General features: G+C 45.8%; 2 protein-coding genes across 2 annotated transcripts; both read right to left on the bottom strand.

Annotated features, from left to right (window-relative positions):
- Positions 1-75391: 75391 nt before the first annotated feature.
- LOC115098166 (extracellular matrix protein 2-like) lies at positions 75392-203133 on the bottom strand. The gene is made up of 10 exons (XM_029614552.1): positions 202741-203133; positions 183752-183943; positions 179811-181343; positions 172494-172832; positions 171507-171622; positions 170626-170758; positions 129941-130101; positions 119011-119150; positions 77306-77632; positions 75392-76855 (listed from the first exon to the last, which is right to left on the bottom strand). The coding sequence occupies exons 1-10, from the start codon at positions 202937-202939 to the stop codon at positions 76675-76677; spliced, it is 3321 nt and encodes a 1106-aa protein (XP_029470412.1). The 5' UTR covers positions 202940-203133; the 3' UTR covers positions 75392-76674.
- Positions 203134-233414: 30281 nt separating this feature from the next.
- Positions 233415-278936, bottom strand: LOC115098158 (deoxyribonuclease-1-like). Its single transcript, XM_029614538.1, has 11 exons — positions 278728-278936; positions 278225-278294; positions 276837-276989; positions 263285-263373; positions 262094-262177; positions 261502-261617; positions 260985-261097; positions 260753-260910; positions 244059-244155; positions 241675-241726; positions 233415-233669 (listed from the first exon to the last, which is right to left on the bottom strand). The coding sequence occupies exons 1-11, from the start codon at positions 278934-278936 to the stop codon at positions 233461-233463; spliced, it is 1350 nt and encodes a 449-aa protein (XP_029470398.1). The 3' UTR covers positions 233415-233460.
- Positions 278937-288358: the final 9422 nt, after the last annotated feature.

The raw sequence follows: 288358 nt of genomic DNA, 5'->3' as shown, positions 1-288358 counted from the left end.
ATTCCCCGCAGGTTGAGTCTTTGGGTTTCAGGGGCCAGCAGAATTTAGGCAACAGTCCCAAAGGGTGATCAGGAAGAGAGAGTCCAGGGCCAGGATGAGGTCAGGGCAGGAAGCATCCAAACAGTTACCAGGTTCAGGCTGAGGGTCAGGGCAGGCAGCAAGCAAGACATAGATGGGATCCAGGGCAGAGGTCAGTGGCAAGCAGCAGGCAAGAGAGTAATCCAGGTCCATAGCAGACATCAATACTGGGTAGGCAAGAGAAGAACCAGGACAAGATAAGGCTGGAGACGGGGTAAGGCAAGGCAGACTGGAAGAGACAAGACAGGCTGGACTAGGCAAGGCAGGCTGGACCAAGGCAGGAGCAGGAACTCAAGATCAGGAACACAGGATCAGGAACATGGCAACACCCACTACAGAAGATGCAAGAGGACCTGTTGCTGAGACGTCGGCTGGAAGTGTGCCTGGGGTTTAAATCTCCAGCCAGCGCTGATGTCATCTTTTGGTGCCTTGGCTGATTTCCTGCTGTGGGGCCTTTATCTTCTGGTATGCACTGTGCATGCTGCCTAAAGGGAAGCCAAGAAGGAGACAGGATGGCAATATCTATGCCACGAAGAGGTAGCCTGGCATCAGGGCAGGCCGGCGGTGTTCTGGGGTGAGTGCCGCCAGTTGCGGGACAAACGTTGTTCAAATGTTACACTACCAATGCCCTTAACTGGGAGGAAGAGGGAGGGAGGACAGAATAAGATAAGACTGGTAGATGGTGGACTGGGTGAATCACAGGACTGAAATGGGAAACAAATTTGGGAGACAGAGGACTCAGTGGACTAGTGAGAAATAGAGGTAGGGGAAGAGTTAAACATGGGTAGGGTAGAGGTGTAAGATATAAAAGACATGGGAAAATATGGAGAGGAGATATACAAGAAGAGATAGAGATCAAGAGTTAAAACTTAAAAATCTTAAAAAAGAAAACTTTTATTTTTTTGTTCATACACCAGTGCAAGTATCTGCTACTGTCTCTTTAAGAAGAGTTTTGAGCTGTAAGAAAAAGCCTGTGACTGTGTACAATGTCATGAAAGAATAAGAACAGAGAAGGAGCATGAGGCAAGCAACCTGGCTGGGTGTGACAAACAGAGACAGAAGAGGTCTTCTGGCAATGACTCAGTGGTAAGCAGATGTCTCTGGTGTGGCTCTGTGTGAGCCAGTGGTATTAATGTTAATTTATGGGGGAAAAGTCTCCTTTGAACTTTATTTTTGCATATAGCAAAGGTGATTTTCTGTGCACAATTTTATTATTTGGAGAAACTGTGAGATGTTGTTTAAACTGAAAAGATTTGTGAGTGAAAAACTGACAATGGAAGAAGACAAAATTGCATCAGAACCTAACACTAGAGTTGAAGGAATTTCTGAAAATCTACTCTGTGAACTAACAAAAGCCATCCCAGAAGGCTGTAAATGATAAACTGCAAAAACTTCAATTATCACTTGACAAACCTAATGAAAAAATGGAGACAAACAATGCCACAATCAATGGAACAGAGGATGTCACAAAAAGAGGATTGAGTGGAGATCTTGATTGTGAATGTGATCGATCTACAAAGAAAAAAACAATTGAAAGACCAAATAGAAGATACTGAGAATCGTAGTATGAGGAATAACATCTGTATAATAGCCCTTCCTGAAAGTGTGAAAGAGGTAGAGTTGGTGTGATATCGTGAAAAATGGTTACCAGAGGTCCTTGTAATGTTTGAGAATGGTGTGAAACTTACAATCAAAGGGACTTTATGCACTGATAATGAAAGGCCAAGGCAAGTCATTGCCAAAGTACTTTATTTTGTGGACAAAGTCAAACTGTTAACAGCTTTTCAAAAGAAGAAGATTTGCAATATGAATATGTGTTCTATTGTGGCTTGGTAACTGAATAAAAAAACAGGAAACAGAGGGTAGGACTAAATTTTTGGTTTTCCAAATGGAGAAAGGTCAATAGTGGAGTGCCCAGAGTTTTGTATTGGGACCTGTGGCTATTTAGCATATTCATAAATGATCTGGAGAAAGGAATGACGAGTGAAGTAACTAAATTCACAGATGACACGAAATTGTTTTGAGTCATTAAAACAGCAGTGGATTGTGAGGAACTGCAGAAGGACCATCTGAGACTAAGAAACTTCTAAATGGCAGATGCAATTTAATGTCAAAAGTGCAAAGTAATGCACATAGAGAAAAATAATCCCAACCTCAGATACAAGATGCTGGGTTCCATGTTAGGAGTCACCATCCAGAAAAAGGAACTCAAGAGTTCTTGTGGACAATACCTTGAAATCTTCAGCTCAGTGTGTGGCTGAAGTCAAAAAGGCAAATAGGCTGTTAGGAATTATTTGGAAAGGAGCAGAGAACAAAACTGAGAACATCATAATGCCTTTGTATATAGATCTATTGTGTGACTGACCTGTTATGATTACTGCCCTCATCTTGACTCATCAGCCCCAACCGCTAAGCCCTTACAGAGGGCAAGGAACATGTTCACGACAATTATGACCCAATGGAGTCTAGTGGACATATGGTGACAATGACACCTGAGATCGTGAGTATACGCCTTTTATTCTATACCTCATAATACCTACTTCTGAATAGACTACTTTTTAGTAGACTCATTAATGCAGAACAGGGTACGTAATGCGGATATAGGGAGTAACACCTGGTCAGACTACTTCCCAGTCTGGATTGATATTTTATATCATGAGGCTGACCCCGGTAATAAGTTTACATGATTGAATGAGGCATTACTGAAAGATGAATCTTTCCGTGTGCATCTCCAAGAACAGATGTTAGAATTCTTTCATCTTAATCCAATAGGACGTACTATGACTGATACGGTTTGGGAGTGCTCTAAAGCGGTGATAAGAGATGCTTTGATCTCACACACTGCTTTTTGCAAACGCGAGAAGGAGAAAAAGCGATTCCTCTTAACGGATAAAATCATGGAGCTGTCCCGCAAACATATGCTGTCGCAGTCCCCATCTCTGTATAAGCAACTTCAATTGGCGAGATCCGAGCTCCAAGCCCTGGAGGATGACTTTATTGCCCATCAGCTGGAAATTAGTAATCAGGTTTATTTTCAGGGTAGCAATAAGGCTGGTTGGTATCCTGCCAGAAGATTAAGAGTCACATAGGGGCAATGCACCATAGCCAAAATTAAAAACATTCAGCAGGAAATTGTTATCTTGTCTAGAGAAATCAGGGAATGTTTCACCCAATTCTATGCATCTCTGCACAAAACTGATCTAAGTATAGAAGATGAGGCTATAGATGAGTATTTAGTGCAAATTTCACTACCCACTATTTCTGATAAACAAAGCCTTCTTCTAGACCAACTGATTAGCACCCCCAGAAGTCTTGCAGATGTTAAAAACTTTGAAACCTGGAAAATCTCCTGGCCTAGATGGCTACTCAAGCGTGTACCATAAGAAATTCTCCCACATCTTGGTAACACCTTTGACTGAATACTTCAGCTACATATGGAAAGGGGGCTTTATCTCGGAGGCTGTCAACGTGGCGGGAATATCAGTTATTGCGAAACTGGGACGGGACCCTACTATTTGTGGGTCATACTGCCCGATTTCGCTGATTAACTTAGACCTCAAGATACTAGCCAGGGTCTTAGCGGAATGACTAAATCAGATTATACTGGGGCTAGTGCATACCGATCAAGTTGGCTTTATACCCGGCCGCATGGCGGTGGACAATGTTCGCAAGATCATTGACCTGCTATGGTGGGTTCAGAGAGAGCTTGTCCCTTTCTTGCTGCTTTCCCTAGACGCTGAAAAAGCGTTTGATAGGGTACTGTTGCGTCCGTCGGTCGCAGACGGCTGCGACCGCTCTGCCTCACCTCTCTTCTACCGCTTTTCCTCCTCCATTGGAAGAATGGCTGCCTCCGCTGCTGTTTGCCGAAACCCTCGGCGTCTCCAAGTCAGCATGGGCGTCCCCATCCGCCATGCTTCTTCCTGAGGCCTCCTAGGGCACGCGTGCGCATGCTGCCTACGTTTTTGAATAAGTCATGGCAGGAACCTCGGGGGCGGCCCCTCCGCATGACGTCAGTACCTCCGGGTATTTAAACCTCCGCTCTGCTCCAATTGAACAATTTAGCAAGGACTTCGGTTTTGCTACTCTGACCGCTTCTAAGCTGCTCACTTGGAATCCTCCCTACCCTCCGGGGTATCTTGCTACTATGGAAGCTCTGGGTACCCGCTCTCCAGGGGCTTCTCGCTTCTACTCTGGGGTTAATCTGCCTAACCTTAAGGACACCCACCCCTCGGGGGGTCCTGTCTGCTTTCTTTCAGGAACCCTCAGCGCTCCTAGGTACTCACTCCTCGACGGCCTATTCTGCTCAAGGTATCCTGCACCTCGGACCTCGGGTCCCTCTCTTCATTCAACTACCGAAGGAAGTTATCAGCACTGCTACTCTGTGAGTATCACTATGCTCCAGCTCTCCTCATTCCACCCTCCAGGTTCATGGCCTATCCCGCACTGCGGAACACTACCGGGCCTTTGCTACACCTGGGTGAGACCATCATCTACAGAGACTGTCTGAGCTTATTGTGATATCGCTGGACTATAGCACTGTCCGCTCCTTGGGCAAGATTCAACTCTTCAACAGCAGTATAATAAATCTTTCTCTCCTCAGTGTCTGCTTACTAAGAGTCTAGCCAATCGTTGTGGTTCCCCATGGGGCCCCTCCCCGTGGGAGGAGTCATCGCCACTTCGACCAAGAGTCCACATAATGCCACAAACCCTACAGGTACATTGGCCCTTTTTATTTAAACTCCTTGAGAAAATTGGTTTTGGTCCCTTCTTTATTCACTGGATAAAAAGCTTGTATCACTCACCCCAGGCTTGTGTAAAAGTGAATGTGGGTTATGGGGATTGCTTTATGGTGGGTAAGAGAACGAGACAGGGGTGTCCAATGTCCCCTTGCTCTTCTTATTTCTTGAACCCCTCGCCTCCAGAATACGCTCTTCAGATCAAATCATAGGGATCGTAATAGGTGGTGAACAATATAAATTATCATTATTTGCGGACGATATAATGACCACACTTACCAACCCAGACCTATCATTACCTAGCTGAGCTCAACCCATTCAGCGCGGTATCAGGTTTTAAGGTAAATTATGATAAGTCAGAAATTGTAAATGTTAACCTGTTCATATCCCATACAATGCACTTAAAGCGAAATTCCCTTTGAAGTGGGCCATGTCCTCCCTTACATATCTGGAAATCCGTATTGAGCCCTTAATTTCCAATTTGTTTAGTATTAATTATACTCCATTAGTTAAACAAATAGAAAAGGATTTGGGCCAATGGCATAGAGATAGGTTCTCGTGGCTAGGACGAATTGCCATCATCAAAGATGAATATTCTCCCACGTTAACTATGTATTTTTTCTACACTACCAGTTTTTATTTCAGCCACTATCCTCCAGGCCTGGCAGAAAAGAATTCATGATTTTATCTGGAATCGCAGGCCCCCAAGAGTATCAAGGGGGGTACTTTACCAACCGAACTCCCGAGGTGGACTGGGGGTGCCTAACATTCACTGGTATTTCGCAGTATCTCAATTACAGTCTCTAATGGACATCTTCAGGAAGAACTCCCCCAAGCAATGGGTAGTAATTGAACAGCAGCTGATTGGGGCCATGCTCCTCTCAGCTCTCCCCTGGCAACCGAGAGCTATTTGGAGACTGTTAAATTGTCTCCCAATTACACTACCTACTACTCTGCGAGTGTGGACACTGTGGAAATTTAAACTTGTGGGGGCTGGGCAATATTTTCTTTCTTCCCAGTTATTTCACAATACCCTGTTTCCCGCTGGCATATCTGGCGGCATGTTCGATGCTTGGAAGAGTAGGGATATTACTCATTTTGAACATATTCTCCCTCAAGGCAGGATCCTTTCCCAAAGCTCCTTTGTTGACAGATATAATTTTAGTGCCGTAAATTTCTTGGCTTTTGCTCCGTCATTTTGTACTCTCTCAGTTACCTAATTTTACTCACAGCGGGGCTAAAAGCATTTTTGAGCATTTTTGTGATCACATTGATAAGTTACAAGGTGCGATATCGCACAAACACATTCGGGCCTGGGAGTCCAATTTGAGGGAATCTCTGAGCATGGAAGACTGGGACCTCGCCTTTTTGCATGCATGAAAATGCTCTATTTCTGCTGTTCAACAAGAGAACTGTTACAAATTATTATATTGATGGTATTTGAATCCAGTAAATCTCCATATCATATACCCTAGGTTAGAAGATAAATGTTGGAGACAGTGTAGACAAGTGGGTTCTCTCTCTACCACATTTGGTGGACATGTCCTCTTATCGTCGACTTTTGGCAACAAATCACAGCCTGGCTCTCACAAACTTTGATGGCACGAATAGGCTCTGACACTCGCCGTGTCCTACTTAATCTTCCTCATGAGGCCCCGGATAAATATCAACATAGATTTTGCTTACAGGTTGCCATAACAGCTCAGCGCGCAGTGGCAGCCCATTGGAAGCAAGTAAAACTACCTTTGCTTTCTGACGGTCTTCTTAGGCTCCACACGCACTACCGGCTGGCTTTTATTACAGCGAGCCTGCATAATCAAATGCCCTCTTTTCAGAAAGTTTGGAAATCTTACATAGGCTGGTGAGCGTCTCAGTCTTAAGCTTTTCAGTCTTAAGTTTAACTAGCTCTGTCTGTGTTGGGAATATTCAACTACCCTATTAAGTTACTGCTCAGGTGGGCTTCACTTACTTGGAGTATACGTTTTACTTATGTGTAATTCTCATCGCCATTGTTCACTGCCCTTTGGCACGCTCATGTTCTCATCCCAGCTTTAAACTGTTAATGCTTTACATAGCTTTAATCAGACTCGATGTGACCACTTACTATGATGTATGAGCCGGGTTATATAATGTTGTGTATAATTGGGAAGCTTTGTGGTGATGGGGGAGGGTGGGAGGAGGGTATTGTTCTATGTTAAATAACTGAAAATCCACAATTGAATGTATTCACTGTTTTATTGTTCATTTGTTTATTGGCATTATTCAATAAATCTTAAATTGAATAAAAAAGAAAGAAAAGGTACAGAGGAGGTTAACAAAAATGATAAAGGGTATGGAAAACATCTCTTATGGAGCATGGCTAAAACAGATTAATGCTTTTTAGCTTAGAAAAGAGTTGACTGAGAGGAGATATGATTGAGATTTATAAAATCATGATTGGGAAGGAATGGGTAAACAGAGAACGGTTATTTACCTTTTCAAACAATGCTAGGACCAGGGGACACTCCATGAAACTAGCAACTGGCAGATTTAAAACAAATCATAGGAAGTATTTTTTCATTCAGCACACAATCCAGTTATGGAATCTGTTGCCGGAGAATGTGATCAAGGCAACTAACATGTTGGGGGTCAAAAGAGGGTTAGATAAGTTCCCGCAAGAAAAGTCCATATTCAGTTATTAGCCAAATAGACTTGGGAAACCAGCGCCTGTCCCTGGGAGTGAGATACAAGAAATAGATCAACTATTGAGGATCCGCTGGGGACTTGAAACTCTGACTGGCCACTGTCAGAGACAGGATGCTGGACTCAATGAACCTTGGTCTGTCTCAGCATGGCACTTCTTATGTTCTTATGAAAATCACAAGTTATTGCTCTTCCCAGATTTTTCGACAAAGGTTCTGTCAAGTTGTAGAGAGATGAGGCCATATTGCAGGCAGCTGTATCACAAAGGTATTATATTTTCCTTATAATTCCCTGCCAAGTTAAAGATTTTCCATGTTGGAGAAGCAAAGATTTTTGTCAACAAAGACAAAGTCAGGAAATAGTGGAGACTCTAGTAAAGAATGATCATAGAGCTGAATGAATACACAGTTTTTCTACCTTTTTCTTTTTGGACTGGTGTGATTATGAGAAAAAAAATGTGAACTAGTGTCTCTGTTATTCTTTTATCATTGTAAAACTGAAAATAAAAGATGGACAAGGCTATATAAAGCAAATGAGGCAACAAATTTTATCTCACTGAACCATAGATCTGTGTCACAGAAAGAAAATCACAGGATGACAAATTGTTTTAAGAAAGCTGAAGTAAAACGTCTCTCTGAATAGTATAGGCATATATAGGGGGGGGGGGGGAATATTGCATATCAGGCCTATCAATACAAATTAAGAAATAGCAAAATAGTGGATTTGCATAAGAATGTGAAACGTATTCATGTACAATGTTTAGAAATGACAAAGATTTAGCATGACTTGAACGCTTTATTAGATCTTAAAGCAATAAGTAATTTACATTTTCTAAGATTCAAGATATATCATTGGGTAGTAAAGCAGGGACTTTACTGGTTAGATTAGTGAAAAATGAAAGAAAAAGTTTAATAAATTGAATATTTCATCAAGGCCAGCACTTGAATACTGCCCCAGAGGTAGCCAGGGCATTTGAATAGTATTATAAGTCTCTATTGTGTTAAGTCGTGTGAAGAGGTTTTCAAGGGACATTTTCCTCAACTGATGGAAGATCAGCATATGGTGATGGATGCCCCCATAAGAGAACTGGAAATAAAAATAGTCATTACTCAGCTACAGTCGACAAAATCACTGGGGCCAGATGGATTTGGCCCAGAGTTTTACAAAATTTTAGGAAACGTTAAATTACCTTCGGGCCGATACAGTACAGTGCGCTCCAACGGAGCGCACTGTTAACCTGCCACTGGACGCGCGTTTTTGATGCGCTAGCGTTACCCCTTATTCAGTAAGGGGCCGAAAACGCGTGTCCAACCCCCCGAACCTAATAGCACCCACAACATGCAAATGCATGTTGATGGCCATATTAGGTATTCCTGTGCGATTCAGAACACAAAATGTGCAGCCAAGCCGAAATTAGCGCCTACCCAAAGGTAGGCGCTAATTTCTTTGGGCACCGGGAAAGTGCACAGAAAAGCAGTAAAAACTGCTTTTCTGTGCATCCTCCGACTTAATATCATGGCGATATTAAGTCCCGAAAGTTTCCGAAAGTAAAAAAAAAAAAATTGAAGTCAGCCCGCGGCTGTCAGGTCGAAAACCGGACGCTCAATTTTACCGGCGTCCGGTTTCCGAGCCCGTGGCTGTCAGCGGGCTCGAGAACCGACGCCGGCAAAATTGAGCGTCGGCTGTCAAACCCGCTGACAGCAGCCGCTCTGGTCCAAAAGGAGGCGCTAGTGTCCCTAGCGCCTCCTTTTGCCTGTTTTTACCGCCAGGCCTCATTTGAATAGAGAATCGCGCGCACAGGAGAGCCCGCTCTTCCGCGGACTTTACTGTATCGGCCCGCTTGTTTGAAGGACATGTTTCAGGAGGCAAAGATATAGGTGATTTTACAGAAGACCATCATTTAGCAATTGTTGTTTGAATACCTAAACCCGGGATAGACCAGAAATACCCCGAATCATATAAACCTAGCTCTTAATTAAAGCAAAATATGAAGATACTTTCTGATGCCTTGGCAAATAGAATAATTATTACATATCTAGCTCAGAATGGCTTTGTGCAGGGAAGATATTCAATGACTAACATATTAAAAGTTTTCGCTGCTATACAAGTGCCTAAACCAGGGGTGCTTAAACCGGTCCTTGGGTTGTCGTCCCCCCCCCCTCCCCCCACCAGTTAGGTTTTCAGGATATCCCTAATGAATATACATGAGAAATATTTGCATACTTAGGAGGTAGTGTATGCAAATAAATCTCATGCATATTCATTTTAGATATCTTGAAAATCTGACTGGCTGGGGCAGAGCCCAAGGACTGGTTTAAGCACCTCTGATTTAGATACTTGTCTAGCAGTGAAAACCTTTAATGTTAGTCACTGAATTTCTGTTTAGACCATGAGTCCAAAGAATCCTCAAATTAACATCCAGTTCTGTCTTCCAAAATATGTTCCATTATTAGGAAACGTTGGTCGGTTTTGCAGGGTCATCCTGAATTAGGGGAAGGACAATTGTTTTCGTTTTCAAGAGGACACTATTGAAGATCGTATTATCCGTTCTAGTTTGCCATCTTCAGCACATATGGAGCAAGAACTACAAACATCACGTCAAGGAAATTGTCAGTTGTATCTTAAAAAATGGACTATGAAATATGTGTCATCATCTACCGGACAAAATGTTTGAGGTCCTGCATGAATTTTCTTGTCAAGCCACCTTTGTGGCTTATTGGCTTGTGTGTACTTGCAATCTGTAATATGTGGGCAACTCAAAAAGAAAGTTAAAGACCAGACTTATCGAACATAGGAGTTGTTTAAATAAGGTACAGTTGACTGCCCCTATAGTTCCTCATTGCTTGAAGAGACATTGGTGCCGATGTAATAAGGTGCGGTGAAGCTGCTGCGGGTTTGTGCATGCTAGTACGCACATTTGTATGTGCGTTTTCCCGTGCAAAGCCCTATACAGGGATGTAATAAGGGTTTTCTGCGCGTGAAAAAAGCGCATACGAACGCGCTCAGGGACCTGCGTTTTTTCCTGTGCGAATGATTGCTAATTGCATGCAAAGGAGGTGATTAGCTAATCATAGGCAATGCAAGGAGCCGCGCTAGTGCTAGTGCGGGTTTTTAATGCGTTTTTTTTACCGCCATGGTCAGGGCACGAGTTAAATGTCAGTGCCAACTCGTGGGGGCCTATGTCAGCGTCCGAGCGTCCTGAAAACCACCTAGCTGAGCGCCTATCTTGACATCCGAGTGGTCAGCTTAGCTAGGTGCTTTGCTGGGCGTCAGAATGTATAGATTCGCAACCAAGAAAGTGTCGTGAATCGACTGAGTTAGATACTTACTTGGTTGCGCCCGAGCGGCAATGGTAGCTAGGCGCCTTTCTGGGCACCCAGAAAGATGTTTCTGCCACAAACAGAGCACGAGTGACTTGATAAGCGCCTGGCTAAATGCTTATCTCGGCTTCCCAGTGGCCAGCTTTTCACGGAGTCCGAGGTAGGCGCTTCCCTGGGTAGACAGATACACGGCCGGAAGAGCAGCAAGATTGTTGTGAATTAGCATCCATGAAAATATTTGCCCTGTCTTCTGCCGCACAGTTAATTGAAATATTAAAAATACTTTCCAGGGTCATACTTTCACTTAATAGGGAGACCCGTTCACTCGCTTTTATGGGCGGATTATCGGCGAGGGTTCTGAGCACAGATGCGGCCGCTTATTACATAGGCCCTGTACCGCGCTTAGATACATGCATTTTTCCATACATGCGCAGATTTCTGTGTGCAAGTCATTTGCATTATTCATTTTTTTTACATCCCGCAGAAGCTTCAGCCCCGTGCGGGGATCACAACCCGCGCACATAATGAGCGCCTGTTTTGCTGCGGGTCTTATTACATCGGCACTATGTTTTTGAAGAGTTGAAGTGGACTATACTAGATCATATATGTGCAGACTGGTGGGTAGGCTGAGGATTTTTAGTTAAAGGGAACAGCTTTGGATCTTTCGGCTTAGCATGATTCACCCAGGAGGGCTTAATTCTAATATAGAATTGCACTGGTTTCAATGAAGGGGGTTGTTCTTAATGGCAAATAGAATGTTGCTGATACTGAGAACAATAAGAGTCATGTGACAATCTCTTATGCCATCTGTAATACATCATAGTGATGTCTAGTAATAGCGTACAAAAAACATCGGGTGAGGGAACGCTGTCAGCCATTAACAAAGCTGCCGGCAGTCTCCCGCGGATGAGTGTTCTGGGTTACATAGAGATGGTACCTCAATAAAGGTAAAAGCAGTAAAAATAACTGCCTAAAACATTTGGTGTTTTTCCCATACAAACAGATTTGTGCCTTTTTTATTTTTAGTGAACATTGGAAAGAGTGGTAGTTTCTAAGCAGACACCCCCGAAGCAGCAACCAGGGCTTTCAAACTTCTGCTCATTTGAAAACTGTACATCATTTAATGAACATAGAGAGGGAAGTTTACCCCCTTTTTTCATGATATTTTAAAGAACAAATAGCACAAAAGTGTTTTAAGTGCAAGCCAAGAATTTAAAAAAAAAAAAAAAAGTAGGGTGGGTTATTTTGTGCAAGACATATGATTAAATATGACCCATGACATCTTGAAAATGGAAGAGTATTCCAAAGAGATATATGGGTGTTATGATTTGTCTTGCTAAATAACTCTCATATTCTTTAGAAGCTACATTTTTGTCGTGTTCCAAATGAAGCAAGCAAATTTATAAAAAAAAAAAGAGACAGAAGAAAGTTATGCAGAAATTAGAAGCTAACTGCACAAGAGGAAACCACAGCTGGAATTCAGGAAGAAAATAGTGAAAAGCAGAGAAGCTGCTGACAATTGTCTAGAGGCAAGGTAAAACAGTACATTTATTGCTTGGGATCAGAGAAGCTGGGGGATCTGAATCCCAACACAGATCCTGAGAAATATATGTCAAAAGAAAGATTTATTAAGCTTTTTTCCTGTTGGATTCCAAGTTGTGTGAGGAAGCCTGAGTATGTTACCCAGTCCAAATCTAAGAGTTTAAAACCAGAAGGCCTGAAGGCAGCACTTTGGAGACAGAGACTGTGCCCTACTGCAGGATAGATACTGACACAGAATTTGTGAAAGAGAAGCTTGCTGAAAATATGATGCAGACCTTTAAATACAGGGGAGAAATAATACAGACTTTCAAATACTTGAAGATACATAATGCACAAAAATAAAAACTTTTCCAATGGAAAAGAAGCTGTAGAACTAGGGGTCATAATGTAAAGCTCCAACAGGGTAGACTCAGGAACAACATCAGGAAATATTTCTTCACAGAAAGGGTGGTGGATGCATGGAATGCCCTCCTGGAAGAGGTAGAGAAGACAAGAATGGTAATGGAGTTCAAAAGGGGGTGGGATAAACTCAGAGGATCCGTAATAGCTAAAGAATGAAAATGAAGCAAAGGGGTAACTTGTATGAACTGGGGTAACCTGCATGGAGCAGTTGTTAGTTACTACACTAGGCAACTTGCTGGGCAAACTGGATGGACCTCTTAGATCTTTTTCTGCCATCAATTACTAAGTTACTGGAACAGGACCTACAGAAAATAGTTTGTTATGTGAGAATAACTGCATCGGGATGAAGAAACCATTTAGGGACATTAAGAATATTTCCTCATATAGTAAGAATTATTTATGTGTATACTAAAAACTACTGTGATCAAAAAGAATAGGGATACATGTGATTTCTAAATTTTTTTTAAATTTTACCTAGAGACCAGTAATCACAGGCATCCTGCAAAATGAGGGAGAACCTTACATCAGTCTTTGGAAGATTTAGGGTGAAAGTATTAGGAGGATTTGTTTAAAGTTAGGGAGACAAGTATTGTCTGGAGAACAGAGTAATGGGCTCAACAGGAGCTCAGAGCACCTGCACTGAAGCAATAGCTTCTCTGTATTTGGATCTGATTGCAGGACAGGATGGCGGCAGCTCTGGAGACCACCTTCAACTGGGCCCCATCCAAGCATAATCATGAGCTCACAACTGTTGCACACCCACCCAATGAGTCTAGAAATGCTGATCAGAATTTCTATTTAAATAATTCATACAACATTTTAACATAAGCTCCATTATAAAGGTCCAATTGGATATATCACACTAACACGCCTAACTGAAGCTGACTGTCTATAAGAATGTTTTCAAGACCACAGTATTTATCCGATGGTGTCCATATAAAATAAAGAGAAACAAGGATAAAAGTTGTCACAGTTTTGCCTGCTATGCAACTATCCTTCCACCAGGGGTCATCAGAGAGTCTGGTTGCTAGCTCTGTCAGTTACCTCCTCACTGGTCACACTGCTCCTCCGCCTCAGCCCTAGTTAACCCAATCTGCTCAATTCCTCAGTGCCTCTTCATTGAGTCATCTTGGCTCACTGACTTGGCCACTCTTAGTTGGTTATCCTGCCTTGCCTTGTGGCCTCTCTTGGCCTCTTGTCTTGCTCTGTGGCTTCTCAGGCCTCCTTCCTTGCTCTGTGGCCCCAGGGCCTCTCTGCCTTACCTTATGGCATCTGGGCCTGCTAGGTTCTCCTAGCCAGCTTTGTGCCCTGTTGGGATTCCCTGTTTATTGTTGCTTTTCCTATCTAGTCCAGTCCTTGTCTAAGCCCTGTCCTTGTCTAGTCTTTGTTCTGTCTTGTAACACCCAGTTCAGTCCTTGTCTGTTTCTCAGTCCTTGCCCTTGTCCCTGGTTCAGCCTTGTCTGTATCCAGCCTGTCTGCCCTCAGTGCTTGGTTCTAGCTCTCAGCCAGTCCCTGGTTCCAGTCCCCAGCCTGTGCTCTGTATTCAGCTACCAGCCTGTGCTCTGTGCCCAGCCCCAGTCTATGCCCTGTACCCAGCTCCCAGTCAGTACCTGTATCTAGCCTCAGCCAGTACCTGTATCCAGCTCCCAGCCAGTGCCTGTGTCCAGCCTGTGCCTGCCCTCAGCTTCCAGCCTGTGCCTGACCCCAGCTCCCAGAGTGCACAGAAGCTCCCAGTCCATGTCTGCACCATGATGTTCTTCTGGAGACAAGTCCTACCAGCCTCCAGAACCCAAAGGCTCAACCTGCAGAGGAGGGGATTGGTTAGGCAGAAGACCAGCCCTAGTCCAGCCATGCAGTCCTGCACTGCTTCTGCAGAGGTGCTCCCTGACTCCAGCTCGCTGCCCTGTGGCAAAAAGGGAGAAGGTGAAAGACAGTTGTCAGTGTTGATTGTTAGAGGTTGGTTGCCACTTACTTGGGCATGTGTGGAAACCTGTGCAACAGAAAGAAGAAGTTATTAATGAGAGAGTTAAGTCTGAGATAAAAGACAGGAAGAGATAAATGAACACCTAAAAGGAACTCTCCTGCCTTAAGTTGTATTTGCAAGGAAACTGAAGAGTACTGATTAACAAAGAGAGAACTGTTGTAGCGTGTATTTAAAAACTGTTATATTTATATCTGAAAATTTCAGTGACTCACCTTTTACTGGTCAGATTTCATTCTTCTGCCAATAGCCACTCTTCTTTTTTAGCAGAAGAGAACAAATAAAAGTTGTTGTTGCATAGATCAAAAGTCTGGTTCTTAGGACAGTGTTATGGTTTTTGTGTACCTGCCAACCTACCTGGAGTGGAATTAGGGCTTAATTCATAGAGGATCGGTCTTCTTGAAGGAAAAATCCAAAACCATTATTAGTCATGTAAACTTGGGAAAGTACAGCTTATCCCTGGTTGTGAGCAAGAAGGATTGGACCTATTCTTTGGGATCCTGCCAGGTATTTTTGGCCTGGATTGACCTCAGGATACTGGGTTTAAGAGACATGTTGTCTGACCCAGTATGCATTTCTTATGTTCTTATATTCCTAAAATACATTTCAGATCAACCATACTCGGGGATCCAAGAGTCTGGAAAATACAGAGCATATTGTTAATAAATAATGAATAAGGAAAGCAAGAGGTTCTAAGATATGGTGGGGTAGATATTTAAATGCTACTTAGCCGGATAAATTGGACTTATCTGTCTAACTATTTGGCTCTACAACTTAGCTGGATAAGTCCCTTATCTTGCTAAATAGCTGAATAATCGGTGGGTGGGCAGTGGCTATAACTGGGCAGGGCTACCTATCTGGTTAACTTAGCTGGATAAGAAGCGATATTGAGCCTTGTCTGGTTAAGTTAATTGATAAGTTAGACGTAGCTCATAGCAGGTCTAAAGTTAACTGGATAAATTTAGCCAGCTAACTTTAATAATTATCCAGGTATATTCAGCGGCATTTCGTATCGCTGAATATCCCATGTAAGTTAGCCAGTTAAGTCTTATTTGGCTAACTTACATAGCTGGATATATTTTAATATTGGCCCAATTCTATCTTAGTCATAATTAACTCAGGTCTCCTAATGATTGTTAATCAGCTCCTTCTTCAACCAGCATCAGTTCTGATTGCTGTTACCTGTGGACTAGCCCTGCAGTTCCGTAGTGAATTGGGTCATAAAATAGATACTTATTATCTTGATATTTAATCACACATATTTCTAGCCAAGATCTTTTCATTTGTTAAAAGAGGTATTTTATATGCTTAATTAATTGAGAAAACTCCTAATTTAATGAGCTGGAGGACCCAAATGTTAGACTTGGTTTATATAAAGTTCCGAATGGCTACTATGAATACTTCTAAGGCATATGTTACTTCTTGCCAAATTTGAAAGCTGTATATTATTGCCTGGCCTGATGATTATAGGAAGCTGATGATTAAATAATTTCCTTTCTTCCCATGCTCCCCCCAATTTTCTTTTTGGGAGGATTCCTATGACTGGCTAAACCAAGTAATGTTTGTCACTTGTGGTTGTTGCGCTGGAGGTGGACCCTTGGCCTGCTGCAGGATTGGTACGGCCCTCAGGGAGGCCCCAGAGGGTGCCTGCCGCCAGAAGGCGGAGCACACGAGGAGACAGAGGCTAGCTGGAGCTCACCAATAACAGTCCAGGGGTTCCGCAGGTTGAGCCCTTGGGTACCTGGACCACCTGGGCTTAGGTGGGCCTCAGAGGGTATCCCAGAGAGATAGCGGAGAGGTGTGCCCATCAAGAGCAAGGGTGCATGGCTAGTGGAGAACAGCTGAGCTAGACCAGAACAGAGTGTACCGGAGACCACAGGAAGGGAACAGGAACTGAAGGTCCTCCGGACATGATAGGCAGCACCTAGTGGTCTAGCTTGTAGAAGGCTGTGGGCAGTGTCAGAACAGGCAGACCTGGTGGTCACAGGAGAAGCGAAGAGAGTATCTGAGTGAAGTGCAAGGGTCAAAGCCAGGGAATCCATCCGAGGGTTGTCAGCCAAAGCAAGGGTCAGTTCCAGGTATCAGTCCAAGCGTGGGCAGTGGCGAGCAGAGGTCAGTTCCGGGTATCAGTCCAAGTGTGGTCAATGGCAAGCAGAGGTCAGTTCCAGGCAGCAGTCCAAACGTGGTCAGTGGCGAGCAGAGGTCAATACCGGGTATCAGTCCAAATGTGGTCAGTGGCGAGCAGAAGTCAATATCGGGTATCAGTCCAGACGTGTTCAGAGGCAGGCTGAGGTCAGTACCATGAGTCAGTCCGAGAAGGTACAACCTGGGAATCAGAGCAGGAATCAGGAACAGATGCTGGCACACAGGAAGGACCACAGGAACACAGACGCAGGAACACTGGAGCACACTGGAACACAGGAATGCAGGAACACTGGAACACACTGGAACGCAGGAACACTGGAACAAGGACAGGAACACAGGAATGCAGGAACACTGGAACACACTGGAACGCAGGAACACTGGAACAAGGACAGGAACACAGGAATGCAGGAACAGTGCAACAAGCACAGGATCAAAGAAACAGGAACACAGGACGGCAACTAGCTTCTCACGAATTAGACGACCTATTTGCCAAGGCAAGGAACTGGAGCCTGAGCCCAGCCTTTATGCAGGGCTCAGGTGATGTCATCGCCGTGCACTGCAGAGGAGTTTCCCGCTCTTGGTCCTTTAAAGGGCAGGGTGATCCGTGCAAGCGCGCCTAGTGGCGGACCCAACGCCGATGAGGATGCCGAGCCCCGCCGTGAGAAGCGTTGCGAGGTCAAAGGCCACGAGGGGCCTGGAGACGTTGTGGGATGCTGCAGACGCCGCGGCTGCGGCTGCGAGGAAGGACAGACCAGGCCTTGCGGAGGGGAGCCCAAGGTAGCCGTGGCACCAGCGCGGCCGGGACATGCAAACGTACCCCCCCTTCTAGGCCTCCCCCTTACCGGTCTAGGCTTCTCCCCTTCTAGGCCTCCCCCTTACCGGTCTAGGGTCATTTTCAAAGGAGTTACGCATGTAAATGTGACATACTATCGTAGCAATTTTCAAAAGCTATTTACTCGAGAAAAGTGCACTTACTTGAGTAAATCCTATGGACAATTCAATGGCATATATTGTAGCAATTTTGAAAAGCCCACTTACTTGAGTAAAGTGTATTTACTCGAGCAAAAACCAGTTTTGCTCGAGTAAATGCTTTTTAAAATCTACCCCTTAGAGAATAGCCACTGCCATTAGCAATGGTTACATGGAATAGACTTAGTTTTTGGTTACTTGCCAGGTTCTTATGGCCTGGATTGGCCACTGTTGGAAACAGGATGCTGGGCTTGATGGACCCTTAGTCTGACCCAGTATGGCATTTTCTTATGTTCTTATGTTCTTATGGATGCTGATGATGAAAGGTGCGAAGGAGATCTTTATCAAGGATATGGTGGGAGGGCTCCCATGAGTTCTCCTCCGGACCAAAGCCCTCCCATGCCAGGAGGTACTCCCAGTGCCCTCTGCAGCGACAAACATCTAATACCTCCTGCACTTGGAGGGTGGCTTCTGGTTCTGCAGCAAGCTGAGTGGGTTGCGGAGGTCTTCGCAAAGGCCAGGATAGGACCAGTGGCTTGAGTAAGGATACATGGAATGTATTGTGAATCCCGAGGTTCGGAGGCAGTTTCAGCTGGTAGGTTACTGCTCCCACTCGACGAAGAACAGGGAACGGCCCCATGTACTTAGGGGCCAGTCATTGCGAGGGGAGCCGGAGGCGGATGTGTCGCGTGCTGAGCCAGACTTTTTGTCCTGGAAGGAATACTGGGGCGGCCCAATGGTGAGCGTCCGTCACCCGCTTAGCACACTTGACTGCTTGACACAGGCGTACCTTGACCTGATCCCATAGGTGGCAGATGGTTTGTGCTGTGGCTTGCGCTGCAGGAGATGGAACATTGAGAGGAACTGGTAGAGGCAGACGGGGCTGCCGACCAAAAACTACTGCAAATGGAGATGTCCCAGTGGTGGATGGAATGTGGGTATTATGTGACAGTTCAGCCCACTGGAGAAGGTCGACACAGTTATCTTGCTGGTCATTAGCGTAGGACCGGAGGAAGGCCTTCAGAGAGCAGTTAGTCCTCTTAGCCTGGTCATTGGCCTGCGGATCGTAGGCAGAGGTCAGGTTTAGGGTGATGTGAAATTTATTGCAGAGTGATTTCCAATACTTTGCAGCAACTGAGGGCCATGATCCGAGACAATCTCCTGCGGCAATCCGTGGAGACAGAAAACATGTTTCAGGAATAGTCGTGCAAGTTCAAGAGCCAATGGAAGGCCAGGTAAAGGCACAAAATGGGCCATTTTAGAGAAGCGATCTATTATGACCCAGATTACGGTGTGCCCCTTGGAAGGGGGCAATTCTACGATGAAGTCTGTAGAAAGACTAGTCCAGGGTTCAGTGGGTGCTGGGAGAGGCTGAAGAAGCCCTCACGGTCATCCAGTGGGGGGCTTTTGTTACGCACAGACAGGGCAGGAGCCTACGTAGTCTCAGAAGTCTTTTACCATACTGGCCCACCAGTAGTGTCTGCGGAGCATCTCAAGGGTTCGGGCCCGACCAGGATGGCCAGCGAGTCGGGAGTCGTGAGCCCAACGTAAAACTTGCTCTAGGAGTCGACGAGGCACCACTGTCTTACCAGCTGGTATGGTGGGGGTATCCTCTGGCTCTACCAAACATGACAAGGTATCAGCGCGGAGATTCTTCTCAGCTGGGCGATAGCGCAGTTCAAAATTGAACCGCGTGAAGGAGAGAGCCCAGCGGGCCTGTCGTGCGTTCAAAAGCTGAGCCTCTTTCAAATATACTAAGTTTTTGTGATCCGTGTAAATAGTGAATTTGTGCTGTGCTCCCTCTAGCCAGGGGCACCACTCCTGGAGAGCAAGCTTCATGGCTAGAAGTTCGCAGACCCCGATGGTATAATTTTGTTCTGTGGGAGAGAACTTATGGGAATAGAACGAGCACGGGACAAGGACTCCCTTCGTAGAGTATTGGCTGAGAACTGCTCCGGCGCCAATGGCAGATGCATCAACCTCTACGATGAATGGATGATTTGGGTCCGGATTGTGGAGACATGGACCGATACGGAAGGCCTCCTTAAGGGCCTGGAACGCAGACTGGGCTTTGGGACTCCACTCCCGGAGGTCACAACCCTTCTTAGTCATGGCGGTGAGTGGAGCAGCTAGTGAAGAGTAGTCTGCAATAAAGTGATGGTAATAGTTCATGAATCCCAAGAACCTTTGCAGAGCCTGTAGGCCAACCAGCTGGGACCAGTCACAAATATAACCCCAATCCTCAAAGATCTTCATTGGTTACCTATTCAACAGCGCATACACTACAAAACACTCACAATAATTCACAAATCCTTACACAACCCAGATATGAAATGGCTACATAACACCTTCTCCTTCCGCAGTGCAAACAGACCTACTCGATCACACCATCTAGCAACCATAAACATTCCCACACCCAGACTCACTCATTACAATACCACCAGAGAACGCACCCTATCAATTGCCGGCCCCACAATATGGAATTCCATGCCCTCTGACATTCGCCAAGAACACTGCCTACACAAATTTAAAAAAAGACTCAAACAGGTCGATACTGTAACGTGCGGTTGAAGATTTCCCGTCTGTAACGTGCTGGGAGCGCACAATTCGGACGCGTAAGGCGATCCAGCGATACAGTCTCCAGTTTCACGCATCCTTAGCGCTTCTTAAAACAGACGCATAACCCTTTCCGCACGCAGCATGTATATGATATGTAAATGAACGAATTAGCTGTATAATGAAGGAATTAGCTATTCCCTCCGATACTGTGACGCACGCTCAGATTATCTCCTTTGTAACCCGCTATTTTGCCACGTCCTTAACCTGTTAGTTTACCGCCTACCCTCTACTTGGTGTTAGTGTGGTGTTAGTGTGGTGTTCGAAAATTAAAACGGGAATAAAGTGTAAAAAATGGGGGTAAAACCAAAGGGAGTAAAGTGTAAAAAACATTGCAGCGTAAGTTGTTTATATATATGTATAAATACCTGTCACTTTCCTGTCACTTTCCGAATCCCCCAGGCGTGCAGTCATCGCGGCAGCGGCGGGAGCCGGGCGGATGGGCACCCGTTCATCCAGGCGGCGGCGGCGGCGGGAGCCAGCGAGCGGGTGGGCGCGCGTTGGATCCAGGCGGCGGTGGGAGCCGGCGGGCGGGTGGGCGCGTGTTCGATCCAGGCCGCGGCCGGGTGGGCGTGCATTCATCCAGGCAGAGGGAGCCGGCGGCGAAAGCGGCCACCAGCTCCCTCTGCCTGGATGAATGCACGGCCCCCGCCGGCAGTGAATGAATGCCCGTGCGATTTCGGCGCTCAAGGCGGCCGGGTGGGCGTGCATTCATCCAGGCAGAGGGAGCCGGCGGCGAAAGCGGCCTCCGGAGGCCGCTTTCGCCGCCGGCTCCCTCTGCCTAGATGAATGCACAGCCCCCGCCGGCAGTGAATGAATGCCCATGCGATTTCGGCGCTCAAGGCAGTCACATGCCGTGACGTCAAGCGTCGTGACGTCACGCCTTGAGCGCCGAAATCGCACGGGCATTCATTCACTGCCGGCGGGGGCCGTGCATTCATCCAGGCAGAGGGAGCCGGCGGCGAAAGCGGCCGCCGGCTCCCTCTGCCTGGATGAATGCACGCCCACCCGGCCGCCTTGAGCGCCGAAATCGGGAGGAGAGGAGAAGGGAGAAGGGACTACCGTAGCAGGCCCGAGCCTTGCTACTTTTTCGGTTTTTTTTTTTTTTTGCTTCGGGAGGAGGGGACAGGACTGGGGCTGCACCGGAGACCAGACGGGGCCAGGGCAGGTGAGCGGGGGCTGGGGGAAAGTTTGCCGAGCATCGGGGAACATAACTGTCCACTTCCTGGTACCTGTCATTTCAAATGTCATTTGAAATGACATTTGAAATGACAGATACCAGTGCGGCCGTGAAGCGTTAGGCCCGCGAACCCAGGATACTGCATAGGCGCTCTATACAGTAAAATGGGTTGCGCGGGCCTAACGCTTGCCTAAGGCTTCGCAGCTGCGGCATGCATTTGCATGCAATTTGAAGAGAGTATCGAGCGGTAGGTGAAGAGAACTGTGCGTGCGGGGAACGAGGGTGCGCCTGACACTGCCGCACTGTTTCTACTGCGGCCTTAGAGTATCGATCTGAAAACTTGGCTTTTCACACAAGCATACTCATAATCCCAAGAATCCTAACTAAACTGATAATGTTAAATTCCACTCTAAACTGATAATCTTAAACTGTCAAACTGTCATTATAGTTATATTGCAAGAATCTTAAACTGTCAAACTGTCATTATAGTTATACTGTGAGAACTTGAATTTGTTAGACTGATTACGCTGCAAAGCATGGTTGCTAAATCAATGTTGCTTTAAACTGTTAAAACGTTATTATAGTTACTATGTATAAATAGTTATTTGTTACACTGTAAAGCACTGTTGCTGACACTATGTTGCCTGTAAACCAATTTGATGTCCAACAATGAAGGCCGGTATAGAAAAACCCTAAATAAATAAATAAATAAATAAATAAATAAATACCTTGGAGCTTATCTGAGCCCATAGTGAATCCTTGGTTGGAGATGATGTAGCCCAGAAATGGGAGGCTAGACTGCTCAAAGAGACATTTTTCAAGATTGGCGAAGAGGTGATGGTCTCTAAGACGCTGGAGGACAGTCTAGACATGAGAGCAATGGGATTCCAAGACTCTGGAAAAAATCAAGATGTCGTCCAGATACACTACGACGAAGGAATAGAGGAGATCGCGAAAGATCTCGTTCATCGTCCTCTGGAAGATTGCCGGAGCGTTGCATAACCCGAAGGGCATGACTACATATTCGTAGTGTCCATCCCGTGTATTGAACACGGTTTCCCATATATCGTCTGGTTGAATGTGGACCAAGTTGTAGGCCCCGCGTAGGTCCAACTTAGTAAAAATTCAGGCCCCCAGGAGCCGATCGAAAAGCTCACTAATGAACGGCAGTGGGTACTAGTCCTTGTGGGTAACGGCATTCAGGCCTTGGTAGTCAATACATGGCCTTAAAGTACTGTTCTTCTTCTTTACAAAAAAGAAACCAGCGCCCGCAGGGGAGGTTGAGGGCCGTATGAAGCCTTTGGCTAGGTTTTACTTAATGTAGGTGGACATAGCCTGGGTCTCTGGAAGTGAGAGAGGATAACTTCTGCCCTTGGGAGGAGTGGTACCAGGCAACAGTTCGATTGGGCAGTTGAACTTCCAGAGAGGGGGTAAGATGTCGGCTTGCTGTTTGGAAAAGATATCTTGGTAGTCAGCGTAGGGTGTAGGTAACCCAGGAAGGGTAGTGGATGTTAGCACCGGTACGGACAGGGATACCCACCGTAAACAACATTCCTGGAACTGAGGGCCCCACTAGGTAAGCTGGAGCAACTCCCAGTTGAAAAGTGGGGCGTGCAATTGTAGCCAGGGTAGACCGAGAACAATGGGATGTACTGACCGCTTCAGGATCATGAGAGGAATCTCTTCTTCATGCAGAGTCCCTATGGTCAGTCGGATGACTAGGGTACGATGGGTGATGCAATCAGGTAAGGGTTCTCCATGGATGGAGGCAATACGCAATGGTACTTCCAGAGGTTGAATAGGGATTTGAAGTAGAGTCACTAATTCTTCAAGAATGAAGTTCCCACCGGCCCCAGTATCCACAAGGATGGTGGTCGAGAAGGAATGTGTCCCTTTGGAGAGGGAGACAGGCAGCAGAAGTTGAGGGCCAGTAACTGTAGTGCCCAAGCTCGGGACCCCTGCTGGGCTTAGGCTTTGGAGTTTCCCGGACGCACCGGACAGGTCTGGATAAGATGGCCAGGACCTCCACAGTAAAGGCAGAGACCGGACTTCTGCCTTCGGAGGCGTTCTTTGGGAGTAAGGCGATCACGGTTTATTTGCATGGCGGGGTGATCACCGGAAATGCCCTTAATCTGGGGCTGATGGACCGAGGTGGTTCCGAGACCGGTCGTCGGACAGCCTTTACTTCCCGGTGCAGTTCCTGGAGGCAGTGGTCAATCCGCCCAACCAACGAGATGAGGTCTTCCAACGATGTAGGGATCTCTCGGACTGCCAATTTGTCCTTCAGAGCAGATGACAATCCCTCGAGATAGAGTACCTGCCATCCCAATTCCGTTGCCAGGGTTCGGAACTCCACGGTGTATTCTGAAAGGGAGCGGGACCCCTGGCGGAGGTGGAGGAGATGGTGTCTAGCAACTGCCTGTTAGCCTGGATCATTGAAGGTACATTGGATCGTGGAAATGAATTGAGGGAGCTGCTGTAGTAAGGAATCAGAATGCTCCCAGAATGGGGAGGCCATGCCAGGGCTTTCCCCTCCAATCGCAATAAGATGAAGGTGATCTTCGTCACTTCATCTGGGAATAAGGAAGGTTGCAGCGCAAACAGCATGTAACACTGGTTGATAAAGCCTCGGCAGAGATGAGGATCCCCATTAAAACGGGGAAGAGCTGGGAGGGCCAGCAATGCCCGTGAGGGCGGTGAAGGGTGGAAGCACTGTTGGCGAGAGTCCCTGGGTTGGCCATGGTGGACTCTTCCAATTGAGAGCGTAGTCTCTCTACCAAGATGGCCAATGCTTCGAGAAATTGTTGCTGCTCCCGGACACATGCAGCCAGGCCTGATGTAGCCTGCAAGGCAGAGGACTCTGCCAAGTCCATGGCCTTGGCAACCTGTTGCGCTGGAGGTGAACCCTTGGTTGTCGCAGGATTGGTACGGCCCTCAGGGAAATCCCAGAGGGCGCCTGCCGCCAGGAGGTGGAGCACATGAAGAGACAGAGGCAAGCTGGAGCATCACCAATAACAGTCCGGGGGTTCTTCAGGTTGAGCCCTTGGGTACCCAGACCACCTGGGCTTAGGTGGACCTCAGAGGGTCTCCCAGAGAGGAAGTGGAGAGGTGTGCCCACCAAGAGCAAGGGTGCGCGGTTAGTGGAGAACAGCTGAGCTAGACCGGATCAGAGTGTACTGGGGACCACAGGAAGGGAACAGGAACTGAAGGTCATCTGGACAGGATAGGCAGCACCTAGTGGTCTAGCTTGTAGAAGGCCGTGGGCAGCGTCAGAGCAGGCAGACCTGGTGGTTACAAGAGAAGTGAAGAGATTGTCCGAGTGAAACTCAAGGGTCAAAGCCAGGGTATCCATCTGAGGGTGGTCAGTCAAAGAAAGGGTCAGCTCCAGGTACCAGTCCGAGCGTGGTCAGTGGCAAGCAGAGTTCAGTTCCAGGTATCAGTCCGAGCGTGGTCAGTGGCGAGCAGAGGTCAGTTCCAGGTAGCGGTCCAAACATGGTCAGTGGTGAGCAGAGGTCAATACTGGGTATCAGTCCAAACGTGGTCAGTGGCGAGCAGAGGTCAATACTGGGTATCAGTCCGGACGTGGTCAGAGGGAGGCCGAGGTCAGTACCGTGAGTTAGTCCGAGAAGGTACAACCTGGGAAGCAGAGCAGGAAACAGGAACAGACACTGGCACACAGGAAGGACCACGGGAACACAGACGCAGGAACACTGGAACACACACTGGAACGCAAGAACACTGGAACACACACTGGAACACAGGAACGCAGGAACACTGGAACAAGGACAGGAACACAGGAACACTGGAACAAGCACAGGATCAAGGAAACAGGAACACAGGATGGCAACTAGCTTCTCACGAATGAGACGACCCGTTTGCCAAGGCAAGGAACTAGAGCCTGAGTCCTGTCTTTATGCAGGGCTCAGGTGACTTCATTGTCGCGCGCCACGGGGGAGTTTCCCGCGCTTGGCCCTTTAAAGGGCCGGGTGATCCGTGCGCGCGCACCTAGGGGCGGACCCAACGCCGACAAGGACGCTGAGCCCCTCTGTGAGAAGCATTGCGAGGTCGAAGGTTCCGAGGGGCCTGGAGATGCCGTGGGCCGTCGCGGATGCCGGGGGCTGACTGCGGCTGCAAGGAACGATGGACCAGGCTTTGCGGAGGGGAGCCCGAGGTGAACAGACCCAGCCGTGGCACCAGTGCAGTCAGGATGCACAATAGTGGTCTCCTACTTTGTAGTTAAATTATTTGATTGTTGGAAGATAAAAGGGAATAATTCATTGGTATATATGTTAAAACTGTAATCTGTGGTTACCTTTGTATATATGCCTGTGATTAATAAATATGTTGAACCACGATCACATATAAACAGGGAAAACACAACATAAAAATTGCCCCCAAAGACAGTAGTACCTACTGCTTAGACAAAATATGTATTATGCCTCTGTTTGATCACTCTACTTGTTAGGATTTAGTTAGTGTGTGGGCCCTTGGCCGAGGTGAGAGATGGTACTGCCCCCAGGGAGGAGCCTCGTGAGCCTCACCTTTGGGAGGCAAGGTCTCAGTGAATTGAGACACAGTATCAGTCTAGAGTCTTTATTAAAGAGAAAGGTGACACAACCCGCGGAGTGGGGGTGCAAGAGAAGAGGTCTTACAGACCTAGAATCACAGGGTCCGTGGATAGGAGAATACCCCCAAGTGGATACCTCCGTAGAGTAGATGATGATCCGCAGAGCGAGGTACACTGGTGATGTCTTCAGTAGAGATGGTAGTAGCCCGCGGAGTGGGGTACACAGAAGAGGGTCCTGAGCTGAGTCGGTAGTGGTCCGCAGAGCAGGGCACACTGATGAGGTCCTTTAATAGAGATGGTAATGGCCCGCGGAGCGAGGTACTCACGGTGAAGGTCCTCAGTAGAGATGATAGTGATCCGCAGAGCAGGGAGCACTGGTGAGGTCCTCAGTAAAGATGGTAGTGGTCCACGAATCGGGGTACACCAGAGGAATCCTCGGTAGAACAGGTACTCACAGAAAGAGTAGCGAAGGTTCCAAGGAAGCCCCGGGGAATGGGGCAGGTAGAAGTCCCAAGTGACAGGCCCTCCGAGGAGTGGATAGTCAAGACGAGGAGAGGGTCCCCGAGGAGCGGATACCCAAGACGTCTATGCCTTGAAGCAGGAACTGGAACGCAGGTCCTCTGAGAGCGAGGTGGATTTAGCAAGAAGGGTTCTCTTTTCCAAGTCGTCGGTAGGCAGGGCCAGCTGGCTTAAATGTCCTGGAGGGTCTACGTCATCCGGAGGGGACGCCCCCAAGGTTCCCGCTATGATGGATTTAAGACTGGCCAATGCGACTGCGCACCTAAGGACTTCCAAAAACAAGATGGCGGTTGGCAGCATCTGTGCCGCCCCGGGAGGCCTGAGAGTGATAAGCAGGCCGTTGGCAGCTGGTGGAGGCTGCCAGTCTACTCCACAGAGTCAGGGAAGTAAAGAAAGAGGTAAGCAAGAGTGGTCGCAGCCGTCTGTGACCGAGGGGCGTAACACTACTTATATCTGGAAAACCAGACACTTTGAGGTCACTATTCAAAGGGCTTGTCTGGTTAATTTTTGAAGTTAGCCGGACAAACCTTGACATTTTAAAATCCCACCCTGTTCACTGGCTACATTTTGTCTGAGCCGATTGTTGCCCAGACAAAATTTACCCAGACAAAAAAGGTAGCACTGCAGTCATACCTGGGGTACGGTATTACTTTGTCCAGCCAGCAATGATACTAGGTGCTGACCGGTCAGAGTTATCCGGGTGACTTTGTATGGACCAACAGCTGTCCAAACGTTACCCAAATAACTTTGTCTGAATATTCAGCTGGCTCAGATTTGGGCTGAGTATCCAAATAAAGTTAACCAAAGTTGTCCAGTTAACTTTATCCTGCAACTGCTGGGTGCATATGGACCTCTTTCTGTCCCAGGAAGCTCACATATATAAATCTGAAATACATTTTCATAGTCCAGTTACAATCTGACTCCAGTGTAAAAATAGCCAAAACAATGCATCTGGTAGTGATCTCTGACAACGAGTTTTCCAAGAGACCAGTCACATTGAGACTATCAACAGAGGTCTCATTATTCCCGGAGCCACCACTCTGAATCCCTTTTGGTCTCCTAGACAGGATGTAAGAAATCTCTGGTGGCTGGAAGTATGGTTTCTTTATAATATTTCCTAAGCATGTTTCCATGTGATAACAATGGGGACTTCAGAAAGTTGAGAAAGTTGAAAAAACGTAAGTTTAACCTTCTCCTTTAGTTTTCCTATAAATTCAGTTTACAGTGTACCATTTATTTAATCTTTTACCAAAATGGCATCACAGTTTTTCAACTCAGTGGCTTGCTGTTCCAGTTTAATCAGCTTAGTCCTGTAATCTTGCAGACTTTGCTCATGGTTTCCCATCTGAGCTTGTATCCCTGAGGTCAACCCCCCAAAAAAAGCAATCAATTCAGGCTGATTCTGTTCCACTGAGGAAACAGAAAACAAAAGCAACACTAAAGCCACCATAAAAAGCTTGTTATGAGTCACCCATTGATAGGTTGGGGCTTGACTAGCTAACCGTCTGATGTCAGGCCTGCCAACACGCCCACATCCTTCCTGGCTGCAATGCCAACAACCTAAGCCACTCACTGGCTTCTTCCTGCTGTCCAGGGCTCCTGCAGATCCTCCCATGGGCTGCAGCAGGGACAGAACAGTGGAGGAGGAATCCTTTCCTCTCTCGTCAGAGGCCTGCGTATCTTCCAGCACACCAGGGGCCCTAGCCACGATGTCAGCTCCCGAACTTGGAGGCAGGGTATATGGTAACTCTGCAAATTTAGCAAGGTCTCCGCCCTGTCAAGGGCAACTGCTCTGTTGCTTAATTCCTCTGCATCAGATACAGTAGCTTGCAAGGAAAAGACAATGAACCACTCGATTTTTATTTGTACCAGCTGAGGCACTGGTAAGGGTTCCAAAGGCCTCACTGGCCCCTTACATTTTACTATGCAAGGTGTTAGTCTGCTAACAGCATTCTTGATTCTGAACTCAAATCCTCTTCGGTGGCCATCTTGGACCTACCTCATCCCATGGACAGAGAAAGGGATACTAGTAATGCTTTGTCCGCAAAGCATAGATAACTTAGGGTACATATGGAGTTAGGTAATTTTTTAAATAAGAAGGATCCAGATAATTTAAAAGTCAATACCAGAATTTTAAATTTAGCACAGAATTAAATTGGAAGTCACGTAAGACTGGAGAAATATGAGCTCAAAATGTAACTCCAGCAAGTAGCTGAGAAGCTACACATTGGACCAGCTGTAATTTAGGTAAGGATTTTACAGAAGGCCCATTATTACAGTGCTATAGTAGTTGAGTCAAGAAGTGATAATGGCATGAACAATAATAGTTAGAGCATGGTTTTCCAATAAAGGGACAAGTTTCTAGACCTTTCTCAATTGGAAAAAGGCACTCTTTGACACTGCAATTTGTGCTTCCTTTGTCAAAGCAGAATCAGTCAGAACACCAAGACTATGTACTTGGTTATTGAAAGGTAATGTATTCCCATCAAGCATTAAGTACACATCTGGCCTTTTCATCCGAGGTTTGCTCACCTATAGTATTTCTTTTTTCATTTGTCTGCATTTCAATTTACTCACATTTATCCAAGTAGAACTGCATCCAAGCAAAGATTCATAGTAGCAACAACTTCATCAGGATATAAACTAGAAGCTGAATTCTGATTCAGCCCAAGCATAGTTAGCAATGATGGTTGTAACATTTGTTTTGGAACCGGACAGAGACTGGGTATTGAAATTGTTTTTCAGATATCGGTCAGAGTCCTTTTTGCATCTTCAAATTAGGGTTTTTCCAGATGTTTCCAAGCAGACCCAGAAGAAGAGGAAACAGTTTTTGCTACTCAGGCCTAGGGAGTTACACATTGGAGCTTTGTCCCTGGTAAAAAATTCCACTGCAAATGTTATATTTAATGTAATGATGTATCTTATATTTTCCTTTTACCCTCTCAGTTAACACATTTTTTGAGTGACAAGGATGAACCCTTAGAGAAGCCTTAATTATAGCTTTTTCCTGCCTCCTAGTAAGGCTGTGACATTTCTGTTTGTTATTTAATCCTCGCTTGAATTGTGCTGTTATTTTCTTCTTTGTGATTTTTCTGGAATTGTGTAATTGGATCCATCATTATTGTGGACTTTAGAGTATGAAGATAATGTTTTTTCTTTTGTTTCTTTTCTTTGATTTATTATACTGGGCTATAATTTGTTAAGGAAAGACAGAGAGGACAGAAAAGGGGGAGGAGTAGATTTTTTTGTCAAAAAACAAAACTGAACTGCAAGGAAAGCAGGGTAGAGAAGAAGCATTATGGGCCAACCTAAAAAAAAGATAATGTTCATCCATTTTTACTGGAGTGGTTTACAGGCCTCCGACTCAGACAGAAGAACTAGACAAAGATCTGGTTGAAGACATCCAAAAGGTGGGAAAGAAGAGAGAAGTGGCACTTAGAGAAGATAAGGCCATCGCGGAAAGATTAAATGATTTCTTTGCTTCGGTGTTTACTGAAGAGGATGTTGGGGAGGTACCCGTAATGGAGAAGGTTTTCATGGGTAATGATTCAGATGGACTGAATCAAATCACGGTGAACCTAGAAGATGTGGTAGGCCTGATTGACAAACTGAAGAGTAGTAAATCACCTGGACCGGATGGTATACACCCCAGAGTTCTGAAGGAACTAAAAAATGAAATTTCAGACCTATTAGTAAAAATTTGTAACTTATCATTAAAATCATCCATTGTACCTGAAGACTGGAGGATAGCAAATGTAACTCCAATATTTAAAAAGGGCTCCAGGGGCAATCCGGGAAACTACAGACCGGTTAGCCTGACTTCAGTGCCAGGAAAAATAGTGGAAAGTGTTCTAAACATCAAAATCACAGAACATATAGAAAGACATGGTTTAATGGAACAAAGTCAGCATGGCTTTACCCAGGGCAAGTCTTGCCTCACAAATCTGCTTCACTTTTTTGAAGGAGTTAATAAACATGTGGATAAAGGTGAACCGGTAGATATAGTATACTTGGATTTTCAGAAGGCGTTTGACAAAGTTCCTCATGAGAGGCTTCTAGGAAAAGTAAAAAGTCATGGGATAGGTGGCGATGTCCTTTCGTGGATTGCAAACTGGCTAAAAGACAGGAAACAGAGAGTAGGATTAAATGGGCAATTTTCTCAGTGGAAGGGAGTGGACAGTGGAGTGCCTCAGGGATCTGTATTGGGACCCTTACTGTTCAATATATTTATAAATGATCTGGAAAGAAATACGACGAGTGAGATAATCAAATTTGCAGATGACACAAAATTGTTCAGAGTAGTTAAATCACAAGCAGATTGTGATAAATTGCAGGAAGACCTTGTGAGACTGGAAAATTGGGCATCCAAATGGCAGATGAAATTTAATGTGGATAAGTGCAAGGTGATGCATATAGGGAAAAATAACCCATGCTATAATTACACGATGTTGGGTTCCATATTAGGTGCTACAACCCAAGAAAGAGATCTAGGTGTCATAGTGGATAACACATTGAAATCGTCGGTTCAGTGTGCTGCGGCAGTCAAAAAAGCAAACAGAATGTTGGGAATTATTAGAAAAGGAATGATGACTAAAACGGAAAATATCATAATGCCTCTGTATCGCTCCATGGTGAGACCGCACCTTGAATACTGTGTACAATTCTGGTCGCCGCATCTCAAAAAAGATATAATTGCGATGGAGAAGGTACAGAGAAGGGCTACCAAAATGATAAGGGGAATGGAACAACTCCCCTATGAGGAAAGACTAAAGAGGTTAGGACTTTTCAGCTTGGAGAAGAGACGACTGAGGGGGGATATGATAGAGGTGTTTAAAATCATGAGAGGTCTAGAACGGGTAGATGTGAATCGGTTATTTACTCTTTCGGATAGTAGAAAGACTAGGGGACACTCCATGAAGTTAGCATGGGGCACATTTAAAACTAATCAGAGAAAGTTCTTTTTTACTCAACGCACAATTAAACTCTGGAATTTGTTGCCAGAGAATGTGGTTAGTGCAGTTAGTATAGCTGTGTTTAAAAAAGGATTGGATAAGTTCTTGGAGGAGAAGTCCATTACCTGCTATTAAGTTCACTTAGAGAATAGCCACTGCCATTAGCAATGGTTACATGGAATAGACTTAGTGTTTGGGTACTTGCCAGGTTCTTATGGCCTGGATTGGCCACTGTTGGAAACAGGATGCTGGGCTTGATGGACCCTTGGTCTGACCCAGTATGGCATTTTCTTATGTTCTTATGTTCTTATGATTGTTAGAGATTTTAATCTACCGGATGTAGACTGGAGAATCCCTTCTGTGGAATCTACCAGAAGTAGAGAAATAGTGGATGCCCTTCAAGGGGCTCTGTTCAAACAAATGGTAAAGGAACTCACAAGGGAGGGAGTTATACTCAACCTAGTACTCTCTAACAGGGATAATGTTTCTAATGTCCAGGTGGGTGCCCACCTGAGCACCAGTAATCATCAAACGGTATGGTTTGATATCACAAATAGGATACAGAGAGGTCACACGAAGACCCAAGTTTTGAATTTAAAAAATATCGACTTTGTCGAAATGGGGACATACTTGGAGGTAGAACTAGAAGACTGGGAGAAAATGAGAGAGGTGGAACAACAGTGGGCCAAACTAAAAGGAGCAATTACAAAGGCAACAAGTCTGTATGTTAGAAAAGTAAACAAAAGTAAAAGAAATAAGAAACTGATCTGGTTCTCAAACGATGTGGCTGATAAAATAAAGGCAAAAAAAGCAGCATTCAAGAAATAAAAAGGATCCCAAAAAAAGGAACACAGGAAAGAATATCTGGTGAAACTGAGGGAGATGAAGAAAGAAATCAAGAAAGCAAAAAGTCAGGCAGAAGAAAGGACTGCCAGAAATGTAAAGCCAGGAGACAAACATTTTTCAGATATATCAGAGAAAGGAGAAAGGTCCGAAGTGATATAGTGAAATTGAAAGGTGACAAAGATCAATGTGTGGAGAGAGACGAAGAAATGGCCGAAATATTAAACAAATACTTTAGTTCGGTGTTCACTAAAGAAGACCCTGGAGAAGGACTGTTGCTAGTTGACAAGACTGTGCATGGGGGTGGAGTAAAGGATACTCCACCCCAATGAGAGAATTTATGGGAAGAGCTAGGAAAACTGAAAGTGGACAAGGCCATGGAACCAGATGAGCTACATCCCAGGATACTGAGGGAGCTCAAAGATGTGTTGGCGAGTCCGCTGAAGGACCTGTTCTATAGATCCCTGGTAATGGGAGTAGTGCCGCAAAATTGCAGAATAGCGGTGGTGGTCCCACTGCACAAGAGTGGGAGGAGAGAGGAGGCTGGAAACTACAGGCTGGTTAGCCTCACCTCAGTGGTGGGAAAATTAATGGAGACTCTACTGAAGGAAAGGATAGTGAACTATCTATAATACAGTAGGTTGCTCAACCTGAGACAGCATGGATTCAAAAGGGCAAGATCCTCTCAGACAAATCTGATTGATTTTTTTTTATTGGGCGACCAGAGAATTGTATCAGGGAAGAATGCTGGATGTTATTTACTTGGATTTAAGTAAAGCTTTTGATATGGTCTCACATAGGAGACACATGAAGATAATGAGAAGCTTGGGAATGGGTGCCAAGGTAGCAACATGGATTGCAAACTGGTTGACTGATAGAAGACAGCATGTAATGGTAAATAGAACTTACTCTGAAGAAAGAAGGAGTTAAGTGGAGTGCCACAAAGATCGGTTTTGGGACCGTATCTATTCAATATCTTTGTGAGCGATCTGGAGGAAGGGATAGAAGGTAAAGTTTGTCTATTGGTGGATGATACTAAGATCTGCAACAGAGTGGACACGCCTGAAGGAGTAAAGAGAATGAAAAGTGTTTTAAGAAAGCTTGAAGAGTGGTTGAAGATTTGGCAGCTGGGATTCAAAGCCAAGAAATGCAGAGTCATGCATCTGGGGTACGGCAATCCAAAAGAGCTGTATGTGATGGGCGGTGAAAGACTAATGTGCACAAACTGGGATAGGGACCTTGGTGTGATAATGTCTGATGATCTACTTCACCCCCATACAAAGTCTTGTCAACAGTGTGACAAGGCGATAGCTAAAGCCAGAAGAATGCTGGGTTGCATTGAGAGAGTAATAACCAGTAAGATAAAAGAGGTGATAATGCCCTTGTACTGAGGCATCACCTGGAGTACTGCATTCAGTACTGGTGCCCATATATAAAAAAGTATAAAGACAGGATTGAGGCGGTCCAAAGAAGAACGACCAAATTGGTTAGGGGGTCAGCACTGGAAGTCTTATGAGGAGAGGCTGAAGGACCTGAACATGTATACCCTGGAAGAGAGAAGGTGCAGATGTTATGGCTGCTGGCTGCAGTAGGCCGCGACCGGGGCCGACTGTCATGGCCGCCGGCTGCGGAGTTCCGCAGCCGGGATCAAATACTCACCCATGGCGTCAGGTTGGTCCCGAGGCTCCTGCAGGAACAGGCAGCCTCCTTTGGCGCTCTCCTTGCGGCCATGGCCGCTGCTGAGGCCGGTCACAGGGCCCTGCATGGCTGGGATGACTCCACCCCCTTCTGGCCGACTTAGAGCCGCATGCGCAGCTGAAGATAAGATTTAAAGGGGTCATGATAGGAAGTTGTCATGGCTCCTTCCCAGAATTCCTCCCTCGTTTTGGATATTTAAGGCAAGGTCTTCTCAGACCTTGCCTTGGTATTGAGGCTCTGTGCTTGGTTTCCGGTGCCCGTGTTCCTGGACTTGCTCTGTTCTTCGTCCCGCTTCTGCTCCTCCCCTTCGTTGGATTGATTCTTTGGCTTCTGACCTTCGGACCGGCTGTGGTGAGGCTCTGTGCTTGGTTTCCGGTGCCCGTGTTCCTGGACTTGCTCTGTTCTTTGTCCCACTTCTGCTCCTCCCCTTCGTTGGATTGATTCTTTGGCTTCTGACCTTCAGACCGGCTGTGGTGAGTCTCTGGCGTTGACTTCAGATCGGCTTTGGACTCTTCTCCTGTGTTGTTCCTGGACTGGCTTCGGACCACTCTCCCATCTGTCCCTGGACTGGCTCTCATCCTCTCTCTGGAATTCGACCCTTGGACCGGCTTTGGACTATCCTTCGTCTTCTACTATCTACGACCAGCTGGAGGCGCCAGCCGTCTGGAATCCATGACCTGCCGGAGGGGCCTGCATCCAGACCTTCAATAGTCTTCAGGGAGTTTCTTAAGTCCCAGTGGCCAGATCCCTACAGGCTCCACCCGGGGGGATCTCGAGCTTCCAGAGTGAAATCTTCATATTACGCTCATCTCATCAAGCCTTGCCCTCCGACGGTAGAGACCTAGGGGTTACCTGTCCATTTGAGTAGCGCCTACTCTACCTCGGAACAGGGGTCCACCTTCTGATACGCAACAGAATACCAAGGCCATGGCCCCGGCAGAGGCTTTAGCTCGTCAGGCCATTCCTGGACTAGCCCAGAAAGTCATGGAGCAGCAATGTATACTAGAATCTATGGCGTCTTCCCTGGAATGACTCAATGCCCATCTGGATTCTATGGCTGCAGCTCAGGCTGCTTCTCCACCTATGCCAGTATTATCAGGAATACAGAGCAACACCCGGGACATGATTCCAATACCTATTCCTCCATGTTATGCGGGAGAACCTAGTTTATGTCAAGGATTCCTCGATCAATGCAGTATGCACTTCCACCTTCAAGCTTCCCTGTTTCTGGATGACCTTACAAAACCCACTTATATCCTGTCTCTTTTAGAAGGGAAAGCCCTAGCCTGGGCTTCTCCTTTCTGGCGACAGTCAGACCCTGTCCTACAAGACCTTCCTAAGTTTTTGGAATTATTTCAAGCAGTATTTGATGATCCAGGGAGATAAGTGGTCGCTGGCTCCAAGCTTCTACAACTTAGACAAGGAAATCGACCGCTGGCTGACTACACTATTGAATTTAGAACCCTTGCATCCGAACTCCATTGGGAGGAGAATTGTCTCCGGTCTATATATTTGGAGGGGCTGTCACCCCGAATAAAGGATTAAATGGCAGCCCAGGAGTTACCACAATCATTGGACTCTCTCGTGGACTTAGTAACTCGTATTGACCGCTGGCTGCAGGAAAGAGCTTGGGAGGGATCAAGCTCAAGAAGGCACATGGCGGTTACTACTTCCTCTCGCTCTTCTGCTCCTATCTCTCGAACTGCTAAATACCACAGAAGGGACTATGGAAGAACCCATGCAATTGGGCCATGGGCCCCTCTCTCCAGAGGAGAGGCAAAGACGTCACAAGGCAGGTCTCTGCCTATATTGTGGAGGAGCAGGCCATCTCATCGCTCGTTGCCCAACTTGTCTGGGAAACTCCCAAGCCTAGGCTCCATTGGGGGAGTAACCCTAGGCATCACTTCCCCAGCTCCCCCACTAACTCTGCATGTCACCCTGTGTTCCGGAGATCACCAATTCTCTACGCTGGCTTTAGTTGATTCTGGAGCCGGAGGAAATTTCATCCTGCAAGATGTAGTGGAATGACTGCACATTCCCACTCGCCTGTGTCCTAAGCCATTAATCATATCTTCCATTCATGGAGATCCCCTGCCGGGGAGAATAACCCATCATACAGTTCCTATGGAATTCCACAAAGCACCAGACTACCCCGAAACTATCTCCTTCTATGTTATCCAAAGAGCCATTCATCCTATAGTTCTTGGTATTCCATGGTTGCAACAGCACAATCCCCAGTTTGACTGGACATATTTAAAACTTCTCCACTGGGGTCCAGCATGCCCTGAGACCTGCATTAAAGGATCCAATTCTTCCTGTAGTTTCATTTGCACCTCTCACCTTGAGAGACTATCATCACAATACAGTCAGTTTGCGGATGTGTTTTCAAAAAAGGCTGCTGACACTTTACCTCCACACCAAGAATTTGATTGCAGCATCAATCTAATCCCTGGAGCAATTCCGCCTCGTGGTAGGGTCTATCCTCTATCTGCCTTGGAGACCCGTGCTATGTCTGAATATGTCCAAGACAATTTACAGAAGGGATTCATTAGGCACTCTACATCTCCAGCTGGGGCCGGCTTCTTCTTTGTCGGGAAGAAAGATGGGACCCTGCGCCCGTGTATTGACTTCTGCAGACTGAACGCCCTTACTATCAAAGACCGATACCCATTACCATTAATAGCTGAACTTTTTGACCGTTTACAGGGGGCCAAGGTATTCTCGAAGTTGGATCTGCGTGGAGCATATAATCTCATCAGAATTCGGAAAGGGATGAGTGGAAGACGGCTTTCAACACCAGAGATGGACATTACGAGTATCTTGTTATGCCTTTTGGTTGACTAACGCTCCAGCAGTGTTTCAGCACTTCATTAATGAGATATTCTGAGACTTGCTTTATGTTTGCGTGATAGTCTACCTGGATGACATTTTGATTTTCTCTGCTGATCTACAAGCACATCGACAACACGTTATTCTAGTTTTACAATGTCTAAGAGAGAATCATCTCTATGCTAAGATTGAAAAATGTATCTTCGAACAAGAGTCTCTTCCATTTCTGGGATATATCATCTCCAAACATGGTTTTCAGATGGATCCCTCCAAATTAAAATGCATTCAAGAATGGCCTCAACCTAATGGATTACGTGCTCTTCAGTGATTCCTGGGTTTTGCCAACTACTACATAGATTTATCCAGAATTTCTCGAAGTTAGCTGCACCTCTCACGGCTCTTACTCGAAAAGGGGCAAACATTAAGTCCTGACCTGTAGAAGCTGAAGAGGTGTTCTGAGCGCTAAAGGACTCGTTCCTTAAAAAATCTTGCTTTCGGCATCCGGATCCCAGACGCCCGTTTGTAGTCGAGGTGGACACATCAGCTGAAGGAGCAGGAACTGTCTTAAGCCAGAATGATGCCACAGGAACTGCCCATCCTTGTTCTTATTTTTCCAGAAAGTTTTCATCGGCAGAACGTAATTACGCTATCGGCGACAAAGAGCTACTTGCTATAAAATTAGCATTTGAAGAATGGCGTCAATGGCTGGAGAGCGCCCAACATCGTATTACAGTCTACAGGGACCATAATAATCTGGTGTACCTCCAGCAAGCCCAACGCTTGAACCCACGACAAGCTCGGTGGGCGCTGTTTTTTACGCGCTTCAACTTTGAATTGCAATATTGATCAGCTAATAAGAATATTAAGGCACATGCCTTATCCAGGTCCTTTTCTACAGAGGATATTGATGAGCCTATTCAACACATTATAGATCCAGCATGTATCACCTTCTGCAACATTTACCGTTCCATCTGGTAAAACCGTTGTACCTAAAAGACTGTGTAATAAGGTACTGGCTTGGGGGCACGATTCACAGTTTGCCGGATACCCAGGAAGAGCTCGGACGCAAACACTCCTTCAGCAATACTATTGGTGGCCTGAGATGCGCAAGGATATTTGAGCATATGTGGACTCTTGCCCAATTTGTGCACAACACAAGATCCCTGTTGGGAAAACCTGGGGACTTTTACAACCATTACCCATACCCAAGAAACCATGGACACACATTTCCACTGATTTTATTATGGATCTTCCGCCTTCAGAGGGTAATACCGTGATATGGGTAGTAGTGGATCGTTTTTCGAAAATGGCCCACTTTGTTCCGCCACCCTCCCTCCCATCTGCTCTTCGCTTAGCTCAACTATTCATGTTCCATATCTTTCATCTCCATGGTCTTCCTCAACACATTGCATCAGATCATGGACCTCAGTTTACGGCTCGTTACTGGCTTAATCTTTGTAAAAAGTTTAGCATTTCTCTGGACTCCACTACTGCGTTTCATCCACAAGCAAACAATCAGGCAGAACGTACTAACCGTACCTTGAAACAATTTCTTCGGCTGTATGTGAGCTTTCGTCAAGATGATTGGGCGACACTACTCTCGTGGGCTGAGTTCTCTCATAATTCTCATACTTGTACCTCCACGGGGGCATCCCCATTCCAGATTGGGTTTGGACGACAACCCTGGCCGCCATTGCCAGTGCCCTTGGCAGTGCCTTCACCAGCAGCTCAACTCACAGCGGTACAGTTGTGGCAGCTCTGGATGCAGACCCAACACAAGCTCCGAAAAGCGGCCCATGCTGCCAAGACGTTTGCTGACAAGCATCGGTGACCTGCTGCACAGTTCCGTCCAGGAGAGAAGGTGTGGCTTAGTACCAGACATATCCAGTTGAGAGTTCCTCCCATACGCCTGGCACCATGTTACTTCGGACTGTTTCCGGTGCTGTGACAGCTTGGTCCTGTGATTTACCAACTTCGGTTCGGGCATATCCATAACTCTTTCCACATGTCCCTTTTGAAGCCTCTGGTTCTCTCTTGGCCTCCTCGGAAGGTTCCCGACGTTCCTTAGCCCAGGGCAGAACAGGAGACTATATATCAAGTGCATGAATTACTAGTTGTCCGGAGACGAGGCAACATATGGGAATACCTCCTAGTGTGGGAAGGATTCGGACCTGAGGAGAATTCTTGGGAGTCTGCTAAGAACATCCTGGATAAGACTCTTCTCAAGAACTTTCACAATGAACATCCAGGTAAACCCAAGCCTTCTAGAGAGAGGCCTAAAGGAGGGGGTAATGTTATGGCCGCCGGCCGTGGCAGGCCGCGACCGGGGCCGACTGTCATGGCCGCCGGCCGCGGCGGTCCGCGGCCAGGACCAAATACTCACCCGCGGTGTTGGGTTGGTCCCGAGGCTCCTGCAGGAGCAGGCAGCCTCCTTTGGCGCTCTTCTCGCGGCCATGGCCGCTGCTGAGGCTGGTCGCAGGGCCCTGCATGGCCGGGATGACTCCGCCCCCTTCTGGCCGACTTAGAGCTGCTGAAGATAAGATTTAAAGGGGCCACGACAGGAAGTTGTTGTGGCTCCTTCCCAGGACTCCTCCCTCATTTTGGATATTTAAGGCAAGGTCTGCTTCTCAAACCTTGCCTTGGTATTGAGGCTCTGTGCTTAGTTTCTGGTGCCCGTGTTCCTGGACTTGCTCTGTTCTTCATCCAGCTTCTGCCCCTCCCCTTCGTTTGATTGATTCTTTGGCTTCTGACCTTCAGACCGGCTGTGGTGAGGCTCTGTGCTTGGTTTCCAGTGCCCGTGTTCCTGGACTTGCTCTGTTCTTTGTCCCACTTCTGCTCCTCCCCTTCGTTGGATTGATTCTTTGGCTTCTGACCTTCGGACCGGCTGTGGTGAGTCTCTGGCGTTGACTTCGGATCTGCTTTGGACCCTTCTCCTGTGTTGCTCCTGGACTGGCTTCAGACCATTCTCCCGTCTATTCCTAGACTGGCTATCGACCTCTCTCTGGAATTTGACCCTTGGACCGGCTTTGGACTATCCTTTGACTTCTACTATCTACGACCAGCTGGAGACACCAGCCGTCTGGAATCCACAACCTGCAGGAGGTGCCTGCATCCAGACCTTCATTAGTCTTCAGGGAGTTTCTTAAGTCCCAGCGGCCGGAGCCCTACGGGCTCCTCCCAGGGGGATCTTGAGCTTCCAGGGTGAAGTCTTCATACTACGCTCATCTCATCAAGCCTTGCCCTCTGATGGTAGAGACCTAGGGTTTACCCGTCCGTTTGAGTAGCGCCTACTCTACCTCAGAACAGGGGTCCACCTTCTGATACGCAACAGCAGGGAAGATAAGATACAGACCTTCAGATACCTGAAAGGTTTTAATGATGCACAATCATCAAACCTTTTCCACGGGAAATAAATCAATAGAACTAGAGGTCATGAAATGAAACTCCAGGGAGGATTACTCAGAACCAATGTCAGGAAATATTTCTTCACGGAGAGGGTGGTGAATGCCTGGAATGCCCTTCCGGAGGAAGTGGTGAAGATGAAAATATGGGAAGCAATTCAAAGGGACATGGGATAAACTCTGTGGATCCCTAAAGGCTAGAGGGTAGAAATAAAGAAAAGAGTGCATGGGGGTAACTAGGGGTAACTTGCCGGCGTGGCAGTTGCTAACCTTAACAAATAACAGTATCAAGGTTTAATGCAACTCCATCATTGCTCTCTGCTTTCATGGCAGGGGTTAAGGAAAATTGGATTTGGACAGCATCCGAGGGCCCTGACTTTTATGGTCTGGAAAACTGATAAGCATGAGGGTAACCTGCACAGTGCAGCAGTTATTGGAATAAGCATAAGCCTGCTGGGCAGACTGAGTGGATCATTTGGTCCCTTTCTGCCGTCATTTCTATGTTTCTATATATTATGTATTTATCTGGGAACTTCATATGTTGTTTTCTATATCAAGTGATTCTTGATTTGTAATTAAAATTGCATAAATAAAAAATAAAATAAAAAACCAGATGAAATAACAGCTGAATGTCAGCTGTGTAAATGCAGTAACTTATCACAAATAACATCAATCAGAGGAGGCAGAAAATATTTAAAAAGCAATGGAGAAAGTACAGATCACAAGATGGAGGCCAGCAAAATTTCCCAAGATTACAGATTGATTTCTTCCTTTTTACCTCCAATACTTAAACTGGTGAGCCGTCTCGCTAAAATATCATGATTAACAGTATCAACTGCTGCAGTAAAGTCTACAAGTATAATCAAAGAGATCTTGCCTTATTTTCTAAGCCATGGTATAAATCAAGGAGACATGCCACTAAGGTCAGAATCCTGACTAAAAGGGATCAAGACAATTACTGAGATTTAAGAATGGTTGCAACACACTATTCTTTCTATTACATTCCACCAAAAAAGGCAAATTGGAGACTGGTCTGTAATTCACTAGGGCACTGACATCCAGAGTTGTCTTTTTCAACAAAGGACAAAGTACGGTTTATTTAAAGGCTGTGCATGGGGACATATTGGCTAGCTGGGCAATTTTTTTTCAAAAGACATTCACAGGCAGATTTAAAAAATCAAGAGGAGCAAAGATCCAAGCAGCATGGCGTCAATCTCATTACCTTAAAAAGCTCATCTACTTCCTGGCAGGTTACTAGATATAAATCAATAAAGTGAACTAGGGGATAGTGGTGGGCAGCAAATTACAGTTAAATTGAAGTATTGTAGTACTGTCTGACCTAAATCATTGCAGGTATTGGCAATCCTTTCTGTCAAATATTGAGCAAATTGTAAGAAAATGGTCATATCTGGTTGAGGTAGGCAAGGCAAAAGTCAATCAGTGATACAGAATAATTCCCTTGTGGAACATTTAGCCAATGTCATCTGAGAGGAGAAATACATCTTCTTTGCTAACTCATTTGCTATCTTATACATGTAACCCCCTATTGGGCACAAAAAATAAGAGAGGTGTTTAATGCCTGTTTGTGTGCTGAGCACTAGTCTTTCTGTGGGTTTGACAAAACACAATGGTTGAGCAGATGGTATAGTGGACCTTGCACAGAGTCAAGGGCTTTATCTCCTATGCTGGACAGGGAGAACACCAAAAAACATTTCTTTCCCCTCTGTGACTCTTATAACTGCACCCCAATTTCTTCCACAAGATGACAGAAACATCTTTCGAAATCATAGCTACTCCAGATATCTCCTATGCTTGTCCCATGCCTTCTTGAATTCAGATACTGTCCTTGTCTCCACCACTTCCACTGTGGTGTTTCATTCATCCACCATCCTTTCTGTAAAGAAATACTTCCTTGGGTTACTCCTCAATTTATCCCTTTTGTCCTCTTCACATGAACTCTCATTCCAAAGTCTCCTTTCCATTGAAAGTGATGGTACCTCCTGTGCATTGATACCTCTGAGGTATTTAAATGTCTCTATCGTATCTCCTCTATTTTGCCTTTCCTCTAGGTTATACATGTTTAGATCTTTAAGCCTGTCCCCATATGCTTTACAATGACTATCACTAGTTAATTTTAGCAGCCACCTTCTGGACTGACTCCATCCTGCTTATATCCTTTTGAAGTGTGGTCTCCAGAACTACTATCAGTATTTCAAATGAGGGCTCACCAGGGACTTAGACAAGGGCAATATCATATCATCTCCTTTTTTCTGCTGACCATTTCTGTCCCTATGCCTCCAAGCATCTTTCTGACTTTTGCCATCTCCTTATCTACCTGCTTGGCCACCTGGAGATCATCAGATATGATCATCCCCAGATCCCACTCTTGTTTTGTGATTAGAGATAGGCAACCTGTGGCACACAAAGCCATTTTTACTGGCACGGTAGCAGCAGCACGCCATGGGATGGCACAGCACTAAATAGCAGCTGAATAGCAGAGAGAATTTGATTGCGTGTGGGAGGGAGGAAGAGAGATTGTTATTGCAAGTGAGAAAGAAAGAGTGAGAAAGAGAGAGTGTGTGATTGCATGTGGGAGGGAGAGAGATTGTGATTGCATGTGAGAAAGAGAGAGTGAGAGAGAGAGAGTGTGTGATTGCATGTGGGAGGGAGAGAGAGTGTGTGTGTGTTGAAGAGTGCGTGTATATGAGACAGAGAGAAGAGGAAGTTTGTGTGCACCCTCCCCCACCCCAACTAATTTATAATAATCTAAGGATAACTGGAAATCAAAACTTCCCAGGTATGGAGAACTTTTTTTTTTTTAATTCTTATATGTTTTAATTATTCAGTGTTAATAGATGTTTGCTGTTTAGATATATTGTATTGGTGTTTGGAAAATGTAAAAAAAATATGTTTATCAGTTTTTAATTATTGGGTATTATTCTGTCAGCTGTTTTGAAATATTTATTCCATTTATTAATATGGATTTACTATTATAATTGATGTTTTATATTTCTTAATTTTTTTATTTGATGTTTTATGAGGTATGGTAGTGTTCCTGATTTTCCATTGTTGTACTGCTACAGAGTTTGACTTGTTGCAGTTTCCAGTTCAGTTTTTGCATGTTTCTATTTATACTTATTTATGGCCACTTTATTCTGTATTTGTTGAGATTCTGTGTGTCTGACTGAGGTGAGATATTCATGTAGCTAGCATGTAGTTTCTGTGTAGGGATTTATAGCAGGCTGGCCTGTTCTGTTTTCCTAATAGGTGGTATATTGGCAAGGAGGGGGAGGGAGTTACGAGACATTTTTCTCTTCTCCTTTTTATAATTTTACTTGAGGAAAACATATCAATTTCAATCATATTTTTAGATAACTCCTGAATATTTTAACTGAAAAGTAATGTCAATTAAAATTAATATTCAAGAGTTGTATGAATCAGGGTGCTGACCAGCTTGTGGCACTGGAGGACCCCTGATTTAAATCTTGTCACACCACTTCAATAATGTTGCCTGCCCCTGATGTAGCCTGTACCTCTCCCTTGAATTTTTGCAGCCCAAATGCATGACTCTGCATGTTTTAGAATTAAATCTCAGCTGCCAGTCTCTAGACTATTCTTAAAACTTTGCTACAATCCTCCTCATGTGTTCCACACTTTGCTAGGTGTCTATCCTGTTGCAGATTTTGGTATAATCTGTAAAAAGACAAACTTTTCCAGACAGTCCTTCTGCAATATCAGAAAAATGTTGAAAAGAACTGTTACAAGGCCCAATCCCTGTGGCACAGCTCCAGTCACATCGCTTTCCTCGGAATGAGCTCCATTTACCACTACCCTTTGCTGCCTCCCATGCAACCAATTTCTCATCCAGTCAGTTACTTTAGGGCCCACGGTTTATAAATTACATATGCGGAACTGTGCCAAAGGCCTTACTGAAATCCAAGTACATTACATCTAACACTCTCCCCGATCCAATTTTCTGGTCACTCAGTCAAAGAAATTGATTAGATTTGTCTGAGAACACATCTAGTTAAACCATGCTGTTTCAGATCTTGTAATACATTTGATTACAGAAACTGCACTATCCTCTGTTTTAGCAGTGATTCCATACCGGCCTATAGTTCCTAGCTTCTTTCTTACTGCCACTTTTGTAAAGAAGTGGAACAGTATCTGCCTGTCTCCAGTCCTCCAGAACTAATCCTGATTCTCAAGAAATATTGAAAATGCCAGCCAGCATTCCCTTAAAACCCTCAGATGCATCCCATCTGGCCCCAGTGCTTTATCTAATTTCAGTTTAGCTAGTTCCTCACGAACACAATCTTTTGAAATTGTTTGAGTTTTACCTCACTTCCAATCCTATTTGTGTCCATTTTCTGTGGTCCTACTCCTAGTCCTTCCTCAATGAACATGGAACAGAAATTTAATTAAAGAATTCTGCTTTTTCCTCATTAGCTTCTACATATTCCTTCCCTTCACCTCTTGAGTCTCACTATGTAACCTTTGCACTTCCTCCTATCACTAACATAGCTATGAAAAGTCTTGTCCCCTCATTTTACTGTGCTTACTATTTTTCCTTTTATTTACATGTTCATGTTCCTGACCGCTTTACCAGTTTCTCTTAGCTTTTCCAGATATTATTGCCCATCTTCCTCTTTCTGCCATCTCTTGTAGTTTAAGAACACTAAGGGGCAGATTTTAAAAGCCCTACGCGTGTAAATCCAACTGCATTTATGCGCGTAGGGGGGTTACGCGCGCCAAGCCTATTTTGCATAGGCCTGGCGATGTGCGCAAGCCCCGGGACACACGTATGTCCTGGGGCTTTGTGAAAGGGGTAGGGCAGGGGGTGCGCCGGGCCGGGGGATCACACGCTGGCACTCGATCAGCAGGCGCAACTTATGGAATAAAGGTTAGGGGGGGGTTTAGGTAGGGCTGGGGGGCGGGGTTAGGTAGGAGAAGGGAGGGGAAGATGTGGGGGGCGGAAGGAAAGTTCCCTCCAAGGCCGATCCAATTTCGGAGCGGCCTCGGAGGGAACAGGGAAAGCCATCGGGGCTCCCCTAGGGCTCGGCGCACGCAAGGTGCACAAGTGTGCACCCCCTTGTGCGTGCCGACCCTGGATTTTATAACATGCGCACAGCTGCGTGTGCATGTTATAAAATCGGGCATAGATTTGTGCGCGCCGGGTTGCGCGCACAAATATATGCCCGCGCGTAGGTATTAAAATCCGGCCCTAAGCCTTTTCCCTTACCTTTTCAGCTACTGCTTTAGAAATCATAGTAGTCTCTTTTTCCTCTTTCATTTATTTACTTTCCTAAACAATACATAGAGACTTGTGGTTTGAGTGATCTTTGGAGATAATATGCATTTAAAAGAAAGGGAATATACTTTTTATTCGGCCCTCCTTAAATTCATATTCCAGAACAGACACACTATTTAAATGTAGGCAATGGCTGTCTGCTCTAAGAGATGCTAAGACAGGAGACATAGTTTGGTCTGACAACTCTCCAGTTAGTGTTAGGTGTGAATTGAAGAATCGTGTAAAGCTTCAAAAAAATTGTTTTTTAGATCCATATCTCCTAAAGAATCTGCAGAGTAATGAAGCCATAGGACAAGTCCTATTGGATTATTGCAACTGAAATAAGACTCCTGGTATGGCCAAATATGTTGTTTAAGATGCGGCAAAAGCTAATGAGACCGCTGCTTTAGACACAGAATAAGATAAGTATTATTGTAGCAATATCTAAAAAAAACCTGTTTTGAAAAAAATGGTCGACTCATTTATTCAAATTAGCATATGAATCACATGATTACGATCCTCTTACTGGCCCCTATGTCTTTTTATTTTATTTTGTCATTTGTCTTTTAATGTTTTGTTTTTATTGATTATGTACATTTAATCTGTACCCCGCTTTGAACTGTGGAAGGGCAGATAATAAAAATGTATAATAAATAAATTAACAGTCAGCAGAAGTTATTTGCTCCATCTCCATCTGTTATGATGGCAACTTAAATTGAGGGTCAGTATTGACTATTAAGGAAGGTTTGATTGATATTTAGACATTTAGGCTAATGGCCTTTTTATGTGGTATTGTACTGTTAGCTCTTCCTATTAATTGGACTCTCTTGATATTGATATTGTTCCTCGGGTGATACATAGAGATCAGATCAGTTTTGTAACTGAAAGACAGTGGGGAGGATATTATTGTGAGGTGTTGTGTAGGCTTAACACAACTGGACAACGGAGAGTTTTCTGACACTCTCTTATTGATAGATACTGAAAAGGCTTTCAAGCAGGTAGAGTGGGGGGGGTCCCTGTTTCATACTTTCAAACTTTAGAAAAGTTAGGTTTTGGAAAAAAAATGTTGAATTGGATTAAGTGTATGTATCAAGAGCCTAAAGCCAAGTTAAAATGAATGGATGCACCTCAAAAATGTTCTCATTGGGCAGGAAATCTTATAGAGATGCCCTTTATCGCCTTCACTCTTTGCATTGGCAATAGAACCGCAGACAGCTAAAATTAGGCCTGATAAGACTATCAAGAAGAGGATACGGGTGGCAAAGCAGAACAAACAGAAAATTGCCCATTTTGCAAATTATGTTCTATTTTATGAAAGGGAACCTGTTAGTTCATTGAGTGAAATAATGAAGGTAAATGATACCTTTGGCAAAGTATCATGTTCTTAGCTTAATGCAGACAAAATGGAAATTCTGGAGATAAAAGTTAGAAAAGACGTGAAAATGGAAATTCAAGCTAAATATCTAAGTGGGCTCACACATCAATAAAATAATAACGAGTTAATATTTCTCAGAATCTGGATAGTTTGTATTCATTAAACTACCTGCCACTTCTGCAGAGGCTTAGACAAGACTTATTAATATGGGCAGTATACTCAATCTCGTGGTTGGGTAGGATCGCAACCATTAAAACAAATATTCTTCCTAGAATCTTGTTTCTACTTGTTATATTGCCAATTAAAGCACCTGACTCATTTTTTTGCATCACTGCATACATCCTTATCCAAATTTATATGGTTAGGTAAGAAACCCAGGATCTCTTGGAAAGGTTTAACTTGTCACAAAGATATGGGGTGTTTATGTGTCAAAGTCTAACTGACATCAAGCTTTATCAGACAGCGATTAATTTAAAGAGTATTATTAGTTGGCACCGTAATTCTGGAGAAGCACTGGGTAGATTTAGAGATAATTTAGGCTGGAGAGAAGGAGTTAGTTCTGTCACCATGGATTCCAATAAAAAAGCAAACTGATATTTGGAATAAACACCCATTTATAAGTGTAATTCTATATACTTTAAACAGGATTCTAGAGACCCAAAAATGTCATCAATTCCCACACCACTTACTCCTTTATGGGGGAATCTGGATTTTCCAGATCATTGTAAAAGACTGAATTTCTCATCTTGGTATGATAATGGGTATTTTGAAATAGGGCAGATGTTAAAAAAAGGGCAATTCTTATTTTTCCAGCAACTAAGTCAGAGAGAGAGGATATGCCCAGATAGTCTATATTTCAGTTTTTACAACTGAAAGTTTTATTTACTAATCATCACTCTCTCAAAAATGTGTGTGGGAGAGAATTCACAGATTATGAACTCTTGGCAAAAGAAGAGCAGGCTGGAAAGAGGGCAGTCTCCAAAATGTATCACCGATTACGATTACACCTAGAGGATCCCCTTAAATCAATAAAATATCATTGGAAAAAGGATGTAGGAAGAGATATTTCAGGAGCTATCTGGAAACAAATTTTATGAAGGACTAAGAAGGGAAATTCCATGTGTGTTACTTCACAGGATAAGTGATAAGCATATATATCACTGGTACTATACTCTGGATAAATTAAAAAAAAAAAAATGAGGCTCAGGGACTAAGTCTTGTGCTGAAGGGAACGTGGGGAGAAAGGAATTTTTATTCCTATTTGGTGGGATTGTTCCAAAATCAAAATCTACTGGGCTGCAACTCCTTCGCGGGTCCATCACTTTGCTGGAATTCTTTTGCCATATGACCCTTTTGTGGTTCTTTTAAGTCTGCCAGCTGGTTCCACTTTTCCTGTTAAGTGGCGAGGGATAAGTCTAGTAGTACACATGCTGGTGGCAGCTAGACAAAATAGAGCCTGTCATTAGAGGGAAGCTTCTGCCCCCTCAGAATCTGCCTGGTAAAAGTTCCTCTCACAGGGATACACTATGGAATATGTGACTTAATTAATTAGATATTTTTATAATGATGTTCCAAAGGCATGGGAATCCTTTCACACCAATGTTGGTTTTTCATTTCACTCTAAGGAATGGCATGTTGTTTGATAAAAGGGTTTAGGCGGGTATAACACCAATAGAATTTTCATGGGGAGGGGTCTTCTTTTAGAAAAGAGGTAGTGCAAGGAATATGAGGATTAGAATGTTTTGCATTGTGAGTTGTAATTGTTACCTGCTATTCTTTAGTTTGTCCGGGGGAAATCTGACAAAGCCTAGGCCAAGCCCAAAACCTCGGCCTTGCATAGGCCTAGGCTTCAGTAGGTAACTGTGATCTCAGTTTGTATGCAAATTATCTCATGCATATTCATTGTGAATATTCTTTAAACCTGGCCTGTTTGTGGCACTCGAGGACTGGAGTTCGCCATCACTGGCCTAGGCCCTACACAAGGCCCAGGCTTGGAAGCCTAGTCCTGATTCTGGGGCCTAGGCCGGACATTGGGACCTCAGCCTCAGCACACGCTCAGGCCTAATGCCAGTGCCTGGCCCAGAGGCCAGATGCCTGGAGGCCAGGTCCCGACGACTGGGCCAGAGCCCAAACTCAGGCCCAATGCAAGGGTCCAGCCTGGAGGATGAATCCCGAGGCCTGGCCCTGGCCTAGGCCAGAGCCTGGGCCCAGGCCCAATGTTAGGGCCCGGTCCAAAGACAGGTCCCAACTCCTGGGCCTCAACCTAAGCCAAAGCCTAGACCTAAGCCAAAGCACATGCCAGAGCACAGTCTGGAGGGTGGGTCCCAACACCTGGGCCTTGGCCTAGGCCAGAACTCAGGTCCAGGTCCGATGCTGGAGCCCAGTGTGGAGCTTGTGTCCCTGCACCTGGGCCTTAGACCAGGCCAGAGCCCAGACCCAGGCATGATGCTGGGCCCATCCCAGAGACCAGATCCCAACACCTGGGCCTTGGTTCAAACCCAGGACTGACCCCAGGGCCTGGCCCAGAGGCAGAGTCCTGCCGCCTGGGCCTGGGCCTCAGCCAGAGCCCCAACCCAGGCCAGAGCCTGAACCCAGGCCTGACAAATCAGGTCAGCAGGGATTGTGAAATTTCTGACCCTGGCAAAATGTTTTGGGGGGTGAAGGCCTTTGCTTGGCTCTCGGCTGAGGCCCCAGCATTGTGCTTGGGTGCAAGCCATGGCCCCTGCATCAGGTCACAGCCTATACCTAGGTGAAGCCCAAGCCTAGGCCGAGGCACCGGTATTGCACTCGAGCATAGGCCATGGCCCCTGCTTTGAGCCTCGGCATATTCCATTGGTGAGGCCCCGGCCTTGGGCCTTGGGCCTAGGCCTAGGCCCAATGGGAGATTTTGTTTTTTCGTTAGTTTAATTCAGGGACCTCTCAATGTGTTTTGGATCCCCATGAAAGAAATGAATTGGCCCTATTCATTTTCATTTTTCGCATTCAGGTAATACAAATGCATATCCCTATCTCCCATTAACCCAGCAAAAATTACATGCATTGTGGAACCTGCACATACTTCCAGCCAGGCGAAGGATGGGCAATTTTCACATAGCCCCTTTTACCAGCTATTTTACCAAGGTCAATGGCTTTTAAAAATTGTCCTTCCCATGTCACAGTCTGGCAGCTGGACTCAGAGAGCACCCCTGCAAAAGTGGCACAGGGCTGCAAGGCAGGACTAGGGATGGTCTTCTGCCTAACCAGTCTCCTCACCCACAGGTTGAGCCCCTGGGTTCTGGGGGCTGGTAGGACTTTTCTCCTGGCAAACATTATGGCTGGGAGCTGGGTACAGGAGCAGGTTGGGAGCTGGATACAGGCACAGGTGGGGAGCTAGAGTCAAGTACTGGCTGGGCACTGGATATAGGTACTAGCTGGGAGCTGGATACAAGTATTGGCTAGGGGTTGGCACAGGTAGTGGCTGGGAACTAGATACATGTACTGGCTTGGCTCAAACCAAATTTCAAGGGCAAGGCCTGGAAAACAGACATGATACTGAACTGGACAGGGCAGGGGAAGGGCCGGACAAGGAAGGACTGAATAAGGACAGGATTGGACAATGTTGGGTTCCATATTAGGTGCTACAACCCAAGAAAGAGATCTAGGCATCATAGTGGATAACACATTGAAATCGTCGGTTCAGTGTGCTGCGGCAGTCAAAAAAGCAAACAGAATGTTGGGAATTATTAGAAAAGGAATGATGAATAAAACAGAAAATGTCATAATGCCTCTACATCGCTCCATGGTGAGACCGCACCTTGAATACTGTGTACAATTCTGGTCGCCGCATCTCAAAAAAGATATAATTGCGATGGAGAAGTTACAGAGAAGGGCTACCAAAATGATAAGGGGAATGGAACAACTCCCCTATGAGGAAAGACTAAAGAGGTTAGGACTTTTCAGCTTGGAGAAGAGACGACTGAGGGGGGATATGATAGAGGTGTTTAAAATCATGAGAGGTCTAGAACGGGTAGATGTGAATCAGCTATTTACTCTTTCGGATAGTAGAAAGACTAGAGGGCACTCCATGAAGTTAGCATGGGGCACATTTAAAACTAATCGGAGAAAGTTCTTTTTTACTCAACGCACAATTAAACTCTGGAATTTGTTGCCAGAGAATGTGGTTAGTGCAGTTAGTATAGCTGTGTTTAAAAAAGGTTTGGATAAGTTCTTGGAGGAGAAGTCCAATACCTGCTATTAAATTCACTTAGAGAATAGCCACTGCCATTAGCAATGGTAACATGGAATAGACTTAGTTTTTGGGTACTTGCCAGGTTCTTATGGCCTGGATTGGCCACTGTTGGAAACAGGATGCTGGGCTTGATGGACCCTTGGTCTGACCCAGTATGGCATTTTCTTATGGACAAGGACTGAACAAGAACTAAACAAGGACAAGACTGAACAAGGACTGGACAAGGACAGAACTAGACAAGCAATTGGAAACAAAAAGGCCAAACAGGGTATGAGACAGGGCAAGGTAATTCTATTGGGCCCAGAGTCCTCAAGGTAGGATAGGTAGGCTCAGAATACTACTGAGCAAGGCAGGAGGTTACAGAACAAGGCAAGGAAGCCTGGAAGGCTATAAAGCAAGATAGGGAGCCAACGTAGGCTACAGAGCACAGCAGAAGGCCACAGACAAGGCAGGAAGCCAAGGTAGGCTATAGGGCAAGGCAGGAGGCCCAGATAGGCCACAAGGCAACAGAGGAGGCCTGGGTAGGCCACTAGACAAGGCAGAAGTCCTGGGTTGGCCACAAGGCAAGACAGGAGACCTGGATAGGCCACAAGGTGAGGCAGAAGTCCTGAGGCTAGGTATAGCAAGACAAGGCTGGCTAGGTCAAAGAGCCGAGGTGACTCCATGAAGAGGCACTGAGGGACTGGATAGGCTTGGCTAAGTAGGGCTGGGGCTAAGGCATCAGGTAATCAGCGAGGAGGTAACTTGTGCTACTGGAAGCGGGGCTCGCTGAGGACTCCTGGTGGAGGGGAGGCTGCATAGCAGACGGAACCTTGGCATAGGGAGGCTATCTAGCAGTCAAAACCATGACACCCCATAACTACCTTCAAGTCGTCTGAGATTATTCCTAGATCCCTTTTTTTTCTTGGTCTTCTGAATGATACAGTATGTAGCTAGTAGGTGTAGCCCCCATCCCAATTATGCACTGGGGGCTTCCTGGAAGCATCATGGACCAGGCGCTGCCCCCATAATCTTCTGGGGTTCCCATACAAGTTGAGAAAAGATAACTCTCTTCAAGACCCTTACGGATTCTTTCTCTTTCTCAGCTCTTCTGCACACCAGTTCATTCACTTCAAAAATCCCTACACTGACTTCCAAGCTGCTGTTCAAAATAAAGTCTTATACTGCACTGATGGCAGGTAATGTTAATGATCTCACAGCACTCATATACTACTAATCATTCACCTAAATCAGATACTGAATCTCCAATGAAGACATCTTGTCTAAATTCCAAAAGTGTTTTATTCCAAAAGGTAATCAAAACATGTAACTTATTAGTTGCAGTCTTGAGGGGGAGGGAAGAGAAGAGGTTGATCTCAGATTCAGAGCACAGACTCTAGAGTTCAAATAGCTGTTGTAGGAATTGTACTGGAGATTTAAGTACACTTATTGTCTGTATATATTTATATATATGGTAAAAAGGAAATGCTTTTTCAAGGAACAGGAGAGATGAGAGGCAGCTTGCTTCTTTCTTCTTTCTCTCAGATGCACACACACATACTGAAAGCCTCCCAGCAAGCATGAACCAGAATCTGAGCCAATAGGAAGGGTCCAGAATCAGTAGGAGCCAGAAACGTGACCATAAAGAGCCAAAAACAACAAAACTACAGGATTCTAGGGTCTTGTAGTCCTTCAATGAGATCACACTAGCTTACAGGTAAGAACAGAAAAACTTTATATATAAACAAAAAACAACAAATCTGCTCACAGTTTATGGGGGCAGAACAGGTAAAAACAACGTTCACAACTCTGGCACACTAACTAATAATGCATCATTGCGAAACACATCCAAAACTCTCCCAAAAATATAACTCAGTCTTTCTTTCTTTTATCAATGAACACATTTCTTTTCCAGTAAGCTCTTGTGGTCAGGGACCCTCCTTCTTTGGACTCTCCCCAATACCTATTTGGTAACTATTTGCTAAGGGTCAGTATCTGTTTCTCAGCTTCTCCTCCATTACCACTTAGAAAGTCTTGCTAACCTCTTTATCAGGGAAGTGTAACTCCAGAACTCAGTCCTCTGTGGAACGACTTCTTCTTTCAGCTTAAAACTTCTTCACGGACAAAATCCTCTCTAGTTCTCTTTTCTGAAATTCTTCTTTCACTTGGTCAGCCTCTTAGGATTTCTATCTGTTGAAACTCCAAGAGTTCTCTCCAAAGAATCCTGGACACCCCAAAGTTGGGGTGTCCAGGATTCTTCTCCTCAGGTTTCTGTCCTTTCCCCCTACTCCCCCGAGATCTCGTCGTTTCCCCCACTCCCCAGTGGGAGGTGCTGTAGTTTAATCAAACTAGTGCCAATTTTGAGAACATCAAAGGTTTCTAACATAGTAACATAGTATATGACAGCAGAAAAAGACCACCATGACCCATCCAGTCTGCCTAGCAAGGTGTTAATGGTTGTAAATAGCACTCTGTGCAAGTTACCCCTGTGTCTTCTATTTACTGGTGCTACTACCACAGTGCCATCTGTTTAGGTTTGAATCCAGGGGCAGCAGAACACCTTTTTGATGGGGGGGGGGGGGGGGGTGCGGATTCCAACCAAGCTCTACCCCTACTCCACTCCTAGTTCTGTCCATAGCTCTGCCTCACTCCCACTACCAAGTTATTACTTTATGATTACAGGTAGTCATTCCAAGCAACTATATCATGTATGGAGAGAGAAAAGATCATTACGTACCAAGAGATGTAATGAGAGACCAAGAAATGTGGCCTGAAGATAAAGAAACCATTCTAATTGTTTGGGCACCAAGCACAGTTCAAAATGCAGCCCACTGAGGGCCCCTGCAGGCAGGAGGACTGCACAGCATCCAGGGTAGTTACAGTTAGCCTGCCATGATTCTTCTTCCAACTGAAAATTTCTGCAGGTATTCCTTGGGTCAAGGGACCAATAGGAAGACAAGAAAGGCAAAGAGAGAGAGGGAGAGAGAGAGAGACAGAGCAAAACAGGAATAGATCAAATTAGGGAGCTCAGAAACATTCAAACAATAACTAGTCAGGATAAAGAGCTCTATAATATGCAGAGACTCTAAGCTAAACAATTTCACAAGATAACACTGGGTGGCAGCATATTAGAAAACAACATGCATACTTTGCAGATGTAGAACAATAAATCTATATCCAGAATGGGACTAAATATCCTCCCCTACCCAGAATCCTCTCCAAGTGCATCTCTGTCATGGAAAAAAAGTGTTACGCCCCTCACCTCTGATCCGAAGCGACTCTGGCATAGCCTCCGGCAGCATGCTGTTCTAAGGAGGCTTCCTCCAACTCTGGACTGCCTTTATAGGTCTCCTAGCCGGGGCCTTTGTTAGTGTCATTAGTAGCACAGCCATGCATGTGGACGAATGGACTCTCGCTGACCACGCTGTCGGCCCCTGGAACCCAAAGGCTCCACCCACGGGGAACAGGGCTGGTGCAGGTGAAGCTCCAGCTCCAGTCCCAGTAAGAGCGTGTCCACCAGCTGTCGGAGTGGGCTTAGTAAGTTCGCTTACTAGGCTGCGTCAACCACACCACAGCCCAAGGGCTCACAACCATGACACTGGGGATGTTCAGAGTGTGGAGTTTTTTTTTTGTCAAGTTCAAAAGTTTATCCTATTTCTTGAACTGGAAAATTTCCAGATAGTGTTCTAGGACAGCCCCAGTGGAGGTGTGTGCTGTGTGAGAGTGGCAAGCATGAAAGTGGACCAATGGTTTAAGTTATGCCTGGTAAAAAAAAATGAGTTTTTGACCTGCGAAAGGGGCCGGACACTGAGGAAGTTGCTGGTGGGGTAAGAGAGTCTCTGAAGGGTTCCAGGCCACAAGCGTAAGGAAAAAGAAACAACTGGTGCTTCACCCAGAAGCACTACCGTAAGTGTGATAGAGGAATAAAAGTGAGAGAGGGAACATGGGTGGTACTATCATTAGGCAGGGTGAGGTGGCAACTTCAGGCGGCAAAGTTCTGAGGCGGCAAAAAGTGCCCCCCCCCCTCAAAATACCTCTGTGGCAGCCGCCGCATCCTTAACGCAGAAGCAAACATCCACGGGAAGGAAGAAGAAGACAGCGGAGGCTTGAAATTGTAACCTGCCCATGGGGATCCCAGGCCCCCACAGGCAGGAAGAAGACAGCAGCAGCAGCGTGAAACTGTGACGTCCGGCAGGCAGGAAGCAGACGGCAGTGGCACAAAATTATGACATAACCACGGGGAGCCCGGGCCCCGCGAACAGAAAGAGAAACCTCGAGCCGGGACAGAATTATGATGGGAACTACATAGGCAGGAAGAAGAAGAGACCCAGTAGGTGGAGTGTGAGGGAAGAGAAGAGATGGGGGGGGGGGGGTGAGTGAGCGAGAATGGCATGGCAGGAGAGTGGGTGAGAGGGCAAGGGAAGGGGTAAGTGAGTGGATGAGAGGGAAGGGAAGCAAAGGGGGCTGAGTGAGTGAGGTGGATGAAAGAGAAAGTGGAGTGATTGAGAAAGGAGATGGAAAGGAGGGGTAAGAGAGAGCCTGTGCATGAGTGTGGGTGCACACGTGTGAGCAACTGTGTGTGTGTGAGATAGAAAGTATATGTATGTGAGACAAAATTTATGTGTAGCCCCTTTCCCCCACTACTCCAGGACAATGTCAGGGTAACTGGAAATTTAAAGATCCCATGTATGGAATTTGTTAAAATCCTTATTAGTTTTAATTATTGGATGTTATTTGATGTCTCTGATGTTTTTTTTAAATATTTTATTGGCTTTGGGAACATTTTTATATGAATTTCTGAAGGAACTAAAAAATGAAATTTCAGACCTATTAGTAAAAATTTGTAGCCTATCATTAAAATCATCCATTGTATCTGAAGACTGGAGGATAGCTAATGTAACCCCAATATTTAAAAAGGGCTCCAAGGGCAATCCGAGAAGCTACAGACCAGTGAGCCTGACTTCAGTGGAAGGAAAAATAGTTAAAACTATTCTAAAGATCAAAATCACAGAACATATAGAAAGACATGGTTTAATGGAACAAAGTCAGCATGGCTTTACCGAAGGCACACAAATCTGCTTCATTTTTTTGAAGGGGTTAATAAACATGTAGTAAAAGGTGAACCGGTAGATGTAGTATATTTGGATTTTCAGAAGGCATTTGACAAAGTTCCTCATGAGAGGCTTCTAGGAAAAGTAAAAAGTCATGGGATAGGTAGCAATGTCCTTTCATGGATTACAAATTGGCTAAAAGACAGGAAACAGAGAGTAGGATTAAATGGACAATTTTCTCAGTGGAAGGGAGTGGGCAGTAGAGTGCCTCAGGGATCTGTATTGGGACCCATGCTTTTCAATATATTTATAAATGATCTGGAAAGAAATACGACGAGTGAGGTAATCAAATTTTCAGATGATACAAAATTATTCAGAGTAGTTAAATCACAAGCGGATTGGGTTAAATTGCAGGAAGACCTTGTGAGACTGGAAAATTGGGCATCCAAATGGCAGATGAAATTTAATGTGAATAAGTGCAAGGTGATGCATATAGGGAAAAATAACCCATGCTATAGTTACACAATGTTAGGTTCCATATTAGGAGCTACCATCCAAGAAAGAGATCTAGGTGTCATAGTGGATAACACATTGAAATCATCAGTTCAGTGTGCTGCAGCGGTCAAAATAGCAAACAGAATGTTGGGAATTATTAGAAAGGGAATGGTGAATAAAACGGAAAATGTCATAATGCCTCTGTATCGCTCCATGGTGAGACCGCACCTTGAATACTGTGTACAATTCTGGTCACTGCATCTCAAGAAAGATATAGTTGCAATGGAGAAGGTACAGAGAAGAGTGACCAAAATGATAAAGGGGATGGATAGCTCCCTTATGAGGAAGGACTAAAGAGGTTAGGACTTTTCAGCTTGGAGAAGAGATGGCTGAGGGGGGATATGATAGAGGCAGGGCCGCCATCAGGAATTTTGAGGCCCCATACAGTAAGCAGACAGCGACGGCCCGCGCGCTTTGCCGGCGCATACTGTCTGACGCGGCGGTGACGTCACAGCCGCGTCAGACAGTGAACGCTGGCAGGACAGAGCGCGCGGACGAGTCTCTGTCTGCGGTGCTCTGTAAATCAATGCTATGTGTGTCTAAAAGACACGCATAGCATTGATTCTCTCCCTTCTCTGGGGCCCGCACCCAGGGCCGGCTCCAGGTTTCAGTAGGCCCCTGGGCAACAGACTGTCGGAGAGAGCCTCAGTGGGCCTCTTTGCCATGAACTAATACATCCCCCAAGCGCACCTGCCGCCTGGCGGCTGCGGCGGGCCCCCATATGTGGCAGTAGATCCTGGGGCCCCATACTGCAGGCCCAAGAATACTGCCCTGATGGCGGCCCTGGATAGAGGTGTTTAAAATCATGAGAGGTCTAGAACGGGTAGATGTGAATCGGTTATTTACTCTTTCAGATAATAGAAAGACCCAGGGGGCACTCCATGAAGTTAGCATGTGGCACATTTAAAACTAATCAGAGAAAGTTCTTTTTCACTCAAGGCACAAATAAACTCTGGAATTTGTTGCTAGGGGATGTGGTTAGTGCAGTCAGTGTAGCTGGATTTAAAAAAGGTGTGGATAAGTTCTTAGAGGAGAAGTCCATTAACTGCTATTAATCAAGATGACTTGGGGAATGGCCTCTGCTATTACTGGCATCAGTGGCATGGGATAGACTTAGTTTTTGGAAACAGGATGCTGTGCTTGATGGACCCTTGGTCTGACCCAGTATGGCAATTTCTTATGTTCTTATGAATGTTATTCTATTCATTGTCTGTCTTGAAATATCTATTTATATTAGTATGGTTTTACTGTTATGATTGATATTTCCTGATTTTATTGTTTTATGAAGAATGCTGGTTTCTGTTTTTTCTATTATTGCATTGCATGCAAAGTCTTGCTTTTTGTTATTTCCAGTTCAGTTTTTGTCTGCACATTTCTGTTTGTGCTTTATGGTCATTTTATTCTGTATTTGGTGAGAATCTGTCTGTGTTCTGATGTGAGAAGTAGATGAGGTATTCTGCACCTGTACATTTTCTGTGTAGGGATTTATAGCAGTCTGTCTTGTTCTGCTTTCTTAATAGGAAATGTATTGATGTTTTAGGGCCTGGTGTAATGTTTGCATTTTCCTAAAATGCAAGTTAATATAACATCCATGTTGTTGTAAGTGATATATTTATATCAGAAGACTGTACTTTGAATGTCCTTTTGCATGTAAAATCTGTTATTTTTAATGCATAATTTTTAATTGCATGTGTGGTGACAGCGGGGGTGGGCACAAGGCTGTAGAGATTGTTGAGCACCTAATACCCTTGCATCAGCCCTGAGAAAACGTACTGTGCACAGATCCTCTCCTTTCACCCATCTCCCACTTCCCCAGGGTGCAAAGGCTGAGGAAGGTTGGGAAGCAGATGGTAGGGTTCCCAGGCGTGTGACAGCGTTGCCATTTTTCCTAGAAATATTATCACCAACAGGCTTATCTGCCACATTTTCTGGGAACTCTGACTCCTGCCTGCTCACTTCTCCAACATTTCAAATCATTGATAGGGCAAGACTCCAAAGGGTGATTTGACCTGCGCCGTGCCTCCTCGTGTGTGTGTGTGTGGGGGGGGGGGGGGGGGGGGGGAGAGCACCGTCTCATCCCTTACTTCAGGCAGCAAATTGCCTTGAGCCGCCCCCGAGAGGGAAGGATCTTCAGAAAGTTACCATCAGCTCTCCTGGTCTTGAGGAGTGCTGTAGAGGTCAAGAATTACTGGATGAAAGAGAAGAGATTTTGTGCTTAGAGATTTTTCTGAGGAAGTGCATTGTGGGGGTTGGCTGGGCCTAGGGGAGAGGCATCAGGCTGGCTATTTCATCAGGGAGCTCGAGACTAGCACTGGCTCCAAAGAACTTGGGGGGTGCACTGTCTCTGGAGCAGCTCCGGAAGGGAGGTGTCTGAAATCCAAACAGCTTCTAAAGAGTGAGTAAACAGTTGGGACTTCTATGGAGAAGGAATCATCTATCCAGGACCTCCCTTGGGTCCTCAAATTTAGGCAGAGAAACTGTGAGCAAGAAAGTGAGGAGAGTGGTGTGAATTTGAATGCCCCCCCCCCGTGAAGAAGTGAGAACATCTAAAGATTGTATGAAGGTGATTGAACCAGGCCCTGGGTGTTGGGAGTAACCTCTACACCAGTTTGATCAAAGGGAAGGTGAACTGGAGATTCCCTAAGACTCAGGGAGTAACCTTGCAGCCCAAGGAGTACCTTATGAGAGTTAGGAATTTTGAATTGTGTTTTCTTGTGATCTGACCAGGATGGCAAGGAAAGTGGATATGGGAATGGACTTATGATTTAAACATGATGATTTGGCTATCGTTACTTCTGTGTTTTTTAAAATCAATTTTGACTTTTTTTTGGAGCACATGTACTGCTCGAACAGTGGAGTTTATGGACTGTGTGTGGAAGTGTCTTCAGCCAGTTTGGCCTTACAGGAGATTCTGTCCTCATCCTACACGCCCTGTGAAAGACTGTTCCAGCCAAATGCTCCCCTCGGTCTTGGAAGGTGGCCCCTTGGTACAGGGGTTACAGACATATATTTAAATTATGTGAATAAGGTGAAAATGAGTTCATTCGCTCATGTCATCTTATTTTTATTAACCTGCAATACATGATGGGCATTTCTGAAGACACAATTTAGCACTCAAAAAATGTCCCACCATGTAGACAGGTGGCAAAAAGTGGAAGTACGCAGTACCCTGATCCATTCTTACATCCCCCTTCTAGCAAATTGATCCACGCCCTCTACAGACTCCTAGTTCATGTTTAAACTACTCCCCCCCCTCCCCTCCTGCCGATCCCAGAATTATTTTACCCCTCCTGCCCAAGTCACCCCAGACTCCTGATCCAGATCATAGTGCACAGCACTGCCAATCAGCAAAATTTTAGACTTGATATTGAGGCTGATAAGTGGGAAAGCTGTAATCTTCTGCCAGCAGGAGGCCTGAAGATGGTTCCATAGGTTGGTAGGGGAAACAGTATGGATTTGAGGGTTCCAGGGTGAATTAAAAAAAATGGGTGCTAGGAAGAAGAAGGGAATCTAAGATTCCCTCATCCCCTCCTGTGCTAACTTAGGGCTGGCAAGCTCAGAGGACCAAAGATTTATTGTAGTGCTAGGGGCCGGACCACTGTTACTATGGAAATCTTTTCACAAGCACTCATTTCCATACCCCAGCTTTAGTGAATCCAGCAATATGCAAACGTTTGCTATGCATATTAACCCTGAAAGGTTTGCCTTTCAAACATAACACACTTCGGTGAATCAGCCCCTTTCTATCTGTGCTTTTTGCACTAGTCTTTAAAGGAATAGAACATGCATTCTTTAAATTTGAAAACAGCCCCGAGGAAAAGTACTCACTGAAAACATAACACACTTCGGTGAATCAGCCCCTTTCTATCTGTGCTTTTTGCACTAGTCTTTAAAGGAACAGAACATGCATTCTTTAACTTTGAAAACAGCCCAGGGGAAAAGTACTCACTGAAATTTGCAACTGCTTTTTCTGTGGATACTTTTTCCCCAACCAAAAGTATGCACATACTTGTCTCCCCCAGTCTAACCCCACCCATTGGAGCACCCTCCACCACAATGTGGGTAAGAGTATATGTAGGGATCTTATCAATCCCCTACTAAAGGTTAGTTAAAGGAATATACCATTGGTGTGGGGAGAGACATGATATTAACCTTGTGGGTTTGCAGCTCCCCCATGTGGAAGCTTATAATGGAATGTCCCTTTGATTCATAATGCCTGATCACCATTTTGTTTGGTGGATTTCCTTTACTTTGTTTTTTTTTTCATTTATCTTTATTGAGGCAGAATAATAGTACAAATATTTTGGGTTTTTTTAAGAGGTGGCATGTCTTGGCTGTGCTCTGCCTTTTCTATTAATTGAATTACAGCCTCCATGGAGACCTTATGTTTGGATGGCAGTTTCTTTCTACTCTTTAAATTAATTTTATTTAAGTTTGCAGTGCCCAATCTCTTGGAACTCAATTAAACTAATTTAAGTTTGCTCTTCACTCTAATGGGAGAGGTTCCCGTCATGCACGAAAGACCTGAGATCATCAAGATCCAAGGAGAGGATGACTTCCAGCCATCCTGAAAGGAAGAAGGAGCAAGTGGAGAGAGGAGAGGAGATGGACCCCCATCCAGGGCCCATGTATATCTACTGAAGATTGGGAGAAGAGAAGTAGGAGGTATCAAACTGATACTGCATGAAGAGAGAGAGAGAGGAGAAGGATACATAGAGGAAGTAGGAGATAAAAGACAATATAACTTAAATTGCAAACTAATCGGAGAAAATTCTTTTTCACTCAACGCACAATTAAGCTCTGGAATTTGTTGCCAGGGGATGCGGTTAGTGCAGTTAGTGTAGCTGTGTTTAAAAAAGGTTTGGATAAGTTCTTGGAGAAGAAGTCCATTAACTGTTATTAATCAAGTTGACTTAGGGAATAGCCACTACTATTACTGGCATCAGTAGCATGGGATCTACTTGGTGTTTGGGAACTTGCCAGGTACTTGTAGCCTGGATTGGCCATTGTTGGAAACAGGATGCTGGGTTTCATGGACTCTTGGTCTGACCCAGTATGGCAATTTCTTATGCTCTTATGTTCTTAACTGCCACTCTGTGCAGGTTACCCCATGCCTTCTGTTTAGGGTTATAACTGCCGCTCTGTGCAGGTTCCTCAATGCCTTCCGTTTAGGTTTAAACCGCCGCTGTATGCAGGTTACCCCCATGCCTTCTGTTTAGGATTGTAACTGTCACTCTATGCAAGTTGCTCCCATGCCTTCTGTTTAGGGTTTTAACTGCTGCTCTGTGCAGGTTACCCCATGCCTTCTGTTTAGGGTTATAACTGCCGCTCTGTGCAGGTTACCCCATGCCTTCTGTTTAGGATTATAACTGCCACTCTGTGCAGGTTACCCCACGCCTTCTGTTTAGGGTTATAACTGCCACTCTGTGCAGGTTACCCCCATGCCTTCCTTTTAGGGTTAAAACTGCCGCTCTGTGCATGTTACCCCCATGCCTTCCTTTTAGGGTTAAAACTGCTGCTCTGTGCAGGTTACCCCCATGCCTTCCTTTTAGGGTTATAACTGCCGCTCTGTGCAGGTTATCCCATGCCTTCTGTTTAGGGTTATAACTGCCACTCTGTGCAGGTTACCCCCATGCCTTCCTTTTAGGGTTAAAACTGCCGCTCTGTGCATGTTACCCCCATGCCTTCCTTTTAGGGTTAAAACTGCCGCTCTGTGCATGTTACCCCCATGCCTTCCTTTTAGGGTTATAACTGCCGCTCTGTGCAGGTTATCCCATGCCTTCTGTTTAGGGTTATAACTGCCGCTCTGTGCAGGTTACCCCCATGCCTTCCTTTTAGGGTTGTAACTGCGGCTCTGTGCAGGTTACCCTCATGCAGAAATGTTACACCAGAAGTTACCAGAGGTTACCAGGTCGAGGTGACAGCATTCTTTGACCAGAGCAAATACTGAACATCCACAGAATCCTGGAATAGACCTCATTATTGTCCTTTCTGTACTTTGCAGTTTTATTTGACCATAATCTTTACTATTATATTTTTGGCTCTTATTGTTTAACCACTTTCTATATTACTTTGGCAATGCACGTGTACAAATGATCATGCCCACAGTTTCCTGAATCTGCTATTTTATATATATATATATATATATATATATATATATATATATATATATATATATAAACTTGGTTTGTGTACACACACTGCCTGATAGTGGGGCTGCCACCTCACCCAGTCAACTCGAACAGGCTGGTCCACGCCTGGTTCTGTGAGATGGTAACTCCGGCTTTTCTCAGGGATCTCAGAACCACAAAGCCATGGATATGATGAGGCTAAACCAGGACTGGATCAGCCTATTCAGCTTAACCTGGGTGAGGTGGGCAACCTCGCTGACAGCCTGGCATATAGAGTCAAACAGAACACACGCACAAGTACACACAAAAGCCATTCCCTCCAGGGAAGGAAAGGGGGGGGGGGGGGGGGAGGAGGAGGGAATCCTAATTTGGGTTGTATGCCATTTTGCTGCCTGTAATTTGTGTAATGAGGCTGTGAAGGAGGCCAAGAGCTGCTCTGCTAACAGCCACTAATTTGTCTGTGGGACTGCAGCGGGAGAGAGAGAGGGACCCAAGAAAATGACAGAGAGAAAAAACAGAGAGAGAGAGAGAGAGAGCGAGCAGTCCTTCTAGCTATATTGGCAGGGCCAGCTTTTGAAGTGTGCCACTCCTGTGCGGCCGTAGAAGGCGCCGTGCTCTGGGGGGGTGCTGCTCCCCCTGCCTCCCGTATTCTTCCATATGATGCCTGGGGGGGGGGGGGGAAGCGAGCAGGGTACTGATGCTGTGCAGAGGGTGAGGGAAGTGTGGAGGGTGGGGTGAAGGAGGGGGGAAGATGGTTATACTCTGCTGGAGCTACTGCCACTGCCAAAAGAGGGAATACTGTACCACAGCTGCTCTCATGGGATGGGGGGTGGGGGGGGGGGGGGGTGGGCACCAATTTCAGTTTTCATACAGGGCATGTTAGCCTAGGGCTAGCCCTGCTTATTGGTCTTGTAGAAAACTGGAGTCACAGTATGGTTGCGATAGCTTTCAAAGGACCAACAAAAAGATGTTCTACATGAGTTTTCTGGACTACACAGGTCCCTTTATTAAAAAGGAGGAGCTGGACTGCTAGAGAACCTCCATGCTAGCAGTTTACCCAGGACCGGATTTAGGTGTTTTGGAATCACTAGACACAAGGGGCCTGATTTTCAAAAGCATTTACTCGAGTAAAACTGGATTTTACTCGAATAAATACACTTTACTGGAGTAAGTGGGCTTTTGAAAATTGCTAAAATACATACCATTGAATTGTCCATAGGATTTACTCAAGTAAGTGCATTTTACTCAAGTAAATGGTTTTTGAAAGTTGCTATGAGAATACGTTACATTTACGCATGTAACTCCTTTGAAAATTACCTCCAAGGTGCGGGGAGTGCCCTCCTTCAAGGAGGGGGGGGGGTGTCTATCCAAAGATGCCACATAGTGAAAGAGGTGCTTTCTCCTCTCTCTCTCAAGTGCCACTCAGCCTGAGCAGCAGCATCCTATCGGATCTATCCCTTAAAGGCGCCGGGGAGGGACGGCAGCAATTCTACAGTACTCTAAATGCTACCTGTCTGCCCCTGCGCCTTGACAGGACGGTGCCACTCCTCCCCAGTGGCACTTAGAAGAAAGTGCAGCCAGGAGAGAGAAGGAAGCACTCCTATGCAGCTGACTACACCGCCGAATGGGAAGTTTGGGTCTGAGAATACATGCAAAACACAGGCAGACCCTCACCAAGTGACCCCAAATTTGAAATAGAAATGAGCATATAAAAACTGAACTGGAAACCCCAAGAAGCCAGACTGTGTCTGCAGTGCAACACTGGCGAAACAGAACAGAAATGCATTTCCTCCTGTACTGTTCAAAATACAAAAGATGACTAGACTGTGAGCTCTAAGTAGTAGGGACTGTCTATTATATATATATTATGTCTGTATAGCGCCACATAGTGCAGGAGTAACCTAGTGGTTAGAGCAGTGGGTTATTAAACGAGGGAAACCAAGGTTCAGATCTCACTGCTGCTCCTTGTGATCTTGGGTGAGTTGCTTTACCCTCTATTGCCTCAGGTACAAACTTACAGGGTAATTTTAAAAGAAATAAGCATCTACCCATAAACGTCTGTATCGGTATATGAGAAAAATGGCAATTTTAAATCACTGCGCATGTATCGTTTAAAATACCCCTCCTGTGTGTGTGATCTTAAGAGGTGGCTCCAGACAATGTTCCATACGTATTTCTGCTAGGGCTTTAGTGACTTTTACATGTGTATGCAGGTGGTTTTAAAAACATGCTCGAGCAAGGGAAAAACCAGTTTTTCAAAGTAGTCCACCAGTTTGCCCAGTAGTCCACCAGTTCATAATCGAGGTCTACAAGACCCTCCGGTTCTTCACCCTGCAAGCACCTCACTTGAACCTGAATCCCCATGCTATGCTAAACGCCCTAAAACCCGAGATCTCCAGACTTGCTCCTCATCAGGCCCTGCAGTAAAGTTACGCAGATATAACCAGCCGACGCGAGCACCTTGGTCAGCTTTTTTAAAAAGAGGACTTATGCGCACAAGTCTTGACCCCCACCCTGGAATGCCTATGCCACAAGCTTTCTGCCCCCTTATTCTTGACGCATGCGCGGGAATGAATGCGTGTACTTTGCGGCTTATTAAAATGAGTGTTGCTCGTGTGTATGTGGTCGTTTTTGTGCAAGCAATGCTTTTATAATCGACCCCCTTAGATTGTAAGCCCTCTGGGGATAGGGAAATACCTACAGTACCTGAATGTAATGTCTGTGTTGAAAAGTGGAATATAAATAAATAAAAAATCTGGTATACACTAAACTGACAGAGAAAATCCTGCATATGAATAAGCAGGAAAAATAAATCTCTCTATAATCCTTTGGGGAAAGAGAAGAAACAGCAGCAAAATCTGTGATACCTGCCACCAGGCAGAGAAATAATCTGACAAGGGGAGGATACTGAGCAACACCAAAACCTGGGAATTGTCTCCGTTTCTTCTCCTCTGTATTGTGTCACTTGGATGGAACATTTTTTAAAAGCTATTTACTGGGGTAAAATAACTTGGCTGAAAATTTCCCTCCTCTGTCCAGCTGACAGGGTGCACGGCTTCCACAGCACAGGTACTTTTAGGGCTGTTCCTGGGGGCGTGTAGAGTCGGGTGAGTAAAACGGCACATGTGCATTTTATTTTCAAATGTATGCCTGCTATTTTACCCCGAACGGCCCCAAAACAGGAGATGCAAAGTACAATACATGTAGCGATTTTTAGCATGCATGCTTGGCAGATGCAAATTATCAAGAGAATGACAAGCAAGTAGTTTTCCTTTGAAAACTGGCTGCAATATGAGTTAAAAATGCAAACTCTGTGGGACATTCAAAATTGCCCCCTTAACCTATTACTTTGGCCACATTAGAGATGATCGTGCCAATAAAGTTTATTGAATTAAAAGACAGAGGACAAAGGTGAAGAGCATTTCAGGGGAATGTAACACCTTTGATTGGAGTTGACAACTCTCCCTACATTGGGTGGGAGTTTCCTGGAAATGCACTTTCCCTCAGGAGCTGCGCCCCCCTCCCCCCTCCCCTGGATTGAGCTGATCCAGCCAAAAAGAGGTAGGATGGGAGAGAACTGCGGGGCACAGGGCAATCCAAGCAGGACAGCCTGATGCAGGGCTGCAGCAGCAGGACAAACAAAGTGAGTTGCTGGGGGGGGGGTCATAGTTCTCTCCACCCCACTTCATTTCCTGAGGAGAGATTAGCTCGGACGAGCCCACTTTGTAATTTGTTTTCCCTTCTTTTCCTACCCTTTTATTGTAATCATTCTGTATATTACTTTGGCAACACTTGTGCCAGTAAAACTTATCTGAATCTAGTGAGGCTGGCCTCCACCAGCCATTCCCAAATGCCACCCCATCCCTCCTGCTGTAAGAGTGTTGGTGACAGGGGGTGCAGCTGTATGAGGACAGAGGGAGGAGGATAGGGTATGCTCCCTTGCTGTCAGAGCCAGCGTTTAACAGTATTAGGAGCCCTAGGCAAACGCTCAGTCTTGCATTCTTCCCCTTACATACAGGGGCAATTCTGGCAAAGCACCCCTCTCACTATCCACCCCATTCAGTATCCACCTCTCATTCTCTCCTCATCCTCTGCCAAATCCTGCATCCCCCTCCCCCCCCCCCAATCCCATCCACAGTGCCCAGTGTATCTTTTTCTATCCCCATGTAGCATCTCTCCTCTCTTCTTCTCCTCCCTCCCCGCATCTCCTCTTTCTCCCCTTTACTCCCTGCTCAGCACAGCAGCATCACCCCAACCTCGTTGCCTCCATTTTCATTGCCCAGTAGCATCTCTCTCTCTCTCTCCCCCCATCCCACCCTCACCTGTTTACCATCCCCTTCTCTCTCTACTCATCCACCCTCTGTCCACAACTCCCCCCAGCTTCCTGTCTCCATCCCCTACCTCTAGCCATCATCCCTTCTCTCTTGTAATACCGTGCCTTAAAAGTGAGTAGTCGGCAAGTTGAGGATTTTGATGGCCCCCCCCCCCCCCCCCCCATCTCACCCAAAAATGTTGGCACCCTAAATGACTACCTAATTCTTCTTAGTGGAAGAACGGGTCCTGCTTGCTGTTCCTCTCCCTCCTGAGCTTTTTGTTTAAAAAAGAAGCCCAGGCTGTGAGAGGGAAGTGGATGGAGAACAGGGAGGGGAACAGGAGTGCAGGCCTTCCCTGTCCTCCTTCTGCTGCAGCCACTGATCAGCTTCCCATAGAACCCCACAAAAGAGGAAGAGTAAAGATACTAGGGAGGTGGAAGCAAAGAACCAGCAGGGAGGGGAAGAGGAAGAAAAGAACCTGCAGGCAGGCAGAGGGACGTGAGAAACCTGAATGGAAAGTAGGGTCAGGAAACTAAAAGGGGGGGGGGGGGGGAGATGAGGCTGAGGAACCTGAAGGTTAGGGAAGTGGAGCCTGAAAACAGAAAAGGGAGACTAATCTGGAGGTTAAGGAAGTGCAAGAGAACCTGAAAAGGGAGCAATGGGACCCGACTGAAGAAGAAAAAAAAGGGCGAGGAGCACCTAGATGTTGAAGAAAGAGGAACCTGAAAAGGTGGGGGAGGTGACTAAAGAGAGGAACCTGGATGTGGTGGGGGGAGTAGCACAGGAAATGATGACAAATACAGACCAATTGGCACATCTAGGGCCGCCAACTAACTGCCTAGTTTTTATTGGGTCAGGCCAGCTGCTGGAACAAGTTTAAAAAGCCAGCAATGCAAAAGTTGGATTAGCCCCTCTCACTGCTCACAAACTGTGTCGAAGGATACACAGCCGGCGGGCGGCAGGACTGCTGCAAATCCGATGGGAAGAGTATTCCTGGGGAACTCTGCGCAACTGCACAGCGCAGAATTCACCTCTTGCACAGAATTCTGCATTTGCTTTGCAGAATTTGGCACAGGGACCAGGAACCAGCTGTGTGAGCTGGAAGGAGCATGTGTCAGCGTTGGCTCACTCAACAGGAGGAGGAGGAAGCAGATCAGTCAATGTCAGTCCACTCAAGCTGGAAAACAAAGGAGGCTGCACAGGACCGAAGACAGGAGGCTGAGCGGTCCTGGTCTTCCCACTCAGCTGACACAGAGGGGCAAGGGGGCAGGGTCTAAGAGAGGAGCTTGGGGAGGCAGGGTTAGGAGAAAGATCTGGGCAGGGGGTTATTTGGGGGAGGACGAAGCAGAGAGAGTGCTGGGGGTGAGGAAGAAAGGAAGCAGGGGGTGGGGAAAGTGAAAGAACTGAGAGGGAGAAGTTTTGAGACAGATAGAAAAGAAAATTAGTGCTTACCTGATAATTTTCTTTCCTGTAGTACCAAGGATCAGTCCAGACTGCTGGGTTTTGCCTCCCTTCCAGCAGATGGAGACAGAGAAAAACTTGTAAGGCACCCCCTCATAAACTGGTGTGCTTCCTGCCTCTCCTCAGTATAATCAATATCAAAGTAGAATAAAAATAACATGGAGGATATAGGCACAGCAAAGAGTTCAGAAATTTTGTATATCAAATAACGAACCAGTAAACTATTGAACCTATTAAGAAAACTGAAGAACATGTAGCCTTCTTCCAGTTTCTGCAGTAGAAGAAGAAATTAACCAACCAACGCGGACTCTCTCGATAAATCCTCTGAGGGACAGGTATCTGGACTGATCCGTGGTACCACAGGAACAAAAATTATCAGGTAAGCACTAATTTTCCTTTCCCTGTACGTACCCGGATTAGTCCAGACTGCAGGGATGTACCAAAGCTTCCCTACACAGGGGTGGGACATAGAGAGTCCCGCTTGCAGGACACCTCTGCCAAAACTACCATCATCAGGAGCTTGAACATCCAAACGGTAGTGACAAGCAAAAGTGTGAAGTGTCTTCTAGGTCGCTGCCTGCAAATCTCCTGTGGCGACACCAACTGACATTCAGCCCAAGAAGAGGCTTGAGCGCGGAGCGAGTGCGCTTTCAAGCCTTCCGAACCAGCCGTCCCCAACAAATGTATGCCAACGAGATAGCCTCCTTCAACCACCTGGCTATAGTCGCCTTGGATGCCTGTTGACCTTTCTTAGCGCCAATCCACAAGACGATCAGATGGTCTGAAACCCGGAACGAATTCATGACCTCCAAATAATGCAGAAGAACCCTCCTGACTTCAAGTCGCTTCAGTTCCCGAGCATACGGTGTCTGTAAATCAATACGCGAAAATGCCGGAAGCTCCATAGACCTATTCAAATGGAATGATGAAACCATCTTCGGTAAGAAAGATGGAACGGTTCTCAGAGAAACCCTCGAATCCAAAAACGTAGAAAGGGCTCCCAACAATATAGGGCTTGAAGTTTGGACACTCTACGAGCTGAGCAAATAGCCACTAAAAACACCGCCTTCAAGGTAAGGTCCTTCAAGGTAGCCCTCTTAAGAGGCTCAAAAGGTGCATCACACAAGACTCGGAGATCTAAATTCAGACTCCACAACGAACATATCGCCCAGACTGGAAGATTCAAATGCTTCGCCCCTCGAAGAAAATGTACATCATCCGGATGAGATGCAAGGGAACTGCCATCAAGCTTCCCTAGAAGGCATCCCAGAGCTGTTACTTGGACCTGAAGGGAATTAAAGGACAAACCTTTGGCTAAGCCAGGAACTCGCCCCTGCGAACTGCCGCTGTGAAGGAGTGCCAGAATCTGAGGGAATGAAGACCTATGGGGAAGAACGCCCTGCTCTTTGCATCATACGTCAAACATCTTCCATACTCTAACATACGTCAAAGAGGTAGAAGGTTTACGTGCCTGCAAGAAGGTAGTTATAACTTCCTCCAGGTAACCTTTCTTTCTCAATCTCCTCCACTCAAAAGCCAGGCCGCTAGATAAAAGCGATCCGCCTGATCGAAAAATATAGGACTTTGACGCAGCAGATGGGCCAGATGACCCAAACAAAGAGGACTGTCCACGTCCAGATTGATCAGGTCTGCAAACCACAGGCGACGGGGCCATTCTGGAGCTACTAGGATTATTTTTCCCGGATGAACCTCTATGCGGCGCAATACTTTCCTGACCAGCGGCCACGGGGGAAAAACAGAGTAGGATTTTGGACGGCCATGGGAGCACCAAGGCGTCAACCCCTTCGGCTCTGTGCTCCTGTCTGCGACTGAAAAAACGGAAGGCCTTGGCATTCCTCTGAATTGCCATCAAGTCTAGATGGGGATGACCCCACCTCCGAATAATTAGGGCTATCGCCTCTTCGGATAACTCCCACTCCCCGGGATCGATCTGCTGCCGGCTCAAGTAATCCACCTGCACATTGTCTGTGCTCGCGATGTGCGATGCTGCCAGAATGTCCAGATGCTGCTCTGCCCAGACCATGAGCTGTGCCGCCTCTGCGGCTACCGGACAACTTTTGGTTTCGCCTTGACGGTTGATGTAGGCCACAGTCGTCGCATTGTCGGACAGCACCCACACCGCTCGCTTGCGCACAATCGGTAGAAACAATTGAAGCGCTAGCCAGACCGCCTTTGTCTCTAGGCAATTGATGGACCATTCGACTCCTCTGTGGACCAGGTTCATTGAACCGCCTGCGACTTGGAGACCGCTTCCCAACCTGACAGGCTGGCATCCGTGGTGACCACTACCCACTGAGGCACTTTGAGATCCACTCCTTGAGACAGGTGCTCTGGGATCAGCCAACATCCAAGACTGGATCTTGCGGATTCTGTGAGCGGCAAAGGGATCTGAAACTCCTTTGATTTCGGATCCCATCAAGAAAGTAATGCTGTCTGAAATGGTCTCATATGAGCAAACGCCCAAGGAACCAACTCTAGAATGGATGCCATGGAACCAAGGACCTGTAAGTAGTCCCAAACCTTGGGCATCGAGAGCAACGTTATGTGCCAGACTTGCTGTGTCAACTTGGAAATTCTGTCTGGCTGAAGAAAATTTTTCCCCCCTGGGTATCGAATTGGGCTCCCAAGAAGTCCAACACCTGGGATGGAAAAAGATTGCTCTTTGCTTGATTGACTACCCAACCCAGCGACTCCAGGAACCCCACAACTCTTCTGACTGCTGCCTCGCACAGCCCCTTCGACTTTGCCCAAATGAGCCAATCGTCGAGATATGGATGAACAAGCACGCCCTCCAGTCGAAGGGCCACTGCCACTACCACCATCACTTTGGTGAATACTCGAGGTGCTGTTGCAAGACCGAAGGGCATCGCACAAAACTGGAAATGTTCGCCGAGGATCTTGAAGCGAAGAAACCTCTAATGATCCTTGCAGATGGTTATGTGCAAGTACGCCTCGGTCAAGTCCAGAGATGCCAGGAACTCACCCCTGTGAACTGCCGCTATGAAGGAGCACAGGGTCTCCATCCTGAAACGCGGGATCTTGAGGGCCCTGTTCACCTTCTTCAAATTGAGGATTGGCCGAAAAGATCCTTCCTTCTTGGGGACGATGAAATAGATGGAATAACGCCCTCTTGTGAGTTCTGCCTGGGGGACAGGTACAATGGCCCCCAGACTCAGAAGATGATCGAGGGTCTGGCGCACATACCATCCTTTGGCGGGAGAACTGCAAGGGGACACTAGAAACAGGTCTGGGATGGGCTGAGCAAATTCCAACGCGTAACCTTGTTTTACAACCTTGAGAACCCATTGGTCGGAGGTTATCTTGACCCACTCCTCGTAGAAATTGGACAGCCATCCGCCCACTGTGGGAGTCAAGGAATGGGCCGCCCGTATCTCATTGTGCGGACTTGGCACCAAGGGAAGCGGAGCCCGCACCCTCTCTGGCGGGCTGCCTGCCTTGAAAGGATTGAGACCACGGCTGGGCCCCTACGACAGGATGCCGCTGCGTCGCCCCCGGGGCTCTGCTCTGTTGAAATTTTCTTTGGCCTTGAAACTGAGCGCGTGCTGCAGGAAAATCTCTGGAGTGCCTCAGTCTATCCTCCAGAAGCTTATGAACTTTGTTCTCGCCCAGTGACAATCAATTGCTCCAAATTGTCCCCAAAGAGGAATTTTCCTTTGAAAGGCAGCGAGCTCAACTGGGCCTTAGAAGAGACATCCGCAGACCAATTGCGAAGCCACAGAAGCCTCCTGGCAGAGACAGCAGACGCCAAGGTCCCGGAAGAAGTCCGTAGGAGGTCATACATGGCATCAGCCCCATATGCGACCGCCGCCTCCAGGCGTTCCGCATGAGTGGATTCCTGAAGTGGTAGGTCCTGTGACGTTAACAACTGCTGTACTCATCGTAAATAGGCTCGGAGCATAAAACTACTGCAAACTGCCGCCCGAATGCCTAGGGCGGAAACCTCAAAAATCCACTTGAGGAGAACTTCCAGTTTTCTATCCTGCAGATCCTTCAAGGCCGCCGCCCCAGCCACCAGGATCGTAGTTCGCTTCGTGACCGCTGACACCGAAGCGTCCACCTTGGGAAATCTCAGAAGCTCCAAGACCTCCTCGGGCAGTGGATACAGCTTTTCCATCATGCGCCCCACTAGGAGACCCGCATCTGGAACGTCCCATTCCCGAGACATTAACTGCTGGAACATGGGATACAGCAGATAAGTCCTGGCGGGACCCTGCAAACCAACGAGGACCGGATTCATCGAACCCTGGGGAACTGGTTCCTGAGGAAGGTCCACTCCGAGCTCCGCTAAGACCCAAGGAATAAGCGGATCCAATTCCTCTTTGTGAAACAGGCAGACCACCTTAGGATCATCGCCTTCCAGAGAGAAGCTTTACCAAGATCCTCTTCCAGGTCCCCCCCAGGGAGAGGTGGAGAAGCCAGGGATGCATCCACTTGGCCCAAGCTCGCTGGATCAGATACTGGGGCTCCATCCCCCAGAAGAGAAGAGCCCCCAAAGCTTCTTTATCTGAAGTGCACCCTGGGGTCCTGCAACTGAGGGACCCTGGACCGAGGCCCCTCAGACTGCCCCTGCGCTATGACTTCCTTTTGCAGTGACTGGGTAGCCAGGAAAGCTTTGTGCATAAGAAGCACAAAATCCAGGCAAGGAGCATCGGGGTCATCATCAAGGTTGTCTTGGGGCCAGTCCCGCTGGTCCCCAGGGGGATGGAGATCCCCTCGCCCTAATGCTCTGGCTTCTGCCGTGGCAAAGGTATCCAAAATGGCCACCGTTGAACAGGTCAGCCTGAGCGCCCCGAGCAGCCTGTCGTCTTCATGGAACCATTAACGAATCTGAGGTGCCTTCCCTACTGGGGAGGCACCTGGCACAGAGACCCGCGCAGGAGAGCCGAGAATCGGACTCTCTGCACAGCGTACAACGCGTCGGACATGGCATGACAATGGTAAGGAGGAGAGAAGAGGAGAAAAAAATGGCGCGAACAGCACCACTGTCTCCGAAAGCAAAAAACGCCCCGTTACAAGTCGGTCCGGCCGTGCAGCACCCTGGAGAAACCCCGAAGGAGGCTGCACAAAGAGAAATGCCTTTCTAAATTATTCTTTTCTTTTTTTTTCCCCAGCCGGGGCTGAAGGGGGAGGGGGGAAGGGACCGGACTACAGGTATCCCCGCAAAGATCCTTACCAGAATGGAGCCCCACGGAATCCCCAATCCCGACTCCAGAAGTGCCTACTGCCAGAAGGGATGGCCTCACTGAGACCTACCTACTCCCTGGGAGGCTGAATCCACCATCCTGCTGGCTTGTTGAAGCTGCTTTGCCTTTCACTCTGTTTCTTTTTTTTTTTTTTAACTTTATACACTGTTTGCTGCCACAAGCCTCACTAATGTGATCCTCCTGCTCTTTTTTTTTGAAAAGTCTACACCCCAAATAGAAGTGCAGACCACAGGTTTTACACCACCTCCATCTCCTGGAGACAGAGAAATACTGAGGAGAGGCAGGAAGCACACGGGGTTATGAGGGGGCGCCTTACAAGTTTTTCTCTGTCTCCATCTGCTGGAAGGGAGGCAAAACCCAGCAGTCTGGACTGATCTGGGTACGTACAGAGAAAGGGAGGTTGAGCTTGGCGGCAGAGAGAGAAAGCAGGGTCTCTTGTTGGGGGTGAGTGAGGGGTAGAGACATAAATGGGGAACAGGTTTGGGCTTTTGAGGGCAGAGAAAGCTGGGAGACAGAGCTGGGGTTGACCCTGGTAGGAGGGGGAGGAAGGGATCAAGGCTGGGGAGAGAACTCCGAAGAGTTGAGTCTGGGAGAGGGACTAGGCCTTATGATGGGAAGATTCTGCTCAAAAAAAAAGAAATTATGCATCTTTGAGTAAATATTTGTCTTCTGTGTCGCATTATAGCTTAATTATAATCAAAGACGGTGATTACGTTTTGTTATTTAAACCAATAAAATCCGCAGAATTTGAATAAATTGTGCACAGAATTTTTCATTGTTTTTGCGCACAGTTCCCCTAGGAGTAGAAAGAAGAGGGAGGAAGCAAGAGCTGCTCCCTCTCTGCAGTGCCCCTGTCTCTGCGCGGCTCCCTGTTCCCATGGGGAAGAGGAGGAGGCAGGGCAGCTCCCTGAAGCATACAATCCCTATATGGGCTCCCTTTATCCCACAGGGGCAGAAGGGGTGTGCCGCGGACACAGGGGGGGGGGGGGGGGGGGGAGTTCTCTCAGCTCCCAGGTCTCCCTGACTGCGGTGGGAGGAGGTTTCCCCTCAAGAGTTGGCAACTGCAGACCCTTCCAGCCGCCCAGCTAGGAGTCTTCCTCTGGTTTTCTACCATCATGAGTCGATGAGCATTCATACTCCCATATACAAACCACCACCATACCCCCCATGCCTTCCACCTTTACCCTCCCCCCCTCCCTCCCCCAACACCACTGTCCTTCACATCTGTCCCAACTATGTCCAAATCTGCCAAAGTGCTGGCCTGTCAGATTTTGAGCCTCTGCATTGTAAGCCACAAGATTATAGAGTTTGAGCTTGGCTTTATTCCAAATGGTAACATAACAATGGTATTCTGGTACAGATAACAGGTTTCAACATAAATGTCCTTGGAAGTCCTTTTACTTCCAAGGACATTTGCACATGTGTTTCAGTTCGCAGCGGCCATATACAAGTTCACTTTGCAGCACATCAAGACCTCATGTCCAACCCAGGGTCAGTGTTTGCAGGAGAATAAGTCCAACTTACTTAACTAATGAGCACTGTCGGATCTCCCACCGGGTCTTCCTGCATACAGGCCAACAGCCCTAGAATTACTGAGAGCAAAACATTGTTCCCAGAAAACCCTTTTGAAAGCCCAATCTGATTCCTCCGGGGCAGGGTTGCGGGTCTTACCTCAAATCCTAGGCAAACCCCTTCTAGTTTGTTCAGTTTGAATTTATTGGAGAAAACCCAGTGGCTTGAGGGAAGATCTCCAGCCTTTGGTCCCACCAAACAAGCATTTCAAGGCTGCCCAGGGCACTTTTGCCCTTACACCCCCAACTGGTAAGCCATTTCAGGCCTTGTCTTCTTCTTTGATTCTTGCAGGACTGATATTTAATCAGTACCCAGATGGCCTTCCATGTCTTCTTAGCAAGCTTTGTAATAATCCACATAGCCACCAAAATTAGAGAGGCTGTGGTGCAAAACATCCAACCTCTCCATGCTCATTTATTTTGGGGTTTTAATAATCGTCACTTCATGCAGGTTAACCCAGTCTTCATGTGCAGCCGCACCACTGCTATTTAAGATTGTAACTGCTGCTCCATACATGCTACACACCAATGCCTTCTTGCAAGCTTGAGGAAGAAAAAAAAAAGAAAGAGAGAGAAACGGAGAGAGAGGGAAAGAAGGAAAAAGACAAAGAGGGACTGGCAGAAAGGAAACTGGTTGACTGTGGTTGAGGTGGCAACCTTAGACTTATCCAGTCCTGGGGTTGCCCCATTGCATGCATGGATTTGTAGTTTTGATTTTTATAGGGCAATAAATGGGAAAATGAGAACTACAAACTCATGCGTATAGTAGGGGGAACATCAGGGCTGGATTAACTTGTTCAGTTGACCTGGGGGTGAGGTGACAACCCTATGAAGGAGTGAGAGGGAAATCATCCCGGACAAGAGAAAAGGAGCAGAGAGAGAGAGGAGAGACGCACACATAAGGAAGTAATGAGAAAAGGATAGACATGGAGACACACAAAGAGAGCCAGGCAGTGAGAGAGAGAGGAGGAGAGGAAGTGAGAGACACAGGGAGTGACTGGGTGCTCCTTGCTTCTAATATTCTTCATGTTCATTCTGCTGGGGGCGCAGTACCACACTGTGGTAGGTCTTGATGCAGGAGAAGGCAGTAGGTGGGATAAGGCGTCGGTCAATGAAGTTGTTTTCTAGTTGCAGGGAGATGAGGTTGGAGTCTTCAGCCACTCGGGTGTCACAAATAGAGTTGAGTGGGATGTGCCTAGGGAAGAGAATTGAAGAGAATGTGATGGCTTTCTGTGGTACAAGAACCTTCTTCCTACAGGGATTTTTTTTTAAGGACTAGTGGTTTCAAATACTAATCTGACCATGCTGAAAGTGAGGAGCAGCATGTACAGAGTTCTGAGGTCTATCTGATCTTGCTGAAACTGAAGTAAGAGATCTGAATTCATGCTGCATAATCATGCTGAAGTTGAGGTGAGGGACCTAAAGCCTACCTGATCTTGCTAAATTTTAGGTGTGGAACTGAGACCTTCCTGATCATGCTAAAGCTGAAGAGAGGGATCTGAGGCCTGTCTAATTTTGCTGAAGATGAAGTGAAGCGCCTGAGGCCTACCCCCGGCATGCTGAGACTGAGGTAAGGGACCAGAAGCTTACCCGATCTTACTACAACTGAGATGAGGGATCTGAGGTGCAGTACCTGGAGGCCTACCTTATCTTGTTGAAACTGAGGCGCAGCACCTGAAGCATCCTGAGCTTGAGTATCCCTCGTGGTACCATATGCAGCCAATTGTTGTCTAGCAAGAGCTCGCTCAGCGACTTGTAGAGGCCCAGGAAGGAGACAGCATGGATGCCGTCATCTTGCAGGTGGTTGTGTGAGAGATGCAGAAACTCCAGGCCAGGCTTCAGATGGGCGAAGACGTACCCGGGGATGCGTTCAATCTGGTTGTGGTGCAGGGTGAGCTGCCTCAGACCCCGCGGTAAGAAGGAGGGGACGTGCACCAATCGATTATAGGATAGGTCCAGAGACTCCAGCTTCCTGGGAAATCAAAGAAGGAAAAAGGATTATGTGGGAGAAAAGAAGTTAAGTCTGTTGGAGAAGTTGCTGTTGTTTTGTGCCAGCGAACAAGAGGGCATGGGCTCCCAATCCTCGGGCTGGCAGGGCAGCGGTGGTGGGGGGGGGGGGGTTCTGTGAAGAAGCAAGGAACATTTAAGAAGGAGAAAGCAGGGGGGGAAATAAAAACCCATACTCTGGAAAGATGGCAAAGAGGTTACTTTCTATGGGAGAATCAGCATCTGAGAAAGAGGATAGAGAGAGGACAGCAGAGGGAAAAAAAACAAACCAACGGGATGAAGGCGGAATGTTTCAGTGAGGAAGGGAGTTTGAGATGAAAGCTTAAAACACCTAATGTGTTTTTTAAAATATGTATTTACCTTTTCCCATCTGCCCGCCTCCCCTGCCAAGCTTCAGTCTCCGATCAATCCCGCCCCTCCCCCACCCAACCGGAATTTGCAGGCGCCGAAAGTTTTATATTTTTTTTTTTTTTCGTTATCGCTTTATTCTCTCCTTCTCAGTGAGAGGCCGGCAATTCATTTTCTCCGGGGTAAAGGCTGAGAGGCGCAAGAGCCCGGGGAAGGCGGGGGAGCACAGGCGCTGAGTAAGCCCTGAGCTGTAATAAGGAACCGGCAGGAAACTGCACCGCACATGAAAAAGACAGCAGTCTCCAAGGTCCTTGCAGGAGGAGGGAAAAGGGGAGCCTTAGGCTTCAGCGGGTTTTTGGACTGCTTTCTCCTTCTCGGGCACCTTTAAGGGTAATACGCTGTTCTTTTGGCATCTCTCTGACCTCCGCAATGGCTCTCGCCTTCCCCTCGCCACGGGTTTAACAGAAAATGTTACTGGAAGTCCATGAAGCGTGGGACTGCAAATACCCCGCCTCCCGCCACTGTCTGAATCAGTTATCCCTTTCATGTGGAGCTCTGGCTTTTCAGCTGGGTTTTTTTTTTTATATATATGTGTATATTTTTTTTTTCCAAAAGGGCAGGAGGAGTTCTCAGCTGCAGACTGATAATTGGCTTCATCTGGTCCCCGAGGTGACTTGCAATTTCCGCAGGAAACTCCAAAGGGCTCTGTGAGCAGCTGCGTGAAGCTGTACAAGGCTCAGAAGGTCCCTGTACGTCAGTTGACGGGAGACATCTGTGCTCCTGGGTTGTGAGGGGAGGGGGGTTCTTGTAACTGGACAAGGGATGATTGTGAAAAAGATATTATTCATGCAGATGAGAAGAGCTGTGAAGAGGCCCGCACTGAAGATATGGAGAACTGTGCTTCCTGAGGGTAGGGGAAATGCTTCCCTTGGCCTAGAACTAAAGCTCGCCATTGTATCTGTCACAGGATGCCATCCTAAAATAGCATAAGACATAGCCTGATCTAGAGCATTGGCATTCCTAATCTGAAATGTGACTTCTGGTCTAGAAATTTATTTCCCTGATAGCAAGAGTCTTGATTAAAAAATATACATTTCTTCCTTAGACTTTTCCTGATGAAAATGGCTTTTCCCTGACAAACTAAACGTCCCGTTATCTAAAACAAGAACAATTTTTCCACCTACAAAAGAGACTTCTTCTGAGTTTAGAACATATCTAGTGAGCTATGGCAGGATGTCTTCTGAATAGTATATGACTTCTCCTAAGTTAGGATAAGGTTTTTCTTGCTCTAGAATGACCCTTCCGGGGTCCACTTGCCTTCTGATGCTCCACAACAAGACTTCTGCAAGACAAGAATACTTCTCATTTAGAAGGGCTTTCATGATCAAGAGCGGTGCTTTGATTTCAGAGGGGAACAGACCCAGCTGTACAAGAGAAGAGGTGGCGGAACAGCATCCATAAGAGATGGTCAGGCCTGTAATTAGGCTGATGTGACCTGTACTAGGCACTTCTGCCTTGGAAGGCACTGCAGTGCACTGATAGGGAAGACCAGCACAAGGTTTTCGGCCACCCTGTGTAATTTCAGAATTTGCTGTCTCCAATCCACACCCACAACCTAGAATGACCACTGATGCACCTCCAGACTACAGGGCAACAATGTGGATTAGACACCAAGGTAGTCCAAGTGCAAACTTTTATTTGAGTGGAGACTTTAATTCATACCCATGCCCGACTCAGGCCGAGTTTCGCCCCACTTGGGGCTGCCTCAGGGGCTGTGTGAAGATGTTCTCTATTTATATATCAGGAAACTCTCTTGGATTAAATACATCAAATATCTTATAATCTGGTAGTTCCGTTGGTAGTGCAGATACACATAGTCTCCGCTCAGGTACAGCAAGGTTCCTGATATATAAATAGAGAACATCTTCACACAGCCCCTGAGGCAGCCCCAAGTGGGGCGAAACTCGGCCTGAGTCGGGCATTGGTATGAATTAAAGTCTCCACTCAAATAAAAGTTTGCACTTGGACTACCTTGGTGTCTAATCCACATTGTTGCCCAAACGGCGTTCTTAGACAACCTACCCTCTTGTTTTATCAGTCCGTCAGACTACAGGACATCTCAGTAAAAACAGAACCAAACATTATCACATTTAAAAGACCCTACAGGGTGGGAGCTCCCTTTGATTGGTGTTTGATTCCTATGCACAGGTTGAGAGAAGAGACTGTAACTGAAAAGCCACTGTGTTCTGTTATCTGTATCATTTACCAATTCTGAATTCACCTTTATTTTGGACACACACAAAGAAGTCGCCAGTGTTTCATTGGGCAATACAGACCACAGTGGGCAGAAGGAAAAAATACACCCCTCTCTCGGAGACAAGGAATTAAAAGTAAAGTCATCCTTAGCACTCTGGGCTCTGAAAAGATAACCTTTCCCCCCACTCAAAGGAGTCACAGCCTGGGGGAAAGAGACTGTGCTGTAGGAGTTAGCCAGGAATGGTTCCAGCCCCAAAGAGACTTTAAAATCTTTAATGGCTCTTTCGGGTAGCAGCCCGTACCCAGGGATGGGGCTTACATATATAAAGGCAGGGGAGAGAGAGGATAGATGGACACAAGGAGGCTAAGAAGAGCACAGGGGAGAGAAGTGAGTACAAAGAGGCAAAGGGTTGAATGGAGGGAGAGGAGAGCAATAGGCACAAGGAGGCACAGGGAAGGGAGGAAAGAGAAAGGGAGAGAAGGCGGCCATTGGAAGGGACGGGGGGTCACAGGAAGTAAGGGAAGAGCAGAGGAATACAGTGAGGACAAATCGTGGCCTTGCACAGATTATTGAGGAAGAGGAGCAGAAGCAGATCTGAGGAAGGTAAGATGTTTCAGAGCAGAAAGAATAGGAATTAGAGGGAAAAGTTCTAATTCAGCAAGAAAGCAAGACATTAATATGTTCTAGTACACACGATGGTGGCAAAAATCACAGTGCACTGCAAGCGATTTCTGGTATTCGCAGGGGTACTGGAAATTGCAGAGTGAATTCCACCCCATCTCTCCTTTCCCCCACTCCCCCCACCAACTCCCTGGCCATCTTGGCTATCTTCAGAGTGAGCAAAATCCAAACGTTTGTAGTATGCTCCCCTTCCCTCCCTTTATTTATTTATAAATAAGATTCATAGCCCGCCTTTTCCTTCATTCAAGGCGTAGCACAATTTAAAATGTGAAGGGCACACACCATGTGCCAGAACCTTTGCCCCGGGGGACCTGTACATAGCCGAGATCCAATCCCTAAAGCAAAGGCTTCCCACACTTTGTTCAAGAAAGACTATTCACCTTTTTCCATGTCCCCTCAGCATTGTACATCATAGCAAGTGTTCTGAGTACATTGTCAAATAAATGTTGACTTCTCCCTAATAAACCCAACCTGATTTTTCTGAATCAATCCATGCAATACCTTCTTCAGCTGCCTGCCTACAATTTTAGGCAAGATGTTTAGATCTACGATTAACAACGCTGTATGCCTTTTAAGAGGTGCACTCATCCCTATGTTTCCACTCCATAAATGCATTACAGAGATAAGGGCTTCAGTCATTATCTCAGCCAGATTCCTGGACTGTAGTATGCTTTGATACAGTCTAGCCAGAGAAAAAAGTTATTTGCCCATCCAGAGCTTTGTAAAATTCAATGCCAAAGTCATCCAGTCCAACCACCTTTCTCCAATCAAAAAAATAGAGACATCCCTCAACCTTCAGTCTCTCAAATCATGTCCTATTCAGAAAGTCCCATACCATCTCCCTCTCTGGTTCTCTCTGCGAGGTATATAAGAGACTTGCTGAATTGGTGAAAGCCAAAATAATCTCCTCTAGAGAATTGACTATCTTCTCCCCTACTTTCAGTTCCCTAATATTTGAAGCAACTATCCAGCCACTTAGTTGCCTTGCTAGAATCTCCTCCACTCTATCTCCTTTTACAAATTAGGTTCTCTTGGTTAATCTCATTTATTTATTCGAGTGTTTTATATATATAGTTATAGTCTGTCTTCTCGTTCATCAACATCTTAAGCTGACTGTGAATTTTACAAACCTTAAGCCAAATATATTTTGCACTTTTATCTAAAACTGCTAGCCTCTGAAGTTCACTGTCAAGTGACTAGATCTTCTACTCCCTAATTCTTTTTCCACTTTTATCTAAGACTGCTAGCCTCTGAAGTTCACTGTCAAGTGACTAGATCTACTACTCCCTAATTCTTTTTCCACTTTTATCTAAGACTGCTAGCCTCTGAAATTCACTCTCAACTGACTAGATCTACTACTCCCTAATTCTTTTATCTAAGACTGCTAGCCTCTGAAATTCACTCTCAAGTGACTAGATCTTCTACTCCCTAATTATTTTATCTGACTGCAAGCCTCTGAAGTTCACTCTCAAGTGACTAGATCTTCTACTCCCTAATTCTTTTATCTAAGACTGCTAGCTTCTGAAATTCACTTTCAAGTGACTAGATCTTCTACTCCCTAATTCTTTTCCCACTTTTATCTAAGACTGCAAGCCTCTGAAGTTCACTCTCAAGTGACTAGATCCTCTACTCCCTAATTCTTTTATCTAAGACTGCAAGCCTCTGAAGTTCACTCTCAAGTGACTAGATCCTCTACTCCCTAATTCTTTTATCTAAGACTGCTAGCCTCTGAAATTCACTCTCAAGTGACTAGATCTACTCCCTAATTCTTTTTCCACTTTTATCTAAGACTGCTAGCCTCTGAAGTTCACTCTCAAGTGACTAGATCTTCTACTCCCTAATTCTTTTATCTAAGACTGCTAGCCTCTGAAGTTCACTCTCAAGTGACTAGATCTTCTACTCCCTAATTCTTTTATCTAAGACTGCTAGCTTCTGAAGTTCACTGTCAAGTGACTAGATCTTCTACTCCCTAATTCTTTTATCTAAGACTGCTAGCCTCTGAAGTTCACTCTCAAGTGACTAGATCTTCTACTCCCTAATTCTTTTATCTAAGACTGCTAGCTTCTGAAGTTCACTGTCAAGTGACTAGATCTTCTACTCCCTAATTCTTTTATCTAAGACTGCTAGCCTCTGAAGTTCACTCTCAAGTGACTAGATCTTCTACTCCCTAATTCTTTTATCTAAGACTGCTAGCCTCTGAAGTTCACTCTCAAGTGACTAGATCCTCTACTCCCTAATTCTTTTATCTAAGACTGCTAGCCTCTGAAATTCACTCTCAAGTGACTAGATCTACTCCCTAATTCTTTTTCCACTTTTATCTAAGACTGCTAGCCTCTGAAGTTCACTCTCAAGTGACTAGATCTTCTACTCCCTAATTCTTTTATCTAAGACTGCTAGCCTCTGAAGTTCACTCTCAAGTGACTAGATCTTCTACTCCCTAATTCTTTTATCTAAGACTGCTAGCTTCTGAAGTTCACTGTCAAGTGACTAGATCTTCTACTCCCTAATTCTTTTATCTAAGACTGCAAGCCTCTGAAGTTCACTCTCAAGTGACTAGATCTTCTACTCCCTAATTCTTTTTTCCCTTGCTGCCACAAAGATTAAATGACTTTGTAAAACTACCTTCCCCACCTCCCAAAATATTACTTAATGCCATCCCATTCTTATATTTTTCGTTTGTGCCTAGTAAATTAATGCTCACTTGGTTTCCTATTTCTCCGTGAACCTGGTCTCCCCAGTCTTGGTGGCCAAGTATATTTTAATTTTTAAAATACCTTTGGCTATTTTAATATAAGATCTTTTTAATCTGCTTTGAATTCAATATGGTTTATATTTAGTTCCTGCTTCCAGTACTTTCTAGACAAAGTAAAATAGAAGCTCATTAAGTGAAAAGGCTGGCTAATGGATTCAAACTGCATTTGGGTTAAAGTTTCTAAGAAGTTGGTGCTCACATGCCTCCTATTTTACAGAGGAGAATTTGGGCTTCCCAGTCTTAGTCGCAAAGTATTTTCAATTTTTTAAAATCTGCTTTGAATTTGGCATACTTTTATTCACACCCACTCACACTGCCCCACTCCCTCCCACCCTAATTCCAAATCCTTTTATTATTATTTGAATTTATTTCTCACCTTTTTTGAATAAAAAAAATCACTCAAGCCCAGGTTTCAATGTATTAGAACTGCAGCATACAATCAGTAGTGCTTATCAGTACCGGTCTGAAGAAGGTGCACAGTAAGGACTACATTTGAATTAAATCATGAATATGATTACACTTAAAATAAACAATTTAGACTAGATAAATCAACAGCAAAATAAAACAAAAGGCTAAATAAAATGAAAACAAAATCTCAGCAAAACAATAGGTTGCAGCAGTACATTCAAAGCACTCAGAATAGTGCCAGACTTTTTATTGCAGTCAGTTTAATTCAATTCATATGTGAGGGCTGGTTTGTCAATAGGCACACATTATACTTGCACCTAGGTGGCAAACATTTCAGGGCAGTAGGCTGGCTAAAATGTGCTGCCTTCCTCTGCTACCCTGTCACAGTCCCTTACAGAAGACTGTCTCTTCCATGGCCCTGTCTGAATATAAATTGGTAAAGGTCCAACCAGTTTCTCTCTGCCAGCCAGTCATTTAGTTGAGCTCATACTGTTTGTTCTACTAATTTCCCCAGAAATGGTATATTAGACCAGTGGTTCTCAACCTTTTTTTCTGTTGGGACATACCTGATAGATAGTTCCCACATGCGTGACTTGCTGAACACATGACAGTCACAAGGCTAACCCCCACCCCTACCCTCAGTAATGGGTATAAAGCAGAACTAGTTCAATCCCCATATAACTCACGATACAAAAAAGATATTCTGGTATTATCTCAATAACAGCAACACAAACTCCCTCTACTACCGGGCACAATAGCCCTACTTATAAAAAGACAGCAGTTCACCACCAATGCATGTCCTATTGAGAAAACACAACAAATAGCCTACATTGCTAGTTAAATATCTCACCTCAGTCACACTCACAGAACTGACTTTCACCAAGTACAGAAAGTCCTCAGATTACAAATATGGAGACAGAAACTGGAATGGAAACCCCAAAAAAGCCACTGACAGAAATATAGCACCTAACGTAGTATCAGGATCTGCAATAATGCACACAAACTAATCCGCACAAAGTTGACACCTGCATTATGGCATGCATTCAAACAGTAACAACTCTACCTATAAAAAGGCAACACTACAAATATTAAATCAGGCCCTAATACATCTCCCATTAGGAAAACAGAAAAAGCCAAGCCGTTATAGATTCCCACCAGAAATAATTGTAAAAGCCTATAAATAAATGTTTCAAAACAGAACAGAACAACATCTAACAATTAAAAACTTAAAAAATTATTAAACATTCTCCAAACACTAAAATATTTCAAAACAGCAGACACATCACATAATTTCTAATAATTAAAATGGCAGTCAATCAAGAAAAATGAACTTAAAAAGCCACCTTTACTTACCTTTTCCAGCAGTTCTCCTACTCCTTTCCCTTGCAGGCCACACCAGACACAGCAATAGTTGCTAAAAGCTGTCCTCACGGTCCTCTTCCTTAGGGACCACAACCAATTTCTTCTCTCTCACACACACGTCACATCTCAGGACCAGTTTCTGTCTCTCACACACCAATCATCTCCCCGACCAGTCTCTTTCTCTCACACACACATACATATCAGTCACCTCCCTGATCCATCTTTCTCCACATACACACGTCACTTCTCTGACCAGTCTCTCTCAATCACACAATGCTCTCTCTCTTACTTACACACAAACTCTCAATCACACACATGTTCTCTCTATCTCACTTACAAATAAGCTCCCAGTCACACAGATGCCCCCCCCTCTCTCTCTCATAGCCACAGCCAGCCAGAAACATACTCCATCTCTCTCTTACACACGCACACAGAAGCATCCTCCCTGTCTCACATACACACCACACAAACACACACAAGCACCCTCCTTCTCTCATACACACCACACACACACACACACACACACACATAGCATCCTCCCTGTCTCACATACACACACACACACACACACACACACACACACCCTCCCTGTCTCACATACACATACACACCACACAAACACAAAATCACCCTTCCAATCTCAAATATATACATACACACACACTGGCCCCCAGCTGAACAGCTCGTCTTCGACCACACCGGCCTGGTCTCAGGCGGCAACGGTCAGTGGCTCCGATGTTCGGTCCTGCTGGCCTGGTTTCGGGTGGCAGCGGCTCCAATCTTCAGCCCTGTCAACCTGGTCTCCGGTGGTGGCCAGCAGCACCGATCTTCAGACCCACCGGCCTGGTCTCCGGTGGTTGCCAGCAGTGCCTATCTTTGGGTCTTCGGCCCCACCAGCCTGGTCTCCGGCGGCGGCCATCAGCTTTGGTCTTCAGGTCTTCGGCCCCGCCGGCTGCGGATAGCACGCAATACACCTGCTGGTGCCTGGCGACACACCGGTTGAGAATCACTGTATTGGACAATACGCAGTAGCGTTCAGATTTGTCTAGATCCAGAGTGGCTTTTTTTTTTTTTTTTTAGCAAGGGCCGAACCATGGCCTTTCTCAGATCTGTAGATCAGTGGTTGTCAACAAGTCTTTTGGGACACTCTAGTGTGTTGCGAGATCCTCAACAGCCCAGGTAGGAGTTGGTTGACGTCTCCTTTATCAGGCCTGACAGGAGGCTGCTCTTGCTTTCTTCTCCTTTTTCTGGTCCAGTGGGAGACTGTTTCCTCTCTCACTCATATTAGAATGAGATATTGCCAACTCCTGCTCCTTTGGGCCCAGCGGGACACCAACTTTATCATCCCCTGCTTGGGCCTGAAAGTGATACTGCTGAGGCAATGTTCACCCTGTGGGGAGGTGGAGTTTGGGGGATGCTAGGGAGGAAGAGGTGAGTGTGAGGGCCACTAAGTAGGAAGAGGTGGGTGGATGGTCGAGGATAGCTGAGCAGGGAGGGGGAGAAGGGAGGAAGGAGGAGGTCAAGGGAAGAGGATGTGGTGGGGTCAGGAATGCTGGGCAGGGCTGTGAGTGTGAGGGGATGATTGAAAGGGAATAATTGGGAGAAGTGAGAAATGATGGAGGTAGGGAGGAGGAGTAATGGAGTGAAAAAGCCATAATATGTCAGTTTTGGGAATGTGTATTTTTTCTATCTTTGTACTTTATTAGTGTAGGAGGAAATGTATTTCTGTTTCTAGTTCTTCAGTTTTGCACTGCTTGCAGAGGGGCTTCTTGGGGTTTCTAATCCAGTTTTTGTCTCTACATTTGTAATTTGTGGTCTTTTATTCTGTATTTGGTGAAGATCCGCTTGTCTGTGCTCTGTGTGTGTGACCGAGATGAGATATTTTACTAGAAGGTGGGATCTGTATCAATCTTATTTGTTATGTTTTCTCAATTGGTGGTGCACTGCTGCCTTTTTCATAGATAGGACTGTTGCTATTTGAGTCCTTGGAGTTAGTGCTGCTATGAATGGCAGATTTGCTACACGTGCTGAATGTATATTTGTTTTTCAGATTTTGTATTTTACATTGCACCTGGTAGTACAGAGAGTATGTTACTGAGATATCACCACAATCAGAATATCTTTTTTGTTTGGTGAGTTGTATGGGGAAATATCCTAATTCTACTCTGCACCAATGGTTGGAGATCAGGGGGTTCTGAGGATGCACAGTATGGACCGGATTTTAATAGCTACGCGTGCACAAATCTACGCCCGATTTTATAACATGCACGAGCAAACACGTGCATGTTATAAAATTCGGGATTGGCGCGCACAAGGGGGTGCACACTTGTGCACTCCCTTGTGCGCGCTGAGCCTAGGGGAGCCCCGATGGCTTTCCCCGTTCCCTCCGATTTTGGAGCGGCCTCGGAGGGAACTTTCCTTCGGCCCCCGCCACCTTCCCCTATCTAATCCGCCCCCCAACCCTACCTAAATCCCCCCCACCTTTATTTTATAAGTTGTACCTGCCTCTGGGCAGGCGTAGGTTGCGCGCATCGGTCGACGGCTGGCCCGCGATCCCGCGCACAGCGGCAAATGGTCACTGTGCCTGGAGTCTCCAGCCACGCCCCCGCCCCTTTTTTTAAGCTCTGGGACATATGCACGTCCCGGGGATTTATGTGCGCCGCCGGGCCTTTTGAAAATAGGCCCGGCGCACGTAACCCCCCACGCACGTAAATCCACCTGGATTTACACACGTAGGCTTTGAAAATCTGCCCCTATTTGTTTACATTTAGCCCCATGATGGATCATGTCTTCAGTGTGTCACACATGTGAGCATCATCTGTCAGGTGTTGTCTCACCCATAGGTGTCAGGAATAGAGGGGTCTGAGAGGCCATGGCCTCTCCAAAATTTGGCCAACTTGAATCCTCCCCTCCTGTTTTCAAATTGCTGCAGGAGAGGTATCTTCTTAAAAAAAAAAGAATGCATTGGTAGCCATGGGACGGTGCTTGTTGTATAGTCTCTTGACTGCCTGCATGCCCCAGATCTCCTTACTTACTGTTAATGAAATTAAGAACATAAGAACATGCCATACTGGGTCAGACGAAGGGTCCATCAAGCCCAGCATCCTGTTTCCAACAGTGGCCAATCCAGACCACAAGAACCTGGCAAGTACCCAAAAACTAAGTCTATCCCTTATTACTGTTGCTAGTAATAGCAGTGGCTATTTTCTAAGTCAACTTAATTAATAGCAGGTAATGGACTTCTCCTCCAAGAACTTATCCAATCCTTTTTTAAACCCAGCTACACTAACTGCACTAACCACATCCTCTGGCAACAAATTCCAGAGTTTAATTGTGCGTTGCGTGAAAAAGAACTTTCTCTGATTAGTTTTAAATGTGACAGGTGATTTGGAGCCTGAATGAGGGTGTGTGTGACAGAGGGATTTTGTGAGGGAGCCCATGTGAAGGACATGTGTGAGAGAGACAGGGAGCCTATGTGTAGGGGTGTTTGAATGTGCAAAAGAGAGAAGAAGCCAGTGTGAGGGTATGTGGGTGGGTGTGTGTGTGATGAGACAGGGAGCCTGTGTGAGAGGACAGAGGGAGCCCGTGTGAGGGGTGTGTCTGAGCGAAAGAGAGGGAGCCTGTGCAAAGCTGTGTGTATGTTTGTGAAAGAGGGAGCCTGTGTGAGGGTTTGTGTGAGAGGGACAGACTGAGCCTGTGTGAGGAGGTGTGTCTGAGAGACTGAGACAGGGAGTCTGTGTGAGGGGCTTAAGGGAGTGGGGTCAAATTCTGGGAGTGGAAGGCTGGCTGGGAGGTGGAGATTGTGGAAGGGTTTGAGCCAACAGGGGGAGGGGAGAGATGATAGAGAGTGGAGAGGGCAGAGTGAAAGGGGTATGAGCAGGGGAGTAGAGAGAGAGAGGTTGGAAGAGACACTTTTACAGTGCACGTCTAGGGCAATTCTGCTCAAAGTATTTAAAACTGAATCTTTGGGTAACAACTTTTTCATATTGCATTTTAAGTTAATTATTCAGAGACTGATGTATATTGTGTTATTTTGACCAATATAAAATTTTCAGAATTCAACAATTTTATGTACAGAATTTCCCCAGAGTACTCTGTGATATTCTCTTGTCCTATACCCAGATCCCTTATCCTCCTTCCTCCTCAGACCCATTGTATGTAAGAGAATGATGGTTGGAGGAGGAGTTGGAGGCACTTTGCATGACTCCCCCAACCTAAAAGGCCCTAGTCCCAGGGAAAAAAAAAAAAGGTAGAGGAGCACTGCTGTAGATAGTCCCTCTGAGTTTACAATTTTGGAAGCCAGGGTATGAGGTCCCCACTTGCAAGCTTCACTATGAGCAAGGGCTGAGGATACAGGTTATTGGGCATAGGGCAGACAAAGACTTTTTCAAGACAGTCTTCCTTGGTCAGGGTAAATGAATCCCATACTTCTACTGTATGCGAAGGATTCCAACTCATCTTTGTCGACATGTGGGAGATGTTTTTCTCTTCAGTTTTTATTTATTGAATTTCAGTTAACATTACAAGCTTAAACTTGCATTAAAAAACATGAAATCTTAAAGCAATTACAAATAAGAAAAAAACCCCACAAAATTAAAAAGATTCTAAGTCTCAACAGAGTAACAAGTATCAGATCATTATTTATTTGCACCAGAGTTAATTGGCCCTATCTAACCACCGATGTTTTGGAATCCAAAACATCCAAAAAAAAAAAAACCTGTAGGTGAAATGGTTCAAAAAACACATAGCTAGGCTGCTGAAATTTCACAATAGATTTTCAAGGAAAATGAAAAATAAGCAAGGCACCAGAGCCAACAACTCGTGGCACATTGCTAGAAATTTTTTCCTGTGATCCTGAGTCGCTCTAGAAATATCAGAAAAAAATCTAGTTTTCAACCCCCAAATTCATCTTGCCTAATCTGAAAATAAAGTTTAATTACTGCATCCTAATCCTAAACAAAAGCAAAGGAAATCAAAAGTGTAGCCCTTGCCAAACCCTCTTCCTGCCCTGATCTCTCTAATATGTCCTTCAAATCCAGTTTGTCACCCAAAGCTTGACCTTCTTCTTGAGACTGACCCAACATTTCTGATCTTGTTGTTGTCAAGAGAAAACAGGATTTAGCTATGGGTGGCACAGCTTCTATGGGAACTTTCAATACCTCCAAAAGATATTCCTTAAACAAATCGAATAGCAAAGTAATATGAGATTTAGGAAAGTTCAAAACACAGATGATGTCTGGAAAAGATTTCTAAATTCTCAATTTTCCTATCATATACTCAATTTCTTTGAGTTAAACTTGATTACACATTAGCAGCTTTTTTGGCCCGTTGTTCCAGAGCCTCTACCTTATCTTAATGAGAGAGCAGGGAAAGTTCATGTGAAGCAGATACATTGATGTATATTCTAAGAAGTCAATACAACCAACGAAGAAACGGATAACAGTAGAGCCCTAACAGAGTCTAATGTAATAATGAGAGGCTTTTCCAGGGTGACTCTATGGAAGAAGCACAATGGTCCTGCTGCACAAACATCTAAGGGCACATTACTCACCCCTTTTGTTTCTCCCACCTTTGGATATGCCAGGCTGTGCACATCCTTCTCCAAAGACCACACCAGACATTTGCTGATCAGCAGATCCTCTCTGCAATTGCACAGTCTCTACACTGGCGCCTTTCACAGATTGAAACCCTGTGAGAATTCAGGAAGTAGATCCCCCCCCTCGGTCAGCGTTGAAGAAACCACAGCACACAGCCGATCCACTTAACGTGGAGACATTGCGGTACGGTGGCGAAGGAGCTGAGGGTGCTCCAAGGCTCAATGATATCTCTTTATCTGGCTGCCGTGATGCTTGATCATCAGAAGGAGCCAAGGAACTTGCCCCAGATATATCAGTTGATGCGGGTGTTAGGAACCCCTCAATTTTCAGCTGTCCAAGGGGAGTTGAGGAGCTAGGGGGTAAGTCCTTCAGCCTCCCATTGCTAATTTTACAAAGTAAAGGACAGACTAAGGGAGCTCACAAATATGTTCTTTCATGCTGCTGCCGGTTTGGATCCGTGGGAGATGTCTTGAGGGTGCCTGCAGAGGTCTTTGATTTTGTTCTCAAAGAAGGAGGCAAGCTTGTTTGATGTTAGTTTAGATTGATTCTTGTTGAGGTGAGGGTTGTAGTAGGCCACTTACTATTTCAAATAGTTTCTTGGTTGGCTTTGGGACTTGTTCAATACACTGAAAGAAGTATCTTTTTTTTTGGCTTTAGTCATGGCACTGTGGAATGTTGTCATATGCAATTTGCATTAGAGTATGCTCTCCTCGAGGAGTGTTTTGTGCCATTTCCTTTCTAGACTGCGTTCTTGTCATTTCAGAGCTTGGAGTTATTGGGAGTACCATGGGGAGCCATCAGTAAGAAGGACATAGAACATTTTTGTGGGGCAATTTTGTACCAGGGCTTTTGCTAGCTTCTCATGCCATACCTTTACCTAGTCCATTACAGATGCTAGCTTCTCATCCATTGGGGAGGAAATCTATGGCATTTCTTGTTCCGGATCACTTTCAAGGATCTTGTTGCATGTGTGTGTGTGCCTGTTTAAAGTCATTAGCTAGGAGAACCTCATTAATGAGTGACTGATTGAAGAAACATTGCCAGTCTTCAACACAGAGATTTCACCTCATGGGGGAAGAGCAGGCACAGAACTTAGGGGCAAGACAAGAGGCAAAAGCTCATGTTTGTTTTGTTTTTGTATTAAAATTGTTCTCCACATAGTGGAATACAAATGTATAAACAAATATATAATTGAGGAAGGCTGTCTTTCCTTACCTGCTGGGTTGTCATTTGCATAAAGTACCCATGCTTAACTCTGGGAGGAGACTGGAACTTCTATTTTTGCTCAGTTTTGTAGAGAAATCCACTAAAATTAGAGTAAATTGCTTGCTTTGTAAGCTCAATCTTTTTCTGAGTAAGTAAACTACTTTTTTCTCTCTGCAGGGGACTTGCAGCTGAAACTTTGTAAGTATACAATCTTTCCAGCCCACCCTGGTTCCACTTCTTATGTATTTACAGATCTCCGATTAGTGGTAGGAATTTCAGATGTGTCTATTCATGTAAGTAAAACAGTCTCTGGTATATTTTTTATTTTTTTGTTGTTAACATATAATGAATGGTGGATGAGGGGAGTAGTACAGTGTCTGTGGGTCTGCATAGTACACTATTTGCTTAGCATGCTAGATGGATTTAACATGCATGCTAAGTTTAGTGCACAGGCCCCATAGTTGAAATGATCAAGTCTTGGTGTAATGGAAACCAGGATTGGGATGTAATTATATCAGGCTATAACCTTTTCAGAAGAGTCAAAGTAGAGAAAAAGGGGTCAGGATTAGATCTTTTTATTAGGAACACAACAGTAGCCACTGAAACAGAGAGAGCATGGAGAACCTGAATTATTGGGGGTTGTCCTGAAAAAATCTATTGTAAGAGAGATTCTGTTTACATGGGAGTATTATACAGACTTTCAGTACAGGGGGTAGATTCATACATGATCCGAGGCATCACCTGGATGTCATGCAAAGGAAAAGTCATGCTTGTAGGTTACTTCAGTCTACTAAATGTGGACTAGAGCCTACCTATTACATCATCTAGGAATGGAGAAGCCCTGGATACCCTAGAAGGGGCATTCCTCAGGCAGCTACTGGAAGTGCTTGAAGGGAGACTATGCTGGATCTGGTTCCCCCAAATGGATACAATGTCACTGTATTGCTCTTGGCACTCGATCTCTAGATTGAATCTCTAGACAGTCAATTGAACTTTTTTCCCTGCTTCAGATTCCAGAGAATTCAGTTCTTGAATACTAAACAACATTTATTAGAATGATGAACAGTGCAACACCCACTGTGACAAAGCACCAAGAAGAGCCTGGTTCAGCTGTTATAAGTCTCTGGAAGCCTAGGAGTCAAAGACAACTGTAGCTGTAGTAGAAGCTATGGATATTGTGAATAGGTGAAAAAGCAATGCTTCTAGGAGCCTGTAGGAGGATTCAGAATGAGCTATTAGCCTGAAGAGCCTTTTCCCCAGCTGAAAAATCCTTCTAGGCAGGGAACAATCCCAAACTGTTTTGAGTCAAGTGACCATTAGGAAGAAGACAGAGAGAGAGAGAGCAAAACAGGAACAGATCCAATAGGAAGTTAAGAAGCATTCAAACAGCAACCAAAAATAACCAGTCAGGAGCTCATATGATATAAAGACTCTATAAGTTAAGAATATCATAAAATGACACAGGGTGGCAGTATAATAAACATATAATATACTGTGAAGACAGAACAGTCACTGACTTCATGGTAAGAGAAAATTTAGGTTCTAGTGGTCACCACACTGTGTGGCTCAATATTAAACTCCACTGTGAATGAGCCATGCTAAGACCAGGGTTTGGAGGGCTGACATCAAAATGATGAGTGATAGTATTGTGAAAGCTCTGTTTGGATTCTGAGAGCTGATTGGGTATGGAGAAATGTTGCTTGGCAATATAAGGGAGGACTGAGAAGGCAACAAATCTTTATGTTAGGCAGGCTACCAAATATAAAAAGAGAAAGATGCTGATAAGGTTCTCTATGGAGGTAACAGAAATGGGAGAGACAAGAGATTAGCATTTAAAAATACCAAAAACACAAGAGGAGGAGGACAGGCAGAATTACCAGAAAAGAACATAGTGAGGGTAGAAGAACAAAGGTCCATACAGAAAAAGTTGTCCAGTCGATAAAATGAGAAGATAAAATCTGTGTTTAAAAAAGGACTGGATAAGTTCTTGGAGGAGAAGTCAATTACCTGCTATTAATTAAATTGACTTAGATAATAACCACTGCTATTACTAGCAACGGTAACATGAAATAGACTTAGTTTTTGGGTACTTGCCAGGTATTTATGGCCTGGATTGGCCACTATTGGAAACAGGATGCTGGGCTTGATGGACCCTTGGTCTGACCCAGTATAGGCATGTTCTTATGTTCTTTAGATATATAAAGGAGAGGCAAAAAAACAAAACAAAAGGGGAATAGATAAGACAAAGGGAGAAAGTGGGATTTGCAAATACAAGGGCTAGCCAAAGGCAGAAATCTTAAATAATTTCTTTTGCTCGGTATTTACAGAAGAAGGGGGAACGTGATGGATCTAAGGTGGGAAATGGTATTGATAAATGTTAAATGATTACAAACCAAATTATAGAGGGGAAGGTACTGAAAATACTTACATAATCAAGATTGGATAGGACAAAGAGACCCGATAGTGTACAGCCTGAGAATACTAAAAGAGCTCAAGAATGTGATGACCACACCTCTCGCAGCTCTGTTCAATATGTCCTTGAAGACAGAGAAGAACTGGAGGAGAGTGGATGAGGTCTTCCTACATAAAAGTAGGGACACAAAGGAAGCAAGCAATTACACACCCATTAGTGAGGAAAACACTACTAAAGGAAAAGATAGTCCAGCACCTTGAAACAAATAGAGTACAGGATGCACGACAACCTGCTTTCACAAAGGGAAGTGTGGTAATGAACGGTCAGAGGGTGACCACAGAACAGACTTCAGGCTGGACTCTGGCAAAGATCTTTTATAAATCTGTTTATTTCTAGAAAGTAACAGCCAAAACAACTTTGCTATTCTTACATATTTCAACAAACACATGGGACAATGCAACTTACAGTTCAGTGCAGTTCTCTTTCTTGAGGCTTCCTTCTTTCTCCTGACTAGTTGGATATTTCTGTTTGTCACCGTGTATACAGGCAAGTGTTTCTTTCCTCTTATAGGTGATGTGCTCATTTTGGACCAGGTCCTTGAGAATCAGAATCTTACTACACCCTGATTCTTCCAAGGCTTGGGTGGGAACTTCATCCAGCTCCACCTGGTTCACGACTTCCTTAAATCCTTGATGTGGAAGTTCCAACAAGTTACAAGTTTGAAGTTTTACAATAGTGTTTGCCCATTCTTTTCCAGCTTTTCATTCTAATTCTAGGGCTTTGCCTTTGCCCCATGCTCCTTCTTGCATTGTTCTACTAGCTTGCATTCCCACTATTACTTTAAGCCATTGTAATACTTGGCAGGCTGTGGGACGGCTTTTCAACTGGCCACACTCGCCCCAGGATGCTGGCAACCTGCCCCAGTGCCAGGTCTTCCTCTTCCCAGCTGGGACGCCACTGCTACAGCACATGCCCATAGATGCAGGTGCACACACACTCACCTTAATTTTAGGCCCCACAGCAAGAAACCCTGGCCAGCTTTGCTGGATGTTGTCACAGGAGGTTGGCTGTTTAAACCCAGCTATACCATTCATCAGTGCCTCAGCAACATTTCTTCCTGATTTTGCAATGTGTGTTGCTATTGTTGTCTCTGTGCTTGTCTTGCTTGTTGGCTCCTTGCCTTGCCTTGCTGTTTCCTTGCCTATCCTCTTTGTGCCTTGTCCTGACTTGCCTTATTTGTTCCTGCCATGTCTTGGTCATCAGTGCCTTGTCCTTGATTCATATGTCCATATGTACCTGATTTCTGGTTTTGACCCTGGCCTCGGACTCTGACTTATTTTCTTTACTGCTGCCTGCCCCGACCTGAACCTCGAAACTGCTTGCTCACTACCTGCCCTGACCTTTACTTACTAATCAACTTCGTCTGACCTCTCCTTATAGGACTGTTGCCTAAGCCTGCTGGGCTCTGGAATCCAAGGGCTCAACCTGTGGGAAAAAGGCCTGGTATAGGTGAAGTCCTAGTTTTAGTCCTTGTAAGAGCATGTCCACCAGCTATTGGCGTGGTCCTAGTGGGTTTGCGTATTAGGCTGCATCAACCACATCACATTCCAAGGGCTCATATCCTTGACAAATTGCTTGTCCTCGATGCAGGCTATTTCAGGGTTGGTTCTCCAAGTCTATCAGAAGTAATACCAGCTCAACCACATGACTGGCTTACTTCAAGATCTCACAGCCCAATTGGACTCCCTGCAGGTCAATGTACCGCACCAGCACCTCCACCAGCTGCACTGGCCCAATATGCAGGACCCATGCCTCATCTGCCACCACCACTCGGGTATGACGGGGATCCCAAGGCCTGCAGAGGCATTATTAATCAATGCCTGATGCACTCTGAACTACAGGCCGCCAGCTTCCCCTCGGATCAAACCAAGGTGATGTTTATCCTCTCTCCTCTAGCTGGTTCCACTCCTGTCTGGGCTTTACCCAATGGGAAAGAAACTTACCCCTTATGGGCTATCTGGACAACTTCCTCAAGCAGTTCTGGCAAATCTTTGATAAGCCTGGTCGCTCCTCAGCCACTAAGGAATTACTCAGCATTAGGCAAGGCTCCCGAACAGTTGAACATTATGCCATTCAGTTCTGGATGTTGGCCTCGGAACTGCATTGGGGCAAGGACAGTTTGACCACCATTTTCTGGCAAAGTCTGATGGAGCGTATCAAGGATGAGCTGGCCGGTCAGGACCTGCCACCCGAACTGGAGGATCTCATTGCCCTTGCTGCCCGGGTGGACATCAGCTTCCAAGAGCGAGCCTGGGAAAGAGTGGCATCGACAGTATTTCAAGCTGGTGCCCAAATTCTAGCATTCTCTGATTCCAACTATGGACTTTTTGACTGTGCCCTCCACAGAAGAGCCTTTGCAACTTGGCAGGGTCCAGCTCACGGAAGAAGAAAAGCAGAGGTGCCAGCAGCTCAATCTCTGTCTTTACTGAGCCGCTCAGGGGCACTTTGCTGACCGTTGTCCCGAAAAAGCGGGAAACCTCTGAGCCTAGGGTTGGTTGGAGAGGCAAACCTAGGCTGCTCCTAGAATGCATCTTTTTTATCCGACTAGATCTAGCTGTATAAGAAGCTGTATATACCAAAACTTGCCATTTGGATAGACAACTTTAAGTTATTCATCTAAATGGCTTTTGAATATCTACCTCACAGAGGGTAATTATCCAACAGCCCGTGCAGCAGTACAGTTTGTGTGTACACTGAATGCATGTAAGTTTGCTCTGAAAATCCTTGGGTAATTGGCCAGGTACACACACATTTACTCGTGCAAAGTTGCACCTCCTCTTCAGAGAGAGGAATGTATTTATGTACATATACCAGCCTACTTATTAAAATCAAGAAGTGTATGTGGAAGTGCCAACTCCTCCCTCCTGGAATGTCTCTCTTCAGTGCGCATAACACTGTGCCTGAAATTGGGTCACGCAAGTACTTATGCGTGCACTGAGCCTGGGTCAGTTTAGAATATCCATTCATGTGCGTAAAATCGGATTTTATGTGCAGACATGGCTTTGCAAATTACCCCGTACATCATAATAAAATACAATAAAAGCACAATAGGAAGCCCAGAAAAAAAATCCAACCTCCTACCAAACACTCCATGCTCTTACCACACTCCCTGTCTCATAGCTAGCTAGCCTCCCAACTATCCCAAACAGGGTCCTTAAAGGACTGCAACGGGGATCCCAAAGAGGCAACAGCCTTTGGGTCACCCCTTTGGAAGCAATCTGCTGCGACTGGCCTTGATCTTTAAGACCAGGGTGGATGATGCTGAGCTAAACAAACCAATAAAAGTCTACATGAGGGCAGAACCAGAGCCCAGTCTCGTGGCAGCAGGCAAAGAAGCAGAAGTTCAGCAGGAGTGCTGGGGATGCTGGGGTGGAAGGAGTCATCACCATTGTTAAGGGTGGCACCCGGTGGCTGGATTTAGAGCCCATGTATGGGGTTACAGAAGGATCCCTGCTGCATGGCTTCTAAATGGCCTCAGCACAATCGCTGCAATGACCAGAGAGGGAAACAACAGGAGACAGGATTCATCAAAATGGGGGGGAAAAAATTCCTGTGTAGTGGCGACTGAAGGAACCAGGGTTGGAATCAGAATCCCAACCCTGGTTCCAACTGAGCTGGAATAAAAAGGAGAGAAAAAAAGGAACACAAGAATTGGAAACTCTCTACCTAGAAAGAGATTTAGAAGTAATCATCTTAACTAACCTCAAGGTAAACCAATCAACATAATAAAACAGCAACAGTATGCTCAGTTGCATAAGTAGAGGATCAGCAGTAGGAAAAAGGAGGTAATATTGTGCTTTGCAGGTCACTAGTGAGACCCTCTATTTGAATGCTGTGTTCAATTCTGGGTGCTGTACTTTTGTACAGTCACTGAGAGGATGGAAGTGGTTCAGAGAAGGGCCACTAACATGACTCAAGCAAGGCCTACAACACAAAACCTACAAAAGATGCTCAAAATGTACTCACTGCAGGAAAGAAGGAAAAGTGGGGGACTTGATAGAATAATGCAAATATTTGACGGAGTTCAATAACAAAGTGGAAGGTGAAGTTTTCCATAGAAAAAAAAAATTCAAGGACAAGGGGGTCATAAACTGATCATGCAGAGAGGAATGTTCAGAGAAAACCCGAGAAAATATTTCTTCACTGATAATGTGGTAGATGCCTGGAGCAACCTACCAGCGGAGGTGACAGGATTCAAGCATGCGTTCAGGGCACCCCACTGGGTCATGCACAGCTGAGGACTGGATCCCTGCTTGGGGAATTCATGGCTGATACAATCTGAAGACAAGATCCAGGAGCAAGCTGCAAGTCTGACAACCTAACAAATCCTTACAGTAAAAAGAGTTCCAAACAAAAAGAGCAAAAGTACCAACCAAGAAGTCCAGCCAGACAAGTTAGACAGGGACAAGGCAAGGTCAGAATCGCAGACAAGTTTACGACTGGATCAGCTTAGAGGACCAGATTAGAAGCAATGACCTAGCCAGGAGCCCAGTTCCGGGTAAACCTGAAATAACCTGAGCACAAGGGATTGAGTACCTGCTGGCCCAGTCCAGAAACAGATTAAATAATAAACACAAACACGGAAGCAGTGGGAGAACAGCACATAGAAACGAATATTCAGGACCACAGAATGCCAGTCCAAGCTCGACCAAAGCTGTGCCCTTAAACACGCTTGGGAAAGATAGAGAGAATGGTTGTAGGAGCAGGGCTGGAAGGTAGCACAATTGCAATCAACCCACCCTTCCCTCCCTTGAGAGCAGAGAGGCAATAAGGAGAAAGCAAGGTGCACAGAAAGTAAGAACAAGCTAGTGGTACTGCAGGCTCTAGGTAGCTCAGTGGAAACCAGCAGGCTACAACTCCCCCAGAAAATAACCAGGTTGATGCCAGCCAGCTACTATGTAGCAAAGCCACAACCAGCCAGCAGTCTCATTAGCTTTAGGATTTGTTTAGAGTATGTCTGAGCAAGGCATTAGTGGGATTTGAACTGGTGTCAGCTGGGAAGGAAGGACAACAGCTTTAACTACTAGAGTAACTGGCTATATAAATAAAGGTGGATCCGCAGGAGCAAAGGCTCAGGCAGATAAACTGGTGACCCTCACCACTGAGGCAAGAGGATTAGTCAGGCCCCAGATAAAAGCAGCTATGAGAAACAAGAAGTATTCCTGGCAACCAGAAAGCTACCCAACCTCTGTTTGGAGAATCCTCAGTTTGCTTTCTCTGTCTTTGCCTCAGTGTGGAAATCGGTTCCAGCCCAATGCAGTTCCAGCCCTGCCTTGTTCCTGCCTGCTTCTGTTCCAGACTTGTCCTGTTCCTGGCTGCTTCAGCTACAGCCTTGCCAAGCTCCAGTTCTTGCTTTAATTCTTGCTTTGCTCCAGCCTGCGGTAGGCCTCACCCAGCGCCCCCATCCAGTTTCTCCTGGCATCAAACTGCACCAGCTCAGGACTTATACCGGTGCTGCCTTAAGAGGTTCTTGTGCCAGTCCCTTCACAGCAACCTCCTTAAGCCTTCCTTCCTGCCTTGATCCAGGGTATGATCCACTGTTTTTATTATATCAACCCTATTCGGGAAAGCCTGCACAAATAGGAAACAAAAGGACCTGGGCTGACCGAACTGCTCGGGAGCTGCGTCTAACACGGCAATGTCTTCCTAACTCTTCTGCCTCTGCCCCTATCCCCACCATCATTTTTTCTTCTTCCCAGCTTCCCTTCCTTTCTCATTCCCAGCTAAAATTTGAGCCACAGCAGGAACCAAGTCATGACCGGCCTTGCAGAGCAGAGAAGAGTGCCAAGAATGCTGGGAGAACAGTAAGTAGGACACAAAGTTATCAGCGTGATCAGTTTTTCAGACAATGACTGAACTGCCTACCTCTCCTGTGCTCCTTGATTTCTTCTGGGGTTCCCTCTATCTCTCTTTTCCCCCAGTACCAAGAAAGTTGTCCTACCGGTCTGCAGTGGTCCTCCCAGAGTCAGTCCTTCTGGCTACTCTTGATAATGAGGCACCTGAGCCACATCATCGGCCCAGCACCAAAGAGATCATGTACAACTGACTGAGGCAAGCCTGTGGCCATATCTGTGCCACGGGATGGATTTCTTCCAAAGATAAGCTTAGCGTTCTCATCCTGATGTAGCCCATACTTCAGGGCTCAGACTAAAATGTGCAGGGGACACACTCAGTCATGGGCTAAGTCCTTGTACACAGTCACAAGTCCATTCAGCCCTGGGGCGTGAATTCTCTGAATTGGGGGAAGGCTGAACCCCCAGAACCCAAGACTGCAGGGGGAATATTTCTCTCTCTCTTGGGTGTACTCGTGGTCTCTTGAATGCTGCAATGTCTCTGCGCCAGTAACTACACTGGACACTCTGATGGGGTGATTCAAAAATGCAAACTTTACAGTAGAAATTCATCAATGGCCATCATTTAGCACCCGTACAGGTTCTCAAGTCCAATCCAGTCTTTATCCCAATCACAGTCCTCTTTCTCTGGGTGAGTGTCCCTCCAGGTGGCTGGCACTGTTAACGTCTCCTCCCAGGGTTTGGCAAATAGGCTCTTAGAAGAGCAAAGCGTGGAGTCCCCTATCCACAACAGATCTCCCTGCTGAAGATGAAGAAACAAAAAATTCCTGAGGTTGCAGATGTTCTCCCAGAGTCCCACACACTCCTGTTTAACGATGCCAATGGGAGTTTCCAGCTCAACTCTTTTTCCACTCTCCCCACTCCCCTATCGGGTGTTGAAAAGGGGTCTCAGTTTGAAAGTCCTAACTGCAGCAAACAGATGAAATCCTTAATCCGTATCACGGGCAAGAAGGGTGGCCAAGTCTTACCTCTCAAACTAAAAGAGGACAAAAACATCTTCTTAGGAAAAAAAAAACCAGGGATACTTCTCTTGTGCGAAGGAAGAAAAGCAGGTCTTCTGGTCCCTGTCATATTTAATCCTCCTGAAGCCAGACACAGAGATTCTCCACGGTCCAAAAACAACTCCTAAACAACTCCCACAAAACAGAAAACAATCCCATCCAGACTGGGTGGGTATTGAATAGAGAGGTGCCTCTCCCCTTTGCCTAGTTATCAGACTACAGGGCCTAGATTTGGTGATCGGGGAGCTCTTCCTTCAAAACCCAACTCTAAGCCCCGCACTACCCTCTACACTCACCTGCAGTTAAGCATTCTTAGCATCCTTGGATGAGGTGCTAGACAGGAATGGTATAACTCCTTCTTCACTCCCTCCATAGAGCCAAAACTGGGACATCTAGTGGAGACTTAGGGGAGTCCCTGCATAGGACTGAAGATAAGCGAATTGCAGGGAGGCTGGGGCATGGCCTCCTGCGAATGTAAGGCCCTTTAGCTTCGAATCTGACCGAAGGCCTGGATTAATTCTTGCTCAGGTTCTAAGGCTGAGAGATGGATCTATGAGGGTAGTTTTCAAAGCCATTTCCGCAGGTAAACAACAGTACTTTGCCCGGAGAAACTGGCTTTTTGAAAACTGGCTGCCCTCTCTGGGGGTAAACGTATGTTCACACTCTTACCTTCAGCATAAAGAGGTATTCTTGAGGGCAAGTTTCCTTAGAAAAATTTACCTGCATAAAACAGCAGGAATAAAGATGCGTGGATAGTATTTCTGGGATGATTTTCACAAGGAAAATGTACTTTCCCTTTAGTGTAAAGTCTGTGGGCAGTTAGAAAATTATCTATTATATCAGCGTGGAACCTTTTCTCACATGCACACATACACACAAAACATTCCTTTTCTAACCCACGCACCCATACACACAGAAACTCCCCTAATTTCACATACAAACACAGCCACACAATCATACACCCATATGGAAATTCAAGTTCTCTCTCAAACACGCACAATATAGAAAACTGCAATTCCATAAACCCTCTCACAAACATTCAAAGCCTATCTTTGCACAATTCTTTCCTGTCACACACACACATTCAATCATCATCTTTTTCTCTCTCTCTCTCACAGAGACACCCATACAAAGACAAATAAGAAAGCAACGTTTTGCTCACATCCACAAACACAGCTTCCCCTTGTCTCACACACGGGCAGACAACAAACACATTTTGTAAATTTGCACTCAGCTGAAAGAATGTCTTTGGAAATGCTGAGCATGCCATGAAGTGCACCTTTCATAGTGACATGGTAATCAATCAGTCTTGTCCTTGGTGGCTGTCTCAGGACCTGACATGCTGTTTGAGCTTGTTTGTAGGGATGCTGTTCTGGAAGGGAGGAAAGGTATGCAGGCGGAGGGAAGTCGGAGAGGAGAGCGAGAGCACAGGAGGAAAGGAGTAATGTGCAAGAGAAGCAGACAGGCAAGGAAAGAGTACAGAGAAAGGGAAGAGAGAGACTGCAGGAAAAAAAAAGAGGACAGAAGAGTGAGGAATAAAGGGGGAATATGATAGAATAAGGAGAGAGGAGAAATAGAGGGATAGGAATGAAGAAATTACTGAGGGAAAGAGAAAAACAAGAAATGAAAATAAAAAGGAAAGAAAGCAGACACCAGAGAGAAGTGGATCAGTGGATGAGAAAAAAAACCAGGGAGAAGCAAAGCAGAAAATAAAACCGGAGATACCAAAGCCTGGGAAACTATTGCATTTTCCAAAAGGAAATACTTACTGGTCAATAAAAAAAATCTTGAGATCTATTTCAAAGCATTATGACAGCAGTGGCCAACTCTGGCTCTGAGAGCCACAGGCCTGGTTTTTAGGATATCCACAACGAATAGATGCATGCACTGCCTCCACTGTATGCAACTCTATCTCATTCATATTCATTGTGGATGTCCTGAAAACCTGGCTGGCTGAGTGTGTCCCGAGGACCGGGTTGAGAAACCCCCCTTCTACTACGTATCATAACATTCCTTGTTTTGAGACTAGGCTGGCAAAACTTTCCCCCTGTAGCCTTCCCCTGATCTCTTATATACTTTTCACTCAGTGCACGCACAACTAGTACCATGTGAACAAGCATCCCAGATATGTCCGCCAAAAATCTGGTAGCTTATGGCGGGAGCAAAAGTACTGGTATGGCACAGAAGAGCCGGTTTGCGTGGGCCGATGGGCCGACCAGTAGAAGAAAGGGGAGACGCAAAGAGCAAGCTTGTGCATTGACCCTGCAACTGCCATTTAATTTGTGACTGAGGTATGTGCCAGCATACCATACTATGCTTCAGGGCTCCCAGAGAGATTTTTTTTTTTAACTATTTTGATGATATGGGTTTTACTCATTTTATCAACCAACCCACTTATAAACAAGGTCATAGTTTCTTTTACCCAGAAGATGCCCAAATTGAAGCAGATTCCCTGAAAACACCACCTGTGTCTTATTCTGATCATTTTTTTAGGTTTGGTTTAGCAATACTTTACCAACCGACTTCTTTTCAGTCCAGGAAAGCCCAGGTAGCGATAAATAGTCTAAAAAAAATATGTCTCAATCTGACCTGTCATTGAAATATAGTACACTATTACCAGGATATAAGGATTTATCATTGGAGCCTGCAGGTCAAGACTTGGAACTTTGTATTGAAATTAGTGTTAAGAAAATCACACCCTTAAAGACAATTTTTATTAAGCATCTTTAAAAAAGGCCCCTCAAATTTAATTTTGGGGGTTTTTTTAAAATAATTTTTTATTTATGCATTTATAACAATGTTAGACATAAATCATCCAATCTAGAATGAGTAATTAACAAATTATTTAAAAAAAGAAACTAAGGCTAGGATATACCAATATCCACCTAATCACAAGGTACTCATTTTAACCCAGTAAAAAAGTAAATTGGGAGATCCAAGGGTTACTAGAACACATTTTTCCACAAGTAGGTAAAAGGAAAAAGGAAATAAAGAGAGATAGTGAATATATACTTTACACCCTGACTAAGCTAAGTAACAATGCCTTCAATTCTATGAGAATCTAGGAAAAAACTCAACTGAGAGGGCTCAAAGAATATATACCGAACAATATTCAGTTTCATTACGCATTTACAGGGGTATCTAATGGTAATCTGTGCACCTAACTGGCTGGCCTCCTGGCACATTTCTAGCAGCTTCTTCTTACGGGTTTGAGTAACACTGGTAATATCGGGGTATACCCAGATCTTCTGGCCGTAATACAGTTTTTCTCTATTACGAAGAAAAAGTCTCAAAATAGTCTCTATCAGCTGAAAAGACAATTAACAATGTTCCTCAGAAATCCACATGATCCTCCCCTGATGTTTCCAGTAAGGCTGAAAGGTCGGTGCCCAAATTCTGAAGTTGGTTAACAGAAGTATCAACATTTTCTCTTTTTTTTCTGTAGATGAGAAATATATATTGTATAGAGGTGGGATTGCCTCTACTGGAAGATGTAATATATCCATCAAATATTTTTTAAATTGATCTCGTGGAGATCTTAATTTTGCATGGGGAAAATTTAAAACTTTTAGATTTAAATATCTAAGAGAATTTTCCAAGTTCTCCATTTTCTTTGAGGTTACTACTTCACTTTGTACCAAATTTCTCTGTACTTCTTGTAGCTGTGAGACTTGATTATCCAAATCTTTAATTTTGGCATCATGAGAACTGAATAATGGTTCCATACATTGGATGCTTTTTTGTGAATCAGTTATAACCAAAGTTAATGTAGAAATTGACCTTTCCAAAGTAATCAAAGCATTCCAAACTGATTTTAAAGTTATAGCCTGAGGTTTAGGCAATTTTGAATTGAAAGCGGTTCTTACCACACCTTCCTGACAGACTTCTAATATCCCGACAGGATCATCAGTCTGTTCTTCTCTCCCATCGTGAATGGAAACTGTTGCACTTGGGCTCAGTTGATTTGTTCTCCCAAATTAGCCTGCCACAACGCAGGTTGAATCGTCAGGCCTGCAGTGCCTTCAGTTGCAAAGCCCACGCCAAATGCACCAGATCCTGCCTCTGCAATCAGCCCCACTTCCGGCTATGGCTGTCATGAAGCCCGATCCAGACCCATGCTGGGTCGTGGAATGGTGGAAAAGGAGTCACGGGAGCCCCGGGGCTTAATGATGTCTGCATGTCCTGCAGAGCCAGGGCATGTTCCTCCCCTGGTTCCACCTCATGAGAGGTCTAGAACGGGTAGATGTGAATCGGTTATTTACTCTTTCAGATAATAGAAAGACTAGGGGGCACTCCTTGAAGTTAGCATGGGGCACATTTAAAACTAATCGGAGAAAGTTCTTTTTTACTCAACGCACAATTAAGCTCTGGAATTTGTTGCCAGAGGATGTGGTTAGTGCAGTTAGTGTAGCTGTGTTTAAAAAAAAGGTTTGGATAAGTTCTTGGAGGAGAAGTCCATTACCTGCTATTAAGTTCACTTAGAGAATAGCCACTGCCATTAGCAATGGTAACATGGAATAGACTTAGTTTTTGGGTACTTGCCAGGTTCTTATGGCCTGGATTGGCCACTGTTGGAAACAGGCTGCTGGGCTTGATGGACCCTTGGTCTGACCCAGTATGGCATGTTCTTAGAGAGAGCTGGGGGAGAAGCGGTATGGCGGCAGCCCGGGCCACAGTGTTAAATGCAGCCGATTGTAGGCCTGTCCCGCAGCCAGCCAAAATGTTACATTCTTAGTCTCTTTGGCAACTGTTATTGAAGATTTTGGTGTTGAATTTTATTTTTACATGGATGATATGTAACTTGTGGCCTATATAGCTGCAGTAGCTAATTTTAATGTATGTTTGGAAACTATATTATAGTGGCTTTTCCAGCATAGAATTAAAGCTCAATCCTGACAAGTCCTTGGCATTGTGGTTTTCTCCTAGTATTCTTCTGCAGATTTCAGGAGTTACATTGGAATTAAAAACCAGCATAACAAGCCTAGGAGTAAAAATGAACTCCCAATTCTCCGTGATTTCTCAAGTCTCTGTTTTCTGTCATCTGCTCTTAATTTGTCTGTTGCAACTTTCCTTAGAACATGCAGATCTTGTCACCATCATTAATTCACTGGTGACTAACAAACTACATTACTACAATTTCCTATTTCGAGAATTTCCTAAATACAGTATTAAAAGATTACAACTGCTTCAGAATACAGCAGCTAGACTACTGTCTGGGAAAAAAAGTTTGACTAGATCACCCCTATTTGACACAATATGTCCTGGCTCCCCCTTTAAGCAAGATCTACGTTTAAAATATTCTGCCTTTTAAATCTTTACATGGGGTCTCCCTAAACAAGGCCTCTTATCATTCCATCACTTTCAGGAATTTGTTTGACTTCTTTCGGATTTATTTATTTATATGTATGTTCTGCCGAGCCAGCAATCAGTTCGTCCCCACAACGGAAATCCTGGAACTCAGAAAGTAAAGCAATCAGTTGGGGAGAGTGAGAAACATTCAAGGAGTGGTGTGCAGAAAAGGTCCATCTTCTTTCTTACTTCAATGTGCCCTGGGTGCAAGTTAAAAGATCTGTCCCGCCCAGGAGTTACATGAGGTAATAATGATAATTTGGAATCAATAAGTATGCCCAGATTCCTTGCTTCAAATACTCTCTGCAACTGTACTCCAGCGAAAGATATAACTGTATCAGGGTTAGATGGAGGTACTCTACCTATCCACAGTATCGAGGTCTTAGCTACATTAAGGACTAAAGAATTAGCCAATAAACACATTTTAATTTCTCCCCTACAATGCTGAAGGAACTCAGTAGAAAATTCACCATTCATACCGGGACTATAGAATTGGTATCATCTGCATAAATAAAATAAACAACCAGAGCTTTAGCCAGGCAATTTGGCACCTATGGCCAAGTAAAAAAGTGCACCCTCATCCTATGCACAACAGGAACTTGGAGGTTGTCAATTTTTTTTAACTTAAAATGTAACATTATTATTTATAATCTATAAGTGAACAGAAGGGTGACCCTGACCCCAAAAGTGTGACCCTTAGATCTGTATGACCCTTAACCTCTATCCAAATGATTTATTTATTTGTTCTTTCATTCAATTTGATATATTACTTATAAAAACTTTCTAAGCAGTGCACAATAATTATAAAATCTACAACCTACCCCCAACATATTCTAATATAAAAATGTTAAGCAATAGGGGTTGAAAAAGGAGTGTGTGCCTTTAAACCATAATGTCATGCCTTTTATCTTCTACTGAATAGTAAGATTTTTGATTATATTAAACTAATTAGGGTCTAGATTTCAGGGACAACAAAACTCTTTCCACTACCAGGCACATTGTGATGCACCATAAAACCTGACAAAAACACATTAGGAACATGCCATACTATAACAGCACTAACACTCAAGACTCACACAATAACCTTACCTATGAAAGGGCAGCACTACAGATACTGTGTTTCTCCGAAAATAAAACAGGCCTTATATTCTTTTTTAGCTCTGAAAAAACGGTTAGGGCTGTCTTATTTTTTTTCCCATGATTGGTGAATGAGGACAAGGTTAAGCCTGCCTCCTCTTTCATTCAACAATCAGATTAAATTTTCAGCCGAACCTTTCGGTTTGGCCTTCGTTATTGGTCCGCCACAGGAAATTTCGTTTTATTTATTTATTTATTTATTTATTTATTTAAATTCTTTTAATATACCGATGCTCAAGACCAGGTCTTATCGTACCGGTTTACAATAAACTAGGGGGAAACCAGTTAACAGAGAAAGCAAAAAGTTACATTATAACAGGGAAAGTGGAACTAGGCTGTTAGAGAAAAGAAAGGTTAAAACAAATTCTAACTGGAGAGAAGGGCATAAGCAGGAGAGGGTGCTTACAATGTAAGAATTATGTACAAAATTTACATAGTGTATATGAATTAAAGAAGTTATAAGATAGTCGAGAAACAGTTCCTTTGAGTTGCGGAAATGGACGCACCCGTGGGGTATGCTAATGTGTGGGTGACCCTGAGGCTTTTTCAGGGGTTTTCCCGGATTCAGGCCGATTTTATTTCATCTGCCCCCCCCCCCCAAAAAGAAGCGCGAAACCCGGAGGGGCAGATGGGGGGAGAGGGTTGTAAAAAAACCCAAAACCTAAACCCACCCCAACCCTTCAAATTTAATTCATTGCAAACCCCCCACCCTCCCAAACCCCCCCAAAAACTTGCCAAAATTCCCTGGTGGTCCAGCAGGGGTCCCGGAAGCAATCTCCCACTCTCGGGCCGTCAGCTACCAGTAATCAAAATGGCGCCGATGATTCTTAGCCCTTACCATGTGACAGGCTATCAGTGCCATTGGTCGGTCCCTGTCACATGGTAGGATCAATGGATGGCCCGCACAGGGGTTGTCTACCTATTACCAGGATGCGTACGGCACCCGCTCCTTGGGGGCCTTGCTCGTCTGAGATCTCCGCTCCTCGGGGCTCTCCCTTACTACCACTACCAGCATCAGAGTGAGTACTGCCGCTCTTGTTCTATCTTGCTTGTCTTATCTCTCTCTCCTTAGAGGCTCGACCTATCCTGCACCACAGGTCTGGTAAGACTGAGGAACTGCCTTTTTCTCTCTGCAAACCTTCAGACGGAACATCATCATCTGGGTTCTCCTCTCCTAGCTGGAATCATCATCCGATCCTCGGGTTACCATCTACGTTGCAGTACAATAAAGCTTTCTCTCTGTGTCCATCTCTGCTTAGAGCTAGCCTGTCGCTGCAAGTCCCCATAGGGCTCCGCCCTGTGGGAGGTGTCATCTCTTACAGCAACCAGTGGCCCACGCTTCAATGTCCAAAGTACAACAGATTGCTAACTCCATGGACCCAGCACAGCTCGCAGCCTTACAGGCCATTCCTGACCTGGCCCAGCGGATTACAGAGCAACAGAAATCTCTGGAGACACTAGCCGCTGCTCTTAACCAGTTGAACACTCGACTGAATACGCCGACGGTTCCAGAGAAAGATTCATCTTCTCAAGTGGTTGCAGTTCGCACCACTGTACGACTACCAGCTCCTACACGCTTCTCTGGTGATGCCCAGATGTGCAAGGGTTTTATTAACCAGTGCTGTATGCACTTCTCGTTGCAACCGAACTACTTTCCCAATGCGGTTTCCAAGACTACGTATATCCTATCGATACTCGATGGAAGAGCCCTGGCCTGGGCTTCACCTCTCTGGGAATGCAGTGACCCTGTTTTGAATGATCTGACTGACTTCTTGAGCCTGTTCAAATCCGTGTTTGATGATCCAGCACGTCAGACCATCGCAGGGTCTACTCTTCTTCACCTTCAACAAGGTAGCAAGCCTTTACCAGACTATGTTATTGAATTCAAGACACTAGCATCTGAACTTCATTAGGATTTGGGATGTCTACATGCTATATTTCTAGAGGTCCTCAACACTCGTATAAAAGACTAACTAGCAGCTCGTGACTTGCCAGACACTCTGGAATCTCTCATTGATTTAGCTGGGAGAGTTGATCGCAGGATATGCGACCGGACTCAGAAAGCCAAGTGTCACAAGAAGCACTCTACGGGAGGTAATTGCCCTCGAGCCATGCACATGACTTCAGCCCAACCTTCTGTGCCCGGTGAGGAAGAAGAGGAGCTGTGCAGCTAGGACGCAGTCACCTGACTTCTAAAGAGAGATGTTTTCGCAGATGCTCTGGACTCTATATGTACTGCGGCAAATCCAGCCATGCTGTCCAGACCTGCCCTATCTGTCTGGTAAAAGGCCAGACCTAGGATCTGCTGGAGGACTCCTCCTAGGTCTAACTGCACCTTCTCCTCCATTATCTCTCCCCATCTCTCTCATCTCCGGAGGCCTAGAATTTTCCACTCTCGCGCTCGTGGACTCAGGTGCGGGAGGAAACTTTATGCTTAAAAGTATTGCAGATCATCTGCGAATACCTACTACACCCATAGCTACTCCTCTTCTGCCGTCTTCTATACATGGAGAACCACTTCCAGAGGAGGTATCGCTTACCATGCAGCCTATATGTCTTTGTACTGGGGCCTTACACACTGAGAACATCTCCTTCCTGCTCCTTGAGAAGGCTATTCACCCTGTGGTACTCGGCCTACCATGGCTACAGGAACACACACCTCATTTCAATTAGACCACCGTGGAGCTCTCTGAGTGGGGCCCTGGCTGCCATGATCGTTGTTTAGCCAAAGTTTCACCGCTGCCCTACATGGCAACAACTCCCTCATTACCTGGTCTACCGCCACAATATGTCTCTTTTCAGGACGTCTTTTCCAAGCAAGCAGCAGACATGTTACCTCTACACAGGACCTTCGATTGTGCGACAAATCTCAAGCCTAATTCAGAGCCTCCCCAAAGGAAGGGTATACCCCCTCTCAATAACACAGACTGAGGCCATGTCAGCCTATATCCAAGAAAACCTGCAAAAAGGGTTTATTAGACCTTCTAAGTCCCCGGCTGGTGCGGGGTTCTTTTTTGTTGGGAAAAAAGACGGATCTCTTCGCCCTTGTATCGATTACAGAGGTCTTAATGAAATCACCATGAAGGATCGCTACCCTCTACCATTGATAATCAAGCTGTTTAACAGACTCCAGGGGGCCAAAATCTTTACTAAGCTGGACTTAAAAGAGGCCTACAACTTGGTTGGAATCTGTCATGGGGATGAATATAAGACAGCTTTTAACACCCATGACGGACACTTTGAATACTTAGTCATGCCTTTTGGATTGTGCAATCCACCAGTGGTGTTCCAGAATATGATGAATGATATTCTGCGAGATTTACTGTACCAGTGTGTGATAGTGTATTTAGATGACATCCTGATTTTCTCTCAGGACCTCCAGACTCACCAGGCTGATGTAATAAAGGTACTACAAAGGCTACGCGACAATCGCCTTATGCGAAGCTTGAGAAGTGTGCTTTTCACCAGGAATCAGTGCCATTTTTGGTGTACATCGTTTCCAAGAATGGCTTCCAGATGGACCCTCAAAAGCTGAAAAGCATTCAAGAGTGGCTTCAGTCCACTGGCTTAAAAGCCTTACGCCATTTCCTTGGCTTTACTATTACCGTACCTTCATCAAAAACTACTCCACCCTAACAGCACCACTCACGGCCATGACTAGAAAAGGAGCTGATCCATCTCAATGGTCCACTGAGGCTGTTGCAGCCTTCCAAACTCTCAAAGAAGCCTTCCAAACTAAGCCTTGTCTTCTCCACCCCAATCCTCAGCATCCTTTCATTGTCGAGGTCGATGCCTCCGACATCGGGGTGGGGGCAGTACTAAGCCAATACAGTGATGCCAATGTTCTCCATCCCTGTTTCCTTCTCATGATGATTCTCACCCGCCGAGAAGAATTATGGAATCGGAGACAAAGAATTGTTAGCTATAAAATCGGCCTTTGAAGAATGGCGCCCGTGGCTGGAACGTGCGCAGCACCAAATAACGGTGTATATTGATCATAAAAATTTGGAATACCTACGATGTGCTCAACGTCTTAATCCTTGGCAAGTGAGGTGGTCATTGTTTTTCAACCGCTTTGACTTTTTATTGAAGTACCATCCTGCAGAAAAGAATGTTAGAGCAGATGCTCTTTCGCGCTCCTTCTCTACGGTGGACGTACACGATGAGCCTCATCATATCATCAGTCCGGAGAAGGTGGTGTTAGCGGCCACGCATACCATCCCCACTGGGAAAACAGTGGTGCCCCTGGGAATGAGGAAGAAATTACTAAAGTGGGCACATGACTCCCGGTTGGCCGGCCACCCCGGGCAAGAACGTACATTGGCTATGCTCCAACGTTTCTATTGGTGGCCTACCATGAAGACTGATGTCCAAACCTACATGGCATCCTGCGCCACCTGCACTAAACAAAAACCTCCTGCCGGACGTCCCTGGGGTCTCCTCCAACCTCTGCCTGTACCAGAGGAACCTTGGACGCATATTGCAACTGACTTCGTGGTGGACTTTCCCCTTTCTGCCGGAAACAATACGATCTGGGTGACCATCGATTGATTTTTGAACATGGCGCATTTTGTGGCCTAGCCAGGATTACCATCCGCTGCTGAATTGGCTAAATTATTCGTGAAGCACATCTTTCGCCTACACGGCATTCCCAAACACATTCTGTCTGACAGAGGCGTCCAGTTTACCGCAAAATTCTGGAGAGCTCTGTGTCAGAAGTTCAACATTCGTTGGATTTGACTTCGGCCTATCACCCGCAGTCCAATGGCCAAACCGAGCGAATGAATCGGACACTCAAAACAATTCTTACGCTCATTTGTGAATACTAGACAAAGTGATTGGGCAGAATTACTTCCTTGGGCCGAATTCGCCCTAAACTCACATCCAGCTGCTGCCACGGGATTAACACCCTTTCACGTGGTCTATGGCCGCCAACCATTACCTCCATTACCTCTGCCACTTTCCGTGACATCTCCAGCAGCTCAAGCCACCGCAATGGAATTACACCAATTGTGGAAACAGACTTAAGATCTACTCCTCAAAGCGGGAGAAAGAGCCAAAAAGACTTACGATGCTCACCATAGGAAGACTCCTCAATGTGTGCCTGGAGATAAAGTATGGCTTAGTACAAAGTTCCTCTGCTTAAAGCTGCCATCTGCACGTTTTGCGCTGTGGTATGTCGGACCTTTTGCCGTCCTCCGACGCCTTGGGAATTTGACTTACAGTTTGAAGTTACTACCATCCATTAAAATTCATAATGCCTTTCCATGGCCCTACTGAAACCGCTCGTACTGTCTGAATTTTCCAGCAAAGCTCCGGAACCCACACCGCTTGATGCAGAGGAGGATATTGCATATACTGTTGATGACATCCTGGATGTACGCAAGAGAGGTAAACGATGGGAGTACCTTATTTCCTGGAAAGGACACAGACCGAAGGAGAACTCCTGGGAGCCCATGGCTAATATTCTGGATAAAGACATGCTCCGTCGCTTCCATCAGTCTCATCCTCGTAAGCTGAAACCCCATGGGGGGCCCTTGGAGGGCTGCGCCCTCTGTTGCTTTCCTTTTTTCTGCCTGACTCAGTCCGTTTTGGTAAGATGGCTGCCTCTGCTTCTCCACACCGAACCCTCTGGCATTCTCGGTCTGGCATGGGCGATTGCGTTCGCCATCTTTTTCCAGAAGTCACCTAGGGCACGTGCGCTAGTATTTAAACTCCTTTCTTGATACTAACTACGAGTTAGCAAGGAATCCTCCATGCTGATCTCTCCTCGTTACCAGATGCTCTCGCTCTGTGTTCTCTTGCTCCAGGAGGACTTAGGTACCCGCTCCATGGGGGCCTTGCTTCGATCCTCTATACCCTCCGGGGCTATCTACTACCAACAAGGATGCCTAAGGTTCCCGCCCCAGAGGGCTTACAATCTAAGTTTTTGTACCTGAGGCAATGGAGGGTAAAGTGACTTGCCCAAGGTCACAAGGAGGGACAGCGGGATTGAACCCTGGTCTCCTGATTCATAGCCCACTGCTCTAACCACTAGGCTACTCCTCCTCCCTTAACATAAGGTTTGGAGGTAACCTGCACAGAGCAGCAGTTACTACCATAAGAAACTAGCTGGGCAGACTTGATAGGCCATTTGATCTTTTTCTGCCGTCATTAATAAATTACTAGGTTGCTAGAAATCGGGACACCAAGGTATCTAATACAGTTGGGGGCCCATTTGAATGGGAATTTCTTCTTTTCAGGGCTGTAGTCAGGCCATTTCGCACCTATGGCTCAGTGAAAAAGTGTGCCCTCTCTATGAACACAAAATACACCACCAGAAGGCAGTAGGGGGCTTTAATTTCTAATTTTAATTTTGACCCAGTAGTTTCCTCCTGCTTATTTGAGTTTCCAGCTCAATTGGACCCAGTATGGGGATTCTGGACCCATGAGCTTTATAAAAATGTATGGCCTGCTCTGTCTACAATTCTAGGTGGAATGCAAAATTACATGCAGATTAAAACTCATAACTATCAAAAGATTCACAAACAAGACAAACAAAAATATGTATACATCCATGCATCAAATACTATTCACCATATTTAACTTAGTTAGGTTTCTAATGTTGGAAAAATGAGCATGGAAAATAATTGTATCTGTATCTTATGGATAGATCAGAAGATTCAATATCATCAGATGTATCTTACCTGATGTAAGAGGCTGGGAAACGGCCCATGAAGTTTCTCTTTGAAAATCTGGGGGTTAGACAGAACTATAGGTCCTTGCACACCCACAGACCTTGCACCTGCTATCATAAAGCATATGCGAGAATTTCAAAATTAAATCCCAGCATAGCAGAGAGCATGTGTGTGTGCTCAATCACACACACACATGCTCTCTGCTATGTTCAGTCGCACACACAAATGCTCTCTCTCTGTGCCATGCTCAATCACACACACACACACACGCACACACATGCTCTCTGCTATGTTCAGTCATACACACGCTCTCTGCCATATTCAGTCGCACACACAAATGCTCTCTGTGTGCCATGCTCAATCACACACACACACATTCTCTCTGCTATGTTCAGTTGCACACACAAATGCTCTCTCTGTGCCATGCTCAATCACACATGCACACAGACCCTCTTACTCTTGTTGCCCCCCTCTGGAAGCACAAGGAGCAGTAGTAGCAGCAACCTCCAATCCTCCCCTTGAAGCTGCTTCTTTTGGCCAGCAGGCCATGCTGCTCCTCCTGCTTCTGACTTTGGAGGAAGAACGGAAAATGTAATTCTTCTGGTGACCCCATGGACCACGCTGCTCCTTCTGCTGCTGAGTGCTGAGCGGGAGAGGCACGTGACTGATTGCAGAGGGAGGCATGGCCTGTGCATGCCACCTCGGCTGAGCGGCAGCGTTTATATTTTTTGTTCTGGTGATGACTTTCCCGCCTTTCCCTTCAAAGAGGATGCTGAGGGGCGTAGGGATACCAAGAGCAGGCAGAGCAGTTAATCTTCTCCCGGCTCTGCTTCTTTTGTTTGGGAACCTAGTCTAATTTCAAGAATGTCAGTTTTAGATGTATTACCCTTATATCCTGGAAATGCATTGGACTCCCTGATACCTCTCTCCAGGCCATAGTACAAGTTAAGTGGAACTCTCACATACAGCAGAATGTTGTCTGCAAAAAGGGCGAGTTTGTGTCCTACTCCATCACTAGCGAGAATCCCTTTAGTAATCTTTCACCCATGGATCTTAGCTGCTAGTGGTTCTAAAGCTAGTGTGAAGAGCTTAGGTGACAAGGGACACACTTATCTTGTTACCCCTATCCCCAGGAAAGTGCTCAGAGATCTTCCCATTCAACCTAACCTGTGCCTTGGACTCACTATAAATGTTTCTAATCCAACACAGAAAATCAGTACCAAATCCAAACTTTTTTAGTACACAGAATAAATATTCCCACTCAACGCAATCAAATGCTTTTTCAGCATCTAACGCCAGTTAAGAGTGTTACAGATGACACTTTTATCAGCTGTATTCAATAAATTAATAATTCTTTTTTCTTTTTTAATTTCTTTTTTATTAACTTAAGTGCAAGAATTTTCATAATGAACCTTTTAGGACAGTAATCCAATTTCTCTTAATGGGTCATGTCAGTAAAAAAAAAAAAAAAAAGTTACCACGGATCTGCCATCCAATACAGCTGTACCATACTGTCTGAGCCTTGCCTCCCCTTCATGAAGCCTGTCTTGTCCTTGTGTATCAACTGGGACAGAATGTCACTGAGCCTATTAGTTAGGACGTCTGCTAAGATTTTAATATGGATGTTCAGCAAAGATATTAGGCGATAAGGAGGAACACTTCCCCGAGAGTTTACCCTCTTTTGGAATTGCTGTGATGCTGGCTGGCTTCATTGAACTCGGTAACTGTGCCCCTAATAAGACTTCACTGAAAACGTCAGCTAGCTTTGCGGGCAAAACTGAGAATAAATGCTGTAGTAAATTAAACCGAAACCATCATTACCAGGGCTGTCCCCCAATTTTAGGGATTTAATGGCCTGTTCTACCTCTTGACTAGTTATTTTCCCCTCTAGAAAAAGCACTTCACTCGTGCCCAAGGTTTTTAAAAGAATGTTATTTAAGAAGTTATAACAGCTTGCTAGAAAGAAACCTCTGATGAATATAAGGTTTTATAGAAAGCAGTAAAGGCTCCCTGCTATTTGTGGCAGCACCCTTTTCTACAAAAAGCTGTTTAACCACCCATGCACTAGTCATCACCTGATTTGTTTCCCACTGTATAGTATCTTGGCCTTGTTGTTTGTAAACAGTACTCCACCTTCCTATTCAGAAGCTGAGTCAGCTATTCCCGCTTGTATGCTAAACTGCCCTTCAGTGTGAGAGGGGGGATTTGTTATTCAGAAAGATTCTCATTTCTTCCTTGATTTGGAAATGTCTTTTTTTAAGCAAGATAAGCTGACTCTTATGGCAGCCTTTGGCTGCATCCCACAATACCTTCTCTGGGTCGTCTAATGTTTCACTCGTTATCAGTCTAATCTGCGATGGCCTTGTGAATAGAATCTGCATTTTCTGGGCATTTAAGTAGTGATGGGGCTAACAGCCAGTGCCTGGGCCTTTGATAGTTAGGTTCCAGCACAGAAGTCACTGTTACTGGAGCATGATCAGACCACACCGTGTCTCCCACCAGAGCAGACTGAACAGCTGTGGCCCATTTGACACAAGCGTACAACATATGAGTGCATGAGTACGAATTATGGGGAGGAGAGAAAAAGATATAATTCCCTTCCAGCTTTATAGACATGCCTCCAAAGATCAAAAAGCCCACTGTCTGCCATATGGCATGTGAAAATTTCCACATGGCTCCTTACACTGCTATTGGCGAGACCCGTTCTGACAGTGTCTGGGTTTGAAACAATATTAAAGTTGCCACCTAAAAGTGCCACCCCTCTGAGAAAGCAGCAAGTTCCATTAGCACCTGTAAAATAAATTCAGTTTGCCCCATATTGGGTGCATATATCGATCCCGAAGTAATAATGGGGTCTAAACTTCACCCCTTGACAAATATATATCTACCCTCTAGGTCCTTCTTTACTTTGTGTGCCCCAAAGAGAAGTTTTCTAGAAATTAATATACCTACCTCCCCCACCCTGTTTTTCCCCTGTAAATGAGGCCAGAAGGGAAACACCTTTTTATTGGTAAAGGTTAAATTCTCGTCCCTTTTTAAAGTGGGTCCCTTGTTAAAAGAGGATATCCGTGTTTAATCTGGATATTTCCCTAAAGAGCACAAAATCATTTTAGCTGGAGAGTCTAACCCTTTTACATGAAGTGTCAAACAATTTAAAACCTTATCTGATTCCATACCTTTTTTTTTTTTTTTTTTAATGCACACTGCAGCATATTTTACCCTATGTATTAAAGATTATGGTCCAAATGAAATACTAGCAATGCATAGCAGAAAACCTTGCTCCTGTGGCTAAACCACACATTTACCAGTTCCACTAAATAGTGAAGTTAATATAACTATAATAAACAACTCCCTTAACTATAAACCAACAATCAGGGATCAATTGTAACATATGAAATAACCGCAGTTTCCCCTTACCCTGAGCCTTCTTACCAGAGTAACCGCCTCTGGCACCATCAGCCAAAAGGAGCTTCGAGTGCCTTAAAAAATCTTGAAACTCAAGGCCCACTTCGAAAAGGGTGCTTATTCCTTCCTCCCCCCCCCCCCCCCCCCCCATCCAACATGTTATAGAAATCTTTTCACTTTGGGACTGCAAGCCATCGGTCCAAGAATAATCTTGGAACTCTGTCAGTGGGACGGAGTAAATATTTGCCACTGATAAATAGGAAAAGCTTTGCAGCAATTTTCCGAAAGATGTTGGGGACTTAGAGCTGTGTAGGGAAACATGACTGTGGTGGAGCACATGCCAGACAGATGGACATTTGAGGTGTATCGTATGTAGCTTTGGCAGCAAAGCCGACTACACTTACAGGGACGGCATTGTCAGTTGCTTTCAGAATTGTACAGAGGCGACAAAGCATCATCGAGCTGAGCACAGAACCGTTGTAACTCTCCGTGACTTTAAAAGCAAATGCTGCCTTCTCCTGTGCAAACATGTACAGCAGGCATAGCATCCGTCCTGTCTGAAACTGAACAATTTTATATTCCAAATGGAATTTTTTCCAACCATCTAGAAATAGCTACCCTTGAGAGCAGCCATATCACTAAGGGAATCATACATGACAACACAGATGAAGAAACTGGTCCCTATGAACAACGATGCGGCAAATTACAAGTACAGGACCAATCAGGTTGGAGGTGCTTGTGAGGTTATTTTGGGCACTTTCTAACCCTACTAATACAGAAAAGGCAGCTAGCACAGTCTTGGCGGTTGTTCCCTGGGATAAAAAGAAGAGCTACTCACGGGAGATTGATCCAGGCCCGGGGGGCAATGCGGTCCTCCTGTAGCCTGTTGTTACTCAGGACCAGCACACTCAGGTTTAGGGTCTTGTTCAGGACCCCCTCTGAAACTTCCTCTATGTGGTTGCTGTCCAGGTGTAGTTCCTGTGAAAATGTGACATACAAAGGATGCTTATTGGGGGCAGAATACAACCCTAGGGAGCCAAGGAAAAGGGGAGGTTGGAAGAAAAGCAAGAGAAATAAAGAGAAACAAGGGACCTGCTAGTAAAAGAACAGACCAACTGCAAGCCATGGGCAGACTCATATTTCAGCATAGGCATTGGAGGTAACTCTCAACAGCACCAAAGTCTGAAGGCGCCATCTGGCTGTCCCAAAATTGAAAGAAGCACGCCAAATGTGATCTTCAGGTAGTGCTGCGCCCATAAAAGCCCTAGGAAGAAATAATAGCATGGCGTCTGTGACCCAGCCTGCATTCACAGGCTCTGTATCAGGGCTGGGCAAACCTTTTTGTGCTGGGGTCACATTGCAAGTTATTGAATGGCAGGGCAGGGCGGGGTTAGGCATAGTAAGGTGGGGCGGGGTTGGTCCTCGACACAGCAATCAAATCTCCACCACTTTCTGCAGGCAACGTCATACATCAACATGGCATCATCTGCCGGGGTGAATGCGTCTGAGTTAATTAACTCTGGCACGACCCTAGCGGATGGCGTCAGTTAAAGAAGAAAGAAGAAGACATCATCAGAGCTGCTCCAAGGCCTGGGCTCTGGGCCTAGGCAGAGTCCCATGTGTCGGTACCCAGCCTCCGAGCTGGGCCCCAGCACTGCACCTACGTCCAGGCCGAGATCCCAGCATTGGGACCCAGCCTACAGGTTAGGCCATGATGTCGGCCCGGGCCTAGGCTGAGGTCCAGACATCGAGACCCGGCCTCCAGAATGAGTATCAGCTTTGGGCTCTGGAGGCCAGGCCCCAGCATCGGGCCTGGGTTGAGGCCCCAGCATCAAGACCCAGCCACCAGGCCACAGCATTGGGCCTGGGCTCCAGCCTAAGCCAAGGCTCAGGTGTCAGCACCTGGCCTCCAGGCTGGGCCCTAGCATTGGGCCTGTTTTTTCCAGGCTGAGTCACTAGGGTAGGGATCTGGTGTCCGGCGTGTGTCCAGGCTGAGGTCCCAGCAACGGAACCCGGCCTCCGGGCCTAGGCCCCAGTGTCAGAACCCTACCTCTGGGCTGGGCTGCAGCTTTAGTCCTGGGCCCAGGCTCCAGCCTAGACCAAGGCATTGGCTTTGTGGAGGCAAAGGTTGAGGTTGCAGCAACCTATCACATTCTCGGCCTACACAAGGCCAAAGCTTTGTCCTGGGCTTAGGCCTTGCCGGTGGATTCCCACTGAGCCAGGGTAAGTGGGAGCTGGGGGCATCCTGGCCCCGGCTTTTTTCCGGGTGGGTGGAAGGGAGAAAAAGGAGGCCTTGGGTTGCCCCGTTTTCAATTTTTGTCTATTTTGGTGGGGGTTTTTTGTTAATGTTTGATTTGTTTTTTTCACATGAATTAAATGAATTAAACATTCCACAAACTGAAATTCATGGGAAATACCTTCTGAAAACAAGCCAAAAAATGAAAACAATTTTTTTCCCTGCAAACTTCTAATTTTTACATGACTATATAGATCACTAACAGGATATAAAACAGCACACCTTTCTACACGTGGTTATTAGTCTCAGGCCATGTGACGATATACATTCCTATAAGATAGCAAGAACATTTAACATTTGGCTATTTGGAGTTGTTGGTCCCCACAGACTACCACCATATAGAATAGGAAGGACCTCTTGCATTCCCGCCTAATCAAGTATTTTTATTATCCTCCCCATTTTATCCCAAGTCTCACCTATGTAAAAAGATGCAACAGAGCTGGTGGGGCAGTGCTGGTCAGGAGAAAGGTCAGTTGTATCTAAACAGATGCCATCTCTTCTGTGCCACTTCTTCTCCATGGACAGGTCCATGCCTGCGGGGACTCGACTCTGCCTCCTGGTCTGCTGCTGGGGTCTGCGCCATTTGGGGGACCCAACTCTACCCCTGGTATGAGCCCTCCTTGAGGACCTGACTCCATCTCCTGGAGACCCAGCTCCACCTCCTGGTCCACCTTGGGGTCCACGCCAACCTGGGGGACCCAACTCTGCCTCCTAATTCACCCTTGGGGTCCACATCCTTCTGGGAACCAGACTCCACCTCCTAGTCCCTACTCTCCCAGAGGGACCCAACATCACCTCCTAATATGTTGTTGGGGTCCTTGTCCTCCTAGGGGACTGAACTCCACCTCCAGAGTCCATTGATGTCCTTAGGCTTTTCTTCCTTGGTAGGAGGATTTCCCCATGCTTGGGTTTACAGCTTCACTAGGCTCATGGGTTGCTTATTGTTCAGTGATTGAGGCTCTCAGCAGTCTCAGTTTGCAGTGATTCTGGCTCAGCTAAGCTCATGGCCAGTCATTTGTTGTTACCTAGCCTGGTGGGATCACCTCCTCTTAGCCAAAAGGCTGAGATCCAGGCAGGAATAATGAAAGAGAATATGTGCAAGCCTTTCCATTCTGCTTTGTCCCTCTCTTTTTCTCTTCTAAGAACTCGGTACCCAAGGGTTCTGACTTGGGTGAGAATCTGTTTGCTTCCTAGGACTTTTTTTGTGTACATTTCTCACAAATCTCTCTCTCACTCAGAATTCTGTAATGTAGTGCTTTTCAATCAAAGTTCTGTAAGTTAGGATTTTGCCATCCTTTGTTTTTAAAGTGATGTTTCATTTCAAGTTACCAGCAGCAGTCAAGGGGGCTGTGACATGCAAATCCCCTACCTGAGTTTCTGACTCATCTATTCAATGGCCATTTAATCACCTTCACAGTAAGAGGTCTGGCAACCTTTTCAATTTTATTCTAGCTTTCCCAGGCTGGTGGTTCATGTTACACAGCTGCATTGCCCTTTGTTTTCTGCTGCAGTTCACTTAAATGGCAGCATGCTCTTTGCCCCCTCTCCCTTGGAGGGGGGTTTCATATACAGAGTAGTGAAAGAATTGAAAAATGAAATCTGTACTTTTCATTAAAATCAGCTACAGTACCTGAAGACTGGAGGATGGCCAATGTAACGCCAGTATTTAGAAAGGCTCCAGAGGTGATCCAGGATACTTCAGACCAGTAAGCCTGAATTTAGTGCCGGAAAAAATGATCAAAACTATGATAAAGAACAAAATTGCTGAACATAGGTAATGGGACAAGCCCAACATGGGTTTAGCCAAAGGAAGTCCTGTCTCCCTAATCTGATATATTTTTTGAAGGCGTGAATAAACAAGTAGATAAAGATAAGCCAGTTGAATAGTATTATCTGGACTTTCTGAAAGCATTTGACAAAGTTCCTCATGAGAGCCTCTTGAGGAAATTAAAAAGTCATGGGACAAATGTTCTCTTGTGAACTGAGAAATGGTTAAAAGAGAGAAAACAGAGAGTAGGGCTAAATGGTCAGTGTTCTCATTGGAGAAAGGTGACTAGTGCAGTGGCCCAGGGATCTGTACTGGGACTGTGGCTGTTTATTTATAAATGATCTGTATAGAAACTAAGGTGACCAACTACCCGGTTTTGAACTGGTCAGTCTGGTTTTCCCACAGTTGTACAGTGTCCGGTTACAAGTGTAACCGGACACTGTAAAATACGGTCAAAACATGCAGCAGAAAGCAAGAACAGTGATTCTCAAACAATGTGTTGTAGCTTCCTGGTGTTCCGCTGCCAGGGACGGTTCTACCATGAGGCAGGGTGAGACGACCGCCTCAGATGGCAACATTTTGGAAGTTGCAAAAAGTGCCCCCCAAAACGCTCCTGTGGGGACCGCCTCTCCTTACCACAAGACAAGAACACGCCAGGTTTAGATGCCACAGACTGGAAGAAGAGCCCCAGTTCAGAACCTGCAGCCTGGCAGAGCCCCAAAGTTGATAAGCAGAAAATTCACACCTTCCGCAGGCCTGCAGAGGAGCCTCATGGTGGTGCAACTCAGTGATGTGCCCACAGGGGTTAACACCGCCATCGCAGGCCAGAAGAGGAACCTCGCATAGCGCAGCTCGATGATGCACCCGCAGTCTGCAAAGGAGTCTCTTTCTCGCAGGGTTCCCACCATCCTTGGGCCAGCAGAAGAATTTCAGGGCGTTGTTGTTGGTTTCATGTCAATGGGGTTTCACCCCAGCAACAGAAAGAAAAGGAAGACTTGTACAGGGAGAAGAAGGGACGTGGGCTGAGCGGGAGGGAAGGGATTGAGGGAGAAAGAAGGGTGTAAGTGTGAAAGAGCAGAGGGAAAGGGTGAGAGAGAGAAGGAGGGAGGAGGTGAGAAGAGAGGATCAATGAGTGGGGAGGGAAGAGAGGGTGAGAAGAGGGGTGAAAGGAGGGAGAAGGTGGAAAGGGTGAATGAGCAGGAAGGGGTGAAAGTGGAGGGGTGAGAAGAAAGGAATGAATGAGGTGGGAGAGGAGGGAGTGATGCGTGAAGGAGGTGATTGTGTGAGAAGGGAAGGAAAGAAAACGTGGGTGAGTGAGGAAAGTGAAGGGAAAGGGGCTGAGAAAAGAAGGAAAAGGGGTGAGTAAGGAGAGGAAAGAGAAGGGGATGGTGCGTGAGAAGAGGTGAGTGAGAGGGGAAAGGGTGGGAATTAAAGAGTTCCTTTTTCACCTGCCACCAGCCATTTCCTCCTCCTCTTGTTATATTGATGATTTTGAATTTCTTCCGTTTATGCAAATGAGGGGGAGGGGCACCCCCCACCTCGGTTGAGTGTCCAGTCCTGCTCTGTGGAAACGCTGGCAACCCTGATAGAAACAGCTGTGGAGACGGTTCTCCACACTCTCGTCTCTGACTGGAAAGGGAGGACACATCTTCTCATCTTCCCTCCATGAACTCTGGCCCAAGGCCACCCATCACTTTCAAACTTCAAACTTTATTTCTGGATTTTACCAGCCAGCAATTATTTACAGGGATATTTTGCATAGGGTAAGATGGTACATACTGAATATCTCAGAATTCATGGGACTCAAAACAGTTTGAATCACAACTTCTCCCCACCACATACATTACTCATGAGGCATACTGGAACAGCCTTTTAATATTCATGTGAAAATATTATCTCTCACCCCACAAATTTCTCCAGAACATAAATTTATTTATTTATTTATTTAAAAACTTTTCTATACCGTCGTTTAGTAGTGCACCATCACAGCGGTTTACATTTAGGCACGAAATAGGTTTGATAGTTTTCTAAGTTATCCAAGCGGTGCCAATATTTTACGGTTACATTGTTCAATAATATACTCTAATTGAAAAGTGGGTTGGAGATGCTATTTACGATTGCCGTGCTAATCGTATATGTGCATACTGTATTTAAATTAATATTTAATTATGAGTAAAATAACAAAAAATAATAAAAATATAAAGACAAACAACTCTGCTTTTATAGGTGATTTTCAGCTGAATGTATTTGTTGTTTCTTCAGGGATTACATTCCCAAAATTACACTTTCTATTGTCACTTCCATGCAGGGCCAGTGCAAGAGGATTAGGCACCCTAGGCACCTTTTGCCTTGCGCTGCCCCCCCCCCCCCCCAGGTCATGCTGACACACCCCTTCCCCGGTTGCGCCCCCCCCCCCCCCCCCAGCCGTGCTGACTCCTTCCTCTCGTTTTTTTGGGCCTTGAGCGGCAAAGAGGAGTGGAGATTCGAATATCCGCTCCTCTTTGCCGCCGCTGCTCGTGGCCCCACATGACTCGCGCCCCCTTAATGGTTGGCGCCCTAGGCCTAGACCTAGCTCCCCCTAGTGCTTCCGCTGGCCCTGCATCCATGTAATCTAGATGTGAAGTTGGTACCTGAAGACCTGGCTGCATAGGTAAAGGGTATTCCTGAGGTGGTCCAGAGGCGTTCCAGGAAGGAGTTGAGTTAGCCGGATAATTTATCAGCTAACGCTGGTCATGCTGCAGACCTATCCTAAAGTTAACTGGATACACTTATCCAGCTAACTTTAGGATATCCAGGTATATTTAGCAGTGTGGCTGTGCCACTGAATATACAGCATTAGCTAGACGGATAAGGGTATCCGGCTAACTAGCGGAGCCACACAGTTGCTGAATATGTACCTCAGTCATTCTGGAAAGACTGGAAGAAGAAGATAAAAGAAAAAAGGGATACAGTAACCAGAATTTCTTTTCTTTTCCTGTAGCAATCTGCTTGTTTCCTGATTTACATGCATATACCTCTTCCCCTTCTCCCCACTCCATCTTTGGTGAGAAAATCTAAAGATGGAATGAGGAATCATGCCATGAGCCCCCAAACCACCAGGGCCTTTACCACTCTCCTATCTTCCTCAGTTTCTCCAATGCAGGACCTGTCCAAACCTGCAAGTATGAAATGCTGATAGCAGTTTTCTCCGGGGTGTTTCTGTGTCTGGCTATGGTGCTTCTAGCAGAAATCCAGAGGAGGTTTATCACAGAAACACCCATTTTCATTTTTAGAGGGCACTGGACCCTCCGAGGATCCAAGCAGAATTGCTGAGGGATCTAAAGCTAACATAGTTCTGGTTACCACATGGATCCAGAACCCGGTTATCACCAGATACCTCCACCACTTGTGGAAAAAGGTTCCTGTTGCCCTACAGTTGCACCAACAGTGGTCAGATGCCTTTAACCCCACCTTTCTCAGAGATACGGGAGTGTAATATTTTTATTTATTTAAATACATTTATATTCCGCCTTTCGCAAAGTAGTTCAAAAGTGGATAATAATATGAACACGGACATAATTTAATAGCAAGGACACAAGCAATACCACCACATTTAGGCAATACAACAGAGATTAAAAGATCATATCAGTCTCCACCATCAAATAAAACAGAATGAAATATATAATCATGCACCCCAGATGAACATAACCAAATAGCCAAGGGACACGTCAATCACTAAAAGCAGGTTCTATAGACGTCTGAGATGCTTTAGGTACCGCCTTCCTGAGGGAGACTTTTGGAACACTGGTGCAATTACAGTTGCTGACAATTTTGGGCTTGTGCAACTCATGTTATATAGGCCTTTCTAAACAGCAATTGCATGCAATACAGATCATCCAGAATTCAGGATTGGCTAGGTAGGATCATATAACTCCAAAACTGTATGAGCTGCACTGGTTACCTGTTCCCCCTTTGGGTTTCTTTTAAATTATTAGTACTGGCGTAAAAACACTAAGGGGTAGATTTTAAAAAAGTGCACCTTCGCGTACTTTTGTTGGCGCACCAGGCGCAAACAAAAGTACGCTGGATTTTAGTAGATACGCGCGTAGCCGCTAAAATCCAGGATCGGCGCGCGCAAGGCTGCCGATCCTGCCTCCGTTCCCTCCGAGGCCGCTCCAAAATCGGAGCGGCCTCGGAGGGAACTCGCTTTCGCCCTCCCCTCACCTTCCCCTCCCTTCCTCTATCTAACCCACCCCCCCGGCCCTATCTAACCCCCCCTACCTTTGTCGGGGGATTAATGCCTCCCGGAGGGAGAAGTAAATCCCCTCGGGCCACTAGCGCGTCGGGACGCGACCTGGGGGCGGTTCCGGAGGGCGCGGCCACGCCCCCGGACTGCCCCGGGCCGAAACCATGCCCCCAGGCCCGCCCCCGAAACGCCGCATCCCGCCCCCAAAACGCCGCACCGATCGGCCCCGCCCCCGACTCGCCCCCCTCGAAAAACCCCGGGACTTACGTGAGTCCCGGGGCTCTGCGCGCGCCGGCAGGCCTATGGAAAATAGGCGCGCCGGCAAGCAGGGCTTTTAAAATCCGCCCCTAAGGGCAGAAGGCACATTGTATTTAAGAAGGTTATTACATGAACCTGCTCCTTTGCGGACACTGTGCTCAGCAGAAAAATCCTTCTTGTTCTATGTCATCATTCAAGAAGATACACTTACAGAGAAGTTGGAAGAGTGTGTTTGCAGTCACGGCCCCCACCTGGTGGATTATGTTCCCTTTGGGATTAAGAGGAGAGACAGATATCTCCTATTTTAGAAAAATATAAAGACTCATTTAGCTATGCAGGCATATCCTTGATCTAAAAATGGCTTGAATCTGTGGTTTAAAACTTAAAGCAAAGTCAAAAATAAAACTCAAGTCATGTCCTTCATATTTATAAGTGATTTTGTATCCAGATAAATTGTCCTCTTTAGATATTACTGTGGCACTTCATATACAAATTGCCACATCAATAACATTTCCTGAATCTGAACGGGGCAGGTAGAAGTGATATGTAGATAAGGAATTATGTGGCAAAAGAGGCAAGAAGAGGAATAGCATGGGAAATAAACAGGTAGGGGCAATAAAGTGAAAGAGCTTATAGTATGAAAACAAAAAAGGCTTCATAAGTGGAACTCCCTGCTCAGTTCCCTTTAATAAATTGGTGATGTTTTAACAAGGATGCAACACTGGCAGCTAAAGATATCGTTGAGGCTAGTAGCCATGTCCTCAGTACAAGAGGCATCCCAAATATGCAGTGTCCCAATTAGGTCAGCATCCACAGTGTATTTCTGAGCCAAGCATCCCTGATAGGGCATCCAGCCACTATGGTGAACTGCAGCATCACCATAGCCCATTAGCAGAAGGTGCACGGGGCATGGGGATATGATTTCCCAACCAGCATTGCAGGGATTGGATCTGAGGTACACCACCTCCCCCCTCAGAGATTAGAATTCAGATAGGGACACAGAGAGAGAGAGAGAGAGAGAGCAAAGCTAAAAATAAAAGCTTCTGGAATAAAATAAAAACATATAATAAAAAAAGTCCTCAGTGAAGTTGCATCTTTCCAAAGAAAACAGACAGAAGCTCTTGGGCTGTGTTTCTGGATGGAGGAATGAGTTCTTGTGGTTCTGATTTCAGCAGCCTGCAGGTCTTTGTGCATTTTATATATTTAGGCATACAGATGAATCAGGGAAAAAATGAAGAGCAAAGGGGAGAGACAAGGAGAAAAAATAGAGAAGAAAGAGGACAGAAGAGAGAAGGAAAGGGGTGAGGGAAAATAGCAAAAAAGAAAGAAGAAGAAAGAAAGAAAAGAAATGCTTGCCAGAATACAAATGAAGGAGAATAGACAATAGCTAGAATGAAAGAAAGAGAGAAATGAAAGAAAAGAATGAGAGAGGAGAAAAAACAGGAGTGAAAGAAAAAGAAACAAGAAGCAACCGTAACTAGAAGACAGAAAGAGAGGGAGATGGAAGAAAAGGAACAGAAGGAAAAATGGAAAGGAAATTTCAGGGTAAATAACAAGAAAATAAAACATCAAAGAAAGCGCAAAGGTAGAGACAAGGCAAAAGCCAGAATAGGAACAAAGGGAGAACACAAGAAAATGGAAGAGAAAAGAGCAAAATGAGAAGACAGTGAGATTAATCAGAATAGAGAAGAAAAAAGAGGAAGCATGAAAGAAAAGCAGCAGAAAAAATGAGAAATCAAAGGAAAATGAAATAGTAAACAACAGAAAAGAAATGAAACAAGGGGAAAGAAATAAAGGTAGCACCCCACCCCCACTCAGCAGCTTGCCATCCTTTCAGGCCGATATAGTAAAGTCCACGGGAGAGCCACTCGCCGGTGCGCGTGATTCAGTATTTAAATTAGGCCCGGCGGTAATAGCGGGCAAAAGGCGCTAGGGACACTAGTGCGTCCCTAGCGCCTCCTTTTTGGCCAGGAGCGGCGGCTGTCAGTGGGTTTGACTGCCGACGCTCAATTTTGCAGGCGTCGGTTCTTGAGCCCACTGACAGCCACGGGTTCGGAAACCAGACGCTGGCAAAATTGAGCGTCCGATTTTCGACCCGACAGCCGCCGGCCGACTTCCAATTTTTTTTTTTTAACTTTTTTTACTCTTCGGGACCTCCGACTTAATATCGCCATGATATTAAGTCGGAGGGTGCACAGAAAAGCAGTTTTTACTGCTTTTCTGTGCACTTTCCCAGTGCCGGAAGAAATTAGCGCCGACCTTTGGGTAGGCGCTAATTTCTGAAAGTAAAATGTGCGGCTTGGCTGTGGGCATACCTAATAGGGCCATCAACATGCATTTGCATGTTGAGGGCACTATTAGGTTCGGCGGGTTGGAAGCGCGTTTTCCGCCCCTTACTGAATAAGGGGTAAGGGAAAACGCGCGTCCAAGGACAGGTTAACAGTGCGCTCCGTTGGAGCGCACTGTACTGTATCGTATGTGAGAAACTCTACATCTGACGCAGTGAAACAGGCAGGCTGAAAGCAGCAGCTGTAAAGGAAATTCCAGTCTAATCAGCAAGGAACAAGAGTGATTACTGGTTTGAAATGAGCCAGCTCACTGGAATGAGGGGAGAGTATTGGGGAGGGCAGAGGCATTTGTAATTTATAAAAAAAAAAAGAATGTTTCTTCCTATAGGAGCTGCCGAATGACCATTTCTGGATTGAGACTTTTGAGCTATTCCTGGATTTTTGAACTTGATGTCCTCATTGAATTGTGGGACTCGTACTCCTTTCTTTCATTTGACAATCAGTACTACTGCTGTGCAGCAGGAGGAGAGTGTGTTAAAAAAAGAAACAGGAGAGGTCACATGCATGCGCTAGGCACAAATGGGCAGAAAAAGCCGGTGGGATGTAAACAGTGAATTCATAGACCTCTTGGCCCCTGGCAATGAGTATCCACATTGCTATGAGTCAACAGGGGTTGTTAACTCACTCAGGTCAACCCGCAGAAGTTTATCCAATCCCGATTTTGCTCCCAGAACATGCAAGCAGATGAAGAGCTGTGTTTTTCTTAAAGAAATTAGAACGCCATGTAGGCAACAGGGGTAAAACCAGGAATGGGTTGACCCGGTTGAGTTGGCAGCCTCCTCTGCAGGCAAAGGTTCATCAGTATTGCTGCTTTTGAGGTCTGTGTGAGGCTTTTGGTCCATCCCTCTCCCATTCACTTCCGGGGACACTCACCTGCAGCGATGTGGGCAAGCCCGAGGGGATGGCTCGGAGGTTGTTGCGGTCCAGCCGTAGGTAAATGAGGCTATGCAGGGGGTTGAAGAAGGTTAGAGGATAGATATTTCCATCATGAAAACCATTCCCTTCTAGTTCCAGTGTCAGCAACTTGTTGAGGCCTAAGGAGAAGTAAGATCAAGGGTTATTCAGAAGTTAGCTGCACATTGGGGTCAAAATCACTGGAGAACACTGCCTGCTTCGCGCAAGAGAAAGCACGAGCATGTTTTTCTCCTGGCCCCTGGGCTAGAGTTCACTATTTATTTATTTATTTATTGAGGATTTTTATATACCGACATTCTCGATACAAATATCGAATCAGGTCGGTTTCCATAGAACAAAACTGTCGCGGTTAAGGCGTTACAATAAACAGATTTTCTGAACATAAGAACATAAATATTCAATAGACAACAATAACTCGTCAAAAAACGTGAGTAAATGTAGAAAATAGCTAAAAATAGACGGTGAGTTAAATTGGGATGGGCAAGTGACAGTGAACAATGTTGATAGGCATAAATATGAGTAATGCATGAGCTAAAGAACTAATGCATCAACAAGGGAGTCTTTCAAAACAAGTGTGCCGTCCAGATAAGGCGTAATCGGGCCTTGAGGGGATATGGGCGGTCATGGAACTTATAGTGGACTATTTTGTTCTTTGACCCGTTCTTTGACTGTGTACATCATCCTTATTTGTTGAAATATGCCAACAATCCACGTAATAATACAGGGCTGAGACACGAACTATGCTTTGTTTCCAAAGTAGTAAAACCTCCAATTGCAAAACAGACACCTAAAGCGACCAGATATCTAATACATTTTCAAAGTACCAAACTAGGCATCCATGTGGAGCTGGACGCACAAAATAGCGAGTGGTCTAGAGATGTGGTCTTGCCCTTGGACATACCTTCTTCCAGTTTCCAGTCTGTCACGCATCTAATTTTCTTATGTCTTACTGCATCAAGTATTTAGGAATCTAACTAGATACCACATTTAGGTGTCTAAGCCAAGATTCAGGAGGAGTTTTCAATATCTTAACAGTGCTGTTCTAGTAGCCCTATAGGTCCAGGGGAAAACTGGAGTCTCAATAGCTCATGAGATCTTTAGGAAGGGTAACTTTCAATAGTGTGCCTAAGTTGGCACAGGTAGTGTGTAAATGTATTTTTTAAAACTGTGGCGTTAGGCCTAACAAGTGCACATGGAGCAAAGGTTTAGGTCACTTTATGATAAGCTTATGGGAGCATTCACTTGAATTTAATATAAAGGGGCTGACCAACTGTAGGCCCTTGCTCTCTTGCTAAGGAGATTATGGAAGAGGAGGGTGTATTTATTTATTTAGATGTTTCTCAAGCATTCTACATTGTTAACTAAGAGAAAATTACGTTCGGGTATAGTAGATATTTCCCAGTCATGTGCTGACATTTCCTTCTCCTAATAGGAAATGCTTAAAGCATATTATGTCTGGAAGGATTTTATGACTAAGCAGAGGCCTTTTTCGAAGCAATAATTACTTGGGCCATTCTTAAACCTCCACCTTGAAGTGGAATCTGTGCAGGAGATATTTGTACTTGTTACTGCTAATTAAAATAGCTCTCCAAGGTGGCTATTTGTAATAATTATGTCTGTACTGCCTAATGTGTGCCCTGTTCATAGGTGCCTGCACGTATCTGGGCTGTTGTCGGGTACCTCAGAGCAAGTAAAGCGGCATGCTTCCAGATGGGCTACTGTGTTTTTGAAGCACTATTGCAAATTCCTAATGTTGTACTCAGCACCAGACTTTTTAGACTTTTAAAACATGATGACAGTAAGTGGGGTACCTGATGGTATAAGTGAGGCAACTGTAAGGAGTGATGCAGATAGGTATAAATGGCAACCAGCTTTAACCGTTACCTCTACTTAATCTGTAATATTACATAAGAACATAAGAAAATGCCATACTGGGTCAGACCAAGGGTCCATCAAGCCCAGCATCCTGTTTCCAACAGTGGCCAATCCAGGCCATAAGAATCTGGCAAGTACCCAAAAACTAAGTCTATTCCATGTAACCACTGCTAATGGCAGTGGCTATTCTCTAAGTGAACTTAATAGCAGGTAATGGACTTCTCCTCCAAGAACTTATCCAATCCTTTTTTAAACACAGCTATACTAACTGCACTAACCACATTCTCTGGCAACAAATTCCAGAGTTTAACTGTGCGTTGAGTAAAAAAGAACTTTCTCCGATTAGTTTTAAATGTGCCCCATGCTAACTTCATGGAGTGCCCCCTAGTCTTTCTACTATCCGAAAGAGTAAATAACCGATTCACATCTACCCATTCTAGACCTCTCATGATTTTAAACACCTCTATCATATCCCCCCTCAGTCGTCTCTTCTCCAAGCTGAAAAGTCCTAACCTCTTTAGTCTTTAGTCTTTAGTTGTTCTATTCCCCTTATCATTTTGGTAGCCCTTCTCTGTACCTTCTCCATCGCAATTATATCTTTTTTGAGATGCGGCGACCATAATTGTACACAGTATTCAAGGTGCGGTCTCACCATGGAGCGATACAGAGGCATTATGACATTTTCCGTTTTATTCACCATTCCTTTTCTAATAATTCCCAACATTCTGTTTGCTTTTTTGACTGCCGCAGCACACTGCACCGACGATTTCAATGTGTTATCCATTATGACACCTAGATCTCTTTCTTGGGTTGTAGCACCTAATATGGAACCCAACATTGTGTAATTATAGCATGGGTTATTTTTCCCTATATGCATCACCTTGCACTTATCCACATTAAATTTCATCTGTCATTTGGATGCCCAATTTTCCAGTCTCACAAGGTCTTCCTGCAATTTATCACAATCTGCTTGTGATTTAACTACTCTGAACAATTTTGTGTCATCTGCAAATTTGATTATCTCACTCGTCGTATTTCTTTCCAGATCATTTATAAATATATTGAACAGTAAGGGTTCCAATACAGATCCCTGAGGCACTCCACTGTCCACTCCCTTCCACTGAGAAAATTGCCCATTTAATCCTACTCTCTGTTTCCTGTCTTTTAGCCAGTTTGCAATCCACGAAAGGACATCGCCACCTATCCCATGACTTTTTACTTTTCCTAGAAGCCTCTCATGAGGAACTTTGTCAAATGCCTTCTGAAAATCCAAGTATACTATATCTACCGGTTCACCTTTATCCACATGTTTATTAACTCCTTCAAAAAAGTGAAGCAGATTTGTGAGGCAAGACTTGCCCTGGGTAAAGCCATGCTGACTTTGTTCCATTAAACCATGTCTTTCTATATGTTCTGTGATTTTGATGTTTAGAACACTTTCCACTATTTTTCCTGGCACTGAAGTCAGGCTAACCGGTCTGTAGTTTCCCGGAGGGAACTTTCCTTCCACCCCCCTGCACCTTCCCCTCCCTAACCCCCCCCCCCCCCCCGGCCCTATTTAAACCCCCCCACCTGTGTTTTAAAAGTTACGCCTGCCATTCCCCGGCCCAGGACCCGTTTCCGAGGCCTCGGCCATGCCCCCGAAATGACCCCAGGCCGGCACCACGCCCCCCCGGAACGCCCCGAATGTTGCGTCGGCCCTGACACGCTCCCCTCGACACCCCCCCCCCCCCCCAGAAAGCCCAAGACTTATGCGCATCCCGGGGCTTGCTCGTGCCGCCGAGCCTATGCAAATTGGCTCGGCGCGCACAGGGGGATTTTAAAGGGTTACACGCATAACTTATGTGCGTAACCCTTTTAAAATCTACCCCTATATATGCAAATCTTATGTTTAAGTTTAAATTGTGAGGCTGTGGCCATTTTATCCACTCAATAAAAGATCAGTTTTGAGAATGAACGAGGTGTCATTATTGTGAACAGGGCGGGGGTGGGTGGGTGGGGGCAATGGTGTAGCAAGGGTCTCTTGTGCCCGGGGGGGGGGGGGGGGGGGGGCAGTACGTTTGTGTTGCCTCCCCCATGCCCCTCCCTTCCTCCACCACCACCATCCTCCATGTAGAATGGCTTATGGTCACAGAAACAGCAGGCAATTCAAATAACACCCTCTTCTCGCCTTCTACAAAAATACAAAAGGAGGCCCCTGGATGCCCCCTACAGCCCAGTGCCTGGGGAGTTTGGATCCCTCAGTCCCCCCTCCCTACGTCACTGGGTGGGGAGGGGGCGAGGAATTAAGGCGTGCCTCAGTTAAGTTTGAAAATCCTTCGAGACACAATATACTTTAAACCTTTCATATTAGAAGGAAATGTCAGCACATGACAGGGAACTGTGCCTGAATATAATTTCCCCTCAGTTAAATCGTTGTAAAACAGCCACAATAAATGTATGGCACCTTGGAAAGCATCAAGAGTTGTTCACGCAGAAGTGGGGAACGTGTGCACATACATTTATGAAAAGTATGCGCACACTCATTCCCCGCATAGACTTTTAACCGTTTCATAAAAGTATATGCATAGAATTAATGTGCCAACCAAGGTGAATTTCATGCAGGCTCAGGTATTTCACATCTGTGCATGTTCCCACAGTGCAGTACATGCACAATGGCTGCCAAGAGGGCGCACAACCGTGCAAGCCAAATTTCTCACAAGAGGAAGTGACAATTGGAGTGAATAAAATACGGAAGGCTGAAAAACATTTTACTTGGACCTGCAGCAACTGAAGTCAATGGATAACAGCAGCAGCAGCAAAAACTGTGGCAAAGTTTAGCCAACAAATTAAATGCTGTATTCCATAACCACTGGGATACAGAGGACCTCAGAAAAATTGGAGAGGCCTGTTCAAGAAGGTCAAAGTCAAACAGGTTGCAATTTGAGGAAAAAGGTCCTTCATCTCAGTTCACTCTGTCAACCACCGAGCACAAGGTCATGCCTGAAATGGATGAAACCACTGCGTTTGGGGTCAACCAGGATGATATCTCCCACTCAGAAGGCACACAAAGTGAGTTATATTTTTTTGGCATTCCTGTCTTCTTTCAGTACGTATGTAGCATCTATGTTTACTTTCATAAAATAGTAGCAGTAATGATGGCAGAAAAAAGACCAAATGGTCCATCCAGTCTGCCCAGCAAGTTTCTTATGGTAGTAACTGCTGCTGCATGCCCCCAAGCTATATATTAAAGGTAGTAATATTTAAAATCAAAACCAATCAACTATCAAACCCAGAACAAAATTATTGCTAGCAATATTTTTACAGGGTGAGCAGCCTTCTTGATAATTTAGACAGTGCTGCTTGAATGTGCTTTGCTTTGGGACTTGGGCCATAAAATTAGTCCAGTGATTATTCCCTAATGCCTGAGTATCAGTAACCCGAACCATAAAAGTCAGGGTCCAGCGTTGGCTGTCGCCTGAATCCAAGTCCCCTTTTTCTCCCCACTGTGAAGCTGAGAGCAATGTTGCAGTTGGGCATCAAAATGGCAGATGAAATTTAATGTGGATAAGTGCAAGGTGTTGCATATAGGGAAAAATAACCCATGCTATAGTTACACAATGTTAGGTTCCCTATTAGGAGCTACCACCCAAGAAAGAGATCTAGGCGTCATAGTGGATAACACATTGAAATTGTCGGTTCAGTGTGCTGCGGCAGTCAAAAAAGCAAACAGAATGTTGGGAATTATTAGGAAGGGAATGGTGAATAAAACAGAGGATGTCATAATGCCTCTGTATCGCTCCATGGTGAGACCGCACCTTGAATACTGTGTACAATTCTGGTCGCCGCATCTCAAAAAAGATATAATTGTGATGGAGAAGGTACAGAGAAGGGCTACCAAAATGATAAAGGGAATGGAACAGCTCCCCTATGAGGAAAGACTAATGAGGTTAGGACTTTTCAGCTTGGAGAAGAGACGGCTTAGGGGGGATATGATAGAGGTGTTTAAAATCATGAGAGGTCTAGAACGGGTAGATGTGAATCGGTTATTTACTCTTTCGGATAAGACTAGGGGGCACTCCATGAAGTTAGCATGTGGCACATTTAAAACTAATCGGAGAAAGTTCTTCTTCACTCAACGCACAATTAAACTCTGGAATTTGTTGCCAGAGGATGTGGTTAGTGCAGTTAGTGTAGCTGTATTTAAAAAAGGACTGGATAAGTTCTTGGAGGAGAAGTCCATTACCTGCTATTAAGTTCACTTAGAAAATAGCCACTGCTCTTACTAGCAATGGTAACATGTAATAGACTTAGTTTTTGGGTACTTACCAGGTTCTTATGGCCTGGATTGGCCACTATTGGAGACAGGATGCTGGGCTTGATGGACCCTTGGTCTGAACCGGTATGGCATGTACTTATGTTCTTATGTGTCAAAAGCATCAAGGCTAATTGGTTAAGGGTAGTAATCCTCATGCTTTCTGTTAAAGGTAGTAACTACTAACTGCTGCACCATGCAGGTTACCCCATGCATCCTTTTCTTCATTTCCAACCTCTAACCTTTAGAGATTCACAGTATTTATCCCATGCTCTTTTGAATTTGTTTACTGTTTTCACTCTCTTCCAGAAAGGCATTCCAGGCATCCACCACCCTCTCCGTAAAGAAAAATTTCCTGATATTGGTTCTGAGTCATCCCCCTGGAATTTCATTTCATGATTCTTAGTTCTACTGTTTCCTTTCCAACAGAAAAAGTTTGAAGTTTGTGCATCATTAAAATCTTTCAGGTATCTGAAGTTCTATATCATATTTCCCCAGCACCTACTCTCTTCCAGGGTGTACATATTCAGATCCTTCAGCCTCTCCTCATAAGTCTTCCATTTTGGATGTAAGTGCTAATCCATACCTGAGCAAAAAAAATTATTATCTTGCCAGCTTGCCTGCTAGCAGGACCATATGTTGTCCCAAACAGATTTCTTTGCAAATCCAAGCATTTATGGAAGTTTTGTTGTCAGTGCCCACATCATATGACTCTGTCTTTCAGTTCGATGCATTATAGGCAAAGTAGGTTAGAGACTCCTCTGCATAGTTTGCTGACAGGTGTCAAGGGTGGAGAAGGCCCTTTACTCTGTGGCAATAAAAGCACAATCCAAGCTTGAATGAGTTGCTTGGACCATTTCCAGTCATGCCTGAGACCACATGTTTAGGCCCTGCATGTGATATAAACTCATAGGAGGGTTAGCAATAATTGGTTTGCCTGCTCTGGCTCCGGCATGCTCCTGTAGTCTACCTCCAGTTATAGGCTGGCTCCAAAGCTAAGAGAGACCCTCAACTCCAGCTCCAGACTGCTCCAGAAACCCCTGCTCTGGCTAGAGAGCAGCTCCAAATTGCTGCACCAGCTCCAGCTGCTTTTACCAGGCTCCAGTTCCAGAGCCAGAAGAGAAAAATGTTTTAAAAAAAAAGTATAATATTGTAATAAGCTTAATAACATTTTTTAACTAATGCTACTGGATAATAAATATTCCAAGAGGCACTTAATTTTAACAACTGAAGGAGAGAGAAATCAATATTTTTTTAATTAAGTGTTTTAATTTTGTATGATTTATTTTATCGTGTTTTATTCGCTTATTGTATCTTTATTTTATTCGCCTAATGTATCTTTATTTTATTTTTTATTGTTATTTATGTATTATACATGGAAACCGTTGTGATGGCCAGTCTGATCGACGGTATGTAAGAGCTTAATAAATAAATAAATGATGTATTTATCTAAATATGGGTGATTCTATGGCAGAAACAGTTTGCAAACAAGGACAATCCATTCCAGTATAGCCATGTCTGCCTCTTCTTGTTTTCCTGATGGCATTCTCGAACTCCCAGACCTTGATGCAATTCAAAAAAAATCTTTCAACAAGAGGCTTTTTCTTTTTTCTTCTTCCTCTTTTGTAAATATTTGAGTGATGTCTTTTCAGTTGTCTCTTCTGATTGAAAGGCTTTTTAGTCGGCTTCTCATGGCAGAGTTTGCACTGTGCTTTACCCTGATATAAACTTTAAAATCAGCTACCAGCATCTGTTTTACTTTCTTCATTTTGTTTTTGCTGTTCTTATGCTTCAGTCATAATGTCAAACTAGAGAAGAGTACAGGTTCCACCCCACCAGTGTCTAATCTAGAAAAGGGAAACTAACCTTTTGCCTCCTGTGCTTTTTTTTCCACACTTCCTATCACCTGACCAACCTCCCAAACCTCACACATGCTTAGGAATTCAAACAGACTGCGATTATATAACCAGCTTTAGAACCAAGAAAAGGAAGGCATAAAAAAAATTTAATTCATAAAATATCCTTTGCCAAATAGTTGGAATGAGGTTCGATTGCTTTACTCTTACAAAATTAATTATATACTGCACTTTGTTATGTTCAGTAAACTTTATCAATATTTGAAGGTAGCAGAAAGTGGAGCAGCTCCAGAACTTCAGCTCCAGCTCCAAAGCCCTGCTACATTCTGAATCCAGCTCCAGCTCCGGCTCTAGTAATCTCTGCTCCAGCTCTGCAGCATAGCTAAAAAAAAAAAAAAATGACCAGCCCCATTCTGGCTCCAGGTTTTGGAGCTGGCTCCGAGTTCTGGAGCTGGGGGTCCTGGCCATTTCTAACTCTGAGACAGTGGGGAGGGCATTCTTCTCAGAAAAGCAGGCTAAAAACATCCACCATCAATTGTATAGCAGTTTGGCCTCTGCTGTATACCAGTTATTAGTGCTGTATGCATACTTGCAGGAGAGAAATGTTAACATCCATATGGAGAGGCCCAGGTATCCAAGAGGATATGGAAAGGCTAGGCCTGTCGTCTGCAGAGAAATGAAGATGCGTAGAGGGAAAGATTTACACTGAAGATGGAGCAGGAGGGCCAGCGGATGTGGGGATGCCGGAGGATAATGAGTAATAGAAGTAAGAGCTGTCTTGAGAATGAGTTCCCGATGTTCTACCAGGATCCGGGTTCACCACAGCTTTTTCCTGAACAACAACAAGGGCCTACCATGCAGCCAAGCGCTGAAGAACCAGAATAGCCTCCTTTTGTCACTCGACATGCACCACTTAATGCCTGTGAAGAAAGAATGATGGTTCAAAATGAACACTTTGCAAACCTGCAGGGAGAACTGCACTGTGTATTTGGAATGTGCTTAAACGTATTCTCAAACGAATGGATTCAGATCCCATTCACATATTTCCTGCATCCTTCTCTCCCTTCCCTTCTTATCCCATCTTCAGCAGAAGTGCTAGAGGGCTTAGCTCTTATGGCTTCTTTTCCTAGCCCTTTCCCCTTTTCCACATCAAGAGCTTCCAGCTCCCTCAGAGGGCAGTGTCACCTCCGACTTCACCCCCCCGAGGCACAGCTGTCAAGTGGCTTGCCTCGGGCAACTGGGAAAAGCAGAGGCTAGCCTTGGAAATAATATCCAGCTGTTGTGTATGTGTTTGTGTGTGTATATGTGTATACAGAGAGTTTTATATATAAATCACGCTCTGTATATACTACATAGTGAAATCACTTGCAACTAAAAAAAAAAAAAAAAGACTTGTACTTTAAAAGCTCAGCTGTTTCAATGTGTTCCTTATTTAGACAGCATGGATCACGGGCATGGCGCTTTAATTCTTCAAGTGCCCCTTCTGTCACCACAGCCTCCTCCTCCTCCTCTTTCTGCTCCTCAGCGTCAGTGTGGGCCTTTCACTCTCAGAAGGAGGATTGCTTATGTGCCTTAGCTATATTATGGAGAATGCAGCAGGCTAAAAAAATGTCACAGGCCTTAGTAAGGGTGTACAGCAGATATACCCCTGATTTGTCCAAGCATATAAAGTGTGTTTTCAGGAAGCCAAAAGTTCTCTGTATAACAGCCCTGGGCGGCCTCTGGGCCTCACTGTAGTGCTCATCTGCCGTATTCTTGAGGCACACTAGGGGGTTCATAAGCCAGGTTTGAGGGGACAGCCTCTGTCACCTGTGAGAGAGAAGACAACGAAGAGTGTCAAGCTAAAGTGGAGCGCACTGTTGCTGGCCTTTGGTGAGGCTGGAGTAGGCCTCCATATGAAGAGCTGCAAGAGATTTATTTATTTATTTATTTATTTATTTAATTAACAGTTTTTTATACCGACCTTCATAGTAGATAACCATATCAGATCGGTTTACATTTTAACAAGGGTAAACTGATGTAACAATTCTGGTGTTAGATGTTAGATGTTAGATGTTATCCTCGTAAGGGGATATATAGGCCGAGGACCCAATGTTTAGGCCTGTCAGAGAAGCATGTGATTCACAGGTTTAGCTTTAATAAGGAAACCATTTTATACCTCTGCCAGCATTGGAGGGGAACCTATGGCCTTCCACCCAGAAGGTCACACCTTGCCAGTCCATCTCAAAGTCACTGCAGCCCTGGCTTTTTTCACCACTGGCACCTTCCCGACCCCTGTAGGGATGGGGGAGGTCACAGCAAGAATTGCCCTTTGCTGACACAGATTCCAAAAAATCCACACATTTATAGCACTCACAGTAGCACTGTTACCCACCACCAACACACCCACAGCTACCACCAGAACACCAGCTGCACACACAATCTGAGACCCACAGACTCACAAAGAAGACAGATACACTGAAAAATACACAAGAAATTATAGAAACAACACAGAACTAGCACATAATTATAAACATTCACAATTAATCTATATCAAACGATGCTAAACATGCTCCAACAACTCTTACCAATCTCTAGGCTGCACGAACTACCACTCCAAGGACCAGGTCACAAAAGACAAGTGAGTATAAATGCCATGGGTTAAATAGCAGATATAAAAGAATGTGCGCGTGTTTGATAAGATATGCACGTACTCTGCTTATAAAATATGTAACTGTTCATACTTGCCAACCCCAGAAGATCCCCAACCCTGTTTTTTATGCACAGACTTGTACGCGCATATTCTTGCCCTTATAAAATTCACTCCACACACATAATTGCAATGTGCATGCGTATACCCCAATTTTACGTGTACAAACCTCATGTGCTTGAAAATTACTCTGTCCAGGACTGTTGTAGTACATTATCTTTCCAGACCACACAGGTCCCTTTTTCCTCTTCCCTTACTAATCCCAAGAGGAATTGAAAGCTGATGTACTGCAGCATCTTTTTTTATTGGTTCAACAAAAGATATCACAGCCTACAAGGATTCTACATGAATAACAATGATGGAAAATCTGACTTGTTTTCTGTGTGCAGTTGTGCACACACTAATGAGCTCACAACATAGCACACAACATAGCCATTTCCATTGCGTCTCTCATGCTATGGGTGACAAACCCTATTTAGGCGCAGTTGCCAAGGCATTGGGACTCTCCAAATGCTCTGAAAGTGGCAGCTTGGCATCTCCCGTGCCCAGACTTGGAGGCAAGCCTAGAGGGACAACATTCTTTTGCTACAATAAGTCTGACACCAAATCTGTTTGTTCCTGTCTGTGTGTTTCTATCCCCATGCCTCCACCCGCTTCCTCTTTCTGTCTCTGCCCCTCCTTTTCTGCCTGTCTGTTTTTCTCATTTTTTTTCCCTCAGAAAAGCTGAGAAAGTGAATCCAGATCTCGGAGTGTGTTGGTGGTGCTACACTTGTCACAGCACAGTATGCAAGTCATTGCTTTGTTGCAGCTGTACCCCACATGTACTGTGCATGTTCAGGGTGGATGCTACTAGATGCTCACTGGGAGAACAAGCTGTTTTGGCAGGAGGCTTGCATTTGACATGTGGACACATTTACTCTGTCTCGCCTCTGATAAAGAACAAGATGTCGGGGGGCTAGGAGCTGGCAGCTGCAAGCACCTTCACTTTTGAAATGGGGCCAGGGGAGAGGGCAGGGACATGGCTGACATTTCCCACAGCAGCTGCGAAACCATGGATAATACTGTTCAGGCCGATTCAGCTCACCCTGAGTGCACCGTTAGCCCCTGTCTAGACCTGCGTTTTCCATGCGCTATTATTACCCCTTATACACAGGCCGACTCAGTACGGTGCGCTCAGGGTGAGCGCACCGTTAGCCCCCGTCTAGACCTGTGTTTCCCACGTGCTAATATTACCCCTTATACAGTAAGGGGTAATAGCACGAGGAAAATGCGTGTCCAACCCCCCAAAAACTAATAGCGCCCGCAACATGCAAATGCATGTTGATTAGCCTATTGGTTAATCCCGCGCAATACAGAAAGTAAAATGTCCAGCCAAGCCGCACATTTTACTTTCAGAAATTAACGCCTGCCCAAAGGCAGGAGTTAATTTCGGCCAGCACCGGGAAAGTGTACAGAAAGCAGAAAAAACTGCTTTTCTGTACACCCTCCGACTTAATATCATAACGATATTAAGTCGGAGGCCCCAAAAATAAAAAAAAATTTTAAATCTGCCCGCGGGTTGGAAGACGGTTGCTCAGTTTTGCCGACGTCCATTTTCCGAACCTGTGGCTGTCAGCAGGTTTGACAACTGATGCTGGTAAAATTAAGCGACAGCTGTCAAACCCGCTGACAGCCGCCGCTTCTGTCAATAAGGAGGCGCTAGGGACGCGCTATTTCCGCAGGCCCTCATTTAAATACAGAATCGCGTGCTCAGGAGAGTGGTCTAGGCGCGCGTTGAGAGAGCGGGCGCTCGCTTCTGAGCGCCGGCTCTCCCGTGAATTTTACTGAATCGGCCCGATAGCAAGAACTGAACTTAATGGGGGTCAATTCAACCCCCAGCTATTTAGCCTCCAAGAGGCGAATAGTGATCAAATATTGAGTTCTGTGAAGCATCTGTTGTAGTAAACGATATTCTGCTTTTGTTCAGTGTGTTTACACACTTTAAAACAATATTTGTAAAGGTCTGGATAAAAGCAGCAGGCAGTAGACAGGATCTCGGTTATGAAGCTCTTGCCCTGCCTCCGTTCCCACTCACAAATGGAAAGTCATCCGCCTAGATATGACACTTTTATTCACCTCAAGGGGGGCTTTGCCCTGAATATATTTACTCCAGCTCAGAGCAAAAGCATCTAGTTGACTTCCCATTTACTCATATAGCCCCCTTTTTCCCTGGAGGAGGCAAAATTTTATTTTGTATTTCCTTCCCTTTTCCCCTCAAGGAAAATCATGGGACCCCCCCTGCCTATGCCACATTATTTCCTTTTACACTCCACAATTCCATTGGAATGAAACTGGGAACAAAAATGTCTCAGGAAAACACTGCAATAACAAGTACTGCCAGTGTACCCTGTCAAATGCCTTTTCGGTATCAACAGTAAACAGGATGAAAGGCTCTCTCTCTCTGCATAATACATTAAATTCAGAATTTTACTCCCATTGTCGGTTGCCAGGCGGCCTGGTGTAAAGTCCAACTGGTTCTTATGGATCAAGTGAAAAATTACTCCACTGAGGCATTTTGCCAGAACCTTAGCCAAAATCTTGATGAAATTATTTAGGAGAGAAATAGACCTATATGAACCACATAGTATACTATCTTTCCCCTCCTTGGCTAACACAATAATACCAGCAAAATTTGAAGTAGAGAAAAAAAGGCCTCCAACTTTACAGGTAAGTGGACCAATAAAAAAAAACCCAAAAAACATTAAAAATCTTGTAGAATTTGGCGGAAAATCCATCCAACCCAGGTGCTTTATTCACTTCAAAGTCCTTAATGACCAACACAACCTGTTGGATCTCAGGATCATGCATGGGAATGAGTTCATAAGCTAGGTAACAGTTTATATCTGTATCATCAATAGAGGCGTCAAAGTCATACAACTTCTCATAAAACTGTTATCCAATATCAAGCTCCTTTCTTTAGTTTTGATTTTAACTATCTGGTTTTGTGTGAACCTATTCTTCAGTTTTTATGCCAAGAGTCTGCCAGCCTTGTTACCCGATTCAAAATATGTCTGTCTAGTTAGATCCAAGTTATGAGTAATTTCCTCAGCAGCCAATAAGTGCAGTCTATTTCTGTCTACCTCAGCTCAGATATAACCTTAGCATCAGAAGTATGTTTATGTAATCGCTGCAATATCCAGATAGAAGCAATAAGAGAGGACTTATCCTTCATTCTTCAACTTCCCTCTAATGATAACCTTAAGACAATTCCAAAGAATCACTGGAATGATCTCAATCATGTCATTAAAAAGCAGATAGTCATGTATGTCCTATTCCAACTCTCTATATATGGTTTCATCATTAAATAAACTATTGTTTATTCTCCAAAACGGTCTACCTATGTCATGTCCATTGAACTGAACATAAGAACATGTGAACATGCCATACTGGGTCAGACCAAGGGTCCATCAAGCCCAGCATCTTGTTTCCAACAATGGCCAATCCAGGCCACAAGAACCTGGCAAGTACCCAAAAACTAAGTCTATTCCATGTTACCATTGCTAATGGCAGTGGCTATTCTCTAAGTGAACTTAATAGCAGGTAATGGACTTCTCCTCCAAGAACTTATCCAATCCTTTTTTAAACACAGCTATACTAACTGCACTAACCACATCCTCTGGCAACAAATTCCAGAGTTTAATTGTGCGTTGAGTAAAAAAGAACTTTCTCTGATTAGTTTTAAATGTGCCCCATGCTAACTTCATGGAGTGCCCCCTAGTCTTTCTACTATCCGAAAGAGTAAATAACCGATTCACATCTACCCGTTCTAGACCTCTCATGATTTTAAACACCTCTATCATATCCCCCCTCAGCCATCTCTTCTCCAAGCTGAAAAGTCCTAACCTCTTTAGTTTTTCCTCATAGGGGAGCTGTTCCATTCCCCTTATCATTTTGGTAGCCCTTCTCTGTACCTTCTCCATCGCAATTATAACTTTTTTTTTTTTTAAATTAACACTTTTATTGAACTTTTTCCAGTTGATATATCAATGCCATTACAATATCAATATGTAGACAAAATACATCCCCACAGTCCCCCACCCACCCCACCCCTCACCATATTGAAGGAGCTATAGCTTCCCAGCTATAAAAGTAATGATGACATGCAATGATTTTCACATTAGTAATAGAACAATCATAGCTATTATAACAAAGCATCAGTCAGAAATAACAATCTCATTCATTGTGGTTAAAGGTCAACACTTGTCCCTAGATACCCAATCTCCTAGCCCCAAAAGGGTTTACATCTGTTCTATATATTCCACAAACGGTTTCCAAGCCTTAATCATCGAGGGCATTCTCCCATATTTGGCGGCTGTTAGGGAAGCTAGCCTGTAGTATGTATGGAGTTTATCAATGACCTCCAGCAACTGTGGCACTTGAGCTGTTTTCCACTTAGCTGCTATCAACGTACGAGCAGCAATAAAGACATGAGAACAAAAGCGCTGCTGGGACCTTTGTATAACCTCTGGGTACACATGTAGCAAAGCCGCAATAGCAGAGGCCTGAAAAGGTACTTGAAGCAGGGCACTTAGCCAAGTGAAAAGAGTCTCCCAGAAGGGCTGAATTTTCGAACAGTTCCACCAGATATGAAAATACGTTACCCTATTTCCACAGCTGCACCAGCACAAGTCTGACGCAGCCGGGTATATCCTATGGATTTTGTCTGGGGTAAAATACCATCTATATATCATCTTATAGCAATGTTCACGCAATCCCGCTGAAATCGAAAACTTCCTGGCACAATATAATATGGCCTCCCAGGTCTGAGGACTTAGTTGTTCTCCCAAATCCATTGCCCAATGTTTCTCAAACGTGCTAGCTTCCTGCTTGTCAGGGAAGAAAGCATGATAAATTTTAGAAATGGGCCCTTTTATTCTGTCACTATATTGCACCATAGCCTCAAACAATGAGCGACTTGGTCGCAACAGTTTGGTGCGCAGTAGAGCCCGAATAAAGTGGACTACTTGGGCATATGCTAGGAAATCGTTCGGATTAAAGGAGGAAATATCCATCAATCCCTGCATGGAAAGAATAGACCCTTGGGACATCAGGTGGCCAACTGTAGTTACACCCACTTTCTTCGATACAGTTGACTGAGGGACCTATCTGTTATAAAGAAGGGAGGATTGATAGAAATATTTAAATGCCCCGACTAATTGCCTGCTACTCTGCTTCCAAATATTCAGAGTGGTCCGTAGAGACCATGCGATGCCCTGAATTGCCCACCAGGAGTTCCGCGGTTGCCAAAATATAGCTCGTAAAGCCATTGGACCCAGAATTGCTTGTTCAATGGACACCCATTGCTTAATTTCTGTATTACAGTGAATATCCATTAAGGCCCTCAACTGGGCTGCTCTATAGTACCAAAGGAGGTTGGGAACCCCTAGTCCTCCCTGCAACTTTGGGCGATATAACACCTGACGAGCTAGACGTGGAGGGCATCTGCGCCATATGAAATCAAAGATCCATTTTTGCCACCGGCGCAACATAGGCGGGGAATGCTTACTGGTAAGGAAGAAAACACAATTATATCTTTTTTGAGATGCGGCGACCAGAATTGTACACAGTATTCAAGGTGCGGTCTCACCATGGGAGCGATACAGAGGCATTATGACATTTTCCGTTTTATTCACCATTCCCTTTCTAGTAATTCCCAACATTCTGTTTGCTTTTTTGACTGCCGCAGCACACTGAACCGACGAACCTATACCTGCACCTAAAGTGTCAGAAACCAAAGTTTTGCCAATCCCCAACTATCCATTAACCTTCTCAGCTGAGTGCAATGTGATTTGGAGAAAAACCCTCCCCATGAAGAAAAATCAAAGAAGGTACCCTAGTAACACTAAAATCCACTCCCCCAAAATAATATGACCATAGGTACACTCTAGCAGCACTTTGCCTGAAAAAAATCCCCTTGGTTTGAATTAGGACTATAGATATTAACCAAGAAAAGTGTTTCAGAGTTCACTCTCATTTTAACTATTAGAAATCTCCCTTTCACATTTCTATGGACTTCTTTCGTCTCTACACTAAAATCCCTAGAAACCAAAATGCCAGCATCTCCATATTTATTCCATTTAGTGCAAGATGCAAGAAATATAATAGGATACATTCTTGACTGGAATGACCTCTCATCCCATTTCCTCAAGTGGGTTTCTGGAATGAAAAGTATTGTGGCCTATAATAACTTTGCTTCTTTAAATAACTTTTGTCGTTTAAAGCGAGACTTGAGCCCCTTAACATTAAGAGAAACTATTCTACCTGCCTCCTCCCAATCATCCCTCCATATGACCCATAACTCAACCCCCTCCTCCTGCCATTCCCTGCTCAGACGCAACCCAAACCTGATCTGCCGCCCCAGAACAGACCTTCTCCTACTAGAGGAATGGTGTCACCATACTGAACCCGACCTCATACTGTGCATATAAACAACAAGCACAATCAACAGATCCCAATCCCCACCCCTCAGATCAAAGGCTTAAGTAAAATAAGGTTAGAAAAAGGAAAAAAAAGAAAAAGATGGAGTCCAAAATTCAGTTCATGCCCCAACTGGGTGAACGAATGAAGAAATCCGGAGGAACTTCAAAATGCAGCCAAAAAAAAGGAAAACCTTCTGCCAGCTCAAGTGTTAGTGTCTCTAGAGGACACGGCACCTCCAGAATTCCTCTGAAGCCTTCTGTCGTCTTTCATCACTCTCTGCCATCTGGGGTAGTGTTTCCGGAAAGGTCCCACCTTACAGTCCTTAGGAACCTTCATTTTTTTATCCGCAGCCTGCAGTATTTTTGCTGCCTCATCTCTCGTCTTTACTCCGGAAGTAACCCCATTATGGATTTTGTAGGGGACAGATCATTATCAAACTCCTGTTTCCAAAGGGTCACCTTCCTTGCCTTAGACAACATGGGATAAGCTCATCTAAACCTGAGGAAACAGTAAAGTCTTCCAGGGCGTGGGCTGGCTGACCTGCAGGGCCAAACTGGGCCAATGACGCACACGCGCTGCTGTAATACCAAATAAGTCCCATGTCCGCTCCAAAAAGGTTGTGCTCCAAACAAAAAGACAGTTTATTCCACAGAGTTCATCAATCAACAAGAAAAAGAAAAAGCAGTAGTACAGAAAAAAAAATTTCAAAAATCTCAATTACTTACTTCATTTCGGCCTCAGAAATCACATCCCGATTCACAATCCTTTCTTTGGCCCACCCAGGCCCTCTTACTGTCCATACACACTGATTTAGTTACTCACAGAGCACTTACCAGTAGGGATGTGAATCGTTTTTCAACGATTAAAATTATCGTCCGATAATGTTTATATCGTCTTAAATCGTTATAGAACACGATACAATAGAAATTCTAACGATTTATCGTTAAAAATCGTTAAATCGTGTTAGTGCGCACTAACTCGAGTTAGTGCGCACTAACTCCCCGTTAGTGCGCACTAACTCGATTTAGTGCGCACTAACTGAAAATGATACAAATAAACACTTTCCAGGTCACTGAAGGTCAGTTAGGAATGAATATGTGTTCCTATTGGCTGGCTGCCCTCTTATCTATTGATATTACCAAGGTTACCACTGAGGTGATGGTTGGGGGGATGGGAAATGGAACTGGAAACTAACGAACACCAACAGAAAATGAAACAAAGTGTTCACACTTCCTAGGTCAGTAAAGGTCACTTAGGAATGAATATGTATGTATGTATTCCTATTGGCTGGCTGTGCTCTTATCTATTGATGTTACCAATATGGTTGGGGGGATGTGAAATGGAAACAGTTGGAAGCTTGACAAAAAAAGTAATGTAATGATCAGCACTCACGTGACTAGAACTTGTTTGTTTATTATTTTTGTTAGCAGGCACCTGAAATGCTAGTGCATGTTGAATTTGCCAATCACTGTGCATTTTAGAAAGGTGGTCCTGGCTGGAACTGTACACAGTTCAAATATATGTAATTGATTGTTGGTAAGTGTATTTTTTAAGTAGCCACACTGGCACCAGTATGTTATGTTTACTTTTCCTCCTACTTAACTCACTAGCTCAGCTTTGTAAGAAGGGCTTCTCTGCTTGTGTGTTGTTTTTGTTTGGTGTGAGGAGAGCAGAAACATCAGATCTTTATTCAATCTACTACAGTCATCTCTTACAGTGCCCTATCCCTATTAATACCAGGAGTGTTGTGATCTTCCTGCACACAGTGCCCTAACCCTGATACCAGTCTGAGACAGCTCCCTCCCTGCATTACTAGTGAGAGGCTGGCTTCACAGACAGGGGGGAGCTGCCTGACCCTCACTCCTGACTTCCCCCATGTCCCAGCTAGTGAATGGTGTGTGGGTGAGGGGGGAGGGAGGATGGTGAAGTCTGAGACAGCTCCCTCCCTGCATTACTAGTGAGAGGCTGGCTTCACAGACAGGGGGGGAGCTGCCTGACCCTCACTCCTGACTTCCCCCATGTCCCAGCTAGTGAATGGTGTGTGGGTGAGGGGGGGGGGAGGATGGTGAAGTCTGAGACAGCTCCCTCCCTGCATTACTAGTGAGAGGCTGGCTTCACAGACAGGGGGGAGCTGCCTGTCCCTCACTCCTGACTTCCCCCATGTCCCAGCTAGTGAATGGTGTGTGGGTGAGGGGGGGGGGTGGATGGTGAAGTCTGAGACAGCTCCCTCCCTGCATTACTAGTGAGAGGCTGGCTTCACAGACAGGGGGGAGCTGCCTGACCCTCACTCCTGACTTCCCCCATGTCCCAGCTAGTGAATGGTGTGTGGGTGAGGGGGGGGGAGGATGGTGAAGTCTGAGACAGCTCCCTCCCTGCATTACTAGTGAGAGGCTGGCTTCGCAGACAGGGGGGAGCTGCCTGACCCTCACTCCTGACTTCCCCCATGTCCCAGCTAGTGAATGGTGTGTGGGGGGAGGGGGGGGGGAGGATGGTGAAGTCTGAGACAGCTCCCTCCCTGCATTACTAGTGAGAGGCTGGCTTCACAGACGGGGGGAGCTGCCTGACCCTCACTCCTGACTTCCCCCATGTCCCAGCTAGTGAATGGTGTGTGGGTGAGGGGGGGGGGGGCGGATGGTGAAGTCTGAGACAGCTCCCTCCCTGCATTACTAGTGAGAGGCTGGCTTCACAGACAGGGGGGAGCTGCCTGTCCCTCACTCCTGACTTCCCCCATGTCCCAGCTAGTGAATGGTGTGTGGGTGAGGGGGGGGGGGTGGATGGTGAAGTCTGAGACAGCTCCCTCCCTGCATTACTAGTGAGAGGCTGGCTTCACAGACAGGGGGGAGCTGCCTGACCCTCACTCCTGACTTCCCCCATGTCCCAGCTAGTGAATGGTGTGTGGGTAAGGGGGGCGGGGGAGGATGGTGAAGTCTGAGACAGCTCCCTCCCTGCATTACTAGTGAGAGGCTGGCTTCACAGACAGGGGGGAGCTGCCTGACCCTCACTCCTCCGGGGTATTGTGATCTTCCTGCACACAGTGCCCTATCCCTGATACCAGGGGTGTTGTGATCTTCCTGCATGCAGTGCCCTATCCCTATTAATACCAGGACTGTTGTGATCTTCCTGCATGCAGTGCCCTATCCCTATTAATACCAGGAGTGTTGTGATCTTCCTGCATGCAGTGCCCTATCCCTGATATCGGGATGTGTGCAAGAAGATCACAACACCCCCGGTATCAGGAATAGGGCACTGTGTGCAGGAAGATCACAACACCCCCAGTATCAGGAATAGGGCACTGTGTGCAGGAAGATCACAACACCCCTGGTATTAGGGATAGGGCACTGTGTGCAGGAAGATCACAACACTCCTGGTATTAATAGGGATAGGGCACTGTGTGCAGGAAGATCACAATACCCCTGGTATCAGGGTTAGGGCACAAGTTCTAGTCACATTGACTGATCACATTACTTGTTTTGTCAAGCTACCAACTGTTTCCATTTCCCATCCCCCATATACTGTCAGTAGGAAACTTGGTAACATGAATAAATAAGAGGGCAGCCAATAGGAATACATATTCATTCCTAAACTGACCTTAATTGACCTGAAAAGTGTCAAATTGTATCATTTTCAGTTAGTGCGCACTAACTCCCAGTTAGTGCGCACTAACTCCCGTTAGTGCGCACTAATCGGAAAAAACGATTTTTAACGATTTTTTAACTAAAAAATCGTGCCTAAGACGATTTTCTTGCCCTGCCACACGATTTCTATCGTTAAGACGATATGGAAAACGATTCACATCCCTACTTACCAGCTCAAGAAAGAAAAGCACCTCTGTTTCTGGACAGGGAATCAACTGAGGCCTGTGGCGAGTTCCTGCACAGTACAGTTTGCCTCCTAGTCCAAGCAAAGACCCACCATAATTGAAATACTCTTGTTTCTAACTTTCTTCTAAAACTGACACACCTTCAAGCTTCCTGAGATGCTGGAAGAGTGTCTCTGCCTGCTTCTCCCTCCCTGTAACCTTTGGAGAGGGCCACAGCTCCAGTGCATACTCCTGCTTGCTAGGTGACTCTGGATCAGCCCCAGACCAAATGTAGACAGGGTTTTTTATAAGCTTCCCCCTAAACCATGCCCATAGGGGCTGTACCAAATTGTCTGTCAAAGATTTATTTGTAACACTGTCTCTGACCAAAAGATTACCTTACATTAACATAACCCTTACATGATTTCCCATGGAAGGAAACCACCACCTTAACACCACATATCCTCTGAATATTACATGCTGTCCATGCCAGTCCACTAACTCCCATCTTCCAGATCTATGACAAAATCACTATTATATCCTGTGGAGCATTCCTCTAAGGCACCCCCCCCCCCCCCCCCACACACACACACACTCAATCATTTTCAATCAGAATTTCCTCCCTGCTTTGTGACTGGATCCCATGGCCTGAATTGCCCTGCTTATATTTTTATATCTACCTGTGTGTCCTGGGACCTCCAGAATAGCCCTAAAGTGCAAGTTGCATCATCTTGATCTGTTCTCTAGTTCCTCCAATTTATCTTGTATCTCAACCTATGCTTTCTCTATCTCCTCTATCGATTTCTGTATAAGAACATAAGAACATATGACATGCCATGCTGGGTCATCCAATGTCCTATTTCCAACAGTGGCCAATCCAAGTCACAAGTACCTAAACATTAAATAGATCTGAAGCTACTATTACTTATTAATTAATAGCAGTTTATGGATTTTTCCTCTAGGAACTTATTCAAACCTTTTTTAAACCAAGTTACACTAACTGCCGTAACCACATCCTCTGGCAATAAATTCCAGAGCTTAACTATGCGCTGAGTGAAAAAGAATGTTCTTCAATTTGTTTTAAATGAGCTACTTGCTAACTTCATGGAGTGCCCCCTAGTCCTTCTATTATCTGAGAGAGTAAATAACCAATCTACATTAAACTGTTCAAGTCCTTTCATGATTTTGTAGACCTCTCTCATATCCTCCCAACACTTGTCCAGCTGTCAATCACCGTTCCTCAAACCTGGACTCTGCCCTCCTCCACCCACCTGTCAATATCCACCAGTTCACAGCATAGTTCATAGACAGCCTCATGCAGCTCTCTTTTTATAACATGCATATCCATTTTCAGCTTGCAAAACCAAGCTGTAAATTCATGCTAGGAGGGAATAGCTCCTACCCAACCCCAGCGTCTTGCCGTCGCTAACATTACTGCCCTCGTGCACATCACAGTCTTCAGCCTCTGCCATCTTTTCTGCCTCCTCAAGCAGCACACTACTTCCAGTGAAAGAAAATTGTCTCAAACAGACAGGCTTCTCTTCAGTAGCTATAACACCTTTCTGAACAGGACTTCAGCCAAGAATTTTGAAGGAAAAGAATTGAATGGCTCGGGGAGCAGCAATCCAGAGATCCAAGCAGGGAGCAACTCGTTTAGCCATTCCTTCAGGTCAGTGACATCACTTTCTCCAGTAGATCTCATATTTGTTTTGTATATGGATATGCCCGACTCTTTGTAACCAAGTCTCTCATCACCCTACCTAATCCGCTATTTATTAGAGATCTGAGACCTAATCAGTTTTTAAAGTAACTGATACAAGACCATGTATCCTTCCTATAAATGCCCCTGCTGACCTTGAGAGCCATCTTGATGAAAATTAATGAACCAACCAACCAAAAATCACTAAGTAAAAGCTGACCTGCAATTCTTGGCTGGTTCATTAATTTGCTGGATAAATGAAATCAACATGAATATAATCCCAAGATTATTATTCTATTTCCACATGACACCATATTGCGTTTCTGATTACAATTTTTTTTTATTGTAGTTAACAGAACCATCGCTACGTAATCTGGAAGGTAAATGATCCAAGGTCATGTTGAGTTTGATGTATTCACTAAGCAGCCCAGCAGAGACCTTCTACCTATGGGTATGCTGAAGGGCATGAGTGAAATCGGGTTGTTGTTGCCCCATGAAATTTGGAACATTTATTCTTCTCCTTCCACTGTCTCTTTTTTTTTTTAACTTTAATTTTTATTTTCTTCAGATTTCCACACATAAGACATCAAAAACGATAAAGAAATTCAAAAAGGTATGGGCTAAGCACAGAGGATCCCTAGTGGCAACAGAATGGTAATGAAGCACTGGAGTATCCTGCATGGAGCAGCAGTTATAGCCCAAAACAGCAGTGATATGACTGCAATGTGCTTCCTAGAAAGCATGGAGTAATCTGTACGGAGAAGCAGTTACATCCCTAAAAGATCTATGGGGGAAGAGGAGTGAGTGTCTGGTTTTGTGTGAGAATTTGTGTGCCATCTACTCGAAGCAGATTGGGCAGACTGGATAGACCATTTGTATCTGCCATCATTTACTATGTTACTATGCGATGTATGGTGTTGCGCCGGAGGTGGACCCTTGGGCCGAGGTGGGGTTGACACAACCCGTAGGAGGGGTCCTACGGGTCCCCACCGTTGGCAGGCAGAGAGGGCTGATGGACTTAGGTGGCCTCCGTATGTTGTCGATGGAAAGATCGAGGTCAGCCCAGAGGCAGCAACAGAGGTGAGTAAAAGTCTATACTGGACAAGGCGGAGTCCCGGAGACCCGGGCGCTAATAGAACCAGAGTCAGACAGGGGGCACCCGAGCAAGAACAGGCTGAAGCCTGAACTGAAGAGGCGTCATAGAGCAAGCTGGAGTCAGGGCCAGTGGCAATCCGGAAGCGGTGGCAAGCAAGGCTGAGGTCTGGAGGAGGAGAGAGTCAAAAGTTTAGTCAGGCGATGCAGAAGTCTTGGTCTGGAGAGAGGCAACGAAGTAGTCAGGCAATGCAGAGGTCCAGGCTTGGAGAGAGACAGTGGCATGGTCAGGCAAAGCAGAAGTCAAGGTCCGAGGAGGCAAGCCGAGGATAGGTTGAGGATCAGGAACACAGGAATGAGGAAACCAGGAACAGGAGTCAGCGAGGATCAGGAACCAGGAACGAGGAGAATCTCTAGAAGGCACAGAGGAGACCTGTTGCAAAGGCAATTCTAGGGAGCGGAGCCCGGGCTTAAGTACCAGAGCTCCGCTGATGTTATCATCTGGTTCCTGCCGCGGGCCCTACTTAAGACACAGTGATGCGCGACGCTGAGTGGAGGCGTCTCTCCGTGGGCCATGCCGAGAGGCCCGACGGGAGCACCAGGATCTGTAGCTGAACCGGAGGCACCAGGGGCGGCCCGAGGATGCAGCCAGCGGCCGACCGCCGCCAGGGACGAGGGACCAGGCACTGAATTCACTTGAAAGAGGTGAGGGGGGCCGAGACGCGGGTCTGCTGCAGCCGGCACATGTAACATATGGGTTTTACACCTAAATTTTTAATCGGAGGTTCTCCTCCCATTGTCTCTTGACAGATAAAATTAATGCACATCAATTCATAAAAGTTACATTTCAGATTTGGGTAAAGTTCACCTGACTTCTTCATAAAGAACAGGTATCAACTCTACTAGCCTCAGTTTGTTTGGGAGATGAGTTCCCCATCTTAGTTTGATTGGCCATTTAGAAATGTGTACATCATTAAGTGATTGATTTGGTTAAAGACAGCTCAGACACAATTTTTGTTGATTTATGTTCACAAACTGGTAGTATAATAGGTCCTGGCATTTCATTATATTCCGTTAAACCATTTTCTTCCAAAAACAAAGAAAGAACTTCCTTATCCAAAAGAGTTTAAAGGAGAAATTTATACTTACCTGATAATTTCCTTTCCTTTAGTCCTGCTACACCAGTTCAGAATGAGTGGGTTATGTTCCCCTTCCAGCAAATGGAGGCAGATCACATGACTTTTTCTGTGACATTATCACTATTTATGTGTGGTGCAGATCAGCTAAAGCTGGTTTTCCCATGACAATGCATTTATTAAACTTTAACAAATGAATCTAATATTACAATTTGTAGATTTTTTCAAAATAACTAGAAAAGTTTAGAAGATGGACCTCTTTAAAGTTTCTGAAATAAACTTTCATAATGCTTAATAATCTTTTTTTTTTTTTTTTTAATTTATGTTCTCGATAACTAACAAAAATCTGCAATCAACACATTTTTACTTTCCCTGGCAGGTTTCTGAACTGGTGTAGCAGGACTAAAGGAAAGAAAATTATCAAGTAAGTATAAATTTATCCTTCCTTTTTCATCCTACTACACCAGTCCAGTAAGACTGGGGAAGTGCCAAAGCCCAATTATACCGGGTGGTATGAAGTTAAACCCGCTTTGAAAATGCTTGCTCCACAAATAGCATCTTCTTTTGTGAGAACATCCAAGCTATAATGTTTTGTGAAAGACAGCTTTACAAATGTCTACAGCATGTACAGCCACCACTTCTGCCCAAGAGGAAGACTGAGCTCTTGTAGAATGGATTCTGATCATGTCTGGAGTCTATTGTCCCTTCAAAATGTATGCTGAAGATATTATTTATTTCCTTAATCCATCTTGTTAAAGTTGCTTTTGATGCTGATTCATCTTTATGTAGTCCTCCAAATAAAACAAGTCATGTATTTGGTTTATGAAATGAATTTGTAAATTTTAAATATTTGATTAAGATACATCGTACATCCATATACCTCAAATATTTATTTTTCCCTTCACATTCCTCCTTTGAAAAAGCCGGTCGAAATATAGACTGATTTAAATGAAAACTTGAAATCACTTTCAGCAAAAATGAAGGAACTGGATGAAATATTACAGAATTTTGAGTAAAGTTTAAAACTGGATCCCTACAGTATAGTGCCTGAATCTCTGAAATATGTCTTGCTGACGATACTGCAACCAGAAAGACCAGGGCCAGCTTTAGGCTAACTGGCGCCCTATGCAAAAACTAAAATTAGTCACCCCTCCCCCCCACCTGGGAAAAATACTAGCTTTACTTGTACCACCACTTGCAGCCTCTTCAGGTATCTCTTCTCCCCTCCACCGCTCAGCACGATCCCTACCCAATCTTGTTGGTACTATCACCCTCCTACCTCTACCCCTGTCCTGGAAGATCAGACAACTCCAGTGAAGTCTGGGGTCTATAAAGGATGGGATAGAACCCCAATATAAATATTGCACTTCAAGTTCTACAAACATACTCTGCATCTAATTCCAGCAATTGGAGCAGTGCAGAAGTGGTAGGTTTCCCCTTATAACTCACCCTGTGAAAATGGGTAAATTCCTGTGTCACAGCAAAGGAACTCCCTCCAGTATCAAGCATTTTGTAAAGTAAAACAAAACCCTACAAAAAAGTCACTTAGAATCTATATAGCAAATATTCCATACCATAATAGTATTAATTCCCAGGACTCAAATGACAACAACCTTACATAAGAAAAGGCAGCACTGCACATATTACACCAGGCCCTAGAGCACCAATACACCTCCTACTGGGAAACCAGAACAAGCCAGACTGCTACACATCCCTACACACTAGCAGAATCCTTTACCTCGATCACACACACAGAACATTACCACAAACTACAAACAGAAACATACAAACATAAACAATTGGAAATCCCAAGAAGCCAAACTCTGCATGCAGTGCAACAGTGAAGAAATAAAAAAAACAAATGCATTTCCTCTTATAGGGGTAGATTTTTAAAAACTGCGCGATCGCGTACTTTTGTTTGCGCAGCAGGCGCAAACAAAAGTACGCTGGATTTTATAAGATACGCGCATAGCCGCGCGTATCCTCTAAAATCCTGGATCGGCGCGCACAAGGCTGCCGATTTTGGGCAGCTGGCGCGCGCCGAGCCGCGCAGCCTGCCTCCGTTCCCTCCGAGGCCGCTCTGAAATCGGAGCGGCCTCGGAGGGAACTCTCTTTCGCGCTCCCCTCACCTTCCCCTCCCTTCCTCTACCTAACCCACCCCCCCGGCCCTATCTAACCCCCCCCCACCTTTATCCATGGATTTACGCCTCCCGGAGGGAGACATAAATCCACGCGTGCCAGCGAGCTGCTGGCGCGCCGAGACCCGCCCCAGGGGCAGTTCCGGATGGCGCGGCCACGCCACCGGAACGCCGCGTCCCGCCCCCAAAACGCCGCGTCGTTTGGCCCCGCCCCCGACACGCCCCCGTCCAAAAACCCCGGGACCTACGCGCATCCCGGGGTTCTGCGCGCGCCAGCGGCCTATGGAAAATAGGCGCGCCGGCGCGCAAGGCCCTGCTCTCGTAAATCCGGGCGGATTTACGCGAGCAGGGCTTTTAAAATCCGCCCGATAGTGTACAAAATACTAACATATCAGAGATGCACATTCCGAAAGCTGACATATTCCAAACACTAAACTGGAAATAAAATGCTTTTTTCCCCTATCTTTGTTGTCTGGTCCTGGTCTCTTTTTCCTACTTTCCTCTTCTCAATTTTCTCCTAACTCCTTTTTCCAGGGTCTCCTTTCAACACACAGACTCTCACAGACTTCCACACACATGCACATACACTTTTATTCTCACAGGCTCTCTCTCTCTCTCTCTCTCTCACACACACACACTCAATATTACATGCTCTTTTTCTCATATGCTCTCTCTCACACATACACAGACTCTCACTTTCATACACAGACTCTTACTTTCACACATATAGGCTCTTACTCTCACACACACACTCTCACATGCTCTCACACACACACATACCTAGGCTCTCACTTTCCACACGTAAGGCTTTTATTCTCATAGGCTCTCTCTCTCTCTCTCACACACACACACAGGCTCTCATTCTTACTTGCTTCCTCACACACACACACAAGCTCTTGCATGCTCCTTCACACACTTACACACACAGGCTCTCACTTTCACACACACAAACATACACTCTGTCAGGGCCTTACCCTCTCTCTTCTATGCCTCTTCTTGGCGGCTTGTTGTATCGTAGCCTCCTCCTCTTCTTGTGCTGCCACTTGATAAGGTCCATGGTGGTCCTGCTATGCCACCACCTCCTTGTCTTCCTGGACTGCTGTGGGATGAGGTCTGTGGTGTACTGCTGCAATGCAGCCTCCTTGTCTTCTTGGGTCACAGCGGAATAGAGTCCTTGGCAGCCCTCCCACACTGCAGCCTCCTCGTTTTCTTGGGCCATTGCTGAATGAGATCCATAGCAGCCGGCCTCCTGATCTTTTGGGTCACCATGGGATGGGGTTCACGGCAGCCCTGCCGCACCATGGCCTTTTTGTCTTCTTGGACCGCTGAAGATGCTGCAGGGCATCTTCTTCAGTGTATCAGAAGGGAAGACAGTAGTGATGGCCAGTGGCTTTATGGCTACATTGAAGAGTTCACTGCACCCCCTAGTGTATAGCGCCTGGGCAGCCACACAGGTTGCACACCCAAAAAACAGCCATGAGAAAGATAGCCTTTAACATAAGATCCTAAGTAGTGGCATGCTTTTAGTACCAAATTTAGATTCCACTGTGGCACAATTGCTTGAAATGGGGGTTGTAACCTTTAGACATCATGGAGGAAATGAGTGTCATCTGGATGAGATGCAACAAAATTTCCTTTAATTCTACCGCTGTAACATGATATTGCTGCCACCTGAACTTTTAAAGAATTTAATGGTAGACCCTTTTCTAAACTTTTTTGTAACAAAATTAAAATAGTTGGTATATCTGCCTGCCAAGGGGATATTAAACCATTTTTGCTATGTTCCTCAAATAAACACCACACACATACATATGCTAATGATGTAGAATTCTTTCTTGCTCTTAACAAAGTAGAAACTATGGAGAAAGAGTAGCCTTTTTTACATAATCTTGACTTTTCAAGAGTCATGCTGTAATATAAAATGTAAATTAATCAATACCCAAAAAATAGCATGAAAAGATGAACCATACACAGGTCGATCCAGTAAAGTGTGCTCCGTCGGAGCGCACTGTCACCCTGCTCTGGACGCGTGTTTTCGCTTACCCCTTATTCAGTAAGGGGAGGAAAACACGCGGCCCACCCACGGCACCTAATAGCGCCCTCAACATGCAAATGCATGTTGAGGGCGCTATTAGGTATTCCCGAGCGATCCAGTAAGTAAAATGTGCAGCCAAGCCGCACATTTTACTCTAAGAAATTAGCGCCGCCCAAAGGTCGGCGCTAATTTCTTCCGGCGCCAGGGAAGTGCACAGAAAAGCAGTAAAAACTGCTTTTCTGTGCACCCTCCGACTTAATATCATAGCGATATTAAGTTGGAGGTCCCCAAAAGTAAAAAAAAAGTAAAAAAAAAAATAAAAAAATTTTGAATTCGGCCCGCGGCTGTCGGGCCGAAAACCGGACGCTCAATTTTGCCGGCGTCCAGTTTCCGAGCCCGTGGCTGTCAGCGGGCTCGAGAACCGACGCCGGCAAAATTGAGCGTCGGCTGTCAAACCTGCTGACAGCCGCCGCTCCAGGCCAAAAGGAGGCGCTAGGGACGCGCTAGTGTCCCTAGCGCCTCCTTTTCCTCGTTTGCACCGCGTCACCTCATTTAAATACTGGATTGCGCGCACCGGCGAGGGGCCGGTGCGCGCGCCGGGAGAGCGGGCGTTAGTCCGCTCTCCCACGGACTTTACTGGATCGGGCTGACAGTAAGTAAAGATTCTGCTATGTGAAAGAGCTTATATCAAATATATTTATATATGTGTACAGTGACAATCATATAGCGCCACTTACTGCTTGCGGCTTTTGAAAGTCAAGCCCTGTGAAGCGCTGGGGCTTTGTAATCATAGGTCACTTGTACTTAAAGTTCATGGATTCTCCATATAGGAGCTATCAAGTGCACTTATCTGAGTAACCATCCACAATGCAACGATGTCTCTTGCAGTCCGTAGTCTGTCCGACACTGCAATGTTTCGGAGTTAACTACTCCTTCTTCAGGGTGACTCAGAGTTTAATATGTGGTGGATTGATTTGATTTTGAAAGTGTGGTCAGTTTGCTAATGGGTTCAAACAACTGTGCATAATATACAGTGCTGCAAGCTACCTGCTAGACTGCATACCTGTAGGCAGGTCTTCCATTACTATTGGATCCTGGAATTAAAGACTTCAGGAACCTGATAACTTTAGAGGATGATTGATTTGTAACCCCATGAGGTCTGCATACCATGGTCTCCTTGGCCAATCTGGTGCCTCTAGAATGATCTGACACTTTCTTTTCTATTTTTCTTATTGGCTAACCTGTCAATAGCAATAGAGGGAATAAATACATTAAATCCAGCTTTGGCCATGACTGAATCAGTGCAGTTACCCCTTTTCTTTCATATTATTTGCATTAACTGTAAAATTGTTAAGGTATTTGCATTTTTGTGCGCCTCTAAAAGATTCTTATATAGTGTGCCCCATCCATTATCATTTGAAAGGAACTTGGTTGCGTTCCAACTCGCCTGAATCTAAAAGAGTTTTGCTGAGAAAATCAGCTTGTACATTTTCTTGACCTGCAATGTGTAGTGCTGAAATCTGTAAAAGATTTCTTTCCACCCAAATGAACAAAAGATTTATCTCCTCTGATATTACTTGACTTCAAGTTCCTCCCTGTTTGCTCACATATGCTACTGCAATTGTATTGTTGCACAGAACTTTCACTGCTCTCCCCTTCACAATGGACTGAAAGGGCACTTGCAGACACATACACAACAAACTCCATGATAGACAACAGACATGTTGCCCTCTACCAGCCATAGCTGATCCTATGAATTATTGTGTGGCACCCCTACGGGTTGGCCACTAGAGGTCCTTATAGATGTTAACTAGCTAGAGGAAATACCACTTTTCAGCTCCTCCTCTAGAGGCAGCTTGAGTGAATGGACCCTGCTTATAACTAGGGAATGAGAGAAGAGTAGACGTGGTCTTTTGCTTTAGTTCTTGAAGAGAAAAGAGCTTTTCGATTTGTTGCCTATGTGAGGCCTATATCCCTCAGCAGGTGAAGATTTTGGTTAATAGAAATCCCTAAATAAACAAAAAAGCTTCTGAAACAATTCCCAACTTACTGAACAAAATCACACAACAAAGATTAGGGGAAATGTAAATGCATAGGTTGATCCAAATTTGTCAGGTGCAGTGCCACAGACAGGGGTGGACAAAACACGCCACTGTTGGTCGTGTATCGCTCCGTTTTTCATAGTACTTTAGAGAAATCAATCGAATTTCATTTTTTTGTATTTTTCTTTTGCATTTAAAAATAAATATATATTCTCACAGGACAAGCAGGATGATAGTCCTCACATATGGGTGACATCATCAGGATGGAGCCCAATCACGGAAAACTTCTGTCAAAGATTCCAGAACTTTGACTGGCCCCCACTGGGCATGCCCAGCATGGCACTAACCCTGCAGTCAGCAGAGGTCCCCCTTCAGTCTTCTTTTGTCCACGCAGCAGTAGCCTTGCGGTAAAGGAGCTCTGAAGAGATCCTGACAGGAATTTTGCTCACGGAATTACTAAAAGTTAATTTGCCCCACAGGGGTCCCTCTAACTTTTTTCAGACCGCGGTACTCCGGTAAGTTTTTACCCGTTTTCCGTTGATTACCGTCGAGTTTGGCCCTCCGCGGCCCTACTGGCCGTCGACCGTACCGCGGCTTGATTTTTTCCATGGCCATTGCATCGGGGTTCCGTCGGTGCCCGTACTGTACCCACACCATGTCTATTACAGACCCCCATAAAGTCTGTGTTATGCGTCTAGGATGCGAGCATGATGTCTTGACCTGCACCAAATGTGCCCTAATGACACCAAAAGGTCGCAAGGCCAGAATGGAGAAGATGGAACTTCTCTTCCCTGCTCAAACCCCGACTCCATCCATTGCTTCGATGTTGTCAGAGCTAGCACTGTCAACTTCGCGCCATCATCGACCACTGGCCGGTGCCCGCCCGGCATCGATGACTTCTCGGCCATCAACACCCTCTACTCCCCCTCAGGACCGAGGGGATCGCAGGGATAAACATCGCCATCGACACCGTAAGTCTCGGACCATCAAGGGAGCAAAATCAACGACCTCGCCATCGTCCGAGCCACTGTCGAAGAAACCCCGTCCAGAAAAGGCAACAACCGTTTCTGCGACCGGGTCACTGAGGCAACCCTCACCCAACAGGAGATCGGGAGTCGCGACTCCGCCTCTAATGGTGGTCCCTCTGCCTCTGCCTCCCTCTTCTGTTCCGGAGCTGGGGCTGCTTGCTCCAGGTCTCCCAGAAGAACTGGACCGGATGGTTCAGGAGGCCATCGACAAGGCGATGCAATGACTTCAGGTTCCTCCAGCACTGACACTGGTACCAATTGCGGAACCGATCATCGACCTGATTCCGGCAGCGTTGGCACCGCTGCTCTTCAGGATGGAAGCGCTCATGGCCGCTTTTCCACCGATGGATCCCGGGTCTCCGATGGCTCCAGTGCCCTCCCCAGTTACAGTGTCATCGGGAGGAGAAACATCGTTCTGCATCCCTCCATCGGGAGTTCTACCTCAGCCATTGCTGCCGATATGTCCCTCGCCACTGATCCAACCATCGGTGCCGATACGTCCGTCGGCATCACCAAGCCATCCATCGATGCCCTCGATGCATGCGCTGGTGCCTTCAATGCCGTCATTGGTGCCTCCGATAATTCCTCCGATTTCTTCAGAGCCTGGACCGGGACCTTCAGGTATCCCACCACACTGTCCCCCTCTAGTTCCCAGAGGGACGGGTGCTGATCCTTATTATACCTGGACTGATGATTTCTCTCCAGACACTGATGATTTACCTTCACCACCTTCACCCATTGAAAGTAGGAAGCGTTCTCCTCCAGAGGACCTCTCCTTTATAAATTTTGGGAAGGAAATGTCTGAATTGGTTCCCTTCCAATTACAGACTGAACAGGATGATAGGCACCAGATGATGGAGTTGCTCCAATTCCTGGATGCTCCCAAAGTAATCACCTCTATTTCCATCCATCAGGTTCTTCTGGATCTCCTGAAGAAGAACTGGGAACATCCTGGCTCCACTGCTCCAGTCCACAGGAAAGATGACACCACCTATTTGGTGCAGTCAGCTCCAGGTTTTCAGAAATCACAACTGGATCACCACTCTGTCATGGTGGAGTCTGCACAGAAGAGAGCGAAGAGGTCAAAGCCTTACTCTTCTGTTCCCCCTGGCAAGGAACAGAAGTTCCTAGATACCATTGGTCGCCGAGTCTTCCAAGGGTCAATGCTCCTCTCCCGAATTACCGCCTATCAGCTCTATATGACCCAATATAACAGGGTCATTTTCAAGCAAATACAAGACTTCTCAGACTCCCTGCCTCCACAATTTCAAGAACAGTTCCAAACCCTAGTGAACAAGGGTTTTGAGGCAGGCAAGCATGAGATCAGAACATCTATTTGCAGCACCTATTTCAGCAATAAGGTGGGCCTGGCTCAAGTCTTCTGACCTTCGCCCTGAAGTACAAGACAGGTTCTCCGACCTGCCTTGTGTCAGAGATAATCTGTTTGGCGAACAGATTCAACAAACGGTGGCAGAACTAAAGGACCATCATGAGACCCTAAGACAGCTCTCTCTGATGCCGTCCGACTATTCTTCTAAACAGCCCTTCAGGAAGGACTCTAAGAAGTCCTTCTTCTGCCCGAAGAAGTCCTATCTGCCACCAACTAGATCCCGTGCCACGAGACCTTTTCAAAAAGCACAGTCTCGTCAAGCATGTAAACAAAAACCACAAGCAGCTCCTCAACCAGGGCCTGCTTCAGGTTTTTGACTTCCATCTAGAGAGCAGCAGCCAGATTCCACTGCCACACATACCAGTGGGAGGTCGATTGTGCCACTTCCACAACATATGGCACTCAATTACCTCAGACCAATGGGTATTGGCTATAATTGCTCAGGGTTACCATCTGAACTTTCTCTCCGTGCCTCCAGACTCCCCACCTCTGCCAATGTGGAGAACATCCGATCATTCCATTCTTCTGGATCAAGAGGTCTCCCTCCTTCTCCAGTCCAACGCAATAGAACCCTACCATACTCTCAGCACGGCATAGGGTTCTATTCCCGGTATTTTCTAATCCCCAACAAATCGGGAGGCGTTCGTCCTATTCTGAACCTACGGGCCCTCAACAAGTACCTCCTGTGAGAGAAGTTCAAGATGGTCACCTTAGGATCGCTTCTTCCTCTTCTACAAAGAGGAGACTGGCTCTGCTCTTTGGACCTCCAGGACGCATATACTCATATTGCGATAACTCCATCTCATCACAAATACCTGAGGTTTCTAGTAGGCCCCAAACACTATCAATACCGAGTGCTTCCATTCGACCTAGCGTCTGCGCCACGAGTCTTCACAAAATGCCTCATAGTCGTTGCAGCTTTCCTCAGGACTCAAGGTGTTCACATCTACCTCTATCTGGACGACTGGTTAGTCAGGGCTCCCACTCAGCAAGCTGCTCTGTCGTCCCTCAATCTAACCTTACACACCTTAATTACATTAGGATTTCTCGTCAACTACGACAAATCCTACTTAGTCCCATCTCAAACCTTGCCATTCATTGGGGCAGACTTGGACATCTTGCAGGCAAAAGCTTTCCTGCCTCGACAACGAGCACTACTCTCGTATCTCTTACTCACCAGCTGCAGTCTCATCACTCTGTGACCGCATGCCAAATTCTCATCCTTCTGGGACACATGGCGTCCTCAGTCCACGTCACACCAATGGCCCACTTGGCCATGAGAGTCATGCAGTGGACTCTAAGGTCTCAATGGACTCAAAGCACTCAGCCCCTGTCGACCTTTGTCCACGTCACCGACTCACTCCGTCTGTCCCTCGCCTGGTGGAACATTCAGAATAACCTCCTCCAGGGTTTGCCCTTCCAGACTCCAGGCCCTCAAGTCACGCTCACCACCAACACTTCCAACCTTGGCTGGGGAGCCCATGTGGAAACACAAGGATCGTGGTCTCCAGAGGAAGCCAAACACCAAATAAATTTCCTGAAGCTTCGAGCAATCAGATATGCTCTCAGGGCTTTTCAGGACCGCCTCTCAAATCAAGTCATCCTGATTCAGAAGGACAACCAGGTGGCCGTGTGGTACATCAACAAACAGGGAGGCATGGGCTCCTTCCTTCTGTGTCAGGAAGCTGCACAGATTTGGGCAGAAGCTCTCTCCCATTCGATGTACCTCAGGGCCACCTAGTTGCAGGGAGTGGACAATGTGTTGGCAGACAAGCTGAGTCGCGTCTTTCAACTGCACGAGTGGTCTCTCAAGGCCTCAGTAGCGAACTCCATCTTCCAACAATGGGGATATCCTCGGATAGATCTCTTTGCGTCTCCTCAAACCGCAAAGTAGAGAACTACTGCTCTCTCATTCGCAGCAAACACGCTCAACCCAGAGACGCATTCTCCCTCTCATGGGCAACTGGTCTGCTCTACTCATTCCCTCCACTTCCTCTTCTCTCGAAGACTCTCATGAAGTTACGTCAGGACAAGGGAACCGTGATCCTGATAGCACTTCATTGGCCATGCCAAGTGTGGTTTCCAATACTTCAGGATCTCTCCATCCGCAGACACATTCCTTTGGGAAAGGACCCGCTTCTGATTACTCAAAACGACGGGTGCCTACGCCATCCCAATCTTCAAGCCTTATCCCTGACGGCATGGATGTAGAAAGGTTAATCCTTCAGCCACTTAACCTCTCTGAACCAGTTTCCCGTGTCTTGATTGCTTTACGGAAGCCTTCCACGAGAACAGCTTACTCTTACAAATGGAAAAGGTTCACGTCAAGGTGCTCTTCTCAGTCTCTTGACCCCTTTTCCTGTCCAATCCCAAAGTTTCTGGACTATCTCTGGCATCTCTCAGAGTCAGGTCTTAAGACTTCTTCCATCAGAATGCATGTTAGTGCCTTCCATAAAGGTTTCGGGGATGTCCCCATATCAGTACAATCCCTGCTAACACGTTTTTTGAAGGGCTTGCTCCACATCAAGCCTCCACTACGTCTTCCGGCCCCTTCTTGGGACCTTAATCTGGTTTTGGGTTGGCTCATGAAACCACCATGCGAGCTTCTTCGCTCTTGTGAACTTCGATATCTCACATGGAAAGTGATTTTCCTTTTGGCTATCACTTCAGCTCACAGAGTTAGTGAATTGCAGTCCCCAGTTACCTATCCGCCTTACACTAAACTTCTGCAGGACAGGGCGGTACTCCGCACTCACCCTAAATTCTTACCTAAGGTAGTTTCGGATTTTCATCTCAATCAATCCATCATACTACCTACCTTTTTTCCCAGCCCCATGCCAATCCAGGAGAACAGGCTCTGCATACCCTTGACTGTAAACGGGCTCTAGCATTCTACCTAGACCGTACAGCTGCCCACAGGGAAAGCACTCAATTGTTTGTCTCTTTCCACCCTAACAAATTGGGGAAGCCTGTGGGTAAGCAGACTCTCTCCTCCTGGTTGGTGGACTGCATATCCTTCTGCTATCAGCAAGCGGGCATTCCATTTCAAGACCGTGTTAAAGCACACTCTGTAAGGGCCATGGAGACTTCAGTAGCACACCTATGATCGGTGCCGCTTCCTGACATTTGCAGGGCTGCCACCTAGAGTTCTCTCCTTACCTTTCAGCCCACTATTGCTTGGACAAAGCTGGAAGACAAGCTTCCATCTTTGGCCAGTCTGTCCTTCGTAACCTCTTTACAACGTGACGTACCAACACCCTTCCACCTGCCCAGTGGAGTTCAGGATGCTCTCTACCAAATCCGCCCCAGTTGTTGTGCCTGTTGCACATCTTTGGGTACATTTGGTGCATGTCCGGACAACCTTAGCTCGGTACTCACCCATATGTGAGGACTACCATCCTGCTTGTCCTGTGAGAAAGCAAATGTTGCTTACCTGTAACAGGTGTTCTCACAGGACAGCAGGATGTTAGTCCTCACAAAACCCGCCCGCTGCCCCGCGGTGTTGGGTTCATAACGTTTTATTATTTTATTTTTCGGCACTGCCTGTAGCTTTTAAATAAGACTGAAGGGGACCCCTGCTGGCTGCAGGGTTAGTGCCATGCTGGGCATGCCCAGTAGGTGCCAGTCAAGGTTCTGGAAACTTTGACAGAAGTTTTCCGTGATTGGGCTCCATCCTGATGATGTCAATCATATGTGAGGACTAACATCCTGCTGTCCTCTGAGAACACCTGTTACAGGTAAGCAACATTTGCTTTATTGTCATCTGCTTATCCAAATCTTTGGGCGTAATGCTTGAAAACAGATTACTTCTCTCTCTCTCTGTTGTAATAGGAGGAGGGGGGTTTGCGATGCTCTTTGTATTTTTTGTTTATTAATTTATGTTTATTTTTAAATGCAAAAGTAAAACACAAAAAATGAAATTCGATTGTGATTTTGTAACCCACACCTGCCTATCCTGCCGGTGTGGGGCTCTCCTGAGAGTATAGAGAAGATTTTGATGCTGTAAGGGATTTTTGCCAGGTTTTGTTAAGGAGGAGGTAATTTTTGCCACCCCCTCCTCAACTGGAACTAGGACGGTATCAGCTCAGTTCGCAGACCTTTCCCACTGAGAGGTTGCACACAGAAAGAATAAAGAGGAGAAAGGTTGAAGAAAGAGGAGCAGACTTGAAGACCCTCCACAGGATCTTCTCCACGGGACACAGGCCCTGGCTGGGTAACTATATAAAGTCTGCTGGAACTCAGGAAGGACTGTTTCAACCTCTAAGGGGATTTCCCTCACAGCACAGGATCTCCCCAGAGTCTGGGACACTGAAACTCTCCGTTCAGGAGAATCAGGAATCACCCGGGAACCTGAGTCACTGGCACACTCACGAGAGAAAGGACACTCATCAGTAAGTTTCTTTATTTCCCATGGACCTTGATTACCTTTGAAGAAATCAGTAAACTTTTATATTTGAACACCTAGACCTGTGTCCTGTTTCATCTGTCCCAGCCAAGCACCATCTCATCACAATTTCAGCCAACAAGCTACTCACTGACAAAGGAAAACGCTTCACCGCCTGGACCAGAAACACTAGTTTTCCCCCCAAAGAAAGGACTCATCCCTGGAGTCACAAGGAGGAGGGAACAGGTGGCAAAGGATGACAGCCCAATTTATAAATTATTTTTGTCTGCCTGGAAGGAAAATGCCCCTTCCAAGAAAAGGGTTACATTTGTCTACCCTGAGGATCCCCCACCAACCACCATGGCACCCTTACCACCTCCACTTCTGCCTCCTGGTGCCCAGAAAACAGAATGCCCTGTTCAAACCTTTTGAACCAGGAACAGCCACCTCAGGGTTCTAGCTCAGTCTGAAAAATATCCGAAAAAGAAGATTCCCATTAGCGGTCGGAGTCCAAGTGCAAAGCAAACTCTTAGTCTACAGAAAAGAGTCACTCTCACTCTAACAGCACACATTGGACTCATTAGCAATATGTGCCAGCTCTAACCTTCTTGCAAAAAAATGAGAGGAGACATGACATACCAGAACTGAAAGGAAGACCAACCAAGGGTAGCCCAATTCATTCTAGAGTTGGTCCTGTTGGTCCAGCTGCAGGAATATAGGCAGGCAGTGAATAAGAGTCACAGTGGAGATACTGATCCTGGCTACCATATCTCCCATTTGGTTGGGTAATGAACATGAACGTGTACTGCCTTCATTTTTATACTGTGTCCCAGTGCCAATGCTGCAGTAGTGAATTGCCAGCATTTAAAGGGCCTAGATCTATTTGTACTGCCTGGGCATTCTGTATTCCTTGGTGATTCTAAATAGCTAGCTTTAGAGAAGAGGCAAATGAGTGGGTGGCCACAGTCACTCTTTAGCCTACAGATGTGTCCGTTTGTATGTACAAGGCATTGTTAATTCCATGAGTGTTGTTGTGCATTCCTATTCAAAGCAGTGACAGCAGAAGGTGTGCAAGACACCCTGTTCTAGAAGACACTATGCCAGCCAAAATGATATCTGTGTTGTAGAAGGTGGCAGGGTGCTTGTAGTAGTAGGATGGATGAAGGCAGCACACCCACTATTTTGATGTGAGTGCTGGATACGCAGGGTGGATGATATAGTAAAACATAGAAACATGATGGCAGAAAAAGACTGTATGGTCCATCTGGTCTGTCCATCCGCTCAATTAATTTAGCATTATAATTCCCATCATTTCCTTAGAGATCCCCTGTATTTATCCTATGCTTTCTTGGATTCAGATACTGTTTTTGCTCTATCACATATACACCTCCACTGAGAGGCTGTTCCGTGCATCTGCCACCCTTTTTGTAAAGAAATATTTCCTAAGGTTACTTCTGAGTCTGCCACCTTTCAACCTCATCCCATGACCCCTCATTCTAAAGCCTTCTTTCTGTTGAAAGAGGCTCCCCACCTGTGCATGGAAACCTTTGAGATATTTAAATGTCTTTATCATAACTCCTTTATCTCATCTTTCCTTTAGGGTATATGTGTTTAGATTTTTAAGTCTATTCCCATATGCTTTAGAACAAAGACCACTTACTATTTCAATAACCACCCTCTGGACCGACTCCATCCTGTTTATATCCTTTTGAAGGTGCGGTCTCCAGAATTGTACACAGTATTCCAAGTGAGGTCTCACCAGGGAACTATATGGGGGCAATATCACCTCCCTCTCCTTTTTCTGTTGACCATTCCTCTCCCTATGCAGCCAAGCATCTTTCTGGCTTTTGCTGTTGTTTTATCTACCTGTTTGGCCTACTTAAGGTCATGAAATACAATCACCCCCAGATCCCGCTCTTCCTTTGTGCTTAGAAGAATTTCACCTCCAATCTGTACCTCTCCCTTGGGTTTTGCAGCCTAAACGCATTACTCTGCATTTTTTAGCATTAAATCTTAGCTGCCAGACCCTAGACCATTCCTCTAGTTTCGCTAGATCCCTCCTCATGTTTTCCACTCCTTCCCGGCTGTCCACCTAGTGAAGTCCTTGTGTGAGACAGACGAGGCTTCAATGGCCAGTGATCGTAGCCTTGCTTGCCTGTGTTGAAAGGAGTTATGAGATTGTGAAGCTAGGTGCAAGGGTTGAGGAATGCATGGTGTATTTGGGAAAAGTATATGGCTAGTTTCCTATAAATGTTGTGAACAAAGATGGTGAAGATGGAAACAATTGGGGAGAGGGGGTAGTTATATTTAAACAGCACTGCATACGTCAAGTAGTGCTAGAGAAGTGATGAGAAGAAGTCACAGTAGCATATTCTGGCCTTGCCTTGCAGCTTATTAAGACATTGGTAGTTTGTTTTCTGACTGTAATAAGTGTGTGTGTGTGTCTGGGAGCTTTGCTCACTTGATTCCGAAGGAGCTGGAGCAAATATTTTTATTCACTGGCCTGCTTGAGTAATTATTCATCTCAGACTCCTTTCTAGCTACAAAATAATAAATTTACCCCCATAGTCTATATAGATTCTAGTGCTTAGAACATATGGGAGCTAGCCATTTGTTCAGTTTAGACTTTGTCACCTCAATTAGTACAGGAACTAATTCCTTGGTTCCAGTATAGGCCAATCCATTTAGGTACTGGATCCTAGTTCATAGAAGAGATATCCCCCTTACCTCGGAAGCTGTGTTGATGCAAACTCTGGATATTGTTGTCATTCATTTTCAGCTCCTGGAGTGATGGTGGCAGTAGCGGGATCACAGTTAATTGGTTCCCATCCAGGTTGAGTCGCTTTAATTTGGTCAGGTTCTATGGAAGAGAAAGAAAGAACACCACTCTTTCATCCCAGGCCCGAGGAAAACAGGCATTTATTTAGTACTAGTTTTGAGGCAATTCCAGACCATACCAAGAATAGATCCTAATTCTCTCTCCTAGCAATAGAGAGCTTGAGGAACAAGGGCCAAAGCCTGAAATGGAGCCCAGCTCTCTCATATGGCAGTATAAGTAATGAGTTTCTAGGCCAATGGGCTGGCCAAAAAAAGCATATTTAACCTCCAACACATTTACAGTACTATATAAATAGTTTTACATATGCACCCCTGGAGTGGGGGATAGTAGTCCAGCAGAGCACTTTTTTTTTTCCTTTAACTTAGCTGGTGTACTGCTTTGCCTGTAACTAGACCCAGTAAAAAAAAAAAAAAAAGCACCGAGTGGCCTGTGAGTTGCAGTGAGGAGTTAACTTGGCAGTTTGGGAGAGTCAGACTGACCGAGGGAGACAGGGCCTGCATGGGCCTGTGTCCAGAACTCTGCGGGTAAAGCCAGTAGCATTCCTGCATCCCTGCCTACCCTTTCATTGTCTGTTTCTCCCTTTCATTGCTGCCTCTCAAAAATCTCTGTCTCACAAGTTCTGCACACATGTATACGTGCGCACACACACATATGAATGTAGGCAGTGGGAGGCTATTTATAGAGCACAGCATTTCCCTCCCCGCCCCCCCCCCCCACACCCCACCATCTGTTAGGCGCTGGACTCTGGGACCAGCATGTCCACATTTACCCTGAAAACATGCAAGGGCAGGCCAGCATCTGAAAGCCTGTTCTTGCTGAGATCCAGCCATTCCAGGTTGGGCAGCCTCGTGAAAGCGTCAGCAGGCAGCCTGGAGATCTCATTTTCTGAAAAGGAGAGACAAAAAGGTGAGAATAGGACATTAAAAGGGGGGATGCCATTTTCAGTTTGCTTTCTCTGCTCCTTGCCAGCACTGAGGGGGTTGGGATTTATTTCAGTTTTCTAGGAGTTAAGTTTTGATGCCAGCCGTGGCCCAGCACTGCATCTAGCGCAAGGGGGGCCCAAAAGGGTCGTGTGGAATCATTGGACGTGCAGATTGGAAATGGAGGGAGGTGAAAGAAGAGGAAAAATGAATTAGGAGGGGTTCTGATTTCCCTAAAAGCAGAATTCCCTACATGCAATGCAGCAGAACAAGCCCTGGCTGAACCGCTCCCATCAGGGGAGAATAATGTGGGAAAACAGAACATAAGAACATAAGAAAATGCCATACTGGGTCAGACCAAGGGTCCATCAAGCCCAGCATCCTGCTTCCAACAGTGGCCAATCCAGGCCACAAGAACCTGGCAAGTACCCAAAAACTATGTCTATTCCATGTTACCATTGCTAATGGCAGTGGCTATTCTCTAGGTGAACTTAATAGCAGGTAATGGACTTCTCCTCCAAGAACTTATCCAATCCTTTTTTAAACACACTATACTAACTGCACTAACCACATCCTCTGGCAACAAATTCCAGAGTTTAATTGTGCGTTGAGTAAAAAAGAACTTTCTCCGATTAGTTTTAAATGTGCCCCATGCTAACTTCATGGAGTGTCCCCTAGTCTTTCTACTATCCGAAAGAGTAAATAACCGATTCACATCTACCCATTCTAGACCTCTCATCATTTTAAACACCTCTATCATATCCCCCCTCTGTGACACCATCAGACATTGACAGTCTCCCTCTTCTCTCCCCCACTTCCCGCTTTTTGTCCTGTACCTGCCAAGAACAGTGTTTTGATCCCAGGGTCTTGCAGAAGTGGTAGCTGCGTCATTTTGGTGTTTGTACAGGCAATGGTGGACTCAGAGAGGATGCAGGCAGCAGGCAACGAGGGTGTGTGAGCCTCTGGGCCTGTGGAGGGCACTGACCCCTGGGTGAGCAAAGTTCCATGGTCTTGTTCCCCTACATCATCTCTATCACCATCATTACTGGGTCCATCCGCACGCTGGTGTTTCTTTCTCTCCTGCTTCCTTCTCCTCAGATCTTTGGTGTTCTCCTTATTAACTGACATCTCTGGCTTTTCCTTGACCTCCTTCTGCATGTCATCTCCAGGAGAAACTAAAGAGAAGAGGAGGTGTTAATAGTGACAACTGCCAACTGGTTCCAACTTTGCTGGATCTGGCTGACCCAGTGTATGCAAGAACTTGTAGCTCTGGTGCTCTCTTTAGAGAAATCATATCTACCAGTCTAAGTATACCATAGTGCAAAACCAGGGATGGATTTGCCAGACCAGCACAAGTGGAACCAGTTGGCAACCCCAGAATACTATAGAGCAGGGCATGGACTCAGCAGTTTGCTCCATTATCCGAGAACAAAACTAAGCCCTCACCTGTCACCTAAGAATAACTATTCTTTTGTACAGTAAAACTGTCATGCCAGTAAAGTTATCTGAATTTGAATATAGTGCCCTCCTCCCCCAAAGGCACTAGACAGTAGCATGGTTCTCAGTGCAACAAACCCCCTTTAGTGGTGATAGCAAATGTTGCTTACCTGTAACAGGTGTTCTCACAGGACAGCAGGATGTTAGTCCTCACATATGGGTGATATCATCAAGATGGAACCCAATCACGGAAAACTTCTGTCAAATTTTCCAGAACTTTGACTGGCCCCTACTGGGCATGCCCAGCATGGCACTAACCCTGCAGCCAGCAGGGGTCCCTCTTCAGTCTTATTTGAAAGCTACAGGCAGTGCCGAAAAATAAAACAACAAAACGTTATGAACCCAACACTGCAGGGCGGCGGGCGGGTTTCGTGAGGACTAACATCCTGCTGTCCTGTGAGAACACCTGTTACAGGTAAGCAACATTTGCTTTCTCACAGGACAAGCAGGATGGTAGTCCTCACATATGGGTGAGTACCGAGCTGAGGATGTCCGAACATGCACCAAATGTATCCAAAGGCGTGCAACAGGCACAACAACTGGGGTGGAATTTGGGAGAGGGCGTCCTGAACCCCACCGGGCAGATGGAAGGGTGTAGGTACGTCGCATTGTAAATAAGTTGCGAAGGACAGACTGGCCGAAGATGGAATCTTGTCTTCCGGCTTTGTCCAAGCAATAGTGGGCTGCAAAGGTGTGGAGAGAACTCCAGGTGGCAGCCCTGCAAATGTCAGGAAGCGGCACCGATCGTAGGTGTGCTACTGAAGTCTCCATGGCCCTTACAGAGTGTGCTTTAACACAGTCTTGAAATGGAATGCCCACTTGCTGTTAGCAAAAGTATATGCAGTCCACCAACCAGGAGGAGAGAGTCTGCTTACCCACAGGCTTTCCCAACTTGTTAGGGTGGAAAGAGATGAACAATTGAGTGCTTTCCCTGTGGGCAGCTGTACGGTCTAGGTAGAATGCTAGAGCCCGTTTACAGTCAAGGGTATGCAGAGCCTGTTCTCCTGGGTTGGCATGGGGCCTGGGAAAAAAGGTAGGTAGTATAATGGATTGGTTTAGATGAAAATCCGAGACTACCTTAGGTAAGAATTTAGGGTGAGTGCGGAGTACCACCTGGTCCTGCAGAAGTTTAGTATAAGGCGGATAGGTGACTAGAGTCTGCAATTTACTAACTCTGCGAGCTGAAGTGATAGCCAAAAGGAAAATCACTTTCCATGTGAGATATCAAAGTTCACAAGAGTGAAGAGACTTGAAAGGCGGTTTCATGAGCCGACCGAGAACCAGATTAAAGTCCCAAGAAGGGGCCGGAGGGCGCAGTAGAGGCTTGATGTGGAGCAAACCTTTTAAAAAGCGTGTTACAAGGGGTTGTACTGATAAAGGGACATCCCCGATACCTTTATGGAAGGCGGCTACTGCACTGACATGCATTCTGATGGAAGAGGTCTTTAGACCTGATTCTGACAAATGCCAAAGATAGTCCAGAAACTTCGGGATTGGACAGGAAAAGGGGTCAAGGGACTGAGAAGAGCACCATGACGTGAACCATTTCCATTTATAAGAGTAAGATTTTCTCGTGGAAGGCTTTTGTGAAGCAATCAAGACACGGGAAACTGGATCTGAAAGGTTAAGTGGTTGAAGAATTAACCTTTCAACATCCATGCCATCAGGGACAAGGCTTGAAGACTAGGATGGTGTAGGCACCCATCGTTTTGAGTGATCAGAAGTGGGTCCTTTCCCAAGGGAATGTGCCTGCGGATGGAGAGATCCTGAAGTATTGGAAACCACACTTGGCATGGCCAGTGAGGTGCTATCAGGATCATGTTTCCCTTGTCCTGACGTAACTTCACAAGAGTCTTCGAGAGAAGAGGAAGTGGAGGGAATGCATAAAGCAGACCGGTTGCCCATGAGGGAGAATGAGTCTCTGGGCTGAGAGTGTTTGCTGCGAATGAGGGAGCAGTAGTTGTCCACTTTGTGGTTTTGAGGGGACGCAAAGAGGTCTATCTGAGGATATCCCCGTTGTTGGAAGATGGAGATCGTTACCGAGGTGTTAAGAGACCACTCGTGGCAGTTGAAAGACACGACTCAGCTTGTCTGCCAGCACATTGTCCACTCCTGGCAAGTAGGTGGCCCTGAGGTACATCGAATGGGAGAGGGCTTCCGCCCAAATCTGCACAGCTTCCTGACACAGGAGGAAGGAGCCTGTGCCTCCCTACTTGTTGATGTACCACATGGCCACCTGGTTGTCCATCTGAATTAGGATGTCCTGATTTGACAGGCGATCCTGAAAGGTCCTGAGAGCATATCTTATTGCTCGAAGTTCCAGGAAATTGATTTGGTGTTTGGCTTCCTCTGGAGACCAAGAGCCTTGTGTCTGCAGATCGGCTACGTGGGCTCCCCATCCAAGGTTGGAAGCGTTGGTGGTAAGAATGATTTGAGGATTCGGAACCTGGAAGGGCAATCCCTGGAGGAGATTGGTCTGATTCTTCCACCAGGCGAGGGACAGACGGAGTGAGTCGGTGACTTGGACAATGGTCGACAGAGGCTGAATAGCTTGAGTCCATTGAGACCTCAGAGTCCAGTGCATGAGCCTCATGGCCAAGCGGGCCACTGGTGTGACATGGACTGAGGACGCCATGTGTCCCAGGAGGACAAGAAATTGGCGTGTAGTCACAGCGTGTTGAGATTGCAAGAGATACGAGAGTCAGTGCTTGTTGCAAGAGATACGAGAGTCAGTGCTTGTTGCTGAGACAGGAAAGCCTTTGCCTGTAAGGTGTCCAAGTCTGCCCCAATGAACGATAAGGTTTGAGATGGGACTAAGTAGGATTTGTCATAATTGATGAGGAACCCTAACGAAATTAGAGTGTGTAAGGTTAGACTGAGGGACGACAGAGCAGCTTGCTGAGTGGAAGTCCTGATTAACTAATCGTCCAGATAGGGGTAGACATGAACACCTTGTGTCCTGAGAAATGCTGCAACGACTACAAGGCATTTTGTAAAGACTCGTGGAGCATATGCTAGGCCGAATGGAAGCACTCGGAATTGATAGTGCTTGAGGCCTACTAGGAATCTCAGGTATTTGCGATGAGCTGGACTTATCGCAATATGGGTGTATGCGTCCTGGAGGTCCAGAGAGCAGAGCCAGTCTCCTCTTTGTAGAAGAGGTAGAAGCAATCCCAAGGTGACCATCTTGAACTTTTCTCGCTGGAGGTACATGTTGAGGGCCCGTAGATCTAGAATAGGACGGACACCCCCCGATTTTTTGGGGATTAGGAAGTACTGGGAATAGAACTGTAGGCCTTCTTGAGAGTGTGGAACGGGTTCTATTGCTCTTGACTGGAGAAGGAGGGAGACCTCTTGATCCAGATGAATGGAGTGGTTGGACGTTCTCCACGTCTGCAGAGGTGGGGAGTCCGGTGGCAGGACGAGAAAGTTCAGATGGTAACCCTGAGCAATGATTGCCAATACCCATTGGTCAGATGTAATTGAATGCCACATGTTGTGGAAGTGGCACAGTCGACCTCCCACTGGTATGTGCGACAGAGGAATCTGGCTGCTGCTCTCCAAGTGGAAGTCGAAAACCTGAAGCAGGCCCCGGCTGGGGAGCTGCTTGTGGTTTTTGTTTTCGGGTTTGGCGAGACTGAGGTTTTTTATAAGGTCTCATAGCACGGGATCTGGCTGGTGGCGGGTAGGACTTTCTTGGACGGTAGAACGACTTCTTAGAGTCCTTTCTAAAGGGCTGCTTTGAGGAGAAGTCGGAAGGCATTGAAGAGAGCTGTTTTAGGGTCTCATGATGGTTTTTTAATACGGCCACTGTCCGTTGAATCTGTTCGCTGAACAGATTATCTCCTACACAAGGAAGGTTGGACAACCGGTCTTGCCCTTCTGGGCGAAGGTCAGAAGACTTGAGCCAGGCCCACCGTCTCGCCAAAATAGCAGCTGCAGACACTCTGGTAGAGGTGTCAAAAATGTCATAAGATGTTCTGATCTATTGCTTGCCTGCCTCAAAACCTTTGCTTACAAGAGTTTGTAGTTGGTCTTGGAATTGCTGAGGCAGGAAGTCTGAGAAATCCTGTATCTGCTTAAAGATGACCCTGTTATATTAGGTCATATAAAGCTGATAGGCAGCAATTTGGGAGATGAGCATGGCCCCTTGGAATACTCGGCAACCAATGTTATCTAGGAATTTTTGTTCCTTACCAGGAGGGGTAGACGAGTGAGGTTTTGACCTTTTTGCCTTCTTTTGTGCAGACTCTACCACGACCAAGTGGTGATCAAGCTGTGACTTCTGAAAGCCTGGGGCTGACTGTACTAAGTAAGTAGTGTCAGCTTTCCTGTGTACTGGGGCAATTGTTCCTGGATTTTCCCAGTTCTTTTTTAGATCAAGAAGAACCTGGTGGACGGGAATAGAGGTTATTACCTTGGGGGCATCCAGGAATTGGAGCAACTCCATCATCTGGTGCCTTTCATCCTGTTCCATCTACAATTGAAAAGGAACCAATTCAGCCATTTCCTTCACAAAATTTATAAATGAGAGGTCCTCTGGAGGAGAATGCTTCCTATTCTCAGTGGGTGAAGGTGGTGAAGGTAAGTCATCGGTGTCTGATGAGGTATCATCTCCCCAGGTATCATAAGGATCAACACCCTTTCCTCTAGGAAGTAGAGGGGGACAGGGTGGTTGGATACCTGAAGGTCCTGGTCTAGGCTCCGAAGGAATCAGAGGAATTATCGGAGGCACCAACGATGGCATCAAAGGCACTGGTATAGGCATTGAGGGCATCGATGGATGGCTCGGTGGCACCGATGGATGTATCGGCACCAATGGTTGGATCGGTGGCGAGGTACGTATAGGCATCGATGGCTGAGGCATAACGCCGGATGGAGGAATGTGGAACGGTGTTTCTCCTCCCGTTGATGCTGTCAGTGGGGAGGGCATCGGAGCCATCGGAGACCCGGGATCCATCGATGGAAAGGCAGCCATCAGGGCTTCCATCCTGGATAGCAGCGGTGCCAGCGCTGCCAGAATCGGGTCGATGATCGGTTCCAAATTTGGTGCTGGTGTCGGTGCCAGAGGAACCTGAAGACATTGCATCGCCTTGTCGATGGCCTCCTGGACCATCCAGTCCAGTTCTTCTCAGAGACCTGGAGCAAGTAGCCCCGGCTCCAGAACAGAAGAAGGAGGCACAAGCATAGCCGGATGGACCACCGTTAAAGGCGGAGTCGCGGCTCCCGAACCCCGATCGGGTGAGGGTTGCCTCAGAGACCCAGTCACAGAGAAATGGTTGGTGCCTTTCCTGGATGGGGCTTCTTCGACAGCAGCTCGGACGATGGCGAGGTTGATGATTTCGCTCCCTCGATGGTCCGAGTCTTACGGTGCCAATGGCGATGTTTCTCCCTTCGATCCCCTCAATCCTGAAGGGGAGTAGAGGGTGTCGATGGCCGAGAAGTCGTTGATGCCGGTCAGTCACCAATCGGTAGTGCTGGCACGAAGTCGACGGTCCCGGTTCCGACGACGTCGATACAATGGACGGAGTTGGGGTTTGAACACGGAAGAGAAGTTCCATCTTCTCCATTCTGGCCTTGCGACCCTTCGGTGTCATTAGGGCACATTTGGTGCAGGTCAAGACATCGTGCTCGCGTCCTAAACACATTACACAGACTTTATGGGGGTCTGTGATAGACATGGTGTGGGTACAGTCTGGGCACCGATGAAACCCCGACGCCATGGCCATGGAAAGATTTTTAGCTGCGGTACGGTCAACGGCCAGTAGGCCACGACGGGCAAACTCGACGGTAATCGACGGGAAACGGGTAAAAACTTACCGGAGTACCACGGACTTATAAAGTGTAGAGGAGGGACCCCTGTGGGGCAATTTAACTTTTAGTAATTCCATGAGGAAAATTCCTGTCAGGAATCTCTTCAGAGCTCCTTTACCGCGAGGCTACTGCTGCGCGGAAAAAAGAAGACTGAAGGGGGACCTCTGCTGGCTGCAGGGTTAGTGCCATGCTGGGCATGCCCAGTAGGGGCCAGTCAAAGTTCTGGAAACTTTGACAGAAGTTTTCCATGATTGGGCTCCATCCTGATGATGTCACCCATATGTGAGGACTACCATCCTGCTTGTCCTGTGAGAAAGATAATAACGACAGTTTCACCATCAGGATGGCTCCTTTTAGTTGATCAAAAGAGCTGAAGCCTTCAGACTGGAAAACTCTTGGTTCCAATCCTGTCTGAAATGTTCCCTCATGAACTCATTGGCCAGAATGAGTGGAGATGGTGAAAGCATGCTTTTTCATCCCCCGCAAATCACTTTGCATGCACTATGCAAACTGATATACGTCTAGCCCTCCAATGTGTCATCTTGTATTATACTGCCCTGGGAATGCTTGATTGTGTATAGGGCAGGGACTTCTTTTATTTCTGTTTATATTTTAGGCTTTTATACCATCTTCCTTCCCTAAAAGGGGACCCAAAATGGTTTACAATTCTTTTAAAAAATACATTCAGTATTCAGCACCTGATTGTTGATGAAGAATGGAGACATATTGTTGACCCAATAGAGACTGAGCATATGTAGCGCTCTCTAGGAGGTTAAATGTGCAAATCTGAAAGCACAAAAAAAAAAACCGGAATCTCTTCCTCGACTCCTTTTTACTTTTACCTGCCATGGTCTTGGATGTGTCTTCATTTTCTGTTCCTGCAACTTCCTGTCTTTCCACCATCACTTCCTTCTCACTAGTGGCTTTCCAAGATGAGATGGTCTCTTCCCTCGAAGCATGCATCACTTTTCCCTTCCCCACATTGCCTCCTTCTGCACTCCGATTCCCCATTCTTTTCCCTTGTGAAATATTCTTCATTACGCTGTCCCCTGATGCCCTTCCCTTTATCACGCTGTCCCTCAATACCCTCCCATTCTCCACATTGCTCCTCTCTGCTTTTCCCTTCCCCATGCTGCCCCCCTTAGCTCTCCCTTTCCCCATACTGTCCCTTTCTGCTTTCCACTTCTCCTCACGATCCCCCTCTGACTTCTTCTTCATGCTTGCCCTCTCTACTTTATCCTTTGCCAAGCTGTCCCCCTCTCCCCTCTCATTCCTAGAGTTATCACCATCTTCCCTTCTCTTCTCCACATTGTCCCCATCTTCCTTCTTCCTCATGCTGTCCCTCTCTATTTTCCACTTCCTGACACTTTGCTCCTCTCCCTTCCTCTTCTCCTTCCCCTTCCCTATGCTGACCCCCTCTACCTTCCCCTTCCTTATCCTATCCTCCTGTCCCATCCCCTTACCCTTCTCTGCGTGCTCCCCTTTTACCTTCTCTTCTCCTGTGCTTTCCCCCTTCCCTTTCCTATAACTCATGCTGTCCCCCTCTGTATTCCCTTTTCCCATGCTGTCCCCCTCTACCATACCCTTCTCCATGCTGTTGCCCTCTGCCTTCTCTTGCCCCTTAACCAGGCTGACCTCCTCCTCCTCCTCCCTCTTCCTTACACTGTCCTCCTCTCCCCTCTCCAGGCTGTCTCTCTCTGTTTTCTCCTTCTCTGCACTGTCCTCCTTTGCCTTCCCCATGTTGTTCACCTCTGCCTTCAGCACTCTGTCCCCCACGATCTTTCCCTTCCCCCCACTGTCTTCTTCTCCCTCCCTCTTCCCCAAACTATCTCCCTCTGCTCTCTTCCCCCCCATGATGTCTGCTTCTGCCTTTCTCTTTCCTGTGCTATCCCCCTCGGCCTTCCCCACGCTGTCCCCATCTTCCCTCCCTTTCCCCATATTGTCCCTCTCTGTTTTCCCCTTCCCAATGCTGTCCCTCTCTGTCTTCCCCTTTCCCATGCTGTCCTCTTCTGCCCTCCCCTTTCCCATGCTGTTCCCTTCCGCCCTCCCCTTCCTCATGCTGTCTCCCTCTGCCTTCCCCACACTGTCCCCCTCTGCCTTCCCCATCCCTATGTTGTCCCCCTCTGCTTTTCTCCCTGCTGCTACCTCTTTCTTTACTGTAGTGGCACCCTTCTTTAGAGTGCTACTGTGCTGCTTTTTCCTTGTGGTTTTCTTTTTCTTTTCTTCAGAAGTAGGCAGTACCTTTTTTCCCTGATTTCCCCCCCTGGTTTCTTGCTTCCCCTGTCCTTTTTCCCTTGATTTATCTTGGCTTAATTCTTTGCTTTTTGACTGGCTGGGTGACTCTGGAGTATGGTTGGGCTTGGGGTGTGTAGGACCTGGAGAAAGAGACAGTTAGATAATGCAGGCTGCAAATAATGCATGGCCATCCAAGAAAAAAAAATCAAGATTCATGACCTTTCTTGGGAAAAAAAAAAAGAATATTAGAATTTCTTGCCTGCATTTTACAAAATATTCAATCCTCAGTCATTCTCAGGTTAGTATCCCAAATGGGATAATTTTTCACATACCACTTGTAAGCCAGGGTATGCTGGATATGACCTCAATTTCTAAAATGATCTGCTAGTGCTCTTCTTAATATTTGCATTGTACCTAAGAGACTTCCTTCTGGAGTTCATATGTACAGGCAACATGCTAAGGTACATTTGGAAGTTCTTTTCAATCAGGCCTCCGAGAAGAAGTGGAAATCATAGAACCGGTAAAAGCAGACAAATCAACCAAGGAAATTTACTGACATCTGCTGGTGGGAGGCAGAAGTTTACTTTATCATAAGGTCCTATTGGAAACTGAGCCATCCGCAGGCTGGAAGCAGAACCTCACAATATTGTTTCCAGAATTTTCAGTGGATGAGCTGTGCCACTTTATTGTGCTTGTCTGTATAAAAGCCTTCTGATATCTGCATGTCATATTAAGCAATGAGACAGGTAATTGTTTCCACTTCTGTTGTACAGAATTGGCAATTGTCTGTTCCATTCTTTTTCTATGCTGGCTGTGAATCATCTTGTCTGTAGTCCACTCTCATGTGCTGCAGTTATCAGTCTCTCATCTTTAGGTCTAAATTCACCTCTCTTTAGCCATTCCAATGTCAGGCTTTGCTAAATAATGCTTTTTATTTTCCACTACATTTGTGCATTTGCTACTATTTTTTCATTGTTTGCTAATCCAAGTCTTTAAATAGTTTTTTTTCCTTCTTTTACAAATTCTGTTGTTTCTTTACTTTATTTAGTTTTATAGCCTGCTTCTTCATAAAATTATGTTCAAAGTGGATGATAAAAAACATACAAATACATCCATAATAACTCACATAACCATCAAATAAACCCAAAACCTAAGTCCATGTGTGTGTTAGATTCTCACTCATTCTTTATATTCTTTGGAACACTTGTCCAAGTTTAAGGATGGAATGTGTGACCTCATTCTGTGTCTATGGGAAAAACAGCAAAACGAGAACAAGATAGACCTGTCGCATTAGATTGGAGATATTTTATTCGCACAATATTACAGTAGTTAAAAGAGCCCAATTCTGACCGAGTTTCATACAACGGCTGCATCAGGGGCTAGGATATAACAAAAATAAAAATAAATTAAACAAGTAGAACAAAAGATAAAAATCATGAATAAATTATTATATAGCACAGACATACAACATAGGATGTGTATAATACTTGGATAAAAACATAAAAATGAACAAGTACGTACATAAAGCAAAGTATATTGTGGACTCGTAAATACATAAATAAATACTAAATGCCATGTAAATAAATAAAGAAATAATGATTACAATTTAAATAACTCCGTGAAAAAACATATAAAAACAATAATATTTTTGTTATATCCTAGCCCCTGACGCAGCCGTTGTGCGAAACTCGGCCAGAGTTGGGCCCTTTTAACTACTGTAATATTGTGTGAATAAAATATCTCTAATCTAAGGCGATGGGTTTGTCTCATTCTCGTTTTGCCTTCTGGCTTTGACAGACTGTCTTTCGGTTTGTTTTATGGGAAAAATGGAGAAAACCATTTGGCCCTTTATTTCCCTGTGCTTCAGCTCTAACCCCCAGCTCTGTCGCTGACCCTTTGTGTTTGACTTTGGACGAGTCACTTTAGGCCAGATGTACTAGAGGTTTTTCCTTATTTGGTGTCTATGGGGAAAATGGAGAAAACCAACTGACCCTTTATCACCCTGTGCCTCAGTTCTCTGTAGTGGCATGACAGGGGCAGGCCCATCTGGAGCGGTTGCCCTAGGCACAGCCCAGAAGAGGGAGCAGGGCTCCATCTCCCTCTTTCCTGCTGCCTTCTCTCCTCATCTTGGTGTTCTTAAGGTGGGAGGAGGAAGCTCACTCTGAGTGGGAGGCAGGTGCCTCGTTTGTGCTGGCTCAGGCCTCGTGCTCACCATCTGCTGCCACCGCTAGAGCCAGTCCAATAGCCTCTGCTACAAAATGAGAAGTGGCAGCAAAGACAGGAAAGGAGGGGAGCATGAAGGTCCACAGGGAGTGGGGGCGGACCCCAGAGCCATGGCTGCAATAGTATCTTGTTACGCCACAGGATTTACTCCTCAACTCTTCCAAATTTGGCTCTGCCAATAAAACACTTTTTTTTCCTTCTCTGCTACCAAAATCTCCCATAAAATCTGAGAAGTGATAAAAAATGCCACAGGTCATCCACCACAAGATTGGCTGCATACATGTTTCTTAACTGTTGTGACTATAGCTGTGGTCTGTGTACATACCTGCTGCAGGGCAGACTGGACAGCAAGTCCCAGGAAGGGTCTGGAGTTTATCACCTAGGCAGCTGCTGGCCTCACATCCCAAGGGTTCACATATCTGCTTCCCTCTGTCACATATGCAGACGGTGCATGGGTCTGGGGCCCAGGCTGCTCCATCATACATGGCCATGCCCTTCACCAGGCACTGTCCTTTGCCTGAAGATTCAAGGAAAGACTATTAGAAAACTTGATCCCTGGGCAGTCTGATGGCTCAGTGCCAGTGCTGTGCACTGCCATGTGGAAGAGCCAGGCTTGATTCCCAGGTCTAGGCCTACTAGGCCTATGCCTGGTGGGGGTAGTGAAGGAACTTCAGCCCCAAACCTCCCTACTCCTCTGGACCTTTGATTCGATTCTCACCTTCTCCCTCCAGCTGCATCCAATTTTTTTCCTTCCCACCACCACAAACACAAGGATGTGTAGGACTAGGTGTTCTATAGAGGTAGTTTCCCCTAGGAGAAGGGAGTCCCAGTCTGGCTCTGTGGTGACACCTAGTGGCTAGAATTAGGGTGCATGTGTATTGGGTTCCATTGCATCAAGTGAGTGAAGGTAACAGCTCGGAAGCGCGGCGGCGCTCCGCTCAAGTAAGGCAATTCCGCTTCTAACATCGTTAAAAGACATTTTATTATAAATGGACAAAAAATGAATAAAAAAAGCAAATTAAATAAAGTAGAAAATTGAAGCAATTCAAAAGACTGTATCGGACCGATGATTAAAAGTGACCCATTGTGGTTGAAAGCGTGGCTTACTGCCTGAATCAACCAAGGGTGGTATGATGGTCCACATAGTGAGATAAATTCCTACACATAAAAGTTTAAAAAATCTTTTGCAACGTGTTTTGTGAGATAAGTGTGGTTCGTTGCACAATACTTATTAACTGTTTCTGTATAGTGGGGTTCCATAGCATCCCCAATCAAAGACTGTCATTCTAACAGCTATGCTAAGGAAGGTTATAAAAAGAGGTGTAATACCTTGGGTAATTGTCAATAAAGGCTCCTGCATCTATTGCCCAAGGTGGTGGAATGGATTACAAATTGGTTGACTGACAGACAACAGCAAGTAGTGCAAATGGAACCTGCTCTGAGGAGAGAAGTGATAAGTGGAGTGTCTCAAGAATCGGTTCTGGAGCTAGTTCTGCTCAATATCTTTGTGAGCGTTATAGTGGACGGATTAAAAGATAAAGTTTGTCTCTTTACAGATGACACTATGGGGTCATTTATAAAGTCGCAATATAGAGGTCCTGCTCAGCTCCAGGCCCCCACTTCTTACCTTTGGTAAAAATATGGCTAAACAAAAAGTAGTATGGTTTTCTTTGATCCCTCCAATGCAATTTACCCCGGGCAGTTCTGTGTTCAACACGGTAAGGACATCTTGGCTGGCTAATGGCCTCAAAACCGCAGCTCCAGGCAAAAGAGAAGAGCAAGACAGTGAGTCAGAAAATGGCGACTCTTCTCAGTGCTCTGCCATTGCCAACAGTGCTAGGATCCCAAGGGAGCAGAAGTGGCAGAGGCAGTAGGGGCAGCCTTAGAGACTAAATTTGATAAAGTATACAACAAATTTGACTAAGTATTTGCACTTCTAGCTGACTAGACCAAATGAATTCCGAAAATAAAGTCACGTATCTCTGGCCTGGACAATCAGGTACCTGTTTAGAGGCAGAGACAGAAATGCTGAAAACTGTGACCAAAAGGTGACCAAAACAGATGACCTAGAGAAGGAATCTTATATTTATTGGCCTACCAGAAAATATCCACCATGACGAGCTATCAGAGGTCCTAGAAGAATGGATGCCACATGTATTAAAGCTGGTTTAAAAACAAGGTGACCTTCGTATTGAAAGGACTCACCATCTAGATTCGTGGTTTATCCAGAAAGCCAAGCCGCGTCCCATTATTGCGAAACTAGTGAACTCAGCGCACAAAATGGATAGAATGCAGGCATATCATAAAAGTCAGAAAATTGATTATGAAGGAGAGTTGATCTTGGTTTTCCAGGACTACTCAGCATCAGTTACAGGTAAAAGAAAAGCTTTTGTGCCAGGCTGATGGAACAGAAAATCCAGTTTATGCTGCAGTATCCCACGAAACTATGGGTCACTTACAAGAACAAAGCTGTGATTATATGATTTGGTGGATGGAGCTACAGCCTTCTTGGACTCACTGGCCCCAGAGAAGGTCGGCTGAACAAGAGTACCTGCAACGAGAAGGTTTGGAAACCAGATGTAAAATGGACAGCAGACCTGGGAAAGTGGTACGCTGACTATGAGACAGTGAAAGTTGGCCTTTGGAATCAGTTGCCTACATGTCTGGTCCCATTACACAACTGTTAGAACTATTTTTTTTTTTTTTTGGTTAGTTAAAACACCTACAGGGAAACCGCATGAATTCAACTGTCCTGATTAAGATGGTCAGCATTTCTGTTGCACTTTGGAAGAATTTGGACTGCAGTCACGCAAATACACAGAATTAATTACACTAATATTAAATTCACCAGAGGATTAATGTTCAAATCCGTGTGGCATGAAAAATAGACAATGAGAACATTTCAAAAACTTTTACTTTCATGACCATGTCACAAATATATATATTTTTTTCTGTCTTCTTTCTTTTTCTGAATAGAAAGGGTGGGAGGTGGGGGTTCCCACATGTAGGGAAGAATGCTATGAAATGGTTGGAGAGTGGGAGATGAGGGTTCTGGGGAAGGAGATCAAGTGAAGGGGGTGGGGGAGAATTAGGAGGGGGAGGAAGATGGGGGAAAGAGGGGGAAGGAGGGGTGGGAGAATAGGGAGTTGGCAAAGAGAATGGACAACTGGCGCTTTTCAAAAGGGTTTATGTCTAGTTTTGATATGTTGGAATGCAGGTCCAAATCCAAGTTGGGAGGCTTGGATTTGGAATTGGGAAGATTCACTGAAAGTTTGACATCAGTGGATCATGATGAGTTAAAGAAATGGCTCACGCATTAATAAGATATTGCCACTTGGAATGTATCAGGGATAGGATCCGTTTACAAACGGTATAAAATATTGCAATTTTTACGACATCAGAAGGTGCATATTGCAAGAAATTCATTTGGATGAAGCAGAGCATAAGATATTGCATCAGGCATGGATTGAGGAAGTTTACTCATCTCAATCCTAAACAAAACAGCGGGAGTAGCTAGATTGATAGGAAAACAGGTTCCTTTTCAAGTTACTAAAATTCTAACAGACCCCAAGCACAGATTTTTACTGGTAATGGGAAGTTTACTTGGTCAAACAGTAACAATATGTAATGTATATGGCCCCAACTCATACATTCTTTTTTTGTGAAATTGGTAGAATTACTGGTGAATAACACCCAAGGTCTCCTCCTGGTAGGAGGGAACTTTAATTGTGTCCATGATCCAGCATTGGACAGATCCTGTGGTACTAGTTTGGTGAGTTAAATTAGAACAAAAGGGGTCTCTTATGTATGTGATAACTTGGACCGAGATGATGTCTGTTGAACATTGTGCCCACTCGACAAAGAATACATGCATATTTCTAGAGCACATGGAATACACTCGCACATAGATTATCTGCTGATGGAGGAAATTAATTCTGAAGAGTTGAGAATGTAGAAATAGGACCCCTGGAGTTTTCAGATCACTCACCAGTATGGTTAGATTTGGAAGGTTTCTGCTCCCCAGAGTCGAGAATGTCATGGAGGTTCCCTAGGTATTTTTATAGAGACCCAGGTTTCCGAGAGTAATTGTCAAAAAAATGGTCAGAATTTATAAATTTCAATGAAGCCCATGGAGCCACACCCACCCTTTTTTGGGAAACAGCTAAGGCGGTACTGAGGAGAGACATCATTTCTTTTGTGGCAGCTAGGAAAAAAGAAATGTTGAGGGAAATTTCACAGTTGGAAAGACAATTAAAAATAATCATAAAAGCCTATGAAACTATCTCAATGCCAATTAGTAAAGCCTGGTTTGTAGAAGTTCAGACAGCACTTAACTCTTTACTGCATAGAAAAGCATTGAAGTCTTTCCTATATTATAAAGCAAGATTTTACCAGTAAGGTAATAAACAAGGGAGGATGCTTGCAAATCTAACAAGGAATTGGGGAGGGATAAAGTACATTAAGGCTTTGAGAGATAATTCAGGGAGGATTAAAAATTCCACTAAAGATATTTGCACCATATTTAGATCATTCTATGAGGAACTTTATAAAGCATCCCCAGTCAACAAGGTAAAAATAGACGAATTCATCTAGCTACTATGAATCTACCGAAATTGACTGTCCAAAAGGAGGCATTCTCTAAAAGAAGAGAATTCACGAAGCACAGCTTCTTAAAGCACTGGAACCAGATGGCATCCAGGGGAATTTTTCAAGTTAATGGATGAGAGAATTTTGGTGCACCTGGGGGAGATGTATGAGGACTTAATTGAAAAGGGACATTTTCCTTGATCTCCTAACATGGCTTTTATAACCATTTTACCCAAAGCAGGAGGTTACCTTCTAACATCTGGGTTGTACAGACCTATCTCTCTTTTAAACTTTGAAGTAAAGCGGTTAGCAAAGATCATGTCAGATAGGTTGGCCCATATTTTACCATCTTCGATTGGGGCAGAGCATGTGGGCTTTGTGAAAGGGAGAAATTTGATCTTTAACGTGCATAAAGTATTTGCCTTAATAGAAATTAGCAACAGACAAAGGCTGCCACCCTTGCTTCTTAGTTTTGATGCTGAAAAAGCATTTGATCGTGTTGATTAAATGTTTATGTATGCAGTCCTTAAAGAGGTGGGCATAGAGGGCTACTTCTGTCACGTAATAGAATTTCTTTATAGTAGACCAGTAGCCTCAGTGTTAACAAATGTAGCACAATCAGAGATCTTCAAACTCCAGAGAGACACCCAACAGGGCTGTCTTATGTCCCCCATTATTCCTTCTTTCGTTAGAGCTGCTTTTTAAAAAAGATTAAGGAGAATAAAGCCATAGAGGGAATCCATTTTGGAAAGAGCAATGCCCCAACTTTTAAGATTTCGGCATTTGCAGATGATATTCTTGCTCATATAATGAAAGTGGGTATGTCTTTACCGGTTTTATTGGAGGAGTTCGATAAATATGGTACCCTAGCTGGCTGGAAAAAAACGTAGGCACTGCCAATGATAGATGAAGTTAGGAATTATGAGGGAACACTTTCCCAATAAGTTGGGCCCAGAAGTCCTTTTTTTTTTTTTTTTTTTTTTTAAATTTTTATTTTTATTCATTTTCATCTACATTTAAGTAATCACTCTTACTTCCAACAAAAAATAGAGATACATAAGCATATGTTTAAAACACAATCACATCATGAAAAAATCTTCAGCAATATCCACAAGAAAATACTCTACAAATGGTCTTTAAGCATATCGGGGTAGATTTTAAGAAAGTGCGCCTTTGCGTACTTTTGTTGGCGCACCAGGCGCAAACAAAAGTACGCTTGATTTTAGTAGATACGCGGGTAGCCGATGTCGTGTAGCCGGCACGCGCCGAGCCATGCAGCCTGCCGCCATTCCCTCCAAGGCCGCTCCAAAATCGGAGCGGCCTCGGAGGGAACTCGCTTTCGCCCTCCCCTCACCTTCCCCTCCCTTCCTCTATCTAACCCACCCCCCCCCCCCGGCCCTATCTAGACCCCCCCTACCTTTGTCGGGGGATTTACGCCTCCCGGAGGGAGAAGTAAATCCCCGCGCGCCAGCGGGCCGCTAGCGCGCCGAGACGCAACCTGGGGGCGGTTCCGGAGGGCGTGGCCACGCCCCCGGACCGCCCCGGGCCGAAACCACGCCCCCGGGCCCGCCCCCGAAACGCCGCGCCGATCCGACACGCCCACGACACGCCCCCCTCGAAAAACCCCGGGACTTACGCGAGTCCCGGGGCTCTGCGCGCACCAGTAGGCCTATGGAACATAGGCGCACCGGCGCGCAAGGCCCTGCTCGCGTAAATCCGGGTGGATTTACGCGAGCAGGGCTTTTAAAATCCGCCCCATAATCTATATTATTCATATACCCATGTCCCCCACAATAAAGGAAATAAAGTAACAGCTGGTGGGGGGCAGAAATCCTGGGAGTTAACAAAGAAAATAGTAAGGAAACAGGCTGTATATCCAAACCTATATATCATGTACTTTCAAGGACTAGATTGTTACTAAGGATTGGGTAGTTATGGTCCTAGCATTTATAAAGGATTTAAGTTGCTCTGGAATAAAGAAAATGAAGGATTCCTCATTCGCTCTAACAAGGCATTTACAAGGATATCTCAATGTAAAATTATAACCAAGAGCTATCACTTGGGACTTTGAAGCCAAAAATTCACGGCGTCTCTCCTGTGTGACACGAGTGAGGTCAGGATAAATTCTGACCTGCTGAGTAAAGAAACTAGCTGATAAATTTTTAAAATATCTTTGCATTATTTGACTTAAATCAGCTTCATTAAAGAAAGTCACAATCAGGGTTCCCCGTTCATAGACATCTTCCGCAGAACTTTCCAGAAACTGCGTTAGATTCTCTAATATCTCAGGCTGTTTTTGGTTATTTCTTGTACTAGTAGATATTGGTACAAAAGACAGCTTATTCACTACCGGTACATTTTGTTCTTCAAATCTTAACACTTCTACCATAAACGTTTTCAAAGTTATAAGCAAGTCTTGACCTAAGATTCTAGGAAAATTTAACAAACGCAAGTTTAACCTTCTATTAAAATTTTCCAGTTGTTCTAATCTCCGATTTTGATAATTAATATCTTTTATCAGTTTTACCACACAGTCTGAGTTTTTAGATGTTAAAGATTCTGTTTTTCCAATCTGTTCTTTAAATCCAGAAGACTGCTCCTCCATTTTCTCTTCCAGTACTTCCATCTTTTTCTTTACACGCTTCAATTCTGTCCCTTGTTCCTTATGACACTGGCCTAAAGTGGCCATTAAATCCCATAACGCTTCCAGCGTTACAACCTCAGGTTTAGGTGGAATATGAAAAGACTCACCCATATCTTCTAAATGGGTCAAGTCGTTTTCCTCCCTTGCTGTTTCTGGCATTCCTGTCGCTCCAGCCGAGGTTCCAGATTCACTGTCCGGCGTTGAAGTCAGGAAACATGCCCCAGCTCCGACGCTGTCCGACGCTGTTCCGACCGCGACTGTGCTAAGGTCTGCCCGAGTAAGACCGCTCTCAAGCTCCCACCATCCGGAGTCGCAGATTCGATGTCATCCAACGGCGCCCCGGGCTTGGGAGAGGAGCCAGTCAATCTCAGGACCGGAGGAGGTTGAAGGTACGGAGGGCTCAGAGTCACCTCCCCTGGTGATTCCCTCGCTCCCTCGAGGTTACTCACAGCGGGGAATTCGCCCTCCTTTTCAGTGTTTGGAGTGGAATGGTAGGATGTTATCAATCTCTGGGAAGAGGGCATAGCAGCTTCGGTGGGATATAAGCGTACTTTGCCCTTTCTTTTAGGAGGCATCTTCGAAGAAACATAAACACACAGTGAGAGAGCGTTCTTCCGATCCAGCTTAGTCAGCCGCCATCTTGCCCCCCGGACCTCCTGGAAAGCTCTGCTTTAAAGGTTGTAGAGTGAAGTGTAAGCTGCACTGGTTCAGGAAGCCTCGAGTCTTCTGGAGTTCTCCGGAGAATCGAACAGGCGCCACTAGTGGAACAGCTGATTTTAAAGTTATCTCTGGTAACTGGTTTTCTTGTATAGAAGCTGTGCTTTGTGCCGTTTGTGTATGAAGCTGGTGAAAGGCTGCAGTAAGTTTCTCCAGGGTTTCTTGCTGTTCTGAAAGGCGTTGAGCCACGCCCGGTATAGCCTGCAAGGCAGAAAGGTGAACCGGTTCCATGGGCTACAAACATCCAATACCTTGAGCTGAATCCCCAGGAGTACTGCTTCTCCAATTCTTTTCTTAAAGGCTGACTTCAATTTTAAGCTTCTCCAATTCTTTTCTTGAAGGCAGAATTCACTGGAGTTAAAGAAAACAAACTAAAGCCAGATTCACTGAAGTTAAATGTGTTACAATATTTTCAGCCAGATTCACTGGAGTTAATTGTGTTTCAATATTTTCAGCCAGATTCACTGGAGTTAGCAATCTGTTACGCTCTCCTTCTCCAAAAGGGAGGAGCTAGCAATCTGTTATGCTCACCTCCTCCAGAGGGGAGGAGTTAGTAATCTGCTGTCACTCACTCCGCCAGGAGGGCGATGTTGGCAAGCTGTTCTGCTGTGCTCCTGAAAGGGGAAGAAATAGCGATATGACATGACCTGCTCCTCCAGAGGGGAGGAGTTAGCTATCTGTAATTCTGTTAGCGAACTGCTGTTAGATACTCCTGTAAGGAAAGGAAGTAGCAAGCTGTATAATCTGCTAAGGAGTAGCAATCTGTTATGGATCAACTCTCCAAGGAAGAGGAGTTGGCAATAGGAATATAGTACTTCGCTATTGAGATAGCAGTCTATCATTCCCCCCGCTATGGAGTAGCAATCTGTATATATATATAAGCTGCTGGCAAGTCTCAGAGAAAGAGGAGCAGCTGTCTATATAATACTTCCGTGAGCGGAGTCAGTGATCTGTAGTGGTTGGCTCCCACAAAGTGATAATAGTGAAAGGAATGACCACTTGGAGGAAATGATGAATCCCTGGGCTGATGGCAGATGACAGCGCCCTCAGGAGGAGATCCTGAGAGGAACCACCGGCTAGGCTAGAATATGAGATAAACACAATAGTTCTTTATTACACTGGAAGCTGGACCACCAGAGGTGGCAGTAGTGAGTCGCTGTGTCCGGCAAGGCTGAAGTCCTTCTAATACTGGAATATAATCTCTGGGTCGCTGAGCTGTAGAAAGGGACTAGAAGTAGTGAGTAGACAGGGTATACTGGATACAAGATGGTACACTCACAATAGTAGATGTCTGCAATGGTCTCTATGCCACAGAGCATCTTCAGTACATTCAGGAACAGGAGCCGTAGGCGAGCACTAGTACCCACAAACAGTCTGTAATAAGAACTCACAATTGTTGTATATGAAATGGCTTCTAAAGTAGAAGAGAGTCTGTAGTAGATTCTAGGAACGTGGACCCTCGTGGAGCAAGTACCGGTTCCTATCTGCAATCTTGCCAATGTAACTCGATCTCTGTACCTGCGATAACGTCTTGGATGGAAGGGAGTCTTCAGAGCAATAGGAAAGTAGGCCCTCATGAAGCGAGTACCGATTCCTATGTAATAGAATTCACTGTGTTCACGTCCGCGATCGCTTCCAGGAGTGAGGAATCTTCCGAGTGTTCTGGCAATCTGAAATCAAGAAGAGAGAGTGGAGCCCCCATGGAGCGGGTACTCCTGGTAAGTTTGAAAAGGCCGCGCAGTGGGGATGGGTTCCCCAGCTGACTCGGATCATTGTTGCAAGAATCGTGGACTGCCGAAGCAAGTCCCGTTGGATTTCCTTGCTAATTCGTTAGAGGTTAGCAAACAAAGACCTTTTAAAGTGCAGATGGATGACGTCGCTACGGGGGAACGCCCCCGAGGTTCACGCCCATGCTGGTACAAAGTCTGGAGCGTGCGCGTGCGCCCTTACGTCATCTGGAACATGGCGGATCCGTAGCATCAGGCCAGCCCAGGGGAACCGGGACCAAGAGGCGGAGAGAAGCCATGGCTGCACTGTCCGTCAGAGCCGAAGGGAGTCGCATCCAGGTAAAGAGGGTGTTGCGATCCCGGGGCAGCCCCGGGATTGGCACTTACTTCGCCGCGGTCCCGATCCGGTCCCCCACGCCCCGGGGCTGCAGGGACCCCGACTGCAACGTCCCCAACGCGTGGCCAGCTCTCCCGGGCCTGCAGGGCCCTCAGGCACCGCGTCTCGGCCTCTCCCCCGCTGTCGGCGTTCCCCGCGGTTGGCTCCGCCCCCCTAGGCCCACGCGCGCGTCTTTGCCCTACTCTTAAAGGGCCCAGCGCGGGAAAAGCCCGAATCAGCCATTCCCTGCCTTGCAACGAGGTTCCCAGGTGTCCCCTGCTTCCAGTTGCTGTTTCCTGTTCCGTCTGATCTCCTGTGTTTCCTGACTCTGGTCTGGCTTACGGCGATTCTCGGCTTCTGACTCTGGACCGGCTTACGACTACTCTTGGCTTCTGATCCTGGTATGGCTTTTGGTGTTCCCTCTGGCTCTGGACCTCGGACTGGCTTACGACGTCTCCTGGCTCTCGGACCCCACTTTGGCTGACAACGATCCTTTGGCTTCTGATCCCGGACTGGCAAGCGACGATCCCCTGGTACACGACTCCGGCCTGGTGAGCAACAACCTTGGACTCCGTCTGACTCCGCCCCCGCGGGCTCTCCTAAGTCCCAGCGGCCAAACTCCTACGAGCTCCTCTCGGGGGAGGCTCGGCTTCCAGGGCGAAGACCACCTCACCACTGTACCAGCTCCACAGTTCCTTCTTTCCTTGCCACGGCCCTTGGTCGCATAGGGCCTTCCAGGATCGCCTTCCAGCCACTCTCAGCTCCGTCCTTGCCGCCTTCCGATCGGGACCTCCGCTATCACCCTACTCAGTGGCTCACCATCTGGTTCCGATCGGTCCAAGGGTCCACGAATTCTACAGATTGCAAGGCCATGGACCCGGCGGATCTTGCCGGTCTAAAGGCTATCCCAGGCATAGCCCAGAAGCTACAGCAATAGCAATCCTGCCTCGACACCCTGATGTCAGCCGTCCAACGCTTGGCGGATCGCGTGGAGGGGACTTCCGCAGCTCATCCCGCAGCATCCACGTCTCAGGTCAACCCGGGCTCTTCTGTCCCAGTACAGATGCCAGCGCCCCCTAGGTACTTGGGAGATCCGAAGGCGTGTCGGGGATTCCTCAACCACTGCTATATTCGCTTCGACCTCCTGCCGGCGCAGTTCACCACGGATCAGTCTAAGACGACTTACATAATTTCCCTCTTGGATGGGAAACCTTTGGCTTGGGCTTCCTCCCTGTGGGAGCGCCAAGACCCCTGCTTGAATAACCTCGTGCAGTTTGTCAAGGCTTTCCGGCGGATCTTTGACGAACCTTCCCGGGCTTCCACAGCCGCCTCAGAGCTCCTCCAGCTGAAGCAAGGCAATCGCCCCCTCGAGGAATTTGCAATGGAGTTCCAGACCTTGGCCACCGAGCTGGCCTGGGGGGAGGATAGTTTGCATGGAATATTCCTCGAGGCTCTTTCCCCCCGGCTCCAGGATGAACTTGCGGCTCGGGACCTCCCAGACGACCTTCAGGAGCTGATAGAACTGGCTGGACGCGTGGATCGGCGCATCCAGCGCCGTTTTAGAGAGAGAAAGGCCACCCAGGGACAGCCTGCTCGGCGAACCACGCCACCTCGGGTTCGAGCTTCGCCTCCTGCGGCAGCTGCTTCCCCGCCTGAAGAACCCATGCAGTTGGGCCGGGGTCCTCTCTCGGCCGAGGAGCGGAGGCGTCGGCGCTCGCAGGGCTTATGCCTTTACTGCGGTGGTGCAGGACACTTTCTGGCTCGCTGCACAGCGCGTCCGGGAAACGCCCGAACCTAGGGTCTAGTGGGGAGTTGACTCTAGGCAGTATCTCTCCGGACTCCCCATGTACTGTTCCAGCTAAACTCTGTCTTCCTGGAGGGGGTTTCGATACCCTGGCACTCCTCGACTCCGGGTCCGGGGGGAATTTTATCCTCCGAGACCTGGCGCAACAACTACAACTCAAAGTTGTGCCTCAGGAACCACCCTTGCGAGTATCGTCCATCCAGGGGACACCCCTCCCAGGAACCATAGCTACTCATACGACTCCGCTTCAGCTTCAGGTGGGTCTTCTTCATAAAGAGGAGATCTCTTTCCTCATTCTTGAGAGGTCCATTCACCCACTCGTCCTTGGACTGCCCTGGCTAAGAAAACATTCTCCGGTGATCGACTGGTCCTCTCTCCAGATCACATCGTGGGGTCCAGGCTGTGCCCGCCATTGTCTTCCTGCTCGCCCGCTACAGATGCTTCCGCTCCTGGCCACTCCTCTGACAGTGCCACCCCAGTACCAGTCTTTCCAGGATGTCTTTTCCAAGGAGAAGGCAGAGTTACTCCCAGAGCATCGCCCGTTCGATTGCGCATTCGACTTGCTCCCGGACACCACGCCTCCTCGGGGGAGAGTATATCCTCTGTCCTTACCCGAGACCAAGGCTATGTCCGCCTACATTAAAGAGAACCTGGATCGAGGGTTCATCAGACCGTCTAACTCTCCGGCTAGAGCCGGCTTCTTCTTCGTGGCCAAAAAGGATGGGTCTCTTCGGCCCTGTATTGATTACCGGGGCCTGAACCAGATTACCCGACGAGACCGCTATCCATTACCTCTGATTCCGGAGCTCCTGGATCGCCTGCAAGGAGCTCGCATTTTTACCAAGCTGGACCTTAGAGGGGCATACAACCTCGTACGAATCCGACCAGGCGACGAGTGGAAGACCGCCTTTAATACCAGGGACGGCCATTACGAGTACCTCGTCATGCCCTTCGGTCTCTGCAACGCTCCAGCGGTGTTCCAAAACCTAATGAACGAGGTGCTACGTGACCTCTTGTACTCATCAGTCATTGTTTACCTTGACGACGTGTTGATTTACTCCCGGAACCTCGAGGAACATCGGCAGCATGTACGACAGGTTTTGCTAAAGCTGAGGGAAAACCAACTGTATGCGAAATTGGAGAAATGCCAGTTTGAGGAAGAATCTCTGTCCTTTCTGGGATACATTGTATCCTCTACCAGCTTCCGCATGGATCCTGAGAAGGTTGCTGCCATCCGGAACTGGCCCCAGCCTGTGGGAGTGAAGGCTATCCAACGGTTCTTAGGCTTCGCCAACTTCTACCGCCACTTTATTCCGCACTACTCCTCCCTGGTGGCGCTATTAACGGCCCTCACGCGCAAGGGCGCCGATGCACGAAATTGGTCTTCAACCGCCGTCCAGGCCTTCCAGGATCTCAAAGAGGCCTTTCTGCAGGACACTTGCCTCCGACACCCGGATCCCCTACGTCCGTTCGTTGTGGAAGTGGATGCCTCCAACGTGGCCGTGGGAGCCGTCCTGTCCCAAGTCTCCAAAGACGGGAAAACCCGGCCATGCTCCTACTTCTCCCGAAAGTTTTCGCCTGCTGAGAAAAACTACGGCATTGGAGACAAGGAGCTACTGGCCATTAAGCTGGCCTTCGAAGCTTGGCGTCAATGGCTAGAAGGGGCCCAACATCCCATCGTGGTTTACACAGACCACAAGAACCTTGAATACTTGTCCCATGCACAGAGGCTCAATCCGCGGCAAGCACGCTGGTCCCTCTTCTTCAGTAGGTTCGATTTTGTTCTCCGATATCGGCCAGCAGCCAAGAATACTAGGGCAGATGCCCTCTCACGTGTTTCTGAGAGTGAGGACGGCCCCAACCCTCCTCAATACATTCTGGATCCGGCCAAGGTCCAACTGGCAGCCACCGAACTAGCACCGGCAGGGAGAACGGTGGTTCCTGTGCGTGCCCGAAGGAGGGTCCTAGCATGGGCACACGATTCTTTGACGGCGGGGCACCCCGGGGTAGCCCGGACTCTCCAGCTTCTGACTGAGTTCTATTGGTGGCCGAGGGTAAAGGAGGATGTCCGCCTTTACGTCCAGTCCTGTCCCACATGTGCGCAGCAAAAACCTCTGCCTGGTCGCCCCTGGGGACTCCTTCAGCCACTCCCTGTACCCGCGGAGCCGTGGACCCACATCTCCACAGACTTCATCGTCGAGTTGCCCGCGTCACAAGGGAAAACGGTGGTCTGGGTCACGGTTGACCGCTTTTCTAAGATGGCTCATTTTGTGCCACTAGCCAAACTACCCACGGCTCCTGAGTTGGCAGAACTCTTCGTCCATCATTTCCGCCTACACGGTTTGCCTCAGCATATCACCTCAGACCGTGGGCCCCAGTTCACGGCCAAGTACTGGCGGGCACTCTGCAAGAAGTTTGGGATTCAGGTAGACCTGACCACGGCATTCCACCCCCAGGGCAATGGCCAAGTGGAACGCACAAACCGAACCCTGAAAACGTTTCTCCGCGCTTTTGTAGGGGAGCAGCAGGACAACTGGGTGGCTCTCCTCCCCTGGGCCGAGTTCTCTTACAACCGACATCGACACTCTGCCACGCAACAGTCTCCCTTCAAGATGGTTTATGGAAAGGTCCCCAAGCCACCACTACCGTTATCTGTCTCCACCTCCTCGCCAGCGGCGCAACTGACGGCCAGCCAGATTCAGCAGCTTTGGCACTCCACGCAAGAGAAGCTCTGCCACACCGCCGCACGCTTCAAGGCTTACGCGGACAAGTCTCGGCGACCCGCTCCGGTATTTCTGCCTGGTTCCAGGGTGTGGCTCTCTACCAAGAACATCCAGCTCAGGATTCCCTCCATGAGACTAGCTCCTCGCTACATCGGGCCCTTCCGGGTAGCCGAACGGGTTGACGCGGTTTCCTACCGCTTACGTCTTCCATCTACCCTTCGGATACACGACGTCTTCCACGTTTCTCTCCTCAAGCCAGTGGTCCTCTCTCGTTTTCGACCTCTGCCTCCGGAGCCTTCCGAGATTGCTTCCGATCCTGGGACCACGTACACGGTGAAAGAGGTCTTGGACGTTCGGTTCCGTCGTCATCGCTGGGAGTATCTTCTCTCCTGGGAAGGATACGGTCCTGAAGAGAACTCGTGGGAGCCCTCGGCCCATATTCTGGATAAGGATCTCCTTCGCCAATTTCATGTGGCACATCCGGATAAGCCGCGGCCCCCCGGGAGGGGGCGTAGGAGGGGGGGGTACTGTTGCGATCCCGGGGCGGCCCCGGGATCGGTACTTACTTTGCCGCGGTCCCGATCCGGTCCCCCATGCCCCGGGGCTGCAGGGACCCCGACTGCAACGTCCCCAACGCGTGGCCAGCTCTCCCGGGCCTGCAGGGCCCTCAGGCACCGCGTCTCGGCCTCTCCCCCGCTGTCGGCGTTCCCCGCGGTTGGCTCCGCCCCCCTAGGCCCGCGCGTGCGTCTCTGCCCTACTCTTAAAGGGCCCAGCGCGGGAAAAGCCCGAATCAGCCTTGGATGACGTCAGACGCTGCAGGGCTACTTAAGCCCTGCAGCTGCAGCCATTCCCTGCCTTGCAACGAGGTTCCCAGGTGTCCCCTGCTTCCAATTGCTGTTTCCTGTTCCGTCTGATCTCCTGTGTTTCCTGACTCTGGTCTGGCTTACGGCGATTCTCGGCTTCTGACTCTGGACCGGCTTACGACTACTCTTGGCTTCTGATCCTGGTACGGCTTTTGGTGTTCCCTCTGGCTCTGGACCTCGGACTGGCTTACGACGTCTCCTGGCTCTCGGACCCCGCTTTGGCTGACAACGATCCTTTGGCTTCTGATCCCGGACTGGCAAGCGACGATCCCCTGGTACACGACTCCGGCCTGGTGAGCAACAACCTTGGACTCCGTCTGACTCCGACCCCGCGGGCTCTCCTAAGTCCCAGCGGCCGAACTCCTACGAGCTCCTCTCGGGGGAGGCTCGGCTTCCAGGGCGAAGACCACCTCACCACTGTACCAGCTCCACAGTTCCTTCTTTCCTTGCCACGGCCCTTGGTCGCATAGGGCCTTCCAGGATCGCCTTCCAGCCACTCACAGCTCCGTCCTTGCCGCCTTCCGATCGGGACCTCCGCTATCACCCTACTCAGCGGCTCACCATCTGGTTCCGATCGGTCCAAGGGTCCACGAATTCTACAGAGGGTGGAGTGAGGGGCGAGAAGAGGCACGAACGCAACATGGACTTCAATGCAAATTGTGCTGATGGCACTGGTGCCAATGCGCCAAACTTTGAATGTTTATGGTTTTTGGAATCGAACTCCTGTAGCTCTGGTAACTAGTGGTGCTTTTTCTTGAACCCATGACTGCAGGAATTCAACCCTGTGGCTTTTGCTTGCGCCAATGGTGGAGTTTTGGACAAGCTGCTATTCTAGCCTTTAACTGCTGAGGCAAAAGAAGCAGCACTGCAGGAGGAGTATCTACTGTGACTCCTTCGATATTTATGTAGCTCCTCAATATGATGAGCTCTGGACCATTGCAAACACAGAGACATCCTACCACAGGTATAAGAGTTTTTCTGGTCATGCTGCAGGCCCAGGCAGATAGAACTAAGCTCATGGCCTTTGGTAATGAACATTACCTTTCCACAGACACACTGCTTGAAACTACTCACTGTTGGCTCCTTTTTCTGGGACATATCAAGGCAGCTAGGTCTCTTAGTAAGGACCGCAACTTCTCTTTTTCAGTGGTAACCTTTTTTTTGTTTAGCATTGAAAAGTGCTTTAAGGGGGCTGCCAAGGCAGCGAGGGAACAAAAAAAGACGAATTAGACAAAAATGAAGTTTGTGAAAAAATTCTGAGGAAAGAGAGTACACATCTGTACTAGGACTCAGACAAAAAATGACTGAGGAGGCTTATGAGGCAATGCCCATGTGGGTACTCCCGCACATGCTCAGTAGAGCTCAAAGCTCTATTATCACGGTGAGATAAATCCGTTTGGTGTCACTGGATAACTTCACTCACCTGTAATGCCTAATTCAATCTGCTTAGCAACAGAAAACAGAGTGGACACACCTGGAATAGAGAGAATGAGAAGTGATCTAAGAAAGCTCGAGGAGTAGTTGAAGGTTTGGCATCTGGGAGTCAATAGCAAAAAAACGTATGTATGTAAAAATTTAACACAAATTGCAAACAGTCTCTATTTTTGTCATAACTACTGATATAAACTTCATATTAAAAGAACCATTATACCACACTGCAGTATATGAACTAAAAAGTTCTATGATTATACCAGTCTAGGGTCACTTTTAATCATCAGTCCCTGGTGTCCAAAGGTAAAGTGGAGATACCATCAAATCATTTCAGATTTTTTAGTCAATTTTTATCACATCTTAGTTCACACTTAACTTAGTTTAAAAAGCAGAAAATATGTGCTCGCACTGGGTAATCTGATGAAGTAAGTACTCTGTGCTTCCTTGACACAATCCAACGTGAAAAGCGCCTCATTCTATAATTCCTTCAAAACAGAATAGTACAGTGCAGGCAGCAGCAATACAAGCTTCCAACACACAGACAAATTTGTTTTGAAGGAATTATAGAATGAGTGGTCCAGAGAAAGGCAACCAAAATGGTGTGGGGCGACTTATGATAATGAAGGACCTAAATATATATACCTTGGAGGGGAGGAGAAACAGGAAAGATATGATACAGACTTAAATATATTTGAAAGGTATTAATGATGCACAAGAATCAAACCATTTTCAATGAAAAGAAAGCTATAGCACTAGGGGTCACGATATGAAACTCCAATAGGGTAGACTCAGGAACAACATCAGGAAATATTTCTTCACACAAAGGGTGGTGGACGTATGGAATGCCCTCCCGGAAGAGATAGAGAAGACAAGAATGGTAATGGAGTTCAAAAGAACGTGGAATAAACACAGAGGATCCCTAATGGCTAAAGGATGGAAATGAAGAAAAGGAGTAACCTGTATTAACTGGGATAACCTGCACAGAGTGGCAATTACTACCCTAAATGGGAAAAAAAAAACAAAAACAACCCTGCTAGGTAGACTGGATGGACCACTTGGGTCTTTTTCTGCCATTATTTACTATAAGGTCGATTTTGATTTAGCTGGAAGCCCAGAAGAGTAGAAAGAAACTGCCAAACCATAAGAAAAATAAGAAAATCTTACTCCCTCCCCACCTTCCACCCCCAACACATAGACACACTGCCTCACCTCAGAATAGGTTCAGTACAGGCAGCAGCAATGCAAGCTTCCATCACACAGACACACACTGCCCCGTCGGAGCACAGGCACGGTATAAAAGTGGCAGCACAAACTTCCCTCATATGCACAAGTGCACACTGCCTCTCCACAGAACTGACACAGCATAGGCAGCAAAAGAACAAGCTTCCCTCACACACATATACACTGGAAAACTGCCCCAGCACAGAACAGTACAACGCAAGACAGTAACAGCACAGGCTTCCCTCATAAGAACATAAGAAATTGCCATGCTGGGACAGACCAAGGGTCCATCAAGCCCAGCATTCTGTTTCCAACAGAGGCCAAAAACCAGGCCACAAGAACCTGGCAATTACCCAAACACTAAGAAGAACCCATGCTACTGATGCAATTAATAGCAGTGGCTATTCCCTAAGTAAAATTGATTAATAGCAATTAATGGACTTCTCCTCCAAGAACTTATCCAAACACATTGACCTTTGGTATTGTTTCACCCTTCTTTGAAAGGTTCATTCCTAGCAGCAAGGGTCTTTGGGAATAACTCAATGCCCGTTCCCATTCAGTAACCTGGATGTTCTACTGCTATGAAGCACTCCTGTCAACTGTAGCAACTCCTCATGAGTTTTAAGTTCCTAGAATCTTTTGGAGTAAAGGGTCAGTCTGACAAAAAACTAAATAGGCCTTGGGAGCAAACAATCCTGATGACTTTTACAACACATCTGGCCTCTAAGATAAAATATTCCCCTCCTTTGCCTGGCTCGATGGCACAGTGCTGCCATGCGGAGGGAGGAGCTTGGTTTGATTCCTGACGCAGGTCCTCCACCATCCAGCTCAGCCAGCGCTGGGAGTGCTGCAGAGGCAGCATTCATAGCCCTTAGAGGAGAAGGAGTCTTAGCCCTAGTTCAATGGCGACACCTAGTGGTTGAATTTGGAATCCGTAATTGGCAAGGCTCCTAAAGGAGCTCTGGTGCATGGCCCTCAGCTGAGGACCCATCACTGCAGTGGTTGGAGTATAGTAAGTTGGGAGGGGGTATAAAATAGGGGAACATTTTTCAGATATCTGCGAGTGAAGGTTCATGGCACCACATCCCACTACTGATTCTGAGAGAGCTGGAAGCCCAAAGGAAAAAGAAGAAATTGGTTAAAAAAAAAAAAAAAGATTGCTCTGCTAACAGATGAAGTATAGTCATTTTGCACTTTGAGTCTTAGAAAACCAGCACTCACCTGTAGGGAAGCCTTGCTTCAGCCAGCTGGGGGCTGGGCCCCCTGCATATGCCTGCTTCTCGGAGGTCTGCCTGGGAGCTTTGACTCTAGTGGAGGCCCAGGGCCTGTCTGCTCGCAGGCTCACATTTCTGGCCGTGTCTCTAGTCCAGCCTGTGCAACTCCAGGCTGCCAGGGCTAAGACAGTCAGAAGCAGGTCCATCTTCTTGCTTTTCCCCAGCAGCTGCTGCTTCTGCTTCTTTCCTCGTCTTGCTCTCTTTCCCTTCCTCCCTCACCTCTCTTAGAGGGAATGAAAGGGACTCTGAAAGCCTTCTTATGGGCCAACCCCAACCAGTTCCTGCCTCGAAAGCCCCCCGAGAGGAACTTAATTAAACATACTGTGAGCTCCCCCCATGCTCCTTCACAGTCTGATTTCTCCTCTGTATCCCTCTCCCACCCTTCTTCTATATATCCCTCCCCCCCCACACACACACAGCCATCCATTGTAAGTACCTCACATGCAGCTATTAATCCCCCTTTTAATTAAATAATGAAATAAAAAGAAATCACGCCATTATAGAATAAGCAAGTTTAGAGGTATTTATCAAACAAGGACTTTATGAAGAGGCTGGAAGCTTCTCCAGCCTCTGGCACAGTTTTCGCTTTTAAAAGTTACTGTAAGGGCACCTGGTAGGCCTCAAGGTCTGGTCACTGTGAAAGGTTCCTCTGTGTCTCTTGTGGAAATTTTTTATTTATTTATTTTTTATTTTTTATAATGCTAACAGCAACAGCCCATGTAAACATAAACGTCCTCTTCTTCCACCTCGCCAGAAGTAGCCTCCTGGAAACTGTTGCTGCTGTGTTAAGCGATGTCAAGAAACCAGCCTCAGAAATATCAACGATAAAGAGATGTTTCTGTGCAAAAAAAAAAAAAAATGCAATCCTGGCAGCAAACTGAGAGCACATTCTTAGGAATGAAAAATAGATTAAGCTCCATTCAATTAACACTTTTCCTAAGGGAAAGTGGAACTAGAAATCCAGAGATGCCATGAAGGGGGATGTGTAAGGAAGGCAGAAATGGACTCACTAAGCATGGTGACAGTATCATCAGAGACTGCCATCTTAACAAGGACAGGCTGGGAACATTTGAGTTGTGAGCACCCTGAGATTGCTATTGATTATCAGGGTGGGAAGGAGGGACAGCGAGCAAGGAATAACATGTATCAGCTTTCCTTTCTCTCTTCCATCCCCACCACCCACTAATCCACACTTTCTTTCTCTACCCCACCCCAGATCACCACCACTCCCCACCCCTGCAATCACCCCAGAATTCTTCCCTTTCCTCGCTCCCTGAGTCCAGCAATCTTTGCTTCCCCCCCCCCCCCCCCATGTCACAGGTCACTGACTTGTGCACCCTCACTCTACCCTCGTTTTAGGGAGTTCCTAGATCCTGGAACCAGAGCTGCAGACTTGAGTTGAATCTGTTGCAGGCCCTCTGCAGTTTCTGGCCACATGCTGCCTGTAGTGTGTGCTCCAGGCTTACTCCTCCTCCTGTTTCCAGGCTTTCTGAATGGAGAGGGGCTGGAGCAGTAAACAGAGAGCAATTTATGCAAATTCCCTGAATCTCCAGGGAAAATCCAGAGAGTTTCCAGGTATGGACTGGGGATATGAGTCAAATGAGGCACCTGCCCACATTCCTGCAGTGGCTGCAGTAGTAGCAAAGCACAGAAATTCAACGAGGGTCGTCTGAGACCACGCACGCTCAAAGGCCCTGTCATGGCCCCGTCCCTTTCATGGGTTTCCTAGGTAACAGGAAGCCCTGAGGGAGGGGACAGGGCCTGGCCAGGTCTTGTGAGTGCATGGGGTCTCAGATGACCCTTGCTGAATTTGCGTGCTCTCTGCTGCGGCCTGAAAAGCATCACTGGCTCCAAGGTGTTGGATCTGCCTGAGCATAGTGAGTAAAGGAAGGTGAGCAGACAGTGGTAGTGGGGGTGGAGGAAGAGGGTAGATGCTGGGGTGGGCCAGAGATGCTGGCATGGGGAGAAGAGATTAGGGTTGCCAATTGTCTGGATTTTCTCCAAACAATACAGATTTTTAGGGGGACTGGCTGGAAGCAAGGAAGAGGGCTAAAATATCTGAAAAATGTCTGGTTTTTAGCCCTCCAAATAGAACTGCAGTCCTCTTCATTGATCCTTTACTACGGCCTGTCATCTCGCTCATCTGCAGTATGCTGCTCCTCCAACATAACACACCACGGTGTTTTCATCTAAATGCTTACATAACAGCGCAGTCTCTCTCACAGCATGCAGTTCAAATGTTAGCTGTTTGAATTGTGCAGGGCTCCCTGGCCCACGCAGATCAATCAGCTAACGTTTGAACTGCACCTACAAGAGGAGCCAGAGCATGGCGGCAGGGGTGACCAGGACCTCTTGGCCAAAGGCAGGAGGAGGCAGAGAAGCGGTGGCCAGGCCCTCCCAGCCATAGAGAAAAAATGGAGGCTGCAGCGGTGGCCTGGCTCTCCCGCCTGAAGTCAGGAGACGGAGCGGCATCAGGGCCCTCCATGACTAAAGAAGAGAGCAATGTCAGCCCCAGAAAAGGAAGGGAGGAGAGCATCCCAATGCTGCGTGAACCTATGGAGGAGGCTGCTGTTGCCTACACATTCTGGTGGAAGAGAGTGAAGGGAGGAGGAAGAGAAAGAGAAAGCATGAATTTGTGGGGAGAGGGACAGTCTCTCTCTCTCTCTCTCCCCCCATCCTAACCCATGCTGGCTCACAGAGAGAACATATATGTGTATAGGTGGGGTGGAGAAAGATCATGTACATGTGTGTGTGTGTGGGGAAGAGTGCATATGTGTGTGTGAGAGATAGGGAACATGTGCATGGGTGTATGGAGAGAGAGAGAGGATGTATATATGTGTGTATGTATGGCAGGGGAGACAGCGTTTATGTAAATGTGTGTGTACGGTGCGGGAGACAGCATGTATGTTTGTGAGTGGCAGAGGAGAGAGTATGTATGTGTGTGTGGCAAGGCAAGATAGAGAGTATGTGAGCATGTGGAAGGGGAGAGAGCTTATGTGTATGTGTGGCAGGGCAGAGAGAGAGTATGTATGTGTGGTGGAGAAAGAGAGAATATATGTATGTATGTGTGGAGGGAGAGAGAGAGAGAGAATGTGTGTGTGTGTGGCAGGGGTGAAAGAAAGCATGTGTGTGTGCTGGAAAGTGTGTGTATGTGACAGAGAGAGTAGAACGTCTGTACCCTCTCCCTAATCCCAAGAGGAAAAGGATGAGAGTGTTTTGGATTGGGTGACGTAGCAGGAGTAAGGATGAGGCGGTAAAAGAAGAGTACTTAGATGCTGGGGTAAAAGACAAAAGAAAAGGGCAGGAGGTTTGGGAGAATGTGAAAAACAAGAGGTGGGTTGATGAGAGGACTAGAAGCAGAAGAAAATAACTGAGAGGAGAGGAGTTGTGTATAAAGGGTGGAAATAGTGACTAGAGTGTGGGGGAATGGGAGATTGGGAACTAATGAGAAAGTGGGGAAACGGTCTGGGAAGATGGTGGGAGCGGGAGAAGAAAAGCTGATGGGTAGGTGAAAGTTGAAAATGGAGAAATTGAGGACTAAAGAAGAAAGGAGGGGTGAAATCTAGATATGAATGGCTAGAGGCAGAAAAAACAAATGAGATGAAAGTAAAAGATAATCTCAGAGAAAAATGTAGAGAAAGTAAAGAAAAAGAGAGAAGATATGAAAAATAAAAGGTGACCCTGGACAAAGTAGTAGAAGAAGCAGAAAAGAGACTGGAATCAACACAATTTGAAAAATAAGATGTTCAGACTACAAACATAGAAGAAAGCATTTAATTTTTAGTTTATTGATTGGAATATGGCTGTTGAGCAAATGTTTATTTCTTATTTTTTCATTTTGCTCAGCAGAGGAGAAAATGCATTTCTGTTTCAAGTTCTCCAATGTTGTATTGCATGTGGAGTCTGGCTTCTCCGGATTTCCATCTCAGTTTTTGTCTCAATATTTCTCATTTCTGGTCACTTATTCTGTATTTGGTGAGGGTCTGTCTGTGTTCTGTATGTGTGGCTGAGGTGAGTAAGTAGTTTTTGTATAGAGATTGATAGCAGTCTGCTTTTTCTGTTTTCCCAGTAGGAGGTATAATGGTGTTCTAGGGCTCACTGCAATATTTGCAGTGCCACCTTTAAATAGTTGCCTTTTGAGTTCTGGGTGATAATGTTGTTTGGGGATGGCAGGTTTGCTACATAGTGTGCTTTTTATAAGGTTTTATGTTGCTTCACAGAGTGCTTGGCAAAGGATGGAATTTGTATCTTTGTTACTGGTAATATTCTTTTTCATATGGTGAACAGTAAGAGGAAACGTCCTCCTCCTCCTCTGCACTTTTATTGAAGTACTGATATGGACACAGAACATTTGTTTGCAGAATCAGAGATGCAGGTTTTCTGTAGGAGTTCCGTTAAATTCTGTATATTTTGGGTTTAATGATATGTAAATTTCATATAAGGGGTCTGATTCAATGATGCTATTGAGTATCTGCTGTCATTTACTATCGGGCCGATACAGTACAGTGCACTCCGGTGGGCGCTATTACAGTAAGGGGTAATAGCGCGTCAAAAACGCGTGGCCAACCCCCCAAAACTAATAGCGCCCACAACATGCAAATCCATGTTGATGGCCCTATTAGTTATTCCCACGTGATCCAGAAAGCAAAAATTAACGCGATATTAAGTTGGAGGCCCCAAAATTTAAAAAAAATTTAAAATTTAAAAAAAAAAAATTTAAAATCTGCCCGCGGCCCACAGGTCGGAAGACGAATGCTCAATTATGCTGGCGTCCGTTTTCCGAACCCGTGGCTGTCAGCAGGTTTGAGAACCGACGCTGGCAAAATTGAGCGTCGGCTGTAAAACCTGCTGACAGCCGCCGCTCCCTTCAAAAAAGAGGCGCTAGGGACGTGCTAGTGTCCCTAGCGCCTCTTTTTACCGCGGACCCTCATTTGCATACTAAATCGCGCGCACAGGAGAGCGGGCGCTCGCCTCGGAGCGCCGGCTCTCCCGCGGGTTTTACTGTATCGGCCTGAAAGTTACTAATTGTTGGGTATCAATAACAATCATGCGTGGACGTGGAAGGACATCTTCAGCAAAAATTTTACTCAGCACCTCTATATGTTCAGAATTTTCACAGTTGAAAGTTGGCAACCCCAAGAAGTAGACAGGGTTGCAAGGCAGGAGATGTTTCAGAACTGGCAGGGACGGGAGAGGAGGAATAAGGGGGGATCTCCAAGCTGATCTCCATACCATTTATCTTCTTTCCCCCCCAAATTAAAGAGTCAAACTATGTATATGATTCTGTCGTGACTTTGCCCCCCTAGCATACATAGAGGCCGATGCAATACAGAGTGCTCAGCCTAGTGCACAGTTTGCCACGCGGCTGGACGTGCGTTTTGGACCCGCTAGAATAACTCCTGATGCAATAATGGGATTAGCGCGTCCAAAATGGTAATAGCGCTCATCACATGTAAATGCCACGTAGATGAGGCTATTAGCTATTACCTCAGATGAAAAAAAAAATCACCGCGCTCCCGACGCGCACGTTTTAGTATACAAAACTTAATGCCAGCCCCGGAGCTGCTTTTCTAACAGACACTTGTTAATTGTCCGTTTTCCTAACCGGCGCACAGCCACATCTCCTGGGCGCCCGATGCAATGGATGCGCTAGGGTCGCACAGTTTATCCTTCGAATGTCTTTTTCAGTGCAGCAACTCATTTGCCTGTTGCATCGGGCGCCCAGGAGAGGGGGATGTGCTTGTGTTGAAAAAAAGTGCACCCAGTCTGGGCACATGTTTTTTTAGCACTTACATCGGCAACATAGAGTTGTAGTTGACAGCAGAGCCAAGGAGAAAAAGTGATTCTCCTGCGATCACCCACAGAGTGGCCATCCAGTGCTCCTAGCATGTGACAGGGGCCGGCCAATGGCACGGATACCCTGTCACATGGTAAGGGCAAAGGGCCATCGGCGCCATTTTTTTTTTTTAGCGCAGCTGATGGCCTGGGAACGGGAGATCGCTCCCCGCGGCCCCCCTGGACCACCAGGTATGTGTAAAAAGTTTTTGGGGGGGGGGTCGGGAGAGTGGGGGAGGCTAAGGGGGTAATTTTAAAGGGTCGGGGTGGGTTTTTTTTTTATCGGCGCGGGCCTCACTAAAAAAAATTAGTGATGTGAATTGGAATCGGAACCGATCCCAATTCACATCTCTAACGATCAGATTCCCCCCCCCCACAGCCGAACCCGATCGTTAAAACGATCGGGCACACGATTCACATCCCTAATATTTATGTTTAAACGATTTTTATTGGGTTTTCAAGAATATTACAAACAGAACATATCACATTGAGGCAAGAGGGACACTGATCTCACCTCAGAGCAGTACCACCAATAAAAATATAACCCATCCATAGCTCCCCACCCAACCAAAACTACCCCCCCCCCCCCCACAGAGCAGTGAGTAAGGACTGTAAACAGGTAAACAAGCCATGGCCAGGCTACACACAATACAAAGAGAGAGAGACAAGGCACTCATTTAGCACAAGTTAGTCATTAATAACCAGACTGCGAGCTCGACGTGAGAGCGACTGCAAGTAAGGCTGCCACACAGTGAGGAAACGTCGGCGGCGTTGAAGATTTGTTCTGGCCGCTAAGCTTTCCATGGTCATCATGGTATGAAAGCTATTCCGCCAGGCCCAAAACGAAGGATTTTCTGGAGACCGCAACACCGAAAGAATTGTCTTTTTCCCCACCAGGCATGCCTTATGAAGGAGCAAGCGAGAGCCAGGGTCCCGAATCCTAATCGGGGAAACACAACCAAAAAGGAGCCACATGGGAGTAGCTGGAAAAGCGACATCTAGCGAAATCTGCTAAATAAAATACCACACGTTTCCAGAACTTCTGGATGGGGGCACGTGTCCAAAAGGCATGAGATAATGTGCCCTTACTGTGACCACAACGAGGGCAGGCTGTGGAAGGGTGCTATGGCAAAATGAAAAGCTAGTACCGGTGATACATATGCCCGGCTTAAAAACTTAAATTGTAGTTCCCGATAGTACTGGTTATTCGAGATCCTGGCTATTCGCCTAAAGCAGCCTCTCAAAATAGATTGAGTCGCCACGAAGTCCCCATCCCCATTCCAGCGGGCTTCTAACACCGAGCTCATGTCTGTTTCCGAATGCTTTCGCAAGACTTTATAATACATGGCGAAGGGGCTACATTCCTTTCAAAGTTGAACACCGTATCCAAGGTGTGGTTAGGACGCAGGAGACTTTACCTCAGCAGCAAGGGCCCGTATGTAGTGACAAAGCTGCAAATAGGGGAATGGGTGAGTCACTCCAAAGCCATAAGCCTTCAGAAAGGCTTGATAAGGCAAAGGCAGCCCCTCAGCGGTCAATAAGTGACCCAAGTAGTGTAATACCCCGGGAAAACCAGCCGCGGAAACTAGAAGACTAGCTTCCTGGGCCAAACTCTGCATTCCCACTTATCGGGAGGAAATAGGCACGCTGAGTCGGAATCTTTAACAACTGGGCAAGCCGCCTCCATGTCTGTCGCAGTGGGCAAACCATTACCGTGCGTGCGAGAAAAGAGGGAAGGTGTACCGAACTGGCTTGTACAACATGGGATGCAATATTTTTAAATGAACTGCTACGATAAAAAGGATGCGCTAGGGAAAAGTTGTGTGCCCCTGGCGCTCAAATGCATCGGGTGCCCAGAAATGCAACAGGCACTTAATATGAGTATCCGTTTTATCCCGCTTTAGGTTGATTTCGTCTTATATGCACATACAATTTATATATGCACAATAGCGAGGGGTGAAATTGGCCTGGAGCTTGCCTACTGTGCGTGTATTTTGTGCATCCAGAATTTTTTTTTTTTTTTCATCATCAAGTCATTGCATTTTTACCGTTATTCTTAAACACCGCAAGCAGTAGATTTAAGTATCACGAGATATTAAGAAGGAGGAATCAAAGAGGGCAGTATTTTTAAATTTTTACTTACTCCTTGACTTGCGGTTTGACTCGTTGCAAGCTCCGGGTTGGTCTTAAATTTACTACGTTAAAAAGTATGCGTTGGGTGTCCAGCGATTTCTGCATAGGGAGGTAATAGCTAATAGCCTCATTTACGTGGAATTTACATGTGATGAGCACTATCGGCTACGCATTTGTTTGGACGTGCGTTTTTTGAATGCTTATTGCAGCGGGTGCTAGTCTAGCGCATCCAAAACGCGAGTCCAACCGAGCGTAAATCTGTGTGCTAGGAGAGTCAGTGACAAAGTCTGGGATTAGAGCTGAGGCACAGGAAGACAAAATGACTCCCCCAAGATCACACACACACACATTCAGCGTCTCTTGCTATGGCTCTCAACATCTATTTCTTTTTCTCTTCTCTATATCTTTTTTAGATTCAGATTCAGGAAACTTTATTGGGATGATAACTTGTGAATGTTTTCCCCAAAGTAATACATAAAGTTGTTAAAATGAAAAAGAACAAAAATAGTGATAACAGCAGTAAAATAAAACAGGGTACAAAAAGGACAATTCTCTCTCTCTCTCTGGCCTTTCTGTTTTGCGCCTCCCTTTGCAGCAATATGATGCAGCTGTTACTTTGTATAAACATTTTCTCTGGCACTTTATGAGGCTCCTGGCCAGCCTTCTCCAGCACCCCCCCCCCCCCCCCCTATGAACATAAATACAGTCTCCTTACCTCCCTGCCCCCTTCCATCTCCTGGCTCTGGACTATTAGTAATTGCTGCAGGAAATGAGTCATTTTTCCCCTAGCACTCTCCGCTTCTACAGCATTCCTTGTGTCTCTGGGACACCCAGCAAGGTGCTGACCTGCCCGCCTGGCCGGCCCTCCCCTCGCCTGGGTCTCTCCCGCCTTAATCCGGGAGACGCGGAGAGCTGCTAAACCCAAAACAGGGCGAGAGGAAGGAGACAGCGCCTCTGTACCTACTAACCCTGTGACATTCACAACAACAACCAAAAAAAAAGGGGGTTACATTAGTACACGTTTGTGACATTGAAAGCAAATATTATTTATATGTTATTTTATTGTTATGCAGACCGACACTGTCTGCAGTTTTGCACACGAGCGAATCTGGGTCACATAACGGCAAATGAGAATACGGTAGCAGATAAGGACCGTTAAGACCCAGCTTGTTTGCCTGTTTCTCTGTTTCTGACCTCCAGCTTCATTTTCACTTTCCTGCTAATTAGGGTTCTCTTTGCTTATCCCAAGCATTTTTGAATTCTGTTACTGTTTTTGCCCCATCACCTCCCCTGGGAGGCTGTTCCCTTTCTGTGAAGAAACATTTGCTTGCATTGCTTCTCAGTCTACCCCCCTCGGAGCCTCACGCTGTAACCCATTGCTGAAGAATTTATTTTTAGCTTAAAAATGTTGGCATTAAAAGTTTTACCTTGAAGTTCTGTTTTTTTTTTTTTAATTGTGTGAAAATTTGATGAAAACTAGGTGTAAAAAATATTTTTCTTCATATGCATTATTTATATCTTTGATGCATATGAATGTCTGGCATATCCCCCTCTCTCTCCTGGATGTAGATCCCTAGTCTCAGTTCATAGGGCTTTTGCTTACAGATCTTGCACCATTTTGGTAGTCTTTCTCTCTGCCTCTGTTCCAGGGTCGGATTTCCCATAAGGCCAACCTAGGTCATGGCCTAGGGCGCAGCAGTCAGGGGGGCGTATATATACAGCAGAAATAACAATCAAACATTTACACATTTTTCAGTATTATTTTGAAAAGGCCATATAAAATGCTGTTTTTTAAATTTACATCCATATACTTTAAATAAATTGAGCAGTACATTTATGTTGCCTATCTCTACAGTTTGCGCTGTCTTGCTCAGTCACAGGCAAAAAGCATTTGCTATTTCTCTCTCACACACTCAGCGTAAACCACATGTTAAAGGAAAATTCCAGATTTGGCATTACAATAGTGATTCCAAGTGATTTATTACGCTTATATCGCTTGTCTTCTACATATCTACTGATAATAGGTACGTAAAATATATTGTTACTACTTTTATGTACTGTTTTGTTAACTCAGGGCTGAAAGCCGTAAGCAGAAAAAGTTGATGGGGGTATTTGCCAAATTATAAGGGGGCTACGATTTTTATTACAAAACATGAAACATACACAACTTATGGATTGTTTATGCAGCATCATATAATGTGGTGTAATGTAAGTTTGACACAAAATGCAAAACATTTCAATAAAATTCTATAATGTCAGATGAGAATCGATGTAAATCTTCTGCATTTTATGTCAATTTTATTTGCTGTTTTTTGTATCGAATACGCCATCTGGGTGAATAATTTGAACTAACCAGACGTAATCGTCGTACCTCGTATGGGTTATATAGGCAGATGTCTGCATTTTGCGGGCTGGCCCAACCTGAACCCGCCGGCCTGGTCGGGTTCAAAATATTTCAGCCCGGGTCGGGTCGGACAGAAGAACTTCCGCGGGGCGATGCGGGTCCCGCGGGCTGAAAATTTTTTTTACTGGTTTTGGTCTGTTTTATTTTGCTTCTGGGTTCACTCGTCGCAAGTTTAAAAACATTTCAAAAATAAACTATTACATATTAAATTGAGAATAATAAATCAACTTTTGAGGGGGAGGGGACGTAGAATTGTGCTTTGGCCTAGGGCATAGAAATGTGTAAATCCGGCCCTGTTTTGTTCTGTCTTTATATCCTTTCTGCGGTGCAGCCTCCAGAATTGGACACAGTGCTCTAGGTGAGGTCTCACCAGTGACCTGTACAGGGGCATTAATTAGCAACACCTCCTTTTTTTTCCTCTGGTAATACTTCTTCCTGTGCAGCCTCACATTCCTCTGGCTCTAGCCACTGCCTAGTTTTACTGTTTTTGTGACCTTGATATCATTAGATATGATCACCATCCACGATATCTCTCCTACTTTGGTGCACATCACTACCTTGAAGCTGCAAATGAAGATTCATGGTGCCAGATCCCAGCCCCTGATTTCTGATTGAGCCAAAAAGCAGGAGGAAACTGCTGGCAAAAAAAAAAAACCAAACCCCCCCCCCCCAGAACTTAGCTGCCAAATTCTTGTCCGCATCTCAAGCTTTCACAGTTCACTTTTCATTGTTCTGTTCCATCTGGCACAACCATTCTGTTGTAAATTTTCTGTGGGAGAAATGAGGACTTTTCCTCATCCTCTGCTCACATATCACCAAACTACTTTCTTGTGAAACTGGTCCCCTGTTTTGGTGCTTTATCCTTCAGTAAGAGTGGTCGGGGTCCAGATGAGGGGGGTGGGGAAAGATTAACTTTCAGGGCTCTAGGCACAATCAACCAGAGCAGCTTCATACTCTAGCCTCAAAATCTCTTGAAGGTGCCAGAAGGGGAAAATCAAAGGCAGGGAAGCCAAAATCAGGCAAAAACCTTTGAGTCATATAAGGGTTCGTTTATCCCTTGCACATCCAGGAAGGGAAAACAAAGAAATCCAAAGGAGTCCAAGTTTGGGGTTCAAATACAAATAGTCTTTACTGTAACTTAAAAAGGATGATCCAAGCCAGAATACCAAAAATGAAAAACAGCATCAGAAATATGATGGCAATGAATAATTATTATTACAACAAATATGTGGAATAAACAGCACACACTTGTAGGTAAATATCAAAAGAGAGAAATGTATGGCACAAACAATCACTGTTCAATACATTAATACCCGAGTTTTATTTAATCAAAAACAACGAAATAACACTTAGAACACAAATACTTCAAAATTGTTCATAATGGCCTCTTTTGAATGTGTTACGGGACTGGGCCGTGCCCCGGTCCCTTCCCTCACCACGAGGCCGGCCCGACCCGTCCGAGGTGCTCCTCAGCCCCCCCGGGCCTGCAGTACTTCCTCCCGCGGCGTCCCCACCGCGAGGGAGACGCTGCCGACGTCCGCTATTGGCTCCGCCCCCCAGGCGCGCGCGCGCACAAGGACTCCCCTCTTAAAGGGGCCAGCGCGGGAGATTCGAAAGATGCCGGCGGATGACGTCAGACGCTGCAGGGTATATCACCCTGCAGCTCAGAAGAGATCCTTTGCCTTGCAACAAGGTTCCTGGGTTTTGCCTGTGTTGCTGCATTCCTGATTGTCTTCGTCCCGCTTCTGCCTGCTCCCCTTGCTGTTGATTCTTCTGGCTTCGACCCGTGGACTGGTATTGGACCGTGCTCTGGCTCTGACCTCTTAGACTGGCAGTGGACCGCTCTCTGGCTCCGACCCGTGGACTGGCAGTGGACCGCTCTCTGGCTTCGACCCGTGGACTGGCTGTGGACCTCTCTCTGGATACCGACCCCTGGACTGGCTGCGGACCGCTCTTGGACTTCGACTCCAAGACCGACTTCTGGATTTCCTATGACCTGCTGGAGGCGCCTGCATCCGGACCACTCTCACCTTCCGAAGTCGCCTAAGTCCCAGTGGCCGGGTTCCTACGGGCTCCTCCTGGGGGGACTTCGGCTTCCAGGGTGAATCTCCTAAAGTCCCAGCGACCAGGCTCCTAAGGGCTTCTCCCGGGGGAGCGCTGGTTTCCAGGGTGAAGACTCTCCAATCTTCAGGCTCCCACTTCGTCGGTCCGTCCACAGGGTATAGAGTCCTTGGTCGCATAGGACTCCACCATACGTCCTGGGTCTCAGCCTGCTTCGAACTTCCGAACCGCCTCCTGGTTGGGACGATTGCTGTGGACTTCTACAGCACTTCATCCTCTGTCCTAACCAGCCCAAGGGTCCACGAACATAACAGAATGAATAGTTACGTATTGTCAGTTTATCCATCTTAGGTGTTATCTCCCTTCTCACTTCCCTTGCACTATTATCCTGCTATTGAGTTCACCTGGAGAATGGCCACTGCCATTGGCAGTGGTGACATGGAATGGACTTGGTTTTTGGGTACTTGCCAGGTTCTTGTGGCCTGGGTTGGCCACTGTTGGAGGCAGGATGCTGGGCTTGATGGACCCTTGGTCTGACCCAGTATGGCATTTTCTTATGTTCTTATGTAAAATTATCCTCACCTGTTAGGTTAGGATAACTAGAGTGCAGCTCCAACATGTATCAACAACCGGTGGAAAAATATATCCCCAAGTCCAAGAAAACTGGGTTATCAAAACTGGGTTACCAAAACTTCCCAAAAAACTTCAACTGTAAATCCAACTTGTCCAGAGATGAGACTGTGGGTTCTTCTAATCCCAAGGTCTTTAACTCTTCCTTTCTTTCCACCCTCACTTGACTGGTTGCTTGGGCAAAAAGATATCCAAATCCCGATCCTCAGGGAGACAGAAGAGAAACCTTTCTCTTCAGACCAAGAAACCAAAAATCTTCAAATACAAACTCTTCTCTAATAGTTGAGATTTGGGAAGAATCCCTGCAAAACAGCTCCAATGAATTGGAAGGAATCTATCTCTTTCCTTCTACAGTGAACTCACCCACTCTGCTGAGATCCTGGGAGGGATCTCTAGCTTCTTCAGCTGTGCCTAACCCTCTGACCACTGAGCTTGCTCCCAGGGGTTATACCCCCCCCCCCCAAAAGGTGGGGCTAAAGCCACCTACTACCCCTAGCCTGGAAAAAGTGCTTTAGGGAAAATACGTTTTGGGGAAAAATATTAGTGACGGGCTGAGACTTGTTTACCTGATTCTTTCAGTGGTCCTGGGATTCACGCTCCAGCCAGAGCTAGGGTACTCCACATTGGGAGAAGCAGGGATCAGAACAGATGACTTAGCAAAATAGCTTGCAGGCACTGCATTCAAAGTGAAAATGCACACCTAATTTATCCGAGGCTCAGCATTACAAAAGAATGCTCCATCTCCCCATTTTCCTTGTTTGCTCTCAGTGACAAAATGACGTGAACTGCTTGGAGCTTTCAGGCACATGCCTGTCCTCTACCACACTCTAGAGTTCACTTTGCATGCTACCCACCACCATTTAAGGTACATATGGTTTACCGTTGATCAGTTTTCCAAGATGGCACATTTTGTGGCTTTACCCGGACTACCTTCTGCTCCTGAACTTGCAAAATGTTTTATCCGTCATATATTCCGGTTACATGGCATGCCAAAGCACATACTCTCTGACCGAGGAATACAATTCACAGCCAAGTTCTGGAGATCTTTTTGTAAGAAATTGATATTTCTCTGGATCTGACTTCTGGCTATCACCCACAAGCCAACAGACAAACCAAAAGGATGAACTGCACCTTAAAGCAGTTCTTCCGGTCCTACGTCAACTCAAATCAAAACGATTGGGCCGACAGGTCCTCCTACATTCTATAGTGCGTTTTGCGTCCAGCCTGTTCTAGTCTTTGTCTGCCCAGCCTGCTCCAGTCTTATCCATCCCTCTTCCTCTCCCTCGGATGGATATACAGTTCTGATCCTTTGCCTGGACTCTCGATATGTCTGATCGCAGCCTGCCTATGACCTTAATCTGGCCTTGAGCCATGTCTCTTGTCATCAGCAGAGACTCTGGCCTAAGTTCTGCTGGCCCCGACACCCAAAGCCTCAACCCGAGGGGAACGTGATCTCCTCCCTGCAGGTAGAACCAATCTCACCCCAGTCCAAGAATCCACAGATGCAGCAGTCACACTACCCAGCAGTCACACTACCCAATCCAAGAGGTGATATCTTCTTCCGCAGAGAAGGGCTGCGGTTCAGGTGTCTTCTTGGACTACTTGGACAAGATGAGCGGTTTCAGTAGAGAAATTTGGAAAGCATTGTGGATTTTTAGTGATGATGGTAACTGCAAGCTGTATGTGACTGGACCCAGGTGACGTAGTATAGGAAATAGTCCTATATATCGAGGTGCAAATCGTGCTGAAGGCAGTTTGAGAAGAATGAAACGGGTACTTAACCACACCTTATCTCCAGACTGAAGTTGAGGAGCAGCTCTGTGATGTGCATCATAAAACCTTTTTGCTGTTTGTCCAGCCTTTTGAAGCAGGCCTTTAGTGTGTTCCCACAGCTGATGTAACTCCTGTGCTGAAGCTTGAGCAGCCGGAGAGGTCACCGATAAGGGCATTGGTAATGGAGGTAAAGGCTGGCGGCCATAGACTAGCTGAAAAGGCGAAGAGCATGTGGAAGCTGAAGGATGTGAATTCAGAGCAAATTCTGCCCAGGGGAGCAGTTCGGCCCAATTGTTCTGACCGGAAGAACTGCTTTAAGGTGCGGTTCATCTTTTCGGTCTGTCCGTTGGCTTGCGGGTGATAGCCAGAAGTCAGATCCAGAGAAATATCAATTTCTTACAGAGAGATCTCCAGAACTTGGCTGTGAATTGTACTCCTCGGTCGGAGAGTATGTGCTTTGGCATGCCATGTAACCAGAATATATGACGGATAAAACGTTTTGCAAGTTCAGGAGCAGAAGGTAGTCCGGGTAAAGCCACAAAATGTGCCATCTTGGAAAACTGATCAACGGTAAACCATACAGTGTTGTTACCACTAGACACAGGGAGGTCAACAATAAAGTCCGTGGATATGTGGGTCCACGGTTCGCTAGGAGCAGGCAAAGGTTGGAGAAGGCCCCAGGGACGACCAGTAGGTGGTTTTTGTCTGGTGCACGTAGCACAAGATTCTACATAGGTCCAGATGTCCTCTTTCATAGAAGGCCACCAATAATATCTCTCCAAAGTGGACAGAGTTCGAGATTGCCCAGGATGACCAGCTAGCAGTGAGTCGAGAGCCCATCTGAGAATCTTTTTCCTGAGTGCCCGGGGTACCACGGTTTTTCCGACCGGCACTGTGTGTGTGACAGAAAGTAGCACCCGAGTAGGGTCGATGATATGCCTAGGAGTGTCCGGTATATCTTCTGGTATAAACGAGCGGGAGAGAGCATCCGCACGGGTGTTCTTATCTGCTGGGCGATATCTCAGAAGGAAATTGAATCTGTTAAAGAACAGTGACCAGCGAGCTTGTCTGTGGTTCAAGCGTTGTGCATGACGTAGATATTCTAGGTTTTTATGATCCATAAAAACCGTTATTTGGTGTTGAGCACCTTCGAGCCATGGGAGTGTTCGTCTCGTCTGTCTACTGGATCGACTACCTGGTTCTGACCTCCGCTATGCCTGCCTTTGCCTGCCTTCTCCAAGACTGACCTCTGCTATGCCTGACCTCACCTGTCTTCTCCAAGCCTGACCACTGCTACGCCTGACTTCACCTGCCTTCTCCAAGCCTGACCTCTGCTACGCCTGACTTCATCTGCCTTCTCCGTGCCTTGACCATTGCTACACCTGACCATGCCTGCCTTCTCCTTGCCTTGACCATTGCTATGCCTGACCATGCCTGCCTTCTCCGTGCCTTGACCATTGCTACGTCTGACCACGCCTGCCTTCTCCGTGACTTGACCATTACTACGAACAACTTCACCTCAGACTTTCTTGAGTCCAGAATTCCACATTGCTTGCTACACCTTCCAAGTGCCGCCAGCTTCTATTCAACCTTGACAGTGACGCCTCTGTCCCTATCATCTAGACGCGGACTATTAAGGCTTCGGCCTTCTTTTGCTCAGGCACCTTCAGTTCCTTCTTGTCCCTTGGTGCTTGAGTTCATGTTCCACATCCTGTCTAGGATAGGACCACGCCACCTGCTGGCTGCTGTTTCTGGGCTGAACCATCTCCTACCTATACTCAACCTTGAGGCCTGCCTAAGTCCTGCCGGCCCCGGCACCCGAAGGCTCAACCCGAGGGGAACATGGGCTGGTATAGGTGAAGTTCCAGTGGCCTCCAGTTTCAGCCCACTCTGCCTGCTGAAGGTGGGGACCCATAGGCCCTCACCTATAGGTTGCGTCAACCCCACCTCAGCCCAAGGATCCACCTCCTATGCAACATGGCCTCAGCAAACTGTTGTTCGGTGGACCCCTAGCCGAGATAAGGTTGATGCTACCTCCAGGGGATGGGTCCTGTAGGTCCTCGTTCGGGAGGCGGCTTCAGGAGAGAAGACCAAACAGGACCTTCACCTATACCGGCCCACATTCCCCACAGGTTGAGCCCTTGGGTACCGGGGCTGGCAGGACTTAGACGCAGGTCTCTCGAAGATGACAATCCCAGAAGGAAGGCCGGAGCGACGCCAGAGGTCAGGGCAGACAGCGGATGAGGGGAACCAGGCCCAGTCCAAGAAGAGTCAGAGAACAGGCAGATGGTCAGGGCAGGCAGCAGGCAAAGCAGAATCCAGGAACAAAGCAGGGTCAGAGTCAGGAGAGCAGTCCGAAAGGGGCGAGGAACGAGGACAAGAACCAGGAACGGGAACCAGGAAATGGGAGCAAGGATCAGGAATGCAGGAACCAGGAACAGGATACAGGAACCGGGAGCAGGAAACAGGAAACAGGAACCAGAACAAACAACTCGCACTCTGGGGAGAGTAGGACCCATTGCTGAGGTGAGGACCTAATAGGCAAGGGTTTAAATAGTCCCTTGTCCTGACATCATCAGTGAGGGCTGCGGGAGGTTTTCCCGCCGTTAGCCCTTTAAGAGCCTCACAGGATCACATGTGCATGCCTGGGGAAGCCAAGTACCGTCGGCGTCAGCAGTGGTGCAGCCGGCTGAGGCAAAGAGCAAGGAGGAACAGCCCGATGGGGCCGGGAGCCCCACACAGACCGGAGATGCTCCAGAACGGCTTCCCCAGAGCCTAAGGTGAGGGATGCCAGCGCTACTTAGATGGATAAGTGGCACTTTTCAGGCTTACCCATCTATGTACTCCTGCTGCTAATTGGCTGGATAAGTTGGAAAATAGCTAGATAAGAACCGCTACTTGCCCAGATAGGTTCGGACTTGTCCGTAGTGGGACAGGCACTACTTTGCCATATGAGCTGGAAATTAGCTAGATGAAGTGTGCACAAATGATTTATCGGTGTATTTGTACTTCTAATTTTAAAAGGATATGTGAGTAGGTTTTACTCGCATTCATTTGATTCTTTTACTCCACATAAGTTGGCTTTTACTCATGTAAGTCAGAGGATTTTATAACATGCGTGAGGCATTGAAATAACCAGTCTTACCAATTAGTCTGCTAGTTCACCCAGTCCATCTGCAGCTGATGAAGACCCTCCTGGCTGTTCAGCCTGAAATCTCCCTATTGTACCCAGACCTTCTACCCAGTCGTTTTTTCAATTTTATGATGTTTAAGATCACTTACACCAGATATTGAGGAGTAAATATATGCAAGTAAAAGAGTTAAGCGCATCACTTTGATGTATATATTGGCCCTGCTCTGGAACACATCTTTTATTTTGCACAAGCAAAATTACTCACAGACCTCAATTTACGAATGTATATTGCGGTTTTGAAAGTAGCATGTATTTGTGTATTTATATAATATCACAAACAATTGAAGTCTATCCTATTTCTTGAAGCATTTAGAGAGATATGATAGTGTAATTTGAGTGCATTTGACTTATTTTATGTTGTAATGTACTTGTTATTAACTTGTTTGATTAAGATTAATTGTTTATGTTTGTTTTGACATGTTGTAACCCTCCTAGCACGACAGAGTCACTATAGGTGGGCTATAAATATATTAAATAAATTAAATAAATAACCAATGCTATCTGGGAACGTTTCTTGAAGCCCTTGGATCCAGATATGAGTCGGATTTATAGTTTCCTGAAAGACAGTTTTGAGGTTACTTCTAGACCGAACTGAGTAATTCCACTCTGTGCCTCTTTATTGGTCTATGTAATACGGTGGGAAAGGGGGGAATTGGAGAGAAAATGGGAAAAAAAAATTGTAAAACACTTCATTGTTTTCTTTGTATTATTGAATCTGTTTGCAATAAAAAGTTTATTACAAAAAGCGTATGGATAATGGTGAACCAGTGGATGTAGTGTATTGGGATTTTCAGAAGACGTTTGACAAAAGTGCCCCATGAGAGACATCTGAGAAAATAGTCATGGCAATCTGCAATCCTCCACCTGCATCTGCGCCTGGACCTGAGCATTTTAGCACGGTACCAGGAACAGGGATCATCTTATTGGGGCAAATGGGACTGCCTTGGGAGAGCCTCTCTTGCAGAGACCTGCAAATATAGGCCTTGTGGACATTTGGCAGGCTATTGTTCTTTTAGGGAAGACTATTAGCAAGAAGTTTATTGACCTTTCTCAGTCTGTGGACTCCATAAAAGAACAAGTTTCTACTCAACAGTCTGTTCATGTGGGCCATGATGGAAGGCTAAAATCTTTAGAGTTTCACAACCTTGTTTTTCAGGAATTGAGAGTTGCTTGTGTGTCTGACTGTTCTGCTATGAAATGTCATCTTGAATCCCTTGAGAACCAATCCCAAATTCTTAATCTTTGTTTACTTAATTTTCCTTGTTCTTCCTTGATTGCCCCTCAACGGCTTTTGGTAAATATCTTAAAGAAATTTTGTGAATTACTGATGAACATTTGCCTTCCTTTTCAAAAATGTAAGATTTACTTAATCTTCCTAAACCTCAAGAAGTTTCTGAGATCCCTGCTATGTCCTCAGATGACTTTAATTTGACAAATGTTTAGAGCAGTCCAATGATATTGTTATTTGTTAATTTCCTGTAAATCTGAGGAAGATAAAAATGCACTCTGCTTAGGCCATCTAATACGTATTTTTCCTGATGTTTCCAGACAGACACAAACAAAAAGAAGATCTTTTCTTCAATACGGAGACACTGTGTTGAGTTTGGGTGGTGATTTTCTTTTCGCTACCCAGCTAAATGTCTTATTAAATTAGATGGGAATAAGTTCGTGTTTCTTGAACCCAGCCAATTGAAACATCTTTTGGATAGCAGGATTGCCAACAATTCTGCCTGCACCTTAGAGCTTAAGCAAATTACAGACCCCCCACCCCAAGACTTGCCAAAAGTCCCTGGTGGTCCAGCAAAGAGCCGAGTAGACTCAATGACAAGGCCTCAGGTATTGCAAGAAGCAGGGCTAAATAGGTGAAGCTCTGCTGGGTCATGAGCCAATGGGGACTATGGCTGGAGAACAGGTGTAGCTCCATGGGGACCTCTGGTGGCAGGGAGGCTGCATAACAAGCTGGATCATAATAGAAAAAGGAACGATGAATGAAGTGATCAAATTTGCAGACAACACAAAATTATTACGAGTTGTTAATTCACAAACAAATTGTGAAAAATTGCAGGAGCACCTTGCAAGGCTGGAAGACTTGGCATTTAAATGGCAGATGAAATTTAATGTAGACAAGTGCAAAGTGATGCACTTGGGGAAAAGTAATCCACATTGCAGTTACATGAAATTGGTTTCCATATTAGAAGTTACTGCCTAGGAAAAGGATCTTGGCATCATAGTGGACAATAGTTTAAAATCCTTGGTTCAGTGTGCGGCAAAGGTCAAAAAAGCAAACAGAATGTTAAGAATTATTAGGAAAGAAATGGATAATAAAATGGTGAATGTCATAATGCCTCTGTGTGAAGAGTGACCAAAATGATAACGGGTATGGAATAGCTCCCCTATGAGGAAAGGCTAAAGAGTTTAGGGCTGTGTAGCTTCAAGAAGAGATGGTTGAGGAAGAATATGATAGAGGGCTATAAAATCATGAGTGGAATAAAACAGGTTAATGTAAATCGGTTATTTTATTTACTCTTTCAAAAAATGTAAACACTAGGGGTCACTCCATGAAGTAAGTAACACATTCAAAACAAATTGGGGAAAATTCTTCTTCATGCAATGCACAATTAAGCTTTGGAATTCTTTGTCAGAGGATGTGGTTAAAGCACTTACTGTAGATGAGTTTAAAAATGGTTTGGACAAGTTCCTGAAGAAGTCATTAAACTGTTATTAATCTAATAGACTTAAAAAATAGCCACTACTTATTACTGCGCAATAGCAGCATGAGATCTATTTACTGTTTGGGATTTTGCCAGGTACTTATGGCCTGAATTGGAAATACTGGGTTTTATGGACCCTTGAAATGACCCAGTATGGAAAATTAGAATGTCCTTGTTTTGGCTGCTTTTGCTGGTTTTATGGGATTTGTAGGTCATGGTGATTTTAAATGATCCCTTTTGCCACCATTGAAAATTTAGCTCTTCTTATTGTTTAAGTTTCAATAACCCTGGAGTCTTCACTCAAGATTAAATGTGGTATGTATGGTTATGCAGTTGGCTGAAGGTTTATTGATAAAGGATGTGCGTAGGGTTGTAGATATTTCTGTTCCTCTTTTTCTTCCTTGTCAAACATAGGGAAGAGGTACAATGGGATAGTATGTGAACCTAATGTACATATAATGTGAGGGGTTTTGATGTGTAAGGAGTTTGGAAAAGATATTTTCTTTTAGGTGGGTATTCTTTGTGTCCATGATGCCTGGGGTTAAGTGATCCTTTTGTTATTTGCATAGAATTTTGCTACTAAAAAGTATGGCACTGAACGATTTTTGTTTGGTTTTTTTTTAATCTGGAGAGGTTTGTCACATTCTTTAAGCATGGAGGATGGGATTGTGAATCATAAAGATGTTGATTTATTTTCTGTAAATTTTGATTGGTTGCTAGTATTTGAAACATGCATAGAAGGTACTGAGGATGCGTACATACTTGCAAATTTGGAATGTCTAATCTAAAAGCAATGTAAATTGTCTAAATTACCATATCAAATATAAGAAGACCTTGAATTATCTAAAGACAGAGAAGGCTGTAGTTATGATGTTACAGGAAACCCATCTGCCATTTGTTCAATGTCCAAAACTAAAAATTGCTTGGACTGAGGAATGTGCTTGCTCTGCTGCCCAAAATAAAAAAAATGTGGTGTAATCATTCTGTTTAAAGAAGTCACTGGGATGGATTCAAGTGCTGGCTGTGGATGGGAATATGAAAATGTTGTTTCTTAATATTTATGCACCAATAAGTGACTTATTCAAAATTTTTCATGAAATAATTTCTTGCCTCTTGGGGATATTTAATTTAATTTAATCTTGCATTCCACAAACTTCTGGCTAAGGCCTGTTCAATGCAAATTACATGATGCCCCCAATAAAATCCCTTCCGTATTCTCCCCTCCCCCCCGATGTCTCAATGCAAGAACAACATAAGGTATCAGCAACACCATACCCACTCTCTCTCCAGGAAATAATAACATTATATCATGCACAATAAACAGCAAGCAAGTCAACAAAACTAGACATAATGTAAATTCATACCCTTGATTCTCTAGTTATACAGTTGTGTGGAAATGTATAGGCACTCCTGATCTAACTGTATGTTTCAATAAATCTCTTTCTGCAATTTTTAATGCAAAATGTAAATTACTATTTATTTGCTGATTGAAAATAATAAAACAGGGAATATGGCATCTGAAAATGTTTGGACACTTCTCCAGTTGATTCATTACTACTTTAAAAAAAAATGTAAAAAAATTGATTGACTCATTAGGTCTTCAATTAGGAGAAGGTGATTCCTTTTCCTGCCTGTGTGTCTTCCTCCACCTTTGGTTTGACTTTCTGCCATTGACCCTTGCCTGTCCCATGACTCTGAACGCTGCCTACCCTGCCTTCAACCTGCCTTGGTCCTGCCTGTATCCTCGCTCCATGCACCCTGCCAGGAAAGTCCTGCGGCCACCAGAACCTGTGGGCTCAACCCAAGAGGGAGGTGGCCAGACAGGCAGAAGACCAGACCTTTGATTTCTGTACTGTTCCTGTTGGGGGGATTACATGCAACCAGCCTGCCCACTCTGACAAGAGGGACACATCAAGGTTGCCCACTTTTTCCCTTGCTGTTCAGTGTAGAACTAGAATCTCTTCTCATTTTTGTGCATCAGAAACCTTCTATTATGTGCTGGAGAGGTTATTATAAACTTAAAAGATATACAGGAGAAATGGGTGTTGGGTTCCATGTGTGAATTTGTATGCGTATCTACCCAAACTGGACCAGGTGTTACTAGGCAAACTGCATGGACCATTTCGGTCTTTATCTGCCATCATTTACTATTATACCATGAACTTTCCAAGTTTTGAATATAAAACTGCTGTATATATTGATGATATATTGCTGTTTTTAATCCTGAACACTCTTTCAAAGTTGTTAGATGTGATTGAGACATGTTCTGCTTTCTCAGGGCTTAAAGTAAATTGAGAAAAATGCAAAATTATGCCCCTTAATTTGTACAGCTTTATGTCTCATATTGGGGGGGTGCCACAATTTTCAGTGGGTGCAATCTGAGCTAATAAATCTGGGTATTGTTTCACTGAGATTTACACCACATGATAAGTATGAATGCAAAATTCTAAAATAAAATAATAGGTGAAATGCTTAAGTGGTCCCCTCACTATATATATATATATCATGGTAGAATACAGTCAAAAGGATTAAAATGGTTATAGATCTGCAAATTAATTTTGTTTTGAATATGGAGCCTATAGTTTGCCCAAGTTTTACAAAACAGAGTCAAGCTAAATCTAAGTACACCAGGAGTCTCTTGATGCACTGAGATCTCTGAATACACTGGAGTTCTCTGATGTATATTGGATGTTCTCCGAATACACTGGGGGGAGGGGGACACTGCGTACACTAGAGCAGCGATTCTCAACCAGTGTGTTGTGACACGCCACTGGGTTGCGAAGCACCACAAGCTAGTGTGTCGCTGCCTCCGCTTCAGAATACCAAGCTCCCTGAGCTCCTGCTGATTCGACTAATCTTCCCTCTCCCTCCTCTGCTCCAGCAGAATACAGAGATCTCCTGCTCCACCCGGGCTTTCAGCATTTTCAAGCCCAGGTGGAACGTAGTAGCAGGGATGATTACAGCAAGAGGCAGCCATCTAGAAAGAACATGTGCAGTAAGGGACTGCGCGGGCGGTATGGCCTCCTTATCGGCACTGCCCAGAAGAGGAAGTGAGGTTAACTTGCACAAGAACAAGAGAAGGAGCAGTGCCGAGCCAAATTTGATGAGACACTGCGTCAGCCCCTGTGACCCCAAGAAAGAGAACAAATTCTCTCGGCCACAGGGGCTGAAGGAGGATGGGCTGAAGCTTCAAGCTGCTGCTGCTATTACTTGTGCTTCCAGGAGGAGAGAAATAGCATGTGTGTGTGTACCTGTGTGAGACTGATCATGTGAGAGTGAGAGACAGCCTGTGTGTGTGTATGTCTATGTGAGATTGAGTACATGAGAGTGAGACACAGCCTGTGTGAGACTGAGCATGTAAGAGTGAAGAGAACCTGTGGGTATGTGTGCCTGTTTGAGACTGAGCATATAAGAGTGAGAGACAGCTGTGTGTGTGCCTGTGTGAGACTGAGCACAAGTGAGATACAGCCTGTGTGAGGTTCAGCTTGTGAAAGTAAGAGACAGCATGTGTGTGTGTATGTCTGTGTGAGACTTGAGTATGTGAGAGTAAGACTGCCTCTGTGTGTGTGTGTGTGTGCCTGTGTGAGACTGACCACATGAATGAGAGACAGCCTGTGTGAGACTGAGCATATGAGAGTAAGAGAGAGCCTGTGGGTGTGTTTGCCTGTGTGAGGCTGAGCATGTGAAAGTGAGAGACATCCTGAGTGTGCATGTGCCTGTATGAGACTGAGCATGTGAGCGTGAGAGACAGTGTGTATGTGTGTGTGTGTGTGTGTTCCTATGTGAGACTGAGCACATGAGAGTGAGAGACAGGTTGTGTTTGTATGCCTGTATGAGGCTGAGCATGTGAAAGTGAGAGACAACCTGCATGTGTGTGTGTTTGTGTGTGTGTGTGTGTGTGTATGTGTGTGTGTGTATGTGTGTGCACAAGATTGAGCAAAAGCAAGAGAGAGACAGCCTGTGTGTTTGTGTAAGTGAGACTGAGCATGTGAGAGTGAGGAAAACAGTATGGGGCGGATTTTCAGAGCCCTGCTCGCCTAAATCCGCCCAAAACCGGGCGGATTTAGGCGAGCAGGGCCCTGCGCGCCGGTGAGCCTATTTTACATAGGCCTACCGGCGCGCGCAGAGCCCCGGGACTCGCGTAAGTCCCGGGGTTCTCCGAGGGGGGCGTGTCGGGGGCGTGTCGGGGGGCGGGCCCGGTCGTCGCGGCGTTTCAGGGGCGTGTCGGCAGCGTTTTGGGGTGGGTACGGGGGCGAGGCTACGGCCCGGGGCGGTCCGGGGGCGTGGCCGCGCCCTCCGTACCCGCCCCCAGGTTGCGGCCCGGCGCGCAGGAGGCCCGCTCGCGCGCGGGGATTTACTTCTCCCTCCGGGAGGCGTAAATCCCCGGAGAAAGGTAAGGGGGGGGGTGTAGACAGGGCCGGGCGGGTGGGTTAGGTAGAGGAAGGGAGGGGAAGGTGAGGGGAGGGCGTTAGAGGATTCCCTCCAAGGCCGCTCCGATTTCGGAGCGGCCTTGGAGGGAACGGGGGTAGGCTGCGCGGCTCGGCGCGCGCCGGCTATACAAAATCGATAGCCTTGCGCGCGCCGATCCAGGTTTTTAGCAGATACTTGCGGCTCCGCGCTTATCTACTAAAATCCAGCGTACTTTTGTTTGCGCCTGGAGCGCAAACAAAAGTAGGCCTATTCGCGGAGTCTGAAAATCCGCCCCTATGTGCACATATGATGCAAGACCCTCCTCTTCTCCTCTTGCTAATCCAAGACAATTTCAGGGCACTGTGAAATCAAAAGTTCTCCGGTATGAAGAGCAGGGGATTTTTTTTTAATCCTTATTAGTTTTAATTATTGGATGTTTGTGTCTGCTGTTTTAAAATGTTTTATTGGTGTTTGGAACATTTTTATGAGTTCTTAATTGTTGGATGTTCTATTCTTCAGCTGTTATGAAATTTATATATTTTTATTAGTATGATTTTATTACTTTTTATTTTATATATTTTTATTTTTTAGGAGGAATGATTATTCTGTTTTTCCATTGTTGTACTGTTGTGGTTTCCAGTTCAGTTTTTGTCTGTATATTTCTATTCATACTTATGCTCTTTTTATTCTGTATTTGCTGAGGGTCTCTCTGTGGTCTGCTTAGTTGTCCAAGGTGAGGTATTCTGCCAGTGTGTAGTTTTTGTTATGCCTGTCGGTTGCAGACGGCTGCGACCACAAATACTCACTGCCTGCACCGCATTCCAGTCCTCCACAGGTCTACTCACTGCATGGGCCTGCCTGTATCGCCGTGTTCCTCGGGTCTCCTTGCAGCGACATGGACGCCGCTACTTCCTACATCGATGTCAGGCCTTCCTAGGCACGCGCGTCACAGGCCCCACCTTTGAAGCTTCTTCGGCGGGAACCTCGGGGGCGTCGCTAGTTGATGAGGTCATTGGACTCCTGTACTTAAGCTCCACCTTCGCTCCCAGCAAGCAGACTTGGCAACAAGTCCCGTATGAGTCCTCAACTCCTGCCTCGTGTTCCTGAGATGCCGCTGTGATTTTCCGTGCCCTTAGACCCTGTATGGCACCCGCTCCTTGGGCTGGCCCTGTGCCTCTTGGGTTCTACTCTGCTGCCGGCTCCTACCATCCGGGTCTCCCTTGGAACACCGCAGCAACCTGTGAGTTCCTCGACTAGCCTTCCCTACTCCTCGGGGTTACGCCTGTGTTCTACAAGATTGGCCACGCTCTCCCGCTCCTCGGGTTGCACTCATCATTCAAGTGACTATCTTGAGCCTCCCCACTCCACGGGGCTTGCCTTGGGGTACTGGACTACTGTAAGCTGCCCCTCTCCTCGGGCTAGCCTTAACATCAGTCTACCGGTTCACCTCCGATCTCTGGAATGTTGTCTCCTTAAGCAGCTGAGACTTTGCCTGGACTTCCTGGCCCCATGGGATGGCCTGTACCTTCTAATCTACGCCTACTACGCAGTGGCTCCGCCTCCCAGGGCTGTCTTCCCAGAGAACCTACAGTTTGGCTATTCCAGCACCCACCGCTCCGCGGTCTGTCTGACACTTTCCTGACTACAGAGTCTCACTCCTAGTACTGTCTACGAGGGTCACCTCCTGATCCCAGGGGATCGCCCCACTACTGTGCCTGGAGCTCCCTGCAGCGTTAATACCTCGCCTACTGATGGTATGGACCCGTGGGGCACCTCCCCACGGGCTGTAACAACTCGCACCTCGGTTCCAAGGGTCCACATACCCACATACCCACAAACCATAACAGTTGTGTAGGGATCTATAGCAGCCTGGCTTGTTCTATTTTCCTAATATGAGGTGCATTGGTATTTTAGGGCCTGATGTAATATTAGCATTTCTACCTTTTCATAAGTAGGGTTGTTGCTGTTTGCGTGCTGGCACTTAGTTTTGTTTTAGTATGGAGGTTTTACTATATTGTTATTGTTATAATTCTTTTACTCGTGACTTTCTGAGTGCTAAGCCCACTCTGAACATGTTACAAAAAGCCTAATGCCATTTGGGTTCCAAGTGTCTTTTCTGGTTGGCACCACAACAGTGCATGTAAATATAATATACATGTAAGTGATATTTTTTTACCTCAGGCTGTACTTTTGTCATTTTTCATGTAAAATCTATTATAAATGCATTATTTTTAACTGTGTGGGGAGGGAGGGTGCGCGAGGCTGTACGGTGCACAAGGCAGGCTTCTTCACCCACTGAGCCTAATGGGACACGGCTCTTGCCCTCCATTCTTGCCAGAGCCCGGAGAGAAATGGCAATCCTCTTTATCTTCTGGGCTAGTGATAGCTGATTCTATCTTCCCCTGTTGGGCTCCAGAGAGACAGCAGAAGAAAAAAAGGTTGGTGGCCCCATGGGGGGGAGACAGAAAATGCAGCTTGTAAAAAATGTGGGGTAGATTTTAAAAAGCATTTACTCGAGCAAAACTGGTTTTTGCTCGAGTAAATACACTTTACTCAAGTAAGTGGGCTTTTCAAAATTGCTACAATATATGCCATTGAATTGTCCATAGGATTTACTCAAGTAAGTGCACTTTACTCGAGTAAATAGCTTTTGAAAATTGCTACGATAGTATGTCACATTTACATGCGTAACTCCTTTGAAAATGACCCCCTGTATTTCTATTCAGAGAGAATAGTCTTATCTTTCCCTTGTGTCATTCTTAACAATAAAAGTAATAGTGAGGCTTTTCTTTTTTTTTTTTTTTTAAATTTAGCCGTGGATTGTTGTGAGTGGTGTGTCACACAAATGAGCACTGTCCATCAGGTGTGTCACGACGGGGAAAAAGGTTGAAAACCACTATTAGAGGACTGAGGGTACATTGGAGTTCCCCGGATAACACCGTGGGTCTGTAGATATTCTAGGAGGCTCGGATACGCTGGAGGTCTCTGGATAACACCGTGGGTCTGTAGATATTCTAGGAGGCTCGGATACGCTGGAGGTCTCTGGATAACACCGTGGGTCTGTAGATATTCTAGGAGGCTCGGATACGCTGGAGGTCTCTGGATAACACCGTGGGTCTGTAGATATTCTAGGAGGCTCGGATACGCTGGAGGTCTCTGGATAACACCGTGGGTCTGTAGATATTCTAGGAGGCTCGGATACGCTGGAGGTCTCTGGATAACACCGTGGGTCTGTAGATATTCTAGGAGGCTCGGATACGCTGGAGGTCTCTGGATAACACCGTGGGTCTGTAGATATTCTAGGAGGCTCGGATACGCTGGAGGTCTCTGGATAACACCGTGGGTCTGTAGATATTCTAGGAGGCTCGGATACGCTGGAGGTCTCTGGATAACACCGTGGGTCTGTAGATATTCTAGGAGGCTCGGATACGCTGGAGGTCTCTGGATAACACCGTGGGTCTGTAGATATTCTAGGAGGCTCGGATACGCTGGAGGTCTCTGGATAACACCGTGGGTCTGTAGATATTCTAGGAGGCTCGGATACGCTGGAGGTCTCTGGATAACACCGTGGGTCTGTAGATATTCTAGGAGGCTCGGATACGCTGGAGGTCTCTGGATAACACCGTGGGTCTGTAGATATTCTAGGAGGCTCGGATACACTGGAGATCTCTGGATAACACTGTGGATCTCAGGGTACACTTGAGGTCTTGGAGTTCATTGAGTGAGTTTGTGCCTGTACAGCGGAGTTTTAGTAGCAAGCCCTGGAGAAATGTGGATTCTTTGCAGGCTGTCACAGCTTGTACTAGAGTTATCCAGTGATGATGCTGTACCATATATAGTACAGGTCATAGTCACGGACGGAGAGCTTTTACTCCTTTCTCTCCAGCATGTAGCCAAAAGCCAGCTCCAGCTAAGCCATCCCAGATCCCCCTTGGACGCCACTGGCAGCCTCTCTGCAGGGATTCATCAGCCTCCCTTCCTCTCCCTCCAACCACCCAAAGAAAAACACAAAAATATAAGAAACATTAATTCCAGCAACAAACGATGGAGAAACTAAATTCCTTTTTATTTCTCTCTTCCTTTCCTCCCACCCTCCCTTTTCCTGTTTTCCTTACCCAGAAGCATTAAATAATAAAAAGAACATTAAACTTATTGTTTTGTTATACTGTGCTTGCAGCGTCTGCAGTCTGGTTCAAATTAAGTCCCCTTCCTTTTTTGTAAATGTTTTTTTTATATCTATTTATATTTGTGTGTGTGTGTGTATGTGTATATATATTTATATATATATATATATCATGTTTGTTTTTTTTCCAGATCCTGGTCATCCGTTGTCAGAGAGGTCCAAGTTCGGACTGCAGTATTTCGACACAGCATTTCCCTCCCTCCCCCATGCAACAAGTGCTGACCTGAAATGGAGACCCTTCATTCCAAGTCTCAGGGGGCTCCAGCAGAGGTCAGAAACACAGTACTTCGTGCCAAGCTTTCTGGGCATGACTGAATGTCTGAACAGACCACCAGCAAGGTTCAGAGAACAACAAGAGATGGTGGAAGGATGGGCAGGGAGGGGTGGAGGAGGGTCTTCAAAGTCACGTGGGGTGGCGTTTCAGCAATATTTTGGGAGATTCGAAAACAATCAAGAGACTCTGGCAGCATTCATAGCATGGGATCTATTTAATGTTTGAGTACTTGCCAAGTACTTGTGACTTCGATTGGCCAGCGTTGGAGCCAGGATACTGGGCTTGATGGACCCTTGGTCTGAACTAGTATGTCATATCTTATATTCTTATGCCAGAGGAGATTCGAGTACAATGCAAGGACCAAAACAGCCTGAAAATGGCAGTGAAGATGACTCTTGCAAAATGCCCTGGGTTGAAAATACTGAAGAAGCCAACAAAATGCAGAACAGGGCATTGATGATTTTCATCCTGTGCACGATAATCACAACCTTAGAGTTTGGACGCCCCCTAGTGCTTTAGAATGGAAATAGTATTAATTGCTTAGCACAGATACTATATACAGTATATATAAATACCTATACATTTATACACACATATGTATTTTTTTTTAATCTGTTTGCAGCTAAAATTATGGCCAAGTCACTTCCCTGCCTTCCCATGACCCTTTCTCAGTGTGCTCCAGAGCAATATTCTCATCAGATTGAGCTCTCCCACTATACCTTGGCAGGTTAAGGACAATAAGAGATGGCAGGAGACTGTTGCTAAGGTTGCCACCTGGCTTCATGTCATTAAAAAAAAATAAATCAGTGCTGCTTTTACCTTTTTGCATGCAAGAACTTGCAGGGTTGGATAGGCATATTCATAATGACATGGAGCCATGTAACAACCCTACCTGTGACTGAAAAGCAGGCAAAGAAGGAGCCCAGGGGTCAGAGCCCTCAGGAGACATAAAACGAGCAAGGCTTGGTGCATACTTTTTAATGATTGTGGATCAAAAGAAGTGAGGGGGGGGGGGGGGGGGGGGGGGGGAGAGAAGGAACTGTCTCTGGTGGCCAGCGGCTCAACAGTAGGAGGTGTAGTCAAGACAGCAGCTGGAGTATTTCCTGCAGGAGGCATTGCAGTGACATGGGAAGTCAGAGGAGTAGGCGCCACAGCGCCCCCTGCAGGATGTCAGGTTCACCCCTGTACAGTCACAGTCAACACTAGTGGTTCTCCCGCCGTCCACGCCAAGGGATGGGCTGGTCCTGAAGCGCTCCCCAGAGTATTCAGCTGGATAGGAATATGAAAAAGAGAGAGGAATGAAGTAAAAAATACTTTGTCTGCTTCTGCTTCTGTCACTGAGCTCAGAGGAGTCACTTTATCTCCCTGTGCTTCAGTTCTGATTCCAAACTCTGTCACTGACTGTATGTGTGTGTGTGTGTGTGTGTGTGTGTGTGTGAGATTGCTGGGGAGTCACGTTATCTCCCTGAGCCTCAGCTGTAATCCTCAGCTCTGTGGGGACAATGCAATAAGACATGCATTCAAAACAGGCGCTCATGTTAAGCACCCATTTTCCTAATGCGCATGCAGCCACATCCTCTGGGAGCCCGATGCAGTATTTAAATGAGGGGCTGCCTAAACAAGGACGTGCTATGGGAGAATTATGCGTCCCTATGCACAAATGCATCGGGCACCCATAATTGCAACGGGCACTCAATACAAGTATCCATTTCTATCCTGCTTCTTCTGGCCAATTTTGCTAAGGTTGTCGAAGACGCCCATAGCTAAGCACTCCTTGCTGCCTTGCTGTAGGCGTCTAAACTGTGTGTCCAGAAGAATTTTTTTTTTAAATCAAGCCAATATACATTTCCTTAGCATTTGGGCATGTCACTCCCAACAAATGGGTTATGCACCTCTGCCAGCAGATGGAGACGGAGCAAAAGCTGACTTCACGGCCATATAGTCCCACCCTGACATCAGCCTGCCAGTATTATCCATCTATAGCAGATGGTGGTCATACATTTCCCTTTGGGGGGATTGCCTGCGAGTAAAAAAAAAAAAAAAGAAGAAGAAAAGAAGAAGGAATTGAAAGGAGATAGCGGAAAGCTGAGACGTCTATATAGCACTGCTTGCGTCCAGAGGTGATACCATGCAGTCCCTCCCTCGGTAGAGTGCCCTCAAGTCGATAGCCTTGACTGGCATGGACCTAAAATTACATTAGCAGTTGCAGGTCAAGAGAGGCTCAGCAGTGAAGACTTTAGCCCCTTTCCCCTGTAGCTGGGACCGTTCCTGTTCTCAGCCAGGGAGGGCTGAGCTGAAGTAAAAGTTTCTTACTTTATTAAAAAAACAAACAAACAAACAATGAGAGGAAAGCAGGAGAAAGGATCTGATATCTCAGTGTTCGACTATCCCGCTCACATGTCTGGGGAGTTCAGTGGGTGAGGAGGTAGTACAGGCATGGTGAATTGAGCAGGCATTTGGTGTTGTTAATCTGATGCCTGATGGGAGGAGCAATCAGATAGGAGTTAGAAATCTGTTATTAACGGAGTTGCTGGAGATAGCAATATGTAGTTATATAGGAGAGTAGAGGGTGGATCCTTGGACCAGTGGCAGATGACCACACCCCCGGGAGAAGATCCCGAGAGAGACCACTGATCAGGCTCAGAGTATGGAGACAAACACACACTAGTTCTTTTATTAGACAGTATACTGAACCACCAGAGATGGCAGTAGTGAGCTGTTAAGCCCGGCTGGGCTGTAGTCCCTCCGAGACTGGAACAGCGATCCCTGGAGGCTGAGCTGAAGAGAGACTGAGATATAGTGAATAGGCAGGGTATGCAGATGGTAACACTCACACAATGTCCCAATGAAGCCCAGGAGCTGGAAAGTATATAGGCCCTCGAGGAGCGAGTGCCTGGTTCCAGGGAAAGCTCAGAGAGAATGATGGTAACTCACTGATGTAGCTGATATAGTTGGTAGTGAAGACTTCCAGGCAGAAGAGTATACAAAGCAAGTCTGGGATCAGGGCCCTTGAGGAGCGAGTACCAGTTCCAGACTGTCACCTGAAAAAACAAGGAGAGAGCGAGGCCCCCGAGGAGCGGGTACCTCTGGTAAGACCGAGGAGGCAGAGTTGCTTAGGTAGCGAAACCCTTGCTAACTCGATCTGTTAGCAAATACTGAGACCTTAAATATCCGTCGCGGGTGATTTCATCTTCGAGGGACGCCCCCGAGGTTCGCGCCAATGCTGGTACTTCAATCGGGGCTGCGCCGTGCCGCTCGTGTGCCCCTAGGCCTCCAGGAAACATGGCGGTTGCAGCGTTGAGCCAGTTCGGGAATGCTTGAGGACAATTGGCAGAATAACGCCGTGGAAGCCAATCTTCCTGCGGTCGGAGAGGGAGGCGCCAGAGAGGTAAGGAGGGCGGAGAGAGGGCATCGGGCATCGACGGACACAACATTTGGCTAGGTTCTGCTCCTAAGCTTCTCTCCTTTTGGTGCCTGGTAGGCCTCAACGTGATTTCGTGCATTTTTTTGCCGCTTGCCGTCAGTTTGGGCACCTAGTTGGATGTGAGGCCTACATGCATATACTTGCGCACACATTTTTTTGTGTGTGTCTATTTTGTGTGTGGGATTTATGCACACATAATCTAAGTGCAAGCTTTTACCATTCTGCACACTTACAACCATGGCGCCCATGGAAAAGAAGCCTAAGCGCTTATCTATTTGTGCTGCATGCCACATCAGAGCCATTCAGCTGGAGCTTTCTTTAAGCCTGTGTCAACACTGCCTGGATGCTTGGGGAGATTTACCTCCTTCTGATTTTGCCAACAATGGTCAATCTCCTCAGTCTGTGGGGAGTGGGACCAAGAGTGGCACGATGGGGCTGTCCCCTCCCTCAGTCAATCCATGGACCGAGTCGTCAGGAGACACTTGCTCTTAGGATGTCAGCTTCAGGACTATGAGGACTGGAATGGATGTGTCTTCCTTTTCCTGGGTAGAATTTTTCCAGGGCTTGCAGAAATTTCTACAGGGGCAGTCTTCTGAGTTGGCGCTGCCTGTTAATATAGGTTCGTGTGTGCAGACTGCTCCTCTACCTGTTTCCATGGTCAAGCACGTAGCACAGTGTGGTCTAACACGGCTCAAATATAGATGGATCAAGATGATACCAATGATGATGATGGTGGTGGCTCTCCCATTGAGGAAGGGGAGATTCCCCCAGATTTGGAGCTTATAGAACTCTTCTCTGTTTCTTTCATAGAGATGAGTTGCCAAGCTTGATCTCTCTGACCTTGAGGACCCTTGGAGAGCCTGGGTCTGACTCCTTGGGGATGCATAAGAAGGATCCCATTTTGGTCGCTCTACACAAGGATGTTTATTTCCCCTCCTGGATGCAATCTACGAGTTGATTGATCCTGAATGGAATGCACCATAGGCATCTTTTAAAGGAGGATATATCTTGGCGGGTTTATATCTCTTGGATCTGTAGGCCAGAGAGCAGTTTCTCTTCCTTAAGATGGATGCTTTGGTGTGTTCTTTCATGAAAAGTACCACCATCCTGGTAGAGGGAAGTGAGGCATTAAAAGATGTTCAGGATAGAAGGATTGAGGCTATCCTAAAGCAAGGCTTTGAGGCAGCGACAATGAATTTACAAATTGCTTCTTGTTACGCTTTGGTACCTAAGGCTACCTTGAAACTTTGTCAAGATTCTGCTAGCACTATGTACAATCTTGGACCTATGACAGAACCGGGGGCTGCCTTCTTAGCTGATGCGGGCTATGTCTTGGTTCGCACAACCGACAGAGATGCTGCTTCGGTTATTGCAGCCAGGCCTGATACTATCTCAGAGGCCAATCTTTATAAGCTGCCCTTTAAGGGCTCGCTTTTGTTGGTAGTGAATTAGAAAAATTGGCAAGTAAATGAGGAGAGACACAGGGTCCCTTGTTTTCCAAAGGACAAGAGACCCATGGCCTGGTCTTTTTGGGCGGGTGGGTGCTCTCGAGACTACCAGCGTTTTCGGCCTTATATGGAGGTTTCCCCCAGAGGTCCCAGCCCTTCCATAGGTCTCAGTCCTTTCACCCTCAAGGACCTTGAAAGGATGCAGGCTCTGGAGGTGGAACCCCTCGGTCTTCCCAGTGAAGGTTTGTGGGCTCACCAGGTGGTACAGAAGATAGGTGGTAGTCTATCCCATTTTTATCACAGATGGGTCCAGATTACTTCGAATCAATGCGTTCTTGAAGTGGTTCAGGACGGGTATGGTCTCAAATTTTGTCGCTTTCCTCTGGATGCTTTTATGGTCTCTCCTTGCTACTCCCCTCAGAAGAGGGTAGAAGTGGAAGCAACATTACAAAGGCTGTTGAACCTGAATGCAGTGAAATATGGGCTGCTATTCTATTTATTTTGTCATGCCCAAAAAGGAAAGGTTGTTTTGACCCATACTGGATCTCAAGGGCATCAACCGACATTTACAAGTCATGCATTTCAGAAATGGTGTGCTCTGTCATAATGGCAGTACAAGCAGATGAGTACCTCACATCTCTAGATCTGATGGAGACGTGTCTACATATTCCCATCCTTTGGGAACATCAGCGGTTCCTCCGGTTTTCTATTCTGGATCATCATTACCAGTTTTAGGCCTTTCCTTTCAGGCTAGCCATGACACCCAGGACCTTTTCCAAGCTTATGATGGTGGCAGTGGTGGCCCTCCTCAAGAAAGGCATTCTAATTCACCCCTTTCTGGTCAACTGGTTGATTTCAAGCTAAGGACATGCAAGAGATTCTTTGCACTTCCTGCAATTTGCAGCCATCTCAGACCTTGGAGTATGTCAGGGTTCGTTTCGATACATGGCAGGGCAGAGAATTTCTGCCGGAGTCTTGGATCCACACATTGATGATATGAATTAGATCCCTGCAGAGCTCTGTTTGTCCAACCGTGTGGTCTTATCGACAGGTCCTGGGGTTGATGGCTGCCACATTGGAAGTGCTTCCCTGGGCAACGGCTCATATGCGCCCTCTTCAGTGTGCATTGCTCTCCCGATGGAATCCTCAGTCGCAGAATTATGTGGTGAGGCTGCTTCTGCTGTTAGAGGTGAGGTCCCAGTTGGACTGGTGGTTACAGGCAGATCAACTCAGGAAGGGAGTTTCCCTGAGGACACTAGATTGGTTGGTGCTCAGGACAGATGTGAGCCTCCAGGACTGGGGGACTCATTATCAGGAGTTAGTGGTACAAGGGTGCAGGAATGCAGCAGAGTGGCAGTGGAACATCAACAGGCTGGCGGCACAAGCGGTTTGGTTAGCATGCTTGCAGTTCACCTTGCGGCTAGGGGCTCGGGAGGTCTGAAGAATGTCTGACAATGCGATGAAGGTGGCTTACATCAGTCATTAGGGTGGAATCAAGAGTTGTCAGGTGTCGGAGGAGATAGATGCCATCATGGTGTGGGCAGAGCAGTATCTCCTAAGCATATCTGCCTCTCACATTGCCATAAAGGACAACATCAGAGCTGATTTCCTCAGCAGGAGATGCTTGGACCCTGGATAATGGGGGCTGGCAAATGAGGCTTTTCAGTTCCTGGTGAACCGCCTGGGCCTACTGGATCTAGACCTGTTGGTGAACTTCAACAACACAAAGGTTCCATGCTTCTTCAGTTGCAGGTGGGACCCAAAAGCGATGGGCATTGACGCTCTTGTTCAGGAATGGCCACACAGCACCCTTCTGTATGTGTTTCCATCCTGGCCTCTGATAGGCAGACTGGTTCAGAAGATTGCAAGTCAAACCAACACCTTCCTTTTAGTGGCTTGGGATTGGGCTCAAAGGTCGATCTTCTGGTGGGCAGTCTCCTCCGGCTACCATTTTGGATGGATCTGTTACAACAGGGGCTCATTCTGCAGGAGGATCCAGGTCGATTCTGTTTTACGGTTTGGCCATTGAAAGGACTCGATTGTTGAAGCAGGGTTTTTCATCTGCGATAATTTCCACTCTTCTTCGAGCCCGGAAATGTTCTGCTTCTCTAGCCTATGTTAGAATTTGAAGAGTCTTTGAGACCTGGTGTTCTGAGAGAGGTACTCAACCACTCAAGGTGGATATTTCTTTCATTCTAGAATTTTTACAAGATGGTTTGCTTAAGAATTTGTCCCTTAAAACCTTGAAGGTTCAAATTGCAGCCCTGGCTTGTTATAGGGGACAAGTCAATGGAGGGCCTTTGTCTTCCCATCCAGACATGTTGCGTTTCTTGCAGGGAGTTAAGCATCTTCATCCTCCTTTGCACCTTCCAGAGCTCTAGGACCTTAACTTGGTCCGAGAGTTTTTGGCAGGTCCGACTTTTCAACTGCTAGGTACTCTTTCCTTGCGGTCGCTTACCTTGAAGACAGTTTTTCTGGTAGCTATCTATTCAGCATATTGGGTCTCTGAGCTGAAGGCTCTTTTCTGCTGTGAGCCTTTTCTCCGTATGCCTCCAGGTATGGTTGAACTTCGGACCGTGCCCTCCTTTTTGCCCAAAGTGATTTCGAAGTTTCATTTGATTCAGTCCATTTTTCTGCCTGCCTTGGACAGGGACAAAGATGAAACTGAGTATCCGCCTTTTGCATTCCTTGGATGTCAAGCGTCATTTACTACAGCACTTGGAGTTGACTAAGGCTGTTCAGAAGTCTGATCGCCTATTTGTGCTCCATGGTGGAGGTAAACAGGGAGCACTGGTGATGCGGGCAATGATTCCCCTCTGGGTTAAGGAAGTCATTATGGCAGCCTCTGTGACTGCTGAAGTTGCCTTACCAAAACAGATTAGACTGCATCCACGAGGGCTCAGGTGGTATCATGGGCGAAACTTTGTTTGTTGTGGCCTGCTGAAATTTTCCGAGTAGTGACATGGTCATCTTTGCACACTTTCTCCAAGCATTATCGCTTGGATGTTAGGGCTGGGGAGAATGCCGCATTTGCACAAGCAGTATTGACTGGACTACTGGCAGCCTCCCGCCCTTTTCAAGATTAGCTTTGGTACATCCCACTTGTTGGGATTGACCTTCCTGAATGCTAAGGAAGGAGAAATTACTACTTACCTGATAATTTCCTTTCCTTTAGTAAGATCAGGTCAATCCTAGACCCACCCTCAGCTACCGATGTTTGAATTTGTGGTTAGTCTTTCTTTGAACGAGCCATGTAGAGTATAATTCCAGCTTTTTGTTGAAAACTGGTAAGTGGCTTCTCTAGCCCTTAGTTTGCTAGATATGTTCTTTCTTTTGGCTGAGCTCGGTGTTCCTGTTGGTTGAGAAACATGAATGGTTGGCTGTTGCTAATAATGTTCAAGTATAATCAGTTTTGTCCACTGTTTGGCTTTTCCAGAGAATACTGGTGGGCTGATGTCAGGGGTAGGACTATATGGCCATGAATTCAGCTTTTGCTTTGTTTCCATCTGCTGGCAGAAGTGCATAACCCACTCGTTGAGATTGACCTGCCTTTACTAAAAGGAAAGGAAATTATCAGGTAAGTTGTAATTTCTCCTTATTTTTCAACACCACAAGTAGTAAATTTAAGTGTCACAATGATACTAAGTAGGAGGAGCCACAGAGGACTGTATTTTAAAATTTCTTATGAGCCCTTGACTCACAGATTGACTTTATGCCACATACAGGGTTGGAGTTAAATTTGCCACATTAAAAAGTGTGCATTGGGCACTCAGCAAGTTTCTGCATCGGGGGGGTAATAGCTAATAGTCTCATTTACATGGAATTTACATGTAATGGGCGCTATCGGCTAAGCATTTGTTTGAGCGCATGTTTTGGATGCGCTAATCAATTTATTGCACTGGGAGCTAGTCTAGCATGCCCAAAATGCGCATCCAACCTTGTGTAAACCCGTGCGCTAGGCTGGGGCACACTTCATTGCAGCAGCCCCTATGTGTTTGACCTCAGGGGAGTCACTTTGTCTCCCTGTGCCTCGGCTCTAATCCCCAGCTCTGTGTGTTTGACTTCAAGGGAGTCACTTTATCTCGTTGTTCTTCAGTTCTTAGGCAGTAGACCTGGGTTCCAGTCCCATGTTAGGCTGCTGTTTGGCACTAACTTCTGAAGTGATGCTTATAGCCATGGTGTGAAGGATGGAGAGCTTAGAGGCATTCTTAGTGAAGCCTAATAACAGGCCTGGGGCAGTAATGGACACAGCTCTTGAACAAGCTGTATTCTTTTGTCTCTGCAAAAAGAGGCCCTGCATCTTCAACAAGCTGGGAAGGAGAAAGAAAAAAGAGCCTGTCCTGGGGAGGACAGGGTACAGAAACACTGGAAGATGGAACAGGAGAAACAGACCAACACTTACGGTCCAGGCACAACTCCAGCTCCACAGGGTAGTGATCAGAGATGGCTTTGGTCTGAAAGACAGAAAAGATCAATCAGTTCTCTTGAATGCACTTCTCAGGAGACCAAGAGCCCCCATCCCCTATGGCAGGGGTGGGCAAACTATAGAAACTGGCCTATGGGATCATTTTTTCCAGCCCACTCATTATGAGATAAGCTTACATTCAGTTAATGGCTTTACCTTCCCACTGATGCTGTAGTTGTGTGGCTGCCCTGGTGCCATCATCATCATCATTAAAGGCCCAATCTTGCGCGCATCTCAGCACTTCTTAAAAAGTGTCTATTTTAGGCGTTTGATGATGATGTCACTGCTAGGGCATCCATGGAGCTACAGTAACTTTGTTTCCCTGCTGTCACCACTGTTCTTCTTCCTCTGCTGACCCAGCAAACCCGAGGCCCTCATGGGCCATTAACCAGGCCGACCTGGGACTGTCACCGCCTCTTTTCTGCCAGTGTCCAAAAGGCAGACCATGATGGCAGCAAACCCACAGCAAAACCAAAAAAAGTAAAATCAGTTGTTCTCCACCAGAGGAAAAGAGAGGCTGTATAGGTAGTGCAGGTCCCACCGCAGCTTTTCTCCTGGTATATTAAACTTGCCTCTGAGTGTGGTGGAAGATAAAGATGGCTGCTGTTGATCCAGGCTCTTGCCCAAGTTGAACTGATCCAGAGGTCTTTAAAAGCAGCTATCCTATGCATTCAGGAGCAAGTTTTACTGCATGGGCAAAAAGCAACTGCACATTTTTATTAGGCTTTGATCTTCAGAATTCCTTTACTGTTTTTGTCCGGCAAACAGGACGATTCAGTACGGTGCGCTCAGCTGAGCGCACCATTTAGCACCCGTTTGGCCGCGTATTTTCGACGCGCGTCTATTACCCCTTATACTGTAATAGCGCCTTGAAAACACGTGTCCAAACTCGTGAAAACTAATAGCGCTCATCACATGCAAATGCATATTGATGAGCCTATTAGTTAGTCGCCCAGAATACTGAACGTAAAATGTGCGACCAAGGCAGGCGTTAACCATAGACAGCACCGGGAAAGTGTACAGAAAAGCAGAAAAAAAAAACTGCTTTTCTGTACACCCTCCGACTTAATATCCTAGCGCTATTAAGTCAGAGGTCCCAAAAATAAAAAAAACCCAAAAACGTAAAAAAAAAAAATCTGTCCACGGGTTCGAAAACGGATACTCAGTTTTGCTGATGCCAGTAAAATTAAGCGTCAGTTGTTGGACCCGCTGACAACCACCGCTTCCGCTATTAAGGGGGTGCTAGGGACACGCTATTGTCCCTAGCTCCTCCTTATTAGCGCGGGCCCTAATTTAAATGGAGAATCGCACCTCTCCTGGGCGCGCGTCGGGAGAGCAGGTGTGCACCACCTGGTCATAGGTCACATTTATTTATTTATTTATTTAAAGTTTTTTTTATACCGATTTTCCTGCATAAAATGCATATCAAACCGGTTTACAATGAAACAGAATGAGCAGGAAGTAAAATTCCTTAGTCTAATACATTTAAACGTCAATAATGAAATAATTTTAAACAAAGCAAAAAGCTAAATAACATTAATAAAAGTTAAATTATTAACATAAACATAAATATAATTATATTAGAAGGAGCACAAAGGTTAGCATGAAGGGGAGCACAAAGGGGAAAACCCCTTTGTCACGCCCGGCACGCGACGCCTGGTGTAATCGCGACGTTAATCGGGTCGCCGCTGGCTGGTCGTCATGACGTCGGGGGGGGGGGGCGAGTCTTCACATCGCTGATTTTCTCTTTTAACATCTCAGTTCATTTTTACTATGATACACATGATACAGCAAACCTGTAGATAGGTGGGGGGAGGGGAGAGGGAGAAGAAAATAAGGAGTGGTGACCCCCTCCCCGTGACACACACACATACAGATCCCTCCTTTAACGTCCCAGCAACCCCAGATTTTGGTGCTGTTGGACGATTTTGATTTCTGAAGGGCAGCAATTTGATTGGCTGAGGGTCTGGCACCACTTGATATCACAATCGCCTCCTCCAAAATACAGTCATTGCCATGAATCTTTGCTTCTTAATAGGCCCAATCATCAGGTAAGAAGAGACGAGGTCACACCATGATTATAGCAAGTTCTTTCCACGAAGAGGTTAAGTATGATCAGAGGAAGTTCAAGTGACCAGCTGTGCAACGGACCTGGCACCTGGGGTGTCCTGGATTCTAACTGCTAAGCCGCCCAGTGCAGGATAGTCTGTAATAACAAGACATCTACCCCACCGTGAACTTCAGAGAGTGCTGGAGGGGGGTGGAAGGAGGAGAGCTGTGTCACAATTGCCCTGGCCCAAGTTGCTACCCACGTATCTCACCATTTCGTAGGAGAGGCCGAAGGCATCCTGGAAGTTAAACGCCGTGGCTGTGTGCGGCAGGACCGCGGTCAACATGCCTGCGCCGCTGGCCACAATCCTAAGGAAGGGAGAAGGACAGAAGGTGAATGCAGGGAGCAAGTCAAGGGGGGAAGGCAGGGGGCACCAGAACCTTGGCAAAAATGTGTGTTGGGGGTGGAGAGCCAAGGCTGAATTGTGGAGGATTTAAAAGCCTACTTAAATATCTTTCCCCCCCCCCCATCTCGATCTTCATGCCTTATCTCTTCCTCACCTTTCTCCCATCTCCACTCCCTGAACCTCATAATCTCTCCCACTCCCCTCATCGGTGCTGGGGCCAGGTCTGGTAATGGCAGTGGTGACAGCAGCCAGGGAGAGAGAGTACAGGGACTGAGCTAGTGTGTGCTCACAGACCCTGCTGCCTCTGGGCTACTGAGTGGGAGGCAGGGCCTGTGAGCATGTACTGATTCTATCTGGCATGTAGATCCTAACCTTGATTTACTGCAAACTGGAATTGGAGGGGGGGGGGAACTATGATACTGAGAAAGTACTGAAAGAGTATATGACAAGCAGAGATGGCCAGCTCCAGTTCTTAAGAGACACAAACAGGCCTGGTTTTCAGGATAATCCACAACGAATATGCATGAGATGGACTGCATACAATCGAGGCACTACATGCAAATGTATCTCATGCATATTCATGGTGGCTATCCTGAAAATCAGGCGTGTCTTGAGGACAAGAGCCACCCTTGTGATAGAGGTTTATAAAATCATGAGTGGGGTGGAAAAGTTAAACAAGGAATGGTTTTCTACTCTTTCAGATGGTACAAGGATTAGGGAACACTCCATGAAACTAACAGCAGATTAAAAAAAATGGAGAAAATATTTTTTTTCCCTCAATACATGATTAAGTTATGGAATTTGTTGTCAGGGGATGTGGTCAAGGCATTTAGCATAGATGAATTTAAAAAGGTTTAGACAAGCTCCTAGAAGAAAAATCCATAAACAATTATTAGCTAGGTAGAGTTGGGGACAGCCACCACTTATCCCGAGGAGTGGGCAACAACAAATGGAAATATTCTTTGGGATCTTTTGGTACTTCCTAGAGATCTGGATTGATCACTATTAAAAGACAGGATGCAGGACTCTATGGACCCTTGGTTTGACTTAGCATGACGTTATGTTCTTACTGAATCCATGTACTGTATTTCTCCATCAGCTGTATGGTAAAGATACATCATATATATACAGACAACTTCAGGCTGAAGCAAGCAGGAGTAAGACAGGAACGTCATCTCGGCCCCACCCTCCTAATAAAGTTTCCTGAATCTGAATCTCTGTATTGGCTTAATCCCTGCTGCTGTCACAAGCTGCTGGGTTTAGGACCATCCCCAAATCCTCCCCCCATTTGGAAATAGAGGATGGTCATGGAGCTGGGGGGAAGGGTCTCTATTTCGTATATCATAGTGCATCTATTTCTTTTCTTTAAAAGGATGTGGCAGGCCCCTTCTGGCTATGGTGAGAGAAGGAAATGAGGGGAGCTGGTAGAGATGATATGGTAGAGAGGAGAGGGACAGAAGGGCAAAGGAGAGCTGGGCAAAGGAAAAGAGCGAGGAGGGAGTCAGGGAAAGCACAAAGATGGAGAAAGGTGAGCTAGGGAGAGGCTCTTATAGATCACTCACAGGCCAATGCAATAAGACGTGCACTAATCTCCTATCTGCATTGGACGCTTTTATGCACGCCCGAAACGAATGCCCAATTGCAGATAAACCTGTACGCTAGGCTGGGTACACCTTATTGAATCGGCCTGTCAGTACAGTGTCGATTGCAATGGATATTAGCAGTTATTATCCCTTTCCTGGAGCCATATGAAAATGGCAATGGTAATTTTTCTAGCATGTGGATAGATGGATTCAGGACCAGTAGGTTATGCACCTCTGCCAGCAGATGGAGACGGAGCAAACTGACGTCACAGTACATATACTTCTGCAGTGACATCAGCCTGCCAGTATTCTCCGTCTTCAGCAGATGGTGGACGTGCATCTCCCTACTGGAGATTGCTTCAGATTTTAGAAGGAGAATTTTATAAAGAAAAGAAAAAAGCCCCGCTCTCCTGCGGTGATACCAAATGGTCCTTCCCCCAGTTGAGAATTCCTGAGGTGACTTCGTGGTTCCTCAGATGAGTGCCTTGGTCAGGTAGCTGGTTTTTCAGCCAGCATGGACTTAGTTGATTGTACAGCTTAAAGACAGTGGGTGTAGGAAGTCGAGTGTGGCAGTGACAGCAGATGCCCTCTCCGCCCCGCAGCTGGAGACCATATCTGTACTCAGCCGGGAAGGGCTGAGTTCAGGTAAGTTTAAAAAAAAAAAAGTGGGAGGAGAAGGAGGAGAGAGGGTCCTTTTCTAAATTAAAATACCTGCGGAGGTGAGGGCAGCCCGGCCTTGAGGTCTTCGTGGTGAGGCTACCCGGCCCCGACGACGCTGGTAACCCCGCCCATGTGTGACGTCATCGAGGCGGGACGACTGGGCCCATAAAATCGGCCCTGCAGCGGCGCTTGTCGTCGCCGGCGCTTGTCCTAAGCCGCGCTTCTTAAGGGGCGCACGGCTTAGTGCGGCTTTGTGTCGGATTTGTGAGGAACTTGAAACTGAACAGTTTATCTTCTTAACTGTAAGTAACCCTCTCATTATAACTTCTCCCCTCAATAAGGAGCCAAGAAAAGTTTGTACCGAATGTGGGTGCCTATTAGGTTCTGAGTTGTATATTTTCAAAATGCCTCATTCTGTAAGGAAAAGGAGGGCCAAGGAGCGAGTTGAGCCTACAACTACCCCTGGTAACCAAATAAAAGGACCTATGGACTCCCATGTGCAACGTACATTAAGATCGGATGTGGCGCAGATGGAGGGGCCTCTTGAATTTATTTCTGAGGCCTTACCATCGGACCTTTCAACATCTTTATCCCCGATCCAAAGGGAACCACCTGTTAACCCGGCTACATCCAGAGCCCACGGAACTTGGAGGGAGGCCACAACTGCGGAAGTCGCAGATTTAGGGTCTCCAATAGTAGGCCCAAGCTCCCTGGATTTGTCTGGGATGGAAAGCCCGGTGGCAGTCCGGATAGGACAGACCTCCTCACTGAACTTGGTACAAGGAGATTCCCATCAAGATTCAATAAAGATGGACAACTCTGTTTATTTGCCTAAAATATATGTCCCACAGATAACTAAACCTGAAGTAGTTACATTGGATGTAATAATGGAAGCTATAGTGAGTCTGCAGAATTCTATGGTAGCTCAAGTAAATCCTGTTATAGAAAAAGTAAACAACATACAGGGAAAAATAATTAATATGGAGCTAAGAAAAGATAAAGAAATTAAAGAACTAGAGAAAATTAAAGGAGACATAGATAGTACAAAAATGGTACAAGAGGCAATGATAAAAGAAAATCAAATATTGCAAATGAAATTGGAGAATTTAGAAAATGTTAATAGAAAGAAAAATCTTCGTTTTGTTAATTTTCCAATGCTCCCACATATAACACCTAAAGAAATGTTTAAGAAATACTTATTAGAAATCCTTAAAGTACCAGAAAACACTATACCACCATTAGTGAAGAGTTATTATATTCCAGTGTATAGAAAAGGAGTACAGCAGGAAGAGCAGGAGGGAACACAAGTTATGGATAAATTGGAAACTAGTCTGGATGTTTCCAAAATTTTGGAGACATCTGATAGTGAAATGGTACAGAGTGCTACATTATTAACCACTTTTGTATATGAAACTGATCGTGACTGGGTATTTCGATTATTTTTTAAACATAGAATGGAATTATTTCTGACTTTAGCTATAAGAATCTACCCAGACTTTTCTAAAATAACACAAAAGAGGAGGAAACAATTTCTTTTATTTAGGTCAAAGGTTCTCCAATTAGGGGCAACCTTTCACCTTAAATACCCTTGTAAATGCTGTATAGGATATAAGGGTAAGTCCTTTGTTTTCTATACTCCCCCTCAACTATCAATTTTTCTGAGTGACAAAACACAAGTGGGGAATCTTGAATCGGAATCCCCGTAGTACCTTTATGTTCAGTGAGCCCTAAGAAATATAGAGTATGTAGCAAGGCACATTATTGAGATAAGTAAAAAAATTTTCTAGAAGTTTGTTGAACTGGTATCCTTATAATTGAGGACTAAATTAGCATTGTGGATGTATTTGCTTTAGTATTGTTAATTCAAATAGTAACTATGTTTGTTTCCTAAATGCTTTTCTTAATCAAGAATGATCTTGTATTATTAAATGTTTAAAATTGAATAAATATTAAATAAAATAAAAAAAAGTCAGAGATAGTGTAGAGGGGTTGTGTACGATTTCCTCTGGTCTCCATGCTCAGTGCACCGTTCCGACATTCTTTCTTGCTTCCATGGGGGTTAAGAGAACTGGGCAGCCTAGTGGGTTGAGTAGACTGGGTGGGCTAGGCCCCACTGTTAGGCTTTTTTTTCCTGTGCACTGCATGGTAGGTCATGGCGGCATTTTCATGCGATTTTCTACACATTTGGCTGCCCTCTACAGGACCGTTGGTGTGCGCACTGTGTTCAGCTGCGCATCCAAATTGTGCGCCCAGTTTCTTTTGGGCATGCTGCCTGGGCGCACTTTCTAACACGTATTGGTTCTGTGCTCAGGTTTGGTGCGGTGACTGTTACGAGCGCGCGCGGGCGCGGTCGTCATAAGCGGGTGGTGAGCCCTTGGGCCACGGCAGGACTCAAGGAGGAGCCCCAAGCCACACCGTGGGAGGTGAGCTGAGCAGGCATGGTGAGCCAGGCAGGCAGGAACAGAAGCAGGGAGTCCGACCCTCAGCCGGACCTGCATGCCCATGGTAGCAAACACGGGGAAGTTGACTAATGAACGGTCCTCCGACTGTTCCCGGCCCTTTCGGACCTGCCGCTGGGAACGGCAATGGGCAGCAGGCCGGACAGAGGCGAGGGCAGACAGAGTCCTTACACTGAGGACGTGAGACGAGGGCTGAAGCAGACATCCAAGAGAGGCTGAAGCAAGACGTTGGAGACATCAGGGCAAGGGCTGAAGCGAGACATAGGAAAGATCCAGGCGAGCAGGAACTCCGATGCTGGGATACTGACATCCGAAGCCCCTTCGGCTGGCAGAAGCTCAAGAGCCCGTGGGACGAATCCCTCCTGTTGGCCACTCCAGGGCCCAACAGGACAGAAGGCTCAGGAACCAGACGAGGACGAAGGTCAAGGCAGAGACACGAAGACATCAGGGCAAGGGCTGAAGCAAGACATTGAGACAAGGTACCATCTAGACACGGCAGACCACGGAGGACCTGGATCGGGAGAGGCCACAGACAACGGTGTAACCCAATCCGAAGGCAAACAGGAACTAACAAGCAAGTCCTTATATACTGGAGGTTGTGGCAACTCCCTGGGAGGAGTTAGACAGGACCGCCCCTTGCTGGCCCCACAACTGGGGAAGAGAGCTGCGGGCCAGCCCCTAGAGAAACGGGCGTGGCTGGAAGCAGGAAGTCCAAACACAGGCACGACGCCACAGGAACAGCTAGGCCTCTCAGGCCCTGGAGCAAGTCCCGGATGGAACACAGGCGAGGCCCTGGCTTCAAAGCGGCCTCTGGAGGAAGGTAAGAGACCTTCTGTAGCGCAGCAACAGGGGGGATCGCAACAGTGACAGTGCCAAACTTGGGCACAGACTTGAGGTGCCTAAATTTTGTGTGCATAAATTTTGTGCGCTTAAATTTTTTCAGTGTGAATCAACTGGATGTACATCTTCAGTCGCCTGCAAAGCGTACTGACAAACTAATTGCACTGGTGACCAAGAAACCTAAGCGCCTTTCATTCTGTGTTGCCTGTCATATTCAGGCATCCCAGTGGGAAGTGCCCGCTAACATGTGTCAGTGCTACTTAGAGGCTCAAGGATAATTATCTTCCTCTGATTTTACTAAGCCTGGTTCTTTCCAGCCTGATGATGGCCTGGTTAAGGACTTGTCCAGAGGAACGCCTGACCTTGGAACTCCCATGACTGGTTCCTCTGCAGGGGATGGCAGCTCAGTGGGCCCCACACAAGTGCCTTCTGGTTTTGGCATGGATCCTTCTGCCTTTTCTTGGGTAGAACTTTTTCTCAAGGATTGCAATCCTTTCTTCAGGTGCAATCCTCAGCCCCACCCAATCCTGTCAGGTCAGATCCTCAGGTGGTGGCTTCTCCCTCTTCCGGTACTATGTTTAAGCACCGAAGCACACCTCGGTTAGCTTTGGATATTCCCGACAGGAATTCAGATGGCACTGATGATGAGGCAGATCCTGACTCTCTGGAAGATGGGGAAATTCCTCCGGGACTGGAACCCTATAGGACTATGTTGCGGTTCTTTCACAGAGATGAACTGCCGGCTCTGATTTCCCAGACTTTTAAGATGCTGGGAGTGCCTGGGGCAGATTCCATGTCCGAGCCAAAGAGAAATCCAAGTCTCTTGTTTTTTCCCTGTTATGGAAGCCATTCAAGAATTGATTGATCTTGAATGGGAAGCTCCAGAGGCAAATTTCAAAAGGGGTCGGACTTTGGATGGCCTTTACTCCCTGGATCCAGTGGTGAGAGAGCATCTGCATTTTCCGAAAGTGGATGCACTTGTCTGTGTTGTCTCTAAGTGGATGACTAATCCCGTGGAGGAAGAGACGGCCTTAAAGGATGTGTATGATAGGAGGATTGGGGCCATTCTTAAGCAAGCATTTGAAGCAGTAGCAATGACATTGCAGATAGCTTCCTGTTGTTCCCTGGTAGCTCGCTCTTGTCCGCTTCTCTATCAGGAGGTTGATGACTCTGGAGTGAATCCCAGAGCAGTTATGGAACCCACCATCGCCTTTTTAGCAGATGTGGGCTGCGATTTGGTCCATACCTCGGCTACAAGACTGGCTTCGGTAATAGCGGCCAGGCGTCAACTATGGCAGCAAAATTGGTCAGCCAACACAACCTCCAAAGCTAATCTTATGAAATTGCCTTTTAAAGGCTCACTCTTGTTTGAGAGGGAGTTGGAGAAACTGACCAGTAAATGGGGCAAATCCCTGGTTCCTTGGTTGCCGGAGGATAAGAAGCAGTTGCTGCGCCCCTTTGGTATGAGGGTCATTTCAGGAGTTCCAAGCGGTTTCATCCCTACAAAGGGCCAAACTTTCAGTCTTTCGGCAGGTCTCAGTCCTTTCGTCCCAGACAGTCCAAATGAGGCGCAGGCTTGGGTAGAGGATCCTCCCTAGCCTCACAATGAAGTTTGCCAACCCACTTTCAGGAACAAGAGATAGGGGGATGCCTCTCTCTCTTTTATCAAAGGTGGATTGAGATCACATCGGATCAGTGGGTCCTGGAGGTGATATGAGAAGGATATATGCTGGAATTTCACAGTGTTCTTCGGGATGTGTTCATGGTGTCTCCTTGCCATTTCCCACAGAAGAAGCAGGCAGTGGAATCTACATGTCCAGGCTCCTCAGTCTGAGGGCTGTTGTTCCAGTGCCTATGTCTCATGAAAGTACGGGGCGATATTCCATTAATTTTGTTGTGCTCAAGAAGGAGGGCTCCTTTTGTCCCATCCTGGATCTCAAAGGAGTCAACCGTCATTTGCGAGTGACTCATTTTCACATGGAAACTTTGTGCTCAGTGATAATGGCCATGCAGTCAGGGGAATTTCTGACCTCCCTGGATCTGTCTGAGGCCTACCTCCATATTCACATCTGATTGGAGCACCAATGTTTTCTGCATTTCACGGTGTTGGGGCGCCATTATCAGCTTTGGGAATGGCCAGGGTTTGGTCTGGCCACTGCTCCCAGAACTTTTTCCAAGGTTTGTAGTGGTGGTGGTGGCAGAGTTGAGAAGGGATGGAATCCTAGTACACCCGTATTTGGACAACTGGCTGATTCGAGCCAAATTTCTGGAAAAGAGCTGCCTGGTGACCCACAAGCTTATCTCCCTGTTGCAGGAGCTCGGTTGGGTGGTGTATCTAACCAAAAGCAGTCTTCAACTATCTCAGTCATTGGAGTATCTGGGTGTTCGGTTCAACACGAGGCAGGACAACGTTTTCCTGTCAGAAGTTCGGATTCAGAAGTTGATGTCGCAGGTGCGTTTTTTGGTGAACTCTTTATGCCCGATAGTATAATACTATCTACAAGTACTCAGTTTAATGGCGGCAACCCTGGAAGTGGTGCCATGGGCAAGAGTGCATATGCATCCTCTTCAGTGCTCCCTGCTGTCTCGTTGGAACCCACAGTCTCAGGATTATTTGGTTTAGCTCCAATTGCCAATGGAAATCTGCTCTCACCTCCAGTGGTGGTTGCAGGCGGATCATCTGAGAAAGGAAGTTTCACTGACATCACCGGACTGGTTGATAATCACGACAGATGTGAGTCTCCAGGATTGGGGAGCTCACTCTCAGGAACTAACAGCACAAGGACGCTGAAATACAGAAGAGTTTTTCTGGAGCATTAATCAGCTGGAAGCCTGGGTGATCCGGTTGGCGTGCTAGCAATTCAGTGGCAGATTGCAGGGTCAAACGGTCTGAGTAATGTTGGACAGCACAACAATGGTGGCTTACATCAATCAGCAGGGAGGAACCAAGAGTCAGCAAGTGTCACAGGAAGTAGACCAATTTGCATGATGGCCGTGAGAGATGTATTATGTCATAGAATACGCATAAACAAATATTGCAAAAACAAAACTAGGTTTACTAAATGTAAATATATGGATCATAAATCAGCAAAGCTAAGTAATATTAAAATTATGTATGTATGGGTTTGGCGAGTGTTTGACACTCGGTATAAGGATCGAGGTGTTCTTCCCCATTTAGTTAAGATCCTGCTTATTTTGGAATTTTTGCAGGATGGGTTAAATAAAGGTGTTATGTTAGGGACCGCTAGGAGAGCAATCCCAACTTGAGGGGAGTGTGTGCCCTTGGGCCTCGGCACGACCCCAGATGAATCCAAGACAGCACCAAGGGTTGGCGAGGCGTGTCCCAGCATGGGCGAAGACTAAGTCTGATCCTCTGCTGGACCTGCATGCTTCTGGAAGCCAACAACACTATGTTGGTATTTGAACAGTCTTCCGACCATTCCCAGCCCTTTCAGACCTGCCGCTAGGTATCGACAAGAAGCAGCAGGCCGGACTGAGGATGAGGGCAGACGGAGGCCTTGTGACACAGAAGACTCAAGACGAGATGAGAAGACTCTGGAAGTGGATGAGGATTTTGGAAGACTCTCGACGAGATGAGGAACTTGGAAGACTCTTGGATGAGAAGAGAAACTGGAAGGTGCGGACATTAGCACTGTCTCTCAGGGCGCCCTACACAGTCCACCCGCGGGACTGGTCACGGACCACCCTGTCCCACTGTGCGCCCTACACAACCTAGAAAGGCTGGTCATGGACCACGCGGAGAGCGGGACAAGCGCAGGAAGGGAATCCAGTTGAGACGAAAACTCCAAAGACGAGAACAGGAACCGGCAAGACGGATTTACCCCAACAAGGAGTCATCTGGAGAACCAAAGGAGCTAGAGGGTCAGGAGGACTCGGAACGAGCAAAGGAGGAGCGGAACCTAGGAACATCAGGAAGTGAAACATCAGGAAGCCTGGAACATCAGGGAGTAAAACATCAGGAAGCCTGGACTAGGAACCTCAAGACATGAAGACATGGAACATCAGGAAACCACGAACACAGGAAGCAGACGAGACATGGAGCTCCAATGAAGAAATGACGGAGCGCTGGAAGATGAGGCTTCCAGGAGCAAGTAACTCCAATGCAAGGCAAAGCTGAAGTGTTGGAGAAGCCCTTTTATAGGGCTGAGACAGGAAACAGTCATCAGGTGGGGCCCAGGGCATATCCGGCCGTGGGCCCTTTAAATCTTGTGAAGAGATGCGGCCCGTACCTTAGGAACAGGAAGCAGGAAGTTGTGCAGGACCATAGCCAGCGGCCATGCTACTGCTAACGCCGAAGAGCAGGGCAGGGCCAAGGAACAGGCCCAGCATTGTCGGCAGCTTTCAGGCCGCAGAGGGCAGACTGAGGAGCGGCTCCAGCCGCAAGAAAGACCGGGGACTGCAGCGTCCAGGCCACGGGGCAGGCAGAGAGAAAGTAAGAGGCTGCCCAGAAGGCAGAATCACAACAAAAGGCTTGGCTCTTAATTCCTTGAAGGTACAGGTTGCGGCTCTTGCCTGTTCAGGGGCCAGCTGGATAATGAATCTTTATCATCTTTATCATCTCATCCTGATGTGGTCCATTTCTTGAAGGGAGTGAAACATCTTCACCCTCCCTTATGGTTATTGGTTCCTTTGTAGAGTCTTAACCTGGTGTTGGGTTTCTTGGCAGACCCTGTGTTTCGACTGCTGCATAGCCTTTCCTTGCAGTTATTGACCTTGAAAACAGTATTTTTGGTGGCGATATGTTTTGGTCATCAAATTTCCAAGCTGAAAGCCTTGTCTTGCCAGGAGCCATTCCTTCAAGTGATTCCAGGAGCGATACAGCTGCATATTATTCCTTCATTCTTGCCTAATGAGGTCTCGGAGTTTCACTTGAATCAACCCATTTCCTTGCCGTCCTTTGATAAGGAAAGAGTTGCGGATTGAATATCGCCTGTTGCTTCCCTTGGATTTCAAGAGACATGTCATGTGGTATCTGGAGGTTTTTAAACCTTTCCAAAAGTTGGATTGTCTGGTGGAGGAAAACAGGGTGAACAGCTTTGCAGGCTACAATAGCTTGCTAGATTAAGGAGGTAGTCATGGCCGCGTATTTGGATACTGAAAGCCGTTGCCTACTCAGGTTAGGGCTCATTCCACTAGGGCTCAGGCAGAGTCATGGGCGGAGGTTAGATTGTTGTCTCCTGTTGACTATTGCCAAGCTGCAACGTGGTCCTCCTTATACATTCTTTCCAGGTATTATCATCTGGATGTGTATGTCCAGGAGGATACAGCCTTTGCAAGTGCGGTGTTGAGTGGACTGTGGGCAGCCTCCCACCCTATTCGGGAGTAGCTTGGGTACATCTCACTGGTCCTGAATCCATCTATCCACATACTAGGAAATGAGAAATTACTACTTACCCGATAATTTTCTTTTCCTTAAAGTGGATAGATGGATTCAGCTTCCCGCCCTCGACTGCCGAATGATTGTGTGATGGTCCTCCTGTGTAGCTACATGTTCCAGGAGATTACTGGTAAGTGTTTATCCAGTCCCTAGACTAGTGTTAATGTACTTCTTGTCTGAGTTCATTGTTTCATGTTGCCTGAGTATTAAAATGGTTATATATTTTTTAATCTAGTTTTTTGCTAGTCTGTCCATGGTTGCTTTTGACGAGAATACTGGGAGGTTGATGTCACTGCAGGAGTATTTATATACTGTGACGTCAGTTTGCTCCATCTCCATCTCCTGGCAGAGGTGCATAACTCACTGGTCCTGAATCCATCTATCCACCTTAAGGAAAAGGAAATTATCAGGTATGTAGTAATTTCTCATTTATTTTAATATCCCAATTAAAAAAAAAATCAAAACAGTATACAGTAAAAAATTAATATCAATATCAATATCATAACATAGATGATTACATAACATTTTTAAATATTAAGGGCCCAATATTCAAAGCATGTTTAGTGCTATTTAGCTGGATAAGTGGGACTTGTGTGGCTATGTACCAGCTGCTAAATATGCGCCTACAATCAGCGGCCACCGCTTAGCCGTATAAGTTAGGGTTGCCAACTGGATTCAGATTTTCAGGATAGGTTGATCCAGTCCTGGGTTTACTCTCCTACATGGCAGGTACTTATAGTCTTGCCTTTCTTAGGGAATGTAATAGGGAAATCAGAATAAGTACCAGCATGCAATTGGTAAAACCAGGACTGGATCAACCTTTCCTCAAAATCTGAAGCCAGTTTGGCAACCCTAGTATAAGCCTCTGGTATGGCTAAAAGTTACACATACAAAAAGTAGACATGTACTGGGCAGATCGGGAGCAGGACAAATTAGCCATATAACTTACTTGGCTAAATACTGATATTTGGAATTAGTTGCATACGTTTACGTCCAAGTTTAGATGCCCCACAGAGCAGGTCTAAACTTAACCAGGTACACTTATCCGGCTAAGTGTGCACACATATGTGTATATTCAACAGTTAATATTTACATTTCAGCCTATTGATACATTAGAATAGCAAGTGAAAAAATAAGACTATGAAACGGTACATAGGTAATCAAATGAATAAACATGACAGTTGTGAATGGTAATAGTATGATAAATATTCAGCAGGAATTAGTGAGAGAGGGTTTGAGGTTGGTTGATTCGTGTTTACATTCCATTATTGCATACGAGTTAGTGCTAGTGAGAGGAGGTTTTATTCAAGGCTTGGAAATGCTTTTTTGAAAAGCCAAGTTTTTAGTCTTTTCCTAAATGTTAAAGAGCATGGCTCTTGTCTCAAATCAGGTGGGATCGAGTTCCAGAGAGCTGGACCTGCTGATGAGAAGGCTCTGAGACTCAAGGATTTATGTTGGTAGGTTTTGGCCTTTGGAATTTGGAGTGACTCTTTGTAGTGTTCCCTGATAGGCCTGGCGGAGGTGAATTTTTTAAGTGGTATTTGTAGGTCAAGTTGCGTGTGTTGGTTGATAGTTTTGTATATGATGTTAATGGTTTTGTACATGATTCTATAGTGGATCGGAAGCCAATGGAGGTTTTTGAGAATAGGTGAAATGTGGTCAATTTTCCTGGAATTTGTAAGGACTCTGGCTGCAGAGTTCTGAACCATTTGTAAAGGTTTGGTGTAAGAAGCTGGGAGGCCTAATAGTAATGAGTTGCAATAATCTAGTTTGGAAAAGATTATTGCTTGCAAGATTGTTCTGAAGTCCTGAGTGTGAAACAGCGGTTTTATTCTTTTCAGGATATGTAATTTGTAGAAGCAATCTTTGGTGGTTTGGTTAATGAATGTTTTGAGGTTGAGACGATTGTCTAGGATGGCTCCTAAGTCTCTTACGTGGGTTGTTTGAAGGAGTGTGGGTGGTTTAGGAAGTGTGTTATTGTTTTCCGGTGATATGAGCAGGAATTCTGTTTTCGAAGCATTGAGTACAAGGTTTAGACTGTTGAGGAGAAGTTTAATTTCTAATAGGCAACTGTCCCAGTATTCCATTGTTTTTGAGATTGATTCTTTTATAGGGATTACGATCTGTACGTCGTCTGCAAAAAGGAAATGTTTCAGGCTTAATTTTGTAAGTAGTTGGCAGAGTGGTAGCAGGTAGACATTGAAAAGGGTGGGTGAAAGTGATGATCCTTGCGGCACTCCTCTATTAGAAGGGTGGTATTGGGATTCTTTATTATGAATTTTGACTCTGTATCCTCTGTTTTCTAGAAATGTTTTGAACCAGTTTAGTGTGGCACCTGTTAAACCAATGTTTGCCAGCTGTTTTAGAAGAAGGGCGTGGTTGACGGTGTCAAAGGCCGCCGAGAAGTCAAGGAGGATTAGAAAATATGCTTGGCCTTTATCAATACCAGAGAGTAGGTAGTCCATGAGTGAAATTAGTAGCGTTTCGGTGCTTGCGGCTTTGCGAAAACCATATTGGTTTGGGGACAGAATACTGTGGTCCTCTAGGTAGTTGGATAGTTGGGTGTTTACCAGTTTTTCCATGATTTTAGCTATAAATGGTAGGTTGGAAATAGGGCGGAAGTTGTTGGGATCACATGCATTTAGATTTGGTTTTTTTAGCAGTGGCTTGATTGAGGCAGTTTTTAGGTCATCTGGGTAGATGCCATGTGATAAGGAGCAGTTTATAATATCTGCTATGGTTTTTGCTATTGTGTCCGGGATAAGAAGAAGCATTTTGGTAGGGATTTGATCAAATGGGTGTGATGACGGTTTCATTCTTTTAATACATTTTGTATCTCTGTGATTGTGATGGGTTCAAAGGCATTAAGCTGGATGTCTTTATTTTGGGGAAGATATGTGTTATCTGGAGACGTAGTGTTTGGAATCAGCTGATTAAGGAGATCCGATATTTTTTTGTTAAAATGAAGAGCCAATTCGTCTGCTTTAGTCTGGGCTTGTTCGGGTGGTATATCTGGAGTGATAGGTTTAGTGAGGCTGGAAACGAAGGCGAATAGAGCTTTTGAGTCAAAGCTGAGATGATGAACCTTTCGGGCATAGTAGTCTCTTTTGATTTTCAACGTGGTACTTTTGTAAAGATGGAGTGATCGTTTGTAATCAGAGAGTGAGGCTGGTGAAGGGGCTTTGCGCCATTTTCTTTCTTTTTGCCGAAGTAATTGTTTGAGTTTTCGTAGTTCATCATTATACCAGGGTTGACGTTTCAATCTTTCAAACTTATCCAATCCTTTTTTAAACACAGCTATACTAACTGCACTAACCACATCCTCTGGCAACAAATTCCAGAGTTTAATTGTGCGTTGAGTAAAAAAGAACTTTCTCCGATTAGTTTTAAATGTGCCCCATGCTAACTTCATGGAGTGTCCCCTAGTCCTTCTACTATCCGAAAGAGTAAATAACCGATTCACATCTACCCGTTCTAGACCTCTCATGATTTTAAACACCTCTATCATATCCCCCCTCAGTCGTCTCTTCTCCAAGCTGAAAAGTCCTAACCTCTTTAGTCTTTCCTCATAGGGGAGTTGTTCCATTCCCCTTATCATTTTGGTAGCCCTTCTCTGTACCTTCTCCATCGCAATTATATCTTTTTTGAGATGTGGCGACCAGAATTGTACACAGTATTCAAGGTGCGGTCTCACCATGGAGCGATACAGAGGCATTATGACATTTTCCGTTTTATTCATCATTCCTTTTCTAATAATTCCCAACATTCTGTTTGCTTTTTTGACTGCCGCAGCACACTGAACCGACGATTTCAATGTGTTATCCACTATGACACCTAGATCTCTTTCTTGGGTTGTAGCACCTAATATGGAACCCAGCATCGTGTAATTATAGCATGGGCTATTTTTCCCTATATGCATCACCTTGCACTTATCCACATTAAATTTCATCTGCCATTTGGATGCCCAATTTTCCAGTCTCACAAGGTCTTCCTGCAATTTATCACAATCTGCTTGTGATTTAACTACTCTGAACAATTTTGTGTCATCTGCAAATTTGATTATCTCACTCGTCGTATTTCTTTCCAGATCATTTATAAATATATTGAACAGTAAGGGTCCAAATACAAATCCCAAACAGTAAGGGTCCCAATAAAATCCCTGAAATGTTCTAAGAATCTAGTACAAACTAAAGCAGATCAAATGTCCTTAAAATGCAATCAGTTAAACTAATTCACCATTCTTTAAGAAGTTTCCTGAAACTTAAATCATTTATTTCTGCTTGAAAGTCACAAGGGACAATATTTCCTACTAAAGATGCTTGATAGTGAAAAGAAGTTTGCATTGTATTTTCCAGTCTTATTTTTTCAGGGGGATGGAAGCCTTAATAATTAAGACTAAGAGTTCTTACTGGTCTGTGAGGGGCAAGTCGATTTGTCAGATAAACTGACTGCCGGATGTAATATGCTCTATAAGTACAACAGAAGATTGTGAACCTATTTCTATACTACACTGGCAACCAATGGTGTTCTTCTACTAGTGGAATTACATACTCAGATTCTGAAATGCTGAAAATGACACGAGCTGCAGTATTCTGTAATAACTCTACTCTCTTCAGAGAAGCCTCAGACATTCCTAGATACAGGGAATTACAAGAGCACAACTCAGAATTGTAAGATCAGATTTCTCCATAAAGGGCCTTAATCTTCAAATCATTTGAAGCGAAAAGAAGACTGATTTAGTCAAACTAGAAACCTGCTTAGACATTAACAAGGCACTATCCAGATTCAAATCCTAATATTTTTATCACATCAGCTGAAGGGATAGCTGTCCCCTTCGTCTGTGGAGCCATCTGGTTGTTAATAGCTGCAGTCAGATTTTTGTGGATTTACTTTCAGCTTGTGATGGCATAATCCACCAGCTGTGTCATCAAGACCTTGATGTAATCTGAACATTTCCAATGATGAATCTGAATTAGAAAAAGCTAAGCTGAATCTCTGGTCCTGAATTATAGCTGCTAAAGGGGCTAAAACGGAAGCAGTGAAAGTACAGAATCTTGAGGAACTCCACATGTTAGTGCCCTGAGTTCTCACACTTCTTGACCCCAACCTACTTGAAAGGATTAATCCGCAAGAAAAGATCTAATCCATCTTAATACTGTGTCAGCTATTCCCAACTCTTTGAGTCATAACAGTAAAAAAATTATGATCAACAGTAGCAAAAGCAGAGCTCATATCAATTAATATCAAAATTGTGTCTTTACCACTATCCAAATTCATCCTGATTTCATTGCTTGGTACTATCAGCGATTTTTGGTACCATCATCTCTCCAAAACCCTGATTGGCTGAAGTATATTGACTTTATTGGTAAAAATCAGAGAGTAGGGAACTACTACCATATCTAAACATTTGGGTTTTCAGCATATCCATAATGAATATGTATGAGATGGACTTGCATACATTAGAGACCCAGTGTATGTAAATCTACCTCATGCATATTCATTGTGGCTATCCTGAAAACATGACCAGATAAGTGCACATGACCACATAAGTGCACATCCCAGAGAATTGCTGATGTAGTACATGACTGTCCTTGATAATACAATTAATAATCCCATTACCTATCATAAGCACAGTGGGTGTTTGTGCTCACTGTGGTATCCACATTGTCTCCAATCAGCCACTGGTGGTTCTCTGCCTGCCGCAGGCGGATCCGGGGCCAGTCCTTGCTGGTGATGTAACTGCAATCAGCATTGAAGTCCCCGAGGATCAAGATATCCTGCTCGAAGGAAATTCCATTAGGGATCCATCTCACTCTAACACTTCCCACCCCCCCATTTCCCACCCTCTTACCTCAATGAGATACTGCTGCTGCGCATCCTCCCAGGCATCAAAGAGGGCATCCACCTCGCTGACTGCATAATCCGGGCTAGTGTGGATGGAGATGAGCACGAAGCTCTTCAGCTCTGGGGAGGTGAGCAATGGATAGGCGGCTTCAGAAGCGACAGAAGAGAGACAACGTACACTCTTCCACTATCCCATAAAACCTTAGTCTACTCGGCAGTGTCAGCTGTCAGCCAAGTAGGGTAATGTGGCATGTCAGAGGTCAGATAGGCCGACACTCCTGGGGTTTTCAGTAAGGACTAGGTGCTGCAGCGAGAGAAGGCCTTGTTCATTCAGGTGGGAGAGCGCCAATGTGAGAAATGGACGCTATACTGGAAGAAGGCTTTATTTGTGAAGGTGGGAGTGCACTTTTTTTGTGAGTGAGGAGAAGGTGCTATAGTGGGAGAACGTCCTGTGGGAAACCACCTTTGTGTGAATTAGAACTGTGCATTTTTTTTAACTGTATAACCCCCTGTCAGAGATGCACCTGTGGTGAGGGACTGGAACTGTGCCACAAAAGGTTCGCGGATGAAAGAGTCCGTGCCACAATTCTCACAGCCATCATCATAGTGGTACCATCTTGTGGGCTTCACAATGTCCTCTCTGCATTTATAGGTGGAAAGATGGGCATGGAGGAGGTGGATAGTGTGAAAAACACAACAGTGTTAATCTCTTAAGCAATATTATTTTTATGTCTCATTTCTAAGTCCTGGTTTAAAAAAGGATCTCCCATCTCCAGAACCTCTGAGACCCAGTCCTGCCCCTAAAACCTAGGTGAAAATAGAAAAGCATGTTTCAGCTGGGATTAGAACCCACTGTCTTCCAATCTCAAGGCAGAGCCTAAGGCAGTAAAAAGAGGGACACCTTTGCTGGTCAAACAGCAGAAGGCTGGCTCTTACTGCCACATGTGTTGTTCTTGCTTCTCCCCACACTTGTATAGGAGGACCTGGAGACAAGACTTTTGGAGAGGTCTCCTTACTGCTGATACCAGAACCAGGAGTTTCCCCAACCCACCGCATTGCCTGTGGGTGGAAGTGGGCATCCCTGGACCATCATTTCCTTTCCCGTCGGCCACTGACCTGTAAATGTAGACATATTTCTCGCGATAGGAGCTACGACCCAAGTGATCAGAGATGAGGAGGTTGTAGTGGGATCCAGTGGCGCTGGAAATGAGATTGAGTGCACTGAGTAACCACAGAGAATATGGAGGCAGAGGCACAGAGGAGGCTGAATTAGCAGGGCCATTTCCCATGGCCTCCCTTTAGCCTTTCACACGCGATTGCAGCAATGGAAAGATTAATGGCTCTGGCGAAACTACGGTAGATATTTTTGCATCCAGGATTCTGCATATTCCCCCACAACCTCCCCACATTCTTTTATGTTTTCTCTCCTCCCTCCTTATCCTTTCTGTGGGCCTTCATGTTCCCTTCTTTCCTTCTGCTATTACCATCACCTCTACCTTGTGGCTCTTGAGGTAGAAGATGCTGTTGGTGCCAGTTCTGCTCAGAACAGCTAAGTATTAAGTAATCAGTAAGCTCAGGACATGAGCCAGTGTCCCCTCCCTGGCTCCACCTCCCCCTCCTGCACGGACTTCTGATTGGAAAGGTGACCTGCCCCTAAGGGAGGCAGGACATGTGAGTGGGCACTGGCTTAGGTCCCATGCGGACTGACTCTTCTATCAGCAGGCCAAGGTCTGGTACATCTGCTTTAAGAAAGATGAAAGAGGCAAGGAGGGAGCTGGAACCCTGCGCCAACTTCCGGTCTGCACCTACTTGTCCTACCCTAATTACTCTCCTGGTTAATGCTTTCAAATGATCACCATTGTGTGTACACACTCTTTCTAACCTGCAGTTGCCACATAAAGAGATGGCTCTAAATCCAGTGCAATTAGTAACAAGCTGGATGTACAAGGTCAAGAGTCATATACTGTTGCTTTCTAGAGAGGGATGTTTGAACAGCTACTTTCTGGTTTCTCAGGTAAGAACTGTGTTCTGGACTGAGCCAGAGCTGCCATGTGACTAAGATTCTGGAGGGAAACTCTAAGGCAGTCCTCCTAACTTTCTGCCTTCCCTCTTATGATGTACTCATGAAACTGATTTCAAATTGGAAAGCGCAGGAACTCCAAATCCCACAATGCTTTGGGAATTTAGGTCCAGAAAATAGAACAAATCACTTCCTCCAGGAAACTGAGTCACCTGTTGGTTTGGTTGAGCCATTTTCTCCCAAGAGATGGCAGAGGTGAGAAAGATCAAAGAGAAGTTAGTACTTACTTGTTCAACTCCCTCACCAGACTAATAATTGCGGTGTCATCTGAGCTCATCACTTCCTGGACGCTGATGAGCTCATATCGCCTCAGAATCTGCAGAGGAAATGGAGGCAGGTCAAAAGAAGGATCAACCAACCCCACACAGCTGTCAGACATGGTTTGGTGTAACATGACCAGAAAGCTTCAGCTGTCAGGGTTGCCAGCTGAACCGGATCAGCCTTGTTTTGCCCTTTTGTAACCTTGGACGTCTAATCCTGCCTTTCTTAGAGAAATTGGAATTACAAGTGCATAGACGCAACGGGGCAAAAAGAGAATTGGATCAGCCTGTCAGGGTTGACCTGGATCTGGTGGCAATTTTCCTAAATCAGTTCTGGTCTTGTCCCATTGTATCAATTAACTTGTAATCTTCTTCTTATGCAAACTGGAGCTACATGGTAGCTATTTAAATTGGGCTGTGATGATAGAATCAAACTGGTGGCCGGGTCTGTCTGGCAGGCTACGAGCACTGTAATAGCTAGAAGTCCTAACAGAAATGTAGGCGTTCTTGTGGCTGGGTCTATTTGTCAGGCCTCACAGGGGACACAGGATGCTGGATGTTTGGCCAATAGCCACGCTAGTATTGATGGTTGTTTCGATTATTACAGAGGCTTGTAGTTAGGCATGGGAAAGGTGGGTGCTGGAGGGAACTAAGAGCATATTGTATGCTCTTCTACCCAACATGGTGGAATACCAAGGAAGAACTGAAAAAAAGATTGCCCTGGATAAGGAGTGATATTCTATAGGTTGTCACACTGTGCAGCTGACTGCTGGGACGTATCCTTAGCAGTGTGCATAGAATAACTGGGCAGATTGCAAATATCTATTAGTCTTTTTCTGCCGTCATCTAAGTCCATAGAGACAATATTTGTATACAGAGGTGGGGGAAAGAGGGGATGCAGGTTGGTGGAAAAACCAGGACCAGCTCAGCCTGTCCCCGATTACCTGGGGCCACTTCACGAGATGTAAGTGAAGAGGCAAGATTACCAAAGGAGGTTTAGATCACCAGCTGGTTCCAAATCATCAGAACAGACTGCTTTAGCCCCATTTCATCTGTGGAATTATAGCATCTGCTTTTCATAGGGAAATCAGATCTATAAGTGCATGTATCTGTTGTATCTATAAGTGCATGTTGTTGTAACAGATACATGCACTTCCCGACGGCTTCTCTCCGCCTACCTTTCTTTTTCTGTGACTCCTCCTGCTCCTTGGGGATGTCTGGCTGCCGCGGCGTCTGCCCGCCGTCCTCTCCAGCGTCCCCGGACCGGCTTGGGCGCTGCCTCCCACCCAAGGTACCTTAGGGCGCATGCACCGTGCGGCCCTCATTCTTATTTCCTCTATGGCGCGAACCTCAGGGGCGTCCCCCTGTGATGACGTCACGCTGCCCGGATATTTAAGCCTACTGTTTATTGCTACACGTTGAGTTAGCAAGGGATTCCTACAAATGGGATTCGCTTTCCGTACCCAGCTACTCTGCCTCCAACTTCTATTGGACTCTTTTCTGCTAACGGGGTACCCGCTCCTCGGGGGCCTCTCTGCTTCTTTCAGGTCGCTATCAGGAACCGGTACTTGATCCTCGAGGGCCCATGTTCCATGACTCGCTGCCTGTGTCCATCTCCTCTTCTACTTGGAAGAATTCGCTACAGACACCATCTGTGATTACTACAACCATCTACTCCTCAGAGCTGTTTCCCTGGAACCAGGTACTTGCTCCTCGAGGGCCTGCCTCTGTTCCAGCTCTAGTGCCATCTTCCACGGAGAACTGCTGCATGAGTACTTGCCAATGAGTCTCTGCTCCCAGGGATCTGGTACTCGCTTCTCGAGGGCCAGCTCTTCCTATTTCGGGGCTTCTCCATACTGGGGACTCTGTGAATGTCTTATTGTACTCATTCTCTCAGTTCTTTTCACTACAATACTGCTACCAGAGGAACCGCTGTTCCAGAGCCCTGAGGAATACTAGCCCAGCCGGGCTCCATCTTCTACTCACTACTGCCACCTCTGGTGGTTTTACAAACTGTCTAAATAAAGATCTAATCTGTGTTTGTGTATCCAGAGCTGAGCCTGACCTGTGGCCCCTCACAGGGCTTCCCCCTGTGGGTGTGGTCAGCTGCCACAGTGTCCAAGGGTCCACCCAAACCTTACAAAACATAACAGATTGCTAACTCCATGGTTGCGGTACAGCTCAATGCTCTGCAGGCCATTCCGGGCCTGGCCTTGAGCATTGCTGAACAAGACGCATTGGAGAAACTCACTTCTGCGTTCCATCAGCTGCACGCACAGAAGACTCAAGGCGCTGCTTCCAGTAATGAAGGTCAGTTACCTGAAGTAACTATAAAGACTACTGTACCTCTGGCTGCTCCAGTTCGTTTCTCTGGAGAGATTCAAAGGACTAGAGGTTTTCTAAATCAGTGCTGCATGCATTTTGCATTACAGCCTTCTCACTTCCCCACAGCCTACGCCAAGACTACTTATATTCTATCTTATCTTGATGGAAGGGCTTTGTCTTGGGCCTCAACACTGTGGGAACATAAGGATCCAATTCTGCAGGATATTGACGGATTTTTGGATTTGTTTAAGTCCGTATTTGACGATCCTGCTCAAGTCCATTTCCATTATATACAAGTCCATTGTATATACAATGGACTTGTATATAATGCTACAAGTCCATTTCCATTATATACAAAACCATCCACCGACATGCTCCAATTGACCTACAAATCCCCCTCCGATTACATAACTCCTCAAGACCGACAAGAGACACATACAGAGGATGTTCTTATGTTCTTATGATCACTCCAGGTACCTTCTACCAAAACCACCAGACATATTACTTTAAGGGCTCGGGCCCTCTCTACAGCCAGTCCCCCTTTACGGAACTCCATCCCCCCCGATCTGAGACAGGAGCCCTGCCTCCCAACCTTCAGGAAAAGACTTAAGACTTGGCTGTTTAAGCAAGCATTCCCGGACCCTAATTAATCTCTCACTCCATCAACATATATCTCACAGTCATTTTAGTTTCAGCGATGTATAATTATCTTTAACTGACGTTATCCTTTCCTTTTATTTCTCTCTTCGCCCAGTTCAATCTTCCTTGTTATTTGTAACTGCTTTTTTCCGCACTATAGTTCCAGTTTGAAGTTATTATGCACCCCTGTTCAACTGTAAACCAGCATGATGTGATTGTATCATGAATGCCAGTATATAAAAAACCTAAATAAATAAATAAGTGACTGTTGCTGGTTCCACTCTGGTGGACCTGAAGCAAGGCAACTGACCACTGGCTGATTTTGCAATAGAGTTTAAGACTCTTGCTATGGAACTATGCTGGGATTCCAAATGCCTGAAAACACCTCTTCTTCAGAGGTCTGGATACTCGCTTGAAAGACGAGCTGGCTGCTCTTGAGACACCTGTCTCGCTGGATGAACTAGTGGCTTTGGCTACTAGAATTGACCACCAGCTCCGTGATAAGGTGAAAAAACTCAAGCCTACCACTAGACCAGTTCAGAAGGAGGTTCATGCTAAACCTGCACTCCAGATAGTTCCAGCAATACCTGTCGCCAGTGAAGAAGAACCGATGCAACTTGGTCGCAGTCACCTGACTTCAAAAGAGAGAAAACTATGGAAGAGGCATGGCCGGTGTATGTACTGTGGACAGACTGGTCACGATGTCCCAACATGCCCAATTCGTCTGGGAAACGGATGGGCCTAAGTCGTGCGGGAGGACTGTTCTTAGGCCTTACCACGACCTCTCCTCCGCTCTCTCTCCCAGTCTCCCTGATCTGCGGACCATCCGAAGTTCAAACTCTTGCCCTGGTGGATTAAGTGCGGGTTTTGAATGGTGTACGATTGTATTTACCCCCACTGTTGTGGATTTATAGTAGTTGACTAGTGGATTCAGGGGCAGGAGGCAACTTTATACTTCGACGCCTAGTGGAACATTTGAGGATTCCCCTCGTCATTTTGGAAGTTCCACTGCTCTTATCATCTATCAATGGAGAGCCTTTGCCGGGTGATGTGACCTGGCGAACCGAACTGGTAACCCTTCGCACCGGAGCCCTCCATAGTGAGTCAATTTCCTTCTTTGTGTTAGAGAAGGCTATGCACCCTATCGTTCTGGGGTTACCCTGGTTGCAGTTGCATCAGCCTCAATTCGACTGGGCCACCTTGGAACTCTCCCGCTGGGGCCCAGGTTGTCATGGCAAGTGCCTTAAGAAAGTTTCTCCTGCCCTCTGCATGCCTATAACTCCAGTGATGCCAGGACTGCTGCCTCAATATGCATCATTCAGTGATGTGTTCTCCAAAGAAGCTGCTGACATCCTTCCTCCACACAGATCCTACGACTGTGCCATAAGGCTGAAACCTAACACTGAACCTCCTAAAGGACATGTCTATCCACTCTCTGCTATAGAGAACAAGGCTATGTCCGAGTACATCGAGGAGAATTTACAGAAGGGATTCATTAGACCATCAAAGTCTCCAGCCGGCGCAGGTTTCTTCTTTGTGGGGTAGAAGGACGGTACCTGTGTCCTTGTATCGACTATCGAGGTCTGAATGAGATCACGATCAAAGACCGATATCCCCTGCCTTTAATCTCAGAGCTGTTCGACCGGCTTCAAGGTGCCAAAGTATTCTCGAAACTTGACCTGAAGAGGGCCTACAACTTAGTTCGCATTCGCAGTGGCGATGAATGGAAAACAGCCTTCAACACTCGAGATGGTCATTTCGAGTACTTAGTAATGCCCTTCAGCCTGTGAATGCACCCGCCGTGTTCCAGAACATGATGAACAACATCTTGCGGGACCTGTTGTACAAGAGTGTCATGGTGTACCTAGATGATATCCTGATATTTTTTCAGGACTTGTCTACCCATCTAGAGGACGTCAAACAATTACTATGAAGACTACGAGAACATCGGCTCTACACCAAGCTATCCAAGTGCAAATTCCATAACGACTCTGTGCCTTTTCTTGGTTACATTGTGTCTAAAGATGGCTTCCAGATGGATCCCCAAAAATTAGAGAGTATTAAAAATTGGTCCCAACCTACCAGCCTAAAGGCCCTGAGACGATTTTTGGGGTTCACCAATTATTATAGAAGCTTTATAAAGAATTACTCTTCTTTAACTGTGCCCTTAACTGCAATGACCCGGAAGGGGGCCAACACTTCTAAATGGTCTGCGGAGGCCATTTTCGCATTCAAGAATTTAAAGATTGCCTTTTCTACTGAACCATGCCTGCGTCATCCAGACCCCAGCAAGCCATTCATCGTGGAGGTTGACGCCTCTGACATCAGTGTGGGGGCTGTCTTGAGCCAAACCGGAGACTCCAAAGCATTACGTCCCTGCTCTTTCTTCTCACGACGTTTCTCTCCGGCAGAGAAGAACTATGGGATTGGAAATAAAGAGCTCCTGGCTATTAAGTTGGCATTCGAGGAATGGCGGCTTTGGCTCGAAGGCACTCAACATCAAATTACTGTATTTATGGATCATAAGAATCTAGAGTATCTCCACCATGCGCAACGTCTTAACCATAGACAAGCCAGATGGTCCTTATTTTTTAACCATTTTGACTTTGTGCTCAAATATCGCCCCGGAGACAAGAATAACAGAGCTGCCCTGTCACGCTCCTTTCTCTTGGAGTATGTTCCAGAAGAACCTCAGCATATAATCGACCCGAATAAAGTCATCTTGGGTGCTACCCATTCTGTGCCTGTTGGTAAAACCATCGTGCCTAAACATCTCAGGAAGAAAGTGCTCTATTGAGCTCATGATTCCAAGCTGGCTGGCCATCCTGGTCAATGCCGTACTCTGCTGAAGCTCCAGAAGTATTATTGGTGGCCAACTATCAAGGAAGATACATTCTCCTACGAAGCATCTTGTGCCAACTATGCCAAGCACAAACCTACTTCTGGCCAACCGTGGGGATTGCTGCAACCGCTTCCAGCTCCGGAGCAGCCATGGACGCATATTGCTACTAACTTTGTAGTTGATCTTCCCCTCTCTGGAGGTATGAATACCATTTGGGTCACAGTCGATCGCTTCAGCAAGATGGCCCATTTCATGGCTCTGCCTGGCTTACCTTCAGCCTTGGAGCTTGCAAAGCTCTTCATAACCCACATCTTTCACCTTCACGGCTTACTAAAGCACATAGTATCGGATCGAGGATCACAATTCACGGCAAAATTCTGGAAGGCTTTGTGCAAACTTTTCGACATTTCTCTAGACCAGGGGTGGGCAAATCCGGTCCTCGAGGGATGCAAACCAGTCGGGTTTTCAGGATACCCCTAATGAATATGCATGAAATAGATCTGCATACAACTGAGGCAGTGTGTATGCAGGTCTCTCTCATGCATATTCATTAAGGATATCCTGAAAACCCGACTGGTTTGCAGCCCTCGAGGAATGGAGACCGCCCTTTGAAGGGGGGTACTGTTGCAACCGTTGCTGCCCGACGGCTTCACTCCACCTACCTTTCTTTTTCTGCGACTCCTCCTGCTCCTTGTGGACGTCTGGCTGCTGCGGCGTCTGCCTGCCGTTCTCTCCGGCATCCCCAGACCGGCTTGGGCGCTGCCTCCCACCATGCTCCTCAGGTACCTTAGGGCGCGCGCGCTGCACGGCCCTCATTCTTATTTCCTCTATGGCGCGAACCTCAGGGGCGTCCCCCTGTGATGAAGTCACGCTGCCCGGATAATTAAGCCTACTGTTTATTGCTAGCCGTTGAGTTAGCAAGGGATTTCCTACGGATGGGATTTGCTCTCCGTATCCAGCTACTCTGCCTCCAACTTCTATTGGACTCTTTTCTGCTAATGGGGTACTCGCTCTCAGGGGCCTCTCTGCTTCTTTCAGGTTGCTATCAGGAACTGGTACTTGCTCCTCGAGGGCCCATGTTCCCTGACTTGCTGCCTGTGTCCATCTCCTCTTTTACTTGGAAGAGTTCGCTACAGACACCATCTGTGAGTATTACTACCATCTACTCCTCAGAGCTGTTTCCCTGGAACCAGGTACTCTCTCCTCGAGGGCCTGCCTCCATTCCAGTGCCAGTGCCACCTCCTATGTGAAACTGCTGCGTGAGTACTTGCCAATGAGTCTCTGCTCCCAGGGATCTGGTACTCGCTCCTCGAGGACCAGCTCTTCCTATCTTGGGGCTTCTCCATTCTGGGGGACTCTGTGAATGTCTTATTGTACTCATTCTCTCAGTTCTTTTCACTACAGCACTGCTACTGGAGGAACCGCTGTTCCAGTGCCCTGAGGAATACTAGCCCAGCCGGGCTCCATCTTCTATTCACTACTGCCACCTCTGGTGGCTTCACAAACTGTCTAAATAAAGATATAATCTGTGTTTGTGTGTCCAGAGCTGAGCTTGACCTGGGCCCCTCACAGGACCACCCCCATGGGTGTGGTCAGCTGCCACAGTGTCCAAGGGTCCACCCAAACCTTACAAAATATAACAGTATGTAGTGGGGTAAAACCTGTCCTCAAAAAAACAGGATTGGATAAAGCAAGGTAGTTGTTGTGTTAGTCCACTTGAATGCACGGAAATAAGGTTAAGAACAGAAAAATATATTTATTTATTTATTTCGGTGCTTTTATATACCGAGGTTTACAATTAGCCTTCACCCCGGTTTACAGTAGAACAACTTTTACATCGAACCAAGACACGGAAAATAGAGTGGCAGAGAATACATCAAACTGGTAACATAGAATCATAGAATAAAACTTGAACAGGGTTGCGGCGTGTTTAACTGAAACTTTGCACGGCATCGAAAGAACTGGGAAATTGGTTCACAAAAAAACAAAGAGAAAGGGACAAGACTCTAGCATAGCTTATTGAGTTCATCTTGTAAGGGAAGTGCTGGTGGAGGGGTTATGAAATTTAGCCCATGCCATCTCTGAAAGTTTGGCTAAATAACCAGGTTTTCAGTTCTTTTTTGAAGGATTTGCAGTCGATTATCGATCTTAGGTATTGAGGTAGGGTGTTCCATAAGTTTGGGCCTGCAATTGAGAAGGCTCTGTTTCTCGTACTCGTGAGCTTCGCTGTTGGGAATGATGGTATGTCGAGAAATTGTTTGCTTGCAGTTCTGGTGTGATGTTGAGGTTTGTGTTGATGGATCATGTTGTTGAGTGTGGTGTTCTCTGTTTTGTATAAGGCGTTGTGCACTATAGTAAGGGTCTTGAATTCGATATATATAAGGCATCACCTTATATATATATATAAGGTGATGCCTTTTTTTGGACTAACTTAATACATTTCTTGACTAGCTTTCGAGAGGTAATGCTCCCTTCCTCAGGTGGGAATACAATGAGCAAAAGATGAAAGCAGGTGGAGGGTCTAGGCCTCATTACATCAGAAACTGGGACATGAGGAATTCCCCTCCCCCCATTGAAATGAGAAAGAGGACAGGACTCTTTGTCAGTTGTTGAGTGATGAAACTAAGCTGCTACTACTACTACTATTTATCATTTCTAAAGCACTACTAGTCACACACAGTACTGTATGCTGTCATGCAGTCGCTTCTGTGACCACATCCTAATCTTGCGCTGAATGAACTGCTGGAGGTCAGGATCAGGCTGCACTGCTTGTTCAAACTGACAGGCCTGCTCTCCTGATGCTCGTCCCTAGCGCCTCCTTATTAGCAGAAGCGGCGGCTGTCAGCGGGTCTGACAACCGACGCTTAATTGTACCAGCGTTGGTTCTCGAACCCGCTGACAGCCATGGGTTCGGAAAACGGACGCCGGCAAAATTGAACGTCCATTTTCGAACCCGCCAACCGGCTGGCAGATTTTTTTTCTTTTTTTAAAGAAGTTTTTGGGTTTTTTTTAATTTTTGGGGCCTCCGACTTAATATTGCTATGATATTAAGTCAGAGGGTGTACAGAAAAGCAGTTTTTCTGCTTTCCTGTACACTTTCCCGGTGCTGTCTATGGTTAACACCTGCCTTTGGGCAGGCATTAATTTCTGAGAGTAAAATGCGTGGCTTTCAGTATCCCGGGCGACTAACTAATAGGCTCATCAACATGCATTTGCATATGATGAGCGCTATTAGTTTTCACGAGTTTGGATGCACGTTTTCAAGGCGCTATTACCCCCTTACAGTATAAGGGGTAATAGCGCCTCGAAAATGCACGGCCAAACGGGCGCTGTACGGTGCCCTTGGCTGAGCGCACCGTACTGAATCGACCCACGAGTGAGATTGAAAGGAATTACAAGTCAGTCCCAGATGGGTGTTTGCTCCCATTGCCTTCTGAATTTCTCCCACTCAGATTTGCTGCAGCTCCAGCTTCCTCTAGATTTCTGTGAAACTATAATTAATGAGAATATTACCGATGTGAATACATTTGAGTCATCACTGTTTCAACTTTATGAATCACAAGGAACCAGATATGACCAACAAATATGCTGGGCCTGGACTATTTAAGTATTTTATTTTTCTGATATTAGGCTTGGAACAGAAGAGATGAACTAGATCCACAGTCCAAGGAAGGAAAATAGAGTGATGAGGGCACCTTGTGGTCAAGAAGGGAAGTGCCTGCATGCACCCTATAAAATTCCACAATTTCCCCAGTAAATCTTCTCCTAAGCATTTATAGAGCGCTGCAAGGTGTACGCAGCCCTGTACAGAAACACATAAGAGACAGCCCCTTCTCTGTGGAGTTTACAGTCTAGTCAACAGATGGATTTTGAGGATAGATGGAAAATGAGGTCCTCGTGAGAGAGTTACTTTAGTGGATCAAGGATCTTTGCCCTCTAAGATCTAAAGGAGAGAATAGACAAAGGGATCAGTATGGGTCCAGGGAGCAGGGGATGCAGGTAGGATCATTTGCTTCTGCTAGCTGAGGTGAGTTGCATGCAAACATGGCTACTATAGAGTGTAGTCAAGATGTGTGGCCAACAAGTTTTCTTTCTTCTTCCTATCACCCTTTGACAGATGCTAAACTGGAATCTGTAGTAAAATCTGTAACAGGAACTTTTATTAGATAATATTAGAAGAGAAACAACTGCAGCTAGGAATGGCTCCTGGCACTATTATCATTACTGCAGACAAAGATCACCACAGCACTTGTGCACAGAGGAAGGTAGGGGTCATTTTAAAAAAAGCAGAAGTCTCCAATTATCAAAAGCTTATAATCTCACGAGTAGCACAGAACATGGACTGCCACCGTCTGTTATCTCTTATCCACAGTAATCGTCAAAGACTGTAGCCATTGATTACCCACATCATCTGCAAAGCATGAGCTGCCTGGGTCCAAAGGTCATATAGAATCATATCAAAGACTGGAAAGGATCACAGGTGGTTATCTAGAATCAGAGATGGATAGGGCTGGAAAGGAGCATAGAGGGTAATCTAGAAACACAGAAAGATAGGGCTGGAAGAGATCATAGGGGATTATTTAGAATGGGAGAAAGACTGGGCTGCAAGGAACCACAGGGATGCATCTAGAATCAGGGATATAAGGCTGGAAGGGATCGCTGGGAGTTATCTAGATTCAAAGGGCTGGCAGAGACTGCAGGGATTATCTAGAATCAAAGGGCGAGAGGGCTGAAAAGAACCTCAGGAGGTCAACAAGAATTACAAGAAGATGGGAAGCCCAGTGCCTTAGTGGCTGTGCTGCGCTTTGCAAGATGGAGGACAAAGGTTCAATTACCACGTCAAATCTTCTGCTCCCTGGGCTGGTTGGGCAGGCTGCAGCAGAAGTGTTCTCAGCCCCCTGGGGTAGGGAGTCCAAGTCATTGCACAGCAAGGGAACCTGGTGGCCAGAATGCGCACCCAGGATTGCAGGTTTCCAGAAGGAGCCCTGGTGCATGGCCCTCAGCTGAGGACTGTCACTGCAAAGGCTGAGCTAAACTAAATTTGGAGAGGAGAGAAAATAGGGGGAAAATCTCCAGATAGCTGTGAATGAAGGATCATGGCACTGGACCTCAGCCTGAATTCCAATTCAGCTGGAGCTCCAAATAAGCAAATGGAACCTGGAAACTGATCTCCCCCCCCCCCCCCCCAATCATAGAAAGCTTGGGCTGGAAGAAACCATAGAAAGATCTAGAATCTGATCAGTCTGGGTTTCAGTACATCCACAGTGATTATGCATGAGTTAATTTGCATATTACGAACCCAAAAATGGATAACTCAAGATATCCAAAACTCTGAAGAATAAAAAGAGAATCCTTTCAGACATTCTGAGGCAAAAAGATTCAAATAGAGGAATATGATGTGGCCTGTCACATGTTAATAACGCAATCATTTGCCCCATGTAATGCCATAGGTTTTCTATCCAAAACTTACTTTTATAGTTCAACAAAGTTCTTATTTTATTTTTCCAATAGAAAAACAAAGACAAAGAAAATAAAATTTAAAAAATAAATCTCCCTCACAATATAGCTCTCATTCCCGGGATAGGAGCCAAAAGATTAACTTTTTTCCAGGTATAATCTTAATGGCTCGCAAGTCCTCTACAAATGTAAACTCCTGTGTAATTTTCTTGCCATTATCATTTCATATTTATATGTGGTCAAAACTACATTCCGCCAAGAATTTAGAGAAATGTGAGAGAAATCCTTCTAATTAGATAAATAAGCTTAATTCATAAAGCCAATACCAGATCCACTCATTTTTTTCTTTGATTTTGGGACATCCTCATCGAAGGATAAATGAAATGGCAAATCAAGAATCTTCTTCATTTTAGTTCAAACAAATTGACAAAAGAAATATAATCATGTACATTAAAACAGTATTATAGGGTAGTGTATATAGGGTTTTTTCACGTACATTAATACAGTATTATAGGGTTTTTTCCATATTATGTGACCAACATGTTCCATCCCCTGTTTTATATCATTTAGTTAATTTAATTGGCATTCAGTACGCTTAGTGGGCCATAAAAAATAAGGATTTGGTTAAAGACACTGATGAGAAAATTCAAATAGATCACCCCCAGTACCTTTTCCACTGTTTACTTGTAATTGTCTTGACACTCCAAAACCTGCCTCCCACAACCTTTCTAACCTTTCAATTCAATCTACCCCTTTCACCTGACCATCTATAAAAGCCCGAGGCTATTTTTGAAGATTCCAAAACTGAGTCACATGTTTCCAGAATTTCTGGCCTCTCCTGTATATCCAACAATACAGGCCTTACTGCGGATCACACAGTTCCTCAGCTGTACCCAGGTAAACACCTGAGAAGAAGGGAGAGCCAAGAATGATTCACCCAAATCCATCCAATGTACCAAATTCCTTTTTTTCCTTGCCACCTACCCAATTTATTGCTATCTTAATAATTTCTAATAATAGATTAAACCAAATTGGCATTAACAAGATATTATTCCTTCCTCCCATGGGTGGATGGTCTCTGAGACGATGAAGCAATTTTAAATTTGGTTAGAACTTCCCAAAAATCAAAGAATGTGCAAGTTCACTTCCTAACAACAATCACCTCAATCAGCCGTAACCTCACTGGTGCAAGATATTAAGCCTGAGGATAATCTAAAAAACTGGGAATGTTAATTCCCCCCCCCCCCCGGTCCCTTGGGAATTGCAATTTGTCCAGCACAAGTTTTTCTCTTTTTTTTGCCTTCCCCTTAAAATGTTAGATGAATATCATCCAAATATTTATGAAACGCAATTGAAAGAGGGAGCATGTGATAATCACAGTAATATAAGCTTTTCTTGTCAAAAACCTACTTTTAGTATATTTTATATTTATATGAATGTTCACATGCACAAAATGGAAAATTGCAAAGGTCGGCATAATAAATTTAAATTGAGCCCATTCAAGAGTGCAATCCCCAAATCAGTGACCAACTCACAGTTCTTGAATTTGTTCCCTACAATCTTGCAAATAAACAAAGGTGACACCACCAAAATAGCCCCAGTCACAATTCAAAATACTCAGTGTTCAAAGGCTCCGTTCCAAACCCAGCATACTTATATTTGGTGTGGAGTTTTGGACTTCCTCTTTGTTACTTGACTTTGTTTGAGATAATATCTGCATACAGTGGAGGCAGTGCATAAAAATATATCTCATGCATATTCACTGCGGACATCCTGAAAACCAGACTGGGTGAGTGATTCCCGAGGATCGGGTTGAGAATCACTGGTCCAGAATCACAGAAGGATAGGGCTGGAAGGGATCTTGGGAGAGGTCATCTAGAATCAGAGGGTTGAAAGGGACCTCTGAAGGTCATGTAGTCCATCACCTGGTTCCATGTAGTCCCTCCCTGTCTCTATGTTTAACCTGTCTTTATAAATTCCCAGTGACAAAAATTCCAATACTTCCCTGGATATCTCATTCCAGCACTTGACTACCTTCACAGAAAGTTCTTCTTTCCAACTACCTTTAATCTCTACAGCTGAAATTTAAACACATTACTTCTTGTCTGACTCCCAGAGAGAAATTCTGAGTTCTCAGTGAATCTGATGCCAATAAATGAGGCTGACTGCTGATCCTAAAGCATGGTGTATCTGTTTGCTATAACATTGCAAGCATTCCCAGTTCCCTTCTCCTTCCCCTTGTGGTTGCAATCTTACCTGGATTATCAAATTTCGCACACCCACATCTGTGACCTTGGACTCACTGAACCTCTGGATATTGAAAGATGCAATCTTAAAAGTGGAGCTTTCCTGGAAAAGGCATCCAATCAGAACCAGCAGGAAGGAGGTGGCAGTCATGGTGGCTCTCAGCTGGCAATAGAGGAGAAAAGTGAATCTGAGGATAGGGACTGGGTCTGCTGGATACTTATTTGTGCCCAGGGGATCTGCAGCCTGTGTCCTTCACATACTATAGCGTTTTGCCATAAATGGAATAGGTCTAAGTAGGTCTCTCCCCAGAACACATGCAACTACTTATAAATAATATGGCAACACTGGATACCTTATCAGGAGGAGTGAAGTCCTTTGAAACAATGCAGGTACTGTGTGGCATAGTTCTGCTTTACTGCATAAGAACATAAGAACTTGCCATACTGGGTCAGACCAGGAGTCCATCAAGCCCAGTATCCTGTTTTCAACAGTGACGAATTCAGGTCACAAGTACCTGGCAAGATCCTAAACAGTAAACAGAACCCAATCTGCTATCGTTCAGTGATAAATAAAGTCTCTTTCTTAAGACTACTTGATTAATAACAGTTTATTGACTTCTCCGGGACTTCTCCTCTTGTCCAAACCTTTTTTAAATCCAGCTACATTAACCACCTTGCCACATCCTCTGGTAATTAATTCCTGAGCTTAATTGTGCATTGCATGAAAAAAAAGCATTTTCTCTTATTTGTTTTGAATGTGCTACTTATTAACTTCATGGAGTGCTTCCTAGTCTTTGTATTTTTTTTGAAAGAGTAAATAACTGATTTACATTTACCCATTCAATTCCACTCATGATTTTATAGACCTCTGTCATATCCCCCCTCAGAAGTCTTTTCTCCAACCTGAACAGACCATCCCCTTTATAATTTTGGTCGCCCTTCTCTGCATTTTTTCCAATGCAACTATATCCTTTTTCAGATGCATGGTACCTGCTCTCTCTGCCAAAGACCAATATTATGATTAAGTACACTGTGAGTATAACAAGCTTCAGGAAATGGGCAACCAGGCTAAAACCACTAAGGCTCAGGGAGAAGTGCTCCTTTAATTCAGTACTGTGATAGGAATCTCCTACTATGTCAACTCAGGGACAACTGCTTCTTTAATTCAGTGCTAGAACAGAAATCTCCTACCACCTAGGGGTAGCTGTCCCTCCATCTCAATGCTAGAACAGAGATTTCCTACTGTCTCAGCTAGATAAATTGGCCCTTTAGGTTTGTCCTAGTCCTCTTAGGGATGTCGTATTTGTTGTCTCGAGCAGATTGCAGGGCACGGTTATTCCAGGCAGACGGGCTTACATCGACAGAACTGAGAAGAGGAGATGCCAGAAAATACCTCACCTTCTCTAAGGTCCACGGGCACAGCCCTCTTTCCTGCAAACTGGAGGAAGAGCCTCTGGAAATCTGCTGTCTGCAACAAGGTGAAACTTTTATACAGCATGAGCATGCAACAGGTGAGAAAAATGCTGCTCGCCCCACCTGGCCCTGGGGATAGCTGCTGTGAGTTTTTGTTTTTCACCTCTTGGTATCGATTGGGTTGCTGCAAGGTGATAAGCTTTTATTTGTTTAATACCCAGGGCAGCATGGGCACGTCTCATTTGCAGCCTTTCTCTTCAAGGATCTTTTTTCCATGCGTTGGAATCCACTGCATGCTGTCATATCTTTAATTATATAAGAATTAGCCAAAGTATCTGGCCTGGCTGCTTGCTGCTCTGCATTGCCATGCCAAGAGACCTGGGTTTTGATTCCTAGGCTGGGAAATGCGACATTCAAAGCCCCTGTAGAGGAGTCAGCCTTATTGCTGTTGTGAGCCTGCCCGCGACAGGTGCTGGCAGTCTCCCTACCTTCCTTCCAGCACAAGGTGGCCAGCCAGGCCACTGCTGACGCCGTCCCGCGGCAGACCGAGCAGCGGCGCTCCGGGCTCCCCCGCGGTCCTAGAGCCACTGTTCATCTCTTCGCGGCAGGGGCTGCCACCGCCGATGCTGCTGTCCTCCGGGCCTCCCACGCGGCAGGGATGCCGCCGCTGATCTCTGCTGCTTCCTGGCTTCCCCATGGGCGTGGGCGCGCCTCAGCTTGACTTTTAAAGGGCCAGTGGTGGGAAAAGCCCCGCGGCCCTCATCAATGATGTCATCCACCTGTTCCTGCTTCAGCCCTATAAAAAGACCTTGCTGCCATTCTTCAGTGCCTTCAGATCGGGTTTGCACAGTGTCTGTGATCTTCCTTCCGATCCAGGTCTTCCGTGGTCTCCTGTGCTTTGATGGATCTTCTCCCATGTTCTTCATGTTCCTGAACTTCGTCTCCTTGGTGTTCCTGGTCTCATCCCTTGTCAGAGCTCCCTCGTCGCCTGTCTTCTGTTCCTGATGTTCTGTGTCCAGATGTCCTGATATCCCGTGTCCTGAGGTGCCATGTTCCATGTTCCTGATGTCCGATGCTCCTGTCTTGACTTCGTCTGTCTCTTCTTCAGCTCTTCGTCCAGTTCCCAGGTCCCTCGTCTGTCCACCTCTCTTGGCGTGCCATGTCATGGTCCGTGACCAGCCCATGGGATGGCTGTGTAGGGCGCTTCGTGGTACAAGGCCTTCTTCTCGTCTGCAGCGCAAGCCTCCAGGAGACTTCTGTTTTTAAAGCCTTGTTCCTGAGTATCTTGTTCCTGGTCTCCGGCATTCCCTTGTGCCTGCATACATCCATGCTCAAGACTGCCAGAATCTGCTCCGCTCCAGCGTGGTCCGCGACCAGCCACAGGTGGCTGTGTAGGATGCGCCCTGGTGCAGGCCTCTACTGAATTTTCGCCATGTTACAGTTTCAGGTTCCATGTCTTCACCTGGAGTCTGCTTCACATTCAGCGGCTGTGTAGGGCGCGCTGCGATGCAGTTCTCACCCAGTACTTTCGCCTGACTCTTGAATCCTTACCTGAAACTTCCGAGCAACATGAATCCTTGTCCGCGTCTTCTGAGTACCTTGAATCCTTGTCTGAGTCTCCTGAGTATCCTGAATCCTTGTCTGAGTCCTCCGAGCCTTCTGAGTTTCCTGATTCCTTGTCTGAATCCTCCGAGTCTTCTGAGTATCCTGAGTCCTTGTTTGAGTATCAAAGTCTTTGTCCGCGTCTCCTGAGTATCCAAGTCTACGTCCGAGTCTCCTGAGTATCCAAGTCTTCATCTGAGTCTCCTGAGTATCCAAGTCTACGTCTGAACCCTCTGAGTATCCTGAGCCTTCGTCTGAGTCTTCATGTTCCGGCCCTCAGCCTCTGTCTGGCCTCACACACTCGTCGTTCCCTAGCGATGGGTCCGGAAGGGCTATCGAGTGGCTGGAGGGCTTCTCTCCAGATCAGCATTGCGTTGCTGGATCTCTTTGGTGCGTGAAGGTCCAGTGGAGGGCTGAGCCTGCTTTGTACCTGTTCCGGATAATTCTCGCCTTGTCTTCACTCCAGCCTTGCTTCTGCTCCACCTGTGCTCGTACCAGCTCACCTCCCACAGTGTGTCTTGGTGCTCCTCCCTGAGCTGTGTCGCGGCCCAAGGGCTCACATCCTACCTTAGATGGGACCACACCTCTGAGCTCCTAACCGGGCCTGAGGGCGCGCTCTGCAACATTGCACAACAACGATACCTAATGGCTGAACTTAGAGTCTACGTCAGCTAGGTTTTAAAGAGAGCCAATTTATGTGGTCCCCAGCTGAAGACTGTCAGGATATAAAAAAATAGGGAAAATCACCCTGAGTAGTTGCAAATAAAAGCTTATGGCAGCAGGGAGCATTTGGATCATGCCGCCCTGGAGTACTTGATTAAAACAGGGTCAAATCTGGCTAGCACCTGGACGAAGGACCTCCAGGGAGAACCAGGTGGCCACTGATCCATAACCAAGCAATGTAAACTGCATGTGCAAGAAAAAAGCAGCTTATGGTGCAGTAGCCCAGTAGAGACTAATTTTGATTGAACTGGAAGCCTAAAAGAGCCAAAAGGCAATTGCTGTCCTACAAAAACTACAAAGACATTTTGTTGTATATGATGTCTGGAAATCACACAGGTCCCTTCTGTGAGGGATTCTGAGATAGTGAAGTTCATCCTTTTTTTAAAATATTTTATTTATAAATCAGACAAATCCAAAAAGATACAACTCTTAACACATGTTCCGTGCCAGCTTCACTTACGTACAATTAAATAGTGCTCCAAATCACATAAATGCACTGCACTCTGACTTCCTCCCTCATATTGTATTCATTCATTTAGGCCACACAGGCACATCAGTTCTCCTTTCTTGACTCTTTATATTTCCTTTTAAGGATCCCAAATTATTTCATAAAGGCTAGTCTTTTTCCATAAAGCAGAAGTTATTTTTTCCAACACAGCACCTGTACCTGCTTATCCCAATGGGCAAAAGAAGGCATCAACTTCCAGCAAGTGGCTATTGTGAAACGTGCTGCATGAATTATGTTTACACAATTTTTATTGAACAGTATTAGAATACAAACCACTGGGTTAACACTGGTTTCTGGAGTCAACCAAGTAACAGTTACAGAGATCTGAGTTTCCATTTTAATGTTACAATGTTATCCCCTTCCACAACCACCCTCCCTTAACAAACATAAAGGTCTATTATAATTATACTTTCTTGAGTCTCCTTCTGAAGGATGTTAAAGCCTAAGTATTAAGAATGAGGCTGCGGGATCTGTGAGATAACGACTGTATATATATGGGCTCCAAATCAATAGGAATTTTTTCCTGCTCTGGGGAGAGCAATGTGATGAAGTATTTTCCATTTGCATCATAGTATGGAACATATTACGCCATTGCTAATATGGGGGTACTTTAGAGGATTTCCAATAAGTTAGAATTCGCCGTTTACCAGCTAGGCAGGCCTTCTGTATTAACATTTTACTTCCAGTGCCTTGTACATTAAGATCAGCAAAGTTGGCAAAAAGAACTAGCTTATATGAAATAGGGAATGTCACACATATTGGATAAATATCGTATAACTTTTTCCCAAAAGGAGAAAATAAGAGAACACTCCCAAAAAGCATGGGACAAGTGATTTACTCCCCGATAGCATTTAATGCAGACATCCATATCAATTAATCCTGCTCGATAAGCCATGTGCTGAGATATATATATGCCCTACATAAAAATTTGTAGTGCATTTCTCGATAATACATATTCTGCGATACTGTTAACTTATGAAGGTTATCTAATAGTACTTCAGATTGTATACAAAACACTCCTTCTTTCGTGCTGCATGAACTAAATGACCACATAGTAGAAGCTGATATCTCTCAGGACTTGTCAGCGTCCGCAGCCCCAACAAACACAATTTAGGATGAAACCGCACCTGACAGCCCACTATTTGAGAAACCACTGTTGCAAATCTGTTCCAAAATGCCGGTAAAGGCTTGCATGACTACCAAACGTGAAAGTAAGAACCCTCCTCCTCACATCCCCCCCAACACAAAACAGATGTCTGTGGCGAGAAAGCTACAAAATATATTGAATATATATCCTCCTAACCAATTTATACATGAGTTCAGTTCTCCTGCTACAGATAGAGACTTTGCGTACCTTCTTCCATACAGTCTTCCAATCCTCCTCGGTTAAATTTTCTCCCAGATCTAAATTCCATTTGTCAATTAAGGCATTAAGGGGCTCTGTCTTCATAAGTCAGGATGATAGCACAGTATAAGGAAGAAATGATTTTAAAACTTACAGTCATGGACATTAACACCTTCTCTACTCATGAAGGTTCTCTCCTCTCCCATAGGACCCCTTCTGTTCTGGTTAAATGCATTTGGATTTTATCATATATCGCTCTGCCCTCTTCTTCCAGATCAAATTCCTCCTGCAAGTCTTGGAAAGGTATCCACCCATTTTCATTCCAGAGTTGTCCCAAGTACTTTAATCCCTGATTCCCCCAATCACAGAGCTCCATAAGAAATGTGTTAAGTGAAATGTCAGGATTCTCTCTTAAAAACTGCTAATGGAGCGTGATGGTCTAGTTGTATATAAAAGTGTTTACAGAGCTTATGCCATGTCTTTACCGTGTGCACCACAATTACCCTAGATCTTATCCCTTGCCTTATCCATTGTGATATCAGAGGATGAAACAACATGAGAGACAAATCTATCCCTTCTGCCGATCCCATCTCTAATGACATCCAAGGCTGCGTAAAATCCCGATGTAACCACACTGGCAAGCATACCAATCTAAAGACCAAGTAATAATCTAATAAATTAGGGAACTCAAAGCCTCCTGCAGTCTTAATATGCCATAGAGTACTTATAATATCAGTCTGGGGGTTCTGCCCTGTCATGGACATTGGGCCCATTTATGTTTGTAAAAAACTTCATGGGTAGGGTGACACAGGTAACATTAATTTTGCTAATGTATTCATTTTCAAACTCCTAATTCTACCTGCCCAAGAAACATACAACCCCCTCTGTTTTTGCATATCCTCCAAGATTTCCCTACAAATTGGGGCATAATTAGTTTTATAAATATCCAACCACTGTTTAGGTATGAAAATGCCCAAATATCTGAACCCGACTCCACCACTTTAAAATGCAACATGCATTCCGGTATCTGAGAAATCTGGGAGCTGCCTGTCAGGAATAATTCAGACTTTTGATAATTAATTTTATATCCAGATACTGCATCATATCCTTCAAGTAGGTGGAGCAGTCGAGGGGGTCGATTGTGAAAGCTGTTTAACGCTGGAAGTGGCTGGGATCACATTGCTCTATGATCCTGGCTACATAAGGTACCGGGTGGGAGGGCATCAGATGCCCGGGGGGGGGGGGGGGGGGGGGGGGCAGTAGATGGGATTTACTTTTTATATTTAGTGGGGATGGAGGGAAGGGGGAAGGCCAAGCCCGGCTCCTGTGGTTTACTTTTTATTTAAACCAGATGAAGGGATTGGGAGTGGGGTCTGGGGCAGCAGATAGATGATACTCGAGGGGATGGAGATTTGGACCAGGAGGCCCACGAGGCCTGCAAATTTATATTATTTACTTCAGTAAGGAGTGCCAGTTACCCTGATATCTATTGAGGATATGCGAGTAAGTAGACAGTTATCCAGCCACACAAGGCCACACAACTAAAGTTATCCAGCTAACCTAGCTAGGTTATCTGGATAATGCAACCCCTCCCTGTAATGCCCCCCAAATGCCCCTTTTTTATCTGGCTAAATTATAGCCAAATAATTACTTGTCCAGCTATAATTTAGAAGCATCTGGACAGCAGAGACTTTCATCTAAAGGATTAAAAAAATCACTTGAGATTAAACTGAAAACTGATGCTAATATTATGATCTGAATTTAGGTGGGAATTTTGAATTTTTTCGTGAAATAAACTGAGATATAGAGTAGGGTAATGGTTTTCTCTTATAACTTACAAAATGCTAATTTTCTTAATTTTCCAATGCTAATAAATTTTTCTTTTACTACAATTCTATGTGTGTCTGTTTCCTATAGAGTATAAGAATTCAAATGCATTATATAAATATGCATGCACTGCTTTTGTTTGCATTACTTGTAATAATAATATGTTGTAAGGTCAATTTTCAGAGGTATTTAGCTGGATAAGTCACAAGGTATGCAGCTTGTTATGACCAGGAGGGATCGTGAACCCTTGGACCGATGGGGAAGTTGGTACTACCTTAGGAGTTGGCTCCTCAGATTCCCCCATCGGATGGCGAGGCGGAACAGAAGTTGGAACTGGCTGGATCTTCGCTGCAGGCGACTTGGATGGACCTTTGAGAGGTCGAAGAGGCATGGAGTCTGTGCAAGGGCCAACTGGATCTTCGCCACTGGAAGCCCGCGGCCCCCCCGGGAGGAGCCCGTAAGGACCCGAGCCGCTGGGACATAGGTGGACCTTTGAGAGGTCAGCGAGGCGTTAGGTCGATGCAAGGGCCAACTGGATCTTCGCCACTGGAAGCCCTCAGTCCCCCCAGGAGAAGCCCGTAGTGACCCGAGCCGCTGGGACTTAGGTGGGCCCTTGAAAGAGGATGGTCCGAGAGGAATCCGAGGTTGAATACCAGAGGATCGCTGCTTGCCAGTCCGAAGTCACACACCGAGGGATCATCGCTTGCCAGTCCGAAGTCACACACAGAGGAATCACCGAGAAGAAGCAGGAACCAGGAACCGAAGCACCAGGAGACTCACCGGAGCGAGCAGGCTCAAGCAAACAAGTTGCCAAGTTGAGGAGTGACCGGAGGAAGCCTCCTTTTATACTTCCCCTGGTCTAGTCCATTGGAAACAGGTGCAGGGAATTTGGAGGATGAGGCCCCTTTAAATCAGCCAAGGGGGCGCAGCCTCACGCCTAAGAGCAGGACGGTCATCTTGGCTCCCGGAAACCCTGCAGAATGGCCCAATGCCGCAAGGGGAGGCCTGGGGCATCTCCCCCGCTGGCCATCACCGTGGGAAGGTGCAGCAAGGCACAGGGATGATCGGTCCTGGGTTCCCCGGCGCTGCCGAGGCAGTCCAACACCGTGGCTCAGGTAGGGGGTTGCGGCCACGGGCAGCCGCGACACACAACAGCTAAATGCCAACTTTTCAATATTCCCCCACTTATCTGGCTAAATTTTAGCTGGATAATTTATTATCTATCTAAAATTTAGATGGATTATGTAGGGGAGTTCCAGAGTGGAGTTAAACTAGACAGCTAAGTTATCCAGCTAACTCAAATATTCAGTTAGCCTGTAACTTATTTGGTTAATTCTGGATGTGCCATTGAGTAGTCCTAAAGATAGCTGGATAAACTTAGGTCCTTAAGATTTATTTATTTATTTATTTATTTATTTATTTATTTATTTTGAAGTTTTTTATATAACGCGGCACGTTAGTAACATCACCTTGGTTCACAATCAACAGTAAATCAGCAACAAGCTTTACATTCGAAAAGATAATAAACTCATGTGTACATAATAAATCAATTAAGAACAAATTAATGACATAGTTAAGCACTAATCAAATTAACTTAAAGATAATTATAATCTATTGAGAATAATAATAATATAATCCGAAATGATCAATCGGAGATGCAGAACAAGTAATAGGTATTTCAGAACATGGGGAAGATCATTGTGAGTATGCTTGTTCGAACAGCCAAGTTTTGAGGTTCTGCTTGAATTTTTTATGGCAGGGTTCAAGACGCAGGTCAGTGGGCATTTTGTTCCAGATATTGGTTCCCGCAATAGTGAAAGCGCGGTCTCTTGTAGCAACGTGTTTGATGTGTTTAAGTGAAGAAGACGCGAGTTTGGCTTGGTGTATTTTTCTTATTGGTCTCTTTGACGTGTGGAAGAAGAATTGATCGGAGAACCATTGCATATCTTGGTTGTAAATCGACTTATGGATGAGGGCGAGAACTTTGAATAGAATCCTAGAAGCTACCGGCAGCCAGTGAAGGTACATGAGCACTGGTGTGATGTTATCATGGCGGTGGGTGTTAGTAAGTAAGCGAGCAGCTGCGTTTTGAAGCATCTGTAATGGTTGTATAGTGTTTTTAGGGAGACCTGTAGAATGGCATTGCAGTAATCGATTTTTGACAAAATAGTTGCTTGTAATACTGTTCGGAAGTCGTATGGATGAAGAAGCGGTTTGATTCTTTTTAGAGTGTGTAGCTTGAAGAATCTGTTTTTAATTGTAGCCGTGATGAATTTCTTTAAAGAGAATTGATTGTCAATGATAACGCCAAGGCTGCGGACTTGTTGTAAATTGAGAGAGTCTGATGATGCATGTGGGGTAGATTTAGAGTAGGGGTTATTGTGTGAAGAGATGATGAGGAGCTCTGTCTTGGTTGTATTTATTGCAAGGTAGTTTTCAGTAAGGAGATTTTTTTATTTCCACCAGAGCTGAGTCCCAGATTTTTAGAGCATTAGGTAGTGAGTCGTTGATGGGGATTAGGATCTGCACATCATCTGCATAAATGAAGTGTGGAAGATCCAGTTTCAGCAGCAGCTGACAGAGAGGAGAAAGGTATATATTGAAAAGAGTAGAAGAGAGCGAGGATCCTTGAGGAACACCTTGAGCTAGTTTTCTGGGTTTCGATATATTGCTGTCTGTTTTAACACTGAATGTCCTGTCCGACAGAAATGATTGGAGCCAGGATAAGGCAGTGCCTGTAATGCCAATTTGTGCTAGACGGCATAGGAGGGTATTGTGGTTGACCGTGTCAAATGCTGAAGAAATATCAAGAAGTGCCAGTAGGTAAGAATGACCGAAGTCGAGAGCTTTTAGAATCGAATCAGAGAGTGTTACTAGAGGGGGTTTCTGTACTGTGGTTCCTACGGAAGCCATATTGGGATGGGAAGAGTAGTAGGTTTTCGTCTAAGAAGTTTGTGAGTTGCTTGTTGATGACTTTCTCCAGGATTTTAGATAAGAATGGGAGGTTAGAGACTGGACGATAGTTGGCCGGTTCAGATGGATCCAGGTCTGATTTTTTGAGTGTAGGCTTTATAATAGCATGCTTGAGTTGCATTGGAAATACACCCGACGATATGGATTTGTTGATGATGTTAGTAATGGGAGAGGCAATCCTTGTAGGGATGGAAAGTAGTGTTTTTGTTGGCATTATGTCAATCGGGTGCATGGCTGGTTTAATTCTTTTGAGGATCCCTTCAATTTCTGATGCTGTTGTTTCGAAATTTGTGAGAGTGGCTGAGGTGGTCAAAGTGTTCGTGGAAAATAGTGATCCTGATGGCGAGAGAGTAGAAAATCGGGCAATGATGTTAGCCACCTTGTCGTGGAAGTAGGTAGCTAACTTTTCACATTTGTTTTCGTTCTCGTTATTTGGGTTGATGTTTATCGGGGGGTAATTATACTTGACACATATTGGAAGAGGGCACGGGGGTTGAACTGGTAGCCAGCTATATTCAATAGTATGGCTGCACGACTGAATATCCCTCCAAAGTCAGTTGGATAAGTTTATCTGATTAACTTTGCAATTTATTTATTTAACATAACTTCCATTCTGCTAATCCACAGGTTTTAGAAGATTCCATCAGGACACTCATAATAACCACACAGACAAACTAAATTTAAGCAACTAATACAGAGTCAATCATCAAGACAACATTATCATTGCTTCTATTACCTTAAACCTTATTGTAAATATTGCAAGAACTTAGCTGTTTAGTTTAGTGCAATATTTGGTTCTAACTGGCTAAGGCCTGGATTTTCTAAAATTGCAAGCCTTCCTGAATCGTGCAGTAACGGGGGGCGGGAGGGCGAAGCGGGGGGCGGGCCTGTGAAAGCCGGCAGCAATCGCATCACCACGGTGTTAACGCTGCTAGCTTACGCATCCAATAACGCTACCGTGAAAGGTGGTGCTATTGGGTGCACTACTGGCGGCAGTAAGGGGCCTTACCTTTTCACCGCCAGAGAAGTTTCCGCCACGTCCGCCCCGATGACACCCCAACTCCTCCTCTTCTGATGCCGACTCCGCCCCTATCTAGCTATTGCATGCAAAATGTTCTACTTTATGTTTTACTTTATGTTT

The sequence above is a fragment of the Rhinatrema bivittatum genome, chromosome 1, assembly GCF_901001135.1.
Source record: "Rhinatrema bivittatum chromosome 1, aRhiBiv1.1, whole genome shotgun sequence".
Lineage (NCBI taxonomy): Eukaryota > Metazoa > Chordata > Amphibia > Gymnophiona > Rhinatrematidae > Rhinatrema > Rhinatrema bivittatum.
Note: the sequence above shows the minus strand (reverse complement) of the source record. Positions and strands in the feature narration are given on the sequence as shown.

Excerpts from the sequence above, each read along its gene's own strand:
- LOC115098166 (XM_029614552.1), bottom strand. The coding sequence starts at position 202,939 with ATGGACCTGCTTCTGACTGTCTTAGCCCTGGCAGCCTGGAGTTGCACA. Across the intron at positions 119,151-129,940 it reads GCTTGCCCACATCGCTGCAG|GAACTACACCTGGACAGCAA; the intron begins GTGAGTGTCCCC and ends ACATTTTCACAG. Across the intron at positions 76,856-77,305 it reads CTCAGTTTCAACAAGATAAG|GCACATCCCACTCAACTCTA; the intron begins GTAGGCCTCCAG and ends TCTCTTCCCTAG.
- LOC115098158 (XM_029614538.1), bottom strand. The coding sequence starts at position 278,936 with ATGGGGAAGCCAGGAAGCAGCAGAGATCAGCGGCGGCATCCCTGCCGC. Across the intron at positions 278,295-278,727 it reads CACCTTGTGCTGGAAGGAAG|ACAGCAGATTTCCAGAGGCT; the intron begins GTAGGGAGACTG and ends ACCTTGTTGCAG. Across the intron at positions 233,670-241,674 it reads GCTGGAGTTGTGCCTGGACC|CTGAATACTCTGGGGAGCGC; the intron begins GTAAGTGTTGGT and ends ATTCCTATCCAG.